At 37.6% G+C, this 258,247-nt stretch overlaps 2 protein-coding genes and 1 pseudogene across 4 annotated transcripts; 2 read left to right on the top strand and 1 right to left on the bottom strand.

Moving 5' to 3' along the window:
- Positions 1-63,299: 63,299 nt before the first annotated feature.
- On the bottom strand, positions 63,300-255,640 carry veph1 (ventricular zone expressed PH domain containing 1). 3 transcript variants are annotated; one of them, XM_031902402.1, is made up of 14 exons: positions 255,308-255,624; positions 249,711-249,913; positions 246,273-246,488; positions 243,217-243,391; positions 212,113-212,279; positions 203,689-203,898; positions 164,595-164,815; positions 150,711-150,920; positions 147,131-147,510; positions 119,832-119,971; positions 114,543-114,677; positions 89,722-89,839; positions 78,482-78,618; positions 63,300-64,575 (listed from the first exon to the last, which is right to left on the bottom strand). In XM_031902402.1, exons 2-14 carry the CDS (start codon positions 249,846-249,848, stop codon positions 64,342-64,344), a joined length of 2,481 nt encoding a protein of 826 aa, XP_031758262.1. In that variant the 5' UTR covers positions 249,849-249,913; positions 255,308-255,624; the 3' UTR covers positions 63,300-64,341. The 3 variants fall into 3 exon arrangements, with proteins under 3 accessions (XP_031758262.1, XP_002933300.2, XP_031758263.1); XM_002933254.4 differs by having other exon boundaries at positions 64,162-64,578; positions 255,308-255,622; XM_031902403.1 differs by lacking the exons at positions 63,300-64,575; positions 78,482-78,618; positions 89,722-89,839 and adding an exon at positions 110,245-113,741 and having other exon boundaries at positions 255,308-255,640.
- Positions 74,580-75,738, top strand: LOC116410891 (annotated as a pseudogene).
- ptx3 (pentraxin 3) lies at positions 230,993-240,145 on the top strand. Its single transcript, XM_002933243.5, has 3 exons — positions 230,993-231,326; positions 231,605-232,123; positions 238,624-240,145. Exons 1-3 carry the CDS (start codon positions 231,188-231,190, stop codon positions 239,232-239,234), a joined length of 1,269 nt encoding a protein of 422 aa, XP_002933289.2. The 5' UTR covers positions 230,993-231,187; the 3' UTR covers positions 239,235-240,145.
- Positions 255,641-258,247: the final 2,607 nt, after the last annotated feature.

Genomic DNA, 258,247 nt, shown 5'->3' with positions numbered 1-258,247 from the left:
TATGTATAAAGCGCCAACATATTCCACATCACTGTACAATAACTGAGTTTATAAATTGGAAATAAAGAATCACATACAAAGCAACCAATAGCAGATACAAGAAGTGCATAGTGGGTGCCACCCGTTATACGAATAGCCCAGGATTGGACTGACACCTTATTTTTTATAAACAGGACAAACAGATAACACTGCATGGTTATGATGAATTTAGATGTATGTTGCTCACTTCATCCAATTGACTCTGTGACAGTGCCATTCTTGTAATTGCACATATTCCCCTAACTGCCAATAAATAGTGGCAATGGCAAAAGTTGGTCTATCCACTATTAAAATAATACATTAGGAGGAGCATAGTTAGGATAATGTTACTACTTACTGTAAATGTGTAATTAAAGGCTGAACAGAAGCTGTCACTTCATACGTGGCTATAAGAAAACCCTTAAGCATGCTTTGGCCATAGTAATGCTGTAACTTTTGGCTTTATCAGTCTCTACTTTGTGTTGTATATTCCTGTACAGGATTAGTGTTAACAATGTGCAGATTCCATTTAATTTAAAATTTGCTCTATGGTTATTAACCTAGTGTATATGACTTTACTGACTGGAGTATTTGTGTTACTCATTATGTTTGTATGATAAAAAAAAGTAAAGATAATATAAAAGGGATAACTTATAATGCCTCATTTGCACTTCAGGGGTTTCTAAATGTGTAATGATTAATTAGCCGGAGGGTGGGGAATGGGCTCAGGGCCACTATTCTATGGGTACTTGATGCCAATATTATTTATATCTCATTAATGCTGTCTGTATGTTGAGAATACATCAGTGTTATTTATTGTCTGTTTGACGTGCATATCGTGAGACCCATTTGTCATGCCTGGTATTTAATCTTTCTTTCTGGCATTACCAGTCTGTGTATGGACACAAGCAGCTCAGGAAGCATTCAGCCTGCAATTCCTTATTGTTCTATATATCAACACTTTGTGCTTTCTAGTACATTAATACTATAGGAGGTTATGCACTGCTTAAAGTGCCTTCAAATGCACAATTTGTGTTTGTGATCCTAGCAACCTGTTGTATTGTGGATTAATGTCAACAAAGCATTGTTAACTGTGGTAGCTTTTCTAAATGGTATAAATGGAATATGTCAATTATAATTACAAGTAAGCATGAAACCTGTTATCTAAATAGATTTGCAGGCTGCTTAATTCACCATCTAATAAACAAAGCTCTTGGCATTTCACATAGAGGCCTGTATCTGGCTTTGTATAATTGACTGATTGAGCTGAACGCTACAGAACAATAGGTTGTTTGATACGTTCCTGACTAACATTCAAGTATCATGTTTATCTGTCAAGCCTGTGGTCTTTATGCACGTTATGTGGTACATTATGCATCCCCAGCTGTAAATAATAAGGATAATAGAATTTACTGAATTTAATGTCAGACTGTATAAAGCCATGCTGGCTGTAAGGATGGGATAGGGCCATTTAACCCTTAAACCCCAAAATATAAATTGATGTAAACTTATTCAGAGTGGTTCTCTAAACACTTTTACATTTGACATTCATTTTTGAATTTGAATTGGCCAGATACAGGCCCAAAGTTAGTCACCCCCCATTGATTGTATTCACTTACCTGATATCCCAGGCCAGTGCTGCTATTAACAGGAATATGCACCGGCCCATGGTTTGTCCAGCAAGCACCACAGAGTGACCCTCTTCCTGCTTCTTCTTCCTTGACATGGGGGCATGTGCGCACCAGAGTGAAAAGCTGAACTTCATAGAAAAAAATAATATTTTTCACTGTACTGTGCATGCAACAGGATTTTGAAGAAAGAAGTAGCGGAATAACAGATGCTCGCCATGAAGAACCCCTGGGTGGGGCAGATATCTGCTAACAGGTAAGTGAATACAATCACTGGGAGTGCCTAATTTTTTGGCACCCACACTTTCCTTCTCCTTTAGTGTCTTGTAGATAATACAATCTGTGGCATTGACATGCAAGTATAAGTGAGTAGTGAGCTAGTGCCATAGACTGCAATTACTGGTTATTCTGCGACTTGCCATCTGACTTCAACAAGCAACTAGTGAATATTTTTTTTGATTACTACAAAGGTAAAACAAAGGTGAAATATAAGAATGGTAAACCTTTAAAGTGGCCAATATACACATGTGACTTTCTGTCTGTTATGGTTTTGTTAACTGTATACTTAGCAGTGCAGAACACTTCCCACAATTCCAGCTCATGTTTGGGACACTTTCATTGAATAGGAGAGGTTTTACAAGTCCCTTTGCCTCTTAAAAGACCATTTTAAAAGATGGTTATTGCTTGTTTTTGTTTTCTTTATCACTACCAGTAAGGAAGGAAGAATGATAACCTTCCCTTCCATTTACTTCTTTGCTGCATGTTCTTGTATCATTCACTGTACAGACAAGACAATTCACTGGAAGAAAAATTGTAATAAACCCATCAATTTCTTTCCTCAGTTCTATAAAGTTCTTGGTTCATGTGCATTATTAAAGTCTTAGCGCATAGGGCTTCAGTGCTCCCTCCTACAGCCAGCAGAGCTATATTACTTAAAGGGCCAATTATACTTTAAACCACCCTCCCCATTTTGTTAACATACCTCAGTAATTCCATAAATAGTGCTGCTTGTGGGATTATTTAAGCAACAGGTCTATCAAACAATATTGATTCAGACAGTATTTTATATCTGGGGTCCTTGGTGATGAAACACCCAAATAGGCTATGTCATGCTAGCTATTTAGTCACTAGGGTGATTAGGAAGTATTGGGGTGTCCTTTGGCAGAATTCCTTTTTGATGCCCTATTCATCAATTCAGCTGAGTTTTTCTTATAGGGCAGGATTTATATTTTGTGCGCCCCTAGGCAGGCCATCTTACTTCACCCCCCCCCCCTCCCCTATCTAACCACTCTACCACTGACCCCTGTCACTTGTGCATAGCTCCCCCCGCTGGCTCCCGCACTGAGGAATTGGCATGCAAAAGACTTAAACAAATCTCATTTGCGCCTATTTCCTCATTGGTTTGGAAAAAACAAATGTGGCAGGTCAGCATGCCACCCCTAAAATCGATCTGCCCTAGACCTGGGTCTTTGTAGCCGTCCAACAAATCCAGGCCTGCTCACAAGTATAGAACAAAGCAGAAATAGAGACTGCACTCAAGCAAAATTTCAACTGGGGAGCTTACTCCATTTATTATGCCAATGTACCACAAAAAAAAAATCAACGTTTGGGGTGGCGTGGGGGCACTCCCTCCCTTCGCCAGGATAACCACACAGTAAAAAAACAAAAAAAAACAAAGCTTAAGGGCCCTGGCACACGGGGAGATTAGTCGCTCGCGAGTCTTTTTCGGCGATTTCCTGAAATCGCCCCGCCGCGTCTGCCATCCCGCTGGCAACTTACATGTTCGCCGGTGGGATGGCAGGGGGAAGGCAACTCGGGGAGATTAGTCGCCCGCGAACAGGGAGTTTTGCCGCGGGCGACTAATCTCCCCGTGTGCCAGAGCCCTAAAACAGTAATGAAACCCCACCCCTAATCAGTAGGTAAGTGATTGACAGGATAATTTAGCACCACCAATTCTATTCAGGAACACATTGTTGTGAAAAAGTCCAGTACAAAAACATTTTTTTTTAAAAGTCAAATACAAAAAAGACCAATATGAATTTCTGCAGAAGTCCATTCTCACAATATCCAGAGTATAAATGCCAGTTGTTTGTGAAAAAGTCCAGCACAAAAACATTTTTTTTTAAAAGTCAAATACAAAAAAGACCAATATGAATTTCTGCAGAAGTCCATTCTCACAATATCCAGAGTATAAATGCCAGTTGTTTGTGAAAAAGTCCAGCACAAAAACATTTTTTTTTAAAAGTCAAATACAAAAAAGACCAATATGAATTTCTACAGAAGTCCATTCTCACAATATCCAGAGTATAAATGGCAGTTGTTTGTGAAAAAGTCCAGCACAAAAACATTTTTTTTTAAAAGTCAAATACAAAAAAGACCAATATGAATTTCTGCAGAAGTTCATTCTCACAATATCCAGAGGATAAATGTCAGTTGAGCTTGTCACTAAGAGCATATATTAGTGCAAACAACATATGTGAAACTCAAATATAATTAAAGAGAAGCACTGTGTTATTCATGTACTACATCGCAAAGCAATTATTAAACAAAAACTCTTTTTCACCAGTGGGGCTGTTACCTTTACTTTAATTTCTTAAAAAATGTTTTGCTAGTGTTTCTTTCTTAAATTTACTTTTAACTTTCTCCTTATCCTTAGCTTGTTTTTCATCATCAGGCTTATAGTTTTTAATAACACTTTTGTGTTCATTAAGACACACATGAACCATTCTAGCAGGCCAGGCCACATGGGCATTTTAGTAGGTAAACTGCCCCTTCTGCTGTTCAAGTGGCAAAAAGCTTTAATTTGATTGGATAGCCTTGGGAGGGGTGTGTACAAGTGTCACCTTTAATAATGCCTGTACAATTGCCACAATCCCTGCATGGAAATGTTCCTCTCCTAAAGATGTTTTTTCCTTTGGATAATGTCAGCCCTTACAACCGTATCCCCTATAGATTTACCTCTTATAAAAGAAATTTTACCATAAACCTTGTCTTTTTTGTAGTAACAGCCAGTATTTGCCGATTGTTTTCTTAATAAGAGACATACTGTATAGGGACCAAATGTTGTCACTCAGGGCAATCTTATCCATCACTGCTTTGGGTTTGTCACTTAATTTATTTCTTTTAATTCGGGCGACCTCATTCCTTTCTTTAATAAGAATTGCTGGGTCATAACCTCTATCAGAAATTATTATTATTTGTATTATTTTTACTTTTTGTTCAGCAGTTATCTGATTGCTAGGGTTCAAATTACCTTAGCAACCAGGGAGTGGTTTGAATGAGCAACTGATATATATATAGAGGAGAGGACCTGAACAATAATAATAACATTGCAGCCTCACAGAGCAATATTTTTTTGACTGCTGGGGTCATTGACCCCCATTTGAAGGTTAGAGAAAGAGTCAGAAGATTAAGGCAAATAATGATGAACAATTGAAAAGTTGCCTAGAATTGGCCATTCTATAACATACTAAATGTTAACATAAAGTTGGATGACTCCTTTAAAGACATTTGAGTTTTGTTTTCTGTTTAACCCTGTTGATAAGCCATTCCCAGTCCAGACTGGGATTCAAAATAGGCCCTGGCATTTAAAATACAAATGCTCCAACAGCCCCCCACCAGCACACTAAATAGTGTCTATGGCCACAGATTGCCAATCCGGGCCTGGGTAGCTTTGCACATGATACATGATGTAGCTGGTGCCTGTTATGGTTCTGAAGTGCACATAATAGTTACCACAAACGACATGAGGGTTGATTCACTAAAGGTCGATAAGTTTTATTGCATGCTTTTTTGCATTAAAATTGAGGCGAAAAAAACCCGTGCGATTTGCTTAAGTATTAACGCATGCGTTAAGTCGCATATCGCGTGCGTTAAATTTCACGCTACCGCATGCGTTAATTTGCACGCCAAAATAATACTAACGCATGATTCACAAACACTTAGACGCGCTAAATATCGCATTTGTCTGTGCGAAAATTAACACCTACTTGGGGCAGGCGGTAATTATAGAAAAGTACAGTTCATGAGCTTTTGGCAACACAATATGGACTTTGCAGTGTGATTTATTCAAGTATGTGTTGGCCCTAGAGTGATGCAGCCTCCAGTTTGCAGGGAGATGGTCATTTTCATAAAAGTAGTTTTACGAAAGTAATGCAGTGTATGGTTAATATGGCGTGTGTTTTTTCGCACGTGGCAACTGTTTGTGCGCGATGCGTTGATTAGCGTGCGTTCCGTCAAATACCGCATAAAAATAGTCTTCGCGACTTAAATAACGCAAGCAGGATCACGTCTAAATTAACGCAAATATACTTTTAGTGAATCGTGCGTTAAAACGCGAAAAATTAGACGCTGTGGGGATTTAGCTGGTAGCAGCCGGTAGCGGATGGAAATCTGGGCTTCACAGATGAGACAGGCAACTCTGGTTTCCAACCAAAATGATCAGGCTCCTGCCTGTCCTTTATTTTCCACAGCAAAACAGCAAATATCACAACTTGGTGTTTGCAAGTGAACAGTTCAAGAAAACAAAGTCTCACCAGACTGTAGTCTCTACAAATGGGATAACCCAAATCCTCACTGCCAATGCCCAGCAGTCCTTTTCTGGAGTCCCAGAATCAGGGGAGCTTGTGATCAGTCCAATCTCTGAAGAAAGCGGCTCGCAAAGCACCATGGTCAGCCAGAGAATGGATAAAACTCGAACTTTATTTACATTCTTAAAAACCCAGAACGTTTTTGGGTTTTGGGTTTTTAAGAATGTAAATAAAGTTCGAGTTTTATCCATTCTCTGGCTGACCATGGTGCTTTGCGAGCCGCTTTCTTCAGAGATTTGAGTTTGCTCCCTTGGGCTACGGGTTCGGGGCTCCAAGCACCCGAACCAAATTTCGGCATCGGTGAGTGTGTGTATATTTATGTGATCTTCACTGCTTGTGTACTAACATTTGAAATATTTGGCGAGGGACCTGGGGTATTTACACCCAGGTCAATACCTATTTTAGGTAAAGATTTTTGTCTTTAACTCTGATCTCTTTTATAAATTGTCTAATTAAACTGTGTTAGCAAACTATATATATATAAATTTTACTGAATTGGTTGTATTCTTTGAGAATTTAGGTAGATTTTGTAATCAGTCCAGTCTGCCCCTCACAGTCTCTCTCAGAAACTGAACACCTGCTGTACACCCAGGCTCACCTTAAATGCTTCAGGTGTTGCCCAATTGGCTCCAGCATTCTCTAGCCATACTTCAGGGCACTAGCCTCTCCTGCCCTGGAGATTTAAAGGAGCCAGTACCTCAGCCTGGGTGCTATATATCTGCCATCCAACAGACACTTCTCACCGAGACAAACTTTTTTGTCACATACCCCCGCCTCTGTTCGAGCCCGTGGGTTCAGGCACTGATTACAACCATACAGTAGGACCTTGATAATGCATCTGCATTACCTTGCAGCCAGCCTGCTCGGTGTTCCACCATAAAGATGAAGTTCTGCAAGGAAAGAAACCACCGTGTCACCCTTGCATTCTTCACAACGTGATAAAATTTTCAACGCATGCTATAAATAGCGCACGTTTTAATGCACTTTAGTGAATCAACCCTATGGATAGCAATTACTTGTTTAGTAAAGCCAATAAGGCTTGAAATGCATCAGATATTGCCTTCTTTTAGTCATGATACTGTGTATTTTTTAAAGATTGCACAACAAGGATTTAAATTTTTGATATGCTCCGTAAAGATGAATTTGGCTGTGCAGAAGTATTGCTCCATGTGCACACTCACTGGAATTGTGATTGTATCTTCCAGTGCTTTACTTATCCAATGTAGGATTGTCACAGACTTGCCATCTTTCAGTACCGCAAAAACATCACCTTAAATAACTTGGTGCTTATGATAAATTGATGGCTAAATTGATTTTAACTAAAGGCAAGTCATCAGATAACTGTAACAGCCATGGAAACATCCTGTTCAGCACTGGCAAAGCAAATCAGATGATGTAACGAGACAGCTTCTCATTAACATGCTGCACTGGGACTTACATATCAAGGCCTCAAATCACACTGCAGTACAAGAAAACCTTATAGTCTCCATATGTTACTGATTTTACTACAGGCTTCTGCAGCCCTGAGCTGTATCATATACATTGTGATAAATTGTGACCCTAGCCCAAATAATACACAGATGTTACTAAGCCCTATCTTTCACTATTTCCCTTTATTGCAATATTTATATAAAGAGCCATTGTGTTTTGATTTCAGTGATTGTATGACTCTGTCTTCAGAATGGTCTTCTATGATGAATGATAATGTCAGAGTGAAACTGAGTTAGTCTTAGCATTGTTCCTTTTTGTTATCTCTGTACAGTAAAAGAATATTATGAGTCAAGCAAGGTTGCTTAAGTTTACTTCTCTAGAGCTCATAAAAGTCTACTATTTCAGTATAATCTCATTTAGATTTATTAAACAATCAGCAAGTGAAGTAAATACATTTTAATACATAATAACCTGACAATCATTTCTTCTAGATGCTGTCATACAACCAGCTAAGGAAGTCAAGGACAGTGGGGACATTATATAACCTTCTAGAAATTAGCTTCAACCAAATTGATTGCTATATACATAATGATCATTTCCTGCTATATTTTACAAAACACTATAGTTTAATAAATATGATATCTGCTTCCTGGGAGTGTGGTAAGCAACTGTAAAATGTTATACAAGGCTGTTCAGACATATTCAAAGAGAGTATACCATTGGTAAGAACAAAGGGTGCTAGGACTGCAGCTGCTCCAGAGGGCTGGAACCTGAGGAGGCACCATATACATGAAGAATGCAACTGTTTTTCCCATAGAAACAAACATAACGGTAAATCCAGCATTTTGCACTATTATTCAGATCATTGTAAAAGATTTTGTTGAATTAAAAATGTTCACAAATTTGCATTGTTAATATGAACATTTCTGAAACCAAAATTAACTATATATCAGTAAAAAGAAAAGTTGTTTGGGTAATTATTGAGGCTGCTGACAGTCTTGTCAAACCTGCAATCAGCACCACCTCTGCAAGTTCTTAAGAGTAAATAGTCTCTTGCTGACAGACAGAGCTGTGACAGCACATGAATATGTTACAGGCTTTAAAGATTTTAAAATTAGTCCCCAAACACCCCCCAAATCAAACATGCACACACACATACACAACACTAACTTGGGTAGAAAGGCCACAGCTTACTATATTAATACCGTTTATTACATTGTTTAGCAAAACATGAGCCAATGACATGACCTTTTTCTGTTGCTTCATATGGAATGGTAGACTTACCTGCATGAACTAAACAGACTCAAAGGGGCAAACGCAGACCAAAAAGGGTGAAAATTTCCCTTTCTGTGTCAGTGGGGCTTAGCAGCTCACAAGTTAATTACAGTATGTCGTGTGGAATCCAAAATAGGCTATGAAGAACAGTGCAGGCACTAAACAAGTATTGCTGGAGCATAATGGTGGGTGGATGTCTATTCTGGGGAGACCCAGTAAGGGCTATCTATTGTAAAATGTGTTTAATGTCTCTGTAGTAGTTCAAATGTTAGGGCAGGTCTAGGCACCCTACCTCTAGATTTTTATAGGATTTTCCTGTTGACTCTTGTCAACTTTCCTGCCAAGATAAATTTAAACATTCAGACTCAAATCTCTTAAGACAGGAGGCTGCAATTGAATTTGGGAGATAAAGAGTCTATTTTAATGGCTCTATTTTTAATGGGTACTATCCATCTCCTGTTGCCTCTATATGTATAATAATGCTAATGGTCACTTTGTATCTGCACTGCAGTGCTGTAAGACTGGACTTAATCTAACACAATACTCTTGCTCGCATTCTATTCAGGCAAAATAGGGCCCTTTTTTAAGTCGCTAATGGAAAAATATGTTGCATGCATTCAAACTCATTGTACATATCATGATTCACTACAGTGCATGTGCAAAAAATGCAGCTAATGGACAATGGGCCTATCCAGGAATAATTATAAAATGAAATTTCTTCTCAAGGAGTTAGGTAGGAACCCTTAAAGCTATACACAAAATGACAAGTATCCCTACATACCACACAGCTTGTTTATGCATACCAATTACACCATACACAATAATTTCAGTTCTATGGGAACTCTCCCCAAATAATTTAATGGAGAAAGCAAGTCCATTTAACGTATCATTGTGCAGAAAGTCTCTTCCCCTCCCTAGTACTATGGGGAAATATGAGTAGTAAGAGACTGTGAGGGATGGTCATGCATTGAACTTGTTGAAAGTAAGTGAGTAAACCGAGAGGAGTATGGGTGCCCACTATGCAATATACACAGGGAATTGGGTGGGGTCAAGCAGGTTTGTTTATCTTTATCATGACTATGGTAAATGTCAACTCATTTTGACAGATATCTATAAATACTCCCCTTTGTGTTTACCAGTTTGCCAGTCTTTTGGGAGGAGCTTGGTTTTCCTTATGGCAGATTTGCTCTGAAATTAAGGGGCATTGTGTATGGACTTCTGTTAGTAACCCACAAAGCAGATCTTTGGAAGGGGATTTTAGGGCTACTCTCATGTCTCCAGCATAAGCTTCCATCATCCCATCATTTTTTGTTGCTCACAGTGCATTGTGGGAGTCCAGACTCCATTTTGTAGCCCATGCTGTGGAAGAAGCACACTACATCCATCTTCTCCCCCATGGTAGCATTGCTGGTAAGCATTATGGACATAAAACCTGCACTGAGCCACCATTAAAGTTGCCAGCACTTCAGGGGGACATTGTTGCATATAATTTGTGCCAGCATTGCCGTGTTTATGTTGCAGCTGTTTTTCTGTGTAACCATATTTTGCTATATACTCATTGTGTTTTATTTCATTTAATTTACAGTTTCACCTCTTTTTCCACAAACATCCAGTAAAGTTCATCAGATTTCACTCTTGGTCTCTTTTATTGGAGTGTGTGAAGGTTTAGCTGTATGTCAAGCTACACACTACCTCAGGGTAATGCATAGTGAGGACAGAACAGCTACCACCCAGGTAATGTTGATGCATGCTTTTGACTGACAGCCAGGGGACAAGGACTGCATGTGCCTACTCTTGGCATTTTTATGATTTATTAATGTTAATTAAAGCACCACTTGTGCCATATCCCTAACAACTATAGAAAAAAACATAAAAACAATATCTCTGTGCCTTCTAACTTCTTTGTGACAAGAGCATGTAGGTTGAATTTAAAATGCCTGTAGAATGTTTTATCTGCTACTGTCTGAGAGAATCAACAAATTCAAAATGGAATTCCTGGCCTACAAGTTCTTTACATAGGTTTGAATGGAGTATAGCTGCCTATGGTCAAAATACCACTTGTGCCATAGGCCCCAGATAAGTGGTTCTCAAGCTATTTGTATTTGTAAGCTGTGCTGGCAGGTCTGTCAGTTTCATGATGGGAGTGCATGAGGTCAGGCCTATGAACCAATTGCCCAGTTATTATGGGACTAACTATCTTGTCTAGATATGGATTTCCCATCTAATAAAATGTAGTCACTATCCTGCCATGTCTTTTTAGTGAATATTTTAATATAACCCACTCAACCAATGCTTGCACAGGTCTTATATGGGGCTTTAATCCTATTATTTTATTTTATTACCCTTGATTGTTCATTTAGTGTAAAATGATGACTATTTTTAGTTGTCTGCAATGTCTCCATCCTACTGCTAATGTAGGGATCGGAACATGACTCCTAGGGACAAATATAATAAGTCAAGGCAAGGAGATACCAACAAAAAATTCGAAATAATTGTGGCAAAAAATGTAAGCAGAATTATACAATTGCATTTTTTTTACAGAAAATAGGGTTAGAAAGAACTTTGGTTTATATTTTCATGCAATTTCCCAGTTTAACACTGGGTGGCAGTATTTTACAACTTACATTTTTGTGCACAAAATATAACCAAATGAAGGACCAAATAAAATGAAGTTTGCTACAGTTAACATTCCTATATTTGTTTTCATATTACTCATAAAGTCTTATTGTTAGAAAGCATTTTTTTTAGAATTTAGCTATCCATTGCTAACTATGAATCTGGGATTATAATTTCTAATAATACAATTGAAAATACATGCCTTAATCAACATTTACTCTACTCTTAATATAAAATGATAGCAGACACTAAGGGGCACATTCATTAAAGTACGACAGGTCCGATAACAAAAAATGTGTATTTTTTCTAAAGTTTACAACTTTTGCGTATTTTCTGCAATATTTTCATGAATTTGCGCGACTTTTTCGTACTGTGCAACAATTTGCGCAACAAAAATGTATTTGTCGCAACGCATACAAAAGTTTCTGATTCATTCAAGCTTCGGTCTCGTGACTTTCCTTGGGCCAGATTAGAGCTGCAGAGTGCAAAAATCATGCGTAAACGATTGTTTCAATACAAAAATTTTGGATTGTAAGTACAAAATCTTCGTATTCAAACTAACGGAATTTTCGTGACTTTTGCAATCATTAGAAATTAGTGATTCAGATTCGTACTTTATTGAATGCACCCCTTAGGGGCCCATTTACTAATGTTCATACTTTTGTCATTTTTACGAATCTTGGATTTTAGCGCTTAAAATCGTGGATTATACTAATAACACAAAAACGTGAAAAAATTGTGATTTATTAAGCAAAAAAATCCCATGAAAATAAAGACAAAAATTACACCATCAAAACGCATGCAGAAGTCGATGGGAGCTGTATTAGGCAATAGTAACTTTATTTAACTTTATTTAATTTGTTGTTTTAGAGGTTTTTAGGGATTTTTTTTATTTGTAAGCACACAAAAATTCTTACAAATGTGAAACATTTGAGGTTTTCTTTTCGATTTCGTTCCACACTTTAATTCATTCAGGTTTTTCAATTCAGAACTTTTAAAGGGGAACTCTATGTTCTGATCTATCACTAAAATCTGTTCCTTCAAATAGTATGAATAAATACCATTTTTATATGCTGAAATCCAGCTGCAAAACAGTTCTTCTCTTTTTGGATCTTGTGAAATCCTGGCAGGGGAGGAGGGACTAAAACACTGATGTTGCAAATTGCAACACCTTCTCCACAGCTTACAGAAAATATGCAGAAACTACATTACCCACAATGCATGACTGAGGATAGTCAACTACTTTTTTTTTAAATCTCCAGATGAGCAGGAGAACAGGGGGCCAGGCTTAGGTAACTGTTACAAACCATATTATTACATTACAAATCATGAAAAGGCTGCTATTTTCTAATTCATGTACAGTATATTGCAAAGGTGCTTAAAATCATGCCTACTTTTCAAAAAACCTAAGTTTGAGTGGAGTTCCCCTTTACTTTAAAAAAAACTCTAAAACCATTAAAATCAGAATGCTACCCCTCATTGTTTAATGTAAATAAATCAGCTACACAGTTGCCACTTAACTTAAAATGCATAAATATTTGTTTTCACAGCAAAATGCCCCATGGTCAGACAGACTTCATTTTACAGTATCTAAACATAGATATCCTAATACTCATGGAGAGGAAGCTGATGAACACCTGGTTATGGACGATACGTGTGGGGTGTCCCTTCTACTCATATTCTGATAATAATTTATAACTAAATGATGTTTTTTTTAAGTAATAGTTTGTCTGCAAATATTCTGTGTCTTCAGGGAGATATGAGGAAACTGCAACACAATAGTTTGTGCACAGAAGCATCTAACCCAGGGATTCTCAAACTATGGCCCATGGGCAGGATCTGGCCCCAAGGTAATTTACCCGGCCCCCACTGCGTCCTCACCCCTGGCAGCGAGAGGTGGGAGCCGGAAGAGGGAGGACGGAGTGGGGAGCGGGAGGACGCAGCGGGAAACTGACAGAGAGGATGCAGGAGCAGGCCGCAGTTTGACCCCGCAACAGGGAGCGGGGAGCAGGCATGAGAGTGGCCTGTATTTTGAGGATGCAACAGGGAGCTGGGGCCGTAGTTTGAGGACGTGGAGGGGGGGGCATAGTTTGAGTGCAAAGGCTCGTGAATGTAGCCTGTGTTTTGCGGGAGTTAGCCAAAGCAGGATAGTGTTACATACTTTAATTGGCTTAACCTTAATATACACTTTTTGTCAATACCTATGCTTTCTCTAGCATAACTATTATTGGTCAACTTCCTCTAGTCTTATTGTAATGGTGCACCGGGCATTTTATGTTATTTTGTCTTCACCACATTTCATAGAAAAGTTGCAGCCAGGTAATACTCATTAGGACATAAAAGCAAAGTATTTAATTTAATTTACTCCAACCTTAGTCCTTGCACTCCCAGCATGCACATTGCACAACTAAATTGCTTTTGGCTCGGTTTTTAGCACTTTCACATGGAATGTTGTGCAGCCTCTAACCTAAAGGTAATATTTTATAGAAACAAATGTAAAAGCTTTAAAGCCCAAGCAATGTGACTTAGCTCACATGTAAGGAGGTTAAGGAAAAGGAACTCATTTATGATCTACAAGTCAGAAGGGATTTCCACTCCAGCATTAGGAGCAGAACACAGCCAGACCCTGGACACTAGTGTTTGTAGCTCTAAAGGGCACTCTTTTGCATCTGGGGTCTCTGTAACTGACCCCTTATTTCCTGAAGAATGGCATTATATGTTTAAGCAACATGAAGGGCAGATCATGTGCTTTTTATCAAACTAAGTAGCAAGATGGGTAATAGTATTGCAGATGTGCTCTACTTAGATTTTAACATTGCTTTTTAAATGGTGTCATGGCTTTTGGCTCAATTTTTTTCTTTCTAATCTAAGGTCTGTTCTTGTTGGTTCTGTTGTTCTGTTGTTAGTCCTCTTCCCTAATTTTCCCTGTTTGTATTATCCACCATTATTTTATTCAATGGTGAGGGATATATTGGAGCTTCACACATTAAAATAATAAAAAGGCTTAGGGGGAATGTAATAAAAGACAGTAACGGATAAATTATTCTCAATGCAAAAATTTGTGAACAAATTTGCCTTTGCACAAAGTGAATATAGGCTTTGTGAACGCAAAAACTGTTTAGCAACCATTTCTGATAGTGGAAGAAAGTTTGCAAATGTTATCAATAGCGACAGTGCGCCGTGTGTGTAATAAAACTTCTTAAAGAAAATGATAAAACTCCAAATTCAAGCATGCCTTAAAAGTTTGCAATTCAATGCGCAATTAAAATTTGTGATGCAATAACAGTCTAACAAACAATATTACATTGTCCAAATGTGAATAGCCTATAACTAAGTGTTGGATATCTCAAAAAGTTTTTGAGTGCCTGCTCTCTGTCCATAAGGGTGTCATTGCTAGCCTGAAAGCTTAAACCACTGTAATTCTCAGGTCACTAAATAACTAGCAGTAAGAAGAAATATAAGCTAATTGTTAATAAGTTTTGATGAAGGATCCTCCTAGTTATGGGTGGGAAAGTTTTGCCACTCTTTTCTATGTTTGCCCTTGGTAAAGTTCTTGATCATGTTCCCATGTCGTTCTTTTATTATATTGAGAGGATGTTATAACACTTTTACATCTGTAGAATCCACAGCAAAAATAGAGTTTTTTTCAGGGATAGTTTATTCACACAGAGACAAAGTATAGTGCAAATAAATGACATGGGTATGTAAAATTAAAAGTAGATAAGAAAATATCAAATATGGAGGTGTTGATGATCTATTGGTTGCCCTGACTCCAGTAGCTGGGCACCAAATGTAAAGTATAGAATATTGGGAACTGATGCAAGCAGATTATAGGAAAAAGTTCACAGAATATATATAGCTTGGAGAACCCTATCACATTTACTTACAACAAATGGGATCAGAGTTTGCAGTGTAATAGACAGATATATTTATGACTATATATCACCCTATAGTGTAAAATCCATGATATATTTACACTACATATGTAGATGATATGATCTGGACTGCTAGTGTGGAGGTCCTGCTATAAATCCACTCTGAGTAAAATAAATGTTGTTCTATGTAAAGCAGAAACTCTGCCATTCCCAGACACAGATCAACTTCCTGGACACAACTATACATATTAAAAACAACTGAATCCAAACTCCCATATACTACAAATGCTTTTACATTTATTTTCACTGCAATTTATTATGTACCCCCAATGATTATGATTATGAAGCTTGTGTCCTGAGCATGTGGCCATTTTCTCTGAAATGTGTAACAACCTGAGCTCCTGTGGGAGCCTCTATCTTACACCATAGGCAGCTATATCCCTGCAGTCTCTTGCAGTGGTCCAGGACAGTGCTCTTGCACAACTACACCCCTGTTTTTCAGAGGATAAGAGTACCAGCCCAGGGTTCAAGGTTAGTAATTGTAAACACTTAAAGGAAAATGATATACTAAAAAGGGGGAGTAAGCTAGTAAGCTGCCTCACTTTACAAAAGGAAGATGAAAAATTATATAAAAAAAAGTAGAAATGATTTTCTCAAACCTCAGTCCAGGTCACAGACGACAGCTAATCCAATATCAAATAGGGTGCGACAAAAAAAATCTCATTTTTTCTTAAATTGTTATTTTTAATTTTATTCAGCTGCTGTTGTGATTTTTGATTTTTAAAACTATATACATATACAAAGTAAGTCTCTTTAAAAGTATATTGCATAAACAAGCTCATATATGTAAAACCCTGCTTCATCTATATAAACCATTTTCATAAAAATACACTTTTTTAGTAGTATGTGCTATTACTCCTGAAAATTGCCTTTTTAAGAATTAAGGGCCGCCTCCTGGGATCATAGGATTCACAGTGCCTCAACACTTCTTCCTGTTACAGTTAGAGCTGCATTATTTCTGGTCATGTGATCTCTGAGGGAGCACACAGCCCATCACTAAATGGTTGCTCAAGGGAAGGGATACAAAAGGGCAATATTAACTGATATATATATATTTGAGTTTGGAGATTCTTTTATAGGCCACTTACCATAATATAAACTGTTGGTTAAGTATTCATTCTTGGAGTATAGTTTTCCTTTAAGGGCTTATTTATGAATTTTTGAGTTTGTGAATTTGAGTTTGTTTTTCTAAATCAAATAAAGTCACATATCAAATGGTTGCTTATTTATTCATAAGAAAAACTTGAATATCTCAATTTTTTTTTGAGTTTACGAGTTCTGAAAAACCTGAAAAATGAGAGTTTAACAATATGACTTGACTTGCCTGGGACTTTTATAGAAACTCATAAGCTGTTAGATGGTGAACTTTATATTCGCGTTTTCAGATTTTTGCACTTAAAGGAACAGTAACATCAAAATATGAAAGCGTATTAAAGTAATTACAATATAATGCACTGTTGCCCTGCACTGGTATAACTGGTGTGTTTGCTTCAGAAAGACTAATATAGTTTATATAAGCAAAGCTGCTGTGTAGCCATGGGGGCAGCCATTCGAATGAGAAAAGGCACAGGTTACTTAGCAGATAACAGATAAAATGCCATTGTATTCTACAGAGTTTATTTGTTATCTGCTATGTAACCTGTGCCTTTTCTCCTTTTTTCCAGCTTGAATGGCTGCCCCCATGGCTACACAGCAGCTTATTTATATAAGCTATAGGAGCGTTCTGTAGCAAATACACCAGTTTTACCAGTGCAGGGGAACAGTACATTTCATTTTAATTACTTTAAAACACTTTTATATTTTGGTGTTACTGTTCCTTTAATAAATACCAGACAAACCTATAACTCAAATTCGAGTCTTAAGCACAAAAAACTCGAATCAAGAAAAAAAATCGAACAAGACTGTTGATAAAGCACCCCCTTAGGCTAATTTATACTTTCCTTGTCCTTTAAAACATTACCAAATCAGAAAACAGGTCTGAGCTAAAGGCTTATTTGCAGGGATAGGCTGCGCCTCAGTGATGATAGTACAGCTGTTTTGGGAAGAGGGTGGCTAGAACGTTGGAGGAGATTTTATACTAGACAAGGCGGCAGAAAGCAATACAGTAGGACCCTGAACATATTAGATGAAAGGAAGGGTGAAGAAGTCCATAGGGTTAGCCCAGATGAAAGGGAATAGCTTAAGCGTGAATCTACTACTTCCCGGTCATACATATGTTAGCAATGTACAAACCAGTAGCAGTATTAAGACGTTTATCTGCCACAGATTATTGAAGCTTACTTTTCTTATGGGGTATGGTGTATTGACTAGCAAAGCACAATTCACATAGGGGTAGGGGATTATGTATATTACACATGATTTATAGCTCGTTATAAAGAAAGCAGTTGTCGTGGGATTTAGTGATAATGGTGAACCATATGAATAGAATTATCTAGGGTACAAATATATATATATATATATATATATATATATATTGCTAACATATATGTGTGCTACTTCTATTAAAGTGATACTGACACGAAAAAACTACTTTTCAAAATATGAATATACATAAAAAGCTACCTATAGGTTGTGTTGACGTTTTTTTGCTGACAGGTTTGGTTTTGTAACTAATTGTTACTTGAAGTACCTAAACCTGACTGTTTTGCCAACCTGACTGTCCCTTCTCAGCCTGTCAGTTATAGCTTCTAATGCTAACAGACAAATATGGCAGCCCCCTCATAGAGGAACACAGGGGATCAGACAGGTTATGAAAACTCCTCAGGCAAATATTTTTATGGCAAAATTATAAAGTTCTTGCAAAAACAAAAAGTAAAAAAAGATTTACTTTCTGGTGTCAGTATCACTTTAAGGTTTTCCTTTACTTATTGGAATCTTCTATTTTGCTATCTGCTATCAAGGGTTTAATTGTTTCATTAATTTCACACTAGAACCAAGTGGTTGTTCCAGAGTACCATCTCCTCAACTGCATCTTGTGTGAGAAAGAGAAATTTTCTTTCTTTGCTAATATATCAATTAATTAATGTTGTAAGGTCTTGTGGCATACAGTAATAAAGATTAAGATTGACCTGAGAGTATACTCACTCACATGATAAAACCATGTAAATTATTACATCCTAAATAATCATTTGTAACTTCCCACACAAAGCCCCCAGTAGAAGCCAGAGCACCATGGCTTTGTGTATATTTAATATATTAATATGTATGTATGTATGTATAACTTTATTTATAAAGCGCCACAAGGGTACGCAGCGCTGTACAGTCTTACAATATACACAATTACACACAGGGAGGACAAGTGATATAATAAATAAATACAATAAATATATATATATGTGCCATGTGGTATGAGACACAGTAGGAAGGAGGTCCCTGCCCCGTAGAGCTTACAATAGTATTTTCTAGCCCTGCAGTAATCCAAATGCCAATAATCATAAAGGTCAGAAATGAGGACATAGAAGACTCGATCACTGAACCAATTTCGATCATCTATCAACACGAAGTTGACCCTGGGATTAGCACTCGCCTGGTTGTTTAGGCCTGATACTTTTTGCCCTAGCTCACCCTTGAAACAACTTCTTTGCCCTGATACTTATGCTGCCAAAATGGGCGCCACATCATCACTTCCTCTCCAGATTAAACCCAACTTTATTAACAACATAAAACTATTTGACAAAATATATTGCACCACCTTACAATCATGATTGAATAAGTAGAGTATTAAATGAAGTACACCCCATAATTTCAAAATATAGCACTTAAATTAAGCATATTTTACAAAGCAGCAAATAATGCTTTAATACATTCAATTGTTTTCAGAATTGATAACCGATAATGTACCTTTAATAAAACTGTCTACTTTATAATCTTGTATCTACTTTCCGTGTTCCTAAATTGATGAATATCCTAGGAAGGGAAAGTAAAACCATATGTATTGCCCCCTGTGAAGAACATATCTCTTTTGTTTTATGTCCCCCCCCCCTAAATTCTAAACTGCTTGTAAATACAGTTCATAATGTTCCAAAAGTTATATTTTGGTGACTCCAATGCAGAAGACTCGGGGGATTCAATATTTTAGAGCCTAACAGAAAACATTTCAGCAGAATTACCCTTTATTTATTCATAAGCAATTCCAGCAAAATCAGAAAATTATTTCCTAACTATTTTGCTAAGTAATAACAGCCAGTCAAAATGTTATTTAATTATATATATTGTCTTTGTTTGAAAAATTACTGTAACGCTATAGAAAAAGTTACCCAACGTGAGTATTAATAACTAAAGGGCATATTAAATACGGAAAATAGGTAAAACATTTCTTATATGCAAATTCCTTCCTTTTGCGTGTTTATTCTAGTCTGCAGAGTTAGATTACTAGTAATTACATGCAGTGCTATACACATCATTTTGCCATAAACACCCAAAGAAGAATAAGTAATGCCAGCAGCTAACTCAATTATTTCGTTCAGAGGTTCTTTTATCCAGGAGCCAAAGTGCAGTTGGTTGGAATTTGGAGCAGAAAGCCATGTTTTTCCAGCCCTTGTAACAACAGATTAGATATAGATCCCTTGCAGCTGCAATACTTTTGATAGAAACGTCTCCCAGATATGGTAGGCCACTGATCTTAATCAACTGGAACAGCTCCAGCTCTTTTTCATTTTCCTGATTTCTTTTTTATTCTAACTTTCTATTGGGGAAAAGATTGTTAAAATAAAATGTGCCCCATCTCTAAGAGGGTTTTGTGTTCTTTATCCAAGTGTTATTTTACTTAACAAGGTATATTATATATAAGTTGTGTTCAGATTTCTTGACTGATAAGGGTTATCAGCTTCTAGCTACTAAGGCCAATGCCAAAGGGGTGGATTCTCAGTCTGCGGATTAATAAAATGTGCCCCTGCACCCAAAAAAGATTAGTGATGTGCCTAAACCCCGAGCCATTGGATAGGCCTGGGTGCAGGCACACATAGCGGAATTCAGCACAAAACTGCGCATGTATACGGTTTCAAACCAAATCCTGATCAGTGTGCCTGTACCCGGGTCAATGGAATGGCTCAGGGTGTAGGCACATCAATAAGCTTTTTTGGGCACAGGGGCAGATTTTTGACCTGCATTTATCAACAGGCAGGGAACCTGCTCCGGGTGGCACTGGCCTATGAGAAGTCAGTGCTTGAAGGCATTATCTATCATTTGAGAAAAAGGGGACATGTTTTGATTAGTCTAGATAGATTAGTATCTATAACAAAGTTATAACTGAGGAAACAGAAATCATAAGAATGTAGGGACCCATAGGGTTATTATGCACCTATGGCTTTAAACCCTACCATTTCCTTCTTTATCCTGTAACTCGGCAGAGGCCCATGTATCTAGTGTGCCATTAGCATATGTGCCTTATTGGATATTAGGTAGACCACTCCCTTTACACTGTAATATAGTGCTGGGTAAAGGGGTGGGTCTTCCTCTTTGGCTGCATCTGTTGACCCAAGTGGAAGCCTGGGATCAACAGGGCCCCAGTAAAGCTGTCTACCCTAGAGGCTACGTCTAGCTCTAGTGAAGTTGGGAAACAGGGACCCCGTGAATGAGGAGTAGTAAATGTCAGGATAATTTAGAAGAGCACTTTCTAGGAAAGTGAAATAGTGAGATTAGTTAGAAAGAACAGTTTCTGGCTCCAACCAGGAGAGATTAGCTGGAAGTACTCTTCCCTACAGGCATTGTTGCCTTAAGGTCCCCATAAGAAGCGACGCCATACCCGACCGATATCTGGCCTGAAATTGGCCAGATATCGATCGGGCAGGTTAAAAGATCCAGTCGGATCGGGGGCCGCATCGGCTCGTTGATACGGTGTACGAACCGACTGCCCCATTACCGCCATTATAATTCGATCGTTTGGCCCCAGGGCCAAACGATCGAATTAGCCTACATGTTCCCCTATATTGCCCACCCATAGGTGAGGATACTGGGTGAAGATCCGCTCACTTGGTGACCTCACCAAGCGAGCGAATCTTCACGTGTATGGGCACCTTTAGAGTAGGACCACGGTTAAGACACAGATATCAGGTCAGTTTCTATCCCTGATCCATAGTTGGCTGTGAGGGATCCTTGACTGCTAAGGGACACCCTGAGGATACGAATACTTGGCTAGGCTACTCTCTGCAGGGAGGCCGTGCTGGTTTGTGGTCCTTACCTTCTCCGCCCTCGGCTGAGCTGGGCTAAACCGGTGGACACCATATTTTTCTACTTTCTGTGCAATTATCTGATACCTCCTCTGTGTGAGTATTGCTATAACCCTGTGGATCATTTGTGTTGGACAATAAATGTGAGTTGTAGTTGCACTGCACCCCAAGGATATTTCTACATAGCGAAAGTCCATCTGGTGTGTAGAGTCCTATGTAACCCATGATCTAAAGCCAATCTAGATGTTGTTGCCTGTTTTCACAGCCAAATAGGGGTTACAAGAACAAGAATTCCTCTATGTAACCTAAATATGTATATACACACATAGTATAGATCCAATCCAGTTAGCTAATTTGGGGCAGTGTTGGACTGGGAGGTGCAGGGCCCACAGGGGCTTCTGCCTCTGGGGCCCCTGCACCCCCCAATGGCCCCCGCTGGGGCCTTTACACACCTCCCCACAGGGCCCCCCCCACCAGTCTGACCCCCTCCCCCGAGTGTGCTTAAATGAAATTTACTTGCAGTGTGTCGGGGGAGTGATACCGGAGGATCGGTGAAGCACCCTGCAGGGATTGGGTCTGGCGGCCTAGTCCACCCCTGATTTAGGGACTCTAAGCAAAAAAAATATAGGGTTTATGTATAGACAGAGAATATGGGAAGATGAAATTTATAAAGCAGATATGAGGAGTGCTGGCAAAATTGTATACTGTATTTAAATATGAGTGATTATCAGACTAGGGTAAAAGGGAAAGACCAAAAATGAATAAATAGCCCTCCATGGAGGCAAGGTATTGAAAAGAGAAGGTTAGATTGAAGCTTAGGCTACGGGCAGACAAGGCTGTTTCTCGGCTTGTGGATAAACGTGGCTTCTCACTCTCTTCTTCATGATGTGTCTGCATTTCCATTCATGGCATTGGCCCGGATGCAGACACACTGAGCAAATTTTGGGGCAAAAATTCTAGAACACATTTAATTCTTTATTTTTTTTATTTGGTATATTTTTGTCTGTAATGTATCTTGCACTGATCAGATCCAATTGGATAAAAACAGCTGCCTGTGTTACTCAGCAAACAAATATAAATGGAAATTGAAGAATATAAAATAAACCAGAGAGAGGTGAAAGGATGATTTTACTTTCCAATGGATGCCGGATCATCTCTAGGAATACACAGAATGGTAGTACCATACAAGAACCCCACAACCCTGGCCAATAAAACATCCAACTTTGTTTCAGTAATGTGTTACAGAGCTTTACATGTCTCATAGGATCAGCCTGTGGGTTCATATGAGTGCTTACCCAACTGTATATTCCTCAAGATTGCCCCCTTATGCTTAAGGTCTGGGCCATGGTGAGTGTTTATAAACATAATTTTTGTGTTAGAACATATTTATTTTTTCTGGTGTCTTCATAAATTATTTTTGCTTAGTAGAAGCTTTTCTAAATAGAACATTTAAGTGAAAACATATCAGAAATCAAGCTAAATTTTGCAAAATTATAATTTTTTCTCTTCAGTTGAAATACCTTCTCCCAATAACCCACACATTGTACAAACATATTGTTTTAAGGAACATATTTGACTAAACTATCAGATGCTTTCCCCCAGTATGCTTTTGTTGGCAGGGTAAACTGGCATTGTAATGCAATACCTCTTAACTATCCTGATTTACAGCAGTGCAGACCTCAGAAAGATGCAGGGCTGTATAGGGTTTCAGTACGATTGTCAGTGTTTCTGCCCAAATCAGGGTCCATAAATATGTGCCTTGTTTCATTGTTAAAATTGGGAAGGAAACTTTAGTATATTGGAAAGTATTTAGGTTAAAAGAAGGTTAAAGAAGTAGCTGCCAAATAGCTCATTCAGGGGCTCTTCCACTTGCATTAGGGCTTATTCTCAGTTATGTAGTTAATGCAATTAAAACATTATTTTGTTTTTATTATGGGATCTATAATGATAACAGCGTATTGCATAGAACTCGTAAGAAAAAGATTACCGGGAGTAAGGAAATAGCACTAATTTTCAGCAGAGTTTTAAACTAGTATCTGTGGGCACAATTTACCTTTTATTAAATTTTTAATCACTTTTTTGAATCTTATCATATTAAACAAATCGTTTATGCATTGAAATGCAGAATATGTTAAATTGTTATACTATTGCCTAACAGTCAGGAGAATGTTTAGTAACTACACTAAAATTCCAACTCCTGGGAAACCTTCAGCCCATAAAGGTAAGGAAATCTAACACAGATGATTTTCATTGGTTTAAGTGGCCTACCAAGCACAAGAAGAGTAACTGAAAACTACCAACCAGGACCAATAGTAAATTACATTAAAATGAAGGCAAAGCACTTCTTCAGCTTGTCACTGATCTAATATTCATGGTTACATAGTATATAGTGGCAATTGTTAGTCCTTTTTTAAATCACATGTATTATAACGCCTACATGACTTTCCTCATTATTAGGTGTTGATCTGATACTTATGGCATACTCAAATATGAAGACAGGTAGAACAACAGTGAATTGTTTAGTGTATGTTTATAAATAACTGCATTAGAACTAAATCCATACCGCTCAAACACATGCATAGGGCTTGAATCAGAAGCTCTGGCCAAGGTTCAAACTCCTGATTTGTTTCATCTGAGCATACAACACCATTGTCATAGTGGTTAGAAGGGAATACTAAAAGCATAGGCAGTTACTATACCGTATGTGTCCTAAAGGCTAAATCACTGTCTGGAATTAAATCGTTTTTTTGTCACCTGGCACCTATAATATCTCTATCACCCTTGTTCCAGTCCTAAATTAACTCTTTCTCCCTGAAAAATGTAATTGTGCTTTTATATATTTTTTGTTGTTAATTTTTGCACTTACTTTTTTCTTACATTTCACATTGTTTTGTTTATTTCTAGTTAGTTACAGTGGAGCCCTCATGAGACTGCATAGCTGGGAAACAAACCAATGTTGTGTATCAGTGCCAGTGTAATAGTGTCAGGGCCTGAATATCTGCCATCAGTACCCACTGCTTCTCACTGTATATAATGTGCTGGTTTTGTAAATATTGACTGTATCTCACTGTATATAATGTGCCTGGGATGTCAGAATCCAATGACTTTGTCTTTGTAAAACTAACTAAAGCTAACTGATCACAAACACAAATGGGTAGGGAACCCTTCACAGAAGTGCATGTATGAATGCTGTTACATCCTAAACATTTTAAGTTGAAAAAAACCACTCCCACCTGCACTGTTGCACAGTGTCCCTGGAAGTCAGTGGGAACCACAAGAGGTCATTGGGAGGTTTCATATTTACGCCAGCAACGAATCCACATTAGCTTTAGGACAGTCTATGTATGGTCCATCTTTAGCCTCCCCAAACAAAAAAGTCACCCTCCGCCTATGACAACAGGCACATTTTTTGTGCATAATTAATAGAGAATCATTTTTAAAAATGGCATCTATTGTCAACTCAGGAAGGTTTCAAGAAGAGTCAATTGAATTAAGGTATGGTGTTGTAGTACGATAAGACATAAGCACCTCCTACAATGCCATTATCCTTTTCTAATGTGCAAAATGAACATTAACTTCAATTGTGGTCAAGACAGAGTTGTCTGGCACAGAAGAATAAGAACCACATACTCCAGATTTCAAAAATCTAACTAATCACCTGGCATAATTTCTATGGACAGTCATGTATACAGACAAAGTATACATGCCTGGGAACTGGGATTCCAAATAGACCAGACCGTGGCTTTTTAAGTACACAGAGGCTCAAACAGCCCCCACCAGCCCACTAAATAGTGACTGTCTATGGCATCTTACAGCAGCCCCTCTGGCATTTGCCACAGTCCACAAAGTCATTCATCTGGGGCCATTTCTATTGAGGGCTGATGTGCCTACAGACAGGTACTGCAGCACTATGCGAAAAGCTAAAAGCAGTGACCCACATTTTCATTTAGGATTTAGTTACTCTTTAAAATTAAACACAGCCACATATGTCTAAAGTTCCCCCCCACACTCTTACATGTGTTTCAGATATACAATTTGTTGCTAACAGTTATGTGGTCAAAATGACCCTTCACTTTTGAGAAAGAAAAAGATAAATGAGAGGCCTTCATTGGCTTAAGTTTTAAAGGCATGGCATAATAAGCAGCTGTTGACCACATGGGCATGGCGTATTAGCGTGATCTAGAGCATGAAAGTTTGGCCTCCTATAACATTCTCGCTCTTCTACTTGTCAGACCTCTATAAAAATTTTATTGCATCTACAAAATGGACTCCTGCATTTGTTCCTATCATGTAAGGGATATGTGTTAGCAAAAATCAAACATTCATTACTAGCATCATTCAGTACCATTTTGTTTCATTTATCAATGCTAGCAGCTTTCCCTCTCCTGTTGTAAATGGCACTGAAGGATATCAATGTATCTGCAGCATCAGACAGCATGCTCCCATATCAGTCACAGTGGCGTAACAATAGTGGAAGCAGATCCTTCGGTCATGGAGGGCCCAGACTGCGGGGCCTGCTTCCTCTCAAGCTTTAGTGAATCCCGTTCCCCATTCAGAGCTAGTGGGAGGAGAGAGGGGAAGCAAGGGTTAAGCAGGCGGGGAGTTGGGACATGAGGGTTAGATGGGTGTGGACAGGAAGATTTTTCTGCAGGGACCCTGGCACAGTCTAGGAACACCACTGGTCAGTCGCTACATAAGAGCTGCCCACTTCTGTAGCTGCACAGGGCAGGGGGAGTTTCAGATTGCAATGTCATGAAATGGAATGAACTGAAAATGTTTTGAATGAAAAAAACACAACAATGCATGTTCTTAGTGACCTATTTAACCTTAGGCAGCCCAGCCAGTGACCACCACTGTTGTCACCACGTGCGCGATTGTTCATGTGCACTCGTTTCTCCACCCAGACTAGGGGTAGGCAGCAGAAAACTGATGTGTCCAGGGTCGGACTGGGGGGTGCAGGGCCCACCGAGGCTCCTGCCCCAGGGGCCCTGCAGGTGCCCCCGCCGGCCACGTCCCAAAACCCCCCCTGTAGGGTCCCCCACGCGATGCCCCCCCCCCGAGTGCACATAAATTTAACGCGCCGGGGAGGAACAGTCGGTCAGGGGGAGTGTTGGAAAGGGTCGGGTCTGGGCCGCCGGGGCCCACCAGGATTTTTCCCGGTGTCCTGGTGGCCCAGTCCAACCCTGGATATGTCTAGCGCCCCCCCCCCATTGTGCCCTAGGCATGTGCCTCTCCTGCCTACCCCTGATTCTAGTTGCTTTAAAAGCAGAAAACTCTGCAGAAAACCATTTTAGTCTTCAAAAAATTATTAAAGGGTCAGTTTGAGAATTCTTTATATAAAATTACACAAAATTACAATGACTAAATTAGACTTACTGTATAATGTATAATATGGGTTATTTATAAGAGCAGTTGCAGGTTTGCAGATTGTCCCACTCCTTGCCTTCTCATATAGTTGCACTTAATGCTGTTGCCTTTCTCCTGCCTCCAGATCTACAATTTCTTCCAGTTGTGCCTATTCATGCGAGGCTGCTCCGAACCAGGCAGCCAGGGTTCCCACGTTTTTTTTTCAGTTTTTCCTCTATTGTAGGAAAAAAGATTGTGATTGCGCTCAAAATTGCACTTTACTCACTGCACTTGCAGACTTAACCGACTCTTTCAGGTTTTTTTAATCAAAGCAAATACAAACATTTTGAATAACAGGCCCCTAAAAGAACATTTTATGAATGTTCATCTTCTTCAATAGATGTACTAATTTGTAAAAACTGAAAAAGTATACTGTTATTTTTTTGCTTTAATTAATGTTCCTTGGTTTCCATATGAAGAGCCTTTCTCTTTTTTTTTTCTCCAGAACATATTTCCAAACCTAATGATAAACTAACTTTATTTATGGCAATGGCACAATGTTCTGTAAATGCAACTGGACAGAGATTTGTGCTGGGGATAAACCATTGATGCTTAAAATGGATTCAAAGTTAGATTGTGAAAGTCTTTAAATAAACACAAATGTAGGGCAATTTTGGGGATCAAAAGAGAAAAAATACAGGACAGCAGGAAATCTTCCAATAAAAGTAGCACTATATTAGCTGAGCTTAAAAACATCAGGAGGAGCCATAATTACCTTACACTGGAGAACTACCCCATGTCAGGTACCCCTGCCAAAAACCCCTGTTTACATGAATTTCCTTTGGGTGCTATGTAGTGATATTAATAATAGAGGAAGCAGACCCCATTGGGGGCCGGGGTGAAAGGAGAGATTTTTACTCTACACCACTACGCAGCACCCAAAGGAAATCCACGCAAACAGGGTATATGTAATAATGCCAAGCAAATTATACTCTGATATCAAACTCAAGTCCACAGAACTGCAAGGCAGGAAAGCTAACCATATATCTTCTGCTACTTGAATACACAGGTTGGAACAATCCATTAACACTTTTTTAACAGGACAACATGTATTTTTGTTACACATAAGCAAGATAAATAGGGTTTTGTGTTAAAAATGCATTCTGTCTTTGGTTTTTATGGAAAAAAATAACTAGCTATAGCTAGGAAAGTCTTGTTTATTATATCCTAATCCCCTTGGAAGGGGAAAACAGTAGATGTAAGAACAAAGGAGAACAAATCCATTCCACTAACCCCAGGCCCCCTCCCTCAGCCCCCCACCCTAGTTGTGTAGCTGAGTTGACATGCAAAATCTTTCATCTTAGCAGACCACAAGTTGCCACACAGCAAGGATCTGCAGTAAAGCAGGTTTATTTGTAGGTAAATGTAGCATTTCCAACCACCCTGAGCACTCCCCTTTATGAGTAACTTGGCCATGCTGGGTCGGTTGCGGCTCTGACTTTGCGTTTACATTCACACGTAATTGGAAGGAGCAACTAATATGCACAAATTACATATTACTGGACATTAAAATGGCCAGCGCACCAGAGGCCCCCCCTTTAGATTGGAGAAACGGAGCTTCCATTTGAAGCAGCGTAGGTGGTTTCACACGGTGAGGGCAGTGAGGTTGGGGAATGCCCTTCCTAGTGATGTTGTAATGGCAGATTCTGTTAGTTCCTTTAAGAGGCGCCTGGATGATTTCTTGAACAAGCTCATCATGTATGTGAGTGTATAGATAGGTCATATAGGTTTGTGTGTGTTGGGTTTACTTGGAAGGGTTGAACTTGATGTACTCTGGTCTTTTTTCAACCCAATGTAACTATGTAACTATATATCATAGGGTTTGGCCAGTTTTATCTTACCTGTGCTTAGTTCAATAATGTGTTAGTGTAATGTGTTATCCCAAATCTGATGGGCTTTTTTTTTACAAAGGGATCTGCTAATAAGTTATGGTGTATAGCAGTAAAATTACTAAGCTATGGTGTATGTCATTAACGTAATTTGGCTATGGTATATGGCAGTAACATTAATCAGTTATGGTGTATGGCAGTAACATTAATAGGTTATGGTGTTTGGTAGTAATATTAATGGTATATGGTGTATGGCAGTAACATGAATAGGCTATGGTACAGTGTATGGCGATAACATTAATAGGCTATGGTACAGTATATGGCGGTAACATTAATAGGCTATGGTACAGTGTATGGCGGTAACATTAATAGGCTATGGTACAGTGTATGGCAGTAACACGAATAGGCTATGGTACAGTATATGGCGATAACATTAATAGGCTATGATACAGTATATGGCGGTAACATTAAAAGGCTATGGTACAGTATATGGCGGTAACATTAATAGGCTATGGTACAGTCTATGGAGATAACATTAATAGGCTATGGTACAGTATATGGCAGAAACATTAATAGGTTATAGTGTTTGGTGGTAAAATTAATAACTATAGTGTATAGAAGGAACATGAATAGGCTATGCAGTATGGCAGTAACAATAATAAGCTATGGCAGTAATAAAGACAAAATGGATTAACATTTAAAAAACATAGTTTAGAACATTTTCAAACAGTGAACAATTTTACATGAGTTCACCATTGTAAAGGTCAGTGAAGTGACAAGTAACAGTAAGCTCTGTTTGGTCACTGCACTAGAGTGCAAAGATCATGTTAGTTCTTTCCTAATCCTTGTCTGTGTTATAGGGCAGCAAGGCTTGTGCGTCAGCATTGTACATTTAAGAGATTAAATATGATTAGGAATTGTACTGGAATATATCATTGCTCTTCTTACTAATATCTCATTTAACTCCAAATTCTTCTGTAAAGCTTTCAATTGTTTCCAAGCAAATCGTGCAATAAAAACAAAAAAGATCAGATATTAGGACTACAAACATTAGTTCATATTCAGGCCTTGAACGGCTAAACTATAATCACTACCATCACATGGAAAAATCTCACCAGGAAGAAGTTGTAAGTTTAGATTTTGTGCTGAAATTACTTTCATCTGGGTCCGAAGGAACTTCGTTGGTACTTTTTTCCTCTCATTTGTGAGACTCCAAGGACAAAAAAATCTGCAAAACTACTTATCACACTCAGTTATAAATTCATCTTCTGTGAGCATGTGGGAGACTAGCGCTTTGGAACCGAAGAATTCCTGGAAAACGTCCAAATGAATCTAGGAATTTGCACCCTGGTGTTCTTGTTTTGAATAGATGCTAAAGTATGCTGCCTTTTCAACCACTGAATGAGGTTCAGTTCGCAGGCTATGGACCAATATTAATGGATTGGGTTTTGTACAGAAGGGAATTCTGCAGCATGGGAATAATGATCGGACTCTGAAAAACATAATTAAAAAGTAATACTGTTTACACTCATTCAAAATGTAGATATGTGTTCTAGCAAAGAGAACTCTAACTGTGCTGCGTTTATAGGACATTAGCAGTTCAAAACGTGCTCATACTGATTATGAATTACTGTTATGATACAGATTTTATATTACTAACATATGAAGGCCAATAAAATTGCATCTGTTCCATATAAGTTCTGCTGCGTCCTTTCAGAACATGACAGACTGTTGGTATGATTTACAGACACATAATAAAAGCTAATGATGCCACAATGTAAAAGGAAACTAACCCAAAACAAATGCAGGACAAATAAACTTGCAGAGGGACCCTTAATCTGATTTGATGCTGATTTGCGGTATCTGATCTGCAATGACAGGAGCACCCGCTAGTATTCTGGCCTGAAGTTAAACCAAAAAGAATGACGTGGCTTGAAAAGAAATATAATAACTCTGGAATCTAAGGACAGAAATAGTTGTTCAACTCAAATTGTATTGTTTTTTTAATAGATGACCTGTACTAGCAGCTTGGCTATTTATTTAGTTATTTATTACTTTACAAAGCTCTGTATTTTATGTTTTCTTTCCTTATCAAATGTACATTAAAGGAGAATGCAAGTCAAAATTTAAAAATCATACTGCCCAATAGTCCTCCAATTGTTTAGTAAAAATGCCACACTTTTGGCTCACTTAATCAAATATTTACTAAAAAGGTATTCTCCCTTCCTTTCCCTCCTTGCTTCATACTGCACATGTGTTTCATTCCCTCCCCCCCTCCCCTCTGCCAGATCCGCTTCTGATTGGCTGGTGGGCATGTGTAGCTCAGAACAGGAGACAGGATCAAGTTACACACATGCTCAGAGAATAGGAAGGCTGCCGCTGGCACCTACAGGAAGGGGAGAGAGATTTCAGTGATGTCACTGTAGTCATCACACTGCTGTAGGCTGCCAGCACCATATCTCAGAGAAGCAAGCAGGGATCTGGGAATTTAGATATGCAGTAAGTACTTAAAAAGAATGCCTTTAGACTTACTTTTAATTTATATTAACCTTTCATTGTCCTTTAAAGGACAAGGAAAATCTAACAAACACTTTAACTCCTTTAAAAGGCACAGCTCCAGTGTGTTCTGCTATGCTATTTAATCCCCTACATTGCCAGCCCTTTATCTGTTCAAACACCACTGTTTAGAAAAAAACGCTGACTTGGACAAAAAATATTCCCATAATGCAGCTCTCCTTCAGCAAAAGCAAGATCCGAGCATGCGTACAATATAGTATTCCTAATCAGCACATCCGCATAAATGATCTTTGGGAATGCACTTTGTACTGTGCTCACAAACACTGACACCATAATGCCCTCCCTGTATTCAGCGTGCACCAATAGCAACCAAGTTACACAGTTGCTATGGTGACGTGCAACTAAAGCAGGAACTTATACACCAATAGGCAAGCACTTACATGCTATTCCTGCTCTGTGCTGATCGGTGTTTGTGTGCCCGCTATTCTTGCCTCCTTCCCAGCTTGCAAGACTCAACGATGCGTGAGGGCCAACCAGTGCAAAAATTTTTGGGCAGGCGCAGAAAAATCACAGCGCCCATCTTAATGAAAAAAATGGCGGCTGCGGCGGAGACTGCTTATGTTAACCTGCAAGATTGAATCATAGTGAAAATATAAGGTATTTAGTAAAATAAAGGTTTCGATCTGGTACATTAAAGGGTGCCTAACAATATACCAGGGACTTCTAGAAAAGGGTTTCCTTGTCCTTTAAGGGGCATATTTATGAAAATGTGATTTTAGAGATTATTATTTAAAAACTCACCCATGTTCTATTCACTCCTATGGGATTTTAAGAAGCGTATTTATCGGTGAAAGTTAGAACTCACAATTTGATAAAATTGCTTCTAAAAATCCCATAGGAATCAATAGAACATGGGTGAGTTTTTACGTGTTAAGCTCTAAACCCACATTTTCATAAATCTGCCCCTTAGATTCATGAGACTTTTACTGCAGAGATATTAGGGATCATTTATTAATACAAGTGCACTTTTGTATGAAAATGAAACAATTCATTTTCTTCCAGTTCAATCTATACCTTAAAATCAAATCTATTTTCCAATTTGCCACTTTGTAAACATGCTTAATGCCTTATAAGTCTTAAACAGCGCCTAAACTCTGTTTCTAAAATCACTCTTACAAACATGCACAATTATATGTTATGATTAAAAAACTAACAGAGCTCAGGGTCTGGGCAATTAACACAGTGCAGAATACAGTGTGCAAAGTGCAATAAACTGGCAGATTGTGGACTTTTTTGCATTATTTGCAATCTTACTAATTTTAAGTATGAAGTGATTTTTAATAACTTATACCATTTTGTTCTGTGCTGCTTTTTGCTTGGTATGGTGTATTTTTCCCTAAAAAAAGCAGCAGTCTGAAGAAAAAAACTTAATATATAGGCACCCCAGTGAATCTGCCTGTTTTAGGAAACACAAATATATAGGAAAACTGTCATATAAAGAAGTCATTAAATTGTAGCGGGTGTGAGAATACACACTAATCAGTCCTGATACTTTTCTCTTACAATTGTTTTGATATTTAGCAACTGATTTGTGAGCTTTCAAGCTGCAAATCACACTAATGATATAACTCTATGACAAATATCAAATATCTAATAGGCTGATTCCAACCTGAGTGAGTAATTCCATTGCATAACCTTCAGCTAGAATGGCAGGAAAAGAAACAGTGAGAAAAAAATGATTATTTCACATTTAATCCCGTTTGGGTGCATGAGTGCAGCAGTAATGGTTCCCCTTTAACATGAGTGTTATTAGGAAATGGTGGAGGGCAATGGAAAAGTCTATTCTTTGGCAACAGAACAAGGACATTTAACTCACAAAGCAGCCAACCTGTAATACTTTATGACTAATTTTCTTGCTTTCTGTGTAACAGAACATTCAGACCACAGAGGTCACAGATTCTATCTGAAAACATTTCTTTTTAAATCTCATAGCAGTATTATGAAACTTAAACAAGGTTGTTTAGGAGAATGAATGAGCTAACAACATGGAAACAACTACTCAGCAGTTTTTACAGTTTACCCAGTTTTTTATCTTTTTTTTCTACAGTGACAAAAATGAGTTGAATTAAAAAAAATATATTTTAGTAAAAGGGTAAAAAAAAAAACAAAAAAAAACAATGACCTTGAAAAGATCCACTACTGAAAAAAAACAACATGGAAAGTTGAAAATACTGTGCCATTTAAAAAGCAATACTGATTAAGTGCCAATATGTCCTGCAAGGCTAATTTATTTAGCAGGTGTACCCCCCTCTTACTATCACCAGCATCTGGACATCTGAATAGTCATACAGGTACCAAGTAGTTAAACAAAAGCCATATTTCTTCTCCAATTGCTGACGTCCAGGTAAAGATTTGACACATAAAGGGTAGTCAGAGCTGAAACTAGGGGGCTGATTTACTAAGACACGAATTCGAATCCGAATTGGAAAAATTCCGATTGGAAAACGAACATTTTGCGACTTTTTCGTATTTTTTGCGATTTTTTCGGCGCCTTCACGACTTTTCGGAAATTATCGCAACTTTTTCGTTACCAATACGATTTGCGCGAAAAAACGCGACGTTTCGCGCAAGTTTTAACTCTACGAAAAAATTGCGACTTTACGCGCAAGTTTTAACGCTACGAAAAAATCGCCAGATTTTGCGCAACTTTCGGAATAGCTACGAAAAACCTGCGTTTTTTCGCAAAAATCGTATTGGTAACGAAAAAGTCGCGATAATTTCCGAAAAAAACGCAAAATACCGATCATTACGAAAAAAACGCAATCAGACGCATTCGGCCCGTTCGTGGGTTAGTAAATGTGCCCCTAGGGGTAGACAGAAGTGCCTGGTGCACAATCGCTGGGGGTGCTTTACCCAGGGGGATCTTTTTGCGTGCTTATAAAATCTGTTACCTGGCCTTTAGCAGGGTAAGGTTCCCGGGCCTTGGGCCTCAATACTACTTGGCCCTGCTCTGGGGGTTGTTCACCTTTAAGCTAACTTTTTGTTCTTTATGTCCTTTAGCTTCTCCTGTTTCTAGCAAGTTTTTAATTGATCTTCATTATTTAGTATTTTTATAGTTTTTGAATTATTTAGTGTAGCATCAGGTCTTGGTTCTATTCAAAATTCTATTTTCTGCGTATGGGAATGAATTTGCTCTGCACCAAGTCAATTTTTTTCCCGTTGTCATAGAGTGATATATACTTGCACACATAGATTGAAAATATTTATAATATATGGAATCCTGCTTATTTATAACTATGTCAGATTGTTTGTTATAGCTTCATGCTTATTTTATTGCAGTTTTGGAATATTTATAATGGAGTTTTGCTGATGGAGCATAGATGGTCATGTGTGAATAATGTGCCACATTTCCATTACCACATTTTTTATAATGTTAAAAAAACACAGCCTTATAGAAAACTGCGCGATTAACAGATATCAGCTGTGTAGCCACATATTCCCTTAGGGAATACTAGCAGATATGTATACTTTAGTGCATATTTAGATTACATACATGTTGTATAAACCTGTATAATACATAGAGATTTCTGGAGTCTGTCACCATCATATAGTCAGAGTTAGTGCAATGACCATGAACTGTGCACCTTTATGTTCCAAGCTGTAAACCAGCATACGGCTCTGTGAATTGTCTTTGTAACTGTCAGATGATGGTCACATTGGTGCATATTTATTCACATAATCACAAACCACAGAAAATCTGAACGGACGCATTCCAGCCTGGGAAATGAGTAGGCCGTGTCTATTTGTGCATGAGAACTAGCCATGGGTCATTGTCAGAGGGTTTTGGGTGAAGAATTTTGGTTCACTTATAGGGCAGAATGGAGATACGCTGGCAAAAATGTCAAAGCTGCAAAAAATGATGCCATGCATTGAATTTGGGTTGGTTGCTGTACTGAGTTGGTCTTATGGCTTCTCTCTCATACCTTGCCTAGTGGTACTTAGTACAAGTGGGTCCTGATGCATTAATTTCACTCACTGCAGCATGAAAACCAGGTAAAGCACTAGGCAGTGTCCCTCAGGTGAGTAACCTATACAATCAGTAACTGTAAGTTATTACAAATAGTTCAAAACTACTTTAATATCAGCAAAAAAAGTATGAAGTTTGCAGATTTAAAAATGTCACTTCATAAAAATAAATAGGAGTATATGTGTATCAATAAATTAAATCAATACTATCTACTAATACTATAATGATATACTCTAACTGTCTTACCTATGGTTATGGCCAATTGTTCTAGGCATTAAAGGAGATTGAAAGTTTAAATATATGGGGGGGTGCCAAAATGTTAGGCACTTCCCAGTGATTAAAATCCCTTACCTGATACCCTGGGCCGATGCTCCTGTTTGCTAAAATCTGTACCAGCCCCAGCCCAGGGTATTTATGCGAAAGCATCTCAGTTCCATCTTCTTCTCATTCCGGTCCGGGTAGGCGCATGCGCAGAAGAGTAAAAGCCAAACTTAGAAATGAAAAGCCGGCTTCTTTACTTTAGTGAAAGTGCATGCCTACGGCCTGGTGAAAACAAGACAGAAGAGGAAAAGAATTTGCACCGAAGAACAGCAGAAATACCCCAGGCCAGGGCGTTTTTTCTCAGGAGCACCTTCCCAGGGTATCAGGTAAGTGATTACAATCCTCAGGAATTGCCTAATTTTTGCCCCCCCCCCCCCCGTGATTTAACGGTTCCTTTAAGCAAGACCTATATAGAAGGCATAGCACACTGTACAAAGCTTTTGTAGGGTGCAAAAACACATTGTCCCCAGATATTATTTTCAAATGTGTGAAATTATGTTAAATGAACTAAATCCTTAAAACCCAGGTTTCTGATTGTATGAACTGCCACCTTCCTATCTTAAGACTTCCCATTGCCTGATTAGGTTTATAAAATAGGCACTTGTGACCAAAAGGAAACAAGTACAACGTACTGACTTTTCAACCCTGCAATAGTTTATAGAGTGCAATACTGATAAGTACATTTGGTGAAACATAAAAAATTGCAAGAACATCTCACTGCTTATCTGGGGCAATCTATTTAACTACTGAAATGTTAATAGAAAAACAGATTGTTGTTTAAACCATACATATTAAAATGCTACATTATATAGAATAAACATGTAGATGCAGCTGATCTGGATAAAAGAGGATGTTAGAGGGTAGGGCAATGGGCGTTCTGACTGCTTCCTGCAGTGAAGTTAGCAGCACTGTCCTGGGAAAATGGGACTGGGATGGAATAAAGTACTAATTTATACAAGACGACCAACAGAAGTTTTCTTTAATTTGTGTTATATGTCCTCTCAGCTCCTGCATGAAAATGTATGAAATGTATGGGTGTGCATGTCTCTTTATTTCTGTTTATTTGCATACTTGTAGTCACCATACACTAATAATGTAAACTTTAGGAGAGATAAAATTATATATATATATATATATATATATATATATATATATATATATATATTCTACTGTAGAGCGATGTGTACATAAGTAGTGCTTTATAAATAAAGATATACATACATACTACAGTATATAGCATAATATAAAACTGCACTTACAGGTCTTGCTAAGTGAATAAAATGGGTAATTTATTGAACCAGCATTTTGGTCTCAGCAGAGAACTTTCTCAAGGTTACAGGGCAGAAACAAAAGCAAACATAAATAACCCCCCCCCCCCCCACCAAGAACTAGCCATGCGTTGTGTAACAGCGAAGTGAAATAAATCACATAAATACATGAAATAAAAGATGTCATAATCCATGAGTCCTATTGTGCTAAAATGCAGTCAGAAAGAAAAGAATAAACATTGTAAGCAATACAGTGCTTGGTATTAAAAACAATAAAAGCAACCGAGACCAGGAGAGAACACTGTTAATCTCTCGCTAATGTTACCATTTGAAGAGGAGAGAATGAAACTAACCAGTTACACAAACCGATATTTATGTGGAGGCAGATTGGTGACCATGTATTTGTGAGTACAGACGCATCACTACTGTGGGAACCCCTAGTCTCAAAACCAGTGTAGAGGGAAGCCGAAGGGTATGGCGAGCGAGAGTTTTTTTGATTCTGGCACCCAGGCAATAAGTTATACAGAGTGCAAACTTTATGCTGGTATACTATATATCTGTACATATGTATTCCAGTGCATGGCTCTGCCCCTTGCGGTAGGTTTTTCTCTTTATAATGGATCATATAAGGGAACTTATAACACAGGGCGCAGAGCACATTTGTACTTTGCTTATAAATTCAAAGAAGGACTAAATTGGTTCTAAATGCAAATGTTCCATTCTTTCACAGAGTGCATTATTTGGCTGTATTATTGTTTCTTCTCCAGCATTTCTTATTGTCAAGTCTCATGCAAAATTTAATGTCAAATAATATACAGGTATGAGACCTGTTATCCAGAATACTCAGGGCCTGGGGTTTTCTGGATAAGGAAGTAATTTGGATCTCCATTTACTAAAAATGTTAACATTTAATATACCCAATTGTTTGCCTCCGATAAGTATTAGTTATATCTTAACTGGGATCAAGTACTGTATATACTCGAGTATAAGCCTAGTTTTTCAGCACCCAAAATGTGCTGAAAAAAGTCACCCTCAGCTTATACTCGAGTCAGGTGCCATGGGTCCCTCTAGACTAGCACCCTCTGTCCTTTGTGTGCAAATTAGGCCACCCGCAACCAGACCCTCCAGTGCCCTGGCCTAGGCTCCCACTAGCAATACTTATTTCCCCTTACATCTCTCCGGGACTGGGTCTGCCACCAGTTTGCCAATGTGCAATGAGCGTGGGGTAGTACTCATATTGTTTTTGTTGACCCTCTTCTCCGCTTACAAAGCTAGTTTACTGTTTTTCTTTGAAATAAATATTGAAAAACATATACCCCACTGATGCCTCATTTAATGTAATTGTATTGGTATTTATTTTGATTATTGAAACTTAGCAGTAGCGGCTGCATTTCCCACCCTAGGCTTATACTCGAGTCAATAAGTTTTTCCAGTTTTCTTAGGTAAAATTAGGTACTTCGGCTTATATTCGGATCGGCTTATACTCGAGTATATACGGTACAAGCAATTTTTTTTTATTACAAACAAAAAAGGATATAATTTTAAACATTTTGAACTATTTAATTATAATGGAGTCTATCGGAAATTGCCTTTCCATAATTCAGGGCTTTCTGAATAATAGATCCTATACCTGTATTTAAATGGTTTTACTTAGTGGAGAGCAGAGAGCAGAGAGCGGAGTTTCCGCTTACTGTAGAAGAGTGCTGTCCAACTGGCGGCCCCCCCTCTGTGTGGCCCCCCACCTGTCTGGCTGCTTTGATGGTTTACCCTTGTATAAGCTTTAAATGGTATCAGTACTGTGATTAACTGCCCCCCTGCATGGTTCTCACCTCAGATTCAGGCTGTAATCCCTCTGTATTGTTTAAACATGTAATCCCCTGTGTTGTTCACAACTTTTAATCTATGCATTGTTTACCCCCTGCAGTGTTCACACCTCAGGCTCAGGCTGTAATCACCCACATTGTTCCCCTGTTCACACCTCAGACCTGTGTGTAGGCAGCATAGGGTAGGCAGAGTATGGCACATAGGCAGCATGGGGCAGGGAGGGTATGGCATAAACAGGCAGCATAGGGCAGGGAGGGTATGGCACAAACAGGCAGCATAGGACAGGGAGGGTATTGAACACACAGGTAGGGTAGGGCAGAGTATGGCACACACAGGCAGCATATGGCAGGTAGAGTATGACACTCAGGCAGGGTAGGGCAGAGTATGGCACACACAGGCAGCATATGGCAGGCAGAGTATGGCACACACAGGCAGGGTAGGGCAGGGTATGGCACACACAGGCAGCATATGGCAGGCAGAGTATGGCACACACAGGTAGCGTAGGGCAGGCAGAGTGCTACCCTATGCTGCCTGTGGGAGGTGAACCTGGCAGGGGTTTGTTCTGGGAGTTTGTTAGCAGTTGGAAATAGCCAGTAAATGGTCCCTAAGGTGTGTAATTATTTACTGGGGGTTGCTCTGCTATCCACAGGGGAGGAGAAGTTATATGGATTTTAGGATGTGTCTTAATATGACATAATATAATTCTTTCACATATGAATGATGGTTGATATCCCTGCAGTGAGGACCAAGCATTTGGGTTTTTGCTGCACTACCACCATTGTGATAAAATGGGTGTGGGTTCATTGGGTGTGGTTTAAAAGGGGGGAGTGGCTTCCATTAGCGGCCCTCCACCATGTATGCGCAAGAAATTCCATCCCTCGGCACCGCAGAAGTTGGACAGCACTGCTCTAGAACAAAGTTTCCTGTATTTTCTGTTTGTCTGCATATGATTATATTCTGTGCACACTTTCAGAAACTTCCCTTCCCCCCCGACAGCCAATTAGCAGAACAATGGGAAGGGAGCAAGATAGCAGCTCACAGTAGGTATCAGAATAGCACTCAATAGTAAGAAATCAAAGTCCAGCGTGTGACTCCTCCAGTTACATGGGAGTAGGAGAAACAATAGGTTACCTGAAAGCAGTTCTAATGTGTAGCGCTGGCTCCTTCTGAAAGCTCAGACTCAGGCACAATGCACTGAGATGGTGCCTACACACCAATATTACAGCTAAAAAAATACATTTGTTGGTCCAAGAATAAAATTTTAAATGGTAGAGTGAATTGTTATGTAAACATTGTAATTTAGAAATAAAAAGGACATAGTAAAAATCATGGCATAATCCCTTTAAGAGTTAAAAAACAGAATCTGAGTTCTACAGATATAGAATAGTAAATATTTATTAACTTTGTCATTAGTTTGCAGAGCAGTTAGAACGCCAGCAATAAACATTGGAGAACAGATTTTTTTGTTAAAGAAGGAAGTAGAGGGAGTCCCAAGATCTCTGGGAAATAGATTTCTCTAACAGAATAAGTGAATTTAATATATTCAAAATGAAATCTTTATTTTAATTAGTACTGTATTTAAAAGAACAGCCTTTTAGTCCTGCCTCATAAATACTCACAAAATGATTATGTTGAGTTATTGAATTATCTATTTCAATATTTTAAGAATGAAACATTTTAAAATGAATGTCTTGTGTGATATATAGTGGAGGACAGCTGATATATTTTTTTAGGAAGGAAGTAGAGGAAGTCACAAGATTCCTAGGAAATACCATTTTCTACCTAAATAAGTGAGTTTGACATATTCAAAATGAAAACTTTTATTCCAGTACTAGTACCACCAAATGGCAATATTTTAAAATGATTCAATTGAATTAGCTGTTTAATTATTTTATTAATATTAGGGATGCACCAAATCCAGGATTCGGTTTGGTATTCGGCCAGGATTCAGCCGTTTTTAGCAGGGTTCGGATTTAGCCGAATCCATGGTCCTGGCTGAACCAAATCCCAATTAGCACATGCTAATTAGGATTTAGAAGGGGTAAATGTCCATGTGAACACAGAAGTGGAACATTTTTAACCCTTCCAAATCCTATTAGCATATGCTAATTATTCGGCCGAGTCCCTTAACATGGATTCGGGGTTCAGCCGAACCCAAAAAACTGGGTTTCGGTGCATCAATAAATAATATAAATATTAAAATCTTTTACTAAAATAGTCTCTTTTGTGATATATTTACAATGTACTTGTGTATTCATGAATGTCCTACAGCACTTTGTTCTGTACAGAGTTTTAATTTGCTTCAAGTTCAGTTGATAGTTCTGCTTCATGAGTAATTGACAGCTTACTGAACTTATGTGCACAAGCAGGAAAATTACAAAAATGAATAAGCAGCATATATTTTCCATGAATACATCAGCTTGATTAGTTTACCTTTAGAAATGAGAATAGTTTCCAATTAGATATGGGAATATTATAACTGCAATGTCTGACTACAACTGAGAATGTTCTGCAAAGTATTTCTGAAACCTGGCTGGACTCATGCTGTCTGTATACATCTTTCTAGCAGGCCAAGCTAAACCGGACACATGGCTGATGAAGCTTTTATTTTACTCCAAGGTTTAATGAAATGCAGAAGCGAAGTGAAGCTTCCTATTGTATATAATTGTTTCTGGCGCAATTGCTGGAGTCTCTTGCTGCTTCTGCTGCTGATTGAGTCCATATTGATTCAATCAAGCTCGTATTGTTGGAATGGGCTACATAGCCTGTTAAAGTACTACTCGGTTAGGTAACAAAGAAGTAATTGTGTTTCATAATAAATGTACTATTTGACATGGTTATATTATAGAACAGACAAGCTAGTTTTCATACTTGTTTCTTTATTTTGTTTGTTTTTTTTAATAAGTATTTTTTATGTATGTAGGAGGTCACAAGCTGTTTCTGTTAGCCATCACTGAAAACCTTTAGTTAAGTAAACAACTTTATTTATTATCTGTAGTAGGATATGCCAGTATTACATAACTGTTTTGGCAGTGCCCTTCAGTGAGTAAAAAAAGCTGATAATACAATGAATAAAAAGGTATTGCTGTAGTCACACTATATGTGTTTGTTGACGTGTCCACAGTGTAAATTTGTCATGCCCCATCCTGTCTCTCTATTGGCGTGCCTTTTGATGACACGTCCTTGCACATCATTCCCTGATTCGCTCTGTTGAGGGCGGATCTTGTTACACATCACCAATTCGTTCACTATGTTTCTCCTTTCACTTCCGGGTTGGCGAATAAAGAAAAAAAAATTTTTTTTTTTTTATTAAGTTGCTTATTTATAGCCTGTGGGTCCTGCATTGTGTTATTTGCTCCTGAGGAAGCATGCCGTGTAGCACGCGAAACGCGTTGAGCTATAGTTACTGCTTCTATTACTCCTAAACAGTGTGAGTAGCCAGCATTGTGCAGGGTTTTTTGTCTTTAATAAACTTTATTACACTATCCATGTTCTCTTCTCTTCTATTTAACCCACTGAGAATCAGGCAATGACTGCAATCAATATTTGATCTGGGTTTCTATGGGCTTTTTCCTACATACATCTGGTGAGCATTTGAATTGACAGATTGTGTGTACACAGATATACAATAAAAAATATTTTGCTACTTTGCACGTTTGGTGCTGTTGGTATTTTAACGTACTTCACTAGATTACGTTCTATTTGTTTTATTTTACATGCGCTTCCACGATTACCTTTGTACACGCTTTTGAGGCCCATCTAAGGGGGGCTTGTTCTAAGAGGCAGCAGCAGATCACCATTTATCTACACAACATTGAAGATCACACTTACACATTCAACCACTAGGAAGCGCCGAGTAACTTTGTAAAACATTTGTTTTTTTCTTTTACGTTTTGTGCCATTGTTGCATCTTATCAAAAAAAAGCATGACTGGCAGGAAAAGCGTTGGGGCCTTGTATATCAGGGTCATTCTATGATTTCTAGGGGGCTGCTGTGTCACAAATGTGTGCGGCACCTCTATAAATAAAAGCGTGTCACTCATGCAAGGTATTTAGAATATGCTTTGTATCTACAGTATCCAAACAGTAGACTTCCTGGAATGTACACATGTAGCCAGTGTGTGTCCATGTTCATTGCTTTTCAAAAGCTATGTTTAAAGGTTACTAAATAAAGTGTTTTGTGTTTTACTGCACTTGGAGATTTCCCCTCCCACTTTTTTTTTTTGCTTAAATATAAAGTCACTAAGCAAAGAAGCAAATCAAAACAGGTTTTGATGACTTACAAAAAATGTGCAAACCTATAGCCAAGCACATATCTAGGAGGTTAACATAGTTTCTGCATCAATATTAATCATTAAAGAACCAGTTAAAAAGTGACATTTTTTAATTTAAAGTGACATATCTGTTGATTGAGCATCTGCAAATAAGCTATTTCTTGGTAATAAATGCCTTATTTGTTACATGAAATTTTATTTCGGCTAAAACATCAGGCCAGGGCCCTATGCATTTGGGGGGGCTACTATCAACAGAGATGTCACTTTAAATTTAAAAAATGTCACTTTTTAACTGGTTCTTTAATGATCCTTTTTATGGAGGGTTGTGCTGCTATCCATCTTCCAGATGATACTACGCAGAAGCTGGGAACGTCAAGGTACTTGCTGCACCCCTTCATATTGATTGAGTGATGAGCTTTAGCAGCTAAACTTTTGAATGTTTAATTTTACACTCCCAGATGTGTACTGGGATTCAAAACATGTCCTGGCATTTCAATTACCCAGAAGCCCCCAACAGCCCAATAAATAGTGACTGTCTATGGCATCTTAAAGCAGCCCCTCTAGCATTTGCCAGAATTCACAGATTGCCAGTCTGGGCCTTTACATTCATGTACAGACTTGAAAAGCATTTAATCCCTATTGTCTTTCTGCAAAAAAACTAAAACCATTGTATTTTGCGCAGTGTATCTGTTATCTACGGAAGAGCACTGAGGCCACCAAAAAAAAAAAATCTGTTGAAGTATGACTTTTAAAAGTCCAAATTATGACTTTTAATCTCATAATTATGACTTTTAACAGCAGGTTTTGTACAAACAGAAAAAAAAATCTGACTCTTTTAAAAGTCATAATTCAACAGATTTTTTTTTTTGGCCCCAGTACTCTTCCGTAGTTATCTGCTATGTAAACATGAGCTGTTTATATGGCTTATTTATAAAACTGCCAATAGCATTTCTGAAGCAAATACACTATTTTTACTAGTACTGGGAGTATATTTATATTATATTTATAAGTTAATCATTTTCTGCTACACTATAATATGTGTTAGAGAGGAAAACTGACCTTTCTCTGGTATGTACTCCTGAATTTCATATATAAACAGAAGGTGTATAGGCACTATATCATTTGTCTTCATTAAATATTCACAAACCATTGTTACTGTACTATATACAAAGACCACATGCAAAATAAATATTCACATCATTCATAATTATACTTTGTACATGCCATTCACATAACCATGCAGAATCATATCCTATTTATGCACTGTGCATAATTACACCAAGAACACATGTGCAAATATAAGAACATTTGTTATTGGATATGCACAATGCAAACAATTTTTCCTTTGTGCAAATAAAATTCCTTTTACACTAATTTAAGTAAACGTATTTAGCAACAGATTCACCTGTGGGGATAAAACTGTGAATTTCACAGATGGCACCAGAGTGCAGTCTATTTGCAATAAAACTTCTCATTGTATTTTCCCCCATAAAATATGCAGCTTTAAAGAAGGACAATTAAAATGTACTAAGTGCAATGTAATAACTGTCCAATAAACAATATTACATTGCAGAATTCAGTATTGTTCATACATGTATGGGACCTGTTTTTCAAAATGTTCAGGACCTGATGTTTTCCAGATTAGGGATCAAAATTAAAATTGGGGATGGCCTTCCGATAATTCAGAGCTTTCTGGATAACGAGTTTCCAGATAAAAGATCCCATACCCATACTGCACAAATCCAAATATGACAGATCAAATGCTTTCCGAAGTAGCCACAAAATGGATTCAAAATAAATAACTATTTGCACCCATTTATTTCCTGCAGTAGAGGTTGCCATACATGGGCCAATATTAGCTGCTTAAGAAAGATTTCAGCACCTTACGGGATGTGTATGGGGTTAAAACACCAATCTTTCCTGACTGATATGTAGCTGGGGATTAGCAAAATATGCACCCAAAGGGTTTGAAAGCTGGACAAAGCCTACATAAATATTTTATAACAAAATAATATACAGCAGAGAGCTGTAGCATATGCCATTGTAAAGTCTAAACCACCCTTGTTTAGACTTTACACCAGCTTCATAATACAGGTTGTCACATGGGCCATCCTGGGCATCACATAAGGAAAGATTTATTAACATTTGGATTTCATGGTTTTATAGGTTTTTAACCACAACTAAACTTATTTCCGAAAAATAAATAAAAAATTATCAAAAGATCCAAACTGAAAAAACACAAATGAGAAAAAATTGTGGAAAAAATGTGAACATTTTTTAATTTGTTGCACGAAAACCACAAAGAAAGGTTTCATATGGGAAAGCTGGAGGTACTGGCGTTGGAGCGGAAATATGATGTGATTGGTGTTGCTGAAACTTGGTTGAATGAGTCTCATGACTGGGCTGTTAATATTGGGGGGTATACATTGTTTCGGAGGGACAGGGGCAATAGGAAAGGAGGAGGAGTGTGTCTGTTCATTAAGCACGACTTAAAAGCAAATATTAAGGAGGAAGTGATGGGGGTAACAGAGGGAGCTGAATCCTTATGGGTTGAGCTTCTCACAGATAGTAAAGAATCTACCAAGCTAATTGTAGGGGTATGCTATAGACCCCCTAATGTAAGCGAAGAGGAGGAGGCCCAGCTCCTGTTGCAAATAGAAAAGGCTGCTAGTTTGGGGCAAGTGATAATAATGGGGGATTTTAATTACCCTGATATTGACTGGGGCAATAGTACTGCCAGGACAGTAAATGGGAACAAGTTTATAAACTTGCTGCACGACAACTTTATGTCACAGGTTGTTGAGGAGCCAACCAGGAACAATGCTATACTAGATCTAGTGATCTCTAATGACCCAGAACGTATAGCAAATGTGCAAGTGGTTGAACCCCTGGGTAATAGTGACCATAATGTTATTTCATTTGATGTTTGGTGCAGGAAACAAATTTACACGGGGGCAACAAAGACACTGAATTTTAGGAAGGCAAATTTTAGCTCCTTAAGGGCAGCGCTTCAGGGCATAGATTGGGGCATTATGTTTTCTGATAAAAACACAGAGCAGAAATGGTTGTCATTTAAAATTATATTAAATCATTACTGTTCTCAATTCATTCCATTAATAAGAAAAAGTAGAAGTGTTAAGAATCACCCCATGTGGCTTAACTCTGAGGTAAAGAAGTTAATAGGGAAAAAAAGGATATGGTGCTTAAAGGGTTACACACGATAAATGTAAACAAGGCACCTGGGCCAGATGGAATACACCCTCGGGTACTGAGAGAGCTAGGGGCAGAATTGCAGTGGCCCTTGTTTCTGATATTCTCAGACTCTCTTTCATCAGGTATGGTACCTAGTGATTGGAAGAAGGCGAATGTCACTCCCATATTTAAAAAGGGAATAAGATCTCAGCCTGGCAATTATAGGCCTGTAAGTTTGACATCCGTGGTGGGCAAGTTATTTGAAGGCTTGTTAAGGGATCACATTCAAAATTATGTAGTGGAGAATGGCATTATGAGCAGTAATCAGCATGGCTTTATGAAGGACAGGTCATGTCAGACCAATTTAATTGCTTTTTATGATGAGGTAAGTAAGAAGCTGGACAGTGGGGATGCAGTAGATATAATCTATTTGGATTTTGCCAAAGCATTTGATACCGTTCCCCACAAACGACTGCTTTCTAAGCTAAGGTCTATTGGTCTTAGTGAAGTCGTTTGCACATGGATAGAAAACTGGCTACAGGATCGGGTACAGAGGGTGGTTGTTAATGGCACATTCTCTACTTGGAGTAAGGTTCTCAGTGGGGTCCCTCAGGGTTCTGTACTGGGTCCACTTTTGTTTAATTTGTTCATAAATGACTTAGGGGAGGGTATTATGAGTAATGTATCAGTGTTTGCAGATGACACAAAACTCTGCAGACCAGTCAATTCTATTCAGGATGTGGCATCCCTGCAGCAGGATCTTGACCAACTGGCAATCTGGGCAGCTAAGTGGCAGATGAGATTTAATGTGGATAAATGTAAGGTCATGCACCTGGGATGTAAAAATATGCAAGCCCCGTATAACCTTAATGGGACTGCACTAGGCAAATCCATAATGGAGAAGGATCTTGGAGTCCTTGTAGATAATAAACTTGGCTGTAGCAAGCAATGCCAGGCAGCAGCTGCAAGGGCAAACAAGGTTCTGAGCTGTATTAAAAGGGGTATAGATTCACGGGAGGAGGGGGTTATTCTTCCCCTTTACAGAGCACTGGTAAGGCCCCATCTAGAATATGCTGTTCAGTTTTGGTCTCCAGTGCTCAAACGGGACATTATTGAGCTAGAGAGGGTCCAGAGAAGGGCAACTAAGCTGGTAAAGGGTATGGAAAGTCTCGGTTATGAAGAAAGACTGGCCAAGTTGGGTCTGTTTACACTGGAGAAGAGGCGCTTAAGAGGTGACATGATAACTATGTATAAATATATAAGGGGATCATATAATAACCTCTCTAATGTTTTATTTACCAGTAGGTCCTTCCAACGGACACGAGGGCACCCACTCCGTTTAGAAGAAGGGAGGTTCCATTTAAATATTCGGAAAGGATTTTTTACAGTGAGAGCTGTGAAGTTGTGGAATTCCCTCCCCGAATCAGTCGTACTGGCTGATACATTATATAGCTTTAAGAAGGGGCTGGATGGATTCTTAGCAAGTGAGGGAATACACGGTTATGGGAGATAGCTCTTAGTACAAGTTGATACAGGGACTGGTCCGATTGCCATCTTGGAATCAGGAAGGAATTTTTTCCCCTCTGAGGCAAATTAGAGAGGCTTCAGATGGGGTTTTTTGCCTTCCTCTGGATCAACTTGTAGTTAGGCAGGTTAGGTATAGGCATTATGGTTGAACTTGATGGACGTATGTCTTTTTTCAACCCAACTTACTATGTTACTATGTTACTATGGCAAATGTTTATATTCGGATTTGTCACGTAATAAATTGCAACAAAATTGTGGGGTTTTTTTCTGCGACAAAATCGAGTTTTGGCGTCAAAAAAACCCAAACCAAAATAATCACGCTTTAGTAAATGCCCCCTATAGTGTATAGTTACAGCCTCCTCAAGCACACGATTTCAGAACCTCAAAGCACATGTGGGCACAGTATATAAAAGTAGACCTGCATTTTAGACCCGCCATTGGCAGTTGTAAAGAATCAGGTTGCGTGTGACTAGAACCATATAATATATAAATAAAGCAGATCTGGATCATTGGCACTAGGCACAATGTAACTGGGTGCAACTGCTTTGTAAGTTAACTTGCTGGCATTTTTTGTACCTAGCTAGTTTACCTGGAGTAGTAAATCAGGCCAATCATCTTTGCCACCCTGGCAACTCTTACAAAAAAGCATTAAGAATTCCCTTCTATCTTGCCCAATAGATAATTGGTTACTGATCCATGCATTAAAAAAAACCATTCGGGGTGATGTGAGGCAACCAAATTTCCCTGTCATGGTTTTTTCTATTAAGTGCTTGTCATTTGTAATTGTACAAATTATCTATATTTAGTAGTTTGTAGCTTGTGTGGGGAGCAGAACTGAGCTCCAGGCTTAAGTTGTGGTCACGAAAATATATTTTAACCACGTTCCCACAGACTGAACTAATACAAGTGTCACGAAAAAATCCAAATTAGTGATGAGCGAATCTGTCCCATTTCGCGTTGCTGAAAAAATTGCAAAACTGCTGAAAAAATCATGAAATTTGTAAGTTGCAGTTACTGCGCAACTTTTATGATGCAACCATTACTTTTAGAAGTGTTTAAAACCCCAATAAAAACAGTTTTCTCTAAAACTAAGAATGCCATGTGATATATTAAACAGCCCTTTAACAGCACCAACAAATGAAAGCATTAAACCCCTCTGTAAACCTCTAAAACCATGAAGCAATGAAAGATTAGCCAAATGCAAAAGGACATTGACTTCTACATGACCATGACAGCTTCTAGAGGGGTTATTTATACTTTCAGATTTGTGGCAGTTTGTCTGTGAAAAAATTTATTTTTGCTCAAAAAATACAAATCGTAAAGAAAAATAAAATATGAATGTTAGTAAATTCCGCCCTTAGACATTCAACTGTGCGTGCCATGGCACCTCCCATACATACAAATCACAGCTGTTTTGGTGCCAGCGTGGCTTTAAATATGTGTGATGCATGGGCGTCCACAGAAGGGGGCAAGAGGGGGCACTTGCCCCCCCCTGGAAAAGTAGCAAAAAAAACAAAAACCTTACTCCGTTTCTGCAGTCCCCTCAAGCCCGTTTTTGCTGTGCTCCGATTGGATCTTTCTTCTTGTGGATTCTCCAATCAGAGCACAGCTTCCTTGACAGACAGTAAAATTGACCAATCAGAGCACACATGCACACAGGGATCGGGAGATTTTGCAAACTGGAAACAGAAATAAAGACTGAAAAGAAGAATCTGCCCCTGTAACTTTACCTAAGAACCAACTCTCAACTTTTGCTGCAGTTTTCATCCCACAGGTACTATACCCAGGTACTATACACAGGTACTATACACAGGCACTATACCCAGGCACTATACCCAGGCACTATACCCAGGCACTATACCCAGGTACTATACACAGGCACTATACCCAGGCACTATACCCAGGTACTATACACAGGTACTATACACAGGTACTATACCCAGGCACTATACCCAGGCACTATACCCAGGCACTATACCCAGGCACTATACCCAGGCACTATACCCAGGCACTATACCCAGGTACTATACCCAGGCACTATACCCAGGTACTATACACAGGTACTATACACAGGTACTATACCCAGGTACTATACACAGGTACTATACCCAGGCACTATACCCAGGCACTATACCCAGGTACTATACACAGGTACTATACCCAGGTACTATACCCAGGTACTATACACAGGCACTATACCCAGGCACTATACACAGGTACTATACCCAGGCACTATACCCAGGCACTATACCCAGGCACTATACCCAGGCACTATACCCAGGCACTATACCCAGGCACTATACCCAGGCACTATACACAGGCACTATACACAGGCACTATACCCAGGCACTATACCCAGGCACTATACACAGGCACTATACACAGGCACTATACCCAGGCACTATACCCAGGCACTATACACAGGCACTATACCCAGGCACTATACCCAGGCACTATACCCAGGCACTATACCCAGGCACTATACCCAGGTACTATACCCAGGCACTATACCCAGGCACTATACCCAGGCACTATACACAGGCACTATACACAGGCACTATACCCAGACACTATACCCAGGCACTATACCCAGGCACTATACCCAGGTACTATACCCAGGCACTATACCCAGGCACTATACCCAGGCACTATACCCAGGTACTATACCCAGGTACTATACACAGGTACTATACACAGGTACTATACCCAGGTACTATACACAGGTACTATACCCAGGTACTATACACAGGTACTATACACAGGTACTATACCCAGGCACTATACACAGGTACTATACAGTTCTAAAGAATCACTAGCTGACATTAAATTGTTTTTTGCCTGACCTGACATCTATAATAATTTATAATCTATCCCCTACCCTAACACATGGAGGGTAAGTTAACTCTTTCCCTCTGAAAAAGCTCATTGTGTGTTTATATATGTGTTGTTGTTTTTTGCACTTACTATTTTTTTTTTTTTTTGTCATTGTTTTGTTCATTTATAGTAAGTTACAGTGGGGCCAATGTTGTGTATCAGTGCCAGTGTTATAGTGCCAGGGCCTGAATATCTGCCATCTGTACCCACTGCTCCTCACTGTATATAATGTGCTGGGTTTGTAAATACGGACTGCTCCTCACTGTATATAATGTGCTGGGTTTGTAAATACGGACTGCGTCTCACTGTATATAATGGGGAGTCAGTACCCACTGCCTTTCTTGCTATAAAACTAACATAAACACATCTAAAGGGGTGGTTCACTTTTAAGTTAACCTTTAGTATGTTATAAAATGGCCTATTCCTAGCAACTTTGCAATTGGTCTTCCTAATTAATTTTTTTTGAATAATTTGCCTTTCTCTTCTGCCTCTATACAGATTTCAAATGGGGGCCAAAAAATATTGCTCTGTGAGGCTACAATTTTATTATTATTATAATTTTGTATTACTTATTTTTCCAAGTAGGCCCCTTAACTATTCATATTCCCATCTCTTGTTTAAATCACTACCTGGTTGCTAGGGTAAATAAGACCCTAGCAACCAGATAGCTGCTGAAATACCAAATGGAGAGCTGCTGAACAAAAAGCTAAATAACTGAAAAACCATTAAAAATAAAAGTGAATTCGAATGCGAACTACCCCTTTAAGCTAACTGATCACAAACACAAATGTTTGCAGATCCCCTAACAGAAGTGCACGTATGAATACTTTTACTACTAATACTAAACATTTTAGGGTAAAAAAAAAAAGCACCCCCACCCGCACTTTTGTACAGTATCCCTGGAAGTCAGTGGGAACGGCAAGAGGTAGTTGGGAGGTTAACTTTTTACGTCAGCAGCGAATCCACTAAGTGTCACATTAGCTGTAGGTCAGTCTGTGTATGGGCCATATTTAGCCTCCCCTAGTATCATCCTGCAAAAAAAAAAAATATATATATATATTTATATATATATATATAAATATATATATATATATATATATTTATCTGTTGCAGGATGATGCTAGCTTACTTGCCCCCCCTTGGAAAATTTTCTGCGGACGCCCATGGTGTGATGTGTGGCTTACTTACCCCTGTACCCAAACTGCTATCTAATTTATCGCAATAACTACATTATTTTCTGGTTTTGAGCCTTTTCTGTTGTTTTTTTTAATGAAATCTTACTAAATTCTCTACCTGGGTGATGATATAAACTTTAGTCTCAATTTTTGTCTGCCAGATCATATGTGTCACTTCTCCACAGGTGCCGCATCACCAGCCGAGGGCCAAACGGATGCAGGTAATCACCAGTACTTGTAGAGCTCTCCACCTTTGCTGAATGAGCCAGATTTACAACCTTAAAGGGGTTGTTTACCTTAAAATTAACTTTTAGTATCATGTAGGGCTTGATATTAGGAGACAAATGACCCCAGCAACCAGGCAGTGGCTAGAATGAGAAACTGGAATATGAATAGGAGAGGGACTGAATCAAAAGCTAAGTAATAGAAAGTAACAATAACAATAAAACTGTAGCCTCACAGAGCAATACTTTTTGACTGCTTGGGTCGGTGACCCCCTTTTAAAAGCTGGACAGGGTCAGAAGAAGAAGGCAAATAATTAAAAGACTATAAGAAATAAAAAAATGAAGACCAACTGAAAAGTTACTAAGAGTTGGTTATTCTATAACATACTAAAAGTTAACTTAAATGTGAACCACCCCTTTAAGGCCTCTTCACTTTGAATGACTGAGAATAACTAGTTACAGTTTTAGAATTAGTTAGCCTAAAATGTTTTCACTCAGTTTCAGGAATGATACAGGTATGGGATTTGTTATCCGGAAACCCGTTATCCAGAAAGCTCACAGGAAAGCCCTCTCTTATAGACTCCATTTTAATCAAATAATTCACACTGATTTACTTTCTCTCTGTAATAATAAAACAGTACCTTGTACTTGATTCCAACTAAGATATAATTAATTCTTATTGGAGGAAAAACAAGCCTATTGGGTTTATTCAATGTTAACATTATTTTTATAATTCCACATTTATTTCTATTGTGTTTGTCAAACAATATAAATGAATATAAACTAATGCAATTCCCTTCAGTCTTACACAATCGCAGCAAGCAGTCAGGCACCATTTTGTGGACCTTTGTTATTAAGACAAGTTTTGTGTCACCCCAACATCTTGTTTATGTGCCAGTATGGGGGGCCTGATGCATGTGCCTATGCACTGGCTGCACAATTAGATGCTGAGGAGAGAGGGGGAAAGTGAGAGCTGAATTGAAAGAGAAGAGTAATTGTTTGCCCCAACTCTGTGCCTAAGGCATAGAGGCGGGGCAGGCAATATGACTGACAGCTGGGATTTTGAAATGCCTTTATAATTGTATGAATAGATGTGTTAATAAAAAAAGGAATTTGGGTTTCATGTTTAATTTGAAAAGGACTGCTATTTGGGAGACAAAGTATGGCTACAATTGTGGTTCTGTTCTATCTTTAGCAATCTGTACAAGGAATTGTGTGAAAGCAAAAGCCATTGAAAACACCATCAATTTTGGAGCACAACTACAATAAAATGGGTAACTTTTGCATCCTCTGCACCAAAGTATCTAATTTTGGGTAAATGATGAGGTCTCAGTCTGTACTGCTGGCTATAGGCCAATGCTCCCAATAAGTCATATGGCTGCACCAGTTCATATTAGCAAGAGTCTCAGTTTAGCTCAGTTTGTAGCTGCTATTGAAATCCTTCACTGGGGGGTAAGGAAATTATCTACTAGGGCCAGGTGTGTCCATGCTAAAGTACTGCTTTTCCAATCCTTGTTTTTTTGGTCAAATTTATTTATGGCTGTATATTTCACCAACCTTGTAAAAGATATAATTTCAAAAACTATTCTTTTTGGATGCTGTGTAATATTGTGAAAATCAACACATCCTTAGGGAATGTCTAGTGCCCTGATACTGCATGCTCACAATAATATATCATACAGTCAAGGGAGGAGGGAAAGAGAGACTCTCATGGCTGAGGAAAAAGAGAGAAAAAGGAGTAATCTTCCATATCATTCACCTGGCAGCAGAGACTGTCTCAAGGCATATATAAGTACCATGAACTTCTAGGAAACAGAAGTTAACATTTGAGAAAGCAAATAATAGCTTTTTGTTCTTGGAACGCCAGTACATAATCTGCTGTAAGAATTATCTGCTTGGATTCCCTGCCGAAAATGTACAATACACTTCATGTCTCAGCTGAACATGTATGTATGTTTATCTTCGCTTATAAAGCACTACCTATGTATGCAGCGCTGTGTAGTACAACAATAAATACAAATAGGAGGATATTAGTGCTGCAGGTTACAGTGGGTGACACTGCAATATATATCAGATGCTGTGCGAGTGCTCCAAGAGGTAGTCTGAACATTTAGAATCTCATGTTAGTTAGTACAGGTATAGGACCCATTATCCAGAATGCTTGGGACCAAGGGTATTCTGGATAAGGAGTCTTTCCATAATTTGGATCTCCATACATTAAGTCTGCTAAAAAAAACGCTAAAACATTAATTAAACCCAGTAGAACTGTTGTTTTGCCTCCAATAAGGATCAATTATACCTTAGTCGGGATCAAATACAAGGCACTGTTTTATTATTATAGAGAAAAAGAAAATACATTTTAAAAACAGCTTTTCATAAATCAGAGCTTTCTGGATAATGGGTTTCTGGATAACAGATCCCATACCTCTACTTTTCTTGTTGTGAAGGTTTCTTTAAAGCCTGAAGCTCTGAGATTTTGATGGGGTAAAGTAATGATAAGTGCAATCAGATGTTTACTTTCAAATAACTGACTAGTAAAGGCTACATGCTGTTTGGTTGCTATGGGCTTTTTTACACACAGTTGAACCAAATCCTTCACTTCCAGTGCTTTAAACAGCATATTGGAGTGTATATTATTCATTTATAGTGTATTGTGTAAACTTGTATACAATTGTAAAAGGGAAAAAACATAAGGGTCCTTTACAATTCATTAATCATTGTGCAAAGTGGAAAGAAATGCTGCAATTACCCATTTGTATGCACTTTGCATACAGGGGACCTCCAGCTTCCGAACTAAAGTTTGTTAAAGAGCCCCACACAACACAGAAACCCCTAATATACCTATCCTGTAATCTGTTCCTTCAGAAAGTATGAATAAATACCATTTGATTTGCTGAAATCCAGCTGCAGAACAATTCTTCTTTATTGATTATTTTAAATCCTGGTGGAGGGGAGGGACAAAAATATTGTTCCCTTAAGTCTGTCATTCAAGTTTAAAGTTATCTGGCACAAACTTGTATGGCATCTAAAACCCCAAAAAACAATAGGGCCTATTCACTAAAGTGCGTTAAAACGTGCGTTATTTATAGCATGCGGTAAAAATTTTATTGTGTCTAATTTTTTGCGTCTTAATGCACGATTCACTAAAATGATACTTGCGTTAATTTACGCGCGATACTGCTTGCGTTATTTTAGTCGCAAAGACTATTTTCGTGCGGTATTTGACGGAACGAACGCTAATCAATGCACCACGTACAAACGCATGCCATATTATCCATACATGCGATTACTTTTGGAAAAAAACTGTACTGAAAATGACCATTTCCCTGCAAACTGGCGGCTACATCACTCTAGGGCCAACACATACTTGAATAAATCCCACTGCAAAGTCCATATTGTGTTGCCAAAAGCTCATGAACTGTACTTTTCTATAATTACCGCCTGCCTCAAGTAGGTGTTAATTTTTGCATAGACTAATGCGATATTTAGCGCGTCTAAGGGGCACATTTACTAACCCACAAACGGGCCGAATGCGTCCGATTGCGTTTTTTTCGTAATGATCGGTAATTTTGCAATTTTTTTGGCGTCTTTACGATTTTTGCGTAAAAACACGAGTTTTTCGTAGCCATTACGAAAGTTGCACAAAGTCGCGATTTTTTCGTAGCGTTAAAACTTGCGCGAAACGTCGCGCCTTTTAAGTTTTAACGCTACGAAAAAGGCGCGACTTTGCGCGCAAGTGTTAACGCTACGAAAAAATCGCGACTTTGTGCAACTTTCGTAATGGCTACGAAAAACTTGTGTTTTTACGCAAAAAACGTAAAGAAGCAGAAAAACTCGCGTTTTTACGCAAAAATCGTAGAGACGCCGAAAAAAATCGCAAAAAATATGAAAAAGTCGCAAAATGTTCGTTTCCAATCGGAATTTTTCCAATTCGGATTCGAAATCGTGTCTTAGTAAATCAGCCCCTAAGTGTTTGTGAATCATGCGTTAGTATTATTTTGGCACGCAAATTAACGCATGTGGTAGTGCTTAAATTAATGCATGCGATATGCGACTTAACGCATGCGGTAATACAGTAGCGAATCACGTGTTCATTTTCGTGTCTATTTTAACGCAAAAAAGCATGCGATAAAACTTATTGACCTTTAGTGAATCAGCCCTAATGTCTTAAAGGAGAAGGAAGGGATAGTGATTGTAATCGCTTACCTGAAACCCCTGCCCGGTGCTCCTGTTAGGAGAAAGCTGCACTGGCCAAGGAGATAATGCAGGCGAGCGGTCCTCTTCCTTCTCCTCCTTCTCCGAACAGCTGGCTTTATTGTTAAAGTTCAGCTTTTCACTCCACTGCACATGTGGAAAGCCCGTAGGAGGAAGAGGATCGCTTGGTCAGATACACCTAGGTCGGTGCAGTTTTCTCCTAACGGGACAACCGGCCGGGGGTTTCAGGTAAGTGATTACAATCACTGGGGGGTGCCTAACATTTTGTATTTGTAATTGTTACTTTCCTTATCCTTTAAAAACTATATCTAGTCTTATCCAAATGACTAAGTCATATCTGTAGCAAATACATACACTCAGAAATGATCTCCTTCCTTCACATACAGTGGTTGATTGACTGAGCTTCAGGCATAAAAGTCTCGGTATGATTAGTTACATGGGATTTATCTGAAGATCCCAAACATATTAAATAGGGGCAGTAAATTTGTTTCTCATAAGCTCAGCCAGATGACATGACAAAATGAACCATAGGGAGATGATAAATATTTCAAACAGTTTAAACTACTCACTATATTTATTGAAGAACACAGCGAAGCACAGCACCTGCATTAGCAATAAAGTCAACACATGTGATTCTTACTTAAAGAAATAAAGAATAAATAAAAAATGTAAAAGGGAAATATGGCTTGTTTTATTCCAGAATGTGTATATTACAGGTATATGATGATATCATCTTTAATATTTGTTTTTATCCAAACATTCATTACAGGTGGTTAAGTCAGTTCCTCTCATCACCAAAAGAATGGATTGACACATAGTTACTTCACTCATAGTTACTTCTTACAGGCAGAACACAGTATGATAAGGAGCCTTGCCAACCATAATCCTGGGCCTAGCACAATACCCTGTATGCAGCTAAAGCTATGGGCGCATTAGGTTCTATATGGTTTTTCTTTTGTGTTTTCAGCCTCTCTTTACACTTCCTTAAACAAAGGAGAACTTGACTTCAGTTTATGTAGTTCGCTGGGATTTAGTTGTTGAAGTCTCCACTAAGGCCAAGGGTGCCTTAGTGATGCCTTTTTTACTAGGTGCAAATATTTTCCTATTGCATTTTTAAGCAATTGCATGTCCTCATTATTCAGGAATAAGCACTGATAGCAGGTACAAGCAGGGCAAGCCCTTGTGAGTTTATTGCGAATGGGCAACATTTCGGAGCACAAAAGCCCCTTTGTCAAGCATGCTTGAAGAGAGTTGCTGAAGAGAGTACATTTTGTTCATTAATTGTTGTTGTTGTCTTATTAAGTTAAGCAAATATTCTCAGAATTCCCAGGTCAGTGTTCACTAAAGATGAGTGTTTGTTTAATGTTTTCCCACTTAGCAGAGTTCTGCCCAAGTGTTGAGGTTCCATATAAAAACTTGCTCTGCCTGGTAGAGCTCTCCTGGAGTTTGGTATGTCAAGTGGGACTGAGGTGCCACAGACGCGACCCTGACATTAATAATAAACTAAAAAAAATGTTACTCCTTAAGTAATGTGGCATATCTTCCACCACCACATCAGCCTCTTAATGGGATTCATGCCTGACAAGCTCCTTTTACAGAATCATTATCACCATATTACATTCCCCTTCCACTGGCAGGGCAAAGTTATGCTATCAGTTTTGGACTTTTCTCTTTTATCTAGTTACATTTTTTTTAAAGGAACATAATAGGTAACAGTCGGTTTAATGTAGACGCTGCATTACTCACCTTTCTGATACTTAGCCATCTTAATGAATGATTACACAAGCAACAGAAGAACAAAACAAGCTCTTGGCCCACACATATCTGTAAATATGAAGGTAATCATCCATGGAATTACTTTGCTGCTTAAGGCAGGTTTCTTAATGAAACATTGTTCTACTAATGTAAAGAACATTCTTCTATTTAAATTGTTTGGAACCGACAACTCTTTTTTGTTAATTAAGAGGAGATTAGAGAATTGTAAGGTTAAGCACCAAGTGCCATTTGAATTGTTTTATGCCAAAATACTACAAGAATTGACTGGTTTTACTCAAACACCTAGTTACTGGTTGCAGCTGATAGTATAGCACCCATTGTATCAATATAGCATCCTTGCTATTATGTCCATACATACCTGCATCTTGGTGGCTGCCTATTCCTGTGTCCTTTATAGGAATGCTGCATTGTGTGCATGCCTTCTACTTCTACCTCATTTCTTTGGGTTCCAGACCTTGGTGCCTCTTTGTTCTGATCTGTTCACTTTGTTTTGACCCGTTGTGTAGCCTTTGAATATCAGCCCTAAAAACTATAGAGGTTTTTCAATCTGCATATAGAATTTTTTTATTATATGGAGGACATCATCACTAACTCATAAAAATGCTATATATATATATATTCGATATGCCATCGATGCGATTTACATTTTCACCGGTGGGATGGCATTTCGGGGAGATTAGTCGCCTGCGAACAGGGAGATTTGTCGCGGGTGACTAATCTCCCCGTGTGCCAGAGCCCTAAAGCTGCATCTTGAGTTCAATATAATCTGTTATCAAGCAATATGACTTACATCCCTGACCTGACTGTTGTCATGTCTTACATTTTTAAATTAATTCTGAACATATTTAGTTCTTATTTAATGTATCTTAAAATGTGATATCATTTGGTAAAATTTGTATTTGCATGGCAGTGTACCCACTTTTTCAACATTGGTTCGACGAATAGGGCTTGTTCTAAACATCATTTTAGCCTGTTGTTCTAATTAGAAAAAATATCTATGATTTTTGTTATTTCTTGTTCTAAATAGGGCAAACAAACCAGCAGTCCAGAGAATCCTCTGTATAATGAGCTGCTCTTTAACTAAAAAGATAACAGGCTGTAGCTGGGAGAAGGGAGAGGTTTTTGAAACTTATTGACCCTTCAATGGGGAAACCTTTTTCCTAGGTTGCATCTATTTTCTTTCTGTTAAATAGTAGAACCCTATCTTTCTTCATTTAAGGGATTTCTGATATAAACTTCAGAGCCTGCATCCCATAGGATAAAACAGGCTCAAACGCCCTTTGCCTGACCAGCTCGTAAACAATGGCTGCACTGCTGCTAGGAATACCTGTGATTGGCTTAACAATTAGAGCAAAAGAGATAATAAGTAATAGTTCATGGAATGTAATTAAATACAATGTAATTATAAACCATATTAATACATGAGAGCTGAACCTCTAAGGCAGTGTTTTTCAACCTTTTTTGGGCAAAGGCACACTTGTTTCATGAAAAAAATCACGAGGCACACCACCATTAGAAAATGTTAAAAAATTTAACTCTGTGCCCAGCAGCAGTGCCCCCCTAGTACATTGGTGCCCAGCAGCAGTGCCCCCCTAGTACATTGGTGCCAAGAGCAGTGCCCCCCTAGTACATTGGTGCCCAGCAGCAGTGCCCCCCTAGTACATTGGTGCCAAGAGCAGTGCCCCCCTAGTACATTGGTGCCCTGCCTACGGCACACCAGGCAACATCTCGCGGCACACTAGTGTGCCGCGGAACAGTGGTTGAAAAACGCTGCTCTAAGGTAACAAATTACAGAACACTTCAAGGCAGAGGTTCCCAACCTTTCTAAAACCTGAGCCACAGTCAAACGTAAAAAGACTTGGAGAGCAACACAAGCACCATAAAAGTTCATGGAGGAGCCAAATAAGGGCTAAGATTGGCTATTAGGCAGTCTCTATGCACACTATCAGCTTACAGGGGCTTTATTTGGTAGTAAATCTTGTTTTTATTCACCAAAACTTGCCACCAAGTCAGGAATTCAAAAATAACTCCCTGGTTTGGGGGCACTGAGAGCAACATCCAAGGGGTTGGGGAGCAACATGTTGCTCACGTGCCACTGGTTGGGGATCACTAACTGTGTCTGTGTAAAAATGAAATAGTAATGCTATAAAAAGAGGTCATTTTGCAATGACAGTATGTATGCCTTTAATGTCTAGACCATGACGCTGCAGTGATACAAAAGGTTATCTGCCCTTAGGACAGAATACAAACTCCTGACACAGCGGTAACCTTACTGAAATCCCCGCTAAGTGCACACATCAACCTATGGGTGTGAGATCTTTATGGCACTGTTAAGCCCCAGCAAGACCCCCCCCCCCTGTAGCCACTTGATAAGTTATTGCTTTGAGTTTTACTTCTGTGCCAATGTCAAGGAGAGGTTAGGGATGCAGATGTTTTATCCCAGTCTCACAGTTTAATGTGTACAGAAGAATTAGTTCAGCGTGAAAGCACTGAAAAAACATTCATAATCTGAAGTATTACTAAAATTAGGTTATTTGTTTTATTTTGTTAAGGCTAATCTGTACCTAAAATACTGACTGCATGACCAGTAAAAAGAAAGTGCCAACAGCTGTTAGAAAGATTGCACAGTAAATGCACATCTCATGGATTTCTAAAACCTCTTTGTAAATACACAGGAGGTAGGTATTTTTTGACTGCAAACCAGTAACAGTTCAGATGCTGAGCCTTTTATTAGCAAAATAATTTGCACAACTAATTAACCTAGTAAGGGGACTATAACTCCAAGATGGCAAAGTGAAAGTGTCCAAGAGCTAATGGGAGATTTGGTAAGATGGTGCCGAGCACATCCTACAAGTTGAATGTAGTTGTGTGGTTCTAAATATAATGGGACTGATAGGAAAATCTGATGTGTAAACTAGATGGAACATTTGCCATCTAATGCGGCACATTTTGCCTGAAGGGAATGCTGTGTGGTGCGCCTGCATCCGACGAGATAAAATCTGATGGTGTCTGAAAGACTTTTTTTTCTTATTGAAATTCTGTAGGATGTAGAGGCAGAAACAATACACACCATCTGACTTTATTTGATTACATCTGTGGAGATCAAATTTTGTAGTATCCCACAAAATATATTTATATATATTATATATATTATAGTACTTATAATGTTGCATGACATGATTTTATGGGTCAGTCTGCCCCTCAAAATCAGATCAAAATCTCCCATGTAGTTTAGCCCTAAGATTGCTGAAAGCCTCAGAGCAGCATATAACTGCACACAGAATAGGTCTTTGCATAAAATGCTATACATTTATATCCTGGGAGTTGGGACTGGACTCAGAACTGCACAAATATTGTCATAAACCCAATTCTTCCTCCCATCATCTCAAAGTCTTTATCTGGAATGTTTAACAAGTAGTTAAAGCAGGGGGTCCCCAACCTTTTTTATCCCTGAGCAACATTTAAATATAAAAAAACAGTTGGGGAGCAACACAAGCATAACAAAAAGTTCTTAGAGGGTGACCAATAAAGGCATGATCTTTATACCTCCAAAACTTGCCTCTAAGTCAGAAATTCATAAATATGCACCTGCTTTAAAGGAGAAGGAAAGGCTAAGTCACTTGGGGGTGCCAAAATGTTAGGCACCCCCAAGTGACTTAGAACGCCTACCTTGTACCCCGGGCTGGTGCCCCTGTACGGAGGGAACAGCACCAGCCCGGGGTAGCTGCCGGCGCTTCCTCCTTCCTCCTCGCATGCGCCGGCCGGCGGATTTCGCCGGCAGCGCGCAAAGGAAGGAGGAAGCGGTGTCTACAGGTGCCCCGGGCTGGTGCTGTTCCCTCCGTACAGGGGCACCAGCCCGGGGTACAAGGTAGGCGTTCTAAGTCACTTGGGGGTGCCTAACATTTTGGCACCCCCAAGTGACTTAGCCTTTCCTTCTCCTTTAAGGCCACTGGGAGCAACATCCAAGGGGTCGGTGAGCAGCATGTTGCTCCTGAGCCACTGGTTGGGGATCACTGAGTTAAAGGATAACAAAAGGTATAATCACTACAGCGTGCCAAAATGTTAGGATTAAAATTGCTTAGCTGGGCTGGTGCTCCTTTTTGCTAAAAACTTCACCAGCCCAGGGCATTTCTGTTGACGTCCATAGTCACCATCTTCAGCTTCTTCCATCTCCTCTTTGATTTGTTCCAGGCAGAGCATGCTCAGGCCCGAAGAAAAGGAAACAAAAGAAGAAAATTGCAGTGAATGAGCTTCTACAGGAATACTGGGGACCAGTAACCAATTCTAATCACTCATTTTCACACACCCAGTGATTATACATTTACTTCTCGTTAAAAGGGACAAGTTGCCTTTACCTTTCCTTGTATGTAACAGATGAGCCATTCTAAGCAACTTCTCAAATGCTTCTTCAGTATTTACATTGAATATTTGTTTTATCATTAGAATTTCTAGAATGCCTGTTACTTGCAACTTAAAATGATTGACTGTGAGGATTCTCTGTTAAGTAGTAGAGGAAATAATGGGGGTTGCATCACTTATGGAGTGCATGTTTGAAACAGTGTTTTAATCTCATTCACTGGGCGCAACTGGTGCAACTATAGAGACAATGCACTTTGGGAATCCTGAGCCTACCACAAGGTCCAGGGTGGTAGTAGCCCCAGGGTTTCCTAGCATCATTATGTGCATTTTGTCATTGGCAACCCAGTAGAATGCAGGCGTGTGTTTAGACAGAGGTAGCTTGATTAATCTTGCCAATATATGCTTTCTGATGTCTTTATTTTGGAACACCTGCACTTGCATGTACATTCATAAATAGCCCCATATATGTAGTAAACTAACAAAACAACTGATTTGTATTGGTTGCATTTGCGTTATTATAGCTTTCTTCATGCAATGTAATGTGACAGTTCAAGTCCTACTGGCACCAAGATAGATAGCATTTTTGATACAACCTTAAAAACTTTCCCTTTGTTGACTAGAATTCCCTCAGTAGAGTGAACTCTCCAAGCTGTAGGGTGAAACAGTAATAAAAGGCATGGCCAGCAGTACAGCTATTTTCCACTCTCCTACTGGAGTTATCTCACTAAGTTTCCATTATTTGATCCTATATTGTTGCCTACTGAGTCAGAATCTTCAACCTTTATGCCATTGTGTTCTGCCAGTGATTTTCCTGACAAAGTTTCAGACTAAAATAAAGTGAGAACACATATTTATTGAACCACGGGAAGCTAGAAAACAATGTTTCCTCTGCCAAATTGCAAATTCTTCATCTTGACAAATATCAAGCAGATTTTGATTTCTTTATTTTTTTGCAAAGGAAATATACACATTTATCATTAGTATCATACTGTATTTTATTTTACTTTAATTCAAATTAGTGCTTAATCAAATGCCTGTAATACTGCAATAATTGACCTTAATTAACATATTAAAGTCAAAAAAATATATCTAGTTATGCTTACAATAAGCTCTCCTTCAGCTAAAAAAAATCTCAATATACAAATGACAATAATTGTAGGAATTTGTATTAAACACAGGAGTTGAACAGTTTGTTTCATGGTGCAAAGAGAGGCTTCTGATATTATAAGCTCAATCTATTGCAGAACTTGAATAGTTTTTATCATGTGCTCCCACAATTCCATGTAACATGTTTGTGAGGGGTTTAAAGGAGAAGGAAAGTCATTTTGGTATTTTACTGCCAATAGATCCGCCACATTAGTGCCACCTAGAACGCTATATTTATTCTGCAGAAAGCTTTACCATACTTGAGTAAAGAGCCCTAGAAGCCTTCTCTGTATGTTTAAGATTGCAGCTGCCATTTTAGCTTGGTCTTCACAGGTTCCTCTAGCTGTTGTAGCTCAGATTACACATTCCTAAGGGCGGAGGGAGTGAGTTTTATGAATTCTTGTGGGGGGGGGGCAGGGGAGTGGAAAGAATTGCGCACCAGGAATGAGATAGGAAGTCAGATACCCTAAGAACATGTTTACAAAAAAGGGGACAAGAAATTCTGTTTCTTTTCATAGAGGACTCAGTGCAGCGTTTCTGTGAGTGCTTATGGCTATATTTACATTTTATATTTACCTTTCTGATGAAGCTTACTTAGTTTTTACCTTTCCTTCTACTTTAATAAAGGATCTAGTAGTTTGAATTTAGTATTTGTTTTTGATCCACTTTTCTGTATAAGTGATTTCATTGTCAGCACCTTTTTATGCTGCAGGGCCCCATAATGGTGCATTATAAATATGTAGTAGCCTCCCGGCTCTCTCTTTCTTTAGCTTGGGCAACGGCTACATTTATACACTGTAGCCACTCTTCTGCTTTCTTTTCATCTTTTGCTTTGAAGACATACGTCTTGTTGTCTGTAAAGATCTCAAAAGCACGTGGCAGACTGCGATCCCTGCGCTTTTTGACCACAGCTTTAACACTCTGAACTTTGCTTAGCTCTATTGGGCAATCATCGGGGTCATCCTTCTGAAAGAAAGACAATAAAATTATAAATATTCATGTTAAGTGAGCAAATATATATCCAAATACATATGTCCAAAACTCAACAAAAGAAATTTGAATCCAAAAGTGATAAATTATAAAAGTTCTGTCACATTTAAAAGGGTAATTCACCTATAAATTAAATTGAAGGGGGAGATTTATAAAATAAGGTAATTTTTTATTTTAATTTTTTATTTGAACTAGTTTTCTTTTTTAATAAACAAGTGAGCAATCGATATGGGAGTTTATTCAATTTAGAACAAGGTTATTACATTCCAAAGTTATGGATACCAGAAATTGTTGAGTCAAGTTACAAGATGCTATCAGAATCAGTGTTCCCAGGCCCAGATTTGTGGCAAGGCCTCGGGGCGCCTGGATTTGAAATCCAGCGTTGAGTGTTCCTCTTCCAATAAGATGCATTCCTGCGTTGGCTTTGTGCCGTGATGTGGAGTTCTGCTGTACAATGGCAATTCTAAATTATAACCACTATAGATTTAACTAAGTTTTTTTTTTTTTAAATCTAATTTAATGAAAATTGGTGGCCCAAGGGAAGTACTTTTGCTCTACTTATCTTACAGTACCATATCCCCCATTTGGGTTACCAGCAAAAGTTTATCTGTAGGTTAATGATTGTTTTTGACTAGTTCAGTTAGAGGCTGAACCATGGTTCTTTGGTTGCAGTTTTGATATTTGCATAACTGAGATCTGTACTATTCCAGTTGGTGGGAAAGTCAAACCAATTCATGAATTTGGTTTATTATGTGCTAAAAGCTTTTTGGTTTCTCTAAGTAAAGTTTTTACTTTCTTCGATGGCATATTTTTGTCCCTCTGGGGTCTATCTGGAGCCTCATAGCCATTTTATTTGTCCTAAGAACTTTTTGCACATTGAGCCCACTACAAGGCAGTATAATTACAAGCTTTATTGTTTTTTGTGAATAGATGAAAATGGATTCTGTTATTAAAAAATGTCAAGTTCAGGAAATTTGTGGCATTAAATGGTAAAATGGTTCCAGATTCAAATGATTTATTAATTTCGTTATAAGTGGGATCATCTGATTTATTGTGTTTTTGTGTATTTTATTTTTGCCAGTATGGCTTTGATTGCTGTTGGAAACTGTCATAAAAATTACAAGAATATTTGTGGTTTTTGGGAATCTTTGTTGGTTAGCATGTTTGTGTGGTTTTATCCCTTTGTATGTTTGCTTGTAGTGAGGGAAAAAGGGAATAGCAAGGAAGCAAGTTTCCCTATGTGGATTTTTTTTCAAATTTGGCTTCCTGTGCCCACAAGTCAGTAATGTGTGCTCTATTATTAGATATTATTTGTATATTCAGATTATTTGGTTTTGTATTTGAATGTAAAAATTATAAAAGGCTGTCTGTTATGAGTATTATGAAAATGAGGCATAATGCTTTTATTTTTCTATTAATGGTGGTTAAACATGATGAAATATAACCATTCGTTCTCTATTCAGGCTCTAAATCAATTTAGGGGAGTACGGTATATTGATATTCCTTATAAACCGCCAATAACAGTTCCTTCTGTTCTGGCCATTTCCCTGATTGTATCAGACAATATCCACATCCATGAGGTTCAGTCCCCCAAAAATATAATTGGTTGTAGAATTTAATACAAGGCAGGGATGCCTTAGGAGGAGATATGGAGACAGGAACATTTAGCATGATATCCCAATGTTTATATTAGGCAGTGCATATGCTATCACTGATTTAGTTGTAAGTGTGTAATACAACATATTGTAGCATATTATGGTCTGTACACAGACCACAATGGTAATTGTGATGAAATTAATTACAATGCTTTAATCTGTCTGCAGTTTGGTTAAAAATTGCTGTTCTGGTTTTAATTAAAGTGTTGGACAAGACAGACCTATTCTGGGTGAATTGTGTCTGTTTTTTTTAATGCACTTTCCTTTCTCTCCTCTGGGTTTGTCAGCACCAACAAACTATACGTTTAAGTAGATAGCTTGTATCAGCAAACTGAAATTTATTTTGTGTTGAACTAAAATTTATCAAGTAAACGCTAAACCATTTCTATCTGTAATGTATTAGAAATGTAGTGCATTTATGATATTATGCTGTCAAGGCTTATAAAACAGCTTGATGGCAAGCAGCTTTAAATATCTGAAGCATTTCCATACCTCCTGGGATTTAAAAGCCAGTGTCAAGACTGTGGTGTGCCCCAATCCAAAGGCCTCCGCTGACCAACCACCTAATATCCCCCAATCACGAGTACCTTATAATTAACCTCATTGCTATCGGGGGATGGAGTTCAGCAGGGGAGTGCCAGTGCTTTAGACCAGGTCTTCGTCGGCAGGGCCCACCAGGTTTTTTCCCGGTGTCTCGCCAGATCAGTCCGACCCTGTTAAAAGCTGATAAGATATGCAAAAAGGGTATTGGCAGATTCCTCTAGAAGTCAAATATAAGGAAAAAACAGCTTTCATAATGCCTAGTGGTTTGTAACACTTAAAACTATGCCATTTGCACTACATAGTGCATTAGCCACTTTCCAGAGGGCTTATACAAGACCAAGTGGGTTACAGTGCTACTTATTTTGATGATACTGTGATCTACTGTAGGCCATGGGAAGGTCATTTGTGAAAAGTGACAGGCCAAATAGAGCAGTCATTTAACTCAAAAAAGTGGGCACTGGCAGGTCTATCCTAGGGCTTGCTGCGTCCTGAAAGCCCTTTATACCTGATTGTAACTCCATAATTTCCCCCTTTACTTATTTTAAAGGGAGAGAGACAGTCAAAATAATGTGAATAGTGTTTTCAGAAAATTAAAAGTTGTATAAACCCAAATTGTGAAATGTATTATACAAACTGATGCTTTTGAGATAGGGCAGGAGGTGGCCCTGAATCCTGTCCATCTGTTCAGATATGACACTGATTTAGAATTCCTCATTAGACAACTTTGGGCTACTTTGGAAAGAGGAGGCACTTCCCATGTTTTCCCACAAGTCATTCACATGCTAGTGGGAAAGAAACAATCAATTGCAGTAAATCTGCGCTACCACGGCCAGGGCCCATTTGGACTCCCAGTGCTATTGCCCTAAAAGGCAGGCCGCCAGAACACTTTGTCATTTAAAGGAAATACTGCAATGCATTTTGGGAGTTCTGACTCTAATAAAAGCCTGTAGGGATGTGCAAATAATCATTGTAAAGTACAAGTGGGAGGTGCTGTTCCTAAGAAACATCGTAGTGTTTTGTTTTGTTTTTTTATAAGGTCTGCTTTACAAGTCTTTAAACTGTATTAAACAAGTCTTGCTTATTTACCCTTATATGGAGGATTAGTAAATAAAATAAACCTCTAAATACACCTCTTTCAGTGAAAATTCCCTATGCCTCTTTTTAACAGAGTTTGTGGGTTTTATGCAAAATAGATTTTACTGATGCCCTATTTCCATTGATAGAAAACTTACAGCACACCCAACATCTCTGTATAATTACTGTTGGTGCTCAGTACTGAGTTGGCACCCAGAATTCTCCTAAAACACACAGAACCGGCACACAGAATTGCTCTTCCTAGTGGTGATTCCCTATGTTTATTTTGCAGGTTCTGTGTTTTTTATTATTTCTGTTGATACCAGATTGTTCTCCATGTTTACCATGTAATTATCCAGTATATATATATGTGTGTGTGGTCAGTTAACATATAAAGTGCTTCTACTTTCATACTGACCAATAGGGTCATCTCTGTGATGTATATGTGTACAATTTACAAATAATTACAGATACAATGAAAGGTTCTTAAGGCCATACTGACTATAATTAACCTACAGTATATGAAGGATGGCTAGAACTTGAGGTAGGCTGAAGAGCAGCTGCTTAAGGCCAACTGTAGGGGTGGGGGCAGAATTACCGATATATAAAAAATATTACACTGTATACTCTGCTTTAGACCTGGTTTGCTAGTTCCTAAAGGCAAAGCTGGAAAATGAGAGGGGGAAGCACTGGGTTGGTGTGTGGGGTGTCTGGGGTCGTGAGCAAATTGGAGGCTGTTGTAGCTAGTGGGCTGGGAGTGAGACCAGTTGTGGGTGGGGGCAGAAGAGGTACTTCCCTTGCTCACAAGTATTTCCCATGGGTCAGTTTATAAGCTATATGAAAAGCAAAGCCAGTTTAATCTCTAATTACTATTTTCTTTATCATCTAATTTATGTTGTTATAATTCTACTAAGAAATACATCAATTTAACTGCACATTCATTAAGTATGGTTTCTCATTAGTTTATAAATTATGGTCAGCAGGATCAGATACTAGAAATAGCTGAACTAGTAATTCTCAGGCAATTACTTAATTTGAAATATATTTCCAAAATAAGTAGATGTTGATTAGAAGATTGGATAATTTTTTTTAAACCTGTTTTATTTTTTTAAGGGCAAACAGGAAACCAGAGCTGTGGGGGAACTTTCTGAAGACCCAGAGGCTTTTAAAGAAAATATAGAGATAAATAAAGATGCTAAATAAAACAAATAAGCAACCTAAAGCTTGAAGTCTTCCAATGATTACAGCTGCTTATGATTTTTCAGCATATATGTGGTCATAGTACTTCATAAAAATGTTTGTAAGAGACAGAAACAACAGCCACTATATACTGTGAGCTGGAGGAGGGTATTTGTCTTTGTGTCTTACTTAGTGATATCTTATATTTTGTGGGGAAACATAGTCACCAGGTTTTTGGATTATCCTGAGCAGTTTAAAGTATTGTTACAGACAACAGACTTTTGTGGGCCCATTTACTAAGGTTTTCTGAGAAAAAAACAATTTTTGTTATGTTTCGTGTTTTTCACGATTTACGTATGAGTTTGTTTTGGCAGTATACGATTTTCGTTTATTTTTTTTTTTAAAAAACCATGAATGTTCAATATTTATAAAACTTTATGTGACATTTTTTGACTGACAAAAAGCACTTTAGGTTTAAGATAACGAGAACCATTGAGTCCTAAGGAGGTTTAGAATAGTAGAGAAATAGAATAGTCAGTGACATCATCCCATCATCAGTCCCATCATCAGTCCCATCATTGTTTTCTATTTCACTCACTTTCAAGGGGAAGTTAATACCATCATTGTTTCCTGTTTAACCCAGTTTCAAGAGGAAATTAACCCCACCATAGTTTTCTATCTCACCCAGTTTCAAGGGAAGGTTATCCCACCGTTATTTTCTATTTCACCCAGTTTTAAGGGGAAGTAAATCACATAATTGTTTTCTATTTTACATATTTTTAAGGGGAAGTTAATCCCATCATTGTTTTCTATTTCACCCATTTTCAAGTGAATGACCACCAATGCACCTAAAATGGCTGCTGGAAAAATAAAGCGGATTCATGGAAATGAACAGGCATTTAAATTTCACAAATTTCTAATTTTTAAAAAATTTTTTGTCTCAATATCAATAAACTTGATATTTTCATTCAACCCTACCAACATTATCGTGATATTTTATAAATGCAAGAATAATCATGTTTTATTAAAAGAAAAAACACCAAGTCGAGTTTATACACATTTCAAGGCCAGAAAAATTCTAGTTTTAGTAAATCTGTCCTTTATTGTTTATACGGTGTATCTAATGTAATACTAATATGTCAGCATATATCAGATGTATGAAACAGGCATACATACATTTCTAATGTATGCACTTCCCAGTTAATTGGAAGGGTCCCCACAAACAGTCAGTGGATCTGCCCAATGAAGAATCAGTTGCCTCTCCAATCATCTCTTCAATGGCTGTATGATCTCCTGATTGGACCACCTGTTATGTCTCTAACTTCCTTAGAGTATCTCGCACTGCATCTATGTGATTCTTATAAAGATAAACCTATCCCTCATCATGCTAGATATAAATATAAAAGTAAATAAGGGGGTAATTTAATAGATGGTCCAAAGTTTGCTACTTCTCTATATACCTATATCAACCAGTCCACAGGTTACACTGGTCAGCTGTTACAAAACACACATCTGAATGGTATCTGTGGGTTAGCAGATGATGTGAAAAAGTTTTGATAAAATAACTGTTTAAATCTTTCTTTAATGACCATTTTACATTAATCTGTGCTGTAATATGTCTATGAACATTCTCATTCATCAGGTCATGATATACAGTATCTAGTAGAATTAAGTCTAAAACAACTGGACTTTTCTGAGTTTTTCTTGCTATGTGCCAAATTTATAATGCTTGGTCAAACTGTGAGATTTCACTTCATATTACACTGTGGGTTATTATACATCATTTGCAAGTTTACAAGTTCTTGCCCCAGTAGATCTTACAGACTAGGGTCCTGGTCAGATTTAAACTGGGAGAACAGAAAAACTTGCATCACTTGAGTGAAACCTAGCACCTCAGAGATATAAGGCATCAATGTTACCCCTGCCCCAACATGGTGCCAATGTACCAGTTAATGAATCCAAGATGACCAGTTTTGGTTCCACAGTGTGTGGTCACGCCCTTATTGCACTACTATGTTATAAGATGTGTAGTGATAAGTACAACTTTCTAATTTAAGTCTTTAAACTAGCACAGATCTAAAACCAAAACTTCAGCACTTTATTGTAGGTAAAATCCAACCATGAGATAACCTGTGGCAAAGTAAATCATTATCTGTTTTAGAAAAAACGATAGCTGTATATCATTTGTGTGGATAAATTATTCTAGGACTGGTTTTAATGGAAGTCAAGTGCAGGGTGCAACGATTTACTAATATCATTTGGCCAAATGGGGGAATATATGCGTAAAGAAAACCCAGTCGCAGCGATTGAAAGCAACATATACAAGCCGCTGCTATGTATAGTAGTGACGATTAGTCGCTGTGACTGGATTTTAAAAATCGGGGCGACTAATCACCCCATCTGTCTTTGCCTTAAATGTTTGAAAGCATTTAGTTGCATTAGGAATACAATTTACTGGTGATTCAACTACAGTGTGTATACCCTACTAATTAATACATAAGGAGATGCTACAAATCGACACTCAAACAAGATATAACAAAGTATATGCAAGAGTGGAAAGAGAAAAGCATATCTGAGGGTTTGGCCAAGAGAATCTGTGTGCAATGTCAGATTGGGCCCAACAGAGAACCTGGCACCATGGGGCAATTCTCACAGGAATTAGATAAAGGTAGTGCCAAATTGTACTGTTTTATATAGGCCAATAGGGAAAATAAGAATGGGATGATGGAATTTTACCTAGGCCCACCAGGAGATCCTCTGTACTCTGGTAGGCCAGCTTGACCCTGCATGCTTAAATGGGATGATAAATTGTATTATAAGCATAAAATATTGTGCAAATGATAGGTATACTAAGGGTCACCATACTGAAGCTTGAATGAATCCGAATCTTTCGTACTCGGCGCGAAAGCTGCGAAAAAGTCGCGACTTTTTGCGCAAGTATTAACGCTACGAAGAAATCGCCAGATTTTGCGCAACATTCGGAATGGCAACGAAAAAGTCGCGACAATTAGCCGAAAAATCGCAAAATACCGATCATTACGAAAAAAACGCAATCGGACGCATTCGGCCAGTTCGTGAGTAAGTAAATGGGCCCCTTAGTGAGAGTGTTGAGTTTCTATGATCAATTTAAGCATTAGATTTACTGTACTGAATGTGCATTTGTAAAGTACAGAACCTGGTAAGTTTATATTATTTTCTCAGCAGTAAAATGGCATACTTCCTCTCAATTTAGGTATTTCATAGCTAACAGTGAAGCAATTCCACAGGGATTAGCACTATGTTGTAAGCAAGCACACGGAAAGTTAGGTATTCAACAGAAATATGTATGTAGAAAGGCGAGGATTATCTCATGCAGACCCCCATGGAGTTCCAACTGCCTAGCATTGTTTCAGCAGCCTTGTGAGTAGCACTAAAATACCAAGCAAGGGGGGTTGATATGAGTCATGGCTATCAGGCCCAGAAGTACCACAATTACATTCATTTTCAACTGATTTATATTGCAGATGACCGCTGAATAATTCATGGATGAGAGCAAAAATTTAAGTAACTAAAAGAGAAAAAAACTTGGAAAGTGGATTTTTCAATATAAAGAGCAAGACAAGTTTTATATCTGTTTTGGTGGATATGTATTTAACTGAAATAAGACACCAATAATTAGCTATACAGTTGACAACATACAGACATATTGCTGTTTAGCACTGTTACATAGCGTCTCAAAGCTTGTGTTACAGGCAATGCTGAAATGGTGACTGGGCTGATGTCAGTATGATCATTTTGCAGAAGATAGCGATTAGAAATTTCTATAGGAAAAAAAAAAATAAAGCGCCCACATATTAGGGACTACTGAACAGGAAGTTTACAAGGAATAAGTGCCTGAGAAGGATGTATGTCAGCATTTTGACTGTGTCTAGTGAAATGAATAAAACAAAAGCTGGAAACCATATTACAGAGAAAAATACCTAGGAATGCTTTTGTAGGCCATCCTTGACCTTCATCATATTGTCATATATTGACATATTGTCAGAAAGCTTTAAAAACAAAACCTACTGAAGCCCCTGAGCTACCTGCTTAGAGTGTAACTTATATATAATAAGTCTGATAATGCTGGAGATGAGTGCATAAGAGCACCAAGTGTTGCCAAGATGCCTTATTCTTTTGTTCTAGATCTGAGGCTCATCTTTAAGGGAAGGCATAAATCAACCTCTATGAACCAGAAGTTACTGTGGCAAAACAGGAAGTGCTGACAGTCATAAAGTTTGGCAGTTATATGGTTTCTGAGGGACCACCAGAAGAAAAGTTGTTGGAGAGCATGCAGTTCAAGAGAGGGCATAAAAGAGCATGGAATTGCTCCTGACCTTGTATTACTACATGTAAATGTGTGTTTTCAAAATGAATGCCCTTATTTCATTGCATTGTGTTTATAGATATAATATTATGCCCATGTGTGAATAGTTTAGGGGATAGATATTATCCCAACAGACAGTACCTAGCATAAAATTCTGGTTTCTCAGTGCATCTCTCCGGCATATGTGTCTTGCTACTGACCAAACTGAAAGTGACAGATCTGCCCCTCACTCCCCTTTTCTCATACAGTTTTACCATACTTATGTGTGACCACAGAGGGCTTCTAATCACTTGGCTGGAAGGATAGATTGCTTTGAACTAATTCGGTGTCATCTTATGATACAGGGGCAAAGTCACACTCTTATTTGGGCGTTTGGCTTATACTCTTTGTAAGCAGTGTCGGACTGGCCCACTAGTATACCAGGAAAACTCCCGGTGGGCCCAGGTGTCAGTGGGCCCTCTTGCTTTTAACTATTTAGCCAATTGCATGGCCATTCCCTATTTCTGAATGGGAAAAAGAGATGGAAGGACTTGAATAATAAAGAGGTTGAGGGAGGAGGAATAATAGTTTAAAAAATTGGGCCTATGGTCCAAGGTTTTCTGGTGGGCCCCTTGCATCTCAGTCTGACACTGGCCACACATGACTGCCCCAGTGATCCACTGCCCTAGTGATCCTCTTTGTGGTCTGGGACACACACATGCACAGTGGAGTAAAGATCAGGACTTTAAAGTTGCAAACTTTGTTTTATTGCCCATGCAGCCCATTGGGACAGAACAGAGGGTCTCAGGGGCATGTGAAAAATGGCAGCGTGACAGCAACAGGACCCCAAGCTAGTCTAAGGTAAGTGTTTGTTTTCACTATATTATATAGTATATCATAACACATTGGCACCCCCCATTGAATTTCCCTTTCTTTCTCTTTTAAATGTAGTGACAGTTCTTTGGCCATAATATCACTAATGATCATTAACTCTGAACCATTGTTGGAAAAGTCAGTTGCACTGCAGGCATAGTGGGTATGGCATGACCATTGGTTGCTATGGTTACCTTGTTTATCCTAAAGTGCTTTATAGGTCAGTGAGTTTACAGAGCCCATTGTGATGTCATAGACAGGAGAGATGATAGTGATCTTTACTCACTCAACTTCTTGGTCATTTGACTGCTGAGCGCTGGTGGTGACACATCAGTGACTCAGAGTTTTTATTGCTTTCTTGATTTTTTTGTAATTATTATTACTTTTAAAAATATTCAAATGTCAAAAGAAGAAAAACATATTGAGATAAACATTAATGAAAAAGAAGAGATAAATGAAGAAAAACAGAGAAATGAAGATGAACATTCAGGCATGAGGATGGCTAGCCGGATCTTGGTTCTGTTCATCCTTGGGCTCCTTGCTGCCTGCTATTATATATTTGTGGTGGAGCTCTGCATGTTTACAGTAGAGGTTTTAGAGGCAAAAGTGACCTTCCTTGTGATTTTCCACTTTTTGTACCTCCTGTGCGTGTGGTGCTATCTCCGCACTGTTATAACCCCTCCTGCTGTCCCTCCTGCCAAATTTCGCTTATCGGAGGCTGACAAGCAGCTGTACCTGAGTGATGAGAGGCAAGAAGTCTTGCAGGAGATCCTCATCCGTATGGCTAAAGACTTGCCTATACATAATACTCAAGGTTCACGAAGAGCATATCGGTACTGTATGATATGCCAAGGGCTAAAGCCAGACAGGTGCTACCATTGCCCAGTATGTGACATCTGTGTACTAAAACTGGATCATCACTGCGTATTTCTTAACAACTGTGTGGGATTTTCCAACTACAAGTTCTTTCTCCTGTGCGTGTTGTATGCACTGCTTATGTGCCTATTCACTTGCGCAGTGTCGCTTTATTACTCCATACTATTCTGGACTTATCGGCTGCCCAACACCGAATCCAAAGTCCCAATCATTGTGCTGTTTGTTTTGACTGCCCTCTTCTCTTTATTTTTATTCCTATTTTTCCTCGCCCATTTCCCACTGGCTACATGGAATCAAACTGCTAGGGAAAATTCTGATGACAATGATGAGAGTAATCCATATGATTTGGGCTGCAGCAAGAATCTGAGACAAGTGTTTGGCAATGAAAAGAGATATTGGTTCCTCCCAACCTTCAGCAGCTTAGGAGATGGCTCCTCATTCCCAATGGGTGATGCCACAGAGGACATAGAGAAAAATGCTGCTCTTGTCGGACCAAACCCCTAAGTGAGACCCACAATCAACTCACCCAGTTTATTTGTAATAAATATAATATTAATAAAAATGTGAATATATATATATACAAATGTTGCATGTGTGCATATAAACACACAACTGTACAAACATTAATAAACATATATTACATTTAACTGCATTGTTTCTGTGTTCTCCAGATGCTTGGAGTGTGCCACGGGGCAAAGCTCTGTTATAACATTTATATTAAGGGACATATTTATCAATGTGATTTTTGGGGGCAACTATTGGGTATGCAAGCCCACCTATGAATGATCTAAGCTAGAACTCGGGGCTGATTGCCAATATTGAGGACTCAAGTGCTATGGGGTTTGCACATGAAATTGATGAAAATTGTCCCTCCAAATGGCCTTGGTGGATGGTGCTTTATAGGTCAGCTAAGCAGAAGGTTGCTTGTCCCTTTATTAATGGACCACAAAACCTTTCATTTTCCATATAGACTTGCCTAATGAGCTGAAACTATAGTTATATTCCATTTTCTTCATTTTCTCAGGCTTTCGGCACATGCTGCGGTTTAGACTTGCCTAAGAAGCCATTATCTCACAGGCAGGGTGTCCCCAATATCTTATTCTCTAACAGGCTTTATCCTGTGTTTTTTATGGCATTGCATGAATTCAGAAGAGAGTGTGGCCTAGCAGCCAAAGGGGTATGGCATGGGATGTGGTCTGCAGAAGAGGGCCATAAATGGCACTCTCCATAACAGGTACAATGCCATTAATCTAAAGTCCTTTAGCTGAGGCTTTTTCATTATTTTTTTTTTGTTATAAGAACTGATAACGTATCTAATAAAAAGTAACCCCTTGAGTAAATGGTGATCTCAGGCTGCTTGGATGTTAATGTTTTCTGGAACCCTTAGCCTCGTTGAAAGGCCTGATGGTGGCCCCCAAGTCCTGGTGAGAACTGAGCATTTGCACCTTTTTCCCATTTATTAAATTGGCCACAATAGATTGCATTATGCATCCCCATACTGATAGTAAGGGGCTCAGAGAATAAATTAGGGAAGAAATAAGAGTCAAGTGGGGGAGAAAATGTCTGTGGGTACCAGTTGTTGAAAAATATTAACTAGTGTAATCTTATTCAAGCAATAAATGTTATATTGGGCAAAAATGTTCAAACTTTATATTTCTTTAAAGAATAAGGAAATTCAATGTGTTAGGCACCGCCCAGTAAATATAGTCATTAACTTCTGACCAATCAGGGTACTATTCACAGTGTTGGACTGGCCCACCAGGATACCCGGAAAACTCCCAGTGGGCCCTCTTGCTTCTAACTTTTGGGCCCATTGCATGGTCATTCCCCATTTGTATTGTATATGTATAGAAAAAAAGAGGTGGAAAGGATAGAGAAAGAGGCTTGGATATTAAAGAGGTTGAGGGAGAAGGAATAAAGGATTAGAAAGTGGGCCTATGGTCCAAGGTTTTCTGGTGGGCCCCTGGCATCTCAGTCCGACACTGTTTGTAAGCTGAAAGATGAACACAGTTTGGAAGGTCATATTTTCTCCAATAGTTCCTCTCCAACTGTATTCTGCACAGCAGCCCTCTGAGAGTTAACTATCAAGGATGGTCTGTTATGGAGTATAATTAGCAATATAGAAGTCTGTTAAACACTAGTAGTCTGGAAAAAAACAGAGCAGGGTTGAAGTCTGCCATTGATTTGACCTGCCAAATGTAACATTTCAGCTCTTTGACAGATTTTTCTGAAACAGCACATTTTTGTAAACAAAGTGAAATATGGTAAACCAGCTTGAAATACAGTAAACTATGTGTACGAGATGTGCCACTGAACACATACCCTAGTTCCCTAGTGTATATGTATTTCTTGGCTGTGAAGAGCATAACACATATTTATCTCTTTTGCAAAAAAAACAAGCATGCTGTAGGATCTCAATCTTAATTTGGTAACTATAACAAAGCTGATTTTACATGGTATTCTATGAAAATGTGTAATTTCCTACTTTGGAGTCAAACCACAAATAGTATAGATAGCTATCAATAGTAGATATATAGTATCATGCAAAGTATCCCAAGGTGATCTGTTAAAACTAGTAAAGCTAGCACTAAATATCCAATACCGGATGGCAACCTATTAAATATGCAGTTTGAATCGCATTACTTACTGAACAATGCTAAATGTTACATCTTAGTGCCCATGAATGTTAGGGAATAGTACCTTTATATGACCTGCATCCCTTGATGCATACATTGGCACATCATGAGGGACAAGTTAAAAAATAAAACAAGCATGGCTTGAAGCCTTTAGGTTTTACATGTATTACTATTTAGTCATAATAAGGCTGTTCTTTTTAAGTAAAGTAACTCAAACCACAAACTTACTCTATTTTATCTTCCTAATTTATCTACCTTTTCCTTTTATTACTTTTTTGGAAAATCAAGTAAAAATATAGAGAGAAAAAGAGATTTTTTGTTTGATTCTTTGGCTATTGATGTGAGTGGGAAATATAGGTAATAGCAGACAGGGGCCATAGAAGAGACAGGTTTCTTTACACCTAACTTGTATTAAGAGAGAGAACATAGTATATGGTTTAGTCTATTTTCTGCCTTCATTTCCTTGCAGTGTATAGCCTGAATATTTATATGCCGTTTGATCTGAACAGAATGTACTTGACATTAGAGTCTTGGTGCCCTAAGCAGTGACTTAAACCAAAGGCCATGTGCTTAACTTCTGTAATGATAGACCGCCATGATCACAAAAAACAATAATTTAATGAGCTATTGCAGTAGATGACTGAAGCAGCAAATAGCTAGGACCTCCTGGGATGCACAGACAACACAGAAAAAGCAATGAACTATATGAGAGTACTCACAGATTTTCCTTTGCGAAAAAGAAGCTGATTCCCTGCCAGTGTGAAATAACGTGTTTTCCACCGTTTGATAAACTTCCATCTAACCTGCTTTTCTTTAAGCTTTCCTTCAATGAGAGGTTGTCCATCTTGATTTACGACTGTAAAACACAGAACATGATCATTAAATAATCTGTTTCAGATTGTGAGAATAGACTAATAAGAGAACTACTGACATTTGCTTTAAAGGAAAACTATATCCCCAGAATGAATACTTAACCAACAGATATTTTATATTATGTTAAGTGACCCATTAAAGAATCTCGCCAAACTGGAATATACTGTATATATCAGTAAGTATTGCCCTTTTACATACTTTCCCTTGCGTCACCATTTAGTGATGCTATGTGCTCCCTCAGAGATCACATGATCAGAAATAATGCAGCTCTAACTGTAACAGGAAGAAGTGTGGGAGAAAAAGGCAGAACTCTGTCCATTAATTGGCTGATGGGGCCTAGCATGTATGTGTGCCTTGGCTTGTTTGTGTGCACTGTGAATCCTATGATTCCAGGATACGGCCCTTAATTCTTAAATGGCAATTTTCTTTTTAGGATTACCCAATAGCAAATGCTACTAAAAAAAGTACATTTTTATGAAAATGAGTTATTCAGAGGAAGCAGGGCTTTACATAAGAGCTTGTTTATAGAGACCTACATTGTTTGGGGGTATAGTTTTCCTTTAAATAAAAAATAACTATTAAAAACAATAAAAAAGTGATTTTATTTTTGTACATGTTTAGAACCATACAACATGCTTTCAGTTTGATTTTGTTTCTCTCATTCACAATACCACTTAAAATCCCCTGTGGTTTAATTTAGCAAAACAACATTTAGTAATGTTAAAATTATTTCAGATATAAAGATTGGGGTCTGCTATTGTTTATGGCATCCCTTTGGGGATATCTGTCCAAAGTTGGTGTCTTATAAGTTATATTCATGTTGCCACAGCAGTAATTCAATGTGTGGAATGTATATTCACCTGAGATTCCTTGAAATATGTCTTGCTTAAACACAAAACTTCAAGAGAAACAAATACAAAAGGGCAAAGAGTAATGGAGACTTGATTTGGAGCCTACCGTGTCCTATAGGGCAGATTCGGCTTTACTAAAACATTTGCAATCTCAGAAATAGATGTAGGAGCACATGGGGTGTAAGCACTTATCATTTCTCATGGTGGCACATAGCAAAGGATCATTGATTTAAAAGCACAGTTTTTTGTGGTTTTAGAGGCTTTTTAAACTATGTATAAACTCATTTCCACTAAAACCATGAGTCTAGTCATTTATTAAAAGATCCAAATTGAAAAAAAGCACAAATAAATTAAAATGAGGAATAAAAACAAAAAGAACGCAAAGACCACAATATTTTTGTGGTTTTTACGTTTTCCTACACATTTTTGTGTACTTACAAAATGAAACTCCCCCAAAAACCTCTTAAACCACAAAATAAATAAAGATTGTTACAATTTGTTCAAACCACTCACATTGACTTGGTCATGACCTTGACAGCTTTTAGATGGCAATGTTTTGTATAAGTGTTTTTTGTGGTTTTTATGCATGATAAATGGAGAATAATTTACATAAATTTACATTTCAACAAAAAAAATAGTTTTAGAGCAAAAAAAACACAATTCGTAAAAAAAAAGGGGGGGAAATTAGCAAATGGGCCCTAACGATTATTTCAAATAAACTGTCAGATAGTTAATTCAAATTATAGATCAGTGTGGAATATTTGATTGAGCTTCTAAAGGTTTTAGGAATGTATTTAGCATTAATCCCCACGAGCAGTGGATTTGGAATATACATAGTAATGAATATAATTTAGCTACAGGACATAGATACAATGTCAGTTGTAAGAACTAAAGGTTTCTCTGCTCAACATATTTTATACTGATATAATTGCATCCAATACTACAGGCTCTATATATACATTATATCAGCCACACAACAAAAGATGGCACACTACATAAATAAAATAGCAATGAATTAGAATTTATACTGTAAAATAGACAACCAGGATAAATTGTAAAGTTTAATGCAACTACAGGAGACAATTTGTGCAGATGAGAGGAATAGGGAAAAGTAACATTTGGGAGATCTGCTTTGCTTCCCAGCGTGAGTCGTGTGGGCACTAATCACATTATGTAATTTTTAATTTTAGTGAATTTCTACCCCTATTTTTGCCAATTTTATTGCATTTTAAGTTCTATGTTGATGTTGATTAATTGTTTGTGGCCATTAAACGTCTGTTGCACAGTGAGACTATTGAAACTGGAATCTCTGCCGCCAATCTTAGTATGAAATCGTTTTTTCTACTGATTTAATAAGTCTTATTTTATTTTAGTTCTTTTATTTATGATAAAATTCTCTGTTTTTCTATATTACATACAATTTTTATTATTTCAGGATAGGAGTGGATGAAATAAAGTTGCTCTCTATACATGGTACAATTAAGCAGCTCTGCCTGTTTGTATCATTTGTAGGCAGCATCACATCTGCCCTAAGTTAATACAGTTTAATTTGCTTTTAATAGTATATTAGTGTGTTGAGATGGCCTGGGATAGTACAAACATTTTACTCTAAAAAAACAAGAGTGAGTTTTGCCATCATTGGCATCTCAACATGGCTCACGTGTTTCTGTAAACTAATACTAAAGAGTGGGGTCTCTCTATTCCTTTTATCATAACACATCATTTTGTTTACCTACAGTTGGAATTTTTGATATAATCAGTTTCTAAGAGCAATAGTTACAGAATCGCCTTAGTGCACTGGGCAGTAACATGCTTTCTTTAATTCAGTAAAACAGTTTTGATTCCAACAATGCTTTGGTTTTTAAAGCAAACACAAATAATGAGGCCAAACCAAGGAAAATTTCAACATCCAGCAATATTTGGTGCTGTTTCAGAAATTCTTTCCCAAAACATCCCATGACATTTAAAAGAATAAATTTGTTTTGTTTGACTTCTGTTTATGCTTCATTCATTACATTCATGTGTATTACTATTATTATGTATAAAGTCACTGTATTCTCTACAATTTGTAAAAATGCATTGAGACTTAGGGGCACATATACTAAGATGAGGTTTTTTTCTGGCCTTGAAACGCAAAATGGTATAATTCAAAGTGACCCCAATCATTTCTGCAGTTCTAAAATGTCTTGCCAATGCTTTCATCGTTCATATGATAATATCGCAATTACGTTCCGAAAGTCATGAAATTTTCGGGCCGAAAAGTTTGTAAACGCCACAAAAACCTTTCTGGCTTTGATACCTTCCATGTCTGGCTTTGAAGCCTTCCATAGGATTTAATGGCACTCGACAGATCAAACCTGGCGAAAAGATAGTCATGATGAAAGTGTAACGAAAGCATTAACCGAAATGTTCGTATTCTTTGCACAAACTCTGATTTTTCCGTGGAAATTTACTGAAAACCACGTAAAACTTGTGGAATTTTAATGAAATTTTTGCATACATTCCGAAATGTTCTATAATTTAGAAAAATATGAATATATCTCAAAATTGTTGAGTAAATGGGCCCCTTAAAGTCTAAAAAAAATGGCAAAAAAATGAATGAGAAATGCATGTACTAATGCACCCAAAATATAATCCGTGCAATTCCGTGTATAGCCAATATGGCCAATATGCCCCCTGCTTCCTCACTAGAGTTCCTGAGCTAAGGGTAAGTGCAACATGGGCTTACTACTCAGTCACATTGTTTGCTGGGGGACTTGATTTAATTATACTACAGACTTAGAATGCTAATAGACAGTGTAGGACTCATGTACAATGAGGGGCCTTGACGTGGCACGTGAGCTTACATATTTTGGCCAATAAGTGGTAGTAACACCTCATTTTTTGTAAAAAAAAAATTTTAAAGGCAAACTGAGCCCATACAATCTTGCTCTTTCTTTTTGTGTACAATGTATCTGCTAAGCCTGCTCTCATGGATAATGTGCAAGGGTGTCTATTAATGCTAGGATTATTGCCACCCAGAATGTGCTGGTAATCCCAGGTTTCAATGGATTTGCGCCATGTGAAATACATGCATTTTTACATTAGGGGCACATCAGTCAGGAGGAACCTTCCACTGGAGCTTGTAACTACATCACAACTATTATGTCTTATGTTATTATGTGATTATTGCAAAACTTTACAGTATTTGACCCCTTTGCAGTTGCTTTTTATTTGTTATTTTTTTACTGTTTTTCTAATAATGAAGTTTTATTTTTCACCTTCTCATGTCTTCCTAGACCAGCAGCTCTTGGAGAGGGGTCACTGACCCTGTAGAATGTTCTAATTTAATACTTAAGTTGAGAAATTTCATTAAAGGCAGCTGTTATAATTGATATTGCTATCAGATGCTGCTGGGAAATGTATCAACTAATGTAGCAAATTGTAACAGTTCAAAGCTGGTACCTGGATTATGAATATGCTAGTCTTAACCGACAGATAGAAATACTGAGTGTTAAACTTCACTTTTAGAAAACTGGACAAAAATAAAAAGTAGAAAGTTTGGAAGGTGAACTGTTTTTCAACAAGTGATGTCACCAGACCCAATTTTTATCATAAGTGATTCTAATTGTTACTTATACTGGGCTTTAGACAGAATTCCTACCTCAAGCCTACTTTCCCTCTGGACTGTCTGATGGGCCTTGGCCTGACAGACATCTGGCATTGGAAATACCCACAGGAGAAATAATATTTGTTCCATTCATCATGGTGATGAGGTAAGAGGTTTATAACTATGGAGATTCAGCTCTGCCTAGTTAAGGGAGCTGTCAATTGCTGAAGATCATTCTTCAAAACAAATACTTTATTGGGCTAAAAAAAATTAGGGTTCCTTAGACTTGGGAAGGTTTTGGATGCCTTCAAGTAAATATGTAGCCAAAAACCTACAGAATGGACTAGAGCCTTCTGAAAAAATATGTATCTTGGCCAAATAACTTGACATTCTACTTGTTTTGGCAGCTTCTCATACCCTGAATCTACATAGAATAGAGCATACCATGAATTTCTATACTCAGCACAGAAAACATTTGCTTTTCAGTAAAAAAAAAACCTATGGCTTACATTGTTTCACCATTACAGTTCATAATTTTGGCGTTTGCTGACAGTCATGAATCCTTCTTAAGTTGTAGATGTATTTTTTAGTTAATTCATACTTTCAGAGAACACGATGGGGCAGTTTTATCAGTCTTCACCCATCTGGGTCTTTGGCAAAACTAAAAAGCTTGCCAGGTTTTAGGTGATGACTTTAAGGCTGTTTTCCAGAAGCAAATCAAAAAGACAGCAAACTGGTACAAACAGAGCATTATACATCTGGTTCTAAAACTGAATGCTTATTATCAACTTGTGTTTATGACTTCAACAAATTAAAGTGATAATAATGCTCATCTCAAAACTATATTGCTGCTGATTGCTAATTAACCATTTTACTAAAGTAGTAATGCCTTGCTTAAAAAGGAGCAGTGGGAATCATCACAGCTGTTTTAACAGACATATTTTTTGATATGTCCTTTAATTGAAAAATACCCCATAAAAACATAGACTTAAGGCTTGTGTGTCCAGCAAGACCATCAGTGAGAAAGGTTTGGGGCCAGGATTTTATAAATGGATTCACCTTCTTTGCAAGAACCCCAAAGTCAAGGCTAACAGACACATAACTTATATGGGAAACTGTTCAATTCTGTTCACTTTCCAATGGAGTTTTGCTTTGGCAGTCACCCCTTTAGATTTGAGAAAATGAGCTTTCCATTAAAGCAGTGGAAATGGTTCTTCACGATAATGTTGGCGAGGTTATGGAATACCCTTCTGGGCGATGGCACATTCTTTTAATGCTTTTGGGGTTAATTTGTAGGGGTTGAACTGCTCTTAACAGGAGTAAAGCATATACGGTTGCTCACTTCAGGTGACCCCCATCTGTTTCTGAAAGTTCAATTGAGCTCACGTGAAAATCATAACTTGATATAGTAATAAACCAGGCACATACAAATCACTTAATTTACTAATTCACAAATCACTGATCCTTCCAATAGACTACTGCACTCTTTATTTAATGCCTTCAGCTAGTGATGAGCGAATTTCTCCCATTTTGTTTTGCCGAAAAATGCTGAAAAATTTGTGATACACAAAAAATTTGCAAAACGCATTGAAGTCAATGGGCGACTTTTTTATGTGTGACAATTTTTTATGCACAACTTTTTTTACTCCAAATGCATTAGTCAATGGCCAAGGAGCGATTTTTTTTGCGGTGACTTTTTTGTCTCTGCAACATTTTTTTCTTGGCAACTTTTTTATCTTGCCGACATTTTTGTCTCTGCGACATTTTTTTTCTTGGCAACTGTTTTGTCTGAGACATTTTTATCTCAATTTTTGCCACAGGTTTGCAAAAAAAATTGGCAATTGTGAAATGCAGAATTTTCCTGTGAATTCATGCCTGGTAAAAAAATTTGCTCATTGCTGCCTTCAGCCTATAGTTAAGTATTTCATTGAAAAGGAATCAAAGCTCTTCTTATTTCTCTATCTATATTCACTATTGCAAGTGATGACACAAAGGTATTTGCTCCCCTGCCTCTAAGCGACAGATTTATTAACATTCGCATTTTTTTCCACAATTCACAAAAAATGATGTATTTTAAAACCATGGATTTTTGGAATTTATTAAGTGTAAAAACCACGAAAAACTCTAATACAAAACAATGCCATCTGAAAGCTGGGGCGGTCATGTAGAAGCCAATAGGAGCTGTCCTATGCAAATTGTAAAATATTTATTTACTGTAAGGTTTTAGAGTTTTTCAGGGTTTTTTTCTCTTGTAATCACATGAAAATTAAACAAAGATTTTGAGGTATTTGTATTAATTTTCATATTTGTTGCACAATTTTTTCATTCATGCTTTTTCATAATCTTATTTTTTTTTAATAAACTAAGACATTTGTGTTTTTTTTTTTTAAAGTAAGTTTAGTTGTGGGATTTATATGCTACATAATGCCCTCTGTTATTTTCCTGAGAAATGTAACTATAACAAACAAAACTATTCTAATTCTCCCTCAAAGTTTGAACTCTCCAGGCAGGTGCTAAGTGTCCCATGAGACAGACCTGGCTACTCCAAATGTATACATTTACTAACTGGTTTCACACCTAGGGGCTTATTTACTAACCCACGAATCCGACCCGAATTGGAAAAGTTCCGACTTGAAAACGAACATTTTGCGACTTTTTCGTATGTTTTGCGATTTTTTCGGCGTCTTTACGAATTTTTCGTTACCAATACGATTTTTGCGTAAAACGCGAGTTTTTCGTAGCCATTACGAAAGTTGCGTAAAATCTTGCGATTTTTTGTAGCGTTAAAACTTGCGCAAAAAGTTGCGTTTTTTTCGTAGCGTTAAAACTTACGCGAAACTTCGCACCTTTTAAGTTTTAACGCTACGAAAAAGGCGCAACTTTTCGCTTAAGTTTTAACGCTACAAAAAATCGCAAGATTTTACGCAACTTTCGTAATGGCTACGAAAAACTCGCGTTTTACGCAAAAATCGTATTGGTAACGAAAAATTCGTAAAGACGCCGAAAAAATCGCAAAACAAACGAAAAAATCGCAAAATACCGATCTTTACGAAAAAAACGCAATCGGACTCATTTCGACCCGTTCGTGGGTTAGTAAATCAGCCCCCTAGTCTGTGTCTTATAGTGTTTTTGCTTTGGCACAGAAAACCCAGAATCCTTTCTGAAGGCATTTTTATTTGACTTTGATTCCAGTTTTTGCAGTGACATGCAAGATATGTAAACAATCACATCAAACTGCAGGTGTGGCTCAGTATACTCACACAGGTAATATGCAATTGGTGCCAAAATTACTAAATGTACTTTTCTTATCAATACCCACCCCCCAAGTTCTTAAACCAGAAACCTGCCTACTACTGTAGCTTTAATGGATGCCCTGGTGCTTGCCAAGTACTTTGGGAGAAAACTGTGGTTGCATTAATAAAATCTATAGCTCTGCATGGAATTGGACTCATTTTTTGTAAATGGTTAATATTCAATTGGAAATTTACAAACGTACTTATTTGGACAGAGGAGCACTAAGTAAATGCACCATTACTTTCCTTTACTGTACCCTTCCCATCTCTTAGATTTCTTCTCTTCTATTCTTTTTAACGTTCAGTCGAATATTAAATAACCTTTTTTGTTCTTAGTATATGCATATGTTTTTCATTTGTTAACAGATGATCAGCCTTATATGACTCCTAGCAAAAATAACAAAAGAGCAGTGTGTGTAAATGTCCCTCTGGGTCCCATTTGCCGAAAGAACATCACCTTGGGTTATAAAGGTTGAGCAATATGTAAGTATAAAACAGATCATACTGTATGTTCAATTAATTATTCCACACTTCATTGTAACCATACTAAATGAAATCCAGTTTATTCAGATTAATGTAATGTATGTAGTTCTTTAGCTATGTCTTAGCATGTAGCTCTGGAAACACAGGGTCTCCTATATAGAGTTCAGAGCAGCACGCAAAAACTACCCCCCCCCCCACCATTAGCGCACATAGTTGCGGGGCTATGTACTCCAGAATGGAGCACAAATACCTACATGTTTCTCATTAATGTAGCACTAGGCACATTTGGCAATGCTGCATTCATGAGGAGCAGGCTGGGGGCCGCACATGGGTGTGCCATGAGTAGTTGCCAAGGGTGCAATGAGTATTAAACAATTTTTGCCATATATTACAATATATTTCCCCCTATATTCAGCTCTATCAATATAAATATATTCTGGCTACTGTCTCTTTATTTTTTTGGATGCAATATTTAACTCAAACCCATAGTTCAGTTATGATTGTAAGGCACATTTTTGACCTCTAGGTTTATACTCCTTCTCACACAAGGAAACATTTCAGGTATAGTCCTCCTAATCATAGGCTGAGTCGGAACCTCTTTGTATTAAATTGTCATATACATATGATTTAATGCAAATTAAAACTAAGAACAGATGTTTACACAGTTGTTGTCTGTATAAAAAGTTCCATACAATTACCAAAAAACAAAAAATGACAAAATTATACTGAGAAGACTAGTAGAAACAGAAACAGTATGTGCTGCAATACTGATTGGGGTATGTGAAAACTCAGCAAGTGGTTAGAACAAATGATACACTGCCAATGTGCAGAGCAGTAACAAGGGTTAGTGGGCACTTCTGAATCACAACATTTAACATCCATAAAAAAAGCCACCCCAGAGTTATTGAAAAATATACAACTAAAATTTCCCACGGTGGAGGCTTCTTGGTTTATGACAGTATGTGGTTTTCCCATCAAATAAAGAAAAAAATACAAAACGAAAACATACCAGGAAAAACACAGGAAACTCTGAGAACTGGACAAAATTGCTACTGCAGCCCACAAGTGTCTGTTCTACAGTGTTATTAGTGGTGTTGTACTAATTCTGTTTCTAGATGTAATATTGTGTCTGCATGCCATAATACATTATCCATAAGGCCCTGATTTCTCTGATATTGTTAGAATAATTATAAGGTCATGGGAAATGGCATTATTGCAACAACACCAACAAAACCTATCACTGCACTTAAATAGTTCTCCTATATAAAACCTCGGAGGAGACTGTCTCCAAAAACTTCTTAGGGCAATGACACATGAAGGCTACACTGGGTGCTTTAAGTGCTGCATTTTTTAGTATCCCAAAACATTACACCAAAGTGCCCAAAAGCAGCCTCCCATTGACTTGAATGTGAATTGCCAAACACCAAATACACTAAAATACATCCCCTAGAAATAAAAAGAGTTTGGCATAATGTCCCTCAGACTGAGTGTAGCCAGCTTTGTTTTAGTCTTTGATATTGTGAGTACAAGTTATTCATCCTTTAATTAAGGTGGAGTTGTCCTTCGTGTTGCTAGTAGTGTGAGCTACATTTTGTGCCTTTTTGTGGCGTGCAACTTGTACTGTAATTCTGTGGGAAAACACTGCATTGTGGGATAACAAGTATTAGTATTATTATTTTGTTCCCTTTGGAACCTCTGACTCCTCTGAATCCTTAGGGGGGCATATTTATTATGCTGTGTAAAAAACGGCGAGTAGATTCGTCACACATCGCTAGGCTTCGATGTGTAAAAAACAGCGTAAAATCGGCATAATTTTTTTTACACGTTTTTTCTTCCGCCGTAACTTACGTTAAATAACGGCGTAAAATCTGGCGGTCAGACGGCGATCTTGTCCGTTTATTTCATACAGCTTTTTACGCCGTTTTTTCAGCAAAACTGTTTTACACAGCAAAATAAATATACCCCTAAGTACACTGATGGGCTTATTTATCAATTTTTGCTTTTTGGTTTGTGAGTTTGTTTTTCTAAACCCAATAAATTCCCTTATTGAATGCTCGCTTATTTATTAAAAAGGAAAACTTGTTTGAATAAAAAACTCAAATACCTCAAATTTTTCAAGTTTAAAAACTTTAATTGGAAAAATGGCTTGATTTTGACTAGGACAACTCCAGTTGACTTCTATAGAAACTCGCAAGCTTTTAGATGCCAAATTTTTACATTCAAGTTTTCAATTTTTTTGCACTTAATAAATACCAGACATTCAAGTTTTTGAACTATAACTTGAATTTGAGCTGATAAATTTCCCCCTGAGTATTCTGGAGTAATCACTTGTTATGGGGCAGTTAGAGGACCCAACAAAGGAGAAGGAAATGTTAGCGCTCTGGGTGACTACATATTAGACATTGGATGTGGGTTTAATACAAATTCTAAAGAAGGTAAAAAGGACAGAGATGTGGGCAGATTTGCTTGCTGAGGCATGCTTGACATGCTGCTTAGGATGCTTTCTAGAGACCACACAGAGCTTTATCACATTTTCACCACTGAAAACACAGCTTGGTAACGTCATTCAAACTTAGATCCTTGATGAAATTACCACCACCCCCAACCCACCCCCCGTAAAATGCAGTTCTTTAGAGGTATTGTTGCATTTCTATTTATTTTACCTCAAAATGCAAAATCTGTGAACATAGCACAAAACATGTTGGGGTCATGTATTAAAGGGATACAAGAACATGAACAGGTGGTCTTTTATATATTATTGACAAAGTGATAACACATATTAGTCTGTGTGGTCTACAGAAACATCCAAGATAGCATGTCATTGTTTCTCCTATACCCATTGTGAAAGAAAAATGTCAAATAGTTATTACCTGTTGCTTTTTCTGGGTTGTTACACATAAAACACAGCCACGACCCTACTTCTTCACTGAATCCAAATAGGTCAAAAAACCTTTCTTCTTCCAGATTGGTTTGTACAAGGTCCAGATCCTGCAACCACAGGAACACAAAAAAAAATAATTGTTTCTTTTTAGACACATGCATTAAGCAATCTTTCTGTGATATTTGGATTTTTAGTCTCAGCTTTAATGTCCATTTAATGTAGATTAATGTAATCATGTAGATTCTTAATAACATCTAAAAAAAAAAAAAAAGAAACATTTTACATGGAGTTCTGTGGCTGAGGCTCTACGGCTGGGATTGTCAGAAACAGCAGGGATGTTAATATTTATGTGTGGAAAAGGTTATGTTTTATAGCTTGAACAGAGACTGGCTCGTGGACTGTACTACAATTTCACTACTTCTCTAATAAGAGTTGGGTTCTAGGATTATATTATGTTAGCAATACCTTTCTCCCAAGCCTGTTGTATATTTGTTTCAGTATTTAAAGGGAATTGACATTCAACTCCATACAACTGTTGCACTGCACCCTAGGGGGCTGATTTACTTACCCACGAACGGGTCGAATGGAGTCCGATTGCGTTTTTTTCGTAATGATCGGTACTTTGCGATTTTTTCGTATGTTTTGCGATTTTTTCGGATTCTTTACGAATTTTTCGGATCCAATACGATTTTTGCGTAAAAACGCGAGTTTTCCTATCCATTACGAAAGTTGCGTAAAAAGTTGCGCATTTTGCGTAGCGTTAAAACTTACGCGAAAAGTTGCGCATTTTTCGCGTAAGTTTTAACGCTACGAAAAATGCGCAACTTTTTACGCAACTTTCGTAATGGATACGAAAAACTCGCGTTTTTACGCAAAAATCGTATTGGTAACGAAAAATTCGTACAGAATCCGAAAAAATCGCAAAACATACGAAAAAGTCGCAAAATGTTCGTTTTCAAGTCGGAACTTTTCCAATTCGGGTCGGATTCGTGGGTTAGTAAATCAGCCCCTAGGTCTCTATGACTAAATGTAATTACAGATGCAAGATAGTTTACCATTGAGAATGGTGCTACACTTATCAGTGCTATGTCAGTCATCTTGCTTTATCTTATAATGTTGTGTAATTGTGATATTACAGTTTAATCTATCATTTAGAAGGGAGGACATACTCCTCTTTGGTAGTCCTGCAGCTAGCGTTCTTATTGGCTGATTCACATTCAAATAGGGCCACTAGCCCTGGAGAGCTGGGGAAAAAACTTTTATAAATCAACTTTTCATGTACAGTACAGCCTTTATTTTCCTAACATGTATATAAGTTGGGCACATCTCCCCCAGGGAAACCACACCATTTGTATTGCAAATATTCCCTTCATTAGCCGGCATCATCCCATTTTCTTAAAACAATTAGCAGCTATCACCCATTTGTCGTTTTCCCTCTGACACATCATCAGTGACATTTACATTTGCAAACAACACATGTGCGCTGTAAAATTCATAAATCAAGAATGCAGGCTTACACAGGCAGAACTTATTTTTATAAAAAAAAGTTCTGCCTACATTGAGCACTGTAAAGCTGAGCTCAGGAGAAGAGGTTAGGAGAACAACTTATACAAGCAGACAGCTAGAGTAGAGTTTCTATATGGGAAGTAGCATGCCATCTAGTAATTGGCTGCTAGACAGGAGGGTGTATTTAGTAATCTAAGCTGAGAAGAACTGAGCATGCTCAGTAGCCAACAGCCAACATAAATTCCTGAGGGAGGGGGCAAGTGGGTTAGAGAAGGAATCCCAAGTGATTAAGGCAGTGCTGCAACCTTATTATTAACCGGTGTGGCAGGTATTTCAAGATTTTAAAGAGGCTGTTCACTGATTAAATTTTTGTGTGGGGGGTTAACAAATCTTAACTGTATCCTTAAAATCCCTATTCTATAGACCTTAATTTAAAATCCTTAGCTGGATTCATTATAATTTTTGATGAGGGAAATTTTTCGCCAGGCATGGATTTGCAGCGTAATTCCGCATTTCACCACTGGCAGATTTCTTGCAAATTTTTCGGCGAAGCGAAATGGTTCAGATTTGTTCGTCATTAATTATAATAAATTCACCTTCAGTTGATGAATGTTACAACAATATATGGGTTTTTATTTATGGCTTATTTAGAAATTTTTACGTTTGTGAACTAAAGTTTGTTTTTTGTTTTACTAAATCGAATAAACTTGCATATCGATTGGTCCCTTATTTATTAATAAGGAAAACAAACTTGACTCTGAAACTCGAATATCTCAATGTTTTTGAGTTTACAAACTTGAAAACCCGAAAACTCAAAAAAATTTAAGTTTGAGAATATGGTTTGACTTTGCATAGGACAACTTCCATTGACTTCTATTGAAACTCAGAAGCTTTTATATGGCAAATGTTTACATTCGAGTTTTCAAGTAGTTGATGATTTCACTCATGCCCACTCAGAAAATGAAAAGTATCAAATGGATTCAAACCATTCACTAGGGACACAATTTAGCCTCTTTTTCATGCTGTTTCCAGAGACAGAAAACAAGACAATATCTTTCAGCAGTGAGAAAATAAAATGTGCAAATATTATATAGTATGTCCATGTAGCAAAATAAAGCACACATACAACCATAAATTTAGGGCTATGTAACCCAACTTGCACACAAATGTTGCCATTTAAAGAGGGCCTTATCTGTGTCAATTGATAACATTTTCACCTTATTTGAAGTATTTTAGTTTTGCAAGTCATTTGAATAAATAGGGTCATGTGAATGGCTTTAGTTTGAACATTGCATTAGCTGTATTTATTTTGCAGTGTGTGTTGGGCGAATGGGTTCTTATTGGTTCCTTTTAGTCTGTCACATCTGACTCCTACTGACTGATCTGTTTTAGCACTGACTGCTCAAAGGGCAAGAATCATATGCTTTGCAGGCTTATTAGTGAAATAGTTCCTAAACTGGCACTTCTAGTTTAGATCATTATTGGACTACAAAATTTAACGGGTGTGACACATTTCCTATGGTAGTGAATGAGAGGTGGCAATTTTGGTTTTAATTTTCTCTATTGGCTGAAATATGCCTGTGGATGATAGACCTATGTGGCATAGCCCTTAAGACTGTTGTACTGGTCTCCAAGTACACAGCACAGGTATGGGACCTGTTATCCAGAATGCTTGGGACCTGGGGATAAGGGATCTTTCCGTAATTTGGATCTCCACAATTTAAGTCGGCTAAAAATCATTTAAATATTGAATAAACCCAATAGACTTGTTTTGCCTTCAATAAGGATTATATATATATCTTAGTTGGGATCAACTACAAGGTACTGTTTTATTATTACAGAGAAAAAGGAAATCATTTTAAAAATGGGAATTATTTGCTTATAATGGAGTCTATGGGAGATGGCCTTTCCGTTATTAAGAACTTTGTGGATAATGGGTTTCCGGATAAGGGATCCCATACCTGTACTATCTATGTCAACTTTACCTGCATAAGCATTAGAATAAGAAAACATAGTTGTTACTATAAATAGGTCCACGTATGGCCATGTTCTTGCCAAACCTCAAATGATGTCACATCATGCCCCTGGATGGCTAGACCATTGTTTTTCCAAAGGGAATTATAAAACAACAACAGGAGACATGTTAAAGGTGATAAGAAGATTTTTTGCTAGACAACAGCAGCCTAGATAAAGTTTAAACTGCAGTTACTGTCAGTTACACCTTCGAGGGGACTAGGGTGGAAAAAATGTTTTATATTTACCACTTATTTTTCTATTAGAAAATTACAAAAAGAAAAAAACAAAGAAAACTGACAGTTGCTTGGTATGATCAGTTTCATGACACATCTGCTTCATGCTAATATTTCAGTTTCATTTCCGTACAATAGCTCCTTAGAGTATTTCTTTAAACTTAAATTTTTAAAAGTATTAATGACCTTTTAATGACTTTTATATGATGTGTAATATGTTGATCTCTTTATCTTAATGAGGTATTTGGTTACTAATACACAAAATTCAAACATCTAGTTGAAAAGAGTAAGATATCGATACCTACTTTCTATTGTCCCATAAAATCCCTATAATATCTTCCATAAGCTAGGCACTGAAGCTTACTCAGCCCTTTGGGTGTAAGATACTCTGATAAATAGTTTTCTATTGTACCTATTTCCCATTTCATTTTAAGTTTATTGGTCAAATGTTTTTTCAGTTAAGAAAGGATTTATAGAATTATAATAATCTGAATTACTATCTCAAAATATTGTATTAATATTGTATGCAAACCTCTTTATTTCCCATAATGAGATTTTAGACTATAACACAGCAGTGCTGTTACATTAACATACAAGATTATAAAATATGACAAAACAGATTCAGTCTTTTAATTTTATAAATGGTGTTTGGAGGAAAATGATCCATCTATATTTCTGGACGAAAAATAAAAATATAACATTTAGGGGCACATTTACTATACAATTTTGAGAGAAAGTCGATTTTTTTGTAACTTCTAGATATTTTTGAGATTTATGAATAGGTTTTTGCCAGTACTCGTTTTTTTTTCAAAAATTCAAGTTTTCAGAAAATAACTCCCATAATTTGTGATTTATTAACGTTCTGTTAACAGTTTGTTTGGCAATAGTAGAGGAATAGAATATTAGTGACAGTCTGTCCTTGACACATTTTCAAGGGGAAGTTTATCACTTCATGGTTTTCTATTTCTCCCAGTTTCATGGGATGGTAATCCCATCATTGTTTTAATTTTCACACATTTTCAAGGGGAAGTTAATCATATCATTGTTTTCTATTTCACACACTTTCAATGGAACATTAATCTCATTATTATTTTCACACATTGTTTCAAGGGAAAGGTAATCCAATCATTGTAATCTATTTCACCCAGTTTCAAGCGAAACATTATTGTTTTACAAAAATGAGTGCCAATGCTCCTTAAAGGAAAAGTAACACTAACATTTTATCCTGCACACCATTTATTATTTTGAATGCTTTATTAGAAAATACCTGCTAAAACTTGGCTTCCGGTCATTTGAAATAAGGCGATACGGCGATGCAGGACTCGATCCACTATGCGACAATCGATTGATCGAGCCTAGCCTGACTCCTTCCTATACAGAAGAAAGGCTAGGATCGATCAATCGATTGTCGCATATTGGATTCTTCCCTGCATCGCAATATCCCCTTATTTCAAATGACTGGAAGCCAAGTTTTAGCAGGTATTTTCTAATAAAGCATTCACAATAATAAATGGTGTGCAGGATAGGACAATTATTGGGGCAGGGTAGAATAGATTTTTTACTTAAAAATTTTTAGTGTTACTTTTCCTTTAAATAGCTCCTGGAGAAATTCATGTCTGGGAAAACTAAAAAGGATTCATGGAAGTGAACGTCCCTTTAAACTCGAATTCTTTCAAACTTGAAATTTTCATATAACCGCCAACAGCATTATTGTGCCATTTTTTTAATACAACAATGATCGAGTTTAATTTGAATTTATACCATGTTGACTTTATATGACTTTGAAGGGCCAGAAAAAATGCATTTTAGTAAATTAGCCCCTTTATTTTCTGTAATGATAAGACTTTGTGGGGAAAAATTGGGAAAATTCCTTTTGCAACACTCGTCATAGATGTCTGGGAAAAGTACATTGCTAGCAGATTGATAATGATTGATAATAAACCACTAGTAGAAGCTAATAATGTGTGATATAAGCCTTAGGAGGTATATTCTTGAATGGAGGGGTTTATTAGGCCCAAAGTAATTAATAGAGGACAAAACAGGTTTAGATTTAGAGTGAAATTTTATTTGGTCTCCTAGATGGAAATTACCTGATGGAAATTAGGTGGAAATTTGGATGAACTCTTATTTGCTTTGCTAAATAACAGTGAAATTATAGCCAAGTAATATGATTTTTTTATTTTTCTAACCTCCAGCAAGGGAAGGGTAACCCCAAAGATCAGAAAACAAATGAAGTGTGAATTGTGACCCATGAGTAGTTTTCACCGCAAACAATATATATACTGTTGTAAAACCACATAATGACCTTTTATGATCAAGGGATTTATACAGTGATGGAATGAAATGTACCCGTGGGGTTCATAGAATTTTAGTCCAAGTGACTATGCATGTTTGCAATACCTTATCATCCCTAGATCACCTTAAATTAATCATTCACCGCAACCATTTTACATGTGTTAGGCACATCTATTAGAAGCACACTATGCAGCTTACTATGCAATGAAACTGCTAATGGCAAATGTAATATTCATATGCTTAAAGCTACATAGAAAACAAAACAGGGTTGTTGAAAGTAAATGCATTAAAAATTATGGAGCACTTCCAAACTTCAGGGAAAACAATAATATAAAAGAATCTGCCATTGTGGCTTTCTTCCTTTCATAAAAGAAACCTGGAATCAATTTAATGATGTGTAAACAAGTATTACCACCATAAACGTTTCAACAGAAAAAGTGAGACAAATAATGTGTTCTTGGCACTAAGGAAAATCATTTTAAAATTGGATCTAAATTACTTTGAAAATTAGCAAAGACCAAACAAATATTTTGAAAAACTACAGTACTGAAAATGAAAAGCCTTTGATGGTCCTTCTCAGCTCCAGATGTCTACAACACTGAAGTGCTTTGGAATGGAAATTTGATAACAAAGAGGTGTACCAAGCATCTGATCATACTAAGTAACAAATTGAGGAGCTTTAAAAAGAAAAAAAAATTGTGTAAAATCCTAGTCTTGATTTTCTGATGTACAGTATAACCTGCTGAAATAGGAAACTCTACCACAATCTCCCACTTTGACTACTGAAGGGGTTGACCACCCAAAAACAAAGTATTTCCTAATGAAAAACAAATTAGCCACTATTCCATAGGCATTAATCAAAAATGTTAAATTGTTTCAGTTATTTGTAAATGTAATTGCCATTGAAACAGTATTTGTTTATACCTCTCTGCTCTCACTCCTGTTGTTTTAGGGACTAGAACCATGAGGACAGAAAGCTGAAAGCAAATGCCTTCTTTGTGTTTCTTTGTTTTATTCTCTTGTCTATGTTGATCAGTGCCTGTGACTGGCAGTACCTATTCTTTGGACTGTGACACATTTTGCCTATATTTTTAGTTCTGTTTAAGACCATTCAATTACTGGTCCCCTTAACAGCTAATCTCTGGCCTCAGTTTCTTGACCCTTTGTTTGTATGTTCTTGTTACTACAGAGCATCAGTTTTGTGCTTCAGCTTTGACAACCATATCTGCTCTCATAGTAGTCTTGGAACCTCACTCCATAAGTCCTTGAAGCAGCTCGGTAATGAAAAGGCAAGTAGGGTAGTTATTCGTCATTAGGCTGTATTATGAAATAAATGTAAGCAATACAACAAAAACAAGCCAGCTAAGATAAAAAAGGGTAAAGGGCCCTGCCCATAAGAACATGCAGTCTAGGACAGTGATCCCCAACCAGTGGCTCATGAGCGACATGTTGCTTAATGACCCATTGATGTTGCTTTAAATGGTCTCAGAGCAGGTGCTTATATTGTAATTCCTGGCTTGAAGGCTGGCTTGTCCTTAGCTGGGGTAGTGACATAACTACCAGGGGGGGGCAGTGGGTTCATCTTTAACCTGCCCCCCTACAGGGTTACAGGGTGTGCTGAAGACAAAGATGTCAGGTTCAGTGTGCACAGTAGGACACAAAGTTTGCCTTTGGCCTGCAAGCAGATAGCTACACCACTGGCCTAAAGGCCAAATGTAGATCAGTTAAAATTGACCTGCCTAGTGGGTGGCCAAATCAAGACCTATTCATTTTGGGGCCTGGCCAAACAAGAAGATGTTTATGTGAATGTCAAGTTTTATAGTCTTTTCCATGAAAATGAAAAGAATCTACACATAATCATATTTTCTTTCCTACAGTGGCATCTGATATAAAAGAACATCATGTTTATGTCTATCAATTAGTAACAATTAACTGGAAACTTTTGCTGAAGTAATTGTGGTTTCTGACAACTAAAAGTAGTGGTCACATCAGTAGACATTTAAAGAAGTAATAAAACTCTTCTTGTTTTACACTTTTACTCCCCAAACGCTGATAATATATAGTTGTGTCATTTACTGGAAATATACACACATCTGGAAAGGCTTTATTATTTGGCAAATTCAGACTTCACTTTTCATCCAAATGCCTTCTTTACGGTATAATTGCTTCCAAATCAACTAGGCATACTGCTGAGCCCTGAACTACAATACAATTTTAGAAGGCCAATCTTGCCAGTTGATACATAGCAGGACTTGAAGCTTGCCAAATTCATAATCAACAATAACAACTGAGATTTGTAAGAAGCATTTTTAGAGAAGCGATACCTTCCTCTCTCATGTGAATTGATATTTTACGTTACTTAATAATAACTCCTTTCTGACTGATGTGCATATTTTCTGACACCAAACTGAAGGATTGCAGACTATTATGAAGCTACAGTGCTCAACCATCTTCAAACAATGATACTATAAAGCCTTCAACAACTGGGCAAAGCTCAAAATCAAATACCTCCTTTATACTATTTCATACTGTAGCTATTAGTCTCTCTGTTGGTGTGAGGTGCCCCTATCAAATAGGCACTGTAATGATTTAAGGTTTGTTTTAGCCATAGAGCCTTATTGTGATTAGGTAGTTAAGGGTCTAGTCCTGGAATTTAAAGACTTCCACTTTACAACAAATTGTTAACATGGAATAAGTTACTGTGATCGTACTTCCCTTGGAGTTAGGTGGCAACAATGCAGTTGGACCAAATTAAATGTAAATTGTATTGAACAGTTCAAAACTGTACAGAGACAGTCAGAGCATAGTACAGGTACATTTGAATTTCCTGAATTTCCTTTATTTTACATTTTGTGATACATGCTGAACTTTTACATTACAGTTGAAGTCCTGCTTAACAGTTTTGGTTGAGCACCAAATGGTTTCACCCTAGTAAAATGGGCAGTTAACATAACATTATCATTAAGTACTATGTGGATCAGGGGTGACTCATCCTATTTTGAAGCAGACACATATTAATATAGTCAGCCTAAAGAATGAAACATCACTATACAAATGATAATTAGTACTTTATATGCTATAGATTTAGGGGCATATTTATTATGCTGTGTAAAACAAATTCGCCGAAAAATCTGTATAAAATAAATTTTTATAATTTTTTTTACAGAAAGCTGAAAGCAAATGCCTTCTTTGTGTTTCTTTGTTTTATTCTCTTGTCTATGTTGATCAGTGCCTGTGACTGGCAGTACCTATTCTTTGGACTGTGACACATTTTGCCTATATTTTTAGTTCTGTTTAAGACCATTCAATTACTGGTCCCCTTAACAGCTAATCTCTGGCCTCAGTTTCTTGACCCTTTGTTTGTATGTTCTTGTTACTACAGAGCATCAGTTTTGTGCTTCAGCTTTGACAACCATATCTGCTCTCATAGTAGTCTTGGAACCTCACTCCATAAGTCCTTGAAGCAGCTCGGTAATGAAAAGGCAAGTAGGGTAGTTATTCGTCATTAGGCTGTATTATGAAATAAATGTAAGCAATACAACAAAAACAAGCCAGCTAAGATAAAAAAGGGTAAAGGGCCCTGCCCATAAGAACATGCAGTCTAGGACAGTGATCCCCAACCAGTGGCTCATGAGCGACATGTTGCTTAATGACCCATTGATGTTGCTTTAAATGGTCTCAGAGCAGGTGCTTATATTGTAATTCCTGGCTTGAAGGCTGGCTTGTCCTTAGCTGGGGTAGTGACATAACTACCAGGGGGGGGCAGTGGGTTCATCTTTAACCTGCCCCCCTACAGGGTTACAGGGTGTGCTGAAGACAAAGATGTCAGGTTCAGTGTGCACAGTAGGACACAAAGTTTGCCTTTGGCCTGCAAGCAGATAGCTACACCACTGGCCTAAAGGCCAAATGTAGATCAGTTAAAATTGACCTGCCTAGTGGGTGGCCAAATCAAGACCTATTCATTTTGGGGCCTGGCCAAACAAGAAGATGTTTATGTGAATGTCAAGTTTTATAGTCTTTTCCATGAAAATGAAAAGAATCTACACATAATCATATTTTCTTTCCTACAGTGGCATCTGATATAAAAGAACATCATGTTTATGTCTATCAATTAGTAACAATTAACTGGAAACTTTTGCTGAAGTAATTGTGGTTTCTGACAACTAAAAGTAGTGGTCACATCAGTAGACATTTAAAGAAGTAATAAAACTCTTCTTGTTTTACACTTTTACTCCCCAAACGCTGATAATATATAGTTGTGTCATTTACTGGAAATATACACACATCTGGAAAGGCTTTATTATTTGGCAAATTCAGACTTCACTTTTCATCCAAATGCCTTCTTTACGGTATAATTGCTTCCAAATCAACTAGGCATACTGCTGAGCCCTGAACTACAATACAATTTTAGAAGGCCAATCTTGCCAGTTGATACATAGCAGGACTTGAAGCTTGCCAAATTCATAATCAACAATAACAACTGAGATTTGTAAGAAGCATTTTTAGAGAAGCGATACCTTCCTCTCTCATGTGAATTGATATTTTACGTTACTTAATAATAACTCCTTTCTGACTGATGTGCATATTTTCTGACACCAAACTGAAGGATTGCAGACTATTATGAAGCTACAGTGCTCAACCATCTTCAAACAATGATACTATAAAGCCTTCAACAACTGGGCAAAGCTCAAAATCAAATACCTCCTTTATACTATTTCATACTGTAGCTATTAGTCTCTCTGTTGGTGTGAGGTGCCCCTATCAAATAGGCACTGTAATGATTTAAGGTTTGTTTTAGCCATAGAGCCTTATTGTGATTAGGTAGTTAAGGGTCTAGTCCTGGAATTTAAAGACTTCCACTTTACAACAAATTGTTAACATGGAATAAGTTACTGTGATCGTACTTCCCTTGGAGTTAGGTGGCAACAATGCAGTTGGACCAAATTAAATGTAAATTGTATTGAACAGTTCAAAACTGTACAGAGACAGTCAGAGCATAGTACAGGTACATTTGAATTTCCTGAATTTCCTTTATTTTACATTTTGTGATACATGCTGAACTTTTACATTACAGTTGAAGTCCTGCTTAACAGTTTTGGTTGAGCACCAAATGGTTTCACCCTAGTAAAATGGGCAGTTAACATAACATTATCATTAAGTACTATGTGGATCAGGGGTGACTCATCCTATTTTGAAGCAGACACATATTAATATAGTCAGCCTAAAGAATGAAACATCACTATACAAATGATAATTAGTACTTTATATGCTATAGATTTAGGGGCATATTTATTATGCTGTGTAAAACAAATTCGCCGAAAAATCTGTATAAAATAAATGGAGAAGATCACCATATCAATGCCAGATTTTACGCATAAAAAAACACATAAAAACTTAAGCCGACTTTATGCCAGTTTTTACAAGGCAAAGCCTGCCGATGTATGGCAAATTTTCTCACCGTTTTTTACACAGCATAATAAATATGCCCCTTAATATGTTCCATGCAGAAAAAAACTTCTACTATGTACAGTATATGCAAGATGGTGTCTACTTCATCTTTACTAGCTTTGCAAGTGTGCCTCACAAACTGATGTAGTCATTCCAATTTCCTTGTACTCATAGTTGTATATTTTATATTCTAGTATAAACTACAGCCAGCAACTTGACTAGAACAGAGCTGTCCAGCTGAGTGCCTATGAATCGGATATGGACCTCCAAGACATTTTATAGTTACCTGCCTTCTGAAGGCCTCCATCGATTTCTTTGTGTGGCTCATCATTGCAATCATTTTATAGGTTGTATAAAAGCATAATTAAGTGTCAAATACTACAAAACAACCCAAAATATAACACACGGGTAATAAAAATTGCAAATTGTGCACATATTTGCCATAATCAAGAGAATTTTCATAAGCTTTTCTCAATGAAAGTTTCTGGCATTTTGTCATGGAAACTTTCCCAGGGAATTTACTCCATTAAAATGTATTACTGAGAGAAATTATTACACATATTTTCCAACTGTATTCAACTACGTAATATATCTTTTTTTGTTACTTCTAGACAATATCTATTATATGTATAAAAACAAGCACAATATGAAGGCACTTTGTTTACCAGGATATACAGCGCCTAGGTGCAGTCTAAAACTTTTCATTCAGAGTCTAGGAGAAGGAAATCTGGATTTACAGGAATTATTGTAACCAGAAATGTGCTTTTATTCCAAAAGATGTTGCTGTAACAGCCAAAACATTAGTCTCCTGACATAAAGGCTCTTTTTTGGTTACTATAAGTATGGATTTCCCTTTGATGTACATACAGTATATATATATTGTGACATGCTGAATGCCTGTACATGCAATTTTGGGGGAATTAGCATTGGTAGGCAGGCAGGCATGCAGAGGATCTGGAGCATAGAGACAGGGACACCAAGTCTTCAGGCAAAACTCAGGTTTATTTAGGGCCAGTTCTTCCCAACCAAAACATAACACAGTTCATCAACATACAGTTCAGGATTATTGTTTGTCCCTTCTTCAGGGTTCTCACCTCCCAGGGTTACTTCCACCCTCTGGAACCCTCAGGCTTCACCTCAAGCCTTGCTGAGCCCTCTTAGCACTCATCCGCCTGGTCATGACTCCCTGTGCTTCCTGCAGTGGTAGGTGGCACCCCCAGCTCCTCTGGGAGTTCCTAACACAGGCAGCCCTCCTGCTCTGTGCCCTGCTCTGAGAGTGACCTTCACTCAGTCAGCGTTCAATTCCAACTCCAACTCCCCCCTGTGTAAACCACACAGCCCTTTTATTGGCTGCTCACCTGCAGCCTAATCAGGCAGCTCTCTACAGCTGGCCAAATCAAATCCTTAAAGGGAGTTTTACTCCAACACAGCATTACCTGCTGTAAAACCAGGTGTTTTACCTGGTGCCATTTGTATTCCACCTTAAACACTGGTGGAAATACACCAAATAATGACCTTTCCCATTGCATCTCTCACAATATATATATATATATATATATATATATAAAAGCATAAAGAAAAATAAAATGAATGTATTCTATTTTCTGTATTATTTGTTTTTATAGAGCCTGTTTATTTAGCAATATCATAGGGCAAAGCTGCAGTTCTAGGTGTAATCTATAGTTGACTGATCAGTTATAGCTCCACAGTAGGTATTGTAATTGATTTTGGCGGCTACAAGGATGCATAATACAGTATATAGGTCTAAGAAATCCTTTATTGATTGTTGGGGAAGGGAGCAAAGTACAAAGCATGCAAAACCTGCTATGTTTTCCACACTTGCACAATGCCCTGCCATCTGCACCTGTGGATACAGGTTCTTGTGCTCCAAAATGGAGCTTCCCCCTTAATACATCTGCCTGTGTTCAGCAGTGCTGTATTCATGAAGGGTGAACAAAAGAAGATACCTAGATGTCCCCTTTCCTGCCCCTACCTGTCTCACAACTTGCATGATATTTGGAATTGCAAGTTAGGGATTGCAGCTGTTTGCAAGGTTAAAAGGAGTCCTGCATTAATGCAGGGGATAAGAACACAGATGATTTTCTGTATGTGGTGAGATTATGTGCCCCTTAGTGCCATAGCATTTAAATCCTGGGTCTTATTAAATGACAACTCATATGTAGCAAAGTGACTATGTTAATACTGGTCTCAGACAAAAGGAAGCATGATCATTCTAAGGGAGGCATACAATTCTACCATGTGTTGCAGTTTGAAACTATCAGCACATACTAGTGATGAGTGAATTTTTTTGGAAAGCATGGATTCACCGCAGAATTACGCTTTTTGACATTTTTTTTTCGAAACTGTTGCAAAAATTTGCAGGGACAAAAAAATTCACTGACGGATAAAAATTCACAGGTCATGTAAGCCACATTTCGTGAATTTTTCAGAAGTTTTGCAAATTTTTTGGCAAAGCAAAGTGGGATAGATTTTCTCATCACCAGTAACAAGAACACTGATATGATGTATAGTGAGTTGTATGAAGGAAAAACTGCTCTGCTCTGCCTGGTCATCCTTACCTAAGCAGCATCTGGAATTCAGATCCAAGTCAAGCCAGCAACATCATAATAGACAAAAGGCTAAAATGTCTGTCCTGTACAACTGCCAGACTGATGAGATAGGGGTTTCTATATTAGCCACTAGCATGCACAACCAATCAACGACCTTGTCTTCCAGCACAAATCTTAAAGTTTCTTAATAAAATGAGAAATTGGAATTGGACATATTTCCTTTTTTTATTAACTGTTCTTTCTGTTAATGCTCTGTGTATACATATTTCTATAGAATTATTCTGCTGCCGCCTGGGTACCAGCACACGTATAGCACAGTTAGAGATGGTAACTGGTAAGTGCTCCCGGGCACTAATGATTATTCCTTTTTTTGTAGGAGCCTTCTCTAAATTGTAAACAAGATCCAGAACATCAGCAAAACATATCAAGTAAACCTTTGTCTACTAACGTCTGTATTATGAGTAAAAGCATGACTCATGTAAGAGTAAGTGCTACAATGAATAATAAACAGAGTTCGGAAAATGTAACCACCCTAAGTAAAATAGAAAGCCTAGCTGAATGACATCCAGGCCAGAGTCTGTGTTCATTTGATTATTACCCATGGTCCTTAGCCTCAGACCCCTGGCTACTCTTTTTCAAAGATGCCCACACAGAACACGGAAATACAATGACACATAAGTGCTGATTGCTGAGACGTCAAAATTCTGACCCACCGATCAAGATTCACAGGACTACTGTGTCTTGCTAATTAAATTAGCCAGTGTAATGCATTTCCCCTCACAAGAGCCTTTTCTACAGAAAAAACAACCACACATTTTGTTGCATTTTAATTGTTCCATTCCTTTTACCTGTTTAGTTGCATATCTATGCACTTTTTCCAGCTCATTAATATCCTTCTTAAGGACTGGAGCCCAAAACTGCACTGCATACTGCACAATCAAAGCCATTTTTATAGACATTGACTGACATTGCCTAGAGTTACACAGTCTGTTTTTCACAAAAAACCCAAACCCTTTTTAATTAAGCCCCCAACATGTATCTATTTAGTGTATAACTATTATATATATTTTTACCCAAATGCATAATTGTGAATTTATCAAAATGTAATATTATTTACCAGTTTACTGTCACTTCTCTAATGAAGTCAAATATCAACACAAAATGGCAATTATTACATGGATTTTACATTTCTTTTGCAATTTAGCATCGCCCCTTTCTCGTTTGCTGTAACCTTGTGGTCTAACTTTACACAAATCTTATTTCAATACTATCTTTTGATATTGTACTACATTTTTAAATACATTTCAAATGTATTTTAAAGTAATGATCTGAGTTTGTACTACATCGTGAAGAAATAAGGCATTATTAAGCTCAGGCATGAATAATAGCTAAAAAATATTGCCTTTTTCTGCCCCTGGGAAACAATTTCAACTGGTTTTAGAATTGTTTTTTACCCTTCTGAGTTCAAAGATTGTTACAAAAGAACTCGTTCTTGGCTTGCAATTTGAACAGAAATCTCATGTGGTTTAAAATGAAAAAAAATTAAAAAAGAGAGCATTATGGATGTGTGTGCAGTGAGGAAAAACCTTATTGGCTCTTCTGATTTATTTTTCTAAAGAATGCTTAGATATTGTATTTCTTCATAAATCTTGCCATGTATTGAAGTCTCTGTAGGGAATATGTAAAAATTCTGATCTAGGTAAATCTGTATTTGTTTATATTTTTGTATTCAACAAATGTAATCAACAAAACTTCATTTTATACAGAAACTCTTAAGAAATCCAGAAAGAAATTAAAATGAATATGTGCATTACAAATAAGTGATTAAACAATTGTTGGTATATTTTATTCTTCCTGATAGGGACAGTTTAGCAAACTTCAAGTTCTTTTCCAGCATATTAATTAATGGTGTGCAAACTAGAGTCCATTTACTTCTTTGGGGGTACTTTTGAGAGTTTGCTATTAGTCTAAGAAGTGTGCACAGCAAAAAGTATGGATGTTAAAACCTAAACCATAGGCTTACAGTTAAGTTCCAACTAAGTTATTATAAATATGACCTCACATTAGTTCCTCTGCACATCCAAGGCTACTCAATGGAAAGGAACAGTAATTTGTAAACTGTAAAGCAAGGCCACCATAAACATTACTTTAAGTGGTGCCTTTCAGTGATGTCATGTAATCAAGAGTGGAACTGTCTGGCGTGAAGTATCTTTGCCTGTGTTGTCACATCAAAATAAATAAAGGCCCTGTTAAGCTGAGTATTTTCCACTTAGCCATTCTAAATGTGTAAGACTGGTAATTATTTTCACAAAGAAGTAGAAGTGCAGTATAATCTTATGATCACAAATATAACTATTCTGCAAAAATGAAACCCTCAAAATGTGTTCCAAATGTCGCCTTTTGGAAAAGGCAAACACATGAGCGCCAAGTGAGACAATTACTGAAAGCTTTTCATGACTCCAGTCCTAGTTGAAAATACATGAATCTATTTTTAGGGCTATGAATGCCAAGGTATCTACAGTATGTTAGACAGAAATGTGTGAAACATTCTGTCAGTTTTAGAATTTTCCAGATTGCAAATGGCCTGTTGAAAACATGGCAAGCACTGAGCAGAATGGGAAGTAAAGTCATGTTAACTGGATGTGATGCTTGCAGGACAGAGAAGCAACTGGCTCACAAACAGTATTATATGGGGTAATAATTATTTGCCAGGGCCCCAAATTTGACTGTCTAAACCAATATTTTAGCATCATCTTACACCAACCTAGGATTCACAACTGTAGTAGTTACTGGTTATGGCAATGAGAATTCCAGTAAACCATGCCAATTGTTGCTTAAGAGAAATATTTTCAAAGCAAATGCAATGTCTTTCTCTCTTTTACACCAAGCATATAATATCAATTGAAAGAGCTCTATGGCATGACATTTTTTTGATAAGAAAAGGTATGATCCCTTTGCAAAGGGAACTGCGGTATATGAGAATGCAGGTTGGGGGCTCTGAGAGTTTAGAGCCTAATTATTAACTCATTATACTCTTAAAGAACTTGATATTTATCATTTATTGTGGTAGGCCCCACTTCTTGCATTTACCCCCAGATTCTATTAAAGTTAGCTATCAAAAGCAGCATTCTGATTGCAACTGTGAGAGCCATAGATCTAGTTGACTTTTTAACAACCAGCTTCCTAATAAGTTAGGAGTAGGTGAGCTGCTACTTATGTGGGCAATTCAGCCTAAAATAGGAGGGACCTACATTAGTTGCTAGGGATAATGGGTGGAAGGCAGTGACAGGTAATATCTGCAAAGCAATGACAAAGCTAGCATTCTCTATAATGTGGGAGGCAAGATAGATAATTTAGGGCATTTTGACTGTTGCTATTCTCTGCTTGACAACAGTGGTGGTCAAAGGAATTCACATGCCATAGGTATTAGAGCATGGTTCCAGACTTTCTTCATTCAAGCCCCCTGTGAGGCTTGAAGCATGATTCTGGAATGCATTGCTGAATATGTTGGACATCATTCATTTATGCAGACATAAACAGCATTTTCTGTATGTATTGGTGATAAGAAAGAACCACTGTTCAGTTCAATTGCGAAACAAGCTTTATCCTATTTAGCCCATACATTTCCCCATCTAGGAAACACTTAAGCAAAGTTGCCCAGCAACAGTTTGTAACAGCACAAGCTCTGGATATTTACCATCAATGCACAGGTTTATTTGACCATTACACTGGCTTTTCGTACTTCGAGTCACATTAAGTTTAGGAAAAAACTAAAATAGCAAAAAGTATACCCTAGTACAGTGTTTTTCAACCTTTTTTGGGCAAAGGCACACTTGTTTCATGAAAAAAATCACGAGGCACACCACCATTAGAAAATGTTAAAAAATTTAACTCTGTGCCCAGCAGCAGTTCCCCCCTAGTAAATTGGTGCCCAGCAGCAGTGCCCCCTAGTACATTGGTGCCAAGAGCAGTGCCCCCCTAGTACATTGGTGCCCAGCAGCAGTGCCCCCCTAGTACATTGGTGCCAAGAGCAGTGCCCCCCTAGTACATTGGTGCCCTGCCTACGGCACACCAGGCAACATCTCGCGGCACACTGGAACAGTGGTTGAAAAACGCTGCCCTAGTAATAATAGTAATACCATTGCCATGCTCTTATTCAGTCCTCTTTATCAAACTTAGATGTAATAAAATCAGTAAAACCTTGTAGATTCTGTTTATTTTCATTACTTTGCCATGTTTCAAAAGAAATATTTCATTCTGATTTGGAGCAAATTCAGCTGTTGTTGATGTTTATTTTTCATTTCTCCCATTAAAAAAAAAAAAAAAAAAAAAAAAAAACAAAACAAAGCTCAGACCTGACAAAATTCAGAGCCAGGATCTACAGTAAAATGTTAAATAATCTTTCAATGAGAATCCTATCTAATCTGTTCTAATTCATTTTAGTCTGGTTTTATGTTCTTTGTTCCTGCAACTGGAGGCATTAAACATAGTTTTCTTTGCACCAAACAAGTGCCCCCCCCCCCCCCCCCCCCCGACATCAAGTGTGATGTTATATTCTCTGCATGGAAGATAACAGCAAGGGGACTGTTAAAATGCTTGTAAAATATGCTTGTAAAATCATTGGTGATTCTTTTTATGTAAAAATAAAAAAAAAAAACTGGGGACACAGTGGGGCAGTTTTATACACTATTTTAGATTCCCTTTAGCATTTTTGTACCGCTGTATCAACTGCAACTTCATCATCTGTCTGACTTTGGTGGAAACTTTTTGATAACTTTATAAACAGAAACTGGTGAAGTCCTTCAAAGTAGTAACCTTTACTACTTTAATGCCTTATAAATTTTGTTAACGTTGCTTGTACTTTGTGAAAAGTGTGAAAAGAAATGTTTTGCTTTAAAACAGCAATTACAGTATTCATAAATGGGCATTACATAGACATGACTGGGTTCATTTAATGAATGGGCAATAAAACTAAAGGCTACACTAGGGAGGAAGTGAAGCGGTGATGCTATATATAAATCTTTATCCTACAAGAAGATACTGGAATTTGAAAGACACTCTTGAATCTTTACATTTACATAATATCATTACTAAAAAAGCAAAAAATTACCAAAAAAAGCGAAAAATAACCCAAAAACTTAGTTTATCCCAAGTCATCAAGTAGATAACAGAACAGAAAGTGAACTATTAATGAGAATAGTATGAGTATTAAATAGAAATGACTTTATTGTATATTGAGCCAGATTCAGTTCAAGATTTAATTTGAGATGCAATGCAATTCAAAAAAACGTATGTGAAAACTAGATTGAAGTCTACGGGAAAAAAACTGAATTAGAAGAAAAGATTTTTTCTCCTCAAAATGAATCTCGTCCATGCGTTTTCAAGAGGTAACTTTTTCTCATTGAATTAAATCCAGCACATTATGTGAAAACTATCATTTTAAAACTGAGCTAGGCAAAAACAAAGCAGAGAGACTTAAAGGAGAACAAAAGCCTTTTTAAAACCCTAGGCCCTTTCCAGAGGCCTCCCTTAACCATCCCAAACTGCAGCCCTAAGGACCCCTAATACCATTTTCCATATCTGTTCATAAAAAAATGTTTAGCGGTGGGGTTGGTGGCACTTGCACCACTTGATGTCCTTGAATTTAGACTAAGAGCATGGAGTTACAGCTCATCTGGACCTGACTTCAACTGCCCAAGCTCTGAGACTACCCAATCACTGAGAATACATCAAGCAGTGTAAGATGGTGCTCGCTAAGCCTGCTGTGCTACATTATAGAAGAAAAACCTGGACACATTTCTCTAAAGCAAAAGCACAGAAGCCAAGTGAGAGGTATTTAAGAAACCACAAATACAACTGTAGACAAAATTCCTCAAATATTCAAGAAGTAAAATAAAAGGCAAGCATGTCTTTAGGTATTTACAAACAATGTCAGAATTTGTTACAATGAACAAGGATTGGAACTGAAGTAAAACTTTCTAAGAAGAGTAAGATAAATCCCTACAGAGGCATTAATTACTGTGGTATAAAAATAAAGCACTGGGCCTCTAAAAAAATTAAATAAAATCAAGACTGATACAATGGGCCAGATTCAATTTGATGGAAAAAAAGATAATCTCCTAATTCAATTCCAAATTTTTCCATAGAGCCAGATGGGGTCTTTCTGTAATTTGGATCTCCATACCTTAAGTCTAATAAAAAAAACATTTAAACATTAAATAAACCCAATAGGATTGTTTTGCCTCCATTAAGGATTAATTATATCTTAGTTGGGATCAAGTACAAGGTGCTGTTTTATTATTAAGGAGAAAAAGGAAATATTTTTTAAAAAGTTGGATTATTTGATGAAAATGGAATCTATGGGAGATGGGCTTCCTGTAATTTGGAGCATTCTGCATTATGGTTTTACGGATAACATATCCCATACTTGTATATTGATTACAGAAAATAAATTGTTTATGGAGTAGGTTTTATACCAAGCAGATCTTATTTCCTTCTAAGATGGTAAATTTCATTAGGATAAGATTGTAGATGTGATATATGCTGAGAAAGCATTTGATACTGTGCCACAAAGACTGCTGGACTAGGGCCTTATGACTTTAGGTTTTATCCTTGGGTGGAAAAGAGACTGAAATGTTTTCATGAATGGAATATCCAGTTGGGCCAGAGCTGTAAGCTGATTCCCAAAATAAACGTTGCCAAGTGAGCTTGGTGAAATCAGAGCTTGAAATGTGCTCACTAAAGAAAAACTGCTACACAATGGTGGAGTAAGCAGAGAAATTAAAGATTATTGTGGCTTAATGAAAAGTCATGCATGTAGGCTATAATAACAGGCATTCAAATTATAGTTTATAAAGTATTCATTTAAATTAGTCGGTAATGAGAAAGAAATAGTAGCAAAGAAAACTAGTGCCAGCCAGCTTCTGCTGCAAAAGTAGTCTGCTGCAAGACTGTCAGTGAAGAATGGTAGTTCATACAGCTGCCCGAGGAGTTTGGGAAGCTAGGGAAAGCAAACCAAGTAATTATATGTATATATAAGTATATATACTTCCTAATGTAAACCCAGTACAAAGGAAAGAAAATGTATAGGGTCCTAATTCAAGATAGAAGAAAGGCTAAAATGTGCAGTTTTTCTTGTAAGATAAGAACATAGGATATTTGAAGCAACAGGGTATATCACTAAAGGAGTTATTTACATTTTGTATTGATTTTGTATGTATTTGGTCTTAAGACCACAGTATTATCCCTGTACATTCTTCATTAAGTGCTTGATCAACGTGCGCTGATGTTTAAATGGCAATGCATGGCATAAATTAATGAACCAACCACCAGTACTAAAATGTTAATTAACTATTTCTAATTTGCAAGCAAAAAATTGGGCCAAACACTTGGGTTTCAGGGAGGCTACATTTTAATAGAAAATCCTGGTAGTTCCAGTAGCTCACATCTAACATGCTGGCAGATTTTTAATGTGATATTAATTGAACCCAAAGTTTATGTTTGTGTGTCTGGGTAGAGAATTAGAATGTATGATCAAATGGGGCAGAGATTGATGTGACTCGTTGGACATTCTTTGCATAAATCATTGCACAATGTGTTTGTTAGTTATGTACAGCTATAGACTAATGATATTAAAATTAGCCCTCATCCATTACTCTTAATTTCCTGTTTCATAAGCGGACAAGAATAAAATGAACCACGCTCATTGTTTCCCTGTTAGTAATTACTAAGGAAATGCGCAGCGCCAAGGAATGTTTATATTTTGCTCTCCAAATCTCATTCACATTACAGGCCAATATTCCAATATAAGTGCATAAATGAGTAGAAATAATAGTTTTGCTTTTACAAATAATGAGTAATTTAGTTGGAAGAATGCTTAGATGAGAGAGAGGAAGTAATCTGCAGAATTCATTTCTTGGTTCAGAAAAAGTAATTAGAGAAAATTGGGGGTTTTAGTTAGAAATCCAATGAAATTAAAAGATAGTGGAGAACAAATAAGACATTAGTATTAAAATGAAAATGTTTCCACAGAGACAGTTATATTGGTTAATATCGAGAACTGCATGGCTCCTGTGAAGGCATCCTGAATGCCCCTATGCAGATTATAAATTCACCACTGCCAATTATCAGCAACAGAGCCCACAATCAAGTGGGAATCAACAAGTTTAAAGACGTTCAGTCTCACACACAGCAACAAATGAAGCCTCGGGCTCACAGGAAATAATATGTTTCCATTGCCAGGAAAAACACTGTTCTTCTCAGAAGCTGCAAACACAGCAACTATAATTCTACAGATTTTTTATTTAAGCGAGCTGTGGAGGATTTAGGACTAAGTTCATGCTGAAAGACTGTATCTCATACTGTATTGTTGAATCACTCATTTATTAGAATTTATGGATAGTAAAAAGGAATCTGCGTCAGTGGAACTGGCTGATGTAATTGCTGATATCATCAATGATGTTGTGTGATGTCAGTAAGCAGAGCTCATGTTTGAAATACTCAATGTGCATAAATTAGATTATAAGGAACAATGGATGATACAAAATACAATAAAATCTGGCAAAGAATCTGTTTCAGTCTGCTAATACAACAAAGTGTGAGTGTAATGTAAAAGACCAAGGATGGAGATTATGTAGAACTAAAGTCCTAGAGGTGCTCTGAGATGCACTGAGATGGCGCCTACACACCAATATTACAGCTAAAAAAATACATTTGTTGGTCCAAGAATAAAATTTTAAATAACAGAGTGAATTATTTGCTAAGTGAACAGTGTAATTTAGAAATAAAAAGTATACCCCGGCGGGGGCCAGACCCGATCACTGATGGCACTCCCCAGTCTGCTGGAGGACATTGGGGGTCCCTGTGGGGGGTGAGGATGTGCGGCAGGGGCACCTTGGGGGGTGTGGGGCCCCTAGGGAGGCAGCCCCGGTGGGCCCTGCACCCCCCAGTCCGACCCTGGCCAGAGACACTGTCAAACAGTATGCCAGTGGACTTTTCTGTTCTGATGTCACAAGATTAAATTTAAGTGTGATTATTTTCCTATGCTGTGTGAATTAAAAAAGGTCCATGTTTGTAAAACCGTACTGTAAATAAAACAGAAACATAACTGCTTGAAAATTACACTGAGCATCACTGTCTCTTTCTTTAGAAAAGGGATTGACATGTGCCATTTGAGTAAATTCCCAGAAAGGTATCTAAGAAACCAGGGAGTTATGTGATCTGTAAAATGCTTTTGGGCTCCAGCCTGTGCACCAATTAATAGCAGAATGGAAAGGCTCATGCCATTTTAACCCATACAGAGATCACAAGGGTGTTTAATAGGACCCTGCATGTTGATGAGATGTCAGAAAAACGTGTATCACTAGTGAAATATACGGACTGGTCTTGTTGTCCATGTCTGCAGAGTTAATGAAAGATGAACCATTAGATTTTGACATACAACTACATCTGACTGATCAAATTGCTTGTAAAAACAAAGCCTGAGGGTTCAGTTTTGTTAGGGCTGAAAAACTACTTTGACCTTTTTGAAAACATGAGTGAAAGATTTAAAGGCAATTGGCCGGAACTTATTTAACATGTGAAAACAAAAGTTTAAAAAAAGTGCCAATTGTTTTTGTTGCATCTAAAATCTAAATGAAATAAGCAACCCATGCAAAACCACACTAAGCGCTCGTGTCATTAGAATCAACAGAAAAAATGCTTTGAACATTTGTGCTGAGAGATGTCATAACACTGACTTACAATGCCAAAACTAAAGACTAAAATATGAGAAGCAGCTTCTGTAATGTATGTAGGTTTGCTATATTATGTGAATGTGTTTACACAGAGGGGTGAGCAGGTGTCTAGGTGTCGACTGTCCTCAATTTGCCCCCGAAGCTTTCTTTAAAAAGTTATAGCGCCTTTCACATCAATCGCGTTTTATTTAGGAAACCATGCAATACCTGGAAAAATACCATAGAAGTCAACGGAAAGTGGAAAATGCTATTTCATGTTTTTCTTCAGCTTTTTTTTTAATATATATGTGCAAAAGGGGAAAATATTGAGAAATGTTTCCGTGTTTTTTAATTAATGTGCTTCTTAATTTAAGAATAAATGTCAAAATGCAGTGGCTCCATGTTCTAGTATATTTTCATGAGGACCCCTGTATACCTGCTGCAGGCAGTTGGGAGTGGAACCAGACTGACCAGGTTTCTAGCACCAGTTTGCATTTCATATATAAAACTTGCCTGGCAGTTGCCCTTTAGCCCCTCCATGCGATAGGGATTCAAATTTTACAACTAGTATTATTTCACTTAGAAAAACTACATTGGATGAACTACATTGGAGCATGATTTATCAATCAATAATAAATTTGGGATCTAGCAACTGAAAAGTTAATTTCTAAATCAATCTAATTACACCTAGAAAACTGTGACTTTTGGGCAGGGCCCTACAGCTTAATTCTTTATTAAAAGATTTATTAATCTATCCCTTAGTATTGAATCAGAATAATAGTTGTCCATAGAAAGGGTAAATAAACAATGTTTAATTATGACAATTAAAACAGTATGGTAGCTTTCAATGCAATGTGTAAACACAAACATGAGAAGGAAAGCTTTGAGCAAACTATCGCTATATACCCATATTTAACTTTTTAAGAACATTGTTATCACATTTTATAAATATTCAATTTTTTTGTTAAACTATAGGTTCAACAAGTACACTCTAGTTTCAGCAATAAAAACAAGTATAGAGAAGATTACCTTTTTGTGGGGAAACATAGACTGCATCAGAGAAGATTTAAAGCTATGAGTGTTCTTGGGCTGCATCTTCTCCCAGAGAGTCTGAAGTACCTGCATGGTTGCACTGTGCATGGCCAATGGCTCCGGTAACAAGCTCTGCATAGCAATAGGAAGAAATTGTGTCAGAATAGATTTTAGTTCACGTGGCCCTTAGATTTCTTTCTCTTACTCTTTTTCTATTGTGTACCCATTCCTGTTTTCATTTAATTTCTCTTCATAAAGTGGTTGTTCATGAACTTTTAACATATTCAGGACTGTAATATTTGTGTTAACAACTGTTCTATTTAATGAATTCCCATATGGCTATTTTTCAAATATGTGAATATGTATTCTATATTGCAGTATGGTCTGAACATTCAGTACATGCAAGCTTCTACCTACTGTGTAGGTGGTAAAAGAAAAGTAATTACTGGGAATGGGTAAAATATACGCACACTTGGGGGTGAAGACGGTTGGCTGGGTGGCGGGGATCCCGATTGCACTGAAGTTTAGTGAAATGTATGTGTGCAGGGGGAGGGGGTTAGGCGGGGGCCCCTGGGGCCTCTACATGCCGTATGCTTGGGTAAGTCTATGGGGCATGTTTACCAAGATTGGAGATAAATACCACCTGTGATGTTGTCCATATCAACCAATCAGCTCTTTGCTTTTGATTTCTAACTTGTAGGTGACTGTTCAAATCTAATTGCTGATTGGTTGCTGTGGGCAACATCACCAGTGATATTTATCACCAATCTTAGTAAACACACCCCTATGTATATTGGCCATCAGACTGGAAAAACAAAACACTGCAGCACTTCCTTGTTGCAAAAGTGAAAAAGGTGAATTTATTTGGTGAAAATTTCAGGCAACATTTTTGGCTTTTGCCCTTTTTCAAACTGTTCAGTAGTTTGCGTTTATTCTTTAGGATCTTTAATCATGGTACCTAAGAATATGTGGGGCATATGAAGCTGTAAAATGTTAGCTTTCAGGTGATTTTCAGAAATTGTATTTAAAAAAAAAATGCTAAATTTAACAAAGATTTGCAGTTTGGTAGTTTGCAGTACAGAAATAGAGTTAGTGGGTCAGCATATTTTTGCAGCTTTTACTTCACATAGAATAACTATGTATTTAAAGAAGAAGAAACCTTTTTTTCCCTAACTTTAAAATTACTCTTAACAACCCCTGAAATAACATACCTTAGTTCCTGCATTCAGTCTGATCTGGTTTCTGATTTATAAGTTGAAATCTCTAGCTCCTTTCCTCCTCTTCCTGGTACAGAGTGAAACCCTGCCCCCTCTTCCTGTTCAGCTCTCCTCAGCTCTTCAACTAGAAGAGCCTTCTGTGCATGCCTGACAGAGAAGCAGCTTTCTGGGAATGCAAAGAGAAGCAGGAGTCAGTGTGCAGCTACAGATGCAGATTTTTTTCTGTGGCCATACATAACAGCCTGACTCACTGTGCATTCCCAGAAAGCTTCTTCTCTGTCAGGCATGTACACAAAAGAGGAGATTTCAATTTATAAATCAGAAACCAGATCAGACTGAATGCAGGGACTAAGGTATGATATTCTGGGGACTGTTAGGAGTAATATTAAAGATAGAAAAAAGGTTTACTTCTTCAAATATAAGCCATGAAACTAGTATTCACATGGTGTATTATGGAGTCTGTATCTGACACATACTTGGGAAAACATACACACATTGGGCATCGAACTATTTAGTAGACCCCTGGCATTCAAATGTAGTATGTTTTATCCTGGTACCCAATGTCATGAAGGAGATATAATGCTGTAAAATGGAAATTAAATTTTAATCAGAACACTTTGATATACCTATGCACATTGGGAATACAATTTAACATTTTTTATTAAAACTGCTAATTTTAAGAAAGCATTACAGCTTGGTAGTTTAGTAGAAAGGAATTGTTACCCATTTTGGATTCATCAGATTGGGCATTTGCAAAAAATCTATCTTTTCGTGGGGTACTAACTTACTGTTAGTGAAATTTGTGGCTTACCACAGAAAAACTCACCTACTTTCTTTTCATTTCTTTGCGATTTTTAGATATTTAGAAGCGAACTCTAGTGAACTCTAACATTTGCTCATTGATAAATAAGCTTCTAAAAAATCCCATAGGTGTATTTTGTTGTGGTGAGCTCTAATTTCACACAGAGGGTTAATGCCTTTGTTAAATATACAGGTTATGAAACCTAACTTTGAACATGTACTTGAATGTTTTCTGGATACCCAAGCAAGAGCATGATTGGGTCAACTAGGGCATCATAATTATGGTCCTTTAATGGTTCGCATTCAGTGACGTGTGGGTGGTGGTGCATACAAAGCCAGAAGAGTAAATGAAGTGATGGGACACTAAAAGGAGGATTGGACTGAGTGTGAAAGAAATGAAATGGGAACGAGATAAACTGACAGTGTGGGACAGAGAAGAATGCTATGAGTAGATGGGGCTGGGTCAGAACCACATTTGCCTGGATTTCAGGGCTTTATTCCTTTAAACTTCAGGAAAGGATTTAAGTGAGTTCTTCAACAGCTAGGGGGGGTGTCGGTTGGAGTTCAAAGATAAAGAAGAACAGTAATAGGAATATAGTGATATTTGCCTCGGGTTAGAATGATTAAAATCCCTTTTACTTCAAGGTATGCAATTTTCTTAAGCATTACCATCTCATGCAGCCATGAACTAGAGGTTGTTATTAAAGAAGTAACCCCTTGAAATTCAGATTGTTGAAAAATACTGCATATTGTTGTAGCATGAACTGAAGGAAATGTGATTGTGCATTCTTCTGGCCATACTGGAATTCATCTGTTTATATGTTTCTGTTACTTACATCTGATACACTTATTAGGACTACATTCCATAATAGCAAAACAATGTAAGTCTATGCAGATGCCAAGGTTGAGAAAAATGCTTTTGCCTTTGCATTACTAAAATGTATCTGTTTCACTTATAATTTAAAGTTTAAACATATACTTGATTTATATTTTCTATGGAGTATTTGTATCATGTTTAGACATTTTTTATATATAATATTTAAAAAGCTAACATGATCTCTAACAAATGTATAAAAGATGGAAATGTTAAGGACTGTGGCATAGCAGAAGTTAAATAATTTCCCCCCATAGTCACTCATATACATTTGCTTTACTGAAATTCCTGATAATATAAACTATACCTATACTCAGTGCTCTTACATATGCCTTTTACTCTGAAAGTCATAGAACACTAGTATGAATCTATCAATCTTAGTACATGCAGGGACCCATAGGGTTTAGCTCCCCTATGGCTTTAAACCCTACCTCTTCACTTATCCTACTGTTACTATGTACAGTATCTACTATAGTCCTATGTATCTAGTTGGCACTATACTTTATATCCTATTGGTTTAGTCTGGTTGACCCCTCCCATTGCAGACTGATATAATGTCTAGCAAGGAGGATGCCTCTCTGGCATCCATAATTATATGCACCTACGTTACACAGCCTGTCGTGAGTTGTAGTACAACCACATCCTCAGCTCTATCCAGGTCTCTTCCACCTAAGCAAAGGCCCATGCTCAGAAAGAGAGTCACATGTACCCCATGTTCTACCAATAGCCTGGTGTTTAAGTGCTTTTCAGCCAAAAAGGGGTTACATACAGCTGCATCAATTTCTCTTTAGCTAGCTGGCTTATGGTCCTTACATATCTAAACAAAATAAATATCATTAGACCTTAGCCTGCCAGTGAACAGGCTAATTTAGTTGTGTTTTGGAAAAAAAATATATTGTAGGGGCCTACAGGCTTAACATCCCCTATAGCTTTAAATCCCTATTTCCATTGTTACTGAGCAGAAGCCCATGTATCTATTTTTCCTATTTGCATATTGTAGTTTATTGGTATGACCTCTTCCTGCCATGCTTTAATATAGTGTTTGGTTAGGGGTGGATCTTCCTTCTTGGCCTTCAGCCGTGGATCTGTCTGAATGTGCTCCAGGAAGCCTGGAATCCACATGGTGCAGAAGTGTTGGACCCTACAGAAAGCCACAATCTCTAGTGAAGTTGGGGAACAGGAATCCAGAGAACAAGGATTTAATAAGTGCAGGGTTCCTTGTTCTCTGGATTCCTGTTCCCCAACTTCACTAGAGATTGTGGCTTTCTGTAGGGTCCAACACTTCTGCACCATGTGGATTCCAGGCTTCCTGGAGCACATTCAGACAGATCCAGGAATTGTCTTACTTTTATAGAGGATAAGGGAATAAGACAAAAATCAAGATTATTCATTTAGAAATATTTAATTAATGCCTTGTCGTATATTGCAATAGATGTCCAGATAACTGCTTCCACTCCTGTATGTATCAGGGCCAAGAAGCTATCTGAATAAGAAAGTGAAGACTGAGATGAAAGTGAGACATTGTGAAGAAACAGAACAAAAGTCCAAGAAGCCAGGTGGCAGAGGGGTCATAATCCACAATAATCTAAATTAGTATTACATGTAGTGGGCCAAATTAATTAAAATGATGATGTCAGATAGTCCATGGGCCTCCAGTTGGACACCCCTGATCTAAATGATTATACTTTAATAAACATAGCAGCTTACTTTAAAGGGATACTGACTTGATTTTTATGGTGTTCTTTTTATTTCGAAAGTACGCTGTTAACATTGTTTGCAAATAATTTACTCTGACATTGAAAACATTATTCTGGAACCAACAAATGTATTTTTTTTTTGTTGTAAGATGTGTAGGCGCCATCTCAGTGTCTGAGCTTTTAGAAGGACCCAGTGCTACACATTAGAACTGCTTTCAGGTAACCTACTGTTTCTCCTTCTCCCATGTAAATGGAGGAGTCCCAAGCCGGACTTGGATTTCTTACTATTGAGTGCTATTCTGATATACTGTATATACTGAGAGCTGCTTTCTTGCTCCCTTCCCACTATTCTGCTGATCGGCTGCAGGAGGTGGGGTGATATCAACTTGCAGCTCAGCAGTAAAGTGTGACTGAAGTTTATCAGAGCACAAGTCACATGGCTGTGGTACCCTGGGAAATGAAGAATATGGCTAGCCCCATGTGAAATTTCAAAATTAAATATAAAAAAATCTGTTTGTGTTTTTGAAAAACAGATTTCAATGCAGGATTCTGCTGGCGAAGCTCTATTAACTGATGTATTTTGAAAAAAAAAAAAATATGTTTTCCCATGACAGTATTCCTTTAACCAGTGACATTAATTTTCTCTAAGAATGTGGCATACACAGTGCTACCACATTATTGTTTAACCTGGACAAACCTGATGAAAGAGAAAGAGGATATGGATCCATAGCTGTGGCTGCTGGCTGATGAGGGTAAAACTACTCTTACTGTAGAGGCAGTAGTGTCCCTTCATTGGGCAGCTGAAGAACAACTTTGCTACACACCCTTTTACAGTATCTGCAAAATAAGCACATGATGCACATTATTATTACTGAAGGAAGATAAATAAACCATGAGTGCAAAACTGCTAGTGAATGTTTAATCTGCATGTCAGTGTACAATATACAAAATATTTAAGGGGAAACAAATAGGAAAGAACATATTATGGACATATGTGTGAAATATGTGTATATTGTAAGAATGTACATCACTGCGTATCCTTGTAGCGCTTTATAAATTTATACATACATAAAAAAACTGAGCACAGTGATGAGTTAAAATACTCAGCACCAATAGTGTGTACATCACAAACTGTGATTTTAAAGAACCACTGCATTGCATATTACACAAATTATAGGTAGTAGAAACCGGCTCATGACCAAAAAATAATTAAAAACAGGAAGTGCAGCACCCAGTAGGGAGACCAGAGGAAAGTTTTTTTTTCCTACAGGAGAGCTGAAGAGGATGGTTAGATTACACTATTGGTATTAAAGCCATCTACCAAGACGTCTGTTTAGTACATGTGAAGCAAAATGTAACAATGCATTAACACAGGAATACCATTCACTCCTGTAGAATAAATGGGTTTCCATGTTACACCATCTGAGCCAAATATACCATTAAGCTGACTGCATCTGTATTCTGACCATTTGGCTAAGAAAATGTATACACCTGTATTTTAGCTGTTTTTAGTCATGTCACAACATAGCAAGCACAGAACACAGGGGACTGCTTGGAGCTAACTTCTTCTCCAAACACAACAAATTCTCTGCATTCAGCCATTATCAATATGTTAAGGGTGATGGGTGAGTGCAGAGGAAATCTTGTCTTTGTCTGCACACCTGCACACCTGCATTGCAAACTTTAGAGGTGAGCACAACTTTCGCTTTTCTTCTCCAAATCTCCTGTTGTTCCATGTCACAGTTGCTTTAGCCGAATGGCACGGTAATTAGCAAACCACCAGTTCTTTTTCTTCCTCATTGCCCTCATTTGTTTTCAATAATGGGCATACAATAAGGCAACGGAAGAACCAGCTGAATGCCTTGTCACCTAGAGAGCTATAAGGGCTGATTCACAAAAGTGCGTTAATTTTTATCGCACGCTTTTTTGCGTTAAAATAGATGCGAAAATTTACGCGCGATTCACTACAGTGACTACAGATTCACTACCGCGTGCAGTGTTATTTATTCAAGGATGTGTTGGCCCTAGAGTGATGCAGCCTCCAGTTTGCAGGGAAATGGTTATTTTCAGTACAGTAATTTTCTGCAAGTATTAGCATGTATGGCTAAAATGGTGTGCGTTTATTCGCGACTATTTATATGCTACTATTTATATGCGGCTACTATTTATATGCGGCTACTATTTATATGCGGCTACTATTTATATGCGGCTACTATTTATATGCGGTGACTATTTATACGCGGCGACTATTTATATGCGGGCGTTGATTAGCGCATGTACCGTCAAATACCGCATGAAAATAGTCTTTGCGACTAAAATAACGCATGCAGTATCGCGCGGAAATTAACGCAAGTATGCTTTTAGTGAATTGTGCGTTGTCGTGAAAACTTAGACGTGCTAAAAATTTTACCACATGCTATAAATAGCTCATGTTTTAACGCACTTTAGTGAATCGGCCCTATAGTCTTTTATCATATCAGTGATATGAACACTTTCATTACTGTGTTGATGGTAATGCGCGTAATATGCACACACCAATAAGTCATTAGCTTATGGCATATTGTTAAAGACAATCATCATTGTACATAATTAGCATCTCAAACACACTCATAGACCGGAGCAATTGCCTTTCAGCATGGTGGAAGTGATTTGTCATTGACACCAGAATGGAGAATAGTGTAATACAATCATTTCTGGAAATTATTATTATTGCAGTTCTGGGAATAGTTGAACAGGCTCAGTATTTGTCCTGGCTGGTTGCCACGAGTAAAGCTGATATTGCGGATATCAAATACACACAGGCCTGTCCCACTTCAATTTGATGTTTTTTCAATGCACTCTGCAATCATAGCAGATTGTTAGTGTCAGATGAATGTATTCTTTTTTCAGAAATAAACACTGAAATCACAGGGGAAGGGTAGAACTATATTAACAAAATACAGGAGAAAATATACAACGTGTCTCAAATGAGCTTAGAAATGGAGTGGCAAAAATACAGTGAGACCTGAAAGGTAATCAAAATGATCAGCACCTTACAGGACTGTAATATGCTATGGTGTTCTCAAAGGCACCTTACAAGCCATGTACAGTACTAATTAGGTGTAAATGTACTCCCATCTATGTATTTATGTTATAAAAAGTTTATATTTTTGTACCATACTACTTTTTGCAAGTCATCAGTCTTTACAGCTTTTATAATAAATAGCATCCTCTGGCAAATGTACTTAATCTACTTTGAAGTACTTAAAATTGTGGTTTACCTTCAGGTTAACTTTAAGTATGTTATAGAATGGCTTATTCTTAGCAACTTTTCAATTGGTCCAGTTTTTATAGTTTTTCAATTATTTGCTTTCTCTTCTGAATCTTTTTAGCTTTCAAATGGAGGTCACTGACCCCAGCAGCCCTCCTCTATTCATATTCTAGTTTCTTTTCAAATCCCTGCCTGGTTGTTAGGTTAAACTGGACCCTAGCCAGATAGCTGCCAAAATTCCAAATTAGAGAGCTGAACAAAAACCTAAATATTTGAAAAATCACAAATAATAAAAAATGAAGACCAACTGCAGACTGTCTTAGAATAGCATTCTCTACATCATACTAAAAGTTAGTTAAAGAACAGTTCAATTTAAGAAAAATAGATAAATGCTTATTTCGGAATTATAATACAGTCCAATAAACTATATACCTGATTATTAAAAGTGGGAGGCAGAAGACAGAAAAAAACAAAATTGAGTATATATAAATGTAGAGGTGGTCCATTAAAAAGAGAAACAATAAAATAGAAACATATTTGCAATCACATTTTATGGCTGGACCTAAGATACAGAAATGGGAATAAATCTTAATCAGAATAATACTATATGCCTTGTCACACCCTGTAATGAGTGATACCACGGCAAAGGCTAAATTACATTTTCTTTAGCATAAAGGGAACTATCAAAACCTTGTGAAGATATAAGTTCTACAGTAAGCAGTATAACTGTATCCTAGCTGTACTTTTGCCTTCTTACGATATGTAGTTGCCGGCAAGCCAAAGGGGCACATTTATTAAAGAGCAAATTCTTTTTTTTCTGGCAAAAATTTGCCAAAAAGACAATTTGCAGAGCATTCGCTGCAAATTCGAATTTTTGCTCAGGCGAAGAAGCGAAAATTTTCGCCACAGTCTATTTTGCCTGGTTCTGACTTGCCAATTGATGAAGCTACATCAATGACTGTATCAGTGATATGAAATCCTGCATTCCAACATATCCATAACATATCCTACTTCAAATCACATGAGTACTTCCCACAAAATAAATATTATCTTAACCTGTTAAGTGTTTGTGTTTCATTAAAGTCATTAACATCTTTTTACCGTTTGTCCAGGTATTTAATGCACTCAAAAATGTCAACCCCTGTGTTGCAGTTAGTTAGAAATAGCTTGTTATTGTTGAACTGTAACAATAATATTTATTTTCTGAGTCTCTGTTCTCACTGCAGCTGATAAGAGAGTTAGTCTTCCTTTTGGTTCCGTGGACATTTAGAAAAATAATTGGGCACTTTCACCAAGTTCAGCATCATCATTAATAAATACACATATCTGTCCTGTATTTAGCCACTGATTTCAATTAACACTAGCTCATATATGATAGTGAATTTTTTCTGAAAGATAATGCCGCTAGAGAAAATTTGCTTGGAAAAGTATGCGCTAGTGAAAAATCTCTGGAAAAAATTGCCAGCGTTCGCTTGCCACGATGAAAAGTCACATTTTAGTGAATAAGCATATTCCTCACAAATTGTTGGCTGAGAAACTTGCAGAGGCAAAACTTCACACCTTAGTAAATGTGGAAGGAAGGCAAGGAGAATAGCTTGGTAGGAAATGAGACAAATAACACAAATGTATTAAATACAACTGGTCATGCAAAGCAAAAAATTGTGTTTTATAATATTACCAGCTAATTTAAAAAAATAAATCACTTAAAAAACTGATATAAAATATAGATTATATGTGTTTTTGTAATATAAAATGACTTTGCATAATTGTTTTGGTTAAATAACCTATTAAAATGATTCTGCACATAATTTGAACTTTTGGCAAACGTTTTTTGAACATATTGCATTTCCATTTTCTCATATGACACAGGGCCTGGTTACCTTTAGTGGGATGGTAACAGATGGAACTTTTTCATTTCTGAAACACTGCAGAAAACATTACTAAACAATTTGATTTGCTCATAACCATTCCTGGCCTGTACTGACCAACTCTATCCTTTTATCCACTCTATAGTTTTTTGACTACTCAGTTTAAGACCAATATAACTATTGTGATCACTTACATTACTGATTATTTCCATTCTAATGGCCGGGAAGGGTGGAGATCGGGGGGGAGGCACAGAGATGGAGGTAGGAGGGGAAGTGGGGTGAAAAAATGAAGGAGAGGCAAGCGCACAGAGGTGTGAGGGGGGGGGTCACAGAATTAGAGAAGCACAGGGAGAGGACACAGAGATTGAGGTGGAGGCAGAGAGGGCATAACAATGTGTTAAATTATAGTAAATTTGCAGGTACTTATTTTTATCAGTACAAAAGAAATACCTTCACCGCACACCCGTCAGAACTAAGGGAAGTAGCCCCCCACAAAATGTTGGTACATGGTGGTTATAATAAATGGGGTAAGCTCCCCAACTACATAAAAGTATGTGTGTGCAGCTCTGTGACAGCTTTACATTTACTTACTCTGATCAGGCAATGTTATATATTAATAGGATTACAGCTTTAAAACATATTGATTTGTGACATGACTCAGGCTAAGTTATTATCTTGTCTTTGCTTTAGTAATTAAATACAGTTTCTGCCTTTTCTTGTCATTACTGTATGTTTTTACTATTCCAAATTAGATTATTTTATTCATTATACCCTTTTATGTATTTTATGGCTGTATTAATAAATACATTTACATACATATACATTTATCCACATAGATGTATGAGGAAAATCACGAAGGCTCTCCAGTGTAATGGAAAAAGCTAGAAAGCTTGCTTGAAGTGTAAACAAAACATTTCTTGTGCTTTATAATGGCTATTGTTTGCAGTGAGTCCTACAGAAGGCACAAAATGTTCTGACTTTGTAGTTATGTAGGTTCAAGGCAGTCCATGTTCTGTAGAGACAACTGAGCATTACATAACATATAACATTTAAACTATCAGTGCTAAAATAGAAACCGTTATATAAATGCCACATGTATTTGAGTGTTAATGTACATATAACTCACCAGTACACCCAACTGATGTTTTCAAAACAAAACATGAACACTTACTTCAAAGAAGTACTGTCACTACCACTTTCACAGAAAAATAAATAATTATATAAAAAACATAATGCAGATTTCGCTTCAGCTGCTATGGGCCCTATTAGCTGTCATCGTGCGCTCTCACTTTTATATGAACATGAGCCTTGCAGCTTCAGGCGTCACTTTACTTTACATTGTTCCTTTCCTGATCCTTAGTCAAAAGCTCAATCCATTGAACTTTGCAGGAGGTGTCAGCACAATCAGGCTCACATAAGAATGACCGGGTTTACAGAAGAGCTTGCTGACAAATGAAGGACTCAGATGTTGGCCCACACAGTGACTCTTAGGAATACTATGAATTGCACCCAGCAAATGTATGCGTCTACATCCCTGAGGATTGTTTTTTGATGGATTAGCGTCATCTTAATGTAACTGAATGTTAATACATTGAAATCTGAGCCAGCTGTATATCAGCTAGCAAACTAGAAAAGGAAATGCAAACAGTTTCAATTGCTTATCTCCTATCTACTTGATCTGAGTTTTGCATTATGAATATGGGAGCTTCCTAAATAGCTTTGCTTAAAGGCATAACTGAAACACCAATCACATTTCCAGATTACACATAGACAGGTTTTATTGTTGCCGAATTCTTGGAAATCAAATTGTACTTTGCTCCAGTTATGATCTTGCAAAATTAGCTAAGCACCATGTGTTCCGAATAAATTCCTGGCTCATGGAATGCTTACATTTTGCGCAGAGTAAACCATGAATACTCTGCAGGGGATCTCCACTTTCTTACATCCATTTCAGCATATGCATTCAATTAAAGGCTGACTCATGGCTCAATACCATCAGTAAATCATAATAACAACCAGATCTGAACACAGACCTTCTAAACTGGTTTTGGGCACTTTTTAGTCTTTTATATCAACTGATATTTTTTCCAGACTGTTCTGATTTGAATGAAACATAATAAAAGTTGATACTGTAAAATAAATAATTAAATAAATATATTTGTGTTTTTGCAGCAGCAGCTGAACTCATGGGACCAGATCTATTGTTTGAAGAAAAATCTAATTATCCTGTATTCCCGTTAAATGCTTGAAAACATGTAGGTTTGCAATTGCCCGCGTTAATTAAATTGGAATGAAATGTTCTCTACTATGCTAGCAGTTGGCCCCTAGAAACTGGAGCACACAGTAGCAGTACATGGCAGACCCAGCTATATTTTAATGTAAAGCAATAAAAAGTAAATATTATTTCAAAGCTAGAAATGTTATGAGCTTAGACTTAACATTCAAATGACATACCTTTATTTCCATACTATGCTTTGAGATGCACCAATCTATCAAACTAGAATAAATACAATCCTTCTTCAGTTCTTGGAACCGTGATCACAATATTTATATTTATGGGAAGTTAAGTAGCCATGTACATTACTATGGTTGGAAATATTCCTATTTGCATGTTTTTATGGCATGGCAGACCTGCTGTTAGCTATGGTTCCTGCTACAAGTGCACCATTGAGGATCCATGTTACATCAGAACTTTACTATTTACTAGCACTGAAATTGTTCCACTTGTAGCCGCCTGATGGCTCAGTGTTTAGGATGCAAACCAAATATTGTGTCCAAGGTTTTGTATTCAATTGTTCACATTACAAATATAAAGCACTCAAAAACATCTCATGCTTAGAACTTGTGGATGTGCAATTGTTTTTATACTGCTTAAATTCTGATTATGGAGTTACATCTTAAATATTAGGATTATCACATCTTGCTTTAAAACACTAGAATGAAACTAATTTTCAGATGGGTACAGTCTGGCTTCTTGTTTATATTTGCTTAACATACACGTCCTTCTAAGGCTGAAATGCCAATGTCAGATCAGTCAAACTTGTTGTATTGTTGTCTGCAAGTGAATGGCACAGGGTAAGCTAGTTATAAGAAAGAATAAATAAACTGAGTAAAAAATAACTAAAATGGATCAGCTTGTAAAATTTGTTATCAAAGCATTTAACAAAAACTATATATTTTCCATAACCAGAAGAAACACGAATCTAGTCATTTCTAAAACAGAGACTTTGTGAGACATTCACATGTAGCTATTGTAACCCAACCTATTAACTTATATACCTGTATACTGTATTCAAAAATGCTTATTGGTGTTCAGTTTACCAAACTGCATGCTCCTTGTACTAAAAATGAATTACACCTTTTATGTTCACTATACAAGGTATAATGGTGCTATATTAATAAAGCAGAGGAACTAATACATGTTTTGGGACTATACAAATGCAATACATTTGTTTCTATGGAACTGCACAATTACCTTTTACATTTGGTAACTATTATGGACCTATAATTATTGATGGTTCTATTGAAGAACGATAGTATTTAGAAAACGTCAAACATATGCCAAATACTGAGCATGTCACCCACAAAATAATATTCTATAATAAAACATAACAGTTGGAGAAAAAAAAACATCTTAACATTTATAGTTGTACATTTTCTTTGACTGAATGTAGATAGGGTCTGTTAGTTGTAGTTGTAAACCTTTTGTTCTTTTTAAGATGGATCCAGTTTCATTAGTGGTAACTTCATATGTTCTGGCACAGTACCAATTTCTATAAATTAACAGAAATGTTTACATATTAATAAACCTTCAGGAAATTAAGGGTGGTTTCTTCAATCTTCATTTCCCTGACAATTTCACCCTCTCCTGAGGTTTATGTTATAATATACTATAAAGACACACAGACATGTATTAAGAGCAGATGAAAATGCACAAGATCCAGCCCCAAACCCTGTCAACTGTGCCTATGTAACTAATTAAGCCTTGATCTATATCTATAACATTTCAATATCATTAGTATTACTGATGTGTGGGCTGGGCCAAAAACATGATTATCTGCAATTTTGGGGCTACAAATGGGGCTACAATGGTGGATTGGCATTTATTACTTAATTTCGTAGCCCTATTCTTAAAGTACAAGCCCTGATTTCTGTGGATCACTATACATACAAATAAGTTACAAGACTTATGCAGTGCACAAGCAGTAAACTGTTCCAATTGGTGCATAACCTAAAGAAAAAAATGTGCTGTTCTCAGAACATATTGCGTGCATTCTTTATACATTTCTTGGTAAAATTGTGTATTTCAAGGTATGCGGCTGTTTTTCTTGATGCCCACTTTCCCATAATAAATAAGCCCCAAATAATTTTACAGAAGCTATAAGGAGGCCACTTCCGGTTACCATCCTATTTGAGACCCAGGGTCACCAAACAAAAATGGTGAAAAATGTGATCTATCCTTTATAAAACCCATAAAAGATGCATGCAAACCTCAGCACTAGACACAAATCTCAGATAGGTTTATAACCAATGCCTACAATCCTTGTAGATAAAATTGTATTTTTTATGCGTCAGCATTGTATTTTGGCACAAATCATGAAAAAAAAAATCAAACATTCGTTTGCCCCCCTAGGCGTTAGAATAGCTTTGGTGACGTTACAAAAACAATGGTTTATTTGTGAAAGATTAAACTGTAAAAGAATAAATCCAGTAAGATTCCCTGCAGATTGATATGTTTTTATATTTATTAGTGATAAGTGAATCTGTCCCCTTTAGTGATATTGCTAAAAAATATGCAAACCGGCAAAAAATTAGCAAAATGCTACTTTTATGTGTGCAACTTTATACGTGAATTTTTTTGTGGTGATTTTTTTTTACGAAAATGCACCAAAAATCTGTGTGAAAAAAAATCACCAAAAAAGTTGCACGTAAAAAAAAAAGTCATGCAGTAGGAGTGAGAAAAAAATGCCTATAGACTTTAATGCATTTGGAGTAAAAAAAAAGCTTGAGGTGTCAATAGTTGATATTAATTCATTTTTTACAAGCTGTTAATTTGAACCTGTAAGCTTATTATAGTATATAGTTGATGGTTAAAAAGAGAAGGCCCCCTAAAAAAATTACTGACTTACCAGACATTTAGTGGAATGAGTTCTATTGGATAATAACCCTTAAGAAGACTTGTTTTCCATAATCTCAGGTTTTACAGCATAATGAATTTTGTTTACAGTTTCCCTCTTTACAGAAAATCCTTTATGCCAGATGCAAACATTCAGCAATGATATAACTACTGTATATACTCGAGTATAAGCCTAGTTTTTCAGCACCCAAAATGTGCTGGAAAAGTCACCCTCGACTTATACTCGAGTCGGGTGCCAAGGGTCCCTTCAGACTAGCACCCTCTGTCCTTTGTGTACAAATTAGGCCACCCACAACCAGACCCTCCAGTGACTATTGTTTTTGTTGACCTCTTCTCTGCTTATAGAGCAAGTTTACTGTTTTTCTTTGAAATATATATTTAAAAACATATACCCCACTGATGCCTCAATTAATGCAATTTTATTGGCATGATATGCAGAAGAGCAGCAGAGGCAAATGCATCACAAAAGCTGTAAATTTGTCTGGTAGATGAGTAACAGAGCTGACAGTAAGAATCATATAAAAATAGTGGTAGTAAAGTGGATGGCAATAGAGTTAAGAAAAGTTTCAGGCAGTTTCTAATACATTTATATTATAAACTTTGCAGATTAATAAATTCTCATACTGAGAAAACTTGGCAGTAGTAGTTTTGCCCCAAAGGTAATGGAGCAGGCTATTGCCTACAGGCTGGATCGAATGGCAAATATTTGCTATAAAATTAAAACAAATGCAACTATAAATAATATTGGAATTTTCCATTTTTCATATGGAACCAGCTTCATTTTTCAGCACCAAAGGATACATTTACTTGGGTTTGAGCATTTCCAAAGCATTTTCATTCCCCTGAAGATTTTTAACAGGCATTTTTAAAATACACATCATTTAATTTAATCAAGAACCAAAGGGGATGCTTTGATTTGGCATTTATCCAGGTTAACCGCAGGCTTTAAACTATGAAAAATACATATGAGCAAGCTAGAAAAAGAAAATGCTAATATGCTTATAATGTGGTGGATCTCACAGATGCAAGTACCATCTTATTTAGCCATCACCTATCCCCTTAAGCTTATAGTTGCATAGGCTTGAGGAGATGGGTAATGGCTAAATAAAATGGTACCTCCACTCTGTGGGAACCACCACATTGTAAGGCTTGGCATTTTATTTTTTTTTAATCCACAAAGTGGTGGGTGGAAGCATGGTTCTACTGCAGCCAACATTTAAAGAGGAGAATGAGCTCTACATGCAAGTACCTGTGCTGTTAAATGACAGGACTGCACATGTTACATAAGTAATGTGTTCAGAACAGTAGGTTGAATCATTAGTGCTTTACTTAATGGCCTTTGTGTATGTAGCGAAAAGGAATGCTAAGTTAGTCCTATAGCTTAGTTTCTTATTTACGCATTAAGAATAGTGAAAAAAAATCATTTGGTTCTACTGCTAGAGAGGGATATAATGGAGGTCATTTACTGTGCTCCCAGGCAGACGTGCAACAACACTAAGGGGCACATTTACTAAGACACGAATCTGAAGCGAATTGGAAAAATTCCGATTTGAAAACGAACATTTTGCGACTTTTTCGTATTTTTTGCGATTTTTTTCGGCGTCTTTCCGACTTTTCGGAAATTGTCGCAACTTTTTCGTTACCAATACGATTTGCGTGAAAAAACGCGAGTTTTTCGTAGCCATTCCGAAAGTTGCGCAAAATCTGGCGATTTTTTCGTAGCGTTAAAACTTGCGCGAAAAGTTGCGCCTTTTTCGTAGCGTTAAAACTTAAAAGGTGCGACGCTTCACCTAAGTTTTAACGCTACGGAAAAATTGCAACTTTTTGCGCAAGTTTTAACGCTACGAAAAATCGCCAGATTTTGCGCAACTTTCGGAATGGCTACGAAAAACTCGCGTTTTTTCACACAAATCGTATTAGTAACGAAAAAGTCGCGATAATTTTCCGAAAAAATCTCAAAATACCGATCATTACGAAAAAAACGCAATCGGACGCATTCGGCTCGTTCGTGGTTTAGTAAATGTGCCCCTAAGGGCAACAAGAGTTGCAGTTACCCATATGTCCATCTATAACATACTTAATATAGTATATAACATATATAAGCACATTTAAACATATACGGAATCATTTACAATGCAGTGTGCAAAGTGCAAGGCTTCAATTGGCCTTTACATATTGTGTCCTGCATTGTGTAACTTACTGAAGGCCTCTAGGCTCCACAAGAACCTGTGGTTTGCCCCTTAGATCGAGTTGGGGCACAAATCCTTGTTAAATCAGCACTAAGGGGGGAAGCTCTTGCATATTCTTCTGCCCCTTAGTGCTCTAGCACCTGTGTCCCGAGGTATAGAAAATTACCCCTATACAATATTATCAGTTTGCACATTTGAATCGCCGTTATTGATATTAATTTTATATATATTATAACAGAATACCTGTCTCATGTATAACAAATTATATGGGAATGTTTTACTGATCTGTGTGTGTTGCTACAATACCATAGATAAATGCAAGCAATCTGTATGTGTTGACTGATTATGTGACATTTATTGAATGCATTGCACCCTTGAGTAAATTCCAGCTCTGTGAAGGAATTGTTTAATAGCCTGTTCTCAACATAGGCATGAAAATAGTAGAAAGCCATAAACGCAATATATTTAAAGGTCACGATTTTGAAAAAAAGGGTCACCACAAGGGGTTTGTGTTACAGCAAGGAATTTGCTAGAGAAGACCAGGGGGATCAGACAGGAATCCAGAGAAAGAATTACAAGGGACACTGCTTATAGAGAAACAATTTTCAGCCTTTGAATTTTTCTCTTTTTTCCTCATTTGTTAAGAGATCCCCTGCATTACTTACGCAACACAAAACACTAAAGCTATGGCAGATCTGAAGATTTATGGCTTTAGTCTAGAAAACTCCAGCTTTTATAACGGTATCCATTTAAAATGCTCACCATGTACTCCTATATGTTTGTAATGGGAATAAAGGAATGACCAACATTTCAACATAACATACTGTACTGTGCATCTCATCACTGACTTCCAAGAAGTACAGTAGGTTGTATAATATTTTTTCCACTATTGCACTCAAGTCAAGCAAGCATAACAACAATCTGATTGAGGCATTCCTTACTGTATATGGCTTGGAATGGTTATATGCAAGCCACTACCAAAACCAAAAAGTGAGAAAAACCTCTTCCTACGCCATCTGGCTGTACATGCAGTGATGTGGTACAGCTGAAAGCATAGTCACATGTGACCCAACCCTGCTTCTGTATAATGTTATCTGCCCAGTAACTGAAGGAAGATTTTCATATCTGTTCCCACAGATATTAGCTACATGATAATGTTTATATACTCTGTTAATATACTCCCTCCCTTGGCTACAAAACCTGTAGGGAGTGTAATCTGGTTGTGAGTGTAAAGATTGCTTCTTGGTTGTGACCCTATGACCAGAGAAAACAATAAAAGGTTGCCTTAGAGGTGTTACCAGGAGAACTTACTTGGAGGCCATGGGGTAAGGATAGTTCAGTTTAATGGTCCAGATATAAAAGAGATAGAAAACTGCCTGTGGAATCCACAAGCAATGCAATTTCTTGTCTGCAATTAAGGAAATAGCAGTAGTGGAACCTTGGCCTCATTTACCATTTCCCCAGACACAAGTGTTAGAGTACTGAGGGGTGCAAAATTGCACCTCTTAGGGCTCTGGCACACGGGGGAGATTAGTCGCCCGCGACAAAACTCCCTGTTCGCGGGCGACTAATCTCCCCGAGTTGCCTACCCCTGCCATCCCGCCGGCAAACATGTAAGTCGCCGGCGGGATGGCAGACGCGGCGGGGCGATTTCAGGAAATCGGCGAAAAAGACTTGCAAGTCTTTTTCGGCGATTTGAGCGAAATCGCGCCGCCGCGTCTGCCATTCCGCCGGCGACTTACATGTTCGCCGGTCTATGCAAACTGTGTTTAGCACCTTGCATCATTACAAGACACACAACACAGTACTGTTGGGTGCAAGGGAGCCTGTGTCTAATACATACTATAAGCAAGCACTAAGTACAGGGCTCCCCAGCACCTTGCTGCTCCCTAGCCTTGTGTCCCAGAAGATGCTTTTTTGCCACTCACCTAACACCCTCTCCAGATGCAGTCACCACTGCATTCTGCGTGAGATATAACTTTTCACTCCATTCTAAGGTCTGTGGGGCAAGGCGCTAAGTTCAAAAACAGAGTGCTGCTTTGTCTTGGGCTTTATAAATAAAGCCTCCTGTTCCACAAAGAGCAACAGATGAAGAAATCATTGTGGGAGAAGGAAAACCTCAATAAAAACAGCAGTGACAACAACTTTTACATTTTGCAATATCTTTCCTTATAGTAGTAAGTTCCTAGTCTAGCAAAGGTAATTGAAAACATAAGTGTAGCATTTAATCGGCACAATTAATTTTCATGATTTATATTCTGTCTTCTTTGTATGTTGTTTGTATGGCGAGGGCTTATGAATAAGCTTCCTATTTAAACAAGTGTTTGATATAATTCCCTTAATATAGAGGGATTTCAGAAGCCTCCAAGGTTAATTCAAAGAATAGTTAAAGTGTAATGGCAATGCTACTGATCTGGCCAAAATTGCTACAACCAAAAACAAGCATTTTCCTGCCTTATCTTGGGAAAATTGTCTCCTGACAAAAGCATTGATCCTATTGGTTGTACTCCCCCCTACTTTTATAGCAATCTCCATATATATTTTAACAAATTTATCCTTCAGAAAGGCAGTATATAACACAACTAGGTGGGGAGGTTTCACTCTATATTTGTTTTTTGACACAAACTGATTCAGTTGGGCTTTTGTAAAAAAAAAAAAAAAAGATACACATCTGCATAATTTGTATTTTTTAACACAGACATATGGGATTCCATACAAAAAGTGCTGATCCATTTCTCAACCCCCCTTAGGTTCACAGTTTCATGCAACTCCTCCCTCACCTTGATCCATTGTGAAGAAGTGGGTTTTGGAACTTGAAGTGCCATTGCCTCCTGTGGTGGTTGGTGCACAGATTCTCTGGAAAGCAGAAGCCCCAGTATCTATCATTTCACAGTAGAAGGAAGTGATGGAGGGGTTGACAATGTATGCATAAAGAAAACTAAAGCCTAAGGAAGTAGGGCACACATGTTGTACATTGTGTGTTGGCTCCTGTACCAGCCCAAGGCAACCCCAGCCCTTTAGCAGGGAAGATCTGTGCCTCCATAGATGCCCCAGTAGCTCCCCAACTTCTTTTCTGCTGATTCCCTGCACATGCTCTGTGCTACTTCACTTACTGAGCTTAGGGACTGATGCACACTAATAAAAAGGGTGTATATTTTTTCTTTAAGACTACTGTATGGGATTTACCTTGATGAGGGATAGTGGGTTAGCAATTTTATGATCAGAGGTTTGTGATGAAAAACCTTAGATTTTGAAATGATTTTTTGCAAACACAGACACAGGCAATGTACATTTAGTGATATGATCCCTTACATCCAAAAAATTTTACAGCCATAGTAGTACAGGTATAGGACATGTTATCCAGAATGCTCGGGACCAACATTAATTAAACCCAATAAGATTATTTTGCATCCAAAAAGGATTAATTATATCTTAGTTGGGATGAATTACAAGGTACTGTTTTGTTTTTATATAGAAAGAGGAAATCAGTTTTAAAAATCTGAATTATTTCATTAAAATGGAGTCTATGGGATACAGGCTTTCCGTAATTCTGAGCTTTCTGGATATTGGATTTTAAGATAAAGGATCCCATACCTGTACAAGTCTTTATTTTGCTCTACTGCATGTATATCTGTTGTCTGTTCTTAATACAGACCTTAACAAATTCTGGTCATTTTTCTTGTCTTATTGTATAGCATCATCTGTCTTTTGCCTTGAAGGTTTCCCCAGAATTTCTTTGGACCTCACAAATTCAAGCAGCATTTGTTTTAAATTGAAGCCTTTCTCAAGTTTGGTGTATTTAGTTTAAACCTGACTTCACATTTCCATAGCTTCATCAATTAAAGGGATTGTTCACCTTAGATGTTCTACTTATTGTCAAAATAAATATTTACTGTTACCATTAGTGGTGGGCAAAATTCTTTACCAGGTTTTGACGCAAACAAAAACCCTTAGTCTTTAATGTGTTGAAAATAAAAATTTGCATGGCTTGGAAAAAGTCACCAAGAAAAAATGGTCATTTACATCACTGTGTGTCACAATTATTTTTTTTTGAAAAGCAAAACGGGACATATTCGCCCATCATACCCATTGGCCTAACTGAATACCTTACAGGGACCTATTATTGCTATTTATGTATATTAAAGGAACAGTAACGCCAAAAATGAAAGTGCATTAAAGTATTTAAACTATAATGTACTGTTACCCTGCACAGGTAAAGTTGTGTATTTGCTAAAGTAACGGTACTATAGCTTATATAAATAAGCTGCTGTGTAGCCATGGGGGCAGCCATTCAACCTGGAAAAAAGGAGAAAAGGCACAGGTTACATAGCAGATAACAGATAAGCTCTGTAGAATATAATGGAGCTTTATCTGTTATCTGCTGTGTGCCTGTGCCTTTTCTCCTTTGAATGGCTGCCCCCATGGCTACATAGCAGCTTTGTTTATACAGTATAAACTATAGTAGTCTTTCTGAGGCAAACATACCAGGTGTACCAGCACAGGGCAACAGTACATAATATCGTAATTTATTTTTATACACTTTCATTTTTTGGTGTTACTGTTCCTTTAAGGAGCATATTTATTTTTGTTTGTTTTAAAAAAAGCAAACAAAAGAAGTCATTAAACAATACACCAAACATCACCTTTTAATGCTAGGTTTCAGTTACAGACATAGTTAAGCACCACCAAGGCTGCCATCCAGGGAAGACATACATGAGTCATGTTAGATTCCCGGTGTAAGATTGCTATGAAAGAGGTGGGGTTTGGGTAGATGAGGGGTGTAGTCATGCACATGTGGTGGCAACCCTGATTTGCGCCACCTTTTCCCAAAATTTTTACTTCACTTGTAATTTGCAATATCCCTTGGATTGTCCCATAAATGTTAATGGATTATGCCAGGTCTGAGGCCGTGTAAAATAATGGTGTCATTTAAAGCATTAAAGGGGGCCTGTCACCCTAAGAAATAATTCCAAATCCTTTTCTGTCATGTTAGTTGAGAAAAATAAACTTAATTAACACCGTATAAATGATTTAAATTTTAATTCCTTCGGTGAGCAGACAGGCACCATTTTGTGGACATTGCAATTAAGGCAAATTTTTTTATCACCCCAAAATCTTGTGTATGCACCAGAGTGGGGGACCCGATGCCCATGCACAGGCTGCACAATTATAGGCAGTGAGGGGGGAATGTGAGGAGTACAGTGATGAGGAGTGCAGATATGGATATTTTAATAAAACATGTTTCATTTTCAAAGAACTTTTTTTTATTTAGTTTTGCATGTGTGGGTGACTTGCCCCTTAAAATAGTGCATCTGCTCTTATTATAAAGCATCGTCCTTATGAAATATTAAAATATGATCATAAAACACCTCCACCATGTTCCAGTCTGCACTTTTACACTGGGTGTGTTTAATTGTTTTCTGTGCTTCCTTATAAAATTCTCAAGAGCTTTTTAGATACCCCATTTATTCTAAAGCTTTTTTGGTATCAAATATGTTATGAATCATTATAATTATGCTTCTAATTCTATAATATTGGATATAAAATATATTAATTATACATATCATTGTATTATTTCTGTTGTCCCATACTTCATTGAGAGAACAAAAGGCTAAAAAAACGGCAAAGAAAATCTCAGAACAGCATACTTCATGAGCTCAACAAGGGCTCTCTGACCAGTGACACCAGTATCATGATTAATGAACCCATTTGAAGCCAAGATGTAACTACATCACTTAAAAAAAAACTTTTTCTAAAAACTATACATAGCCAATAATAGAGACAAAAACATTGTGCAACAAAACAATAGGCAAATAGTTATTTGTGAAATTTAAGGGAAACCATTTTCTCGACTTATTCCCCAAATATAAAGAAATCTCAAAAGTTTTGGCATAGCTGTATTTGCACAGTAAAGCCCAAGACAATTAGTTATACATATTACAAGAGAAGTAAGAGAGGGCCAAACAAAATAGCAAAAACCAGAACTGTTTTATGAATAATTCCCTAAAATAAGTGTTTTGGGAAAATCACTACATACCAGGGGTCAATCACTTTTTTGGTTTTGTTTTTTAGTAAGGGACACATTATCATAGTTACAAAGAGTTTAAAAAAGACCAGAATTCAACCCTTCCAAGTGAACCCAGCACACACAAACCTATACTGACCTATCTATACACTGATATATATAAACTATATATACAAACATCAATACTAACTGTAGATATTAGTATCACAATAGCCTTGGATGTTATGCTTGTTCAAGAACTCATCCAGGCCCCTCTTAAAGGCATTAACAGAATCTGCCATTACAACATCACTAGGAAGGGCATTCCACAACCTCACTGCCCTCACCGTGAAAAACCACCTACGCTGCTTCAAATGGAAGCTCCGTTCCTCTAATCTAAAGGGGTGGCCTCTGGTGCGTTGATTGTTTTTATGGGAAAAAACATCCTTTATCTGCCTGTGTCCAAATAAAAACTGCATTGATTTCATACTTGGCATTTTCAGATGTGTTCCATTACTGAGTTTAGCTTTTAGTACTATATTTAATACTACCACAATGGACATCAATAAATCTAAATTCCATAATCACTGATCACTATATCTATGTACAGAAGAGGATTTAGTTGAGGCTGGAAAATGGATCATTCCTGAAATTCAGATCAGTGCTTAAATGCATATATGCAAGCTATAATAACAGTACTATTTTTCACATCAGTCCACTGGACAACAACTAAATGCACAAAACCACAGTTACATTATTAGTGAACATATGCAAGTGTCTATGTGCGCAAAGTAAAATACATACATTTAATAAGTTATTAACAGGAATAGTGATGAGAAAATTTTTTCGCCAGCATGGATTCGCAACAAATTTCCGCATTTTGCCATTGGTGAATTGTGTCACAAAACTGCAGCAAAAAAATTGTGTTGTGTGTCGAAAAAATGTCGCAGTTCCATCAAAATAGGTGCGGTTGCATCAAATTGGCTGCGGTCATATCAAAAGAAGTTGCACGCAACAGAAAAGTCATGTGACACCCGCACTTTCGACAATTTTTGCTGTCTCACAAATTTTTCTGTAGTTTTGCACAGATTCACTCATCACTAAACAGGAATATCAATACCTATTCATAATAGTGTCCATAAATGTAGAGAAGCTGCACTGGAGCGCTACTAAACAGCAATGGTATATTCGTGGGTGGAACCTGTAACAACAAAGTTGTTTGGAAGAAGCAAAGGAAGGACAAAGAGAAAATATGTTAAAGAATCAACGGTTGAGTTTGTTTTTTCTCGATTCAAAATCGAGGAAAAAAAACCCAGAAAACTCCTATGTAAAAATTCATCATCTAAAAGCTTGCGAGTTTCTATAGAAGTCAATGGGAGTTGTCACCAGCATACTCTCAAACTCCAAAAATTTGAGATATTAAATTTTTTATTCATAGTTACATAGTTACATAGGGTTGAAAAAAGACCAGTGTCCATCAAGTTCAACCCATCCAAGTAAACCCAGCACACCTAACCCACACCTACCAATCTATACACTCACATAGTAACATAGTAACATAGTAACATAGTAAGTTGGGTTGAAAAAAGACATACGTCCATCAAGTTCAACCATAATGCCTATACCTAACCTGCCTAACTACAAGTTGATCCAGAGGAAGGCAAAAAACCCCATCTGAAACCTCTCTAATTTGCCTCAGAGGGGAAAAAATTCCTTCCTGACTCCAAGATGGCAATCGGACCAGTCCCTGGATCAACTTGTACTAAGAGCTATCTCCCATAACCGTGTATTCCCTCACTTGCTAAGAATCCATCCAGCCCCTTCTTAAAGCTATATAATGTATCAGCCAGTACGACTGATTCGGGGAGGGAATTCCACAACTTCACAGCTCTCACTGTAAAAAATCCTTTCCGAATATTTAAATGGAACCTCCCTTCTTCTAAACGGAGTGGGTGCCCTCGTGTCCGTTGGAAGGACCTACTGGTAAATAAAACATTAGAGAGGTTATTATATGATCCCCTTATATATTTATACATAGTTATCATGTCACCTCTTAAGCGCCTCTTCTCCAGTGTAAACAGACCCAACTTGGCCAGTCTTTCTTCATAACTGAGACTTTCCATACCCTTTACCAGCTTAGTTGCCCTTCTCTGGACCCTCTCTAACTCAATAATGTCCCGTTTGAGCACTGGAGACCAAAACTGAACAGCATATTCTAGATGGGGCCTTACCAGTGCTCTGTAAAGGGGAAGAATAACCCCCTCCTCCCGTGAATCTATACCCCTTTTAATACAGCTCAGAACCTTGTTTGCCCTTGCAGCTGCTGCCTGGCATTGCTTGCTACAGCCAAGTTTATTATCTACAAGGACTAAACTATACATACATAAACTATAAATACAACCACTAGTACTAACTGTAGATATTAGTATCACAATAGCCTTGGATATTTTGATTGTTCAAGAACTCATCTAGGCCCCTCTTAAAGGCATTAACAGAATCTGCCATTACAACATCACTAGGAAGGGCATTCCACAACCTCACTGCCCTCACCGTGAAAAACCACCTACGCTGCTTCAAATGGAAGCTCCTTTCCTCTAATCTATAGGGGTGACCTCTGGTGCGTTGATTGTTTTTATGGGAAAAAAGAACATCCCCCATCTGCCTATAATCCCCCCTAATGTACTTGTACAGAGTAATCATGTCCCCTCGCAAGCTCCTCTTTTCCAAAGAAAACAACCTCAACCTCGACAGTCTAACCTAATAGTTTAACTCTTCCATCCCCTTAAACAGTTTAGTTGCAGTCTCTGCACTCTCTCCAGCTCATTAATATCCCTCTTAAGGACTGGAGCCCAAAACTGCACCGCATACTCAAGGTGAGGCCTTACCAGGGACCTATAAATATTCGAACAAGCTTTCCTTCTTAATAAATAATTGATCATTTGATATGCAAGTTTATTCAATTTAGATAAAACAAACTAAAATTCACAAAATTGAAAATTGATAAATAAGTCTATAAACTCTTGCAGACTTGCAAGACTTGCAGGCTACAATATTTACTTCCAGTAAGTTAGGGTAACTGCAGCATTACTACACATATAATTTACAAGTGAATGGCCTGGGGTTGCCTTTACTCAATATTTTGTAATTTTTTGATATCTGGCATCAAGAGGTACCAAGAGGTTGGTGAATCATTAATGTTGTACATAAAAAAGGATCCCATTAGCTTGATACTTACATGTTGGCAAGTCTGACATCTGTGATAAGAAAGCTTTTGGAGTGAGTATTAAAGGATAAGATTCTAGAATACATCACATCACAATACTAAGGGTTTGTGCTGGCATGGTTTAATGCCCAACAGATTAAGTGCCTTTTATTATAAAATACAGAAATAAAATCATAAGAAACCTTGACACGGGAGTGGCAGTGGATGTGATTTTCTTAGCTTGTTATAAAGTATTTGATGCAGCCCCACACAAAGGGTTACTTATTAAATTAAGGATGTTGAACTCAAACACATTATTGTACTTGGATTGATATTCAAGGATATATGCTAAATTGTGGTGTCCCTTGTCCACTGATTATTAATTTCTTCATAAATGACTGTAAGGTATACAGTGCATGTACCGACTCTGTTTGCTGATGTTGCTTATAGATTGCTTGTAGATTATGCAAAACAATAGCAGGAAGTTTCCATTTTGCACAACAGTTTAAATAAATTAGAAAACTGGGCAGAAAATTGGTAAATTATATACAGTAACAATTGGCACTGTTTTGGATGACTTTGCAACTCAAGGTTGGGTTAGTCAGTGACTGCTAAAGCTAATGAAGTTCTCAATCTACTATGGATCTCAAGCTTAAGACTCATGTTCATATTTCTTTAAATAAAACAACCAACCCAGTCAATGAATGGATAGTTGCACTAGTATAACATCTTTTTCTTCTAATGGTTAAACTTGTCATTGTTGATGATTTAAAAAAGAACCAATGTATTATGCAGAGCTATGCAGGGAGATTTCATGTAGGAATGATGATCAGTACCAGACCAACATTTAATAATATGACTAAAAGATGGCATGAATTGCTTTTTGAACTTCTAAGTAAAAAAACTCTATCAGGTTTCCATCTTTTACGTATATTACTTTTGGTTAGGAGAAAGGTATCAAAAGTTTTCTCTGTACACTAAATTAAAACAGAAAGCGCAAAGGCCTTTCCCGTGAGAATTTACATAGTGAACATACACGGTTCTTTATTGCTACAGTGTGTATGAAAAATGCCCCTTCTTTCACTTCCAGATGTGAGTAGGAGACATTTTCTCTTATATTAGAATGATAAGATTTTTTTTACCGTTATTCTCTTATTTGAGCTACAATTACAATTGATTTAAGTCTTTTTAATCATGTCCATAAGAGTTAATTACAAAAATTCTCAAACTCTTAGAATTAAACCTAACTACAAATCTTTTGATTGCATAATTATTTAAAAAATAGTAAAAAGAACCTAAATCAGCAACAACATCCATCTAGTAAAGAAAAACAATTCAGTTTTATCACAGCTCCTGTATATGACATTTTTAGGCTAATGCCAGAAGAGGCGTAGGGCGGATATTTTCGGCAAGCGAATGCCTATGCCTCCTACTTGTGCCTGCACACGAATGAATGGAATACGCTCGGGTGCAGGCACATGTAGCCGATATACACATAAAAACATGAGACTTTTCAAACTCTTGCCGAAAATATCTGCCCTACGCCTCTATGCCTCTACGCCTCACGTCTAGCATTAGCCTTAAGGTGTACAGAGGTAGCACTGATGGAAAATCAGGGTTACATTTTTTCATGAATGTTTCACTTGTTTGTCATAGGCAGCACCAAAACTTCACACATTTGAGGAATTCTTTACAAAATGAAAATTAGGGTTACAGGTGTCTGCAGATATGAATGGTATATTGTTGCATAGAAACATGTGTAACTAGAACAATATGGATGCCCAGAAGCCCTTAGTAAATGCAGTCAATGTTGGATATGTCACACCTGGCCAGACATTAACATATATTTGGGGGCAGATTTATCAAAGTGTAAAATTAATACACCACAATAACAGTTCCCCACTCTCTACTCATTCCTGTGGGATTTTATCAAATGGTGAACTCAAACTTTACCCATTAATAAATACTCCTCTAAAAATCCCATGGTGGTGGTGGTGAACTCTAATTTTACACTGATAAATCTGCCCCTTAGTGATGCACATTTCTATTTATAGGGGCATTATTGTTGCAGGAAAAAAAATGTTTATGGTTTGTCTTGAATAGGATACTGCCATAAGATAAGATAAAAGATTCACTTACAAACCTAGTTTAATGTAAGATTAGCCACTGAGATATTTGAGTCTACAGATACATTACATATAAATACAGAGACATTACATATGATTACTACCAATATGTTTCTTTGAATATTCCAACAGGTGACATTTGTGTGTTTATATTTTGTTCTGTAACAACTTTACTTCCATTTTCCTTGGGTTTCAAGTTTAACGCGAAGACAAATTTGTGACAAAATATTGAGACACAAGTGGATATATTTTTATCCTTCAGCGACTGCAGTAGCTATCTGGCTTTAGCATTAGTAGCAGTCTCTTCGTCTAATGCCACATAGTATTACGCAAAACTTCCTACCACCTTTTTGCTTAGTTAATGTGATTGCAGGGGTGTTTGCCTGTTGCAGCTGGATGATAAAATACTCATAAAAGTACATTTTGTTTGCAACGGTTTCCCTTTTAAATAGTAATACATGTGGTACAGACATGAGGGTTGATTCACTAAAGGTCGATAAAACGAGCGCTATTTATAGCATGCGATAAAAATTTTATTGCGTCTTATTTTTCGCGTCTTAACGCACGATTCACTAAATTGCGTTATTTAAGTTGCGAAGACTATTTTCGTGCGTGCTACTTGTCGTGCGCGCTAATTAACGCATGTGCACTACTTATCGCGTGCACACGCCATATTAGCCATACACACCATTACGTTCGTAAAACTACTTTTTTTTAAAATGACCATTTCCCTGCAAACTGGAGGCTGCATCACTCTAGGGCCAACACATACTTATAAATCCCACTGCAAAGTCCATATTGTGTTGCCAAAAGCTCATGAACTGTACTTTTCTATAATTACCGCCTGCCTCAAGTAGGTGTTAATTTTCACACAGACTAATGTGATATTTAGCGTGTCTAAGGGGCACATTTACTAATCCACAAACGGTCCGAAGGCGTCCGAATGCGGTTTTTTCGTAATGATCGGTATTTTGCGATTTTTTCGGAAATTGACGCGACTTTTTCGTAGCCATTACGAATGTTTCGCAAAATGTCGCGACTTTTTCGTAGCGCGTGAAAAGTCGCGACTTTTTCGCAGCTTTCGCACCGAGTACGAAAGTTTCGGATTCATTCAAGCTTCAGTATGGTGACTTTTCTTGGGCCAGGTTGGAGCTGCAGAGTGCCATTGAGTCCTATGGGAGACTTTCCTTGGGCCAGGTTGGAGCTGCAGAGTGCCATTGAGCCCTATGGGAGACTTTCCTTGGGCCGGGTTGGTGCTGCAGAGTGCCATTGAGCCCTATGGGAGACTTTCCTTGGGCCAGGTTGGAGCTGCAGAGTGCCATTGAGCCCTATGGGAGACTTTCCTTGGGCCAGGTTGGAGCTGCAGAGTGCCATTGAGCCCTATGGGAGACTTTCCTTGGGCCGGGTTGGTGCTGCAGAGTGCCATTGAGCCCTATGGGAGGCTTTCCTTGGGCCAGGTTGGAGCTGCAGAGTGCCATTGAGTCCTATGGGAGGCTTCCAAAATCATGCTAAGTCTGAAAGTTTCGCCCGCCGCTTACGAGCGCTCAATACGAAAAAGTCGCAACAAGATACAAGCAAATCGTAACGGCTACGAAAAAAAAACATTTACGAAAAGTCGTAACGGCGACGAAAAAATCGCAAAAAATACGAAAAAGTCGCAAAATGTTCGTTTTCCAATCAGAATTTTTCCAATTCGGATTCATGGGTTAGTAAATCAGCCCCTTAGGGTTTGTGAATCATGCATTAGTATTATTTCTGCGCTCTAATTAACGCAATGCGGTAAAATTAACACATGCAGTTGCGCGCTAATTAACACGCGCGATATGCGTCTTAACGCATGAGATAATACTTAAGCGAATCGCGTGTTTTTTTCGTGTCTATTTAACGCAAAAAAGCATGCGATAAGCGTTATCGCACTTTAGTGAATCAACCCTATGGCTCCTAAACCTACAGTACATAAAGGATTATTTCAGGTGTCAGGATAAGATAGACTACAGTAAATGTAATACATCATCCTCAATATCTGCATGTATAAAACGATAAGACAATAATTTCTATAAAATAAAAATAACTCTTTTTAGATAAAATGTCATTGGATGAGTTATAATATTATGATCTGTTCATATGAATCACCTTTTTTTATATAGAACTCTATTTAAGTCTTAAAACTGGATAAAAAAAGGCATGAAAGTACAGGGGCTCAGTGTCTGTTAACTTGTGTCCCAAAGTGTGTTTTGGTAAAACAATGATTGGTATAGCTGCTAGCCCATACAGTATGTGGTCCTGATAGTCATTGCACCACAGCTGACTGGCTGAACACCTTCATTTAGGCTTGAAAAATTTACAAGCTTTACAAAAGCTGTACAACGAGGTTCCATTCAATGAGATACAATGTAATAACAGAAGTACTTTGTCCCCAAATTTCTACCACATTACGTAGTAAAACAACATAAGATGTTAAAATCAACCCTGTTTACCAGACTACTTCAATTGCAACTAAAAATGCCTTAAATAAATCTACCATGAGTAACAGAAAACGTATTCCTGTGTAAGTCCTGGACCCCCCATGCTTGTGAATGTAATAACTACAAGATTTCTGCTTGAGGAATTTCCCAGAAATTGCAAAAGTACAAATATTTTGAAAAGGTTCCAAACTGAGGAGAAATAAAAAGAGCATGCTACAGTCAGTTTGCCAATGTGAAAGGCAGTCCCTATGAGACACATACCTACAAAGAATAGATAGAAGTGTTTATTTATACCGGCAAGTATCCAAGGCAGTTGTTCCTAGACACACTGAGATGAGCTGATAGAATCATTCATTCACTTGTTCGTTTTGGTAACACTTAGTTGCTGGGCATTTCTGTCTCACTTCCTTATTATTGTTAAATATATGGGCTGTTGATATCCCACTCATTCTAAGTTTAGTTCTAAAAAAATAATGATTTGCATGAAAATGTCTGAAATGTAAATGTTTATTTAAGTGTTGTACTCTGGTTTATTTTATAAACCTATGCTTTTTACACGTAGTTTATATACAGTTATCGAAGTTTTCATTTTTTAAAGACACCAATTCTTACAATGTGTTCTTAGTTAATCAGTAAACAATAACATACATCAAGCACTTGCCCTGTCTTCATGGAACATATGATTTTCAAAACTGGGGGGGCATGGTAGCACAACTGTTTGCATTGCTGCCTTGCCATAGGATTAGATGCTAAAAGCAGACAATAGCTGATAGATTAACCTGCATAATGATTGGTTGGATATCAGCCAAATTGTCCAGTGTATTGGTATCTTTAATGTTAAACACAATCGCTATGTTCATGATTCTAGCACAATTGCTGTCACATGGGGTGATGCTCCAGATGCATCAAAATAGAGGCAGTTGGCCTTGCACTTCAATGCCTATCAGATACAATTGTCTAAATATTCTCAAATCAGTTGGCATTCTGAGTGATGTGTGCAGCCTATTCTTGGGCACAACTGTGTTGTAGTGATCAATGCAGGTCACTGTGGAAACGCAGGAAATACCACTTGCTTTGTGGCCGTGGGTCTAGGGTTCCCCTGTTTCATTTGGTCCAACTGCATGAAAATGAGGCAGGAAAAGGCAATAACACCTTTAAATGATATGATTTTTTGTGCAACTGAATGCACTAAATTTACTGGCCCTGATGAGTGAATTTTTTCTCCTGCCCATGGGTTTGTGACAAAATTCCATGTTTCGCCATTTTCAACTCCCATTGACTTCAATGCATTTGGGAAACAAAACTTGGAAAAAAAAGTTCAATGAATCCTGTGTGGAAAAAAATGTAGTGAAAAGAAGGCCCTATTGACTTCAATGCGTTTCACAATTTTTTCCACGCTTTTGTGATTTGTTTCACTAAAGAGAAACAGCACAGATTTGCACATCGCAGCCTGCAATTGCACTTGTTGTTACAAATAACCACTGTTACAAATAATTAGCATATCATCACAAATGTCCCAACTGTTAAACTAGAATTATCTTTATGAACTAGCCACAGTTTTTATAGACCTAGCAGGACAATACAAGAGCAGTAACAGTTATTTTTCCATGTTTTTAACAGCACATTTTATATAACACATTGGTATTTATAACAGCATTTATCTTGTTCATCTCAGCTTTAAGATTTAAACAATCCTGTACTTCATACTGAATAAATTCCAGTGAAACCAAAAAAAAAAGATTCAGCTTTTCTTACCTTCAAGCACACACTGGTCAGGGACTGGAATTTTCTTCCCCATTTCCTTAATGTACTTTTTAAGCTCATCTAGGTTTTCCTTTAATTGCAGGCACAGCATATCATGTTGATTTTGATTCTCCGTTACTAGCTTTCTGCTGCTTTGGTTTGCTGTACTTGGCTCTGATGCATTTGTTGTTCCAGTCCAGTTATTAATTGGACCGAGAGCTAAGGTTTTATCCACTGGGGGTTTGCCTGTTTCTGTGTCAGATTTACATCTTTCATCTTCTTGATTTAAAAACATATGTGAAAATGATATTAGTCCAATCACTTCTGAATTATCAATGTCTTGACTACTGTCCAAGCACTTACTCACTGAACTCAGAGCCAGATTTTTTGACCTGTACAAAAACAAATATAAAAATACAGGAGAGAACATATTGCTCAGTACAGCAGAAATGGAACATTGCTGCTTCCAAGTTAGTGATAATTACCTTCTAAGAAAAGCAGTTACTGGATACATTTATTGCTGTATTCAACTGAAAGTGCCTAAAATCTGCTCAAAGCCACACAGTAAACATCTGATTGCAAATGTAAGCAAGCAAAATGTATACATGAAATACATGAAAAACAGGGGGCTACCCTAATTAAGGCGTCTGCAAGTAAAATACTGAGAAGTAATATATTGTTCACAGATATCTGTTCTTATGACTTGAGCATAAAATGTCTTTTAGTCAACCCTAAATTTCCTGAATGGCTCATAATTGTGGCAAATCAGTAAATTTTCTCCAATATAGCACCTCATAGGGTACGGTTTGTTAGACCTTCATGCATCACAGTCAGTCTGTCCACACTGAAAATGTATTTTGCCAATGCCTTTTATCAATCAGTAGATTGGGATTGGCAGATTCATTAAATGAGAGAAGTTACCTCTCAAGTCTACTCAAAACAATGTTGTTTGGCCATTGGCTTGGTTGGCTAATTTGCTAAAAATCCAGAGGGTATATCTGCCAAATAATCCCATGGTCTAGGTCCTTTTATTAAACAACAGATTCTTGTCTGCAAAGTCTGCAAAACATCTTGCTTGATCAGTTTCTCATCTATTTACTTATCTGTACTAGCAGCGAATTCACAGGTAGAATTAAAACATTAAGTTTATTAGGGGCAGATTTTCAAAATGAGCAACTGGGGAATGCAGTTGGATTCAGAGTTGTTATAGATCAGAGATATTTTTAAGACAATTCATTCATTGCTGCCTCTACCTTAAAAATTCCACACAGTGGAACACTGAGCAATTTAGCACCTCTTGCAGTTACCATGGCAATCAATCAGATGTTTGATTTCACTGTTCTACTTGGGGCTGGCTAAATCAAAGCTATTCACTGATTGGTTGCTATGGGTTGCTGCCCAGGTGCAAATTTGCCCAGTGTTTATATATGAGCTCCAGTGACAAAATTAAGGTGCAGATTTAAGCTTTACCTGTTTGGGTTCAGGCATATGATTGCAGAAATCATGAGTTTATGACTATGACTATATTTTTGTAAAACACCTGCTTTTGGGGAAAAAAACACAGAACAATTGATATGTCCAGGAACTCATTCGCAGTTTCAGCAATGATTTGCTTGAAGCTGAACAGGCAAAGCTTCATAAATCTGCCCATCTGAAAACCTGCATACCTTATTTTCCATGATATGTACAGTGTTAGAGTATGATATGACCAGCTAAGCAATGACACCTGGTAATAACTCTTACATCTCTAACACATTCTGCGCATTTCATTTATGTCATCCAAGCTTTACATCATAATATTCATAAGCTTTACCTTTTCTTCACTTTTTGTCCTCACTAACATGATTTTTATTTTGTAACATCTGTTATATTGCTTGTATTAACGGATTAACATTCCATCCTCGTCTGTTCTATCCTTCCTTACTATAATATATTCTTTTGTGTCTTTATACTGCCCACCATATCATACCATTCTCTGACACCGAGTTCTTGTTTACCCAACTTGTTTGCAAATCATTCTGCCATTTGTTGGTGCTCATCTGATATTTATGCCATTGTGTGCTTCTATCAAGTTCAGTGTGTTTTTTACATATTGCTGCAGTCTGTCTTGGGCTCTGTCTCGATTTTTCAATGTCTGTATTAATTATTATTTCAATATCTTTAATGAACACTTAATTATTGGTTATTAAAGGGGTGGTTCACCTTTAAAGGAGTAGGAAAGGTAAAAACTAAGGAAGCTTTATCAGAAAGGTCTACGTAAATACAACCATAAGCACTCACAGAGACACTGAGTCCTCTATTAAAAGAAAAAAGATTTCTTGTCTCTTTTTTTTCCTGTGCCAGAGTCTGTGCAGCTCTCTCCTCTCTCCTGCTCCTACTCAGGTATGGTAAAGCTTTATACAGACTAAATATAATGTTCTAGGTGGCACTAATGTGGGGAATCTATTGGCAGTAAAATGTCAAAATGACTTTCCTTCTCTTTTAAGTTAACTTTTAGTATGTTATAGAAAGGCTGATTCTTTTCAATCTTTGTCATTTGCCTTTTATGGTTTTTTAATTATTTGCTTTCCTCTTCTGACTCTTTCCAGCTTTCAAATGTGGGGTCACTGACCAGCAGCCAAAATGATTGCTTCGTGAGCCTAAAATGTTATTGTTATAATTACTTTTTATGACTTTCTATTCAGTCTCTCTCCTAATTATCTTCCAGTTTCTAATCAAACTACTGCCTGGTTGCTAGGGTAATTTGGACTCTAGCAACCAGATAGCTGCTAAAATTGCAAACGTAAGAGCTGCTAAACAAAAAGCTTAATAATTCAACAACCACAAATAATAATAAATGATGACCAATTGCAAATTGTCTCTGAATAGCATTCCCTACATCATACTAAAATGTAATTCTAAAGTGAACAACCCCTATATATATATATATATATATATATATATATATATATATATATATATATATATACAAAATATGATAATTTCATTTGGGGAACATGGGATTATACTACAGGTATGGGACCTATTATTCAGAATGCTCGGGACCTAGGGTTTTCCGGATAAGGGGTATTTCCGTAATTTGGATCTCCATACCTTAAGTCTGCTAAAAAATAATTTAAATATTGAATAAACCCAATAGGATTGTTTGTGACATAAGCAGTATATATTCCTAGAACACAAATGTGCAGGCAAACTAGGTTTGCAAAATATAGCTGTAAAGGTATATATGAAAGTAGTGCATTATTCCAAGTTCTGGAAGGTGTAAAAGTTTTAGTTATTTTTGTCATATTCTAAATGTAGCTTATCCTTGGATGACCTAATGTGACTAACACATAAGACTACACTGTTGATACTATCCAAAGCAGCATAATGGGCACCATAGTGGTTTTGTCATTTGGGAGTTCTTATGATTGACTGGATAATAATTCTGTGATGATTTCATATAATTATAGAATGATGACGAAGAAGAGAAAAATACACAGTGGAACATACACTTTGCCAGCTAAATAAACGAACACAATCCAGAAACCTGTGATGACAACTAGGAACTTGAAGCAGTGCCAGTAAGGTGTTATATTAAAAACAAGCATACCTACTAAATATCAGTTCTTTTTTGTCTTCTTTGGAATTTTTGAGACCTCTTTGGATGCAGTCTATATCTGTTTCAGTGACATATTGTTGCTTTTGATCACTGATATCTTCTAATTTAACTTGACTTTCCTTCTCCTCTTCCTTTTGAAAAGAGACTTCATGGTCTTCATGGACATAAAAAGGAGACTCTGACTGAATATTGCATTCTTTCCTTAAAAAAAGAATATTTGGCGTATAAAATACATACATATATAATACTTCATTATGGCATCTTATGCTAATAATAACATTTTATGTTAAATTATAAATAAAAGGTTATGAGTAGTGATGAGTGAACTTCTTCTTTTACTAGGCATGGGTTTGCGGTAAAATTCCACATTTCACCATTGGCAGGAAATAAATGCAGGAAAAAAATGCCCATTGACTGTAATGCATTTGGAGTGAGTAAAAAAAGCCCACTGACTGTAATGCATATGGAGTGAGAAAAAAAAGCCCACTGACTGTAATGCATATGGAGTGAGAAAAAAAAGCCCACTGACTGTAATGCATATGGAGTGAGAAAAAAAAGCCCACTGACTGTAATGCATATGGAGTGAGAAAAAAGGGGGTAAAAAGGATGGGGGGGGGTCCTTTGCCAGAGTCAGAAAAAATTGCACAAGTAAGTGACATCTGTGAGTGATGTTCTTTAGGTGCCAGCATGCTTGATTCAGAATAGAACTTTGTGAGAAAAAGTGCACGTTGCCCACTGCATCTGTGGACATAATTGAGCCCTGTAGTATTAGAATTTATATTAGGTGAAACAGAGTTATTCTGGGGAAGGTTTATGCAAAAGATACATACTTCCACTAAAATGTGGCCAAAATGACACTGGATATCTGGAGTAAAATAACTTCACAAAGGGTTAAAACAAATGGCTATTTGCATCATTATTGCACTTTGCACATAGCAGTCAAAAAGTCATTAAAACATAATCCCTATTATTTGACGAATATGCACCTAAATGTATTAGGGGTTACAGCAAATAAGTGTTCACTTGTTCAAAAGGCAATTTAGGATGCTATGGGGTTTAGCACAGTCATTTATCAACTGATAATCAGAAATATGTGCTGTAAGTAGATATCCACATGTAATTATTTCCCAAAAACAGGCAGATGCTAAGGTTCTTTCAGTTGCAGTCAAAAGGGACAACCAGAAGCAAAACTAAAAATACATTATTATAATGGACATGGGAGATATTTATCTTTTTCTTTTATGGGTCCATCCATTAGATTAAACAGTGTTTTACTAGTCAGCTCCCCTCAAGCCAGGACTCCAGACCTTTATAGAATGAGTATTACAGAAGTGTGAGCGAGGCATTTGTGAAAACTGGAAATGAGAAGAACTAACTTCTGCAACATTGCTATATGCTAAGGGGCTGATTTACTAAGACACGAATTCCGACCGAATTGGAAAAATTCCGATTGGAAAACGAACATTTTGCGACTTTTTCGTATTTTTTGCGTTTTTTTCGGCGCCTTTATGACTTTTCGGAAATTATCGCGACTTTTTCGTTACCAATACGATTTGCGCGAAAAAACGTGAGTTTTTCGTAGCCATTCGGAAAGTTACGATTTTTTCGTAGCGTTAAAACGTGCGCGAAAAGTTGCGCTTTTTTCGTAGCGTTAAAACTTAAAAGGTGCGACGTTTTGCGCAAGTTTTAACACTACGAAAAAATCGCGTTTTTCCGCAAAAATCGTATTGGTAACGAAAAAGTCGCGATAATTTTCCGAAAAAATCGCAAAATACTGATCATTACGAAAAAAACGCAATCGGACGCATTCGGCCCGTTCGTGAGTAAGTAAATGGGCCCCTAAATGTAGCAAGGACCAACAGTGCAGAGATTAGTAAAAAACAAACAGATAGTGCTATCAATAGTAAAATACTTAAGTGCATTGATCATTATAAAGGTCAGTTGTGAATTAATGGCCTGCATTACAGTCACAGACTAATCCTTTCCAAGTTGCTAATAACTGTATTTTATGCTAGACTAGCCTGTAAACATTATTTTACACCGACTGGACAAAGATGTCTAAATACCAAGGTATGTGCACACATTTTGAAAAATAAGGCTGCATTTTTACAGATAAACAAGTCTTTCTACCCCCCTTTAGAAATGTGAAATTACCTGGTCATATTTTAGTGAAATTTTAGCAAAATATTTTTCATCTTACAAACAGTTGAAGTACAATGCTAGGCATTTTTTTAAAGTTCCATTGTGTAACACCATGCACACAAATAGTGCATTACAAAGAGATATTCAACATATTTATAGGGTTGTGTATTTTATTAAACCTAATAATAAAGCCTAAGGCCTTACTAACATTATTACACCACTCAAGATCTGTGGTTACCCATTGAAATGAATAGGACAAATTGAGGTGGCACAGAATTTCTGGCATGAGCTGTATAAAAATTGCTGTGTAAGAAGTGGTAGTTTTGACACAAGTTTAAAGAAAAGCCCTGTGTTTACACCAGAATGTGACATCACATTTGCATTAAAACATTACTCTGCTTTAGAACTACATATGAATGTTACATAGTGTAGTGCGGCCTTAAAGTGCCTATGTTTGGGGTATTTTTAACACAGCTTTTTTAAATAAACCTGACAGATGTGTCAAGTGAGGAAGGATCGGCAATGCAAAAGAAATCCACAAGGAAACTTTCAAATTTCAAATTTTCAAAACGAATACATGTTAAACTAATATAAACATACCTTACAACGGGTGATATGGAACAGTTTAAAACAACTGGGGTCACATATAGTTGAAAATCTGTGAAGTGGCAGATAGGACCCCAAGACACCAGTTGTAACATGCTTGCTTCTCACTGCTAGTTTATTATCAGTAGCAGACAAATTGCAAACGTGTCTAAAGTCAGCTTTCTGGTTTGTAAAGGGAAATGACAGGTTACAAAGTCTTGAGTTCTGTAATTGGAGGGATAATTTGACAAGCAAGATATTGTCAAAGTTTCCAAACTCGTTAAATGCAATCAGCAACAAATAACTCTCAGATGTTAAGCACAGTTTGCTCTTTTTCTGTACTTTGGCTGAAATGAATAAAAATGTTTCTTATTTTGGTGAATCAAAGGGTGTATTGGGCAGATCATCATCCGGCAATTGTTCCAATATGACTTGTGCTATTAATATTCAATACAGGTAGTCTCCACTTAAAAGTGAATAAAGAAGGTTTTCTACTTTCCAAGTGGGTGAAATAATACTGTCACTCACAGCTGAATGGTCAGGCTTGATCCAACAGGGCATGCAAATGCTCAATAATTCATAAATGCCCCCAATGATTCTAATGTTATAGTACATGCTCAAGGCATAAAAGCCATGTTTTGCCAGTGGATAGTTTGGTATGACAAATGACAGCAACTCCAGAAAAAAACAGAAAGGTTATATCGACCTGCAGCTTTAAGGAGAATGTTTGAGCATGATAGGTGCCCTAAAACCTTGCCCTGGGAAATTTAATCTAAATCCCTATATGACATCACATATGAGGGTCAGTTTCAGGAGCTACTTACACCACACATGTTTTTGTAGTGACGGGAGAAACTGTATTACCTGGAATAAACCCATGCAGGCATAGGTAGAACATACAAACTCCCTGCAGACAATGCCCTGGATAGAATCAAAACTTCAAAACCACAGTGCTAACCATTGCGCCGTCATGCTGCCCATAATTCCCTTGAAACCTACAGAATTTGCTAACATGCACCATACCTAACTGGATCTGTGAGTTCAATCAGACAGAGTACATTGTGAACTTTTTAATTTTTGCAAATAGCAGTTTCTGGGAAATAAAATGCATTTGGGATTTAATGGAACAAACTAAAGTTAAATAAAGCAATCAAATGCAGAAAACACAATTTAATTAAGGAACCACTTGTGTTTTCTGCTATTGTTTTGCTGACTGTGATCCTCGAGGGATCATAAATAAGTCTAAGGGGCACATTTACTAATCCACAAACGTCCGAAAGCGTCCGAATGCGTTTTTTTTCGTAATGATCGATTGTTTCGTATTTTGCACGACTTTTTCTTCTCCGTTACGACTTTATCGTATATTTTTCGCAACTTTTTTGTCACCGTCGCGAAACATTCGGATTGGTTTTTCCGCCGTTTACTATAGCTCAATACGAAAAAATTGCGACGGCGATGAAATAATCGCGCAAAATAGGATAAAGTAGCGACTGCGCCGGAAAAGTCGTGACAAATATGAAACAATCGCGACAGCGACAAAAAGATCGCAAAATTTTCGTTTCCAATCCGTTTTTTTTCACATTCGGGATTCGGATTCGGGGATTAGTAAATGTGCCCCTAAATGTCAGGCATCTGTATTTGTGAAAAACTGCTTATAAAAGTCTAAGATCAAACACGTATTGTCTGGGTTTTCCAAAGAAGAGACAATTAGATAAAAATGTTATCTTCTGAGGGAAATCTTGAACAGTAGTCATAATCCCAGAGCCATATGCAAGTCATTTCACACTGCATTCCATCCCTATTGCTCTGATGAGGAATTTCAAAAGAATTTCCACTGTGCAGGGCTTTCTACATGTCAGGTAACAGCACTCTTTCCTGGGGGTACCTCTTGGATATTTAATGCTTTCTACTGATATTATACTTGACAGAACCGTATTTCAGACCATATTGGGTGTATGGTCCCTATTACTTAAAGGAACAGTAACACCAAAAAATGAAAGTGTATAAAAGTAACTAAAATATAATGTGCTGCTGCCCTGCACTGGTAAAAGTTGTGTGTTGGCTTCAGAAAGTCTACTATAATTTATATAAATAAGCTGCTGTGTAGCCATGGAGGCAGCCATTCAAACGAGAAAAGGCACAGGCACATAGCAGATAACAGATAAAACACTATTGTATTCTACAGAACTTATCTGTTATCTGCTATGAAACCTGTGCCTTTTCTCCTTTTTCCCAGCTTGAATGGCTGCCCCCATGGCTACACAGCAGCTCATTATATAAATTATAGTAGTGTTACTGTAGCAAACACACCAGTTTTACCAGTGCAGGGCAACAGTACATTATATTTTTATTACTTTAAAGTTCTTTCATTTTTTGGTGTTACTGTTCCTTTAAGAATTCATGATATGAGAAACTTTTACAAAGCACATTTTTACAGGACACATTTGGTGGGGGGTATTGGGCAATGCAGTACATATAAGTGGTTGAGAAACAAAGTTGGACAAACTGTAATTCATTAGAATGAACAAATATGGCACACTCATGTATATCATTATAATGAATCTCTGTTACAGAAGTACTGTACTATGTAAGGCATAGAATTAAAAACTGAAAACTAGTTGAAGTATCAGTCTAACAAGAATTCCTGTTGTAAAAGCTTTTTAACCTATAGATCTCTTGCAGCATTTTCCATAGCCTACATAGTTTATAAAACAGATGCCATGATAATTTACTTTATTTATATGTTAGTCAATAAAGATGTATTTAATCTAGAGCAGTGCTGTCCAACTTCTACAGTGCCGAGGGCCGGAATTTCTCTAGCATACATGGTGGAGGGCCGCTAATGCAAGCCATTTTGACCACTCCCATTTTTGAAACCACACCCACCTCAAACCACACCTATTTTATCACAATGGAGGTAGCACAGCAAAATCCCAAATGCTTGGTCCTTACTGTGGGGATATCAACCATCATTCATATGTGAAAGAATTATGTCATATTAAGATATACCCTTAAATTCCATATGCCTCCTCCTCCCCTGTGGATAGCAGAGCAACCCCCAGTACATAATTACACACCTTTGGGACCATTTAATGGCTATTTCCAACTGCTAACAACAAACCCCTGCCAGGTTCACCTCCCACAGGCAGCATTGGGCAGGCAGAGTATGGCACACACAGGCAGCACTCTGCCTGTCCTATGCTGTCTGTGTGTGCCATACCCTCCCTGACCTATGCTGCCTGTGTGTGCCATACTCTACCTTCCCTATGCTGGCTGTATGTGCCATACTCTACCTTCCCTATGCTGGCTGTATGTGCCATACTCTACCTGCCCTATGCTGGCTGTATGTGCCATACTCTGCCTACAGTACCTATGTCTGAGGTGTGAAGAAGTGAACAATGGGAGTGATTACAGTCTGAGCCTGAGGTGTGAACACTGCAGGGGGTGAACAATGCAGGGATTAAAAGGTGTGAAAAACACAGGGGATTACATTTTTAAACAATACAGTGGAATTACAGCCTGAATCTGAGGTGAGAACTATGCAGGGGGCCAGTTAATCTCAGTACTGATACCATTTAAAGCTTACACAAGAGTAAGCCATCAAAGCAGCCAGACAGGTGGGGGGCCACACAGAGGGGGGTCGCGGGCCGCATGCGGCCCGCGGGCCGCCAGTTGGACAGCACTGATCTAGAGCATTGATCTGCATTGTTTATGGCCCACAGCTGCTGTTATATTACATTTCTTGATATGCCCTGAAGGCATAAGGGACTGTAGTTCAGCAGCAGATCAAGAACCAGATGCAAAAGATCCAGAGCAATCTTTAAAGGCTAAAGACGACACTACACACTCTTACTCTTAACTTTTACTATATTAATTAGAAAACAAATAAGTGCCTAAATATTTACTATTCATCTAAGGGCGTAAGGAAAAATCATTGGCAAAAATATTAATTCATCTTCATTCACTGGTGTCAGGAAGGGTCTCATATAACTGGTAGTGTGACCAGAACCAAAGAAAAAGTAATGGTAAATGTAGCATAAAAATAAGGCTACTATCTTTTTTTGCTGGTAGAACTACCTATTCAGCAATTAATATCCCCAAGCTTTTTGATGAGAGATTTGCTATATGTAATCTTTGAGGAAATCTAAACCCCAAAAAATGAATCGATTTAAACTTACTCAGAGTGCTTCACTTAGCACTTTTGCAACTAACTTTTCTATTTTTAGTGGTTTAGAGATAGTAGCAGATTAGACAGTGAATACGGATAGCTGTCAGAGAATTGGCAACCCTTGGGTTAGCTGTAGTATATTGCATATATGTAGTATATTTATCTGTGTCTTTACCACTGGTAGTAATATAGAGGGTATAGTCTGTATAATGTCTATAGTAGTGCTTGTTCTGATAGCTCTCTCTAGTTCACCCTGTGTTTTAGGGATACAATGTTCATTACTGAATAAACTTACAGAGAGTTGCTGATAATATGCTACCTGTTTCTGGAGTCTTGATATACCATATATACTCGAGTATAAGCCGATCCGAATATAAGCCGAGGTACCTAATTTTACCTAAGAGAGCTGTAAAAACTTATAGACTCGAGTATAAGCCTAGGGTGGGAAATGTGCCAATAAATTGTTTCAATAATCAAAATAAATACCAATAAAATTACATTAAATAAGGCATCAGTTTTTAAAATATTTATTTCAAAGAAAAACAGTAAACTAGCTCTGTAAGTGGAGTAGAGGGTCAACAAAAACCATATGGTATCAACAATGATACCTTAAGGGTACTACCCCCTTAGCTCAATCAGCAACCATGCTGAAATACAAAGAGTTAAAATCCTTCAAAACTATATATAGTTTATATAGAATATAAAGTGCAATGTCTAGTACAGAATGGGACAGTTGAGGATGGTAGATTAAGATGAATTTGGGAGCGGGCCAGAGCACTGGAAGGTCTGGTTGCGGGTAGCCTAATTTGCACACAAAGGACAGAGGGTGCTAGTCTGGAGGGACTCATTGCACCCAACTCGAGTATAAGCCGAGGGTGACTTTTTCAGCACATTTTGGGTGCTGAAAAACTAGGCTTATACTCGAGTATAAACAGTAATCCACAAAAACTAAAGGCTGAACACAACATGGTGTCAGAAGTGGGATAAGAACCCACATGGACAATGGAATTTACTTTGAAAATGAGAAAGTGGTATTCCACACTGACATTGCTGTAGCTCTCCTACAGCACCTTCTGCAAAAACTGAAAGATGCAATTAATTCAGACAAAGAGCTGTTAGTACTTACACAAATGCATAGCAATGGTAGGCCAAATGGAAAATATCAGCCAACATATTAGTAGTTATATTGGCTTTTGTGACACAAAATTTATATAGAAAATGGATTGCCGACAGATTCATCATTCCTAAAAGCTACAGGCCACATATGATTGAAAGACTGCAAGTTGCACACCAAGGGATTCAGAGATCAAAAAGCCAGAATGCTCATGTATTGGCCAAATATGGGAAAAGATATTAAACTAGGAGTAAACCAGCATGCTAAGCACTAAGCTTCCTGCAGATATATTTGACCTATATGGACATTCATACCTGCTTGTGATTGATTACTTTTCAAAATATCCCATGGTGCTCCGACTGTCAGACAAATCAGCAAATTCAGTACCAGAGGAACTAGTTTCTGACCATGAACCATTTACCAGTCATGAAATGATTACTTTTGCCAATAAATGGGACTTTAAGCTCACTTTCACAAACCCAGGCTATCCCCAGTCTAATGGCATGGATGAACGGGCAGTGCAGACTGTTAAAAATACTTTTATTTAAGCGGCTCAAACTGAACTTGACCCACACTTAGCACTACTGAGTTTGAGGAACACACTGGTGACAGGTATGAAATATAGCTCAGCTCAGTTATTAATGGGTTGGGTGTTGCAATCCAATTTGCAAGTGTCTGCATCTGTGTTAAAACCAAAAAAAAAGTTCCACAGAATGTGTACTTATGATGTAGTAACACCTTAATGAAAGTGCTACAGGAGGAACAGAAGACACCTCAGGCCAGACAAAGTACCAGTCGCAGGGGCTTATTTTTGAATTCCTGACTTGGAGGCAAGTTTTGGTTGCATAAAAACCAGGTGTGCTGCCAAAAGAGCCTCATTTACACTGCCAGTCCACATAGAAACTACCAATTAACCAATCACATCCCCTATTTGGTATCCAACGTAATTTTTATGCTTGTGTTGCTCCGCAACTCTTTTTACATTTGAATGTGGCTTATGGGTAAAAAAGTTTGGAGATGCCTTATTTAGGCACTCATTTGTTTTTTAATCAATATAGAAGAAGTTGTAGTTGGCATTCAAGCCTAAAAACAAAACAGGAGTGACATGCAATAACTTGAAATAGAAATGTTCACAAACCAAAATGTCAAGACTTTGAGGCTGAAGAGCATAGAATACTGGTCGAGAATGGTTGTGCACCCACAATTCTTTTTGACTCTTTAATGCTGTAAATTGGAAAAACTGAAAAAAGACATCTTTATGAAATATACATCATTGTAACGGTTTGAAAATGTAACTTTATTGACCTTCAAAGGTAATTCTGCCAAACAATATACAAGGGTAGCGTCACAAGATCATCTGATGCTTAGAGGATGTGTGTGAAAAATAGTTAAGCAATATAGAAAAGATATTTAAACTGTTTTTTTTTAGCCAGTTGCATATTTTTTAATATGTGTTCTGATTTTAAAGTGATTTGGTAACACCACAGTGGAGTTCCCATGCTTATTACAAGCCAGCCACCAGTCCACCCATGTCTGTGTGTACATAGTTAAAATGTCAATCAAAGAGCACGGCATGACATCAGTGAGCACCTAATTAGGCTCCTTGCCGGATTCCAATCAAGAAGACTTTATGGGCACCCCCGCCATGAGGCACAGTTCATGCATTCAGCTTAGGAATCTTGTCTTAATTCCTAATTATCAGGTCACAAATACTGATAGTAAACACATACGGTAACCATAACAGCTATAAGCTTTGGATCCAGAGATTTATGCAGAGGAAGTAATCACCATTTAGTCAAACTAAAATCCATGTTATATTCCAAAGTATTACCCACTGCACATTGCAAAATGACTTCTCAGTGTATAGAAATTGCCTGTGTCACAATCATAAAGACAGACCACTAGTATAGTCAATGAAAACCAGACGAGGTGTAAGTTTTACCACATGTCAAGCTAGACCTCTTGTGTACAGGAAAAATTAGATCATTTTGTTCCGGTGTTAATAAATGTTACCCAAACGGCACAGTTTGACATGTACGTTTGCACCCTGGCTCCCTTAGAATCATTAGCAAAAACTTGGTTTAACATTACCCGGCAGAAAAAATCAACTTTCTCAAACTAATTCTGAAGTGACATATGAACAATTCCCTTCCTTGAACTACATTTCCAGTAGGGAAATTGGAGTTTTCAAGGGGTGGAAAGACTGCAGCAAAAATAGCATTTTTACAACATGTAGCCTTCCAGTTGCTGAACTCTATGAAGCTCACAGCCTTCAGCTAAGGATGCTGGGTATTGAAGTTTACATGAGAGTGAGTTTTACTCCAGGAACATCTAACATGCTAAAAGTTGAAATCTGACAATCACTGCTTTAGATGCTGCTATTCAGAGCAATGTTTAATAAGCAGCATGGGAGCTGTTCAGACACACAGTGGTATCAAGGACTGAACTTTTTTGCACTTTAACGAAAAACTGCTGCTGCATTTCTAAACCTTTGTCCAAAATAAACCAGATAAGCAGTGTAAAAGGTTAAGATTAAATGGGCTCACCAACTGTTTGATAGTATTTTCAGTTTGCTTTCCTGTGTTATTTCTTGTGTAAAACAGAACCAGATGTTTTTCTTCCTTTCCCGGTTTTCGCCTTCAGAACTGAAATTTATGTCATTTCATATATATTCTGAGTTGCTTTCCATTTTTAAACAATCTACAATATTCTATGGTATTTACATTTACCCAAATGCAAAATCCCATTTTGGCAAATTTACAACCAATATGAACTATTTCCAAGGTGTCACAAAATGACAAACTTAAACCTTCACATATTAATACAGGTATGTGATCTGTTATCCATAATGCTCAGGACCTTGGGGTTTTCCAGATAAGGGATCTTTCTGTAATTTGGATCTCCATAATGTAAGTCTGCTAAAAATCGTTTAAATGTTTAATATTATAATTATATCTTAGTTGGGATCAAGTACAAGGTACTGTTTAATTATTACAGAGAAAAAGGAAACCATTTTTAAAAATTTGAATTATTTGGTTATAATGGAGTCTATGGGACATGGCCTTTCCGTAATTTGGAACTTTCTGGAAAACAGGTTTCCAGATAAGGGTTCCGATACTTGTACCACAGAACAACAGGCACAGCAGAAATGCCCCACTGAACTTTACATGCTTGCAGAAAAAAATCTTCATAAACTTCATAAAAATCCTTAAATGAAACATTAAAAAAATAAAAAATATAAAATAAATTGTTAATCAGGGACCTTAAAATAGAACTAAACCCTACAAATGAATATGACAGAAATGCCATAGTATTATTAGTGATACAAGCCTTCAAAGATGTCACAGGAGCACCCCAATTGGATTCTGTTATAAAGAAAAAAAATGAGGTTTGCCTGTTATATAAGCTGATGCTACAGGGCTTATGGTTAAATACTGATACAAATTGCATTGCTTTCAGAGCTGCCATACAGTAATAATCTGTATTATTTACCAGTCAGGCTTATATTGTGACATTCATATATAAGTCCAATTGCTAAGTTGCTAGAAATAGGACATTCTATAACATACTAAAAGTTAACACACAGGTAAACCACCACTTTAATGGGGTTAGTATTTACCCTAGCTTATAAAGATTGTTTATGTCGATTTTGTGTAGATGTATGACCACAGCTCAAAAATGTAAAAATTCTTAATAATGAGCAATTAGGAATCACAGCAAGTGAATGATTGCAATAGTCTGAAGAAGCCCAAAGCTAGATGGGGTTTTCAAGCCAGCTAGGCCCCCAAATACTCCATATTGGTAAGGCTTAAGAGACCCCTTCTGCATTGACTATAATTGTAATTGTAGACATTTGTGAAAATATAAGGTTATGGTAATTAGATGACAGACAAAACATGATCAAGCGATCCACTGGCAAGTATAGTTGGCAGCATGAATCCTGAAGCAGACACAGCCCCATGATCCTTCTATCATCAGGTTTAGTTACTTTTTTAATTATTCTTTTTCATACCAGTGTATTTTAGTAGTTTAGCATGCAAATATATTGGGTTTTATTGACAAGGTAACCTATTAGCAGGGACTAGAGGACTAAAGTTATGGTTAAATATGTGGACCTTGTTTAGAAAAATATCCAGTATACTACTTACCAAATTTAGGAACGTTCTTGGGTTGAATTGTGTTTTAATAATAATTAATTTAGATAACTCATAATAAAGGTTATATCTAAATAATGTGTGCCATATAGGTGTGTCATTCTTTGCTAAAATTACTTTAAAATACCTTGTATATGTATATGCCTTTTACTGGGTAATAAATCCGCTGTAATTTTCAGATTTTTTCTGATCGAAATGTTTTTTTTTTCTATATGCGTCTTTTGTTTTGCAGCCAGTAGTGCTACCTTATGGATTCTGCCTGAGCTAGAAGTAAAACATACATGGTGGAGGGCTGCTAATGGAAACGAGTTTTGACCACTCCCCTTTTTAAACCACACCCACTTCAAACCACACCCATGTTATCCCAATGGTGGTAGTGCAGCAAAAACCCTTGGTCCTCACTGCAGGGATATCAACCATCATTCATATGTGAAAGAATTTTATTATGGCATATTACTATAAACCTACCCTGTGGATAGCATAGATGGCTATTTCCAACTGCTAACAAACCAGCTGCCTGTGTGTGCCATACACTGCCTGCCCTACCCTGACTGTGTGTGCCATACTCTGCCTGCCCTATGCTGCCTGTGTGCTATACTCTGCCTGCCCTATGCTGCCTGTGTGTGCCATAGGTCAGGCAGGTAGAGTATGGCACATACAGGCAGGGTAGGGCAGGCAGAGTACTGCCTGTGTGTGCCATACTCTGCCTGCCCTATGCTGCCTGTGTGCTATACTCTGCCTGCCCTATGTTGCCTGTGTGTGCCATACACACAGGCAGCATAGGTCAGGCAGTACGTACAGAGACACAATTCTGGCACTGCTCCTACAGTCTGAGGTGTGAACAGGTGAACAATGTGGGTGATTACAGTCTGAGCCTGAGGTGTGAACACTGCAGGGGGTGAACAATGCAGAAACTAAAAGGTGTGATCAGTATAGGGGATTACATGTTTAAACAATACAGAGGGATTACAACCTGAATCTGAGGTGTGAACCATGCAGGGGGCCAGTTAATCTCAGTACAGATACCATTTAAAGTTTACTTTACACAAAGGTAAGCCATCAAAGCAGCCAGACAGGTGGGGGGGGCCACACAGAGGGGGGGTCGAGGGCCGCCAGTTGGACAGCACTGCCATAGATAATACTGAGAATTGTCTCTGCTAAAACACACATAGAAACAATTGCCAGTATTGTCTATTTTGTAGCCGTGACAAGTATCTCCCTGTGCTATTTCACTAAGACACCGATAGAGGGATGATGCCTGTATGGTAAAGATATCTGCCCTAAGCAATATAAAATGTTTAAATTGAGAAAAGACTGTTGGGAAGTTGTTTCCCAGTATCATTATTTGCTTCATGACAGACATGACATTATTTATAATTTTGCATCATTTATATCATAAATCTCAAGTCTGTTCTGGTTAATAGTGGACCTGCATGATTCAGATCTGGCCAGAAGAACCAAACAGAACCAGATGCTCATCAGAATGGCTTAATCTGCTCAGATCAAAAAGTGATTTACTCTCTGGGGGATGATGATACATCTAAAGAAAAACACTTCTAGTATATTGCTTATGTGTCAAAGTGCCAACTGAAATCTAAAACCAAGTGATGGAAACCAAGTATATTGATCCGTGAGTGCAACATTTTTCAGTACTCCCCAATGGATTTAGTCTGACTGTTAGTATGAATACCAAATATTGTGTGATTGCTTACCTGCAAGATGGAGTAGTTTGGTTTGCCAGGTGGTGATTGAGTAGCTTGGCCATTGCATTAAAGCTGTTACTCATCCTGTACATGTCTCTATTTGGAGTCTCTAATATACTCTTGAAAGTCCCAACAATATTCTTTATTTCCATCAAGAGAATGTGATGGAATGAATGTTCCATATTAGTCAACTGACTTGCCAAATATGTCAAACATATCTTAGCCGTATCCTACAATTAAAAGATTAAAAGTTAAGTCATTTCAACATAGAAGATTTTAAATAATCCACAAATCTCAAGAAATATGAATACTAAAATAAAATTCAGCAGTACACAATATTATTTTGCACGTATGTATAAATAACTGTGATTGCAAAAAACTCTGAAATGTATGGCCTTGTAGATTTTACTACCACTTGAAACACATCAATGGCTCCAAATGCAAGCCACCAAAAACTTATGTAGCCACTTTTTGATAATTGTTTTGTTTGTTATGTGCATATGCATGCACATAACCTAGCTATATGCAGTTATAACTAGGCAGGCGTATGGCTGACCGATCATAAACAGAAAGCCAAATGTGGTGGAAATGTGAGATTTCCCAATGTGAATATAACCTGAAGGTACTTTGGAAACTCTAGAAGCATGTTGTTTTCATATTTAAAGCATCCATAAAACTGTATTTTAAAACAGAAGCATCTCCATGTCTGACAAAGTCATTATTTCTCTTTATGACTCAGTATGTGCATTTAAAGCAGAGAATTGTACTGTATATTTCAGTTATGTATCTGCTCATTTGATGGAGAATTGTGTGTAACTTGAAATTATAGTATCATCATTTGATAGAAGAACATTTACTGCAGTATTCAGAATATCTTTGGTAGAAAGCTAGGGACGTTTATGAATACTACACTGGGTGAAAGTGGTCACATCAAAACCCATCTTGAGGCCTGCAAGGCACATTATTATCACAGCAAGTAGACTCCACACACTGAGTGCAAACATCTGTAAATATATATATATATAGGCATGGTAAAATGTAGAAATTATTAATGGTCAAGAGTTAAGAAAGATACATATTAACTTGTGTAGAAAAAGCACAAATATTTTGCTTCTGACCTGGAATTTTAAGCTGGCTACTAACTAGTAGACTAGACTATGGGGCTGATTTACTAAGACACGATTTCGAATCCGAATTGGAAAAATCCGATTGGAAAAACGAACATTTTGCGACTTTTTCGTAATGATCGGTAAATTTGCGACTTTTTCGTAATGATCGGTAATTTTGCGACTTTTTCGGAGCATTCGTATTGGTCACGAATATATCGTATAGACGATCCGAAAGTCACGAAATATTCGTATCAGACGATCGTACACGGCGGAAACAGCCTTCCGAAAGTCACGATAAATTCGTATTGACGTTCCGAAAGTCACGAAATATTCGTACAGGAAGTTCTCCAGCGACCATTTTACAAGCATTTGGCGCCAATTTCTCTTGTGAGTTAACAGGAAGTGCTCCAGGTAGGGAGGGGGGGGGCAGCTAGAGGGCGGGGGGGGGAGTTTAGTTAGGGCTGGCCAGGGCAGGGGGGTGGGTATGGAGGAGGGCCAGCAACCCCCTGTGGGAAGGAGGAGCCGCCAGCCGGTGGTGGTGGTGGAGGAGGAGGAGGAAGAAGAAGAAGAGGAGGAGGCAGGGCCCAGCTCCAAAGGCCCCCGCTTTTCCAGTGAGGAAAATTCGGCGATGGTGGAGGAAGTTTTGAGACAATGGGACTATATTTTTGGTGCGCAATCCTGTCAGCTCACTGCTGCCAGAAGAAGGGACCTGTGGCAGCAGGTAGCGGATCGCGTGAGCGCTGTAAGCGGAGTGCACCGTGACCACAACACGGTGTACAAACGCTTCAGCGACCTGAAGAGATGCATGAAGAAGAGGTTCATGGCCCAGAGAGCACGGGCCCAGAAGGCGGGTGTAGGGCCTGTTCTTTCCAGCCAATTCAAGCCCTACGAACGCCGCCTTCTGGATCGAGCTGGTGTAGAGGTATTCGGAGGGCTGCCTGGCGAATACGTGGACACAGATAGGAGACGTAAGTGTTTTTTTTTTTTTTTTTAAAGCACTTATTTCACGCTGAAGGCACCTATTTAAAGGGGTGGTTCACCTTGAAGCTAACTTTGATTATGTTATAGAATGGCTAATTCTAAGCAACTTTTCAATTGGTCGTCATTATTTTTTTTTTTTTTTTTTAAATGATTTGCACTATTCTTCTAACTCCTTGTAGCTTTCAGGGGGGTCACTGAACCCAGCAAGCAGAAAACTATTGCTTTGTGAAGCTACAAGTCCTCTCCTGTTCATATTGCTGTCTCTCATTCAAACCACTCCCTGGTTGCTAAGGTAATTTGAACCCTAGCAACCAGTTGGCTGCTGAAACTCCAAACTGGAGAACTGTAGAGCAAAAACTGACATTGTTATACAATGGCTAATTCTAAGCAACTTTGCAATTGGTCGTCATTATTCAAAAACTACATTAAATAAATAATGAAGACCAATTGAAAAGTTGCTTAGAATTAGCCATTGTATAACATAATAAAAATTAACTTCAAGGTAAACCACAGCTGCACAGTTAGAAGAAACCAAATAATTCACAAACTACAAAATATAATTTGCTGCCCTCTAACTATGCAGCTTTTAAATGGGGGTCACTGACCCTTTAACATTGCTAGAGCCTGAGCGCAACAGTAATACAGAGCTGTAATATAATTATGTTCAGGGTTGGCAGTTTGTCCTCCAAACTGGGCTACTAATTTAAAGCCCTTGGGGTTTTCCAAAGTACAAAGCCGCTAAGGTACAGTTTTGCTGTATTTTTTGGAGCTTTGCCAGGTTTGTAGTTTGGAAAATAGTCACATTTTTTTCCCCTAGTGTGCCTGGCACGCTGCATGCTGGGTAATGTAGTTTTTAGCTTTCAGCCTGAACCTGTCTGTTCTACCCCCTGCTCTATAGGGTATGTGATTGTACTGTTACTTTCTACTGGGATGTGGTGCAGTTCTGCAGTTGATCCTTAGGCTATAACTCTGGATATATTGGGGCTGCTGAGAGTTGTAGTTCAACACACCCATATGTATATCATGTCTGGGGTTAATGCAACATTGTGAATCTATTTCTGTAGTGAGTTCCCAGCTGGACTGGGCACAGAGGGCAGGGAATTATCAGCCATCCCAGTAACTGGAAAGGGGGGAGGGGGGGCGCAGGACATTGCTAGTGATTGTACGCTTTAAAAAGACATGTTTCCCGTATATCGACAGATATATCTATAGATCTATAGATAGATATATATATGTGTGTGTGTGTATATAATGTTTTTTTTTTTTTTTTTCATTGTTTATATTGGCCTATTTTTGTGCTACTTTCAAAGTGGCTTTAGCCTAGTCTTTGGCTGGTTTTAGAACTGACTGGTTTTGCCAACAAAAAAAACTGCCAAACCGGACCCCAGTATAACCTGAGTGAGGCTTATTTTCAAGAAACCCTTTATTTCATGTTTACCAAATATTTGTTCATTTGCAGCTTGGGTTCCACATGACAGTCTTAATAGTACCCTAGTTTCCCCACATGCCCCTCAAATACATTCCATGAACTGCAGCTGTTAGGCCTCATTTTAATGATGACAAGTGATTTATCTGTAGTTTTTGAATGGTTTTTGTCTTGTTTTTGAATCTCTGCTAAATCCAGAACGTTTGTGTGGCTTTGTAGTTTGGGGTCAAAACTTGTTCAGCATTTTTTTTTTTTTGCTTTCTGTGAACTTGTAGCTCAAGCGCAGCGCCAAAGGCCCACAGTCCAGGAGAGGCAACAGACCCGGCAGCAGACGCCGCCAGAGGCAGAGGACCAGCCCCAGGATGTCAGTGGAGCAGATGAACGGGACCCTGGGACGCCAGGTAAATATTATTTGGCTAGTTGGTTCACCAAACTGGCAATTTTGCATTTTCTGCAATGTATTCTTATGTCTATGCACTATTTATATTTTTCAGAACACCAAGCTGGACCTTCCCGCCAGTCCTTGTCCCCGCCACCTGTGTCACCCCCCAGGCGTAAGTAACTTCTCTTGCACTTGCACCCTCTGGTATTGGCAAAATATTACAAAAAGCTGAGTGCTTAGTGCCAGGGTTAGCAGTGGCAGCTTTGAGGGCTTCATAGACATAGCTGATTAAGTGAAGAGTTGCATTAACAGAGGTGGTAATGGGGTGTTATGGTTCTAACAAGGCCAGGGCCTTGGCTTGTGTTGCCCCCAGTTTGTGATTCTTAAAGGCGTCTACAACCCCTATATTGTTTCCCCCACTGAAGGTGTGGGTCAATAGAGCTAATAGAGCCCACACTGTGGTTGTGTCCCAAAAAAAATTTAAACCCAAAAATCCCCCCGCCAACACTGGCCTACCCTCCTGGTGCGGGTGGCCTTGCAGCTGGAGAAATAATTTTCTTATGTTTCTGTTTATAGTATGTCTAGAAAATCGGCACTGTTTAAATGATTCCCTTTTAAATGTAATTATTAATAAAAGGTAATAATTTCATTATTAATAAAAGGTATTTTTTACTGGTGGGGTCAGTGACCCCCATTTAAAAACTGCAAAAGTATGTTAAAGGTGAGTCGCCCCTTTTACAGACATGCCAGTCTGACTTCTCTAACTCAGCATGGGGGGGGCAGCTGTGGGTATTCACATGACATAGTAGATAGTAAGGCACGCCCACTCTTCTCAATCCTGAATGCAGTTTGAAAAGAATATTTGATAACCATGCTTTTTTGGAGTACATGTAGGATAATGCTTTCTAATTATTGCGGCTATTGCAGTAGCCGTTGGTTTGGATTCACATATATTTCAACAATATAGGTGACTTTTTAATCATGAATTGACAATTGGACCCCTTTAAGGGGCAGATGTTTAAAAATGTGAGGCTACAACTTCATACATAAAAACTCAGTGATGTTCTATTCATTCCTATGGTCATTTTCTAAGCATAAGGGTGAGTTATTGCTAACTAAACTTTTTTTTTTTTCTTTTTTTTTTCAATCTGTTTAGAATGAACAGAATGTGGGTGTTTTTTTCTGTAAAAAAATGTCAAATTTTTATCAATCTGCACCATGTTATTGAAAATGCTCTTCTCTGAATAAACGTTTTTTTAAATTCAAATACATGATTTACTTATTTGTTTATACTCTTATCCTAGATGCTGCTGCGAATGTTGCTGCTGCCGGGGGGAGTGGCCAGGACCGAGGACAAGGACTGGAACATCCATCTGCGGAAGGTTCAGTGAGGAATCCACGGGCGTCCCAGGTCGTGGTAGCCGCTCTCAGGCCTGCTCTTGGCAACCAGCGCAGCCACTTTCTCTCTCAAAGGCGGCTGTTGGCTCGTATGATTGGCGAGCAGGCCGCCTTGAGGGTAGAAGTGGCTGGGGTGAGGGCCGAGCTACAGGCCCTCCGCCAAGAGCAGGCAGCTCAGCGCCAGGAGCTGGCAGCTCAGCACCGGGAGCGGCTATCCAGCGAAGAAAGGTTCCGGAATGCTCTGCTGGCAGTTCTGGGGCAGGTACTGCATGCGCCTGCCTCTGCCTCTGCCGGGTCTGCTGAAGGGTCACTGCCTGGGCCCTCTTTTGCACCTCAACCACCGCCTCCAAGTCCTCAGCCTAGGGCAAGGGGGCGTGGGAGAGGCCGCAGAAGAGGGTCTGACCCTGACTGTGGGCCTAGCAAAAGGCGCAAGTAGGTCTCCTATCTGAGTCCCTACTTTCGCCTTGCAGCCTTTTTGAGCCAGACCTCTACACCAACTTGCTCTCTGGCCATGAACTTTTTTATGCATCTCTTCAGGACTCACACGATCCGCTACATGAGCTGACAGGACTAAGCACCAAACAAGTAGTCCCATTGTTCTCAATATTCCTTCACCAAAGCCGAATTTTCCTCACTGAGGGGCACCATAAAAATATCTGGTGGTGCCCTCCCCAATACCATCTGGGAAGCACTTATAACATCAAAGTGCATTTTCTCTAACATCTATGTTTGCCCATTGAGAGTTTGTGCCACGATAACATCTTGTGGCACCCTCCTTAATACCATCTGGGAAGCACTTGGAACATCAAAGTGCATTTGCTCTAACATGAATATTGGGCATTTCCCCAAATACAATGTGGCCATGCCTGTGAATTGGCCTACTTAAACACACACTAATGCAATTCTAACATCCTTAAAAAAAAAAAAAAAAAAAAAAAGACATTTGTGTTGTACCGACATACCAAAGAAACGTGCCTCCTTCTCCAATGTTGTATGACTGACTAAAAAGGGGTATCTCTTTAAAGTCTTCATTCTCTGCTGTGCAGTCTAATGTGCAAAAGAAACAACTATATGCTTTTCAGGTTGTGTATGTCGTTACTATGCAGTTTATTGAAAGTATGGTTTATATGCAGTCTCCTGCCGGTATATTGTTTACGGAAGGCAGCTTTCCAAGTCCTCCTTTCCCTTTGCTTTCCAAAATGCAAGTCACTAATGCCTACAAGGGTAATTGAATGTTGTACTACTATGCACTAATGCTGCATGGCTGTCAAAAGTCAATGTCAAGAGAGCAGCCTGGTAAATGTTCTCCTCCTCCTCCTCCTCCTTTTTTGTAATATATTGTTTATAGAGGGCAGCTTTCCAAGTCCTCCTCTCCCTTTGCTTTCCAAAATGCAATTCACTAATGCCTACAAGGGTAATTGAATGTTGTACTACTATGCACTAATGCTGCGTGGCTGTCAAAAGCCAATGTCAAGAGAGCAGCCTGGTAAATGTTCTCCTCCTCCTCCTCCTCCTTTTTTGTAATATATTGTTTATAGAGGGCAGCTTTCCAAGTCCTCCTCTCCCTTTGCTTTCCAAAATGCAAGTCACTAATGCCTACAAGGGTAATTGAATGTTGTACTACTATGCACTAATGCTGCGTGGCTGTCAAAAGCCAATGTCAAGAGAGCAGCCTGGTAAATGTTCTCCTCCTCCTCCTCCTCCTCCTTTTTTGTAATATATTGTTTATAGAGGGCAGCTTTCCAAGTCCTCCTCTCCCTTTGCTTTCCAAAATGCAAGTCACTAATGCCTACAAGGGTAATTGAATGTTGTACTACTATGCACTAATGCTGCGTGGCTGTCAAAAGCCAAAGTCAAGAGAGCAGCCTGGTAAATGTTCTCCTCCTCCTCCTTTTTTGTAATATATTGTTTATAGAGGGCAGCTTTCCAAGTCCTCCTCTCCCTTTGCTTTCCAAAATGCAAGTCACTAATGCCTACAAGGGTAATTGAATGTTGTACTACTATGCAAGGGCCTAAGACAAGAGGCCAGCACTTACCTCATGTATCTGACTGCTTTTCCAAAGAAACAGATATGTTTACAAGTGATAAATGTTAAATATTGTTTATCATGTCTTTTATTTTTGTTAATGTTTCTTATTGCCTGGCTGTAGGGGCGCAACAAGTGTAATGCAATAAGTGCTTTGCACTTTTTCTTAGCCTTTGTCCTTTACGGGTCAAGCATTGCTGGGTTTCTAATGCCCCCTAGGCCTACAGTAACTTTATATTTCTTGTGGAAATGTTCACATGTTTTGTTTTTTAAAAAAAAAAAAACATCTATACACTTTGTTGGATGTTTGTAAAGTATTGATTTCATATTTATTATGACTGTCATTAAAGAGACATTCAAAATGGCTTTTCTTTACTTTATTTTGCATCATCATTTTCTAGATCAATTTAGTTGTAAAAGGCAGGAAGGTGTAAAGGTGAAGTTATTGCTCCAGTCAGTAAGGGGCCATTGATTGGAGGGAACACAGGCAATGGGATTTCACACAGCTAGCCAAGAGTCGCATCCTTCTGAGTCTCAGCAGCAAACAGCAGTCTCAGCAGCGTGCAGTCTTCTCCCACTGTGAGCAAGTGAGGGAAATTTCCTAAAATAACAATGATTCAATTAAGCCAAAAAAAATTGCTTTTTTGAACCTTGAACACCATTTAATTTCTGTTTAAACAGTCCCTTACTCAGTATTTGTGGGTCCCTTTACAAGAGCGCTTAATCCAAGCATAAGAGGTGGTCAACTTGATAGGGATTAGGGCAGCATCTGGGGCAGTCCCATGGATCCTGGCAGGATGTCTAGTTGGTCTTATCATTCAGAATGCATTTTGTGTTTTGTTTTTTTTTTGGCCTGAAAGTGAACATATTATTCTGTAACAAGCAGTAATATTATTGTTTCTTAAAGCAGAGTAAGTGGTAGTCACCTGAAAGTGGCACTTAGCAGCAAAGGGCACAATGCCTGGTACTTCTCCATAGCAGGTCCGTCTCCCAGATGGTTGGTAACAGCAGTGACAGGTCCAAGCAACAGAAATGAGGTTTTAGCATTTCACCAGCAACATTCAAAAGCACCAAAGGATTTCAGTGGGGGTAGCCACACAACAAAGTAGATCCCACAAACCTCAAAGTAGAATTACTTAGTAATGCTAATAATTTAAGGACAAGTGAACCCCAAACTTCATTTAGCCCTAATGGAAAACACAATTAAATTGACTGGGGTTGACTTGTCCTTTAAATGGTTGACTATTTTAACATGACTGATTTTTGTTTGTAAGCGTGTTTACTTACACCAGAAGGTGTCCCGGGAAGGCCTATACTGCTAGGGGCACACCAGCACATCACAATCAGCGGGCTCTTTATAATTAAGAAAGGAAAAGATATGATTACATTTAAAGAGACATTGCACTGAAAATGTGAACAAACTCATCATAAGCATGATAATGGCCATTCATTGTGTGTGCTCTACCTCAACACTGTAATAAGATCCCTCTATATCAGTGATCCCCAACCAGTGGTTCGTGAACAACATGTTGCTCCCCAACCCCTTGAATGTTGCTCCCAGGGGCCTCAAAGTAGGTGTCCATTTTTGAATTTCTGGCTTGGAGGCAAGCTTTGGTTGAATAAAACCCAGTGTAAAGCCAAACAGAGCCTTCTGTAGGCTGCCAGTCCACATAGAGGCTACCAAATAGCCAATTATAGCTTCCATGCTTGTGTTGCTCCCCAATACTTTTTCCATTTGAATGTGGCTCACAGGTATAAAAGGTTGGGGACCCCTGCTCTATATCAAGGCCTAACACCAATCAATCACAGTTGTTTCTGCACTGGCCAAAGTCACTTATGTTCATACAGTGCCAGAATTTACTACAAAAACAAACATACACATTTTTGTTGTCATCATTCATTTTCTTCTGGTTAACACAGTTGCAAGGGCAAGTTAAACACATTTAATGAGGTATATTATCAAGTGAATGATATGCTCAGCTTACAACTAAAGTGTGAGGCAATCAGCTGATCACGCACTCTTCTCCCCTGTGGTTGGTTATCCATGCGCCTGCCAACATACCCCTCAATCTCAGGTTCCAGAGCATAATTGATGTGTGCGAGTAGGCCATGATCCATTGCAACATTGTGCAACATGGCGCAGACAACAATGATCCCTGAAACCTTAATGGGGGAATAAAGAAGAGCTCCACCAGTGACTGAGAGGCATCGGAAGCGCGACATGAGCACCCCAAACAGGCGCTCAATCACATTGCGCGTCTTCCGATGGGCACAGTTGTACCTACGTTGGGCAGGTGTGCGGGGAAAACGAACAGGGGTCATCAGCCAAGACAGAACCCCATATCCTGCGTCTCCTAGAACAAAGGAAAAAATATGAGTGGAAGCACATCCACCCCTTGATTGAAAAGTTACATACACATGCATGTGATAGATTCCAAGACTGCCTCCCATTTAGCAAATCCCAGCTATTACACATGCTCAGGTGTGAGGAGTTAATTAGTCCATCAGAAACACACAAGTTCAAAGAAATGCTTTCTAAAACTACCATTCCCAAGATGCTTAGTAAAACAAGGGCAAGTAAAGTGGTGTTAATTTGGAGATACATTTTGGTACTATCAAGAACTGACATGATTACATAGTGAAATTCTACTGCACATTATATTAGGCCAATTGTATGCACAGAGGACTAATGGGTGTGTGTCGGCATGACCAATTAATTAATAGTTGTGAAAGTTGAGGTAAAAAAATGGTAAAAAAGTACTTACCCACCAGCCAGCCCTGCGGCTGTGCAATCAATGGCTCCCAGGCAATTTGGAAAATGGCCAATGAGGTAAAAGTCTTGCTTTACCCTTGTCCACTCTGCCTCAGTTGAGGGAAAGGAAATGAGCCTTTGCGAGTGCAGTAGAAGTGCCCTCAGCACTTGCCTCAGTATCCTGCTGAAGGTGGGCTGGCTCATACCGACAAGGCGTGCGGAGACCTGCTGGAAACTGCCACTGCCCAGGAAATGCAAAACTGCAAGCAGTTTGCTTATCCCAGGCAGGGCCTGAGACCATGCCGTCACAGGATCTAGCTCCTGCCTAACCAAATCAAATACCTGCAAAATGGTGGCACGGCTCAGGCGGTACATCCGCCTGAAGGGAAGGGACACCTCTCCAAAATCGACAAGGCTGTCTGATCCTAGCAAGTGGCAAATGAACTGGGGGCTCCTGCTGATCAGCCCCTGCCCCCTCTAAAACCTCTAAAGCTGCCAGCAGTGCTGGAGCAATAACATCATGTTCCATGTTTAGGCAAACTGAAGTGAGTTCTAGGGGTTTTATACCTTTGGCAGCCTTTAACGAGCAAGCTGTGCAGTCTTTAACAGTTTATCTGAAAAGGTTAGGGCAGCCTGTAAATGACTATATTCTGCTCTAAACACAAATCACACACAAACTACTCAACTTCCATTTGAAAGCCATGTATGATTGAAAATCCCTATTTGTATGTATGTATAACTTTATTTATAAAGCGCCACAAGGGTACGCAGCGCTGTACAATCTTACAGAAAACAAAATTACACACAGGGAGGACAAGTGATATAATAAATAAATACAATAAATATATATATATATATAAGTGCCATGTGGTATGAGACACAGTTGGTTTAATTTCCCCTTGAAAGCCATGTATGATTGAAAATCCCTATTTGGTTTAATTTCCCCTTGAAAGTAGTAAAAGGACAGGCTGACAATGGTTATTCACTTTTTGGATTATTTTCGCCTTCAACACGAAAATTTCGGCTATTGAAGGCTTTGGTTACGATTTTTTCGGGTTACAGTCGGATGTAAAATCCGACTGTAGCCCGAAAAAATCGTAACCCAAAAGCGTTTATGAATTCCGTATTTTCGCACGTTTGCGAATTTATCGTGAAATTTTTCCGAAAAAGTCGTAAAAAATACGAAAAAGTCGTAATAAATACGAAAAAGTCGTAACAAATACGAAAAAGTCGTAAAATACGATAAAGTCGTAACGGCTCCGCAAAACGATACGAAAGCGCTGAAAAAAATCGCAAAATTACCGATAATTACGAAAAAAACGGATTCGGACGCAATCCGACCATTCGAGCCATAGTAAATGTGCCCCTAAATGTCAATGGTGAATATGAGATCTCAGTGACAGTGTTGTAACAAAAAGACCTAACAGGGGCCGGGAGTACAGGGAGGCCCGGACTGCGGGGTCTGTTTCCTCTGTTGTTGCATAGGAACCACTGCTCCCCATAGGCTCTCAGGAAGGAGAGCAGAAGGGAGTGGGGATTTATACACAGGCATGCGGGACAACATGTTTGGGTAGGACAAAGAGAGCCAGGTAGAGTTTGCTACTCTACGCCAAGCCACATCGAAGATTTTTTTGAAAATATAATTATAATTGCCTATATAAAAACATTTGTACCGACTTCAGTCCTAACCTATTTAATGATTAAACGTGTTAATGTCTTTTCTCTTATGTCAGTGGTGTAAAGACTCTTTGGGTTTAAGTCCCTCTTTAGGATTTTAGAATTGTTCAGGACCCCATATGTTATTATGAGATTACAGATTTATGAAAATTGCAATTTCTGCCATTGACTCATAGTTCCATAAGTATTTAGGAGAAGACATCAGTGTACACTTACAATCTCACCATAGCATACCATCAGGCTTCTAGCTAACCTCTGTTTAACAGGTCCATCTCAACTGTTGGAAATAAAAGTAGCACAAATGCACTTTCCCACCCCACTTAGGGCTGATAGACTGTAACATTCAAGTTTATGTTAAGGGCTTGAAACTAAATGTTCTACTTGTTATTTCCCTTTACTATACATTTTTGGTTCTGTTGTTTGAATCCCTGCGTTGTACAAAGGCGACTTTATCCATTTTAGACCTCTAAAAGAGTTTAGGATGACTCAGGTTTTCCTCGAAAAGGTTGCTCTGCTTTTTTCCATATGTTTTCCCTCCAGCCCTAATAAACTTCCTTTCCCTCGCTAAAAGTAAAAGCAATCCTTTAACAGATGGCCATCACATGCGCATATTGACTAGTTAATGTTCTCTTAGGTTAGTGTCATACCTAAATCTTTATATATTGTGTATCGCTTAACCGCAGGTTTAATACATGAAATGTTATTACTTTTAACCTAAAATATTTGGGATTTTTTCTTATTTAGGTTTCTTGACAATTAAATGTTTATTTAAATTATTCTTTGTGATTCTGACAAGCATTTCTTTTGTTACTTTGTTCCACTAGAAAAACATATGTAATCTACTTAGAATTAAGCACATTTTAATTGGACATATATACAAAGTTACGTAGTAAAGTTGGGTTGAAAAATACCACAGTCCATCAAGTTCAACCCCCTTAAATGAACCCAAGTGCATATATATATATACACACACACGCACTTATACCAACCTATCTATATACTTACATATATAAACTATATATACCAACATCAATACTAAATGTAAATTTTAGTATCACAATAGCCTTGGATATTATCCTTGTTCAAAAAATCATGCAAGCCCCTCTTAAAGGAGAAGGAAAGGTTAAAACTAAGTAAGCATAATCAGAAAGGTCTAGGTAAATACAGCCATAAGCACTCACAGAAACGCTGCACTGAGTCCTCTATCAAAATTATTATTTTTATGGGAAAAAAGGATGCCCCCTCTGTCTATAATGCTGTCTAATGTATTTGTACCCCTTGCAAGTGCCTTTTTTCCAGAGAAACAACCCAAACCTTGACAGTCTGGTTCATTAATTTTCTTCTTAAGGACTAAAATCAAAACTGCACTGCATACTCAAGGTGAGGCCTTACCAGGGACCTATAAAGAGGCAAAATTATGTTTTCATCCCTTGTCCTTTTTTATGCAAGACAGTACAGGTATGAGACCACTTATCCAGAATTTTTGGGATCTGGGGTTTTCTGGATAAGGGATCTATTCGTAATTTGGATTTTCTGCCTTATGTCTACTAATAAATTATTTAAACATGACATAAACCCAACAGAATTGTTTTGTCTACAATAAGGATTCATTATATCTTGGTTGTCATCAGGTATAAGTTACTATTATTAAAAAGAAAAATTTAATCATTTTTTAATAATTTTTTATAATGGAGTCTATGGCTTTTCTATAATTCAGAACTTTCTGGATACCAGGTTTCTAGATAACAGATCCCATACCTGTACTTTATTTGCTTTAGTAGCCATGAAATGACACTGCCTGGAATCAGTCAACTTGTTATCTACAAAAATCACCAGATCCTTCTCAATTTAGGATCCTACCAACACACTACCATTTAGTGTATAACTTGTATTTACATTATTTGTACCAAAGTGCATAACTTTGCACTCAGCATTGAACCTCATTTTGAAGTTTGCTGCCCAGTTCCAGACATGTTCCAGGCCAACATTCTTCAATTGGTAAGATCTGTTATGTATAAAACCATGCTGGCACAACCTTACAGTCTTGTGATTTGCAATGTACTCATGTATCTTATCCCTTATTTCCCTTTTCAGAAGTTTTCCTACTACTGATGTCAGACTAACAGGCCTATAGTTTTCAGGCTGAGAACGGGGTGCATTTTTGAATAGCAGCACCACTGTAGCAATTTGCCAGTCTCTCGGCACCATGCCAGACCTCAATGAATCCTGAAAGATTAAGTAAAGAGGGTTGGCTATCACAGAACTAAGCTTGTCTAGTACTGTAGGATTAATAACTTCCAGTCCTAGACCTTTGTTTACCTTTACATGTTCAAGTTTCATTTGAATCTCCTTCTGACTGACCCATGCATCAGTAATTGTATTATTAGAAGTGGGTCAATTGAAAAGAAAGCCTTCATTAGCTGTGACATGTAGGCAAATAAGTTTAGCTGATTGGCACATTTTTCTAAACAAGAGGTTAACAGGCAAAATTAATGAGACAGTATGGCTTACTAGGGTTATATAACTTATTGGCAAACTACTACAGAAATGTGTCTTTGCCTTTATTAGCCAACTAATCTCATCTCCTGTGTTGCCAAAATGGCCAGTTATTAGCTCTTTTGTATTTTAGTGTATTATCAGTTTTAGTGGACTCCAAAAATGATTCAGAATCTGGAAAACTTCAGTACATTTTGCAGCTTTTTACAATAATAACTGAATTGGGAAGCTTATTGTCCTTAATGCTTTAATCTTAATCACCTTGCATTATACCCATAGTTTAAAAAGACAGAGGCTATCAAGAATATTTTTGCCCCAAATTCAATGAATTGTAATGCAGCATATCAAATGTTGTTAAAAAAATGTTGGTCCATTGACTGAGGTCATTAAGCTGTTTAGTTCTGCACCATCAACTAAGAGAGAACATTTTTAATTTTAGCATAAGTACATGATTATATTGCAGTGGTCCAAGATGTGTGTGGTTTAGATAAATGCAATGCCGTGCAATGCTGAATCATGCCATTAAGCCAACTCATGAAAGATCAGGGTTCTTGGAAGAGAAAAATATCAGCTGGATGGTAGGAAGCTGCTTTATCATCAAAACTAAATATAAGTCATGTAAACTTTTGTGAATAAACATCTGTTTCCAAGTCTGTTTTATGTGTCAGTATCTACAGGCATTTGGGACATAAAGGAGCCTGTATTTGGGCAAATATGTCTGGTTCACACAGTTTAGGTTTGTTGGTCTGTTCGTTTGTTAACCCATTTCTGATTACGAGATAAAAGAGCTCAATTACGTCCACAGACGCAGCTAGCGAAGTGCAATTTTTAAGATCAATCGCTATGTTTTTTTTCCCACATTGCAGCTTTGTTTCCCAAAATACAAGTGTCATTGCACCTGATGTGTTAATGCAAATAATGCAATTGCCCCTGCATTTCATTGCAAATCGAACACAATGTCTGGAGTGTGAGTGATGCCTGTACCAGCTTATTTAGGCCCATGCATGTTAGGCCTATTGATGCAGGGCACAAAGGGAACCCTGGAGGTGGCAGTAGCTCCAGGGTTTTCATGTGTCAAGAGGTGACAGGAGGAGAAGGCACACATTTTTTTTTTAAATGTTCCTACATTTAAATATGCTTTTTAACAGTCACCCCATACATTTTGTAAAGAATGGAGTGTTACGGCTGAACTTTAGGTTGCTCCTTCACTAGAGCAAGCTGTATTTAAAGGGATACTGTCATGATTTTTATTGTGTACTTTTTATTTCTAAATTGCACTGTTTACATAGCAAATAATTCACTCTACTCTAGCTGTAATATTGGTGTGTAGGTAGCCATTGCAGTGCATTGTGCCGGAAAGGGTCAGTGATACACATTAGAACTGTTTCAGGTAACCTACTGTTTCTCTTACTCCCATGTAACTGGAGGAGTCCCAAGCCAGACTTGGATTTCTTACTATTGAGTGCTATTCTGATACCTACTGGGAGCTGCTATCTTACTCCCTCCTCATTGTTCTGCTGATCGGCTGCTGTGAGGGGGGTGATAACACTCCAACTTGCAGCTCAGCTGTAAAGTGTGACTGAAGTTTATCAGAGCACAGGTCACATGTTTGTAGTACCCTGGGAAATGAAGAATATGGCTAGCCCCATGTGAAATTTCAAAATGTAATCAAATTTTTTATTTCAAATTAAATATAAAAAAAATCTGTGTTTTTGAAAAACAGATTCCAATGCAGGATTCTGCTGGAGAAGCTCTTTTAACTTATGCATTTTGAAAAAAAACATGTTTTCCCATGACAGTATTCCTTTAATGTAATCCCTTCATCACATCAGGTGGGAACAGGAGCCTATGTATAATTATCATTCAACCAATTAGCTCCTCCGTAGTGCAGCTCTATGGCTTAGTTTGCATAGCAAATTATGAAAACGATATTAAGGTTACAACTGTCTTATAATGAAGTGTTGAGACTGTATACATAAATATAATACAAGTCATGACTGCCTACTTTCCCACAGGATTAATAAAGATGTTTATTTTGCACGTAATGATAGAATGGTATAAAAGCTAACTGTATACACAGCCACTTTATATTACACCAATGTCTGCAGCCATTGGTTTTGTTTAGTTTAGTTGAAAGTATGATGACAAGTCATATTTTCAGGCGACAATAATTTCTGAATCTTAAATCTACATTAAAAGTTGCCTGTAGCCAGATATGGATATGGTGAAGGGAAGTCGTTTTATTTTTTTTGGGGGGGGGGGGATTTTCAGGGGAGTATGTTAAGCCTTTTCTGAGGATAAAAAAAAAAAAATTCTTACTGGGACTAGAGTCAGTACCTTTCAATAAAGCAACCCCCCAAAAATAATTCTTAAAATATTTAATTTTAGAAGCAACTGCAAAATGCTTCTGGCCAATTATTTTACACGTAATACAGCATTATTTTCTAGAATACCAGTGTAATAACAGGCTCCCACAGTAATCTACTCTAGCATTTACCTAGGATGGCATATGTTTCAATAAAAATTCACAGAGTATGTTCTGGGTACATTATGGTTTTCTAATATGCAGTCTTAGGGAAACAGTATGGTACCACCTGTATGTAATAGGGATGCACCGAATCCAGGATTCGGTTCGGCGAAGATTTGGCCTTTTTCAGCAGGATTCGGCCGAACCAAATTAGAACCAAATTCTAAAAATCACATGACTTTTTGTCACGTAAACACAGAAGTTGAACATTTTTCGCTTTAACTATTTAACTCTTCCCAAAACCTAATTAGCACATGTTAATTAGGATTCGGATTCGGTTTGTTACTTAGCCAAATCCTTTACAAAGGGTTCAGGGGTTTGGCCGAATCCGAAAAGTGGATTTGGTGCATCTCTGGTATGTAACAAAAAATATATATGCACATAGTGCACTAACCCCCCAAACTATACTGGTTTTTAGTTCAGCATATGGCCATTCATGGTGGCATGCATGAGCCATATGTGGCACTTTGTCACTTTTTTTTGCTGTTTTGTGAGTATTTGGAAAAGGTCTGGCACAGGGATTATTCTTTACATTAAGAAGTGCAGACATTACTTTGCCATATGCCAATATGCAATACAACAGTTTTTAGCTAGCAAAAATTACTTCTATGGCTCTTGTATTGCCTTTATGCAAAACTGTGGCTAGCAGGACTTTTTGCTTCAGTTTAGAGAGAGTGATGCACTGGTATTCCCCTTAAGCATTATTCATTTGTAAATGTCCTCTTTGCTATTTTTACATGAACTGTGTTACATATCCACCATGACAAATTTAAGGAATGTAGGTTTCCTAAGTTTCTTGCTCTCAGGATTTAGCAGTGGGCCTCCAATCAGGAATTTGTCAGTAGACTCAAACAACTTTAATACATTAATCAAGTTATCTAATTAATCCTAATGCCTACACATATTTTTAAAGCTCTTATAAGGAATGACAAGTGGGACCACCAAGGATTGGGGATAAAGAGGAGTAGAAAAAAAGGGTTTTCTTTAGTGAGACAATCTGTCCATAATTGAAATGATATGGTAAATAAAGTGCTCATAGATTGTCCTGGTTGTGATCTACCAAACTCAAATTGCCATAATTTTCTGAAAAAGCAGCACTATTCCCTTAAAAGGTAGAAGATATTGCCAACCCTTCACTACTGAGGGTGCCATCTTGCATTGGGCAAAATCTCACTTCCCCCTTACGGTAGTCTGTTCTGAAAATGTGAAACTTCATTCCTTCAGCCATGCTGATTGGATCAATGAAGAAGCCTGGGAATGCCACATGAATAACATATTATCACAGAAACTTAAAACTGAGTACATGCGGTGCGTACGCAGGGCATGGGCTTTACCCAGTGTATCTAGTGCATATACTGTCACCCAAGGAGGGTTAGCACATTTGGAAACAGAAGCCTGCTGATGTTTACCAGTACCAAAGTATAGAGGAGAGAAACTTCGGAAATAAGCGAGACAGAGAATGCACAGCAACACCGCATGGTGCAACATGCATATATCTATTAATATATTGTATCAAAAACTTTACTCGTTTTGGTATTTTAGATTTCATAGTACTATCAAAACACATTGCTATATTGTTGTATTGTAGATATTTAATAAAAATATACTATTTGTATATGTGCCATTGAATAATCCTAAATAGAAAATTGCCTTATTAAGTACTAATTACAGTCAGCTAATAAATGGACAGAGTACTGTCTTTTACTTTCATACTTCTATGATCACAAAATGGTGGCGCAAGGTAAAAGATGTAAAAATGCAATGTTTACTCATATATGTATTCCAGTTTGGTAGGATTCTTTAATAGGCCACTTAATATGATATAAACTATCTGAGGGTATGTTTCCTGAAATCTTTATTTAAAAAAATCACAGTTCAATACATGTTTCTAAAAGCATGGGAAATGTTGAATAGCTGGTGCCCAAATAAATGATATGGATGGGGCTGAGTACTGAAAATTCCATGTGGGGAATACTGAAGGATTCCAAGTAATACTCACATCACAAATGTATCAACATATGGGTTAAATTATCAGAATGCATGCCACTGTTTTCAGAGGGCAACACCATTCTGTTCTATGGGGTATAACAGCTCAGGAACACTGATGAGCTTTAGCTCTCCACTGAATAATTAATCCCCACAAATTAACCCAATGCAAATGAATGAGGAATTAACAATTTGGAAAAGAGCTTGGTAAATTGACAGGATCTGTGTATTTTACTGAGCAGTAGCCATCATAACTTCCACTGAGTAAATGCCTAGAATAAAGTCTATAGTGCACACATGCTATCTATACCTGATCAATAAACACGGTGAGGGCAGTGAGGTTATGGAATGCCCTTCCTAGAGATGTGGTAATGGCAGATTCTGTTAATGCCTTTAAGAGGGGCCTGGATGAGTTCTTGAACAATCAGAATATCCAAGGCTATTGTGATACTAATATCTACAGTTAGTATTAGTGGTTGTATATATAGTTTATGTGAGTGTATAGATTGGTAGGTGTGGGTTGTGTGTGCTGGGTTTACTTGGATGGGTTGAACTTGATGGACTCTTTTTTCAACCCTATGTAACTATGTAAAGTAAATTAGTCCAATAAGTCTACTTTTGCTCCTTTAACTTCTTCCCCGAATGGGGCTATATTTCAAGGAAACCTCCATTTATGGGATCTTTGGCCATATTAAGGACTCTAATTAAGGATACAGTTTGCAACCAAGGAAAAGCAAGCCAGCCAGTTTAGTCTGTAAAGTTCACTCTATGCTAAAAGTAGTGTTTCCTCATGAAATGTCCCAATCCAAATCATAACACCCACATACAGTAAACTGTTATACAAAGATTTCATAACCTTCCTCAGTGAAGATCCAGACTGTAGATATATGTGACGCATGCTATATTTCAAGTTCCTTCACCTCTTGAAATGCATGCCTTCTTGACAAAAGAGACAGTTTTGTTTAACAGTACAGTTCAAGTTACACAAGAGTATTGCCATAAGGATTTTCTGTTCTATGGAAGAAAGAACACATAACGACTATTAGTTACTAGTTTGGTGTTTATATGAATTTGTCAACACCTCATCCTAGTAAGGTATCAGCATAAATGTTTCTTAATGTTGCTTAATTAATGCAAACAAGAAAGAAGATGACATCATAAAATACAATTGTGATTGAGGAAAAAGTGAGTAAGCTGCAGTCAAAGTGCAGCTTAGTACTAAGTCTCTGCAGGATAATCAGAATGCTCAATTACATTAAACAATGTTTTGAAAGGAATTAGAAAATGATAGCACAATGTAAAGAGCAGACCTTTCTTTTTAGGTGTTTGCCTACATGTGTAAGGCATATTATTGTTTGAAATTCCAGACAGCTATTAATTAGTGTGTTTATATAGGATGCTGGGCAAAGAGGTCTGTATCAGCTCTGGGAGATACAGAAATAGCTCACTTGGTTTTATTTCAAATTTTGCTTCTGGGTAAGAATAGACTACCAGTGAAATAATGGATCATTTCAGAAAATTTGTCAAAGAAAAGATTTTTATAGAAACATGCTAAGCACGCATGTTATAAACATGTTACATGTTGTTTTTTTTCCTGTAAATCAAAAACATTAGTTGTACCTCAGTTGTAAACCTGTGCCACCATAGCATCTACTGTATATATAATGCCTTTCTTTTGTGCATAGTGTAGTTTACTAGTAATTGATATGACTTTTAAAGGTTATATTCCTAACATTGAGGAAAGTTTTGATCTATAATAAATTTGCCCCACAGTTTTTACCACTATAGAATTACACAACAATATATTTAAATGTAAAAAAAACTTTTTTGCTGTCACAAACCCTTTAAACCCTATTTGGGTTTCCTTACCCCTATGGCATCATGCAAACCACCAAGTAAATTCCATAAGGAGAATTAAAAAAAAATAAAGCATTGCATCCTTGTATAGTAAAATTCAAATTGCGATCTTCAATTTGTAACACACTTTTAGGTGTTACAACTGTGTCTAGTGACAACTGGCTTCCTTCCATTTTTGCCTCCAATTGTGCAGACTTTGAGGTAGCCATTGACTAATAACAGACACCATGTATGGTGTCACATGATAGTATAATGACCAGTTTTTTCTCCATTTCTACAATCAATAAATTCTTTACAACTTACTGCTCATAAGACCCCATGTGTTGGAGGTCAACTTTTTTAATAAACACAATGCACTGATAACATTGGTGAGGTCTCCAGTGGAATTGACCAGGATATTTTTCCATTTCTACACCCTTTCATTGATGTCTGCTTGCGAGGCATATGGCTTTGCAGGCATGTTTAGACCACATGTTTGGTTTAATCAAAGATCAAAGTCAAAGATTCATGCAGCAGGGTGGATTACAACACTGATAGCAAGGCAAGAGAGTAAATTTAGGGCATAAATCAAAACAAAGTTCACTATTATACACTAAACATAAAAATATTTAAATTCTTAGTTGACTGCTTAAATTCTACAATATTCACATTTATTTCATGTTGCTATCTTGACAGTTCCTTGCATCCTTATCTAGCCAACAGTAGCTGTGTGTGAATGAGGGTGCATATTTGCATCAGTGTAGTAACCAATATCAACTAATTAGCAACTAGCTTTGATGGTTCTATTATAAGGAAAGTAAATCAAGTCAAACATGTCTCATTGGTTGCAAGGGGTTAATGTGCTCCAGCTAACTCTTTGTTAGTTAAAAGAGTGATGGTGACTTTAATGAGAACTATGACCTCTACAAGCCCTGTTACGATGCCTTGTATTAGCTATAAATGTATATGATACCATCTAAATTCCATACATTATAGCCATAGAAAGGATTTATATTGTTAGATGTAATATATCACTTTAAACACTACATTACATTTAAGTGCATGAGTTGAGGACCTCAGAGCCTCAATAGCAGTCAAAGAATTATTAACATTATATTTTATATATCATTTTATTTGCCCACTAAGCATTATCAGACTATCCAGACAGGTTACCTCACTCAATGAAATGGCTTATGTAATACTTGGCTAGCTATAAAAACATGCTGTAGAGGTTTATATCACTATCACCCTCTTTAAAAAAAGTCACAGCGTTCAATAGTCTATTCATCACATATCAGAGCTGTTTCGCCCTCGCCCAGATATGCCAGTTAGTTACTCTGATATCACACAACCTACCCATTTCTCTTGGACAAGGAACAATGCACAGTTCAGCTTTTTATGGCAGGAAATCAAAAAAACTCTGGTCTGGAATCACGGAAAACCAGGCAGAAATTCTTCTCAGCCTTTCCAAATTATACATTCTTCTCTTTGACTTTAAATGCTTAGAAATATGAATTCCTCTGACCGGATTTGCCAAACATTGGATTTAAATAACGTTTGACACATTGCACGCCAATTTAGTTAGTGGTTTTAGTATTATATGCATGGAAACAGGGTGTAATGGAATCATACATAGTTGATAATGAATGACAATGTGCATGACTGAATGGCCAAGTGATTCATATACTTTATAAATAAACTGTACTTCCAAGCTGGGATTCTTTTCTAAATAAGCAAGGGTATGTTAAGCTCATAAGGTAATAAGAGTGCAGTGTGTTACAGTATTTCAACTAACGCTTATATTACAAGTTATACACACAACTGTGTCAGTATCAGAAATTCAAATTTCATTTGGGGGATATCCTTGGCCATACAAAGGAAACCTGCTTACACTGTGGCAAAAAGCCACACTTTTCACACTTTTAAAGGGGAAGAAAGTACAAGACAATCCTGTATGAATATACATATAAACTAACACTTATCATAGCCTTATTATAGTCTTTTTTAGACTGCATATTCAGTTTTAGGACTACCTGTATATCAATAATAGGTTGAGTAGACCTAGAGACTGAGGACAAGTCTCTTAACTTGTCCCAACATATAACAAATATTGGGCCAGATTCAGTTCAGTGAGAAAAAGTTATTTATTGGTTTATCATGTAAAAACTTATGGACATGAATTCATTTGAGGAGAAAAATCTTTTCTCCTAATTCGGTTCCAGTTTTTTCTCATAGACTTCAGAAGAGTTTTCACATGATAAACAGTGAGATAATTTTTTCTCATTGAATTGCACTCAAATTGAATCTTTCACGTGATGAACCATGAGATAATTTTTTCTCACGGAATTGACTCTGGCCCATTATGCGAAAAGGAAAATCAGGATAAAAAATAACTTGTGTAGAAGGTTCTACATATATTGAATATATATACACACACACTTCAGACAAGTGCTGACATACAGAGAGCCATTTCACAAAACAGGCCAATGATTTTGCATGAAAACAATAGGGCACATTTATGAACAATGGAGCCTTCAGGCTGGAACATTCATATCTTAAAACCACGCGGGATTTCCCAAACTCTTGCGTGGTTTCTTCATCTCAATAGTCCTATTCGTTCGAATCAGGTTTTTCTTTCCCCCCACCAAAAAATAAAAAGCTCTGCAGGTTTTAGGTGCTGAGCTTTTTATTTTTTGATTGGGAAAAGAAAAACCCAATTTCCGCGAATTCAGATTAAGAAACCACGCAAGAGTTTGGAAACTTCTGCATGGTTTTGGGATACAAATGCTCGAGTTGAGTTCTTGGAAGACAGAATGGTCACTGGGGACTTTACATTCAGTCTTACCACTTCTGAACGCATAAAGAACAAATTAACAACCAAAAAATTAAACATAGAAACTTTCATCTTTATGTATGCGAATATACACAGGAATAAATCAGTGTATCACTGTACAGATTCAAAATAAATGCAAATAATACAGTTTAAACAGGCAAAGTGTTCTTATATTCATGAGCTCTCTTTGAACACTGGTTTGTTTTCTTTTTCTTTTCTGGTTAATATAACACAGCAGAGCACAGTTTGTTTTTATAAAAAAATATTCTTTCACTAACCATATGGATGCCACCATATATTTACTGGTGTTTAAACATAATTTACTACATTTGTAAACAATACAAACCATTAATTTTACATGTCCCAAACTTTTCTGGTTCCACTCATACAAGACTTATGACTTTTTATAAACAAAAATGTATATTAATAAGGTGTGCAAGGAAGAGAATTTTTCATTTTTTTCCTGGCCTTCTTATTGGCAAGTTGTCTCATTAACATAGGCTAGTATCTTGCCCGTGATTTTCCATAGCCCAAACTTGACTGCTTTGTCTTACTTCCATAATGTCTACGAAGGGACTGTTCAAAGACACACTGCATGGGAAGAAGACCAAATACAGCAAGTTCTCTATATTAAATTGCAGTCATTTTGCTTAAGGCCAGAGTTGATGAAAAAGTCTTTATTTAGAATCAAACCACACTAAGCCAGAGCCATTTATTAGTTAACATATGTACCTTTTAGAGTGGGACATGGCAACATTATTAATATATTGTCTTGCAGAAAACAAAACGCCTTAAAAGCTGTTAAAAGGCCTGTAGCCAATAGCACTGCAATCTGATACGACTCTGAACGTCTTGTGTTTGTGCCATTTCTCACAGTAATCATACAGTAAGTGGATAAGGTCCAAGGAGTAATGAAATACACTCTAATAGTAGAACATGTTCCTCTAAGCAGAATGTCAGTATGTTCTGATGGGATACCTTACTTGCTCAGAAGTTTTTTTGACACAAAGGTGAACTAAAGATAGCCTCAGTATTTCAAAGTCTTCCCTCCATAAATAAGAGTACTTTGGCTTTGGTTTAATGAGAAAAGGAAGTGACCTGTTCTAAATTTGGTCTCAGTCAAATCCAACTTTGCAAGTGATGAGCTGACATTTAATTACTTCCTGGCCTGGTATCCAAGACTTTGGAAGTGTTACACTCACTCAGACAACTACATTTATTCGGATATTAGCTTCTGTTTTTCTTGAGTTCTGTGTCATGAAATGACCTAGTCCTTATTTCCTTTTGTAAATTAGTGTGTGGAAGAGCCCTTTCTTCTACTAAAATTAGTAGTTCAAATAATAAACCTTAATTGGGAAAGTCTACAATATAATAGTCTACATTATAATATCAGATTTAATGATCTATCAATGTCAGATCAAAGAATATGTTATTAGTCTTTAGCTGTGCCTCATTACATGGAACGCCGCAAAATGAAAGTGCTGTAGAATATGTTGGAAATTAGTAAATAAGCAGTTGCTTGTACAATTAGCTAGCTAGCTAGGTGAAGTACGCTCTTTAATAAGGAACGCTTGCCTTAAAAAAAACATAACATGCAGAAATATAATTGACAGAATAATTAAATAATTTAGGAAACATATTATTACACAGAGAAGATAAGTCTGGAAATGGTCTGGAAATCATTTTCTCTTAATCTTCTACACTAATATAAAATTGCTTCAGTTAAACATAAAAAAGAGGTCAAACATTTTCAGAATGAATTAAGGTAATTTAATTATAATAACAGCTTTTTATTAAACCGCAATAATTTATCAAAATGTGAGTTTAGAGCTTAATACATAAAAACTCACCCATGTTCCATTCATTCTTATGTGATTTTTGGAAGCGTATTTAATAATAGGTGAAATTTAGAGTTCACTAATTAATAAATACGCTTCTTAAAATCATATAGAATTGAAAAGAATGTGGATGAGTTTTTATGTATTGAGCTCTAATCTCACATTTTGATAAATCTGCCCCTTAGATTTCATTTTACAAATGAAAGCACAAGTGCAAAATCACATGCAAAATGATGTTCGTTTAATTCATTTAAACATTATTCTAAAAAATAAAGGTGCATATACACACTCTTTGCAATTTATGCCACAAGCCAATTAATCCATTTTGGTAGCGTTGTACTCATGAGGAAGCAGGAGAGGGGATGCAAGATATTAAAGGAGAAGGAAAGGTAAAAACTAAGTAAGCTTTATCAGAAAGGTCTATGTAAATACAGCCATAAGCACTGACAGAAACACAGTCAAAAGATTTCTTGTCCCCTCCCTCAAGAATGTAACAACTCCCTCCCCCCCCTTAGGAATGTGTGATCTGAGCCAATCAGCAGGAAGCTTCCTTATAGTCTTACTAACTGAGCATATACAGGGGTCTTGGTCATGGAGCAGGAGTGTGGCATTATGGGAATTTTCTTTACAGAGCTCAGTTTTTTTTCCTATGAGGCTTCTGATCATCTGAACAGGAGAAATATGGGGAGACTTAAGGGCACTAGTGAGAGAACTGAAGGTATGTCTGCAGCTTGAGATTAACTCTTTATTAGCCTTTCCTTCTTCTTTAAGCCTATGCAGGAGATGTAATGCATTATAAATAATAACATTAAATACCTGTTTATAGGTGTTAGTACTAACAAACACTTTTGTCATGTGCTATACATAAAAGAACTTATTCAAGAGTTATGCCACAATTTTAGCATATAGCTAAAGGACAAGTAGGCCGACAAGCATGCGAGACTGATGACTGGCGTGCAAAAAAAAAAAGGCACAAATTGGTGTCAAAAGTTTGAATACAAGTACACACCAAAAAAAGCAGAAGAGCAAATTTATGACAACATGATTTTATTGTACATGGCATATAATTTCAATGTTTGGTGTATTTCAACAGTTTTAAAAATATTTCTTTGACTTTGATTTATGTTAGAATATATGTTATATTATAATAACAATGGGGTAGTTTATCTTAAGTTAGTATTTGACATGTTATAGAATATCCTACTCATAACAATGTTTCATTGGTCTTCATTATTGTGTTTTATCGTTTGTAAATAATTTGCCTTGTCATTTTAACATGCTACCTGGTTTTTGGGGGTCAGCAGTGAATAAACTATTGTTCTAACAAATAAATTGTTATTGTTTATTTATTTTTATCCATGCTGGCACTCTCCAATTCATCTTCTAGTCTGTCATTCACAACTCTGCTTGGTTGCTAAAATAATAATAATAACTTTAAATATACTGCAATATATGGACAAACAATCTCTGTTTTTTTTTGTGTTTTTTTTTTAAAGGATGCATTTTTAGTAGCTTAATGCACAAAATGACTAACACAATACGATTTTGTTGAAAAAAAAAAACCATGATATTGTGATTAATTGTGCAACTAAAGACGTGACAAATCCAAAAGCAAAAATACACCATCTAAAACTTGTTGAGGTCATGTAGAACTAAATGGCAGGTGTCCTTTTTACAACTGGAAGATCTTACTTTGCTTCATTGTTTTAGTGGTTTTCAGGATTTTTTCATGCCGTCATTTGTGTGACTATATGAAAAAGTTGCTTTTTTTTCCAAATGTTTTTTGGTTTGTGCTTTTTTTATTTGGATAAATGACATTGATGAAAATGAGTTTAGTTGTGGTTTCAGAAACCTCTAAAACCATGGAAATGATAATGTTGATAAATGGGCCTCTAAATGTCCTATATATATCAATAATGGGTGTACAGTAAAGAGGACCCTAGCAACCATTATGAGATTACAAACTGGACAGCTGATGAACAATAAGCTAAACAGTTGAAAAAGCACCCAAAAAGTAGACTGGCTGCAATTTGCCTCTGACTATCACTATCTAGATCAGGGCTGTCCAACTGGAGGCCCGCAGGCCGGATGTGGCCCTACAAAGTATGTTTATGGCTTAATACAACAGGATTTTTGAAATATGATTGAAATTGTTGTAATAACACACATGGGGGTTGATTCACTAAAGAGCATAAAAACAAGAACTATGTATAGCATGCATTAAAAATTTTATCGCTTCTTATTGTTTGCGACTTAACGCACGATTCACTAAAAGGACAGCTGTCAAAATTGAGACGCGATGTTCTTTGCATTATTTAAGTCGCGATGAGCGTTTTTCTTGCATTATTTTCTGCACGTGCGTTAATTCCTGCTGCACGCGATATATTTCGCTGCTTGCTATATTAGCGCACTATATATATAAAACAAGATATATATATATACAGATCACACAGTGAATAAAGAGAAGATATTGATGTGACCTGGTGTGCTGGTCTTATAGGTCTTCTTATAGGTATATAGATATACACACCTATAAGATATTCTGTATATATATAAAGTAACAATTTGACTGCTATGCTGTAATCTTTAGATGGATGAAGGTGGGAAATGATTTTAGTTAGACAAGACTGAGAGTAATGTCCATACTTTCAATTTGTGGTTTAAACTAGAGCTCTGTTGCATGTCACTGTTAAAACTGTAATTTTAGAAATTAAGTATAACTGTACATTATTTACCTACTGTATATCTTTCACTGGTGTGATTGCCTGCAAGAAATAGTGGTAACACATGCCATCGTCAGTTTGCTAGGGTATAACCAAACGTTTGTTTTCAGGTCACTGCTCTGCATATTTCTCAGCTTGATAGTCAAGTTTACTCATGTCAACTTCTGATTGCCTTAGAGCTCTCATTCTTGAGTAGATAGTGCCCTAAAACAATGAAAATTCTTTGTGCTTACCCAAACACCTTCACTTGCCATATACAATACTGTCCTATAAAAGGTCATAGTCACTTGATCCTTCAGGAATTCTACACATCAGCTTTTCCTAAACAATCCAAACAACTGACCAAAGCATAGAATAATTTGATCCCAACCTTAGACTCAGCAGATTCCTTGGAATCATACCAGTCAAGAATCTTTCTTCAAAATGTTAAATGTAGTTTTAAATGGGGTTGTGAGGATTTCAGGTATCTTGTTATGTTGAAATAGGTATATCAAAATATCCAAGAGAGAACTAAAGTAAATTATGTACATTTAAGTAGAGATTTAAAACAAAGTTATGGATGAAACTATTATCAATAGCAGAAGCATCCTGAGAGCTATACTTTATCAACATCAGCCACAGATTAGTGCCAGTGGTACAATAACCACAAGAAGATTTTCATGCCTGCTCTTCATAAAGGCGCAGAGCCTAGTTCTTTCTTTAATTGAACAACATGGGAGGCATTAAAGCTGCCCCTACATACCACCATCTAACTAGGTAAAAAAAAAAAAATTATTGGGAAGACACTGAGATTGGTTACATAGAAAGTAGAATTCATATACTTCTATACTTCTTCTTTACTAACTTTGGGTGTGTGGATATATACTGTATATATGTATATATGTTTGTGTATCACTTTTACTAATTAGTGCTCGCAACACAAAAATGACTCACAAGGGCACACTAATGAAGAGCAAACAGTGACAGTCATTAAGGCTGTTGGCACAGTGGGTGTTTTTATTGCTGATGTCCTCTCAAAGAAAACTTTAGCAAAGCTTTTACATGTTTTTACAAGTCACCATCTGCTTCCCATTCAATTTAATGGTAAACAACCTGCCCTTGTCAGGTGGATATTGCTTGGGAACATGGAGGCAAGGGATTTCAAATGATACCCACCTCTTAGAAGTATTGTCTGTAGTAGTATGTTTCCAATTCAAATAATGGAAAGCAGCTGCCTTGAAAGAACTAAAGGGTCAAACCACCCTGTGCGCCATCAGCCTAAGAGTTCTAATCCTTAAAATGACAGAAAGGCATTTAACTCATGTCAAAATCAATTTTTGCTACCTGCATTTGTTATCCTTTGTCATCCTTCAGTTAGAAGAAATTTTCAAACTGACATGCAGGCATCCCAGAAAAGGTATGTGTGCCCTAATGTGCATCCTAATGAACACGACTGCTATGGGTGAAAAATAAATGGGCAGTAAATAAATTGTCACCTGCAGTCAAAACTAGTGATTAGCGATTTTTTTTGCCAGTCATGGATTCGCTGCGAAATTCTGCTTCTGCCACTGGCAATTATTTCTCTGAAATTGTACGCAAAATTTGCCACTGCAAATAATTTGTTGAGTGAGAAAAGAGTTGCAGTTGCGTCAAAAAAGCTGCAGTTGCATTAAACAATTGTACACGGGAGAATTTTTCATCGTTTGACAAATTTTTCAGCAGTTTTGGAAATTTTTCAGTGAAACGAAACAGGACGAAACCTATACCTATTTCTGTTACAATCAATTCAATAATCATTGCATTACGTTGAAACAGAGTATTTTTTGTCAAAATATACAGGATATATAATCTCAAAATGACATTGGGGCTAATACTGGAGTGGTAGATAGACAGAATAATCTTAGTATATTAAAGGAGAACTAAACGCTAAAATAAAATGACTAAATGCCATATTTTATATACTGAACTTACTGCACCAGCAGTTTCAGCATCTCAATAACAGCAATGATCTAGGGCTTTAAACTAGTCATAGGAGCTCCCCGTCTTGAAACGTGTATGTGACACTCACATGCTCAGTGGGCTCTGAGCAGTTGTTGAGAAACTAAGCTATAATCAAGCAGAAAATGAAATTGGTCTGTCATATAAGCTGATGCTACAGGGCTGATATTAAAATGCTGATGTTAATTGAACTGGTTTCTGAGCTGCCATGTAGTAATTATCTGTATTAATTACTAATCAGCCTTATATTGTGACATATATATATATATATATATACAGTATATTGTGAGTCAGTCCCTAAGCTCAGTAAGTGATATCAGCACAGAGCGTGTGCAGTGAATCAGCAGAAAAGAAGCTGGGGAGCTACTGGGGCATCTTTGGAGGCACAGATCTTCCCTGCTAAGGGGCTGTGGTTGCCTTGGGCTGGTACAGGAGCCCAAAACATAATTACAACATTTTTGCCCTACATCTTTGCTTAGGCATCAGTTCTCCTTTAAGGTGCCCATATAAAATCTGAGCACTTTGATTAAAACATTAAACTTGCATACATATAAAATGCTTACCCCATGTTTAAGAGACTACTAAGAATTGACTTTACAAATGATACGCAGATCTCATTTAGTTCTGATCAGATAATAGAAGTGGAGCCAACAAAAAACATATCCCCATTTAATGTGTCAAGCCAGGGTTGTGGCTCTGTCATAGTCCATGTAGTTTGGCCAAATCATAAAGTTTTGTTTAATGCTTCTTAGAAGTGGACATCTTACACAAAGCCACTGGGCAAGGTTTGAGATTCTGCATTTCAGTTTGTGTGATTTCCACTTCCATACAATGTATTTTGGTATTCAATACCTTTTGTAAAATAACATTTGTTGACCCTCTCCCCTTAGCCCATTACAGTGTTAGATTTTTCTAAGTTATGTTGTTTTAGTTCATAAAATACCTAAAACTTTAAATAGTAATTACCAAACCTCCACCCAAATGATTGTCAGATTCGCCCCCTGACCACTCCCAACCACTGCTTTGGCTTCACACAGCTTAGTAACTTTTGCCATACATCCTCTTTGTTTTTTTTTCTAACTGATTGGTGAAAAAACATTTCCTCTAATTTTAATGTGGTTCTTATTTTTATTGGTGAGTAATTGTCTGTCATTCTAACAATAAACAGGTCAGTTCCAATATTACCTAACTTCAAAATCTTAGGAACTGTTATAAAAGACCAGTGGATTGCAAAGCTAGTTAATTATTGTGTGTAGGGAAAGGCTATCCTTTGCAGTATAAACAATGCAATTGCTTTATTTTCCCAAATAATACCACAAAGTGGCATTTCAAAAATCTAAATATGGATTAAATAAGGATATGCTAAATGAAAACCTTTTAAATTATAATTAGCACAAACAAGTATTACATGAAATATTTATTGTTTCACCATGGCTTATAAAAAGGTAACATTGCTTTATTTATAGAGATGGAAAATAAAGATAGAAAATATATATTTATGGGTCAAGTAGAACACATTCTCTTAAAGAAATTTCAAGTAATAGATAAGTTTTAATTGTGATAACTTCAAAACAAGAGAATATAATGTATTATTTCACTATGGGAATAATATGGAATCAATTCAGTGTTTGATAGATTTCTTTCATTTACCTTCCAAAGATAATAAACTGTAATCAAGAAAGCACATTCTAACTGATGTTTCAATATTACAGGCCATGTAAACAAATTAAGAAACAATTTAGAATAATTGAGTTGGGCCCCTCCAGTCTCCCCTGAAAATCCACAATCTGTTTCTCTGAGATCTATGAGCACCTATAGAAATTGTTAACTTGCCGCCACATTCCACTTTATTTATTTACATTTCAAAGGAAAAGAACAAGAAAAAAATAAATTGCAGGCTTCCGATTTTCAAGCAAGGAAATAGCTCTAAATGCATTTATTTATATAGTATACAACCAAAAAAGTCTGCTACGAACCATGCTATAGTTGTGTTGCTTGAGCTAAATATCTTCTTTACATGGTATTGCGGTGAAGCATCTGAGACTGCAGAATTCTGCTTAGAGTTTGGGTCTCCTTATTTACAGGGGTTTCGGCCTGTGTTCCAGCCTATTGAGGAGCCTTTAGGAAGTACGCCACCCACAGATGGTAGGCAAATAATAATGTACAGTGACTGGTATACAAGTGTACACAAGTGTTTATTTATGAATGATACATAGTTTAAAAAAACCACTCACACTTTACTTGTATTTTTATCTTAAAGGAACAGTAACACCAACAAAAATTAAAGTGTTTTGAAGTAATTAAAATATAATGTACTGTTGCCTTGAACTGGTAAAAAACATTTGCTTGTTTGCTTCAGACACACTATTATAGTTTGTATACATAAGCTGCTGTGTACCCATGGGGGCAGCCATTCAAGCTGTTATTTGCTGCATAACCTATGCATTTTCTGTTTTTTTTCCAGCTTGAATGGCTGCTCCCTTGGCAACACAAGAGCTTTGTTTATATAAACTATACTAGTCTTTCTGAAGCAAACATACAACTTTTACCAGTGCAGGACAACACAGCATTATATTTTAATTATTTTGATACACTTTAATTATTTTTGGTGTTACTGTTTCTTTTTAGGGTGAAGACACACAGAGCTACTTAGTAGCAGCTACTAAACTTCAGAAAATCCCCTGCCATAGACAATACTGAGAATTGCCCCTGCTAAAACACACATAGAAACAATTATCAGTAAATTATCAGTAGCATTGTCTATTTTAGTAGATGTGTCAAGTAGCTGCTACTAGTAGTTCTGTGTGTCTTTACCCTTAAGAACCATGTGTGCTAAAAAAAAAGTTGTAATTCTATATATTTAGGGCTATATTGCCGCAAACTAGGAATTTACGGACTACTTGATGATCAAGTCTTAATTTATCTATAGATATCAAAGGCTGGCTAAACAAATACAGATAACATGTTATGTTACAAAGTTATACATTCTCATTGTATGTTGTTTCACTCAGTGCTTTTAGGGGCATATTTATTAACATTGGAGACAAACATCACCATTGATGTTGCCCAACCATTCAGCAATTAGATTTAAATGGTCAACTACAAATTAAGGTGACTATACACATGTAGATTTGTAAGTGGTTTTTGGTATTGTACGACTGTATTTATCATAAAATGTCCATTAACAAAAAGACCATTTCAAGCTATATTGTCTAGATGAAGAGGATGTGCTTTCATATACACTTTTGTGTACCCCCTTATTTGGCTCCATTCCTTGCACTAAATGTTTGTGAAGATGGGTGTCTTAATGGATTCAAGGCAGAGGGCTACTCTTGCTATAATGCTATTAACCTCAATAAAGAAGAAAATTAAAACTGTGTAGCTGCCTCCTTTAACTTGGTCCTGCAAACAATTTTGTAATGTCCTATGGCCAATGTAAAGGTCAATGTGAGTTGTTTTGTACAGTTTCCTCTTTTTCACTTTTTGGTTGTTGTACATCATGTAAACAAAAAAGGGAAAATATGTAACATTTACATATGTGTAACTCAATTCCATTAATAAATACTGTACACCCCTTAATGTAAATCACTGGAAATTACAAGTACCTGACTCAGGAACTTGCTACCAAACACACTTGCAATTGCATTCCTGCGCACCTGCAATTCCATTGGAGTTATGGGGAAAATACATGGCAAGTTATGCCCAAAATTGCACTTTGCCCACTGCTGTAATGGTGACAAATGACCCTTTATTTCATTTTTCAACATTTCTAATGTATAAACTCATACTATAATTCAGTCAGAATGAGTTTTATTAATCATTAGTGATGAGCGAATCTGTCCTGTTTAGTTTCCCCCAAAAATTAGTGAATCTTTCAAAAAATTAGAAAAACAGGCAAAAAATGTTGCGCATCACAAAACAATTTGGAAATTCACCACTAATCTATGCCTGCTGAATTATTACGTCCATCACTAGTAATCACTTATTTGCAACTCATCTACTTAACTTCATAGTTGTATTTACTGAACAAAGTATATACATATTCTCATTGTTTGTTTAATTGCAAATGTCCAAAGAAGAAAAATGTAATAGTAAAAATGCTGGTCGCCAGTTCACTGCTGTATCTTACAGCCCTTTTACAAACTCACTATTTATTTTGTAATATTAAATCCAAAGCTTTCCAACAACTTTAAGAGGGGACTTCTAAGAATGGCTGCTTTGACATCTATGCAGCCAACTCTAAGGGGCCCATTTACTTACTCACAAACGGGCCGAATGCGTCCGATTGCGTTTTTTTCGTAATGATCGGTATTTTGCGATTTTTTCGGAAAATTGACGCGACTTTTTCGTTACTAATACGATTTTTGCGAAAAAACGCGAGTTTTTCGTAGCCACTCCGAAAGTTGCGCAAAATCTGGCGATTTTTTCGTAGCGTTAAAACTTGCGCAAAAAGTTGCGATTTTTCGTAGCGTTAAAACTTGCGCAAAAAGTTGCTATTTTTCGTAGCGTTAAAACTTGCGCAAGAAAGTTGCGATATTTTGCCCTGGGAGAGCACAGAGTGCTAGAGAGGTGCTGTATAAAAGTTTATTTGCAAAAACCCCCCCCAAAAATTATAAAAATCTAAGTAAGAAAAAAAAAAAAGTGCTAGAGATAATAAAATGGGGGGGGGGGGGGGGCATTTAAGAATATTTAGCCAAATACTTAGGGGTCTGTTTGCTAAAGTGGCTTAAATTAAGTGGGAGATTTTACACACAGAATAAATGGCAAATATGTTATGGGCACTTTATTAAATTGCAATTATTCTGGCAACAAAAAATTGGATTGGCAGTTATCCCACTCGCCAGAAAATACGCTACGTACTAATTAGCGCAAGTTTTACTATTCAGCAAAATGGGCTAAAGGCAAAATTGATGCCAGAATATTTGCAAACATTTAACCCATATAGCATATTGATGCTGTTACTGATAAATGTAAGAGTGTAGGGGAAACTACATGAAAGTATAGAATACCATATCAAGGAAGGATAAATAATGACACATTACTCAGTTCAAATGTATAAAACTAAAAACTTTTATTTAAAATAAAAAAAAGGGGGGGGGGAAAAACTTAGGGCTTGCTGCCCTTGAGTTCCCTCATGTCCTTCTGCAGCTCGGCCACCTGGGCCTTCAGAGTTTCCAGGCCCTCCTGCATTGACAGAAGTGTGGGGTCAGTCCTCCCAGGTGTTGTTTGGGTCCCCACATCTTCAGTCTGGCGTGATGTACCCTCATCAGCAGGAGAACCTGGTGCCCAGCGCTTGGCCTGGGGAGAGTGTTGGGCCTGGGGGGAGAACTCAAGGGCGGGGGGGGAAAGTGGGGGGAAACTGGGGGAGAAATCAAGGGGGGGAGTGTCTGGGGCCTCGGGGGACCCTGGGGCCTCGGGGGCCTGCCAGTCTGCTGGGTCCTCGGGGGACCCTGGGGCCTCGGGGGCTGCAGGTCGGGCCTCGGGGGCCATTTGTCGGGCCTCGGGGGCCGCAGGTCGGGCCTCGGGGGCCTCAGGTCGGGCCTCGGGGGTCTCAGGTCGGGCCTCGGGGGCCGCAGGTCGGGCCTCGGGGGCTGCAGGTCGGGCCTCGGGGGCCTTTTGTCGGGCCTCGGGGGCCTCAGGTCGGGCCTCGGGGGCTGCAGGTTGGGCCTCGGGGGCCATTTGTCGGGCCTCGGGGGCCGCAGGTCGGGCCTCGGGGGCCGGTAGAGGCTGGAGGACCTGGGGTTGGGCCTGGGGAGGAGGCGCCAGCTGAAGTTCTGTAAAATAATATTGCAAGATGTTATTTTGTGTAATATATTATATATATATACATTCATACACCATCATAAATAACGGGGCCCCTCACAACAACATTTTTTGGGCCCCCCTCCTCCCACGCCCCCAATGGCCCCTCCCCCTGTGAACCCTCACATCAATACAAAGGACACACAGACATTGTTAGCCAGGGCCCCCTAAAACATTTGTGGCCCTTCCCCCAAATGACTCACACTATGGGCCGCTCCCTGCTGCTTCCCCCCTGCTTTAAACTTATTTATGCATATGTATTTGAAAATAGATGTGTATATATATTTATATATATATACAATAGGAAGTGCTGGGAAGCTGCACACCATAAGGAACAATAATACCTGGGTGCCTGTGGCAAAACAAAATCTAGACAGGCATGGGGTGACAGCACACACAGGATTTTGACAAGGAGTCACAAAGATGTGAAATAATATTCAGAGGTTTATTGTGAGCAACGTTTCAGTTCCTCACTGGCATTATGGTTGGACGTGATGGACGTATGTCTTTTTTCAACCCAACTTACTATGTTACTATGTTACTTTCATCATCCCTGACATTTCTTACATTTGTACCTTTAGTTCAAATTACTTGCTAAATCTTTTACTGAACGTATACTGTAAAAGCATAATAAAGTACAATAATTACCTTCCGCAATTTCAGCGACCAGTTCTGGGCTCCTGCGCTTAAGGTCGGACCACAGCCGCCAGAGATGGTGGGGGCCCACATCAAGGGCAAACCTGCCGAGCAAACCTTGTCTTAGCTCAGCCAGGATTGCCCTCTTCCTCTCGTGGACCCCTAAGTCCCCCGGAGGTGGGTGGTCATATCCTGCACGCAGGAGCACGCTGATTATATAGCGCCTCTCCCCTGGTAGCAAGTCAGAAACCCCAGGCATGATCCTCTCAGTTTGGCTGAATGACACAAAATGGCCCCAAGTCGCACATGTCACGAGATTACAAAATCGCCACAAAATGTCCGCAATTCGCGAGATTACAAAATCGCGGAAAAAAAATATCGCCAAAATATACATAGTAATGTATTTTGCGCGAAAAAAATATTCGCCGCTACAGTACAGTATATTTTGGCGACAACATATTCACCGCTATAGTACTGTATATTAGTAGCAAAATTCCATACATGCCAAGACTTTAGTAAAATTGAGTAAAAAGACACATACTTGAATAAATAACACTGTAAGTCCATATTTTATTGCAAAAAAATCATTTACTGTACTTTTCTATAATTTTTCGCCTGCCTGTAGTAGGTGTTAATTTTCGCATAGCCGAATGCGATATTTAGCGCGCAAAAGATATAGTGAATCATGCGATCGTATTTTCAGTGCGGAAATTAACGCATGCGCTAAAACTTGTGCGAGAAATAACCATGCGAAAATGGAGATTTTTCGCACGCGATAATTCTATGGTGAATCGCGCGCAAATTATTTTGCGTTTTTTACTAAAGTAAAGTGCGATAATTTTTATCGCACTTTACTTTAGTGAATCAGGCCCTTTAAGTTTTAACGCTACGAAAAAGGCGCAACTTTTCGCGCAAGTTTTAACGATACGAAAAAATCGCCAGATTTTGCGCTACTTTCGGAATGGCTACGAAAAATTCGCGTTTTTTCGCGCAAATCGTATTGGCAACGAAAAATTCGCGATAATTTCCGAAAAGTCGTAAAGGCGCCGAAAAAATCGCAAAAAATACGAAAAAGTCGCAAAATGTTCGTTTCCAATCGGAATTTTTCCAATTCGGATTCGAAATCGTGTCTTAGTAAATCAGCCCCTAAGTCATCTTTAAGTGTCCGATATTAAAGAATGATTGTTGGCATCTCTACATAGTATCTTCCTCCTTTTTTTATTTACTTTAACATAGAACAGCAAAAGTCAAGTAAGTTTTTCCTTGCTAAAGAACATTTGGCACCTTATATACCATTGTCCTGAACACAAAACCAGCAGATAGCTAAAGGCCAGTTCACTGAAACTTCTTGGGATTAAACAGATGGTTTAAATGATCTTGCATCTCAAAGTACTTTTGCATACAATAATTTGCATATTTCCCATCACACCACATACCAAACTTTTATGATGCCATTTGCCCCTTTGTTGCCGTTGCTTGCTCTTTGTGTTTCCTTCTTTGGACACGGCACTGCAGATTAGGCAATCAATTTGCAGATAAAGTATTTTGTATAATATACCTTTATCCGAAAGCCATAAAAGACACTATAGAAAGACCTTAACATTTGAATTTAAATTGTATAATAAGTGCTTATTGACACTTTCATCCAGTGTTTGAGATATGGCATAATGCGAAGGTAAGTAAACTTTACATCCTTCTCACCCTATGCATCACATTAAACTTTTATAATAGACAAGTAAAAACGAAAAACATTGTTATTTGGTTGCAAGAACTAATCATTTTAATGGCATAATACTACACAAGCAAATCATTTTTGATGATGCAGTTTCTGTTCTAATTATTTGCTTACTCTGCTTACTACTAAAAACCACACTATTAAACCATAATCCTTCTTCTACCTTTGCTGAACTTTATTATCTTTATTACCTGTGGGGGTAATGTAAACTATATTACTTATTGGCTTATTTATCATTTTTTTTTCTAATCGTATAAACTCGCATATCGAATGCTCCCTTATTTATTAATGTATGTCCCGAATAAGATAAAAGGGTTGAGGAGACCGCCTCATACGTATGCTTGTCCCATGTAAATGGGACTTTTCTAAGAGCCTAAAGGAATTTGTTCCCAGAATCCTGTTATGACTTATTTGCATACGTATGAGGCGGTCTCCTCAACCCTTTTAGCTTGTTCGTGAATCCCCACTCCTGGCTCTACCTAAGCTGATCAGAAAACCCTGCACTACACTGATGAGCCCCAAGAAGGGCAAAACCGGTCTGTAGTTGGGACTCTGATCAGCTATTATCCTGGCTTTTGCATTGAAAACTCAGTGGGTAAGCATTAGTCTATAGGACAAACCCGAGCAAATGGGACAAGCCCATGTAAATGGGACTTTTCTAAGAGCCTAAAGGAATTTGTTCCCAGAATCCTGTTATGACTTAATGTATGTCATAAACTCGTATTGAACATATGGCATGACTTTGTTTAGGACAACTCCCATTGACTTCTATAGAAACTTGCAAACTTTTAGATAGCAACATTTTACATTCAAGTTGTCAAATTTGAGCTTTTCAAGTTTTTTAAGCACAAAAAAACTTGAATCAAGAAAAAAGCCCAAACTCGACCAGTGATAAATCACCCCCCTAAGTGTATTTGTCATTTTATCTCTGTAACAGTTGCTGATTTAAAGAGACATACATACCTCATCCAGATGTCCCACTGCTCCATAAATCTTTGCTATCTGTCCAATAAGGCCTGGAAAATGTTCACCCGTGTCTTTTAATGTGGAAAGTGACTTAGCCAATGCATGTGGTTCATAGGCTGAAATGTCTATGAATAAGTTAAGTATGATATCACTGTAGCTTGGATCCGATAAGTAATTCATTAAAAAAGGGATTGTTTCCGTGAGAACCTGTGAAAGATGATAGCAAATTTGTTAAAAATAACATTATGAAATCACTGGCAAATATTAGTGTAAAGCACTTAATGTGGCCTATTTCAAGTGAATATATTATATTGGCTGAATTGTAATTTTTTTATACATTAATTTTCAGTGACAATGTTGAGGATAAAGCTTGTTTTATGTCATTTACATCTGGCAGGTTTTAAAATAACTGTCAGGGGAGGGCCACATTGGCTCATTTCTACAGTCACAATGTTGATTTGAGACAATCACAAATAACTCTGGTCAATAAGCATATGTCAAAAGCTCCCTACCTTCTGTACTGTTAGTACCCTTTGCAGTGTACTGTAGTTAATAGCACAAGGGGACAGAATAAGAGTATAATGATGCTGAGTCTGCAATAACAGTGGGCATCATTGAGTTATAGGAAGTAATAGGTAGAGATGTAAGTCAATGGTAAAATACAAAAGATATCTTGAGTCCCCTGAAATACTATTATTTTTTTCCAGTTTTTTATTCCAATGCCCTCTTTATTGAGTTCTCCCTTGCCTCAGGCATCTGGCAACAACCCCTGTCTCTCCACAGTCAGTAGTGTCTAAATGGGCCCAAAGTGGCTGTTAACTTTTTATAACCTAGATCCAAAAAAATACACCTGGGCCAACACCTGGGTTACTGCCTCCTGCCCGTAACTATACAGACCCAGCCTAAAGGGCTATACATAACAGTATGGAAAGAATAAATCCCTACTCCACTATACTGATTTTTCATATGATAAATACTATTAATATATACTAATATTAATTTTTGTGAGATATACTATGTCAATCTACTATTGTTTTGTTATACCTATTTTCTTTTTTGCTTATCAAAGCTGGTCTTTGTTTGGACCAAAAATGCACTCCTAAACACTAATATGGCTATTAGAGAAAAAGCATCAATAGCTACTAATCTCTGTCTCTTTCTAGTTGGTACAACATACTGTAAATATTTGCCTCTGTGAGAGTCTTAGTAACTAGAAATTGTATATGGTGATTAAAACAAGCATAAGACACAACTTACAATGAAATATGAAGTCAGATCAGCAGATGTTGTACTGTGCTACTTACTAGAACAACCAATGCCATCATCAGCTACTTAACATTGTAGTCATTCTCTCTTCTATGTGTTGACAAAACTGCTGTTGATACTGCATGCTTATATTTTGATAAAGGTTTTGAATGATGCATTAACACACTTTGAAGATTTCTAGCAGTTTATAGAAATTATTCTTTTCAAACGTTGAGTATCTTGTAACTGACAGTGTAGAGCGAAATTTTAGTTAAGCTTTATTTACAGTATGAGAAATATTTCTACACTGAAGGGGAAACCAAAAGGCTGTTATTCCCCAACACACAGTAAAAGTTAAAGCACAAAAATGAGTTTATACTAAGGCAGAAGACATTCTCTGTATTAGCCCATAAGCACTGTATGAAGGTTTTAAAAGGGGAACTCCAGCTTTTGAACTAAAATTTGTTAAATAGTCCCATTCAACACAGAAACTCTTAATATACTGTACCTATCACTGTAATCTGTTCCTTTAAAAAAAGTATGAATAAATACCTTTTTATATGCTGAATTCCAGATGCAAAACAGTTCTTCCCTTTCTGCTTTATATGAAATCCTGGCAGGGGAGGAGGGACTAAAACACGGATGTTATAAATTGTAACAACTTCTCCACAGCTTACAAATAGCATGCAGGAACTACATAACCCACAATGCATTGCACTGTGATGTTCCTTCCCTCAATAACATCACGTGTGCATGGAATTGTGGGATTTGGGATGCAGGCAGGCTGAGGACAGTCAACTACTGTTTTATTTTAGGAGGAGAACAGGGGGCCAGGCTTAGTGAACTGTTCCAAACTATATTATAACATTCAAATTCATGAAAAGACTGCATATTCTTAACTGATGTATATTGCAAAGTTGCTTAATATTATGTTTAAGTTTTGTTTGGGTAGCGTTCACCTTTAATATATCACTGTTTTATGTCTCAGCTATTTCCAAGTGAGCTTTTTGTGCTACAGAAAAGTGAATCAGACAAAGAATTTGCTTCCATAAAAATATTGCTTACTCCTAACTTTAAAGTGATCCCAATACCCTTTTTTATAGGAATATGACAGTCTTTCTTACAGTGGTGTGAAAAACTATTTGCCCCCTTCCTGATTTCTTATTCTTTTGCATGTTTGTCACACTTAAATGTTTCTGCTCATCAAAAACCGTTAACTATTAGTCAAAGATAACATAATTGAACACAAAATGCAGTTTTTAAATGAAGGTTTACGTTATTAAGGGAGAAAAAAAACTCCAAATCTACATGGCCCTGTGTGAAAAAGTGATTGCCCCCCTTGTTAAAAAATAACTTAACTGTGGTTTATTACACCTGAGTTCAATTTCTGTAGTCACCCCCAGGCCTGATTACTGCCACACCTGTTTCAATCAAGAAATCACTTAAATAGGAGCTACCTGACACAGAGAAGTAGACCAAAAGCACCTCAAAAGCTAGACATCATGCCAAGATCCAAAGAAATTCAGGAACAAATGAGAACAAAAGTAATTGAGATCTATCAGTCTGGTAAAGGTTATAAAGCCATTTCTAAAGCTTTGGGACTCCAGCGAACCACAGTGAGAGCCATTATCCACAAATGGCAAAAACATGGAACAGTGGTGAACCTTCCCAGGAGTGGCCGGCCGACCAAAATTACCCCATAGCGCAGAGACAACTCATCCGAGAGGCCACAAAAAACCCCAGGACAACATCTAAAGAACTGCAGGCATCACTTGCCTCAATTAAGGTCAGTGTTCACGACTCCACCATAAGAAAGAGACTGGGCAAAAACGGCCTGCATGGCAGATTTCCAAGGCGCAAACCACTTTTAAGCAAAAAGAACATTATGGCTCGTCTCAATTTTGCTAAAAAACATCTCAATGATTGCCAAGACTTTTGGGAAAATACCTTGTGGACCGACGAGACAAAAGTTGAACTTTTTGGAAGGTGCGTGTCCTGTTACATCTGGCGTAAAAGTAACACAGCATTTCAGAAAAAGAACATCATACCAACAGTAAAATATGGTGGTGGTAGTGTGATGGTCTGGGGTTGTTTTGCTGCTTCAGGACCTGGAAGGCTTGCTGTGATAGATGGAACCATGAATTCTACTGTCTACCAAAAAATCCTGAAGGAGAATGTCCGGCCATCTGTTTGTCAACTCAAGCTGAAGCGATCTTGGGTGCTGCAGCAGGACAATGACCCAAAACACACCAGCAAATCCACCTCTGAATGGCTGAAGAAAAACAAAATGAAGACTTTGGAGTGGCCTAGTCAAAGTCCTGACCTGAATCCTATTGAGATGTTGTGGCATGACCTTAAAAAGGCGGTTCATGCTAGAAAACCCTCAAATAAAGCTGAATTACAACAATTCTGCATAGATGAGTGGGCCAAAATTCCGCCAGAGCGCTGTAAAAGACTCGTTGCAAGTTATCGCAAACGCTTGATTGCAGTTATTGCTGCTAAGGGTGGCCCAACCAGTTATTGGGTTCAGGGGGCAATTACTTTTTCACACAGGGCCATGTAGGTTTGGATTTTTTTTCTCCCTAAATAATAAAAACCCTCATTTAAAAACTGCATTTTGTGTTTACTTGTGTTATCTTTGACTAATAGTTAAATGTGTTTGATGATCAGAAACATTTTGTGTGACAAACATGCAAAAGAATAAGAAATCAGGAAGGGGGCAAATAGTTTTTCACACCACTGTATATGTATAATTAAAAGCTTGAACCCTTGCCTTGACTTCCAGCCCAAATTACTTACTTGTGGCAGACCCAGGCATTACTGCACTGTGATTACAGTCATTGTGCTAGCCCTAGGGACAGAGAAAAGCATGGATAGGCTGGTTATGCTGATTATGTTGGTGCTAAAGCTAATTGGGTCTTCATTGCTCAGTGCAGCAGAGAAGAAAGAAGGGCTACTGGAACCCAGCACAGGAAGCCTGGGAGAAGGTGAATGCATTAATTATAGAGTAAAGTGACGCAGGGTTGTTTTTGAAATCTGTAAGTATCAATTTTATGTAACACGTGGTTGTTTCCTTATATTATGTTATAAATGTTGCAGTGGCAAAAGGCACAAAAGAAATCTGCATAACTAACAATTACAGCTTATTAACTAATTTCATTGGAAAACAATCTATTACACTTCTTTAATATTCACCAAGACTTTTCTTGCAAAACCACCACGTGTGATATCACCCTATGTATGTGCAAACGCTATTTTAAAAACTTTATTTTCTGTTCATTTCACAATCATGTGTGTGTGCATACACATAAAGACACGTAAATAAATGCACGTATAACAAAATTCCTGAATTTCTTTCATCTAGTGCTTGAAATACTTTTAACGCACATCATCACTATAAAATGTCTCACAGAGATTGTGAAATACGCACCAACGCATGTCTAGATTTTTCAAGAACTTTGAATCATCTGTACTGTATTCTCTAGTCATATTTATGTGTTTAGCCTTTGTCAGCATTTAGGATTTTGCCAATAGATCAAAATCAGTAAACTGTGGACACTGCACAGACTAAATACATTAATTGTAAATAGAAATAATTACCCAGATTATGTTTCCTTTTAAGTTGATCATACATTTCCTTAGTATTTGTCTGCTGATAGGTCTACTGCAGGCAAAGCTTTACATTGTTTAACTCTGCATTTGGTGTTTAACAAAGACAGAAAACAGATACACAAACCTTACATGAGACATTATCATCTCTACTAATTCTTTAATTATGGAATGTCAAAAGTATATGAAGGCATTCTACTGCATATAAATACTATCTCATTATAAAGCTAAACTTCTGAAATGTACACAGCCTGTTTACATTAGGCAGAGAATGCTTCAAAACAACAAGGTTTTAAAGAAAGAGATTCTCATTTACTAATGAAGTCAAAATGCAAAAAAAAAACCCAACACAGTGTTTCCCTTTGTCTTTCAGAATTGCAACAGCAGGAAATCGATGCAAAATGTTGTGAATTAATAGTGAATTGGGATACTATGGGCCCCCAAAACTTACTATGGGCCATTTATAAAGCCCTGAACACAACTGAAGGAGTACTAAGAGGCTCCAGAAACTTGCAGTCAGTTATTTTAGGGCTTGTGCGCTGGTGCTCCCTAATTTGTGTGTCTAAAGTGCAACTAAAGTGAAAGTTGGGGAATCAGTAGAGGGCATTAGGAGGGACACCTACATTCCTCCCTCCATTAACCCTTCAGAAATACAGCTCTGCCAAATGCAAGCAGTGCTGCATTCATCAGGGCAACACAAACACATGCACCTGCACCTGGAAGGACTTATTCCACCTAGGTGCAGGCACACACAACCGATATTCACCAACAAATTTCAACTCTTGTGGATTTAATGCATCTAGGTGCAGACACAATTAGAAGATTTTTAAAGTTTATGGGTAGATTGTCAACCTGCGCTTATACGCAGGCTGACAATCTGCCTTGAGGGGCCTTACCCTGAAGACTCTAGCTATCCTAAGGCTTATGGCACATGGAACACTTTTCAGGTGGCAGTAATTTCCCATTTAAATCAATGGGAGGCAGTAGGGAATGATTTCAGACACTTTTCAGAGAGCACTGTGTTCCATAAGACTAACAGAGCATGCAGTCATGGGTCAAGTAATAGATGCCATTTAGAGCCCTGCTAATTATTATTAGTATTATTATTTATACAACACCATCATTTCACGAGGGCCTTTACAAAGTCAAGGGACATATACAGACATTTAGCAAAAATGAATCACAGTTACAATTGGATATTTTTAGGAGACAGTAAGGGGAGGGCCCTGCTTGTGAGAGCTTACATTCTAAGAGAAAGTGAGATATACAGTGAGGATAACCAGTGTGGCTGTAGAGTTCCTGCTGGTTAGTAAAGTAATGGAAAGTGCAGAGTAAGATATGAATACCAGTAGTTATTGAGCAGATGAGGGGCTCAGTGAGTGATCAAGTTGCTGAGCTATAAGTTAGAATGAGAAGGTGAGTTTTAAGTGACAGTTTGAAATCCTGGAAACTCTGAGAGTGTCTAATAGAACAGGGTAGAGCATTCCAGAGGATGGGTGCAGCACGGGAAAAGTCCTGGATGCTGGAGTAAGATGAAGTAATACGTGAGGAGGAGAAAAGAGATGTGCAGACTGAAGGTTAGGTATGGCGGTGTACTTTTTAATTAGTGTGGTTATATATAGTGGTGTGGCACTGGGGAGCACTTTGTAGGTGAGTACAGTAACCTGCTAAGATAACCACACCCCCATTAATGTTATTTCCCATCCTGAACTATCAGGCCCTCCCCCCTTCTAGATTTATAAACACAACATGAGGTCTATAAATAGCATTAACGAAGATTCTGTCTAACCTACCTGTACCATAAACAGTGGCTGCTTAGCCAAGGCTAATTCTGCAAGCTGAACCAGTTATAACTTGGGAAGCTTGGGAAGTAAATGAAAATGAAAATAATTATGTATTAATTTCTAAATATGTCAAAAACTTGTTACTCAACCACACAGGCTCACTGCCTATGAGTTACTTTTGATACCCATCATCAAAACTGCCAAAATCTGCCAAATCCTGATGCTTTCATCTGTGCAGCTGACTACACCCCTACCTTAGCTTAAAATCAATCAAAATACATATTTTCTATTTCCTGCTTTCACTAGTGCAACTTTTTGGAGCAAAAGCAAGAGCCACAAACATTCCACAGAGTATATTTAGAACTTTAGGTTTTAATTTGTTTTTCATGATTTTGAGCAGATTTAAGGTCATTATGCATGCACTATGTTTAGCGAACTCCCCCTTTATTTTCAAATAGAAAGCAACACAGACCAGACTGTTACGGGTACACACAGTACTGTAAACAAATAGGAACACTCTGTTTATTACTTTTATCATACCAAGTTGCTGCCAGATTTGATCATACTCAAAAAGGGCAGTTTAACATGCCAGTAAGATTGCAGTGCCAAATAGTCAGTAAAAATGGCAGAATATTAAGGTTGTGTCATTAAAAAAACATTGTATTAAATATCTACAGAATATATGATTTTAAAAATTGTTTGCATTATTTTAGAAACTAGGTGGAACTCAACTTTGACAGTTATGGGTTAAGAAAATGGATATTCTCAGGCATCAGTTTTGAAAAGGATTGTCTTGTTGTATGGTAAGGAACAGACATTAAATGTAAACTGTGCAGTTTACGCAGTTGAATAAACTAATGTAAAGTGTCTAACATGGAACAGCTGTATGGGGAAGAATGTCCAGCAGCTCAATTAAATCAAGAATATAATGTATAGAACATAACTATTGGGCACCTATGCACTAAACAAATGTGGTTAGGAGAATAATCTTGTAATGTACAGCTGTTCTTCTTAAGGAAATGAAGTCATTGGCCAACAAATGCTGTTTAGCCCACTGTTAAAAGCAAAATGCCTTTGCAGGAAAATAAGGGGTGTTGTATGATTGGTTAGTAGTTTCTCTGAAACTATATACCATGGTCTGGATAAAGCCAATTAGAGGAGGGCAAGAACTTCAGGTAGGGTACTGCCTGCCATGGCAAGGAGCAGAGGGGGCAACTGAGAGGTTGAGAAAGAATCCAGAAGGCACAAGTGCAGTGAACACAGGAGTCACTCCAAACACAGTGTTTGTTTTTGGCGGGAGTTAGTGCAGGAGGTATTTTTATTATTTTTGTTTTGTATTCTGAGATGGGCACCCCTGTGTTTCAATAAACTACCCTAAACAGTATACAGGTATGGGATATGTCATCAGGAAACTGATTATAAAGCATGTTCTGAATTACGGGAAGGTCATCTACCATAGGCTCCATTTTCATCAAATAATTAATCAAATAAGATATAATTAATCCGTATTGGAGACAAAACAATCCTATTGGGTTTATTTAACGTTTACATTACATTTTAGCATACTTAAACTATGGACATCCAAATTATGGAATGATCCCTTACGCAGGAAACCCCCTGAGCATTCTGGATAACAGGTCCCATACCTGTGTTGTTTAGCAAGAAAAAAACAATAGTCTATACATTTTTAAAGTCTTTTCTCATTTTGAACAGTACGCTAGAACAGTATTTGCTGAACAAAACCTAACGTTACATACATTTATATTTATTTGAACACAGGTACCTTAGGCTGTTTTCCTTTAGCAACTGTTTGTAACAATCTTAACATGTGATGCTGTTCCCCTTCATCTAACTGAGGCATCTGCGATACCAAATCTCTCAGGCAGCAGTTTATGGGCTGGGGCTGCAATTCATAAAGTGCCGGAAGGACACGCAGCAGCATGCTATTACCTATGAAACAAAAAAAAATTGATATTATTCAGATTGTCCAAGTTTGACTGTTGCTTAAGGATTTTTTGCTGTTACCAGTAGATACTTATTTTGAAGACTCTGCTTAAAGTTGCAGTTACTGCTTTTAAGTTTTTCTGCTGAAGGCCTTTTTTTAAGAAATGCTTTGGTTTTGCACCAAATTTCTATAGCAAAGAAAAGGTAAATGTAGGTGAAATGTAAACATATATAAAGGAAACATTATCATTATTATCCTTATTTATATATGACCAAAATATTTTACAATACTTTTCACTGCATTTTTACAGATATTATACAAAATTCACATCAACTATGGACCAGTTTCACTGTTTATCGGGGCTCATTAATGCAAAGTAGGGTTTTCCTACCAGCAAATAACTGTACTGCATTGATAAGCTCCAATAAGGGCAAACTGGTCTGTATTTAGGAAATCTGGGAAGTATACTGCCCCTACTGTGCTGTAAACCCAGTGCTTGAGCTCCAGCCTCAAGGATATTCCTTGTAAACTGAAAGCTTTAGATTTCCTTGTTCATGTGACTGAAGGATGTGAAATTAGTTTGGCCAGGCACTTAACCCAAACCTAATCCAGGATTCTATGCATCCTTATGTTTTTGTCACCGACAGTCAATAGCTTCAGTAGCCTGAATCCACTGTGTTTCACATGAGAGGAAATGATGATTCTGAGAATAATAGGTCACAAATATCATATTTTTAATAAATTGATAAAAATTTTAGCATTTGCATGGAATTTTGCACAAACCAGCTAAGGGTGTATTACATACAATAAAACCACCTAAAGTCATTAAATTAAAGTCATTTAAAGACAAATTGGAACAAATCAGCAAAACATCATCAGTGGTATCAGATTCTGACTGGGTTGAAATGCCCCATTCATATGCAATCACAGCTTAGTACCTATGAGAAAGTACTTATTATTCAGGGTTTTTACCCAGAAACTCTGTCCTCTGTCCTTCTACAACTTAAATCAGGCTTATTAGTACTTACTACCTTCATTGCAATGACATCCACATTTCAAATGAATTTTTGCACATACACAGACAGTGGAATTTAGAACATCTGTAATGAGGATATGTTTAATCATACAATGTGGCATGCGAGCCATGAGGGAGGAAATGAACAGCAGAGCTACTAATGTTATGTAGTAACATTAAACAAAATTCCCATTTTGACCTCAAGAGATTTGCAAAAGTAATCACTAGTAAGCCCTAGAAACCTTCTGGATTTAAAAAGCCTTATGCTAAGAAACGTCTAGATTTATCTGACAAAACTCCATTGTAATCTTTAGGGAAGTCTGGAAAAATGTTCTCATCTAAATAAACCTAGATCTAGCATATTTAATATAGGCAGAGCAGCTTCATTGTACCTAGATCTCCCTGCATTGGGCAAGTAACTTGCACATCATTTAAACAGTAAGGAAATGGCAGGTTGAAACAGGGCCCTGTCCTTGGCATTTGCCCTGTGATTCTCGTGCCCTTAGTGCTTTTGCCCTTCTGCCCTTCTGCCCAGGGGAATTGTAAAATACCCCTTATACAGGTATAGGACCCGTTATTCAGAATGCTGGGGACCAAGGGTATTCCGGATAAGGGGTCTTTCCGTACTTTGGATCTCTATACCTTAAGTCTACTTAAGAATCAATAAAACATTAATTAAACCCAATAGGATTGTTTTGCCTCCAATACGGATTAATTATATCTTAGTTGGGATCAAGTACAAGGTACTGTTTTATTTTTACAGAGAAAAAGGAAATCCGTTTTAAAATTCTGATTTCCGGGTTTCTGGATAAGGGATCCTATACCTGTATTCTCTGCAAATATAATAACACTTTTTAAAGAATTTTAGTTACATGTTTATGTTCATATATACGTGAAGCCTAAAAGTTACTTCTGCTCATATTTTATGACATAGATGTATGTAAATAAGCAAGATAATCTATAGCTGTTCTTTGCACGTTTAGCCAGGGAAGTAACAATTCCATTATACTTAAAGGAGAGGGAAAGGTAAAATCACTGGGGGTGTCAAAATGTTAGGCCCCACCCACTAATTAAGAATGCTTACCTAATACCCCGGGCTGGTGCTCCTGTTTGGAGAAGATCCCACTGACCTGGGGTACATGCAGGTGAGTGATCCCCTTCCTTTCTTCTCCTTTTGCTGTGATCCCGGGGCCCGAGCATGTGTAGTAGAGTCAAAAAGCTGACTTTTTTGTTAAAGTGCAGCTTTTAATTCTACTGCGCATGCCCAGCCGGCACAAAGAAAGAAGAGGGAGAGGATCCCTGCCCTGCATGTACCCCGGGCCAGTACATTTATTTGCTAACAGGGGCACCAGCCTGGGGTATCAGTTAAGTGAATACAGTCACTAAGGGGTGCCTAACATTTTGACACCCCCAGTGATTCCAACCTTTCCATCTCCTTTAAACTTGTCTAAAGGGCCCATTTACTAACATTCCTTTTTTTTCCTCCACGATTAGTGTTTTTTGCATTAAAAAAAACGAGAATGTGTCAAAACCACAAAAAATGCAAATCTAAAAGCTGTCGAGATCATGTAGAAGTGGGAGTTGTCCAAGGCAAACTGTAACAATCTTTATTTCATTTGTGGTTTTAGAGGTTTTCAGGGATTTATTCATTTTTAAGTGCACAAAAATACTTTTGTGGTCTTTTCCTTTTCTTTGACATATTAATTAGTTTGTGCTTTTTATACTCATATCTTTTAATAAATGACCAGATATTTGTGGTTTTAGCGGAAATGAATTTATTTGTGGTTTTAAAAAAACTTTAAAACCACTAAAATCAGAATGTTGATAAATGTGTAGTATAATTGCACTTAATTTTGTTGAACTTTTATGTAGTTGTAGTAGAATCATTGTTATCTGACCCTTTATGGATGCCTTATGTCTGTAGTATACCCGCTGCTCTGGGAGAACTCTGCCCATATCTGAATTTGGCCTTATAAGAAATAGAAACTCCTAAGTTTCTGAGTTAATATGATGACTATGGAGCCAGGTAATGCACATATTAGTGTTATGTCACTTTTTTTTGGACAGCTAAACTCTCTAAAGCAGTTTAACACTGGTCAGGGACAATCCCAGTTTTACAGTTTAAGCAACATCTACGGCATGAACATGTCCCTTCCCCTAACTGGACTTCAGGCTAAGCTTCCAAGTACAGGTATCGGACCCCTTATCCGGAAACCTATTATCCAGAAAGTTCCGAATTACGGAAAGGCCATCTCTCATAGACTCTATTGTAATCAATTAATTCACATTTTTAAAAATGCTTTCCTTTTTCTCTGTAATAAAAAAAATGTACCTTGTACTTGATCCCAACTAAGATATAATTAACCCTTACTGGAGGCAAAACAATCCTATTGGGTTTAATTGCTGTTTAAATAATTTTTTTAGTAGACTTAAAGTAGGAGATCCAAATCGGATCGGAAAAAACCCTTATCCGGAAATCCCCAGGTCCCGAGCATTCTGGATAATGGGTCCCATACCTGTACACCAAATAGAGCAATAATCATGAATTATTTTTTCATTTTAATAGTTACCCCTATATAAGTTCTTTTTTTATGTATAAACATTTCGAACAGTTTGTTCATATATACTCTGCGTGCTTTCATGAGTGCACAATTTTTATTTTGTCGTAAATTTCGTTTTTTCCTTAAAATTTGCCTCTAATATTTTAAAGCATCTTATAGTACATTCATTTTATTCTCCAGAAATGCAATAAATGTATTAAGCAATCACAACCATTCAATATTTATTATACAGAACAAATAATCTGCAATAATTCGAAAAGAACATGTAACAGGCCCCATTCCAAGAACCAATAAGCCAAACAAACGATCTTTCTTAATCTATTCCTGTTTATTTATCTTAATACAATATATGTATATATTATTTTTGTGCATTTGTGTGAAAGAAAACGTAGAAGAAATAACGTGCGCAAGGAATTTTAGTATTTGCAACATATGGATGACATCTGTATTTAGTTACAAGCTGTGCATGTACGGTGATAGGCAGTTACATCAAACTTGCAAGACTGAGCATGAAGCCGTTTATCCAAGCACAATCAGAGTTTATTTGCAACAATAACAGGAAATGTGAATATACAAGGGGAACTCACTAATTTATTCAGCCAATAGACAGAATATCTGCAAAGGAGATCAACATAGAGGGAAAGACCAGGAGACATAGGCTACCTACCCTTTTTTATGTAGAAAGGTGCTCTGTTGGGAAATTTATTTAGCAATGCCTTTCCACATTGAAGGTCTCTCTTGTGTTTATATTAAGCCAAGCATAACAGATATACAACGTGTAACAGGAGGTGAAGCCATTTATCTTAACCTTGATGTAAAAGTCATGTGATCTGGTAAAAGTTAACAGCATATCTACATATATTCTAAAATTGTAGGGATTCAGAGAATCCACTTTTTTGGATTCGGACGAACCCCCAAATCCTTTGTAAAGGATTCGGCGGAATATTGAACCAAATCCTAATTAGCATATGCTAATTCGGTCACAGAAGAGTTAAATCTTCATTAGCATATGCTAATTAGGTTATGGAAGGGTTCAATTTTCAAGTTCCGTGATTACATGACAAAATGTCATGTGATTTTTCGGATACGGTTCGGCCAGGAGCATTGTTTTGGCCAAATCATGCTGAAAAATTTTGAATCTTGGCCGAATCCCGAACCAAATCCTGGATTCGGGGAATCCCTGATGAACAAAAAAAGAATAAAAAATAAAACCTATTTCTATTTTGGTTCAAAATGACTGTAAGATTCCAAACCTTTCTCTTGTGTATTATTAAAGATATGGATAGCCTTATGTGGTTAATCTTTCTAAATGTCTATTCAGAACTGCTTATAAAGATCTACAAAAGCATCATCCAGTAAATTGTGAAATGTGCCACATGTTATGACTGAATCAGCAAATAAAAGCACCTGAAATAAAACCACTTCCTATAGAATGAGTGCTGAAAAAAGGGACTAATAAATGTGATGGAAGTCTGTCCTAGACATGGACAAAATAAACTGCACGTCACATATAAAAGCTTTATCCAGCATTGAGCCTCCCCCTAAAGACAGGGAAACAGTGAAGTTTAAAGCTGGGTTCAGGGTTCAATGTAGTATATAAAACCAGCAAGTTCAAATAACGAGTATGCCCCTTTGTTTTCAAAGTATCTGCACTGACCAGTTTCAATACCAAGTCAAGGGTAGTGCTGTTAAGGTCCCCATACACGAGCAGGTCCGCTCGCTTGGTGATGTCGCCAAGCGAGCGGATATTCACCCGATTTCTACACCTACAGGTGGGCGATATTGGGGGAGCGTTTAGGTAAAAAAAAAAACAATAATTCTGTGGGCGGCAATGGGGCAGTTGGTTCGGGGACCGCATCAATGAGCCGATGCGGCCCCCGATCCGACTGAATTTTCTAACCTGGCCGATCGATATCTGGCCAATTTTAGGCCAGATATCGGTCGGGCAGGCCCCTCGTTTATGCCCCTACATGGGCCGATAAGCTGCTGAATCGGTCCAAGGGACCGAAATCGGCAGCTACTATCGCCCTGTGTATGGGGACCTTAACACATGAATAGCTACTGAATCCCATTGATATGCATGCATAGTCCTTTTAGATGTATCATATAGACTGCAGTTGTTTCCAAGCTACATGTGGGTTTAGACACAAAACATTTGAAATGTTAAATTTGACATAGTTTCACTGAAATTTAAAATTTGCCGCAACATTTGCCATTTACTTAAAAGGGGAACTATCTCAAAACTGAAAAATCTAACATAATCATACTGAAATCAGCTCAATTCTGCCCATGTATGGCCAGCTTTGGACAGTCCTTTATTATATATATTGCAGGTGGCTTTACTGATAAACTCACAGGCAGTGTTCAGATGTGACACCTCAACCCAGTTAGAACATGAACTGTTGGCATTCAAACTTTTTGTTATAGTCTGGGTAAAAATAATTATAAATATGAATATATGAACAAGGTTCTTAATGCAGAATTACCTTTCCAGTTGAAAATGAACATAAAATTAAGCTGAAACAAAACCATTAAGTATGTCCAATTGGGTGCTAAAGGAGAGCCAAATTGAGGTGGGTGATATTGACCGTTGGGCTAAATGATCAGATCACAATGAAGGTAAATGCCGACGTGGTCTTTGCCAACAAGCTGATGACTGTAGTTTTTATTGTGGCTCATACTGTCTCTTGTGGCCATCAATAATGGGGTATAAGATTTTTTAGGACAATATCTTATCGTATCTTAATTAGTTTTATGCCTCTTAATTATTGTACCCTAAATAATAAATTCTCAGCACACTAACAATATTTTTCAGAAAGGATAAAAAGAGAGACTTAACTGCTTACTTTGCAGTGCCAGTATATATATTGTAGTTGATGTATACTGTATACAAAAAATACTGCAATCAATTAAGCTGTCACATATGTTGTTTAAGGAATGAATGTATGCTTTGTTTCCTAATATTTGCACCCATTAGGCATTATTTGGCCAGTCTCAAGTTGTGTTTAACAAGTCAAACAAAGAAAACCCTATGCTTGTTTGCATAATTTCTACTGATCATGGAATCAAAGTCTTTTTCTATTCTATTAGAGGACTGCAGTCTCCCTGGAAAGAAATTGTTTGTTTATCAGTTAGATGGAATGATAGTGTGCTTACTGACCAGAAAGTTACATTGCCAACAATTCAGTGATGCAAGGAATTAAAACAACTTGATGAATTAAAGGAAGGACCAATACTTCAAGTGCAGACCCGATTGCCCAACACAAGCCTTATTCGGTCTCCAAAGAAAAAGATTAAACATGTGTGCGTTCCAACAACTGGAAGTTGTTTTTACATTAAGACTTAATATTTCCAGACATGCACTACCATATGCCATCTATCATCTACTTCAGCTGGGTCTAAAGATGGCCATACACAGGCAGAGTTAAGATGCCAATTTCATTCCTTCAGACCAATTCAGCAGCTTATCTGCCCATGCATGGGGACCCTCTATGGGCCTACCTGAGCGATATCTGGCCGAAAACAGGCCAGGTGTGGGTCAGGCAAGTTTGATTTTGCCATAGGATCGAGAGCCACATCAGCTCATAAATGTGGTCCTCCCTTTCACGATTCCTATACCCATTCTTGTAATTCAATTGTTTGGCCCAAGGGCAAAATGATGGAATTGGCCCAATATCACCCACCTTCTGTAATTAGACCAATATTGCCCACCTTCTGTACATTAAACAAACATGAATGTACAGTATTGTCTGGTCTGTACCCACCTTAGGTGGCCATATCAGGGGAAAGATCCACTTGTTTGGTGACCTTGCCAAATGAGAGGATTTTATAGTATATGGTCACCTTAAGGTTGTCTGTAAAACATGAAATCTTGTAGTTCATGGCATTGTACATTAAACAGACACATGAATGAACATTATTGAATTGTCTATACCCAGAGTACTGTGCCTTCATCTCAATCATATCAGCAGAAAGACATAAACTTGTGGTCCAAATGTTAATTAAAACTGATGCTATTTTAGGTACCAACTGAATAATTTCAATCCATAACAACCTATCATTTTTTTTCATTTTGTAATGTTAAGTAGACCTCTCAAAGAGAATTGGTTGCTATTGGTAACTGTGTGCAATTTGACCCCTACGGTAAGTACAGCAATGTATAATATAATGGAGCTTTATAAATACATCTTATTAACAATAATGATGAATTAATGGTGTAATGTACAAACCATTTCAATATAAATCAAATAAGTGTGGTTGAAAATATGTTGTGGCTACTGTTTTAGTTTAACAAAAATATTTAACAGTACAAACATTAAACAGTAAATTGCTACATGGATACTGGCGATAACTCTATTCCCTGGACTCTGCAGAATGACTGTGGAAGAAGAGGAAGCTTTTGAGAACATAATGAGCTCAATGTCCCTGGGGCCTTTGGGAGGTAGCTTTAAATATGCAAGATGATGTGCTCGAAGGAAACAACTTCTGTTTTTTGTTTTTATGAATCCCTGTTGCTGGTGTAAGAAGTACACTGACTGCAATGTAACAGCCATCATCTGTGGTAGGTTCTAGCAATCAGTGCCAGGTAGCAGGCAGGTATAGAGAAACTGGCTACTACCTAAGGACAGTACTGAAGGTCTGTTAGGAAAATGCAAGTATATTTAGCTTAACTTCATACTGATGTATTTTATTGATATAATTTGAAACAATTACTGTGTGTTTAGAGTTGTGCCTTTTGGTTAGAAGTGTGCTTGTGTACCACAGTATTTAGCTGCGTGAAACACTCCTGATTAATTGTATCGCATATCCACTATATTTGAGCCCACCATTTATATTTAGTTTTTTATATTGATATTTTAATTTGGTATCAATATAGATGAGATTTTACTTGTTCTCAACATTTATGAGTTCAGTTGTGGGGGTTCTGTCCCTCTCATGTGGGCATTTTTTCTCATTCATTAATAAAGTGCAAGCAAGCTCCTTGCCTTAAGAAGACCTGACACTCAACAAGCATTTGAATATAACTCAAGATTCATTGGTTGCCAGACCTACTGCAAATTTTGTGGCCCCAATAGACTACTGTACTTCTTAACAAGAAAGGCAGACTTTAAGGATGCCATTGTCATCGCAAGAGGACATACTTTATGCACAGAAAGCACATGAAAAGTGCCTTGGTTTTGACCTTATTATTAGTGCATAATGTGGGCCAATTTTAGTCAGCCTATAATGCACTATAGCACCTACATACTAATGTTTGGTAAATAATCAGGTAATTGCTAATGTTAGTCTAACAATTTGGGGCTAAGAAGCAACACATAGGTGTTGCCTAAATAAGACAATCCTGTCAGTTAGGTTCTTGAATGAGTATAAGGGCTAACTTTCTTACTACAGAGGAGGTCCTTAACCTGGGCATATTCAGGTGCCATTCATCCAATAAACAAAGCAGACTTTGCAGAACAGACAGCAGCATTGTTTAATGAATGCCGCATTCTGCAATGGGAATGGTGGTGAAGCACCAGTATTCCTGTTATATTCGTATTATTTAACAAGTTTTGAAATTTCATTTCCTATGTTTATGAGAAAATAACAAGGTAACAAATCTGCATTCCAGGGAACAAAATAGCTGGCTTGCTGCCTTCACCCCCTTTTAGGTCTTTCCAGATTTCTTGATCTTAAGAACCTCCATTCCCAGCTGTTCAACATCAGGATCTTTGTTTGTAATAAATATGCCTGAGTTTGGAAAGGATCCCTAGTGTCTGGCACTTTGTTTATTTGTTCAGTTTATACATCAGAACAAAACATTTTTACAAGAATTATTATAGTTCTTCATTACTTTCACCTTTCAGACCTTGCATTAGGCTAGTTAGATACTTTGACTCTTTTGACTCCTGAACTGCAAACTGTTCTGGGTACCTATTGCTAAAGAACAAGCTACAGGTCAGGCCTGACAATAACTCCTGTATATTTATGCAGAAAAACTGGAGGAGCAGTAAAATAATCAAAGTTATAAACCAGAGAAGCTGTGAATCAAAAACTGCACAAGCAGCCATACAGTTGAGTAGAAAGCAATGTACTTAATAAAAAACCAAAACATGCAGGTAAATAAATTTCTAAATATTTATCTCACATTTCAGAGCTGTAAACTCCCCCTATTTCTTCGGGAATTACCCGATTTTGAAGGCTAGCCCCCACTCTCCCGTTCCCCAGCAGCATATTTTTGGTGCACATGCACAGTAAGCACTCAGTGACGTAATTTGATGCACATGACATCACTTCACGTGTGACTTCTATGATGTCACTTTTGGGTATCGGGGAAAATTTTCCGTTTCCTCAAGTGTCATACCTGTCAGTTTGACAGTTCGGATTTTCCCAGATTTGTTATTACATTTTATAAATTCAATTACAGTGTAAAAATATTAGCGTAAATTCCAGTGTATCTCTGGCATATATATTTTTGGTGTACAATTGATTAAACCTTTATTAACAAGTTAAATGACGCCCATAGCACAAGCTAGGACCTGCGTGGAACCAAATTTTGAAATCCGACCCAGACCTGCAACCCAAAAACGCATTTTAACCTGTTTAGACCTGTTATCCAAACCGACCCACAACTGCCTTATCTGCAACATGATCCACGGCCCGTTGACCACCATTACACAGGAAGTGCTGTTGCTGTAAACCAGAAGTGACATCATTAGAATTGGACAGGGGTAGAAAAAACATTGAAAAATATGTTTAAAGGAGTAAAATATAGACAAGAAAAATTGATAAGACCTACAACCCAACCCGTGACCCCCATCTATACAAGCATCAAAAATCTACAACCTACAGGCTACACAATTTTTATGTGGGTAACCCGTGAGTATCCAACTCGCTGCAGGACCCGAGCACCTAAGTGCTTGGCATCCTACTCATCTCCCTCACACTGTTGTTACAGCCCAAATCCACTGCTTCCTGTTCCAGCTTGAAGCCCCACCTACATGTCTTCTCTAGACAGTCTTCTCTAGAAGCCTCTCTGTGTATATCTAAGAAAGCAAGCAATACACATGTTCTATACTTACTTTAAGTCATTGTAATCACTTTTGTATATTTAAGCATTAAAAGTTTTCAGTCCTATGAAAGATGATGACAGACAGACAGATAGATGAGGGCCAGTAACTAACATAGTAAGTTAGGTTGAAAAAAGACACATGTCCATCAAGTTCAACCTTAATGTCTATATGTAACCTGCCTAACTGCTAGTTGAGGAAGGCAAAAAAAAAACCATCTGAAGTCTCTCTAATTTGCCGCAGAGGGGAAAAAATTCAAGGAAGGGCCACAAGAAAGTGGCTCCTAATAGCCACAATATTTACAAACTGAGGTACATTATTTTTTATACACACAGACTTCAGTGACTCATGTGACACGAGTGACATCATGCAGCACTGATTACATCACTAGGCACCGTTTATAAGGATATAGTTATTTATGGCTCCTCTTATAATATGATAAATAGCTAAGAATCTGAAAACATAAAAATGTTTGTAGTTAAATGAACACTGAAGAATAACGTACTTAAAGAAATCACAGAAATCTCTTGGTGAATAATTTATCAGGAAACTGCAATTATTACATGATTAATAGTTGGATAATACACTGCAGTGTGTTGTTTTGTTTTGCTATGATGAAATCAGTTGCACTGCCATTACTTTTCAGAAAACAATACTGATATGGGATACAGGATCAAAGCAATACTGCCTCCCAGTGGAAGTGTTCTGCCTATGCACTAACCGTGGGAACATAATGCCCACTTACAAAGAATGTAAAAGGAGAATTTTAGTCATACAGTACTGTTTATTCCAGTCCAGTGTATCACAGCAACCAATCAGCAAGGTATGGGCAAACTGACACCATCCATATGTTGTTGAAATACAACTCCCAGAACACCACTGTATATTTTAGCTGTAGGAGGGATTTTGTTAAAGTACAACAAAACAGTGGTTGATTTGAGTTAGCAAATGTTACTATATAGCCCTCTAAGTTTTAAGTCTAGCTTCATGAGCAAAAGAATTGCAATATGCACGTATAGCTCCTTAACACACAAATGAAGCCCAAAATACAAAAAAATAAAATAGAATACAGAATAAAAATAATTAAAGACTACAATGTCTATTCTGCCAGTGATTTGATGTGCTACAGCAAGTCACCAAAAGGGTGGATCTTTGTCCTAGTTGGGCTGATCATTAAAAGTTTTTTTTCCCATAAATGTGCTAATTGGCTAAACCAGATCAAATCAGCAGTCAGTATCTTTCTGTGTACAGTATGGCCACCTTCACAAGGCGCCAAGGAAGACAAAAGATTACTATATATATAGGATTTATTATCTATATAGACAAACTGCACATAATAATGTATGTACTTCACAAAGCAATTAAAGACAAAATATATTCTAGTTCTGACAAGGATTTACCTTTCATTTCTTTTCCTTGGGTAAAGTAAAATTGTAGCTATTGCACATAGCATAAACTATGCCGTTATGCATGTGATGGCTAATTTACAATCACAAGTCCAACTGCAAAGAGCTAAAATTGAACCTCTATAGCAGCTTTGCATAGGAGAATTAGAGAATATGAATGTAAAGAATAATAAGAAACAAGAATGAGAAATAATAGCATGAAAGAGTGTGGGTGAAAAAAAAACAACACATAACATAAAACATGGATAAAGGGATGGAAGAAAAATGGTTATAAAATATTAAGTGCTGAGTGGAAGAGGATGAATTAGGAACAGAAAGGTAAGATAATGGCAAATGAGAGTAAAAATCCCAGGAGAATAGAATAGATAGAGAGGAGAGAGGGAGGGGATGGCACAAGGGTTAAGAAAAGAGGGTGGCGCATAGACTAGGGGGCACATTTACTAACCCACGAATGGGCCGAATGCGTCCGATTGCGTTTTTTTCGTAATGATCGGTAATTTTGCGATTTTTTCGGTGTCTTTACGATTTTTGCGTAAAAACGCGAGTTTTTCGGCGTCTTTACGATTTTTGCGTAAAAACGTGAGTTTTTCGGCGTCTTTACGAAAGTTGCGCAAAGTCGCGATTTTTTCGTAGCGTTAAAACTTGCGCGAAACGTCGCTACGAAAAAGGCGTGACTTTGCACGCAAGTGTTAACGCTACGAAAAAATCGCGACTTTGCGCAACTTTCGTAAAGACGCCGAAAAACTCGCGTTTTTACGCAAAAATCGTAAAGACGCAGAAAAACTCGCGTTTTTACGCAAAAATCGTAAAGACGCCGAAAAAAATCGCAAAAAATACGAAAAAGTCGCAAAATGTTCGTTTCCAAACGGAATTTTTCCAATTCGGATTCGAAATCGTGTCTTAGTAAATCAGCCCCTAGGTGTGATGCAGATAGGACTAAAGGAAGTATAGGAACAGGAAGTATGAGAAGTGAAAGCACAATGAAATGGCACAAGAGTAGTGCAAAATAATGGAACAAAAGTAGTGCAGAAGAATGGGAAAAATCTAGAGAATGAAACAAAGGGAAAATGGAGGTAATTTGTGAGGGACACAGAAGCTAAAAAAGGGGAATAAGAAGATCCACTCGTGTGACAATCTTTCCAAACAAGTGGATCTTAATGTGTATAGTCACCTTATCATATAGGTAAAAGGGATAGGAGAACTAACTACAAGCAAATATTCTGGAATGAAAAAAAGAAAGGATGAAAAAGAGAAAGGTATATAGTGAAAATCAAGCAAATTGGACAAACATAAAACAAAAAAAAAAGAGAATTAGAAGTGAGCACATGCTTGACAGACTGAAATGTTAAATAGGGACCTGATAGATGTTGCAGGTAAAGAGTAACATATTCTATATGCATATATAGTGCTTTGATACAGTCAAGTGTACTTGGGGTGCCAGTACCCACTACCAGTCCCTATAAATAATGTGTTTAGGGTGTCAGTATCCACTGGCTTTCACTGAAAAATGTGATAGAGATGCTATTTTAATTGTTCGAACTTAATTATATGTTCCATGAGGCTATTACGTAACCTATTTCCCACACTGTGTAATCTGAAGTGCATGCTAATAGCTATTGCTGTCACTGTCTAATATAGAAGGGGAGCCATTTTTCATTACTCTCACAGAATAATCTGCTATGGGTGCCATTACACGTTTTCCCATAGCAGAATATGATAGGTGTGCCAGTACCCCCAGTGCCAGTACCCCCTGTACTTGGAATTATTTGCTAGAAGCCACCAACTTAACCTTTCATTCCAGATTTTATTTTTAAAAAGGAAACATTATAAATGATTCATTAATTGTACAAAAATCTATATTTTAAAGTGGGTGTGGCAGTGAAGAAAATGGTTGTGACCAAGATCAGCCTGAGGTTTATTTATTCTACTCATGCCCCCCCCAATTCACTATGTGACACTGCTGGGAAACATGTACACAGATTAAAGGAACTGGACAGACAGGTAAACCCCCTTGTACTTCTCTGAGGGGCGTACTGTCCTCATAAGTGGTCAGTGCAAAAATCTCAGAGGCAGTTTAATCAGAAAGTGTCTGTGCAGGCCAAGGGCTCTAACAGGTAGTGCAATCCATATATTATAGGGAGAAAAGGACATTTTGTATAATTTTTTACTTTTTGGCTTCATCATTGGTAGTTTCGAAAGAATATTATTATCTCCCACCGCACACAACTGTTGATCAGCTAGTATAGTATCACGTATCTTATGGCATGCACAAGCAATTAATGATGAAAAAATGCAGACCTCCTGTAGTTTAATGTCTACTAAGAGTAAATACATGGAAAATAAACTTCTGCTTATTAATAGTGTACAGCTTCTCATCAAAGGAAAGCACATAAAGAAAAGTATGTTAAACACACAACTGGAAAGACCACAAATCTCAATATATATCAAATTGCATATGGCTAACTAACATGGCTAGTACAATAAAAGGATCTCCAGAATGTGACTAAAATAAAGTTTTACATTGCGATGAGTTAGACAAAGTGACCATTTTCTCAGAAATGTAGTCAAACACATGGTTCTGTTTTGTAAATGAAATATGAAGCGTCTTGAAAATGAACTGTACAGCTAAGAGCGAAGCGCAGACATGCATCCCTGCAATATTACAAAGAATGCCACATAACCTTTCTGTGACTACAGCTTCCTTTGTTTATATTAAAATACGGGGATATAAGCTCCAGATATGCATTTCACTATGACTCTGTGCAACCATCTGGATATCTGTATGGTGATAAAAGAAGGACACATCGGGGAGAGCAAATAATTCAGAAAATGCTAAATCTTTTGGGGGTCATCAACAGAATAAATCTAGAATGCAACTATTAAATGACTTGACCTTTCATGCTCTCTTACGCTCTCTCGCTCTCTAAATATATATCTATAAAGCACTCTTTAAAATCTAAAAAAACCTCCACAAATTGAACGCATATTATAAATATCCAAAAACTGGCACATCTCTGTACTAATGTAGTGAATAAAGACTATGCACAAAGGGCAGAGCATTTAGTCGATATGGAAGCCCTAATGCTGCTGTGTCATTTGATTGGCTGTTATTATATACCAAAACAAATTAGAATATATATAAACCTTCTTACAGATAATGGTTAGAGTTACAGCTTCACTGACTGTTGAAAATAATATAGGAGTATATTAATAGCCTCAATGACTTTACAGACATTAGGATTACAAAAGTATTAGTAAAGGCAACTTGGCAGTGTTTTTGGGGGAAGAAAAATTATTACTTAGTCCTCACTTACAAAAATATACAAAACACCTTTATAGTCTAAAGGTCCAAGTCCACCTCTCCTGCATGGTCCATGGTCATCTAAAGCTGTGCAGGAGGGGGAAAAAAACAAGAATGTGGAATTAAACAATTCCAATAAAACAAATATAACTTTTTTTGGCAGCCATGTTTTTTTAAGGTGAGTTTGAAGTTCAGAGTTTAGGCATGTAGTTTGAAAGTTAAGGCGACCTGCCACCCAGATGTAAAAAGTGTATAATAAATATCTATTTAAAATGAAACATGATACCCAAATTCTTCCCTACTTTTTGGCAGTGAATCAGTGTCCACAAAATGGCACCTGGATTGCAAAAGACTAAAGGAAATACATTTAAATAATTGAAATACTTTAAGTAATGTTTATTTTACTTGATCATCACAATAAAATAGGATGGTAATCAACTGAGGACTTTTAGCCATAAGCAGGAATGTCCACACTGCTAATTTAGCTGTTTAGTGCCCAGGGACTTTGTCAAGGCTCCATAGAAAGGTGTCTTAAACTTTAGGTCCCTTGATGCAGAAAACCTGTTTTTTGTTTTGGATTTAATTTTGTTCTTTCAATTTGCTTTGCTGGCTTAGATTAAAACTAGCAGCAAGGCGTGCCCGTGTTTTCCACAAGCAAATGCAATCCTTGGCAATTTTAATTTGGACTAATTTGGATTTGGACAAAGAGAGGTTAAGAAAACAGTTTTCAATTCAAATTTTATTTAAAAAGAAAACAAAAAGTCTACATTTTCACTTTCATTAAAAGACAGCCTCAGATTGAACTAGCACTCCAAAATTTTAACTCCACGGTTTCAGCTCATGTATAATGGCATTGAAGCAACATTCTTGGCAGATGTAAAGAGAATGGGATATTATAACTATGGGGCAACAAGCAAAAAAAAAAAATATCAGGGTGGGCAGAGGCAATGGCTCTGTGAGGAAAGAAGGAGCCATTCATGAGTGTATGAAGGTACATGTACAGAGGTATAGGGAGGTGGCAGCATTAATAAAGTGTTTATAAAGGATTTGGGAAATTATTCTTTGCTAAAACAGAATGGTGTAGAATGATCCTTTGGCTTCAGCAGCCAAAATGCAAGCAATATGTTTCCAATTTGGAATCCCTTATGCAATACTGTTTTTGAGATCTCTAATTGGCCAATATAATGGGTCTCTAATAGAAAGTTATGAATAGAAATGTGTAATGTGTTTGTTTATTTTAACAAGATATTTGCCAAATGTTGGCAATTTTGCTTTCTGCTCAAAGCTTCTCCTGAAATACAGAAAAACTGATATGCCCATACCAGTGATTTCACCTTTCCTTCTCCTTTAAGATATGGTGATCTAAAACAAGGAAATGCAATAGACTGTATAAGGGAGTCAAATAAAAGCAAACTAAATTTTTTGCATGATTTCCAGGTCTGCAAGTAGCAGCTCTGCACATGAAAAACAAACCACATGAACCCCATGAACAGCAGGGACCACTGATACTAGAAGAAATTGCATTAAACCAGCAACTTCTATACACAGTTACTCTCAGACATGCTGGAAAACAAGATAAACAGCAAGTATCAGTTTAATGGGCCAGAAACACAAAAAGGGTTTCAGAACTATTCAAATATATTAAACTTTTTTGTAACTGCAATAAATTTCTTTTGTAACAATGGTGCTTGTCATGTTCTACTGGGCTTGGTATACACAGTCAAATGCCATTCATGGCTTTGTACCTAACTATAGGATGATCCGCTTTCTTATTCTAAACATGATTGTTACTATCATGAAGTGTTTTGTAAGTGTTATCTGAGAGCCCTAGTCCTGAAGGCTAGCAATGACCTCTTGGAATGCCTTTCTGCTTTATTGAGCCAAATAGTCTTACCCTCTGGGTGTTCCACAGCTAATTAACAGAACTCTGACATACAGCTCAATTTGGCTGTGTGCAATTGTATACTAGAGGTGCAATAAAAGCCAGCATATGAGCAACTTTTATAGCCCAACCTTATACTTTAAATATGTTTGTAGCTAACAAGGACAATTAAATAGCTAGGAACTCCTAGCCAATAGCAGATATCCTCTCTTTGCTAACCCCTTAAGCTCTTCCCATAGGTTATGCTTTGCAAACAGTAGTAAATGTCAACTGAGAATTGTAAATGAAAAGTGTCAGTCACGTGTCATAACTTTTCAGTAATGCTGTTTGCCTTAGAAAGGCAGATTTCAATCCCAATACACTTTTGCCATACGTCTGCCAGATGTAGCAGCAGCAAAATATGGCGGAAAAAAACAAAAAAAAGCAAGAAAAACTGTAGTGTTGAGTGAAATGTGCTGTGAATGATCTTTAGCTGCTCCAACACTCTGTTTGAGGTATTGCAAAGGCAGTAGTGCACCAATACAGGTTTATTATTAAACTGATATGTTTATATTATGCTACTAAACAATATTCACCACTCTAGGCACATCAATACATACAGTTTTGTAGAGAGATAGTGCAGTAAAAAATAACCATGGGAGATTATGGAGTAAAACATTTACTTGAATACTCCAGATGATATGCCAATATTGATAGTTTTCTGCTTGAGTAGAACTTTCCATGTGTTCAGTGCACAGGGGAGGCTGTCTGAATCTTACCTGGATCAGGTGGGTGAGTTTTTCCCTCCTATAAATACACAGACTTCCTGATGTGATCATGCGACAAATGGATTTATTAAAATGTCTAATTTGAGTTGGAATTTACCTGTCCACTTATACCCAGATTAAATAGCTTGACCAAGGACAAATGGTGCAAATAAATGAATTCAACACATGCTTTGGAGAATTATCCACTAAGCAACCACCTCAGGGGAGAATGATCATTTAAAATGAGCTTCATGGTGGACACATGATATCCACTATAGACTAAATACATCAACTAATTATAAAAAGCTGGCATTTGGCAAAACTCTTTCTTCTCAATGCCTCAGTAAAGCGATGGTATAAAGTGAATGTTCAAACAACTACATTAAAGTAAATGTAAAATAAATTACATGCCATTCCTGTCACCGAGACCTAAATAATTGTGAGCCTATCAAACGATGGCATTTCCTTAACAACTAATGAAGAAAACACACAAACAAGCACACATTGAGTAACAAACTCTGAGCAGAAGCTGTTTCTGGTAAAGGAAGCAGTTAAGAACATATGGGATGGAGAGAGGCCTGATGTTTTGTATTCACAATTCCCTTGTGATTTATAGTACCCCATGCAAACTTCCCTATGTTTCCCCCTGCTTGGAAGCATCCACCCACCACACGAACCATTAAGGAGAAGTTGTGTAACTGCCATACCTCCACCCCTACCACCCCTTAACATGACTCCTATTACATTACATCATATGGCTGCTTACAATGCTGCTACTGAGTAATACTGATATTACTTCTTCACCTGGCTCACTCATAGCATTTATTAAGGGCTTTCACGGGCTCCCTTCTCAGTGTTGCTACAGCTAAGCTCTGGCATGTTGTAAGAAGCATCTATAGAACAAAAGACAACGGCAAGAGGATTATAACACAGAACTGCCAACTAGCAAAATCATGATTTCCCATTTTATGACACCACTGAACATTTTACTTTGTGCTATCTGCTGTTTCTCCACAGCCCAAACAATTGAAGACATCATTCATGTTAAATTAAATAATGACTTTGAGAATGGAATCCTAGAGAATGAAGAAGGCAAGTATATTTAGCCATTTCATTTTTTACTTTATTTCAGATTTCAATCAATACCGATATTCTAATTGTTGCTGTTAGAATTATATGACTAGTTTTTGTAAATGTGGTTGGAATGTAAATGTCTTCTATAACATAAAGTTATGATTTTATCTATATTGTGCTCAATTCCTAATAAACAGGTCATGCAACAGAAACATACTACACAATTGTACATAAGTGAAACATGTAAATACCTCTTAGTGCAATAGGCGAATGTAACTTGTATTCTTGTGTTCTAGTGATTTCTGACTGCCAAGTGAAGGATCTGACAAAGTGGGACAAGCTCTTTACAATGTTAGAGAACTCCCAGATGAGAGAGAATATACTGCTTGAAACTGTGAATGAAGTTGTCAGTGTGGAACTGCAGAGCCTGAGAGCAGAAATGCTGCAGTTTGTCAGTAGCTTTGCTGGGGCATGTGCAAGCCACATTGAGAGTGCCACTACTAAAATTACAACCGAGGTGAACAGCATCCAAGCATTGGCATCCAAGTGTGAGCAAGCTCAGCGACGGGAAAATAGTCTGGACACCAAGAAGGAAAGTGACCTGGAAAAAGCCATTTTATTGAACTTTAACATATCCGACAGGATTAGCCGTATTGAAGAAGACTTGAAGCAAGAAGCTTTAAGGACAAAGGAAGATAGCTACAACTGTGCAGAAGCAAGCTTCACTCTTGCTGCTGTGCTGCGCACGTTAGATGAAACGACTGCCAAACTGCAGACAGCTCAAAGCTGGATCAGCCAGAGATATCTCCCAGGAGGTAAGCTTATGTACAAGTCTGCTTTTGTGAACTACAAATCCCAGCATCCCCTATTAGCCTTTGGTGGGGATGGTGTGTTATTCCCCCACATGGCAGGCAGATGGCTTGATACTTATGCAGGGTTGGAAGTATACAGTTAATGCTTATGAGCCTTACATTTTGTGAACAGCTCATGATTAGAAACATCCCACAAATAGGGCACTCTTTAGCCTTAAATGGAGTATATGTTTAGAGCTATACTTTCTATAACTGAACACTGCCAAAAAATATTGTTCAAATAATAGCAATATTGTAACATTTGCACTGTGTTAGCAGCTATTTGGTTAACTTTCAGCTAACATTTCATTGAAACCAGACAGAATGCTCGCAGGCTCTCCAATGACTGAGCCAGATGTGCTGAGTCACTAAATTTTTGCTTGCAGGGTTGAAATATAATGTGCTAAACTTTGCATGAGGTTTCTCACCAATGAGTCTCACGCTTCTGGAATAGAGCAACTAAGATTACATTTAAAATGAATATTATATTTATTGGGGTGAAGGAAATATTAATTGGTTGAGTTTTTCATAAAGCCAGTTATGCCAGACATTGCCATTAACTGAATGCCAGTGCATGAAAATAACTATTCACACCTCCCAAATAAATTTAAAACAGGCAGGAAAAATTAATATCTTGCAAAACAATATAGATTTGTGTCATATATTGCTACTAGAGGTAATGTTATCTGTGCAGTGTATGTGATTTGGAGTTACTAAGATGCTCACTTAACTGGTGTGTATCAACAAAAACTGCAGACCCAGTTGCTGGGGGTCCCAGAAATATAGGGCACCCTATAGAGGCCTACAACCAATGAGTGATTTATAGCCTCACTATAAGAATACAAATCAGATCCTCCTCCTACGATTTGGTGGGAGGGAAACCCAAGAAGATTTTGCTTTAGGGTTCACAGAGCCTCAACATCAGTCTCCAGCAGTAACTCAATAGGTAGCCTATTAAAATGTATCCCTGTAGTTTCTCTTAGGAACCAAAACACAATTTTCTAAATTATTTTCAATTACAGATATTTTGTCAGTCCAGACTACTGTTACTCTTGGCCAAACTGGAAGCATTTAGTAAAGAAAAACTTTTCTCTCCAGAGAGTGATTCAGTGATTCAGAAAATAAGGTTGCTCATGTTTTTGATCCCAGACAGTTTTTTTGTTGAATAAAACACTTAAAATTCACATAGTTTTGACTCCTGTCCAATTTCATATATGTTTATATATCTGGTAATAAGTAAACAATAAGCGATGCTGTACCTTACAGATGCTGCTATAGGTACTAAAGTTTGAAGACAACAGTAAATCTAGACACACTTTCACTCCTTCTCTGAGTGGAGGAGGTGGTGCTAAGCCAGGAAATAACTAATGGCTGCTCTTGTACAGAGGGCGCCCCCACGCTGCTACAGGTTAAAAAGACAACAGCACTTCATACAGCTATCTATCAATCTGATAGCAGTGTTGCGGCACCCACGTGTTTCATTTTTTTAATGTAGACATTGATATTCTAAGACTATTTGCAATTGGTCTTCATTTTTCGTTTTTCTTGATCTTACAGTTATTTAGCTTTTTGTTCAGCAGCTTTCCAGTTTGGCATTTCAGCATCAATATGGTAGCTAGAGTCTTATTTACCTTAGCAGCCAGGCAGTCGTTTGAATAAGAGACTGGAACAGGAAAAGGAGATGGATCAGGGAATAAGAGGGAATGGATCAGAAGATAAGTAAGTAATTAAAAGCAAAACAAAAACAATAAAAGAGGAGGGCAAATAAAAGGGTTAACTTTTGGCCATCAGAGCTTCTTCATTAGATTGCACAAAACATACAAACAGTACCACAGATACACCATTAAGCTGCATATTATATAAAGTAAATGCTAGTAGCCTTGTTGCTAGTATTCCTCTCAACTCAACAAAAACATGGCAAGGGGATTGATTCATGTATCATGACTTAATGGTTTATTAATACATATTATTCGGAAACTAAGACACTTGAAATCCATATGCTGTCTCTACAGGCTGAGAGGGATCGGTTATTTTTGTATTGGTAACAATATGATCTCTGTATGTTCCAGTTGTCTCACAGTAAGCCGTTATCTGCTGTTCTAAAGAAACAAACTGACAAAGGGTCTTAGAACCAACATTCCTCTTAAAAACAGAAAACACAGTTCATATATATCTGGTTTTGTTAACTAGTAATGACTACTCTTTCATACAGGGGCAAACAGAGGTTTTTTTTGCTATTGTTTATCCAAAAAGAGAACAATATAAAATCTATAAGCATGATTTATGTAGTTAGAAAGCTTCAAAGCAGAGGTATTGAGGTTGCAGTCATCCAGCTGTTGTGACCTTTAAAGCCCAGTATTATAAACCATCAAGCAGCACTTGCACAGATGGAGAAGTATCTTGAGGTGCTGAGTGTGCAGTATTACACACACTCATGTCTCTCAGCTCTTTTGGACACAGTGAATGCAGTGCTCCACATGGTATTTACAGCAACTAAAGGGCCATAGCTTTGGCTTCCCTACTTTTATTAGTGCACCCTAAAATTTTCATCTAGCAAAGCTGATCAGGCCTGCCCTATATAAAGTAGCATAGGGCTGCTGGTTTTGAATGTGGGAAATTAGTCCTATGCTATAATTAAAAAAAATAATACATTTCTTAGAGCATTTAATTACTCTTCAAGTCCACGTGGTCTACAAACTACTGCCAGTCACACTTGCTGTCTCAGAAACCTGTCAGTCAGCTCTCCCACTAGCTGCCTCAAGATGTGTCTTTATATTAGAATTCATTATATACAAGATATTAGGCTATGAGTGTCACGTGGTACTGCAGTTTTTATTAACATTGATAATTCACTGTGTTTCATTCAAATCCCCAGATCAGGTTTCATAGATGTAAAACTTCAATTCCTAAATGAATCTAAAACAATTGCATCAGTCAGTTATTATAAAAATAAATTAATCTAAGATGTTTACTGCTATATTTTCTCTTTTTGTTCGCACACAATCATTTCTGTGTGTGCTTACATGTGTGGCACACACACACACATTAATCTCCTAATCTATCACCATATGCTTTTAAATCTTACACAGATGCCCCAAAAGTGAAGTTTCAAAGAGACGGCTGCAACTGGTTTTAATTTCTCCAAAAGCTGGAGGAGAGCCAGTGGAGCTCTTAAGGGAATTTCTAATTACACTATCGGTCTTTTACAGAACTGTTTTTAATTTTAGAAAGCCCGTAATAATCAAGTCAAAGACCCACTAATTAAATTGACTATTTCAGATGGTGTTTCTGACATTTTAGAGCATTATCAGAACAAGGTGACCGAAAATGTAATGGGTATACCAAAATATTCGGCAAGATTAGATTTAAACAAGCAAATAAAAAAGGTCATGTCTTCCCTAAACTGGTTAAAGGTGTCCCATTTGTCCAGTCTAAGAGCATGATTAATTTTAAATTGCACAAGCTTCTTTGTAGAGGAAGTGACTCAGTCTAATCGCCTGCAGTGCAGAACCTCTACATGTCCATTAATGGAATGCTTCTATATTCCTTAACACAAAGAAAGTCTCAAGATCCTTATCATCTCCATCTATGTTATTTAAGGATAACCAACTGCACATATTGCTGCCAGATAATGTCTAGTCTTTACATTAACATTATTTAGTTTATATAAACCATTAGAAAGTAACAATATAATTAGCAGAAGTTAAAATACAGGTATAGGATCTATTATATAGAATGCAGGATATTAGATCCACTATTTAGATCAACATACCTTAAGTCTGCTAAAAATCATTTAAGCATTAAAAGACATGTAAACACCCACAGAAAAAAAATAATCAGTGAACAACCTCTTTAAATACTTGCCATTCTGGTTGTTCAGAGGTTAATAGGAAGGCTGCAGCATCCCCTTAATAATTCCATCTCCTTTAACTCACTCGGCCCCCTCCCTCAGGAATTTCCTTTGGCATTTGGCTACTGAGCATACTCAGTTCTTCTCAGCTCAGACTATTAAACACCGATTCCAGTCTAGCAGCCAATGAAGAGATGGCATTGCTGGTTCCCATAGAAACTCTGATCTAGCTGTCTGTTCTTATTTTTTCGCCTAACCTCCTCTCCTGATCTCACCTTAACCATTATAATACTCAATCCAAGCAGAACTTTTGATCAAAGTAAGTTCTGCCTGTGTAAGCCTGCATTCTTAATTGCATGAACTTTACAGTGCACATGTGCTGTTTGCACATGTATGTCACTTATAATGTGTCAGAGGGAAAATGGATGCTGGGTAAACACTACTATTTTATTTATGAAAATGTGATTGCGCTGGAGAACAAAGGGGATATATGCAGTACAAATGATGTGGTTCCAGTGGGGGAGATGTGCCCAACTTATATGCATGGTAGGAGAATGTAGGATTTAGATGTCCTTAAATTAAACCCAGTAAGTTTGGTTTAAGTACAAAGTACAAAGTCTGTACTGTTTTATTATTACAGAGAAAAAGTAAAGGAAAAATAATTTGCCTATAAAGGTTTTTATGGAAGATGGCCTTCTCATAATTCAGGGAATCTAGATAATGACGGGGTAAGGGATCTTGATACCTGTGTATGCAAAGAAAGCTCTCAGCTGTCTATTTGCATGTACATAAAGTGGAAGATCTACATGGTCTCATTGCCTACGTTGTGAATAGACAGTGAATTTGGGTATTGTTTATGAAAATGTTAATTTTATTCCCACATACCAACAATTTTCTCTTTTGTGCCAGGTAGCAGCTGACTGATTCAGAAGTCAAGCCTCATTCAGCTTGACATTTTAGCATGGGCATGAGGCACTAATCCAGAAGGCAGTACTAATGGGCTGATTTACTAATCCACGAACGGATTGAGAGCGCCCGAATGCGTTTTTTTCGAAATGATCGGTATTTTGCTATTTTTTCGTCGCCGTCGCAACGTTTTCGTAAATTGTCGCGACTTTTTTGTAGCCGTTACGACTTGCGCGAATTGTCACAACTTTTTCGTAGCCGTCGCTTAAAAATCGGAAAGGTTTGCCCGCCGTTTACTAGCGCTCAATACAAAAAATTTGCGCAAGTCGCAGCGGCTACGAAAAAGTCGTGACAATTCCCTAAAAAGTCGCGACGGCGACGGAAAAATCGCAAAAAATAAGACAAAGTCGCAAAATTATCGTTTCCAATCCGATTTTTTCCCATTCGGAATTCGGATTCGTGGATTAGTAAATCAGCCCCTAAGAGTATGCTGAAAAACCAATTTATTCAGTAGTTAGTTATAGTTCAAGAAAAACTGTAGGGGTCTAGTTCTAACCCTTAAGATGTTACATTCATTGTTTTTCTATTTACGTAAAATACTTGCTAGACTAGAATTTCCTTCCCTTTTTCATATGAAAGCAGCAAGCTGCATTAGCTCTGTTCTGTAAAACAACTTTCACACTGACATTTAAGGGTAAAAAGTGTGTCATAAACAGGTATTTGCCAGTGTGATGCCCTACTAGTACCACCGAGCCTTCCATTTGCTGTTGGCTGCTTTCCCAGGCTGTTCATGGGAGTCTGCAGTTCTCAGCACTTTGCACTGTAGTATGGCAGTTAATCAGCAATTACATGGACCTGTTAGGTAACTGTTTATGCCAAGTCAGAGCTGTGGTTGGCACCCCAACTACGGGCTGGTTCAAGAACCGTGTAGGACATGAAATGTTTTTTTGTTTTTAGCATAGATTGAAATGATGCACCATATATAATTCATCATTGCTATATATCCCCTTTAAGATTCAGCTGGTGCTTAGAAAAGGCTTAGGGGCTTATACATCCATAAAAATGGCATAACTGCTAACATTTCAAACAAGCTAACTGGGTCTTTTTTCTAGTAAAACTATTGTGAGCTACTTTATTAATGTACTACCACTTATGACATATACATATCCCTAGATCTCCTAGTCTAACAGCATTCTTATGCTGCCTACATGGATCAATGCTGTCAGCCAACTAGATAATTTTATCCAAGATTTTGTAACCAATGATGGCAGCAGTTTAATGCATACTGTCCTTGTAAGAACAACCTGCTAGAGCTCATGGCATTTGGCTGACAGCTAAAAGACTGATGTCATGCTCTTTAAAAAGCACATTGGCCACATATCCATTAATTGAGGCATATGCAAATTGTTTCTTGTTTGCTATCAATTTATACAATAGGTACATACATGTGAGTTTTTTTGTACCCCTTCTTTTCCCAAGTGGTAGTGGTGATTATCAAATCCCATGAGTGATGCAGTTAACTTGATTGGTAAATGTAATTATCCTATGAAAGTTTATTAATAAATCCGTGAGGTATTAACTAAAGTTTATCATCATAATACAATGCAGTCATTATTCTGTATGAAATTATTTTTAGATTGTCCAAACTTTAACATGACAAAAATGTACATTTGTCTTTATACTTCAATTTTCTTTCTCATTTTTTTAGGCTGTGAAATTGCAATATTATTTCCAATGAGATCACCTAAAATATATGCAAGCGTGCACCCGGCAGACATGACTCTCCAGGCCTTCTCGTTTTGTGTGTGGGTTAAAGTAACAGAAGCCTTGGACAGAACAATCATCTTTTCTTATGGCACCAAAAGAAACCCTTATGAAATTCAGTTGTACCTGAACCACCAGTCATTAGTCTTAGTGATAGGAGACGGGCAGAATAAGGTAATTGCAGACAATGTTGTTGAACCCAGTAACTGGACAAATGTGTGTGGTACCTGGAGCTCTGAAAATGGCAAGGCAACACTATGGGTAAACAGAGAGAACAGAGCTACATCCTATGACATTGCAAAGGGTTATGAAATCCCCAACCGTGGCATTTTCCAGCTTGGCCAAGAAAAAAATGGTTGTTGTGTGGGAGGAGGATTTGACGAATCATTATCCTTTTCTGGAAAGATTACAGGGTTCAATTTCTGGAACAAAGTACTCAGTGATGGGGTTATTACATGGACTGGAACAGAGGAAAGTTGCAGCTTTCGGGGGAATATTGTTGGGTGGGGAACAACAGAAATCCTACTTCATGGGGGTGCTCAGTACATTCATTAGTTTGGTTGTCTTATAATATAACCGTAACTTATACTGAATGCAATGAGCTAAGTCTTATTTAAACTAAGTTTTTGTAACTTCAAGAAGATGATTTGATTTATTTGTTCAACAAGAAACAATAAGCACCATAACACTAAGCACACCCCTTTTTCCTTACCCAAAATCCTTCTGATAAATAGATGCAAACAGTACTAAATTATGGCAAAGCCAACCTAGATATTCAGTCTAATCATACTGTCCTTGGTATTTCTGTTTAATGTGAATGCAGATATGCAGCTAAAAACACATTTTATAAACCTAATTATAACCACTTGTTTTAATCCACCTTTATATGTGTAAGTATATGCTACTGTATTATATTGTAAATTAAATGTGCTAGAATTGCAATAAAACTACTGTATTTTTGTAAAGTTGTACTATAGAAATATAGCAAGCTCTATCACAAACAAATCCGCATAGTTTTTCAGGGATGACATACACACAATAATAATGGAGATTTTCAGTTTTTTTAATTAAAAAAATATGTTAAGTAATAACAAGAACGTCTAGTGACCTGCAGGGGACGTATAATTCCCTGCCGGTTGGACTTCCTTAGTTTACAACCCTTATAGTTCCAGCTGTTAAGAAAGCCAATTCCTAGAATCCTTGGCCACTGTAGGACAATTGGTGCTGAAAGTGACAGCACATAGCTGTTGGAAGATCAATTATTTCACATCCCTAATTTCAACTGTTCAGTGATCTCCATATTAATAGGAATACAAGATTTACTGTAATAAAAAACAAATATATATATGGCTATTTCAAAATGTAATCAGTTTCCTTATATTAAGACCTCTTGTGATTACAAATGTTTTTTTTTTTTGTTTTAAAGCGAAGAGAACAATAAATTTAAATGGCTTTTTCTACTTTGATGAGAGTTGTAGTTATTTGACAACAACTAGAAACAGAAACTGAATGTGGCATTATTGATATTATTACTTTGTTCAATACCACTTAGACTACAAACGCGACAGGAAATGCCTTCTCCCACAAACCAGCTGGCCATATTTAATATAGCTAGCCTCAGATACTCAATTTGGGATTCCCACAACCTTCCAAACTAATGTGAGCAACATTTAAATAAGAATGTTGAACTGCCAGCTATAGAAGTTGTTGACTTCAAGACTTGGAAGTCAGACCTTCAGAGAACTTGACTAACGTCTCATTGCTAAAAGAATACTACAATACACCATATACTCATATGTCAGAGTGTAAGTCAAAACATTTTATTGGGATACCTGCAACCTTCCAAACGAATGTGAGCAACATTTTAATAAGAATGTTGAACTTCCAGCTATAAGTTGTTGCCTTCAAGACTTGGAAGTCAGGACTTCAGAGAACTTGACTAACTTTTCACTGGTAGAAGAATACTGCAATAAACTAAAAGTCAAAACACTTTTAAAGGCTATACATATAGACCAATGTTATTCCAAAACATTCACAAATGCCTACATAGATGGCATAGCTAGGAAAGTAAGAATCCTATTCTTGAAGCAGCCTACTGTAACTACTCTATAATGCTGTAAGTCTTTAATGAATGAGGCCCTCCCCCTCTATAAGATTACCTATTTGAGCAGTGGCTGCCCAGACAAGTCTGAAAAAATCTGGGGCCCATGGACAAACAAAATTACTGCATCTCCATGACGTTGACATTATTCAACATGGCTTTGACTTGCTATTGAACACATGCTATAACTGTTCCGATCATAGCTAGCCTTCTCTCCTTGCTCTTTCCCTTTGCTATTTTCTCTCCTTAAATGTGTTTGATCACTTATTGTTGTTCATTCTGCCAATCCTAACCATGAGAAGAGATAATATATTGTCAACATATGGACATCAGCAGTGATCTGACTCCTCTGCTAATTTTTGTTGAAACAAATAAATAAAACCTTTTAAAGGAGAAAGAAGGGTAAAAACTAAGTAAGCTTTATCAGAAAGGTCTATAAGCACTCACAGAAATGCTGCACTGACTTCTCTGTCAAAAGATTTCTAGTGTGTAATTCATGTGCCACAGACACGCAGCTCTCTGCTCTCTCCTGCTCCCCCTCCCTCAAGAATGCTAAGAACTCACTCCCCCCCTTAGGAATGTCGATCTGAGCCAATCAGCAGGAAGCTGACTTATAGTCTAACTCAGGGGTCCCCAGCCGCCGGGCTGCGGACCGGTATGGGGTCGTGGACTGAATGGGATTGTGCCGCCGGCGTTCCCCTGAGCGGCAAGAGACGACAAATGCAGGATGTGAATGAGCGCGCCGCGCAACTGAAGACGTAAAGCGAACACGCCGCACATAGAGACGCGATTGAACGCGCCGTACACACATCCACGCCTGCAATTTGTGCTGCATCCGCACTACACAACCCCCCCCCCCCCATCGGGTCCGGTCCGTGGAAAAATTTTCCTGTTAGTAACCGGTCCGTGGCTCAAAAAAGTTTGGGGACCCCTGGTCTAACTAACTGAGCATGTACACTGGTCTGGGTCTCAGTGCAGGAGTGAGGCATTATGGGAACTTTCTTTACACAGCTCAGCATTTTTTCTTCCTGTTTGGCTTCTGATCATCTGAACAGGTGAAATATGGGGAGACTTAAGGGCACTATTAAGACAACTGAAGGCATGCCTGCAGCTTGAGATTAACTCTTTATTAGCCTTTCCTTCTCCTTTAATACAGACAAGGCCTTATAAAGAAGGGACCAAGAATCAACAAAGCTTTCATTAAATAAGATTAAGTGATGATGCAGCTGTTTATGTGGAGACAATGTTAAGAAACGTACAGACACTATATATAAATACAAGGTGAGTGTGTTACATAGGATCATAGTATAGAAAAACGAAAGATGAGAAAAGGAAGGAATTAGGCTACATGGAGAGCAGAAGTCAGGGTCTAAAGCTGCAGAACACACATCTGTGAAACATTTTAATTTGGTAACAATATAAATATAAGATTTGAGAATGTTAGTTCATAAAAATGTTTGGTTACAGGGCATATACTGTACATATGTTGACTGATTACTTCTTATCAGCATGCCAATCTAAGTAAAACATGCTTGAGGACACTGTACAGAAGCTTAACAGATAAAACATCAGTAACTAAACAACGTTTAGATGGAAAGGAAGATAAGCTAGCATACCTGAGATTAGATTGTTTACACTGCTACATTTTCTTCCTTATTAAACTATTGATTTTTTCAAAAGGACATAAGTATATATCTTGAAATTGAAGGAAAAGAAACAATACATGGCCAAAAGTATGAGGGAACCCCTTTTAATTATTGGTTTTGGCAATATTAGTCACACCCATTAATTACAGGTACATAAAATCAAATTTGCTGTCATGGAATCTCCTTAGACAAGCATTTGAATGGATAGTACTGAAGAGTTAAGTGACTTTTAACATGGCATTTCATGTCACCTTTCCTACAAATCGATTTGTCAAATTTCAGACCTGCTGGACCTGCCCATCAAGTTTTGTTATGTTGAAGTGGAAATGCCTAGGAGCAGCAGCAGCTTAGCCACAAAGTAGCAGGTCACACAGGCTCACAGAATGTCACTACTAATGCTGAAGCGTGTTCCTTGAAAAAAAAGCCCTGTCCCTAAGACAGGTGTTAAGGACAGGGCTCAGCAGAGGGCTGCACCTCCTGTCTGTTTTGTACATTTGCTCCCCTTTCAAAATATGGAATTACAAAGCTTGTCTCGTCCAATAATTTAAGGCCCATATCATAACAGATTGCCCTGCTTCTTGTAGCAAAGAACCTCTTGGGCTTCCTGTCATAGACCTTAATGACAACAGCAGGAATATGCCTGTCAACAGAGGTTGCCTTCACTTCAATAGCAGTAACATAAACATATTTAGTGATATAATGCATTTACATAATTAATAATTATCAGCATCTCAGCAAAAAAAAACTTTTTATATTATGAACCTGAAAGTAATGGCCTCAAAATCTGTACCTTGAAGAACACTGTTTACAATTGCTTCCGTGTGATCTGCCAAGAGGTCTGCTTTGGCAATGGCTGCCAGTGATATGTAACTTGACATATTTCTGCATAGTTCCTTGTTGCCCCTCCAGAGGAATTTCACAGCCACTGGGATTGCCAGTAACATAACTGTTGGTCTGTTATAATTCTGTAAATAAATATTACAGAAAGCAGTTATTCCCACAGTAAGGATGGCATCACCAGTTCAGTGACATTATAAATATGTATGTTTATATGTAGCAAATAAGCAACTAGCATGCCAACATTTCTTATAGTCTGGCTTCTTTAAACAGAAAAGCATTCATTTACCAGCAAAGTTTTCCTTTTTTCTATGCATGGCACCACACAGAGGCATTTGATCAACATTTGATCAACAAACTCAGCTGTTCAAGCAGACAGACTGGCTATAGCCCCTTGTTTAGGGCTCTTTGCTGATCATCTGGAGCTAATGAGGTGCAACTCTGTTTGCGATAATTAATTCAGATTTGAAAATTCCATCCCGTCACACATTAAACCACCTTTATGTGGTTGAATTCTGAGAAACAAACTTTTTATCAAAGAAGTACTAAGCACTATGTCAGCTATGTAAGCCCAAATCCTTACATTCTTGTCCCTCTTTTTCAGAATTCTAGATGGTTTAACAGGCATGTTTAGGATTAGCAGGATGGTAAGTCTGACATCCGTGGTGGGCAAGTTATTTGAAGGCTTGTTAAGGGATCACATACAAAATTATGTTCTGAAAAATGGAATTATGAGCAGTAATCAGGATGGCTTTATGAAGGGCAGGTCATGTCAAACAAATGTAATTGCTTTTTTATGATGAGGTAAGTAAGAAGCTGGACAGTGGGGATGCAGTAGATATCATCTATTTGGATTTTGCCAAAGCATTTGATACCGTTCCCCACAAATAACTGCTTTCTAAACTAATATCTATTGGTCTTACGGAGGGTGGTTGTTAATGGTACATTCTGTGTTGGGTCCACTTTTGTTTGACTTAGGGGAGGGTATTATAAGTAATGTATCAGTGTTTGCAGATGCCACAAAACTCTGCAGCCCAGTCAGTTCTATCCGGGATGTGGCATCGTTGCAGCAGGATCTTGACCATCTGGGCGGCTAAGTGGCAGATGAAATTTAATGTGGATAAATATAAGGTCATGCACCTGGGATGTAAAAATATGCAGCTACTTATACCCTTAATGGGACTGCACTTGGCAAATCCATAATGGAGAAGGACCTTGTAAATAATAAACTTGGCTGTAGCAAGCAATGCCAGGCAGCAGCTGCAAAGGCAAACAAGGTTTTGAGCTGTATTAAAGGGGGCATAGATTCACGGGAGGAGGGAGTTATTCTTCCACTTTACAGAGCGCTGGTGAAGCCCCATATAGAATATGTCATTCAGTTTCGGCCTCCAGTGCACGAATGGGATATAATTGAATTAGAGAGAGTACAGAGAAGGGCAACTACGTAGGAAAAGGGAAAGTCTAATTTCTGAAGAAGGACTGGCCAAAATAGGGTTGTTAACAGTGGCGAAGAGGCGCTTAAGGAACATGTGTCAAACACAAGGCCTGCGGATCGAATACGGCCCTTCTGGCTATTTTATGGGGCCCTGGTGACTGTGCCTGACCGTGCAGCACCAATCGCCTGACTGCACTGTGACTGTGCCTGACCGTACAGTATCTTAAAAAAAAATGTAGCCAGTGACTTAGCCTGTGTTTTAGATTTCAGCCAACCTTTTGTGATTGAGTTTGACACGCCTGGCTTAAGGGGTGATATAATAAATATGTATAAATATATAATCAATGGTCTTACGTGCAGTTACTTTCCTCTGAACTCAGCAAACTAGTACTCAGTTGGACATGTGTTGTCTGTGCGTGTCTGGTCAGCCTTATAAAACATGAGCAGCTGTGAAATGTACACAAACTACAGTTGGTGGAAAATGTAATGCACAGAATGCGACTGTTGGAGAGAATACACCTAATATGGGATACAGAGATTTCAGCATTCCCTGCATAATCCATTTCAAAGGGTGATGTTTTAAAATATGTATATGTGTTTTTTTAGTGTATTCTATACCAATGCATTCATCATTAAACGCAAATGTCCTGTTGGTTTATGTCTTGCTCCTTACCACAATGGAGAATATCTGGCCATGGTAATACACCAAGATCTTTTTGACTAGTAAGTGGAAACAAGATTTTTATATGTGTGAACAGGGAACATACATCCAATCTGCAGGAACAAAGAATGCAGAACACAAGGACCCATCTGTTCACCATATGAACAGTGATAACAAATAAGGACTTACGATATCTACCAGTTGACTGAATCTTTCCAGACTGAAAAAAAATCTCAAAATCATCAGGCACAAAATAACAGACATTAGCAAAAGTTTGGAAGCAGCCCATAACCCTGGACATTCAGCAACTTACTCAGCAATTGAATCTTAGAGCAACAATGACAAAAATGATAGCCACTATTACTGTCCTTAAAACAAGTATGCTAAAGTTTGAGCTCCTTTTGCCTAACACAGTATTCATGTGTTTTCTGATGTCGATATAAATTTTTAACTTTGTATGTTCACTTCTACCTCTTTCTTTAATTGCATAATATTTTTTGTAAACTATGTGATATTAAAATATTCAATAAACATTACGAGTTATAAAAAAAAATTACAGACATTGTCCCGGCAGCCATATACTGGCCTTTAAAAGGGCAGCATAACCCCTTCTTCAACATAAGTGCAATGAATAGGGCGTGTGCTGAGTATTTTTGCAATTAGTTCCAACAGCACTAATTTGTAACATGTATATACTGTATTTAGTGATTTAAGCAGTTTTCTACATTTATCATACATGTCACAGTAATTTATGCAAAAGTAAATTCAGCTAATTCTAAGGTCTAAAGTCTAAGGTACTAAGGCTACTACTGGAATATCCCATGCACCATAGTCCTAAGATTTGCTACCCCTGAATAAACTAAGGGTTCACTTCTTGTGGACAATAAAAGAAGTTGTAAAAGAAAGCACTCACTTGCAGAATGCAGCTCATGATATCAGAAGCGATTTTAGCATGAGGGGTATCTTCATCTTTCAGCCCTGATGTCAGATTGTGTTCCAGACAGGATTCCCAAAGCGATACCAATGCTTCACTGTGCTTTTCAATCGTTTCCGTTTCTCTTATTGCAGTTGTAATTCGTGTAATACAAATTTCTACAACTGCTTGATCATTGTCATTAATCTGGTAATCCTGCGGCAAATATATAAAGAGGCGGGAATGAAGCATTCTCCCTTTTTTACTGAAATCAGCATTTTATTTATAATTTAACAACAGACCCTAATAAGAAAATATTAAGGAGTAATTTTCAGTGTATTTTACTATATTGAAAAAACATATATTTATATATATATTAAATATATCATTACTCAATGTGAGTAATAAATATGACTGATTCAGGACCACAAGTCCAACACATTTTGGTTAGATCAGTAAATGTGGAATTTCTCCTCCATATGCAGTAAGAGAAAAAAGCAAAACAATAAAAGTGAAATACGTGGCAGCAAGCTTCAAACAGCATTGTTTCCCTGCTTAAAACTTGGCATTCTAGCATCATATGTGGCCATAGATTAGTTTCATGTCTTCAAAATTAAGATCATGTTTTACATTCTGCCTCCTGCAAAGATTCACTGATAGCCAAGAAAATATGCTTTGAAGTTTAACAGGGATCCATACACTATTGTGAAATGACTCACGAATTCCATTTATTGAGGATGCATTTTGAGGTATGGCATACATAACGTGGCTACAGACATTCATTGAGAAGAGTTTGGTCTTTATAATGCTATGGCGGTAACATCTTCATTGTTAGCTTTCCATGTCAGTTCCTCAAAATGCCATAGCCTGAGCTTTTATACTATTATGTTGAATTCATGGTTGCGGGGGCCGAAACAGGCGGTTTGGGAACCAACTCAATGTTGGGAAGTAGTTATTACTGTCAAAATAACCAGATAATCTAATATTCATGAATGGGGCAAAATAATCTTTACATATTCCTGACTAGCACAGTGAGAAGTACAAAAAGCTTTCAGGATATAGTGTTTTTATGCATATTTTTACATATTCTTTTTTTCATATTCTTAACAGATTTTTTTTATGTGGAACTATAGAAGAGAGTGAAGTAACTGTATAGAAATATGCCACAACAAAAGAGTGTGGCACAATACTTGATTTGTAATGTTTGCAGTTCAGTTTTCATCATTAAAACACAATCAAATCAAAACAGAGAACTCTTTCTCATGTAAATACGATTCTGATTCCAGAAGGCTCTACACTGCATGTCTTGCAATGTTAAGGGCTCTTTGGCTCCTTTTAGCCCTTCTCACCCTAACTGAATTGGTTCTCTGCTTCCCAGATTATGGAAGCAGTCACTGCTAACCAGTTAGTGAAGTCATGCTGCCCTCCAGTGGTAAAATTTCAAGAGTACTGCAACTTAGTATGTATGTACCGATAATTTCTAGAAATAATCACAAAACAAAAACTGTAGTATTGTGTTAGTCAGTGTCAAAAATAATAAAAAAAACACAAATGCAAAAGTATTGTAGAAATGATACCTATATTGGCTAACAATAGAAACACATTTCAAGCTTTCAGTACTTTAAGGCCCCTTCGTCAGGCGTGATGGAAGGGGCCTTTAGAGCTCGAAAGCTTGCAATGTATTTCTATTGTTAGCCAATATAGGTATCATTTCTACAATACTTTCGTATTTGTATTTTTTTTATTATTTTAGAAATAGTTAAAATATAAACCATTTTTGTGGGTTTCTGTTTTTTCTATCTTCCAGAATTTCTTATTTTAGAAAGAAAAAAATCTTCTCAAAGAAATCACCAACACACATATATACAGGATGAATAGACATGCATTAGTCATAAGAAAACACAAATAATTTATTTGACACACCCTTTATTTCATACAAATACTAAAATCGTATTTGAAGCAGAACTTCTGGGGTCTTTACAGGGTGTTTGCTATTCCTTCCACTCTATTCTATTGTGTTTAATTGGATAATGTATATTCATAGTCCAGCCCCAATACTCTACATGAACAATATTTTACCAATGTGTAATGTTGCTGAAATTTAACTCCATATAGATTATTATGCAGTATAACATTTTTGATTATAAAATAAGCTCATTTTTATCTGATTGTTAGACATGAAACAGGAACACTTATAATAAAAGTCATGTGGATAAATACCTATGACTGTCTCCTGCACTTCCTATTGACTTTAACGGGAAATGCACAGAAGGGAAGGTGTCAGTGCTGTCACTTTTCTTTGTCTTGCTAACCACTCTCTCTACCATTTAAAGTGGACCTGTCACCCAGACATAAAAAACTGTATAATAAAAGTCCTTTTCAATTTAAACAAAAACCCAAGTTCATTTTTATATTAACACATCCAAACACATTATAAAGGCATTTAAAAATCCCAGCTGTCAGTCATATATTGCCTGTCCCACCTCTATGCCTTAGGCATAGAGGTGGGGCAGACAAGTACTTTAAATTTCAATTCAGTTTCCCCCTTCCTCCTAACCATCTAATTGTGTAGCCAGTGCATGGGCCTGGGCATCTGGTCCCCTATTCTGGCATATACACAAGATTTTGGGGTGATGCAAAGCTTGCCTTAATAACAGTGTCCACAAAATGGCACCTGCCTACTTGATGTGATTGTGTAATTCCAGGACTGAAGGAAACAAGATTTATATTATTTATATAGTGTAAGTGAAGTTTATTGTGCTCAACAAACACAATAGAAAATAATTTAGAATTACTTCTTAGGGTGACAGGTCCCCTGTCCCTTTATTGCACATATCTTTCTCTTCCCTTAAAATTCCATCACTACACCAGATTGATTCTTCTCCTGCCTTACGATTCTGTCCCTTTATTGCACTCATCTTTCTCTTACCTTACCATTACACCGGACTAATTATTCTCCTCCTCACACACTGTCTGTTTAGTACTCTTATATTTCTTCTGTGTTACCAGTTTGTCTCTTTACCATTGTCATGCTCCTATCTCCTTACTATCTCTGCACTATTTTCCTACCTTGTGCATCACTCTCACTGTACTGTCCCCTTACTCATCCTCTTTCTTACCCTACTTTTTTTCCATTTCCTTTTATAACTCTCAGTCTTTCCTAATTCCTTGTTCCAGTCTCTCCAAGCCATTCTTTTAGTATTTTCATTGGACCACCTGAATTCTTTGTGTTTCCATTGTTTTTCCTTCTCAACTGTGAATCTGATGAGTAGCCATTATAATACTTGATGTATCAGGAGGATAGTTCACTTGTACTTATTTGTTATTTGTTGTACAAAGATCAATCAAATCAAACCCAGAACTGCAGAGAGTTTAAACTGTGGGCCTCATGCCCTATCCTTAAAAACATTAATTTTATTATCACAATTGGTCACATACCTCAGAGGAAGATATTATCTTGATTTGTTGCAAAGCTTCAGACAGACTGTCTTCTATCTCAAAATCCTCTAAAGAGAATAAGTCCCCTGCTCTTGATAGGTCTCTGTGTCCCAAAACCAATTCAAACAAATGGTGCATGGCTTATATTCTGCAGAGAGTCAGTGAAATTTGGCTTCATTTAGTTCTGTCACTTTTTCGATCACCTACAAAGAACATTCAGATTACAGTTCATTATTCTTTGTTAATTACATTGTGGCATGAGCACTTTGTAACAGGACATCAAAGAGGAAATATCCAAGAGATAAACTGGAGAACATTCAACAAATATTTAGGTTTAACAAACAAAATTACATAATTTATAATATTTGCTGCATACTAAGTAGTTGGCTTGAAACTTTTTAAACTACATATTATTTTTTTTTTTTTTTTAAAAAGACAATATTACATATGCACACACAATGAGAACTCTTGGGACTCAACAACCCAATGGAATAGGTTGAACTTTAAAGTTAGGGTTTAATTGCTATGTATGTACTAAAAATATTCTGATTTCCTCCATTTTAACATGGCCCCATGTGCCTATAATTACCACACCAAGTAGCATATGGTTCTTTAACTGAAGCTAGCTATATACGTCAATATTTTTAGTGTGTTTGGTCATTTCCAGTCAAATGCATGGCTTTGACCCAGAAGGAGCACTATAATAAGATTTTTAAAACTCATATCAGTTCAGGATGGATGGGTTTCTAATAATTCATTTAGGCAAAGTTTGTTTCTCCACTGATTAACATTATCAATGATGCATGTGATCATCAGGCTAGCAGTCTGACAGGGCCTCCCCAAATAGTGATCACAAATCATTTAGCAAGGCTGTTGGAATGTAATAGAAAAAATATACAGTTAAGAAATATACACTTGTTGCCTATAATATATAAGACTCCTAATCAGTACCATATACATTTCTTAGGAAACTGCAAAAAGCTGTGAATAGCTACACACTTGCATCCAGACACAAAGAAATTCACACTGAAGTTGGAAAGCCATGGAAAAATTAATTGTTTTCCCTAGAACTTCAGCTTCATCGCAGTTGCATATGGGAGATTCTCCTGATGCAAATATGCTGAGCCTACCACAGTTGCATCTGACCGGATGGAACTGCATGTGTGCTTGGTCCCAAATTGATAAGTCTGCCTGGCATCATTTTTAGTGTTTAGTGTGCAAGTAAAATATGTATCCTTATTCTTTTGGCCCAAGTGTGCTGTGCCTATTGACACAGGGCACTGAGGAAACCCTGGAACTAACACCTGATGAGGAGGTGGTGATGGCTTCAGGGTTCACCTTTGTCAGTAGGTGCAGCTGCTCCTGACTTAGAATGGAGGGCAGAAAGGACTACGTTGTGCTGAGTGCAAATATAAGGAGGTGCAAAGAGTGCATTTTTAGGTGCAACTGACTGCAGGGAAAAAGCACAAGTTGCAGATGTAAATGAGCCATATGAAGTTCAGCGTAACTACCATCCTTGGTGTATTTTACTCCAAATATCCCAAGAAACCTGGCAATCTGATCTTATTGGCTGATAAAATTTCAACACCTGGGCAAACATTGTGCCTTTTATAACATTCCACATAGTGACATGCATCAATTCACACAGCAAAGCTGCATCCAGTTGTTTAGGCCCAGTTGACCATATCTGAAACTATGGTTGAACAGCTGATCCAGCAATATTTTTACATCTATAGGGTCTGTACCCTAGGAGTGCACAGACCAAGGGGGAGATTTATTAAGACATGAATGCTTGGAGCGTTCATTCGTATGCTCCGAGCGTATTTTCGCTGATTTTTTGCGCTTGTGCGACTTTTTCGTACGCTTGCACAACTTTTTGTACACTTGCGCAAAAAATTCGTAAAGGTTCTGCCGCTGTTTACAATCTTTCGGTACGAAAATTTCGTGACTTTCGGATCACCAATACGATATTATCGATATTATACGATATTATGACTAATACAGTTTTTTCATAAGCATTTTAGTGATATTTGCGATCTTCAGAAACTATCGTATCCCATTCGGGATTCGAACTCGTGTTTTAATGAATCGGCCCCCAAATGTTGAACTTCTAAAGGCATTGGAAGGAACTGGAAAAGTCCAAAACAAGAAAACTCTGCTAAATGACTTCTGATTTTAAATCTATAAACTTTTTAAACTGCTTAAAATCATACTGGTTAGTATTAAGTCCGAGAGTAATGTACCTAGAGACTATATATGCAACATATTGAAACATTATGGATGGGACCTAACAAGGACATGCCATTGATTAACTAAGTTGTCCTGAAGGAAGCAGACTTAAAAAAAATGCCAATTTTTAAAATTAAATAGATTTGCAATCTATTATTTTTTTTTAAGTTTTAAAGGGGTTTCTACCCAAAAACAACTTTTTCTATGAGTAAAGGTGCAATTGTAAGCAGCTTTCAGAATTTTTTATGTGCTCTTTTAACTTTAGGGGTGTTTCCTGCAGGGAGGGGGCAAATGTGGGAAATTTGTCTTGTGGCCAACAAAGCATCTGAAAATCAAGAGTGCCTTGTTTTACCCTTAGTTTACCTCAGAAAATAATATAGGAGCCCAGGGGGAACGTAGCACAAGAGTGAGCCCTTCGTGCTTATTTGTTAAGCACAAGTGCCCCCTGCCTGCTGTGCTCTGCATTGGGTGCTGGATGAAAAATCTGGTGCGCAGTGAAGAGAGTATCATCAGGACATGCAGCTCAGCCCTGTCCTTACCTGCCTTACGGCAGACAGTAGGGACTGGGCCCCAATAAAGGATGTGCCTCCTGCCCTAATTTGCATGTGCAAATTTTTTGTGCGCCCGTGCAACTTTTTCGTACACTTGCGCAAAAAATCAGAAAGGTTCTGCCGCTGTTTACAATCGTTCAGTACGAAAATTGTGTGCCTTTCGGATCACGTGACTAATCCAATTATCGGATTATCGTGACTAATCCGATTTTTTTGTAAGCATTTTCGTGATATTTGGGATCTTCAGAAATTATCGTATCCAATCCGAATTTTTCCCATTCGGGATTCGAACTCTTGTTTTAATGAATCGGCCCCTATTAGAGAGGCGTGCACAGGACACACATAAAGCTCTGAGCTGTGTAATCTGTTACAACAAGCTAAGACTGTTTCATTATAACTTCATTGAAACCATTTTTTGCAGCACTTTTTACCACAGGAACATTAGCAGTAGGCACTTGATGATCAACGCCATTTTTTGGAATGTACAGTATAAAACCCTTCCTTGTGTTTAGCACTTTTTTCTCCATTCCTCGTCACCTTCTCTCTCCATCTTTCTTGTCAAACAATCTGTGGATCGCATGAGTGCAAGGCACTAAAATGGATGCAAAATTGAGTGCACATTGACCTACTCACAAAGGTGCTTTTGCACATACATGTTCCTAAAGTCCTGAAGTCAGCAATAATGTGCCCACCCAGCCCACGCCAATGAGTTACGCTTTAGTGCACTCTTCAGATTGTAAGCTTTATGGGGCAGGATCTCCCTTCTGTGCTATCTCTTTTACATTTAGCAGGTGTCTACTTTTATTCTGGAATTCTGGGAAAATAATGCTGCATTGTATATAAAAATTGCAATTTACAAACGTGCTGCCTTGGTAACTTATTTCTACATTTTGTTCTCAGCTCTGATTGCTGTTTTATGCTGTGTAAAAGAAGTTGATAGGAGCTATAATATCTGGGCATGGAAATTCATTGACGGTCATTAATTACAAGACTTCTGCAGATGGAATTCATGGAATTCAGATTAACTGAGCTCCATGACTTTGCCATGTGACCTCAGGGAATGTTAGCATAGTTAAACCTGAGTTAAACTGCTTTGTCCCAACCAACAGCCATTAGATATAACTGAATGGAATACACTAAACAGACCTTTGTTAATGCTTTGAATTCTAAAGGGACAAAGGACTAAAACTATTTTTAACAGTTCCATGTTTCATTTCCAGCATATTATTACATTCCAGTCCCAAACACCTAGCATCCGCAGTGCACAGACCCTGTACTGATAGCCTTAGGCATTTCACTCCTTGAATAGTAACCAATGAAACTAATTTACAGAACCCAGGAACTCTGCAGAACTCCTAGACTAGAAGCAGCTAAAGAATGTAAGGGTTACGGGTGCGTGAAGTGTCAGTGCTGAGCGTAAGCAAAGTTTATTTTAACTGTCAAGTAAAGCTGTTTAGTACATAGTAATCTATGACTGAACCACACACAATACAGTTTGTATAACACAAACACATTCAAGATGTTATATATGATTATTTAATTTATACTTTTATACGTTATGAGATAAAGGTATGTTTATAAATGTATGTTATTTTAGGCAAGCTCAATCATTACCACTCCTACAACATAGGGAGGGGTCCTGTACACTGAATATAGATGGAGCACAGGGATGGACCTTGCTGTATCGCCATCAGGTTACATGAAGGGACCTCCTGCATTGTTTCTAGTGGTGAAATAACCTAACATGCAGATATACTAAATGTTACAGATTTAATATATTAACATTAATATTAACATTAAATATTTAGCATGACTTTGTAACTTTGTTCTTGCTACAAAGTATTTGTCTCACATTTTCGCATGCTAAAAAGCTGCATCTTTCAGTTCATTGCAAACTTCACTGAAATCTGTTTATCCTGAAGAAGATTGCTTGGACAGCTTAACATCATACCCCACAAACTACTTGGTTTTATGGAAACTTATCTTCCTATTTACACCTTTTCACTAGCATTTGTTCACACTTATACCGGTATATACAGCTGTATAGAAATATTCAACCTTTTTTAAACTACACCTTCCAGAATCCCCTGGCAGCTGAATAATGCAGGAAACTGCAGTTCTGCAACAGACAGAAAACAGAAGATATATGTTTAATTGATATAATTCATTTTCCAAATCGTCATGATGTCAAAATCTTGAATTCCTAACCTGTAATTTAATGATGTTGGGGGATGCTGCTAATTGCAGGTTGAATGCAGCAGGTAAGTATAAGTACAATAAAGAAAATATGCAAATACATAGCTAGACATCCACTAGCATACAGGTACAGAATACAGAATCTACGTTACCTGTGGAAAAGAAATGCTGATTTCTGAAAGGGATATTGTATTTCCCCTTTGCCATAGCAACTGTGCTCAAAAGAAGAAATGAACAATGAATTCTGCTAAATTTCAATAAATGAACTGAAAGAAGCATATCCTTGGCTTGTTCATTTTAAAACATAAGTTAATTTTGGTACTTCACAAAGACAATAGATAATTGTGCTCCTTGCAAAATTGCAGGGGAAAAAAACAGTATGAAGGAAAGGACAAATGAGACCCTGTAAGGATATACATAATTAACATCACTTAGCAACATGTTAGAGAAAGCAAAGGAACACTAACCCTTTCACCACTAAACCTGCAGTGAAACCTGATTACATGTTGTTCAATAAGCAATTATTCTTACACTTCTAGAGCAGAAAAATGAGTTTAAGATTCTTTGTAGCCACTGAGGCAACAGGTTGAACAGCACCGTTCATTAAACAAATCTACTTACAAGTTGTGAGAAGCTTTATTTTGCCTTTCTTCCATAACTTCTAGAGTACCAGTCTTTTTGCTTTTCCTGTATTTCTGGCATGCATAAGATTGTGAAAAACGCAAAGGAATATTCCACAGACGTCTTGATGCCTTCAGTACAGTGGTCTAAGTACCCCCCTAAAATCCCCGTTGTCTGGTATGTGAGAGACTGAGAATGAGACTGCCAGCTCGGTGCATTGTCTGTCACACCAAGCAAAGCCTATTCAGTTTCTCTGGAGTTCTCATGTAGAATCAAGCAAACAAAAAGTCTTCTCTTCACTTTCCTCAAGTCAATTGTATGCCTATCCTTTTGGCTAGGGGAATCAAATTTCCACTACACAGCCTAAATTATCCTACACTGTCTTGGACTACAACAGTTTTAAAAATTAACTAAGTATTACCATGCATGTTAATAAATAACACATAAAGAATAAATGTTTTCTTTTTGAACGTCTGCCAAATTAATGTAACATGACTAAAGGAAAGTAAAAATGGTGATTTGGATTAAAAATGTACCTGCTTACAAAATATCAGGTAGTATACAGGTATGGCATCCCTTATCCGGAAAGCTCCGAATTACAGAAAAGCCTGTCTCCCATAGACCCCATTTTAATCAAATAATTCAGATTTTTAAAATTGATTTCCTTTTTCTCTGTAAAAATAAAACAGTGCTTTGTATTTGATTTCAACTAAGATATAATTAATCCTTATTGGATGTAAAATAATCCTATTGGGTTTTATTAATGTTTTATTGATTTCTTAGTAGACTTAAGGTATGAAGATCCAAATTACGGAGAGACCCCTTATCCGGAATAACCTTGGTCCCGAGCATTCTGGATAACAGGTCCTATACCTGTACAGTGAAAACTTTATTTTATAAAATAATTATCCTAGTAATTATTGCTAAAACTTTAATTGTAATTAAATTCTCTTGTGTTGTGAGACTTTCTGTATTCTTGATTATTACCAGAATAAAAAGGAACTAAAACAACAATTTTTTATAACAGATTAAACAGCTTTAAGCATTTGAAGCTGTCCATGGCATTCACAGAGAAGACTTATACGTGGAAGCTTATTTATCAATATTCACATTTGTGTACTTTTCATATTTTTTTAATACTTCAAAAAACTTAAATGACTAAATTGACCTCACAAGTTTTACATTTGCGTTTTTCGTGTTTCTTTCACTTAGGAAGTATCAAAAATCCAAGTTCTTCAATCATTATTCAAATACATTAATTTTAATGCAAAAAAATGTAAATTGTGGCAAAAAATCCAAATGTTGATAAAGCTTCCCCTAGTATTGTAAACTGAGTTTTGTCCTTTTATGTCTTTACCTATGGGAATTAAGATAAAAGCCACATACTTTAACATCAAAATTAAAAAGTGTTCAACTTAATAATATTCATTTAAAATATGCCTGCTTGTGCTGTTTAGTACAGGTATGGGACCCGTTATACAGAATGGACCTGCGATATTCCGAATAAGGAGTCTTTCCGTAATTTGGATCTCCTACCTTAAAGGACATGTAAAGCCTACATTTGCCTACAATGTATATCAGTTGGGCACATCTCCCCCACCCAAGTGGCATAATTTGTAAAGCATATATCCCCTTTGTTTGCCAGTACCAGCACATTTTCCTAAAGCAAATAGTAGTTTTCACCTGGTGGCCATTTTTCCTCTGATACATAATCGGATACATTTTAATCTGCAAACAGCATACACACACAAAGGGGCACATTTACTTACCCACGAACGGGCGAATGCGTCCGATTGCGTTTTTTTCGTAATGATCGGTATTTGGCGATTTTTCGGAGAATTATCGCGACTTTTTCGTTGCCATTCCGAATGTTGCGCAAAATCTGGCGATTTTTTCGTAGCGTTAAAACTTGCGCAAAAAGTCTCGCCTTTTTCGTAGCCATTCCGAAAGTTGCGCAAAATGTTGCGAATTTTTCGTAGCGTTAAAAAGTCGCGCCTTTTTCGCAGCTTTCGCACCGAGTACGAAACATTCGGATTCATTCAAGCTTCAGTATGGTGACTTTTCTTGGGCCAGGTTGGAGCTGCAGAGTGCCATTGAGCCCTATGGGAGACTTTCCTTGGGCCAGGTTGGAGCTGCAGAGTGCCATTGAGCCCTATGGGAGACTTTCCTTGGGCCAGGTTGGAGCTGCAGAGTGCCATTGAGCCCTATGGGAGACTTTCCTTGGGCCAGGTTGGAGCTGCAGAGTGCCATTGAGCCCTATGGGAGACTTTCCTTGGGCCAGGTTGGAGCTGCAGAGTACCATTGAGCCCTATGGGAGACTTTCCTTGGGCCAGGTTGGAGCTGCAGGGTGCCATTGAGTCCTATGGGAGGCTTCCAAAATCATGCTAAGTCTGAAAGTTTCGCCCACCGCTTACGAGCGCTCAATACGAAAAAGTCTCAACAAGATACGAGTGAATCGTAATGGCTACGAAAAACTCGCGTTTTTTCGCGCAAGTCGTAATGGCTACGAAAAACTCGTGTTTTTTCGCGCAAATCGTATTGGTAACGAAAAAGTCGCGACAATTTCCGAAAAGTCGTAAAGGCGTCGCAAAAAATACGAAAAAGTCGCAAGATGTTCGTTTTCCAATCAGAATTTTTCCAATTCGGATTCGAATTCGTGTCTTAGTAAATCAGCCCCGAAGACTCGAATTCATCATACATTTCATCAAGAATACAGGCTCACACAGGCACAACTGTCTTTGATAAAAGTTCTGCTTTGTTTGAGCTGAGCTCAGGAGAGGAGGTTAGGAGAAAATAATTGAAGCAGACAGCTAGAGCTGAGTTTCTATGGGAACCCACAATGCCATCTCTTTACTGACTGCTAGTGAAAAGGACAAAACTCAGTTTACAATACTAGGGGAAGCTTTATCAACATTTGGATTTTTTTAAATTAATAAAAAT

This window comes from Xenopus tropicalis, chromosome 5 (assembly GCF_000004195.4).
Source record: "Xenopus tropicalis strain Nigerian chromosome 5, UCB_Xtro_10.0, whole genome shotgun sequence".
NCBI lineage: Eukaryota > Metazoa > Chordata > Amphibia > Anura > Pipidae > Xenopus > Xenopus tropicalis.
Note: the sequence above shows the minus strand (reverse complement) of the source record. Positions and strands in the feature narration are given on the sequence as shown.

What these genes read in the sequence shown, in the direction of transcription:
- ptx3 (XM_002933243.5), top strand. Translation starts at nt 231,188, where the DNA reads ATGATTTCCCATTTTATGACACCACTGAACATTTTACTTTGTGCTATC. An exon ending in AATCCTAGAGAATGAAGAAG is followed by an intron (nt 231,327 to 231,604) that starts GCAAGTATATTT and finishes CTTGTGTTCTAG; the next exon opens with TGATTTCTGACTGCCAAGTG. An exon ending in CCAGAGATATCTCCCAGGAG is followed by an intron (nt 232,124 to 238,623) that starts GTAAGCTTATGT and finishes TCATTTTTTTAG; the next exon opens with GCTGTGAAATTGCAATATTA.
- veph1 (XM_002933254.4), bottom strand. Translation starts at nt 249,848, where the DNA reads ATGCACCATTTGTTTGAATTGGTTTTGGGACACAGAGACCTATCAAGA. An exon ending in CTATGTTTCCCCACAAAAAG is followed by an intron (nt 89,840 to 114,542) that starts GTAATCTTCTCT and finishes CTGTGGTTGCAG; the next exon opens with GATCTGGACCTTGTACAAAC. An exon ending in CAACCCAGAAAAAGCAACAG is followed by an intron (nt 78,619 to 89,721) that starts GTAATAACTATT and finishes TGTGTTTTACAG; the next exon opens with TCGTAAATCAAGATGGACAA.